At 36.9% G+C, this 278672-nt stretch overlaps 16 protein-coding genes, 2 long non-coding RNA genes, 4 other non-coding genes and 3 pseudogenes across 26 annotated transcripts; 11 read left to right on the forward strand and 14 right to left on the reverse strand.

Moving 5' to 3' along the window:
- Positions 1 to 10204: 10204 nt before the first annotated feature.
- LOC110686117 (lysine histidine transporter 1-like) lies at positions 10205 to 13508 on the forward strand. Its single transcript, XM_021862699.1, has 7 exons — positions 10205 to 10851; positions 11688 to 12071; positions 12157 to 12550; positions 12635 to 12740; positions 12835 to 12926; positions 13017 to 13085; positions 13187 to 13508. The coding sequence occupies exons 1-7, from the start codon at positions 10658 to 10660 to the stop codon at positions 13283 to 13285; spliced, it is 1338 nt and encodes a 445-aa protein (XP_021718391.1). The 5' UTR covers positions 10205 to 10657; the 3' UTR covers positions 13286 to 13508.
- Positions 13509 to 18981: 5473 nt separating this feature from the next.
- On the forward strand, positions 18982 to 21942 carry LOC110686118. The gene is made up of 2 exons (XR_002504157.1): positions 18982 to 19394; positions 20127 to 21942. It is a non-coding gene; the product is annotated as an uncharacterized LOC110686118 (long non-coding RNA).
- A 1615-nt stretch (positions 21943 to 23557) lies between these two features.
- On the reverse strand, positions 23558 to 26304 carry LOC110685719 (ureide permease 2-like). The gene is made up of 6 exons (XM_021862243.1): positions 26245 to 26304; positions 25394 to 25532; positions 25124 to 25298; positions 24921 to 25029; positions 24287 to 24661; positions 23558 to 24181 (listed from the first exon to the last, which is right to left on the reverse strand). Exons 1-6 carry the CDS (start codon positions 26302 to 26304, stop codon positions 24029 to 24031), a joined length of 1011 nt encoding a protein of 336 aa, XP_021717935.1. The 3' UTR covers positions 23558 to 24028.
- A 153-nt stretch (positions 26305 to 26457) lies between these two features.
- LOC110685648 (ureide permease 2-like) lies at positions 26458 to 28006 on the reverse strand. Its single transcript, XM_021862184.1, has 5 exons — positions 27770 to 28006; positions 27545 to 27683; positions 27288 to 27443; positions 27055 to 27176; positions 26458 to 26922 (listed from the first exon to the last, which is right to left on the reverse strand). The coding sequence occupies exons 1-5, from the start codon at positions 28004 to 28006 to the stop codon at positions 26467 to 26469; spliced, it is 1110 nt and encodes a 369-aa protein (XP_021717876.1). The 3' UTR covers positions 26458 to 26466.
- Positions 28007 to 39100: 11094 nt separating this feature from the next.
- Positions 39101 to 46378, reverse strand: LOC110686119 (annotated as a pseudogene).
- Positions 46379 to 47350: 972 nt separating this feature from the next.
- LOC110686120 (ureide permease 1-like) lies at positions 47351 to 50991 on the reverse strand. 2 transcript variants are annotated; one of them, XM_021862701.1, is made up of 8 exons: positions 50752 to 50991; positions 49687 to 49938; positions 49307 to 49451; positions 49042 to 49216; positions 48811 to 48887; positions 48613 to 48710; positions 48128 to 48502; positions 47351 to 47938 (listed from the first exon to the last, which is right to left on the reverse strand). In XM_021862701.1, exons 2-8 carry the CDS (start codon positions 49921 to 49923, stop codon positions 47783 to 47785), a joined length of 1263 nt encoding a protein of 420 aa, XP_021718393.1. In that variant the 5' UTR covers positions 49924 to 49938; positions 50752 to 50991; the 3' UTR covers positions 47351 to 47782. The 2 variants fall into 2 exon arrangements, with proteins under 2 accessions (XP_021718393.1, XP_021718394.1); XM_021862702.1 differs by having other exon boundaries at positions 48811 to 48854; positions 50752 to 50990.
- Positions 50992 to 51306: 315 nt separating this feature from the next.
- On the reverse strand, positions 51307 to 51378 carry TRNAP-AGG. Its single transcript has one exon. It is a non-coding gene; the product is annotated as a tRNA-Pro (tRNA).
- Positions 51379 to 51526: 148 nt separating this feature from the next.
- On the reverse strand, positions 51527 to 55644 carry LOC110686121 (annotated as a pseudogene).
- Positions 55645 to 56633: 989 nt separating this feature from the next.
- On the forward strand, positions 56634 to 61572 carry LOC110686122 (uncharacterized hydrolase YugF-like). The gene is made up of 10 exons (XM_021862703.1): positions 56634 to 57309; positions 58530 to 58624; positions 58708 to 58805; positions 58938 to 58987; positions 59172 to 59267; positions 59399 to 59488; positions 59767 to 59859; positions 59946 to 60041; positions 60762 to 60827; positions 61183 to 61572. Exons 1-10 carry the CDS (start codon positions 57022 to 57024, stop codon positions 61324 to 61326), a joined length of 1116 nt encoding a protein of 371 aa, XP_021718395.1. The 5' UTR covers positions 56634 to 57021; the 3' UTR covers positions 61327 to 61572.
- A 26196-nt stretch (positions 61573 to 87768) lies between these two features.
- LOC110686124 (uncharacterized hydrolase YugF-like) lies at positions 87769 to 92811 on the forward strand. The gene is made up of 10 exons (XM_021862704.1): positions 87769 to 88204; positions 89887 to 89981; positions 90065 to 90162; positions 90618 to 90667; positions 90749 to 90844; positions 90936 to 91025; positions 91114 to 91206; positions 91292 to 91387; positions 91833 to 91898; positions 92356 to 92811. Exons 1-10 carry the CDS (start codon positions 88016 to 88018, stop codon positions 92494 to 92496), a joined length of 1014 nt encoding a protein of 337 aa, XP_021718396.1. The 5' UTR covers positions 87769 to 88015; the 3' UTR covers positions 92497 to 92811.
- A 4027-nt stretch (positions 92812 to 96838) lies between these two features.
- Positions 96839 to 100653, reverse strand: LOC110686125 (PLASMODESMATA CALLOSE-BINDING PROTEIN 1-like). Its single transcript, XM_021862705.1, has 4 exons — positions 100343 to 100653; positions 99493 to 99738; positions 99335 to 99371; positions 96839 to 97489 (listed from the first exon to the last, which is right to left on the reverse strand). Exons 1-4 carry the CDS (start codon positions 100392 to 100394, stop codon positions 97237 to 97239), a joined length of 588 nt encoding a protein of 195 aa, XP_021718397.1. The 5' UTR covers positions 100395 to 100653; the 3' UTR covers positions 96839 to 97236.
- Positions 100654 to 105693: 5040 nt separating this feature from the next.
- Positions 105694 to 112159, forward strand: LOC110686126 (pentatricopeptide repeat-containing protein At1g26460, mitochondrial-like). Its single transcript, XM_021862706.1, has 6 exons — positions 105694 to 106468; positions 108819 to 109041; positions 109123 to 109596; positions 110850 to 111056; positions 111147 to 111284; positions 111564 to 112159. The coding sequence occupies exons 1-6, from the start codon at positions 105846 to 105848 to the stop codon at positions 111750 to 111752; spliced, it is 1854 nt and encodes a 617-aa protein (XP_021718398.1). The 5' UTR covers positions 105694 to 105845; the 3' UTR covers positions 111753 to 112159.
- A 712-nt stretch (positions 112160 to 112871) lies between these two features.
- On the forward strand, positions 112872 to 116852 carry LOC110686128. 2 transcript variants are annotated; one of them, XM_021862708.1, is made up of 5 exons: positions 112872 to 113206; positions 113314 to 113386; positions 116115 to 116166; positions 116273 to 116391; positions 116554 to 116852. In XM_021862708.1, the coding sequence occupies exons 1-4, from the start codon at positions 113111 to 113113 to the stop codon at positions 116379 to 116381; spliced, it is 330 nt and encodes a 109-aa protein (XP_021718400.1). In that variant the 5' UTR covers positions 112872 to 113110; the 3' UTR covers positions 116382 to 116391; positions 116554 to 116852. The 2 variants fall into 2 exon arrangements, with proteins under 2 accessions (XP_021718400.1, XP_021718399.1); XM_021862707.1 differs by having other exon boundaries at positions 112879 to 113206; positions 116273 to 116342.
- An 18324-nt stretch (positions 116853 to 135176) lies between these two features.
- Positions 135177 to 140120, reverse strand: LOC110686129 (14-3-3-like protein GF14 iota). Its single transcript, XM_021862709.1, has 7 exons — positions 139944 to 140120; positions 137126 to 137432; positions 136486 to 136573; positions 136263 to 136372; positions 136025 to 136173; positions 135651 to 135697; positions 135177 to 135550 (listed from the first exon to the last, which is right to left on the reverse strand). Exons 1-7 carry the CDS (start codon positions 140014 to 140016, stop codon positions 135548 to 135550), a joined length of 777 nt encoding a protein of 258 aa, XP_021718401.1. The 5' UTR covers positions 140017 to 140120; the 3' UTR covers positions 135177 to 135547.
- Positions 140121 to 144321: 4201 nt separating this feature from the next.
- TRNAA-UGC lies at positions 144322 to 144394 on the forward strand. The gene has a single exon. It is a non-coding gene; the product is annotated as a tRNA-Ala (tRNA).
- Positions 144395 to 168641: 24247 nt separating this feature from the next.
- On the reverse strand, positions 168642 to 175679 carry LOC110686130 (probable methyltransferase PMT5). 2 transcript variants are annotated; one of them, XM_021862712.1, is made up of 10 exons: positions 175138 to 175679; positions 174332 to 175011; positions 174099 to 174234; positions 173724 to 173964; positions 172120 to 172345; positions 171766 to 171923; positions 171355 to 171658; positions 170111 to 170243; positions 169585 to 169786; positions 168642 to 169072 (listed from the first exon to the last, which is right to left on the reverse strand). In XM_021862712.1, exons 2-9 carry the CDS (start codon positions 174853 to 174855, stop codon positions 169637 to 169639), a joined length of 1872 nt encoding a protein of 623 aa, XP_021718404.1. In that variant the 5' UTR covers positions 174856 to 175011; positions 175138 to 175679; the 3' UTR covers positions 168642 to 169072; positions 169585 to 169636. The 2 variants fall into 2 exon arrangements, with proteins under 2 accessions (XP_021718404.1, XP_021718403.1); XM_021862711.1 differs by having other exon boundaries at positions 168642 to 169069; positions 175138 to 175677.
- A 6629-nt stretch (positions 175680 to 182308) lies between these two features.
- On the forward strand, positions 182309 to 185629 carry LOC110686131. Its single transcript, XM_021862713.1, has 2 exons — positions 182309 to 182461; positions 183818 to 185629. The coding sequence occupies exon 2, from the start codon at positions 183920 to 183922 to the stop codon at positions 185024 to 185026; it is 1107 nt and encodes a 368-aa protein (XP_021718405.1). The 5' UTR covers positions 182309 to 182461; positions 183818 to 183919; the 3' UTR covers positions 185027 to 185629.
- A 10875-nt stretch (positions 185630 to 196504) lies between these two features.
- Positions 196505 to 202273, reverse strand: LOC110686132 (protein KTI12 homolog). Its single transcript, XM_021862714.1, has 2 exons — positions 201993 to 202273; positions 196505 to 198397 (listed from the first exon to the last, which is right to left on the reverse strand). Exon 2 carries the CDS (start codon positions 198316 to 198318, stop codon positions 197413 to 197415), a length of 906 nt encoding a protein of 301 aa, XP_021718406.1. The 5' UTR covers positions 198319 to 198397; positions 201993 to 202273; the 3' UTR covers positions 196505 to 197412.
- Positions 202274 to 204730: 2457 nt separating this feature from the next.
- On the reverse strand, positions 204731 to 211436 carry LOC110686133 (annotated as a pseudogene).
- Positions 211437 to 216215: 4779 nt separating this feature from the next.
- LOC110685649 lies at positions 216216 to 219562 on the reverse strand. Its single transcript, XR_002504100.1, has 3 exons — positions 218483 to 219562; positions 216798 to 216858; positions 216216 to 216583 (listed from the first exon to the last, which is right to left on the reverse strand). It is a non-coding gene; the product is annotated as an uncharacterized LOC110685649 (long non-coding RNA).
- TRNAS-GCU lies at positions 219409 to 219490 on the forward strand. The gene has a single exon. It is a non-coding gene; the product is annotated as a tRNA-Ser (tRNA).
- Positions 219563 to 244415: 24853 nt separating the features above from the next.
- Positions 244416 to 250687, forward strand: LOC110686134 (beta-glucosidase 6-like). 2 transcript variants are annotated; one of them, XM_021862715.1, is made up of 12 exons: positions 244416 to 244749; positions 246522 to 246588; positions 247469 to 247527; positions 248215 to 248290; positions 248397 to 248468; positions 248560 to 248647; positions 248750 to 249005; positions 249158 to 249273; positions 249376 to 249599; positions 249701 to 249838; positions 250139 to 250247; positions 250353 to 250687. In XM_021862715.1, exons 1-12 carry the CDS (start codon positions 244597 to 244599, stop codon positions 250522 to 250524), a joined length of 1530 nt encoding a protein of 509 aa, XP_021718407.1. In that variant the 5' UTR covers positions 244416 to 244596; the 3' UTR covers positions 250525 to 250687. The 2 variants fall into 2 exon arrangements, with proteins under 2 accessions (XP_021718407.1, XP_021718408.1); XM_021862716.1 differs by lacking the exon at positions 247469 to 247527 and having other exon boundaries at positions 244730 to 244749.
- A 437-nt stretch (positions 250688 to 251124) lies between these two features.
- LOC110686135 (expansin-A25-like) lies at positions 251125 to 253306 on the reverse strand. The gene is made up of 2 exons (XM_021862717.1): positions 253033 to 253306; positions 251125 to 252010 (listed from the first exon to the last, which is right to left on the reverse strand). Exons 1-2 carry the CDS (start codon positions 253166 to 253168, stop codon positions 251391 to 251393), a joined length of 756 nt encoding a protein of 251 aa, XP_021718409.1. The 5' UTR covers positions 253169 to 253306; the 3' UTR covers positions 251125 to 251390.
- Positions 253307 to 255562: 2256 nt separating this feature from the next.
- Positions 255563 to 255634, forward strand: TRNAQ-UUG. The gene has a single exon. It is a non-coding gene; the product is annotated as a tRNA-Gln (tRNA).
- Positions 255635 to 256227: 593 nt separating this feature from the next.
- LOC110686137 (probable mitochondrial-processing peptidase subunit beta, mitochondrial) lies at positions 256228 to 262379 on the reverse strand. Its single transcript, XM_021862718.1, has 10 exons — positions 261619 to 262379; positions 260577 to 260741; positions 260284 to 260421; positions 260035 to 260186; positions 259751 to 259859; positions 259438 to 259536; positions 258736 to 258801; positions 257126 to 257233; positions 256572 to 256688; positions 256228 to 256496 (listed from the first exon to the last, which is right to left on the reverse strand). Exons 1-9 carry the CDS (start codon positions 262249 to 262251, stop codon positions 256602 to 256604), a joined length of 1557 nt encoding a protein of 518 aa, XP_021718410.1. The 5' UTR covers positions 262252 to 262379; the 3' UTR covers positions 256228 to 256496; positions 256572 to 256601.
- Between the last annotated feature and the right edge of the window lie 16293 nt (positions 262380 to 278672).

Raw genomic sequence — 278672 nt, forward strand, 5'->3', positions numbered from 1 at the left:
TTCTTTCAGCCGACGCCATGAGTAAAATAACAGCATCTAAGACTGCGGCGGCCATGCTGCGGGTTTCGCTAATGAAGCAGTCGTACGCCGACTCCCCCAGCAAGGAGGCACCCTTGGTAAGCTTTGAAAACTCTTCCCCTTTAAGTTGTATTATGCATATACTAACTCTTTTTGTTTTCAGTCTGGCACTCCAAGGGCTTCTTCCTCGCAACAGCCGGACCCCAAGGCCCGGAGGACGACTGTTGCAAGCTCTCCTGGGTCTTCCAGGAAAACAGTGGCGGCTGAGAAGCAGCCGGCCACTTCTTCAAAAACCCAAGCGGGGCCGCCTAGATGTATGGACCCTTGCTTGTAAAAACTCACTCTTGCTTCCTTCTTGATTAGGTCTAACTTGTTTTTCCTTCTGCTTAATGCAGCCGGCCCCCAGGGACTTGACTTGGTTGAGGTAGCCAAGTCAATGGTTAAAGTAGTTCCTCCCTCTGACAGGGAGGCGGTCAAGGGTGCCGGCACCCTTGACCTCGATGGAATTTCGGGGATCCTAGCTGAGGTATACCCTTTTGAAGTTCCAGGACGCCTGTTAACCCTTATGATTGGAAACTGACGCCTGTTTTTCTTTGTACTTAGGCCCTGCTCCGAGTCAACAGCCTTCGCAAGCCGATTGATCGGAAAAACAAAGAGGTAAAGGCCGCAAAGGCTATGGCCGCCTCCAGCTGTGATAAAGCAATGTTTCAAATTGCCCAAAATGAAGTACTGACCATTGATCTTCTTTATTATCAGGCGCAGGCGACCGCCGCTGTTCGGGCTCAGCTAGAGGCGGCCCAAAAGAAGGTTGACGAGCTGGAGGGGACCGTCACCAAACTTAAAGCCGAGCTGAAGCCCCTTCGTCAGAAAATGCACTCTTACGAAGCCATGGAGAAATCTTTGGCTAACGTAAAAGAACGCCTGGTGAACCAGGAGAAGAGTCTTACCCAAGAGCTCTCGGACAAGGCCGAGCAAGAGAAACAAGAGCTCGTCCGGGAGATGGTGGAAGACTCCGCCCAAATCCAACGCATGACCTGGGAACGACTGTTCCCCAGTGCCGACTTTGCCTCATGGGAAAGAACGTACCGCCAGTGTTCGGAAATATATAATCAACAGATCCTGGCGGCTGCTGAAGAAGAGGCGATGGACGTTGCGTTGGAGGAGGAAGAGGCTGTTGTGGCGCTTGTGCCACTTGGGGGTAAGGCATCAAAAGATGATGCAGCTAAGGCCGAGTCCAGCAAGAAGAGTGCTGACCAGGCGGCTGCTGCTGATACTGAACTGCCCCCTTCTTAAGCTTTAAGTATATTTTTTCTTTTCACGGCCTGCGTGCCGTTTGCTTTGTAATTACCCGGCCAGGGGGCCGGGGTTTTGAATATTCTGCTGGTCTTTTATGGCCGGCTCATTTTAATCAAATTTTTTGTTTTTGTTCAAATTTGTCTAAGTATTTGAAATTTGCTCACTAGACAGACTGTTGTGTATGGCCGAACGTTAAGACAGGTACAAATAGTAAGTATGCCGCCTATGCCCCTGGACGACTGGTTGTCTGTTTCCAGGATAGATGATCAGTCGGCCATTTAATCAATCGGTATTCGAACTCTTTATTCAATTTGACCAAGTAAATAGAATTACCAAGTAGCCAAGGAATTTAAGTAGGAAAACAAGCGGCGGGTACCGGTTGTTTCCCTTTATTGCCAATGTTGGCCTCTAATTTGTTATTTGTTAACCTAGCAAGAGTATTGGTTGAGAGCCTTTGTTTATAAAAACAAGTGGACGACTCGTACCTTTTAGGCTCAGTACTAAGTTTGAGTGACTATTAAGTTAACATAGGAGTTACTTAGTCTTCGTCACAATCTTGATTGAGTAGTAAAGGTATCAGGCGGCGTAGGCCGGCTAGACCCCTTGATTTACCAATGTTTGTTGGCTATTTACTCAATAGGTTATCCAGTAGGAATAGGGGTTCGAGTGCCCTTGTTTGTATAAAACAGGCGGACGACTCAAACTTTTTAGGTTCCATACCAAATTTGAAGGAGTGACTGAGTTAACTTTGGAGTTACTCAGTCGCCGTCACTTTTGTTTGAGAAGTAGAGGTACCAGGCGGCGTAGGCCGGCTAGACCCCTTTATTCGCCAATGTTTGTTGGCTATTAACTCAATAGGTTATCCAGTAGGAATAGGGGTTCGAGTGCCCTTGTTTGTATAAAACAGGCGGACGACTCAAACTTTTTAGGTTCCATACCAAATTTGAAGGAGTGACTATGAGTTAACTTTGGAGTTACTCAGTCGCCGTCACTTTTGTTTGAGAAGTAGAGGTACCAGGCGGCGTAGGCCGGCTAGACCCCTTGATTCGCCAATGTTTGTTGGCTATTATCTCAATAGGTACCCCCTGCATTTATCCCAAGTAATACAGGCGGTCATCTGACTCAGATGTCAACTGCTACCACTGGTTTGGTTAGTGATAGAGTTATCCTTGTCTCAAAAACGGCTACGTGGTTGCCCTTTGGGACAGTCGTATAGGTGCCGTGTAATTAGTTTATAGAACAATGTTCCACCCAAAAGGGAGCTGCTCTCTGCGACGAATTTCATCCGAATGGATGCCGCCGGACGCCTGCTATAATGTTGGGACAGGTCGGATTAGTTTTTAAAAGTTAGATCAGTTGACTAGGCGCCTGGTCTGATCATTCGGCCGGTGGCCTTGGTAAGTTCTTGGTGAACGTAGGTGCTAAGTCAAAGAAGGGTAGCCGCCTGTTAGGCACAGGGTCGGCCAGGCCCTAATCTTTTTAGCTAAGTATTGTGAGTAAAATACTCAATGGAGAGTAGCCGACTGTAAAGGTACAGACGGCATGCCCCTCTGATGATAGAGTGAAAAAACTCAATGGAGAGTAGCCGACTGTAAAGGAACAGACGGCATGCCCCTCTGAAGATAGAGTGAAAAAACTCAATGGAGAGTAGCCGACTGTAAAGGTACAGACGGCATGCCCCTCTGAAGATAGAGTGAAAAAACTCAATGGAGAGTAGCCGACTGTAAAGGTACAGACGGCATGCCCCTCTGAAGATAGAGTGAAAAAACTCAATGGAGAGTAGCCGACTGTAAAGGTACAGACGGCATGCCCCTCGTAATACAAAATTGAATAGTAAGTGCCAACTTTATTAAGTAGCTCTTTACTTTACATCATTCAAAAGAAATATTTCTTAAGGTTATCTACATTCCAAGTTCGAGGCAACGGTTGTCCGTCTGGTGTTTCCAGACGGTAGGTACCGTCCCTGACTTCCGCATAGATTCGGTAGGGTCCTTCCCAGTTGGGAGTTAGTTTGCCAGACTCGTTAGCCCTACCAACTGCTTCCATTTTTCTAAGTACAAAGTCCCCTACTTTGAGTGGACGCCTGTGCACTTTCTTGTTGTATGATCTAGTCATTCTCAGGCGGTAGATTTCATGGCGCAAAACAGCATTGCCCCTCTTTTCAGGAAGTGAATCTAATGCCAGGCGCATAGCTTCCCAGTTTGCCTCTTCGTCATATAGCATTACTCGAAGAGTCGGCTCGTAGTGTTCTATTGGAAGAACAGCTTCTGCACCATAAGTTAGGAGGAATGGAGTTTCTCCAGTCGCCCCTTTTTCAGTCGTCCTAATGGCCCAAAGAACATGTGGTAGTTCATCTGCCCATAGGCCGCCTGCTCGTTCAATTTTTTTCTTGAGACCGTCTGAGATGATTTTATTAAAGGCTTCTACCTGGCCGTTTGCTTGTGGACGGCCGACAGATGCAAAGTAATGTCCAATTCCTTGGTCTCCCAACCAGCTTTTGAGAACAGGCGTCTCAAATTGGGGACCATTATCAAAAACCATAGACATGGGAACCCCGAACCGAGTGATGACGTTTTTCCAAATGAATGAAATTACATCTTTCGTCTTGATTCCCTTTACAGCCTCCGCCTCTACCCATTTAGTGAAGTAGTCAACGGCAACAAGTATATACCTTCTGCCGCCTGTAGCAGGCGTATATGGACCCAGAATGTCCATGCCCCACTTAGCAAACGGTAGTGGGCTGTGAATGGTAGTGAGGTCAGTAGCCGGACGGTGAATTAATTTGCCAAACCTTTGGCACTTGTCACATTTTTTCACCATCTCCATTGCATCTGCTTCCAAAGTAGGCCAAAAGTAGCCCTGCCGCCTTGCCCTTTGAGCAAGCATCCTACCACCTATATGGGAAGCACAGAAACCAGAGTGAAGATCATCTAGTATCTCTCGTCCCTTTTCAGGAGTAACACACTTTAAGAAAGGTTGAAGGTGCCCCCTCTTGTGCAGTTCCCCCTGTATCATTTCAAAACAGGAGGCTCGTTTTTTCAGTGATGCCGCCTGTTGAGGATCATCCGGCAGTGTACCGTTTGTCAGATATGCCCTGATTGAATCCATCCAGGTTGAGCTTCTGTCTAGAATTCCAATAGGATTTTCCTCGATGCTTCTCTTCTCCATTACTTCCCAAAACACAGTTCGAGGAGTATCGGAGGAGGCGGATGATGCTAATTTCGAGAGTGCATCTGCCTGGTTGTTTTCTGATCTCGGTACTTGGATCAGATGGAAATCCTCAAGGGAGCCGACTGCTTGTCGGACCGCCTGTAAATATTTGATCATGGCCGGATGTGTTGCTTCGTATTCGCCATTGTACTGACTCACTATCAGTTGTGAATCAGAACAGGCGTCTATTTTCCTTGCCCCGGCCGCCTTACACATGCGGATCCCGGCTAGTAAAGCTTCATATTCTGCCTCATTGTTTGAAGCCTGGAAACTGAAGCGTAGAGCATACTCGAACCTGTCGCCCTCTGGAGATTGACATACGACGCCTGCTCCACAACCGTTTGAAGTAGAGCTTCCGTCCACATATACCTTCCAGACTTGTTCTGGAACTTGAGAGTCAGGAGGACGAGTCATCTCTACAATAAAGTCAGCAAAGGCTTGCCCCTTCACTGCTTTTCTAGGCTCGAAAGTAACTTCGAGACTCTGCATTTCTATGGCCCATTTGATCATTCGTCCGGAGGACTCCATGGTGGTAAGGGGCCGCTTGATCGGTTGGTCGGTATACACGACGACTTCATGTGCCAGAAAGTAGGGCTTCAATTTTTTAACAGCCATGAATAGTGCAAGACCAAATTTCTCCACTAGGGGATACCTCAACTCGGCATTTTTCAGTACGTGACTGACAAAGTAGACCGGAAGTTGGCAGCCGTCCCTTTCAGCAAGGAGCACCGCGCTTAACGCATGATCAGAGACGGCCAGGTACATGTAGAGATTTTCTTTGGGCAAAGGGCTGACCAGCCTTGGCAAGGAATGCAAGTGAACCTTTAATTTCTGGAAGGCGGCCTCAGCATCCGGCCCCCATTCAAACCTTGCCTTTTTCTTAATTGCCTGGAAAAAGTATAGGCATTTGTCGCCTGATCGGCTTAGAAATCTTCCCAAGGCCGCCAGACAACCTGTTAACTTCTGAACCTCTCGGACGGTACGAGGCGACTGCATGTCAATGACCGCCTGTACCTTCTCAGGGTTCGCCTCTATTCCTCTCTGGTTGATAAGGAATCCGAGAAATTTCCCAGACTCAACTCCAAATACACATTTCTTGGGATTGAGCATGACATGGTGCCGCCTGAGTGTGGCGAAAGTTTCTCGGAGGTCCGTCAGATGATCTTTCTGAAGTTTAGTCTTAACAATCATATCATCAATGTATGCCTCGACGTTTCTCCCAATCTGATCAAAGAACACTGTGTTTATCATTCGTTGGAATGTAGCCGGGGCATTCTTAAGACCAAACGGCATGACCGTATAGCAGTATAATCCCTGATCAGTGACGAAGGCCGTCTTCTCCTGATCTTTCTTCCACAAAGGAATTTGATGAAAACCAGAATAGGCGTCCATAAAACTCATCAAGGCATGGCCGGCTGTTGAGTCGACCAGGTTATCAATTTTGGGCAGAGGGTAACTGTCTTTGGGGCACGCCTTGTTCAAGTCTGTGTAGTCTACACACATTCGCCAGGTGCCATTCGGCTTTTTAACAAGTACCACATTTGCAACCCAATCTGGGAAGTAACATTGCCGAATGAACCCTGCATCAAGTAATTTTTTGACTTCGGCGGCGGCCGCCTGACCTCTTTCTTCACCATGGTTCCGCTTCTTTTGCCGTACCGGCTTCTTTTTCGGATCCACAGCGAGTTTGTGTACTGCCAGATCAGGACTAATGCCTGGCATTTCATGGACTTCAAATGCAAAGATGTCCTTGTATTCTTTCAACAGGTTGTGAAAGTCATCACCAAGGTTTCTCAGAGCAGTCGTCCCAACTTTGACTGATCGGTCAGGGCGGGAGTCGTCTAATATCAGGTCCGTATGCTCACCAGCCGGCTGAGGGCGGAACTCATCCGGCCGGTCCTCTGCCAGTGATTGCTATTTTCTTGCCTTTCTGGCGGACTCTGTCTGGGACGCCTTTCTTTTTCTGTCGCCTGTTTCTTGAACAGGCGCACTTTCCTTGACATTGTCAAGGTCTGTTTTTTCTCCACTTGACCCAGTGGCCTTAGCAGTGGGTTTGACATCCGAGAGATAGCACTCTCGGGCCATCCTCTGATCTCCCCTTAGGGAGCCGACTGTTCCATTGTCCCTTTCAAACTTAAGCAGCATAAGTGACGGGATTATAACAGCCTTGGCACTATTCAGGGTTGGGCGACCCAGAATCATGTTGTAGGCAGAGAGTTCCTCTACAACTAGGAATCGGACTACCATGTGTCGTCCTTCCCCTTTTTCGCCCAGGCGGACGGGTAGATCAACTCGTCCCAGTGGGTGGACGACTCCTCCTCCAAACCCTATTAAAGGGTGGGAGGCCGGATGTATGCAGTCCGTCTGATATTTCAGTTTTGACAGACATTTGCTGCTGATGAGATCTGAAGAGCTCCCAGTATCTATGAGGATTCGACCAACTCTCTGGTTGGCCACTTTACATTCAATAACGAGAGGGTCGTCATGCGGCCCCCTTATTCCTCCTAGATCCTCTTCAGTGATGACAATCTCAGGAAATGTATATTTGGACGGTCGTTCTTGGTGAACGGAATTTACATCTAACCGCCTTATATTATCTTTGTTGCCCCTAATAGTGGGGCCGCCTCCTGAGAAGCCGCCTGCAATGGTGTAGACGACTGCATCATCTGTATCGGAACTGTCGGCCTGTTGATTCTTTTTGGCCGACTGCTTTTTTGAGGAAGTATTCCCCGTAGATTTCTTGACATAAGTGTCAAGATCACCTTGATCAGCCAAGCGGTCTAGGTACCGCATGAGACTAATGCAGTCGTTGGTGTGATGACCAATGTCATCATGATAAGCACAGATTTTGTCTTGGTTCCGGTTGCTCGCAGAACCCTTCATGGGGAGCGGTTTCTCAATTGAGAGCCGTCCCTTTATTTCTTTTAGGATAAACTGGTTATCCTTGTTAAACACATACTTTGGGGAGTATGGTTTGAATTCCTTTTTCTTCTTGGCCGGCTGTTTAGAGGAATCAGCCGCCCAGACCCCTTTTCTTTTTTCATCTTTGTTGGACGACTGTTTCTGTCGTCCTTCTCTATTGTCGAACCTCTTTCCGTCCGACTGTTTCATTGTACACAGATCAGTCGCCTGTATATAGGCTTCTGCTTCAATCAAGGCCTCTTGAAGAGTCGCCACCCTTTTTCGAACTAAATCAAATTTGAAGGTAGACCCGTCTTTGAGACCTCTAAAAAAGTCAGTATAAGCTACCTCATCCGGTAACCCTTGAATCTGTATTCTCATCAGGTTGAACCGCCTGATGTAGGAACGAAGCCCCTCCTTTTCACCCTGCTGAATTGTTCCCAAATCAAGGGTCGTTTTCTTCGCAGGGATGTTCATTGCAAAGTTGGAGGCAAATAAGTAAGCAAGCGTCCTGAAACTGTTTACACAACCAGTCGGCAGGTTGCCGAACCATTGCTGTGCAATTCCCTTGAGAGTTGCTGGGAAACACTTGCACCAAGTGGGATCATCCAACCCTTGAAGGTACATCAGGTTGGTGAATGCCATCAGATGGTCTTCCGGGTTAGTAGTGCCATCATAGGCGCCTACTAAAACATTTTTTACTTTGGCCGGCTGAGCGGCTTCAGTAATTTCCTTGGAGAAGGCCGACGGCTGTTCACCAAGTCTAAGCAGCCGTAGCTGCCAGTCCATAGGTTGGACGTTTTTTGCTGCAGGTCCACCAAATGGAGGTGGCTGCATAAAATATTGTTGTTGCGGCACAAATGGCAAATTTGGTACCGCCTGCGCACTATGAAAGCCAGACTGTCGGGAGGTGCCGCCTGACTGACTCTCATGGTACGACTGAGTTGGCCTCATCGAGGCATTTCGCAAACTGTCCTGAAAATTTGAAGTAGAAGCCGACTCTGATAATCGGTCACTCCTCTTCTGCTCTAGCAGGTGCCGAGCATCTGTGAACGTTTGCTTTGACCCGTCCGCCTGAATATGACGAACCGGTTTCCTATTTCCCGTAGGATAACGGAGTTTTGTGAAATCAAGAGCAGACGGCTCCCGCTTCTTAGATTTAGGATGGGGAGTCGCCTCTCGCCCTTGAACTGGCTTCCTCTTCAGTGAAGTGGAAGGTTTTTTGGCCGCCTGCTCTTTGACTGAAGCAGGCGGTTTTTTGTTGATCAACTCTTGGATCTCTCCCTTGAATCCCCTCATGAAGGTCATGAGTTCGTTCCTTGTGATCGGAGCAGACCCATCAGTCGGCTGTTGCCGAGCAAGCGGTGCGCCTGCTGGCTCGCTTCCTGTTTGAAGATACTCCCGTTCCCTTATTTCAGTATGACGGGTACGGCGGGCCCTTAGGGTCCCGTCTGGAGCTGTATGAGTTTCAACTTCAAATTCACTTTCGGTATCATGGTCCGACTGAACTTGAGGGTCGTCTAGGGGACGCCTCTCTTCTGGAGTCGGTACAGACTTGGATGCCATCTCTGAAGTACTCTCCCCACAGACGGCGCCAGATGTTTCGGGGTTTTCTGATGTCCTGCGGGAGAGTTACAATTCCGAGACTGGAACCGGACGCCTGTACCTGCAAAATAACGGAGACTCCTGAGAGCTCCGCCTCCAACGGTCAAGTTAGTACCTGATTAAGGAGTAGTTAATACAGAAATTAAAGTAATAAGGTCTCTCTAGGTGAGAGTATTTAATGAAGGTAATCTGCTTTGCTAGCGAGATCAGCCGGTTATTAGTGTGTTCTGTCAATTATTCGGTCCCTTGATTAATGAGGATTAATCGAGTATTTATAGCCTTGGGAAGCGTGCAACTCTCTAGGTTTAAGGTAAACCTAGGGCCGATCGGGCTTCTAGACTGAAATGGGCCTTGATGGCCGGTTGTCCCATTTGGCATGGGTGGACACGTGGCGTGTCTTAAGTGGTCCATGGAGGACGCGTGGCGGAACCTGGTTGGTCCACTTGTCAAACGGTGCTTGGTGGATAAAAATCCCCTAATCAGGGATGATCACTTTTTAATTCAATTCTCACTTCTTAGTGAAGATTGGCAATTATCAATTAATTTGCTTATCATATTATAATTACCAATTTACCATTCACCAACTCATTTATCAAATTAAATTACCATTTATCAATGATGATTATTATTTACCAATTTACTTATCAATTAGGATTGTCGTTAAGCAATTTACTCTTTAGTAATAATTATCATTAAATGATAAGAAGATTATCATATAATGATGTCAAGAATATCGTACATCAATTTATCTTTTTACTTTTTTTTGACAAGTAATTTATCTTTTTACTTATCAATTAAGGTTATGGTTTACTAATATATGATTGATTGTGATTATCAATTATTTTTCAAACATTAAAATTACTACGAATAATCACAATTCATAATCACAATCAAATTAATTTTACGAATAATAACAATTCATAATCACAATCAAATTAATTTTACGAATAATTACAATTCATAATCACAATCAAATTAATTTACGTCACAATTCATAATCACAAATTAATTAGGTATGAGTTAAAAATACTACTCAGTATATTCATAATATATAATAGGAGTTAATAAATTTAAATAAAAATTGAATAAAGTAAATATTATATTAAGAGATGACATCTTAGATAAGGATAAAGAATGTGATTTAAAAATTACCAACTAACCGTAAATATAGGTAGAAAGTCACACAAGTTTAATATCCTTTGACTTACATAATATATACTCCTATTAAAACTTAATAGGTCAAAGTTAACAAAATTGCATGATAAAATCCTAAAATCACTCAAGTATTCCGATTTAACTAATTTCTTTTTTAGCAATACTTTTTAAATAAATTCACACTCTCACCACTTATCTACAAAACCAACAAAATTTATCCAAAAAAATAATTATAAATATCATTCAACTCACACACTAAAAAGTCCTAGAGTAGCTAGGAAACAAACTCTTAGGTTGTTAGGAGACACAACTATTTTCTCCCTCGAAAATTTGCATAAATACGTGACCAAACACAAATTAAACTACAAAAAAATCATAATCATATTCTCTTCATTAAAATTTAGAGAGCACACACAAAAAAAAAAAAAAGAGATCGTTAGTTTTAATTTGTTGAAACGAAACTCGATTGATCATGGATCCAATGATGAAGGAAAACGGTGAGATAGTGAAAAAGGAAAATAGTGAGGGTGAGAACAACCTTAACGGTTGGCTCCCTGTTACGGCGAACCGTGAGGGGAAGTGGTGGTACGCTGCCATTCACAGTGTCACCGGTATGGTTGGCGCAGGTATTCTTGGATTACCATACGCCATGTCTCAACTCGGGTGGTACGTACACAATTACTCCTTTACAAAATTTAAATAATTTAGCGAATTAACTTATATATATATATATATATATATATATATATATATATATATATATATATATATATTGATGATCGCGAATTAACTTATATTAGTTCACTTACAGTATAATTTATGTCATGATGATAAAACAATATGAGACATGGATGGTATTGATGTTATATTAGGTTAGTAATTTTGTACAATTATTTTCACGAAAAGGTATATTATAGAGAAAATAATGTTTGGCCTTATGATCACTATTTTTATGTTTTGATGTATGTAAAATTGTAAATATATATAGTCCTTTTATTTCTGATTATAGTGATTAACCGACTTGATAAAAACTTTGGTAAGAGATTATAATAATTTAGCAGTCCGAATTGATTATGTTAACGAAACAGAATTTGAGAGTATGTAAGTGCATGATGAGGCAATTTTGTTGCTTTGCGTTAATTTTGTTCTAAATTGTTAGTTCAATCCAACAATTTGCCAGGCGATTTGATCTGAAGTTGTGGATCATCTGGTTGTACTGGGGCAGATATGTCAGTAAGAGTATGTTTATATGTATATGTTTGCTTGGTAGCATCATCAACTAGATCTATTTTTGATAATATATTCAATTCAATAAAAGTATATGTATTTGTGATTTTGCATATTTTTTTTAGTAATAAAGAAAATTTAATTGAATCTATGAATATTGAGCTTATGGTAGCTAATAAATAATGAAATATTGTCATAATAATAATAATAATAATAATTGTATGTTTAGTCCGCATCTTTTAGATAAGTGATTGAATTATTTTAATTTATTTCAGGGGTCCGGGCGTTACATTATTGTTAGTATCATGGGCTATAACATTATATACGTTATGGCAAATGATCGAATTGCACGAGGCAGTGCCTGGAAAGCGATTCGATCGTTATCACGAATTAGGGCAATACGCATTTGGAGAGAAGCTTGGGTTATGGGTAATTGTTCCACAACAATTTATGGTCCAAGCAGGATGCGATATTGTTTACATGGTAACCGGAGGAAGTTCGCTAATGAAGTTCTATAATATTGTTCACCCAAATGGACCGCCGATCAAGCTTACATATTTTATTATGATGTATGCGGTCATCGAATTCCTGCTTTCTAACTTACCAAACTTTAACTCCATTGCTGGCGTCTCATTAACGGCAGCTATAATGTCTCTCAGGCAAGTTTTTACTTATTTTACATAATTTTTACTTAAAATAATAATTTTGGATGATATTTAATTTTGAAATAATTTGTTTATCCAGTTATTCAGCTATTGCTTGGATAGCATCACTTATAAAAGGAGTACAACCAGACACAAGTTACGCTAGTAGGTATAATACTAGCGCAAGCCAAATATTTGGATTTTTGAGTGGAATAGGAACGGTTGCATTTGCCTTTTCTGGGCACAACATAGTACTGGAGATTCAAGCAACCATCCCTACCAGCCCGGAAAACCCTTCTAAAAAAGCTATGTGGAAAGGGTCTTTAATAGCTTATGTAATTGTGGGATTGTGTTATTTTCCAGTGGCTTTTGTGGGTTATCTCGTGTTCGGCAGGTTTGTTGAGGACAATGTTATGATCTCCCTCCAAAACCCCAATTGGCTTATTGCTGCTGCTAATCTATTTGTTGTTATACATGTTATTGGCAGCTATCAAGTAAGTTATAGCTTTATGTTTTTAATCCGTGTGTTTTGTGGTTTTTTTTAGATTATAAACATTGATAATTTTCTATTATGTTAGGTTTACGCGATTCCTGTTTTTGACATGCTGGAATCTTTTATGGTGTTGAAAATGAAATTCCAACCTAGTAGGAAGCTTCGAATTATAACTCGTGGGTCTTATGTTGGTAAGCTATTTTATGGATTTATTTTTCATATTTAATTTATTAACTTATTAATATTTATTATATTATATTAAAATATGTATGATACTCTATGCAGGAATTACTATGTTTATAGGCATAGCGTTTCCCTTTTTTGGATCCCTCCTCAGCGTGTTGGGAGGAATTGCTTTTGCACCTACCTCCTTTTATGTAAGTCTAAAAACTTTATTTAATAATACAAAAATTGATTTTTTATTTTTTATTTTTTTATTAATTGAATTTTATTTGATTTAATTGCAGCTACCTTGCATAATATGGCTTATAATACGCAAACCAGAGAAATACAGTATATCATGGTTTCTTAATTGGGTAATTTTACAGCTTCAATATTCATCTCTAAAGCTTATTAAATTTTGTCATTTTTTTATTCCGTCAAAATCTCTAATGATTTTATACTTTAACTTTTGCAGGCTTTTATCATTTTTGGCATGTCGTTGACGATTTTAGCTCCTATAGGAGCCATAAGAGACATAGTTGTTCAATGCGGAACCTTTAAATTTTTCTCGTAATCCATTAGAGCGAGGTGAAAGGACGGTTAATCCTATCAATTTTTATATAGGGGATTACCTATGTTGGTTATTAAATTTAACTATTGTTTAGACTTTATTCTTCTAATTTCTCAGACAAGTGCTTTAAACTATGAAGTAGTGTTTTTAATCTTTTATTACCTATAAACATTTTGTAATTTGTTGTTAACATTTGAAGTTTTATATCAATCGTGATGTTTTATTAGTGTCGTTTTATGCTTAATTTGATTATTTTTAGAGTGCCTCATAATAATTAGCTTATATCATATCTTTGCTTAATACCAAATTTCATATCCTAATAGCTACTTTGTAGCTTACGGCATACTTTGGCTCGATCGAGTTGTGATTACAAGAAGTTTGTTTGAATTAATTTTTGAATGTGAAACAACACTTTTTGTTATTAAACTTAAAAAGAATGAGATGTTTTGAATGTAGGGATTGGTCAACAAACATTTGAAGGCAACAACAGAACAGCATGTAAATAAACAAAGTTGTACATGATTTACCTAAGTTTGCTAACAATAATACGGAAGTTATAATGAAACTTAATAATAATAGAGAATTCATTTCATTGATAAAATAGCCATAATAACATTAACCAACAATAACAATATTACTCCATAATAGTTCTAAACATTAATAAAAGATTCTAGAGAATCCATTACATTATAATAGTGAATAATAATTAAGTAGCCAAGATAACATGAACATGCATGGTTGGTTGATATGATGATCCAACACCTAATTCTTGCGAAGATCACGAAAGTAACCAGAAGGGTTCCTTTCAAAAGCATCCCTTGAAATACGAACACCGGGTTGCCCTGGAGCGTTCATCATTTCTTCGACCCGAAAACAGACTATAAATTCCCCAACCTACCGCTAAAACAGCAATACCTATTTGAAGGTAGTCTGAACCTTCATTCTCCTCCGACGATGCCATCGCTCTTTCATTGCTTTGGTTACCTGTACCTTTCTTACTCATCTTGAAATGTGTTTATTTGACTTATACTAGTAATATGCTTTTTAAGGTACGGTTCAAATTATGATTAAAATGTTTGTTGTTAATGAAGTAGAGCTTACATATATATAGAGAGATGATATGCTTGCTACTTTTGTGAGAGTAGATTAGATAGGATTATACCTAAGTTAAAGGTGTGTTCCCAATGCAACACTTATTTACATTTATTTGCAACGCTTGATTATACGTATGTTCAAAACCCACTAGGAAGTTCAACGGTCGGGAGGTTTTTATTTTTCACTTATATCAAAAAATATAATTGTGATCTGTAAACGTTCTTTGTAGTATCTATTTGACCATTTGCTTTCACTAAGATTGAATCTACTTTGATTAATTTTACTGACTATTTTCCAAATGCGTAAAAAGTACTGTAATCTTAATAAAATTATTTGTTTTTTTTTTTTTTTTTTCGTTAAACATATGGCTCTTTTGAAAAATCCCTACGAGTCTTATGTAAAAGAACGAAAAAAAAAAAAACAAAAAAACTTACAAGTAATACTTGTAGTTTTAGTTTTTGCAATTTCCTCAAAAAAAAGGACATAGTGCTTAAAATTAATAAACGTGATCATTATTACGAAGTACTTTGTATCTATTCTGTATCAACATAACGCTAGTTGGCAGGTTTTGACATGAGATGCATGACATGGCATGGAATAAATAAGAATCAATTAGAACTAACCAAATTATAAAACTTAAAAAAAAAAATTCTTTATTTTTATTTAATTTTTTTTAATGTATATAATATCATATCAGTAACAAATAAAGTCGGTCTCGCAGCGAAGCCACGAGACAGCAACACTTGGCATTTCAGTTTTTCCAAGTGTCGCGCCACGTAGGAGATAAATAGATATTATTGTGACACATTTGATGCTAAGTAAGCGATTTTTGGATAGATTTTTTAAGGTAATATTGTTGTATAGAGTTTTATTATCGATACACTTCTAATATATCATATATATATATATATATATATATATATATATAATTAATCCTAACTTTTAATAAATTTCCTATAACTGAGTTCTATTTCCATCATAAAATTCGAACCTGCCCTTGGGAGGGGAACAACAGCTGGAAACGGCTGCTAATACCCCGGTTTTAAAAAGTTTATAAAACAAAATTCATTTATAATATATTTAATTTATTTAAAAAAATAATAATAGAGAATTAGTAAAATAAGTCTTAATCAGAAAAAGTAATTTAAGTTCAATAAATGTAATTTAAGTTCGGTAAAAACAATTTCAAGTCAATAATAAAATAGATATCTATTACCTCCGTTTCCGAAAGTTTGACTCACTTAATATTCATGTGGTCAAAATAAAATAACTTTGACCACATTTTATGAGTTTTACATTATAAATAAATTAGCATCATATTAGATACCCCTTATTATAAATAATCCAAATATCAACTTTTTACAAATTGCACTTATACACAACCAAAGTTATTCATGGTCAAAGTTGTTCATTAGAGACCGTGCAATTGCAAAGTGAGTTGAACTTTCAGGAACGAAGGGAGTATTTACAAACAAAACTACAAAAAGTAAACTATTATATAAATAAGTGATATGATAGCGTATGTCTAAATATTCTGCATTATAAAAGAGATTATGTGATCGTATTTAACATTCAAGCAAATTTTTTTTTTTTTTTTTCAACAATCCGGGCATCGCTCGGGCACAAAACTAGTAACTAATATATAAAGCTAAACTTTTAGCCAGGTCACAAGACAACGACACTTGGTATTCCAACTTTTCGCCAAGTGTCACGCCACATTGGATAGATAAGTAGAATAAAAAAATTTAGTTTAGGATTGTAATTTCAATCAAATTTGGATAGAATTTTAGGAAAAACTGTTAGTTTAGAGTTTTTTTTCGATAAAATACCAAATAATAAACTTTTAGCTAGGCCACGAGACAACAACATTTGGTGTTTCAACTTTTTGTCAAGTGTCGTGCCACATTAGATAGATTTAGATAGACTTTGTAGGATAAAAAAGTTATAATTCTATTTTCAATCAAATTTGGATAGAATTTTAGGATAAAATTGTTAGACATCATAATATTTTTTGGAGCGAAGGAAGTAGTTCAAAACGTACAACATCCATTTATAATGCCACCTCTGTTTTTGAAAGTTCGACTCACTTACTATTCATGTGGTCAAAATAAAATAACGTTGACAACGTTTTATGAGCTATACAATATAAATAAATTAGCATGTGAGATCATATTAGATACCCCTTATTATAAATAATCCAAATATCAACTTCTTACAAATTTCACTTATACACAACCAGAGTTATTCATGGTCAAAGATGTTCATTGGAGACCGCGCAATTGCAAAATGAGTCGAACTTTCAGGAATAAAGGGAGTATATTCTAATCGATTAAAATAATACACTTCACAATCTAATATGATTTTTTTTTTTTGCAATTTCCTAAAAAAAAGGACATAATGCTTAAAATTAATACACGTGGTCATTATTACGAAGTACTTTGTATCTATTTTGTATTGACGTAATGCTAGTTGGCCGGTTCTGACATGAGATGCATGGCATGGCATGGCATGGAATAAACAAGAATCAATTAGAACTAACCCAATTATAAAACTTAAAGTTTTTTTTTTTTCCTTTTATATATATATATATATATATATATATATATATATATATATATATATATATATTTACTTAAATCAAGAATCATATAATAGAGGATAAGAGGACGCTTAGTAATCAGATAAGTGTAGGTACAGTGGTTAATTATTGATGCTTCGTTCTTTGTTTGTGTGGGTAAATTTAAATGGGGTGTTGGCAATGCATGTATTTCCAATGCTATAGCTAATTAATTATCACATTTTCAACACCTAATCTTATTTTGATACTAGGGAAGTCGTAATCTGGCCAATAATTACTTCCTCTTTGGAAATGTATTTGTCTTTTACTTTCTTCAAGATTAAACGGATAAAGTGGTTTTTTTTTTTTATAATCTAGACACAAAACGGATTTAAAGTTCAGCTCAACTTGACTTATGTTGTACTCGTAACAATTAAGATGAGTTCGAATTAAAATAAAAAATCTATAGTTTGAGATCAGATCTGAATGAGCCTAGCTAACTCAATAGAGTTGTAAATAACCTACAAGTCATATCTAAAAAGTACTCCATAATTCAAAGCTTTCAAATTGTAATGAAATTAGTGTACATATATATATTTATATTATTGAACTATTCCTATTACCCCAAACAATTAACTATTCTTGATATATTTTATGAGGCATAAAGTTTTTTTTTTTTATTTATTTTTATTTTGAAAGAATGCGTAAAGAGTTCACAACTTGAATTTATGGAGTAAATATCTTGAATCTAGAAAGGAATTAAGAACTTGTTTGTTTTTGCTTATTGTTTTATACTCTTTCCAAAAAAAGATAGTTGTAGGGCTATTTCATGCTATATTTTAAAAAAAAAGTAAACATACAAAGATATGATTATTTATTTGTACAACTAATAAAAAAAAAGTACCTAATTATTTGTATTTTTATTGTATGTGAACATTTTGTGGAACTCTGACAACCCCCCAAGGTAAAATTTTTTGCTTGGAGAGCCATTAAGGGAGCGGTGGCTGCTCGGCAAAGATTGATACAAAGAGGTATGAATCTTGATCCTATTTGCCTAATGTGTGGTGTTGAAAATGAATCTGTTTTGCATATGCTAGTGTTTTGCCCTGATGCAAAAAGAATTTGGTACCTCTCCCCCTTACGGTTAGAGGCGGAAAAGTTTGAGGGCTCGTGTTTTGGTGAATGGTGTGGCTCTATTTGTTTGCATCACAAAGACCCTCACTAGTGGAATATCTTTTTTGCTATTTTGTGGGGAATTTGGTCACGTAGAAATGCGTGGTGTTTTGAGAAGCGTAGGAAGGATATAGCTGATGTTATTCACAAAGTATTGAGCATTGGGGGTGACTACGAACAAGCTCAGTTGGCCATGAGCTCGACTAATTGCAGTCTGCAGCAATTGGAGTCGAAATGGAAGCCACCTGCACATGGTGTGATAAAGATAAACTCTGATGCAGCGTTTTTTGGTAACAACTCGGTGGGTTTGGGTGGCGTCCTGCATGATGCAGTGGGGGATGCGGTGGTGTCTACTTGCCTTTGCCTACGAGGTAAGTATGATGTTGATGTGGTTGAGGCTCTTGCGTTGAGACACTCCCTGAGTAGGGGTGGCAATTCCGGTCAGCAGGTCGGGTTAGGGTCAGATTTCGGGTTTTACTTAGAAACTATCAAACTTAATATTATTATAAAATATGAAATTTAGATCAAATCGGGTCGAATTCGGGTAGTTCGGGTTTCTCTCAGTAACTTCCGGTTGGGTTCGGGTCGGGTCATGGATTGTCAGCCCTATCCCTGAGCATATCTCTGGAATCGGGTTTCAGGAACGTGTGTTTGGAAACTGTTTGTCTTAAGGTGTATAGCCATTTGTCGAAGGATTGTGCCCCCCTACAGTCTTTGGCATGGTTATTAATGATATTATTCAACTTGCTCTTGGCTGCCACTCGTGCTCATTTTCCTTTGTCAAGCGAAGTCGTAATGGTGTTGCTCATGCTTTAGCCAAACTTAGTTTTTGTTTTGTTAATCTTAGAGTTTGGATGGAGGAGGTTCCTAGTGAAATTTCAAATATTGTAATGGCTGATTTAGCCTCATCTTTTGAGTAATAAAATTGGTGTGATCGTTTTCCGTCAAAAAAAAATAAAAATTACCAAGTCTTACTAAGCAACTAACTGAACGCTCAACCGTCCAATCATCTATTAACCATGCAATCTCAACCGTCCATTACTTTTCTTGATCCACTATATATATCTGATACTTTTACCTGTTTTATGATTCCTTTTCTCTCACCTCTTAACCATGTCTTCTTCTCCTCGATCAGTTTTCTTTTACCAAATGGAAACAATTTTTCGTTCTTCAAATTAATCAATTAATCGTTCTTCAAATTCTTTGATTAATTATACAATGAATTATTTGGTTCGCGTCGATTCGCGATTATTTCTTCACTTTTTGCAGATTTGATTGATTTCGGAGGTATTAATTTATTATCTGATCTTATTTATTCAATTATAATTTATTTGCAGAAATTATGATTTCTTGAAATTATCGGTGTTTTCTCTTGATTTTGGTAGAATATTATGATTTGAATATGATTCGAATTAGCTGTCCCTGCCTTTCTTTGAATCGATTTATCTGTTTGATTATTGTTATTCAAGCATATTTATTAAGAATTAGATCGCTGAATTTTCGAGGTCATTAAAATTTTGATTGCAAAATTGCTTGATCGTATGATTTTTACATTATTTCTTTCGTTTAATCTAATTGAAATTTACGAATATTTTTAGGTTATTTTTTCTGTTTGGATGTGAATATATCTCTGTGAATTTAGGCTATTCTGTCTGTTTGGATGTGATTATATCGTTATTATTTCAAGAATTTGATTGCTGCATGTATCTTTCTTTTATTGTTGGAAAACTGTGAAATTGGTTATTGTTTTCGTTCTATTGATTCTCTTTTGGTATATGATGACTATTTAATTTAACCTTGGTTTGAAATTGAAATTAAAAGTTCATGTATGAAATTCATTTCATGCGATTCAAGAAGCTTGATTCATCTTTGATTGTTCGGTTAGACGAATTTATAAACATGATTCATCTTTGATTGTTCGGTTAGACGATTTATATGTTTAGCATAAGCATGTTGATTTCAGTATGATTGAAAATCTTGCAGTCGATTGATTTTTACTATATCACTTGTTGGAACCAGGACTCTTGCAGTGCTCTGATGTTTGGACTAGTGGTTTGGTCTTGATTGATCGTTGGATGTTCTGCACGGTTCAGCAGGCTGATAGGGCCATATAAGAAGATGGCTGTGCTGCTGTTTGGCTCTACTAATTCTATGGTGTGTTCACATAATATGTACTTCGTAGTTGAGATGAATTATTCTCAATATATGTGTTATTGGTGAGTTTTTTTTATGCGTGGTTGAGAAAGTGGCAGTATTAGCTCGTATGGTTGGTGTAATGGGGAGAATGGAGTGTTTTCCTTGTTTTGGTGAATTGGTCTTGTTAGCCGACCTTTGCCATGTCAGGTGCGCTTGCTTGGCAGGTCATCAATGTTAATAAAAGATCTTTTTTGTGGTTTTGTTGGGAGATGGCACCGGGTTATTCCCGGCTCTCCCAACCGTGTGTGCATGTGTTGTGTCTGTTTTTCTTTATTTGTCTCCCTTTCCCTGTACCCCTTGCGCTTGAATCATCAAACTCCACCACTATTGCCACCAACATCGAGCAAATCCACTGCCAAATGATTGTGTTGGACAACATATTTGGCCAAGACCCAATTTTTCCAAGGTATATTTATCAAATTCTATATTTATCAAATTCCTTTCTAATTTCCCTCTTTTATTACTTAGTCCGATTAAATTGCAAGGTAATCTGCAAAGGTTAAGGTGGTGTCCTTATTCACATCAAGGCGTCTTACAATTGTTGTCTTCGAAATTGTTTGCATGCACAGAGGCCCTGCTCTTTGAAACTTTCTAAATTAGGGCTCCTAGGCCTCCTACAATTGTCTTGTACAGAGTATATTTTGAGAAATTCTGCTTATTTAGAGCTTAATTTATTTTGAGAATGTCGAGCATGTAGAACTTCTCTTCATTGACTTACCCATACAAAACTTACTCCATGAACTTTAGTTTAATTTCCATGAACATCTCAGGTGGAAAGCTACATACAGATCCCTATATTATTGCATATATACAAGTATTTATCAAAAGAATAGGTAACCATGTTATTGAATAAGCTACTCTGATTAAGCAACTCCCACACAATTTGCAGAGGGTATTGCAAAATAGAAGATGTAATTACTACTTGCAAGTTGCACAAATAGGTCATATATGCCACTGGAATGTACACTGTACTGATCCTCGTTTTTATGTACTGCACCATTTTATATGTGTACGCTGCACCAGTCCTCATATATATGTACGTAGTTATCCCATACAGATTTGGCAATTTCCCAACCATTTAAATATTTAGTTTCACAGCTTATTGATGTAGATTCTAAGTTTATTTATTATGCATTTTGTTCAGGCAACTTGATGCTCAAATATATTTAAACAATCTATTACCAACGAGCAATTTTTTAATTTTTTTTTTCTTTATAAATTCTGCTCTTTGTTTGTTTTGTTTTGCATTTTACATTACTGTCGGCTGAGAACAACAGTGTTGAGTCTTGAAAGTGTTTGATTATTGATGTAATAGAAATTGTATCATTCTCCTTGTACATTTTTGTATTAGAATTCCCTCTACAGGTTTTATGCATTTCTAGGTGCAAGACTGTTGATATTCTAAAGCTATGTGGCCAAGTTGCTATTCTGATTTTGAGGATCGGATCCCATTGGCATGTCTACAACTGTCGGCGCTTGTTAGTTTTGCATGGATGGTTTGCCTAGCAATGAGGCACTATCAAATATGCTCGTTAGAAAGATTTGATATTTGTGATGACAGTACTATTCACAGTTGCATGTAAATGAATATGTTCTCAACACCAAAGCAATCAAGAATAGTTGAAGTATTGATTGTTGATGCTTGTTGTGTTTTGCTAATGTCACAACTTCAACGATTCAACGCTGAGTTGCTGTTAATAATATTTCTTGATTGATTGTTGACTATTTCTCTAAGATATGTTTTCCCTGCCTTACCTTTATTTATTCAATTTAATAATATGATTAATAGATTAGAAATTGCTTAAGTTTGTCCTTTTTTTGTTTATTACTTGAATAATTATTAAAATTAAAGTTCCTTTGTGTTACACTTCCTGGGAGTAAAAGATTATGCTCATCGCAATCGTTTTGATTGTTGTGTGGTTTTTGATCTTTGTCTTTCGTTTTGCCTATTCTGTCTGTCACAGTCTCACAAAGTGTTCAGCTTGGTAAATTATTGGATATGGATGGTAGGAGAGGATGAGGGCTTGAAACAATTGACAACGGGCAAGACTTGTAGGCTATTTTGTGTGTTGAGCTGCGCAGTGCTGTTAGCCTGTGAATTATGTTTTTTTCTTTTTTTTTTTTTTTTTTATTTGAGCTACATTATAGTCTTGTTTCTAGTCTAAGACCCGTGCCATGCACGGTTATTTACTAAAACTCAATTTATTATTAACCTAATCACAAATTCTTATATGTGGCTAGCCACATCGTGTGGCCAGCCATTATATAGGTTACTTCGTGAGTGTTATAGGGGTTACCCAATCATTGTTCAGGGATTACTTCCTTAGAGTTATAGGGGTTACTTCGTCAGTGTTATTAAAGGGGTTACTCGATCAGTGTTTTAGGGGTTACTTTGTTCTTTTACAAGCGGCCACACGGTGCGGCTGGCTGTACACAAGACGCACTATAACCTAATTTATAATAATTATTTTTTTAAGATATACTTAATATAATTAATGTTACTTTGTAAAAAAAATTTAAGTTAAGATATTTCTACAAAAAAGTTGAATAAAAAAGTTTGACTGAAATATATATTATAATAATATCATTTTAGCAAATAATATTTATATTAATACTAAGAATCTATACTTGCTATTATATGTATATTTATTGTCTATAAATATCGTCAATGAAAAAGGATATATACACTACAGAGAAAGAAAAGCAAGTATGAATATTTTTTTATTTTTATTCTATTTTATTAGAAAGTGTTTTGGAGGGAAATGACAGCACTAGGAAGACTCACGGGTCATTTCTAGTGTTTGTTTTAGTATTATGTTATTATTGATGAGAAAAAAGCATGATGCCTGGGCCTTGGTTAAAATTTCATGTTATGTGAGGTGAATCATGATCTATAAGCTCTAAATGGAAAGAACGCCCAAATTATGTTTGGGGGGTTGGTGTTTCGAATTCATCTAGATCCATTCTTTCAATTCATACAATTAATTATATGACGGGAGATATGAATTAATATTTATATTAATGATGTATGTTATGATTTAAAATTCGGACTAAAAAGTACTAGTTTATTGTCCAATTGAGAGAAATGTGAAAGTAGCTAGATATGAACTATTGTAAATTATTTATTCATATTTTGTAAGTAGCTAGATTAGTGGTTTAATTATTTTTATTATATATTTATAAAAGTGGTAATTATTCTTTATTAGTAATTTATTTTAATTATGAATTATTATTTAGCTTTGGAAATTGGGAGGATAAAAAAGGATGATGGGCATAAATAGTTTAGGCGAAAATGACATGTGTCAATCTATAATGTCAGCATGACTTGTTTAATAAAGGTAGTATTAAATACAAACCTAATAGTGTTGGTTTTTTTATTTTTTTTATTTGTAAGACTTGTAGTTAAGTTGTTACGACTTTGAACAACTAAATTAAGGAGTGTCAAAATCAATTTTAAGTTATCAAGTTTGTTATTACATAAAAAAATTTAAGTTTGATGAATCAAAAAATTAATTTTAATAATAGAGGCTATGCATTATTTTTGGATCTGATAAACCCCAAGGGTAAGATCTCATTTTTTTTTTACCTTAATTTATCAATTTTAAACTTATTACTTTAGACTTGAAATGTTTCAGACAGTGCTTAACATAAATCAGTACTTCTGCATTCAGAAGGCCTGGCCTAATATATACAAGTATGTACTTGTACAATATTTCGAAGCTAAATTATTTCCTATGTCCTGAAGATGCCATGAGGACACCAACAGCCACAACAAACATCAACAACATGCTAACTGGCAATGTATATGTTTTTCTTGAAGATTTTCTGTACTCGCCGAATAATAGTATAGCCCAAAAGGTGCTCACCAGAGGAAGTGCCTGATATAAATACCATCCAAAAATTTAAACAAGTGTATTATTTAATTTGGAACAGGAAAAATTAAAGTAAAATTAGTAGGGGTAGTGAATTGAAATCCAATTTACCTCAACAGAATCAGCTGCAGCATAACCAGCAGCCTGACCTCCCATGAACTGAAGGCCATTCCCAAAACCACAGAGAAGCCCTGCAAGTAAAGCCCACCCTCTTCCTTTCGAGTCTGCCAGGTAGGCCTTAAACGATGACTTTGGCAATTTTAAGATAGGGTGGTATAGGAATATGATGTTAAGAACAACAGAAACCACGAAACTAGAGACCGTGAAGTAGAAAAATGCAGTGTAAACCACCAAATGTGGAACCCCTTTCTTTAGCAGATGGAACTGGTCATTTGTTGCTATATTCAGTGCTGGTGAGAATAGAGAGATGCAGACTCCTGAAAAGAAAGTTATAGCAAGTCCAAGCCAGATGCTTCTATCAAACACCTACAAATTATTGAGAGATTACTGAATAACTGATGTATCCGATATAAGCACTACAGGAAGGCAGAATATAAACATGCTATGCTAATAATTTTTCACAATCACAAAACATATACGAACTTACGAAGTATAGATATCGATTTGTACATAGGTGCCAGTAAGCAGGAGTTGTAACTATTGTGATGTTATATGATTTTGTACTACCATAGAAAATATTATAGGTCATTCCTAGAAATTTGTTGCAGTTGATGAAGTAGAATACCTTTATGGATCTCTTATTTTCTAGTTCGATGAGGAATTCTGCACTCCCAAATTGTGCCTCTACATTAGCTTCTTTTCCCTTTTCAGGATCCATTGAAGCATCCTTGCAACTAAAGTTGATTGTGTTACAGAATTGCATTAGAATACAAACCCACCAATTTCAATTCATTATATAATTCTTCTAAGAAAAGAAGTGAAAATTACTCTGCTTTATCTTCAAAACCAGCTGACAAATGCCTCAGTTTCTTCTTGTTATCAGAGGCATTAGATGAGTGAACAAATGAGCCTAAAATAACAGCAATCAGAAAACACGCTACACCGGGGAAAAGAACTGCAGCCTTGTCAATTTTGTCATCCAGGAAATAGTTCAATGTGGTGCCTGTAAAGAAAGATTGCAGGCCATAGTAAACATCTCATTACAAAAAACCTCATCTTGTCCAAAGAAAGGTTGAATTCACAGCAAAAGGAAAATACCTATTACAACAGTGATGCTACAAACTACCACCTCTACCACTGATAACCCTACTAATGCCCAAGCATATTGCGTGGATAGATTTCCGATAATGAGGACTACTCCACCTGCCATTGCGAATAACACACACGGCCAGTTATCCTGCAACAAGCACCCTTACTAAGGTTAATTAATCATCACTATTAAAAAGAAAATGTTCTGCATTGAACACGGATATGTTATTAGTAACCTTACTACTCAGTATGTCAAAAAAAAGTATTTTATCATAATTCGTTATAGGATTACTTGATGATCAAGGACATAAGAAGGTTTGTCAAAAAAAAAAAAAAAAAGTACTTGTATGATAAAATACCAACCGTTAAATTTCCTTGGCTCCCAAGGTAATCCTAGAAATCCGATAACCAAAGTTTAATAGTGTGGTGATAGGACGATGAATGGGCATGTACGACCTTATTATCTTCTCAGGCTCAACACAAGTATGAGAAGGCCTAAGCTGCATCCACACTTCAAGCCAATAGACTCTCTTGTGAGACATATAACATATTCTTGCCTTTTTTGGGGGCCTCAACTATTAAGCGCTTTTGGTTGAGCCAATTCTCTAATAACAAGTATAGGTTCATGAATGAGTCCAGTCCATCACCAAAGTGACATTAGTAGTCTCAATTATCAGTTATGGACTAGTAAAAAACTAAAATCTTAGAATGAAGGAAAATCAATTACTGTTTTAATCTCTCACTTATAATGAAAAAAAAAAAAAGTGCAGAAGCAGCTGTAAGAGTTCTTAGGGCAAGGGAGGAGACATATAGAAATAAGTAACATTTTATTTATCAGAATGTTACAGTTTGTGTTCAACGTAATCTGCACTTCTGTGTATAAAATGCCTAATATCCAAATTTATTCGACGCTTAATCATTTCCTATGTCCTGAAGACGCCATCAGGATACCAACAGCTATAATGAACATCAGCAGCATGCTAACTAGTAATATATATGTTCTTTTTGAAGATTTTCTGTACTCGCCGAATAGTAGTATGGCCCAAAAGGTGCTAACCAGAGGAAGTGCCTGATATTAACATTCAAAATTCTATCCAAGTTAATTTGATGTATTCAGAATTAAACCAAGGATTTGTACGCGCTGTGGATGAGATCTGAGATACCTGAACAGCGTCAGCTGCAGCATAACCTGCAGCCTGACCTCCCATAAACTGAAGGCCATTCCCAAAACCACAGAGAACCCCTGCAAGTAAGGCCCATCCTCTTCCTTCCGTGTCTGCCAGGTACGCCTTAAACGAAGACTTGGGCAAGCTCAAGATAGGGTGGTATAGGAAAATGATGTTCAGAACGATGGCAACCACGAAACAGCAGGCTGAGAAGTAGAAGAAAGCAGTGTAAACCACCAAATGAGGGATCCCTTTCTGTAGGAGATGGAACTGGTCATTTGTTGCTAGGTTGAAGGCTGGAGAGAACATAGAGAAGCAGATCCCGGAAAAGAAAGTTATAGCGAGTCCAAGCCAAATGCCCTTATCAAACACCTAAAAATAAATGATGTAATTGAGTTCAAATGATAGATAACTGATGTATCCAATATAGCAGAAGTACTGAAAGAAGGCTAGGGAGTTCGATATAGTATATGCTAGTTGAGTGTGTCAAGCCACTCAAAATACCTTTATGGATCTCTTATTCTCAAGTTCTATGAGGTACTCTGCTGTTCCGAACTGTGCAACTACCTTAGTTTGTCTTTCCTTTTCAGGATCCACTGAAGCACCCTTGTTACTGTCAAAAGTGACTTTGCTGATAAAAATGTCTCAGTTTAAAAACTAAGCTGTTTCATATAATTATGAATACCAAAAACAGAATAAGAAAAGAAGTGAATCATACCCAGCCTTGTAATCGAAACCACTTGACAAATGACTCAGCTTTTTCTTGTTATCGGAGGCATTAGATGAATGAACAAGTGAACCCAAAATGACAGCAATCAGGAAACATGCAACACCCGGGAAAAGAATGTCAGCCTTGTTAATTTTGTCATCGAGGAAATAGTTTAGTGTGGTGCCTGTAAGAATCGAAAGCACACCATCATAGTGAGCCTCTAAGAAAAAAATCTTAAATCATTGTAAAAGAAGGGTTGAGCTTGTAACAGGAAGGAAGATGTACCAATTACGACAGTAATGCTAGAACCGACCACCTCTACTACTGATAACCCTACTAATGCCCAAGCATATTGTGTAGATAAATTTCCGATAGAAAGGACTACTCCACCCACCATTGCAAATAACACAGAAGGCCAGTTATCCTGCAACAACGAACACTCTTATTAAGGTCTATAAAACACTACTAGTTCTGCAAAGAATACGGAATAATTTAAAACAGATGATCAACCTGATGAAGTTGGGTTAAGAAATTAGGCATGCTAGGTTTGGCATCCCCCATCTGACCAAGAGTAAGGGCAAAGATCACAGCAGCCAAGAGATTGGTAATGGAGTAATCGAGATAAGTATGTTGAGGAAGCCTGCCTCGCCTTTCGAGGAAGGCTAACACAGCAGGCCATGTACCCAAGAACAACAAAGACATGAGCATACATGCTATTGCTCCTCCTTTGCTTTCCACCACATACATTTTTTATAAATATATGACTGAACTTGCTTCCTTAACTCCTGATCATCACATTTTATAACTCAATTATCTTTACAAAAAATCATACAGAATTAAACAGCAAGCTCTTTCATTAAGATTTTAAATTCATGCAAAACCAATAACAATATTCAATCTTTATACATGAACAATAATACTTTGAACACACACAATTAAATGCTTTTATGTACTTTTGTAAAAGCATGGTAAAATATTCTAATTTCCTAAGCCCAAGAAGAGGGTAAATAAATATATTTACCCTCTTCTTAGGCCTAGGAAATATATACAAAATCTACAGGGAAATTCGTAACAAAAATACATACACGTAGCAATTAATTAAACAAACTTCAAATTATTGTATAAATTTTTTGTTAGTAAAACTTAATACGGAATATAATTACTTCATTTAAGAAGTAAGCTTACCAAATATATGATATGTTGACAAAATGGAGCTAAAAGAAGTTTAAATGAATAATTTTTTTTTTTCTTTCCACATGTTTTATCTTCGATTCAGAATACTTTTAACCTCATTTTTTGTCTATTTCTAAAAGTTTTGAGCAATTCTTATATGTGGCTAGTCACATGGTGTGGCCACTTCACATATAAGGCAATTAAATAAGTAATAGGGTGTTACGGTGATGAGCAAATGGGGTTACCTTGACGTATGTGGGTTACTTAAAAAAAAGGGTTACTCTTTTACATAAGTGGAATCATTTTTTCAATTTTTAAATTCTTATACGGGTTACTCGAATGAACAAATAGGGTTACTTATTTCTAAATTAGTTGATATTACTCATATAATGAATTGGAATTACTTTAATTGACATAATGAGGTAACTCTTATGAATAAATAGGATTACTCATATATATAAATAAAGATTTTTCTTATAAATCAATGTGGCCACACCGTGTGGCTAGCCATATACAAGACTTATTTCATCTTTAACAAATCTGTATTATTACCTTTATCTTACAACCAACCACCCACTCAACATGCATTATTCTTAAATTTGTGCAAATTGTAATGTTAAAATTTAAAGAAAATGGAAGTTTACCTATTGTAAAAAAAATATTAAAATGTTACTCCCTTCAACCTCTATTCTAAAAAATTTTCTTCTTTATGAATTTTTTTGGTATAAAATTAATCGAAGAAAGAACCTTTAGAAACGGATGAAATAGTGGTATGTTATTAGTCTAGATTTGTGATATAAATGGTCAAAGGTGTAAATTGATGACAAATGTAATGGCCACATTGTTTCTATTTTTAAAATTACAATGATATACTTGTTCAATTATGCTTACAGAATCTTGGGATGTGTAGACTATGGAATCTTTTTTGTTTTTTTTTTTTCTGGTGCAATGACTATGGAATCTTTTGAAAGGTATAATTTTGTTTCCCTTTCATCTACATTTACAAACACTAATGACTTGATTAGTCAATTTAAGAAGTTCTCAAGATGCTTCTCAATTATGAAGTTAAAGAAACATTTTTGTAAAACCGCCTTAAACGTAATTTCTTTAATTTTTTTTTTTTTTAAAAAAGCATTTTACGACCTAAATATTAGTAGTCGGTTGGTTAATATTAATATTGTATATTTATCATGTATATCTTTTAGGAGTTTTTAAGCAAGTTAGGTCTTTGTACACTATATATATTGTCGTGAATATCAATACGAGGCTAAGCCGTTTTCTCCAATCTCTCTGAAAATAAAAAAAAAACCGTCATAAAAAATGCCAGTCATCATTTATCTATATCTTTTTTTTTTCTCCAACAGCAACCAAAAGGTCCAAAACTAAGTATTCATGGTAAAACTATTCTAATCTCAATAATTTGCGGACTCAAATTTGAAATACTTTTTTTTTTTTTTTTTTTTTTTTTTGGTGTTTAGAAATCCACAAGGACGGAGGTGAGAATCAATCCCACGATCTGCTGAAATCGGGAGAAAAACTTTAACCACTTGAGCTATCCCTCACTCTCAATTTACTTATAATTAGATGGCTCTCTCAGCTTACAATGTTTGGGAAATCAAGACATTTTTGTAGGGTAAATATTTTCATTTTTTTGATCATACTTCACTTTATATTTTTTTTAAAAGCTAGCTACAATTGCATAATGTACCGGAACACTTGGCATAACCTGTGGTAATTAATTGTCAATTTGATGTTAGTGTTAAAAGAATTTTGACCAGTATATATTTTTGTCGCCAACAAAAACCCGACCAACTCCATTGGTTTGCCAGCTCTAATTTGGATCACTCTTTGTATAGAACAAATTCTACCAGATTGGTTGATACTTGATAGATTCATAAAAACTACAAAGCCATATTTTTCCAGAGGAATCGATAATGATGTATTGATGCATGCTTTTGAATTTTTGATCATCTGGAAAACTTGACTTTTAAACATCTATGACACTACAATAGTACGTAGAAGGCTACTCCCTCCGTCTTTGCCCCATATTCAATTTGTATTTTACTTGATTACGTTTTTGTGAGTGAAGTTGATAAGGGATAAAATAGTGAGACCTAAGGTAAGTTTTGTGAAAGTAAAGTTACATACAGTTTCTATATTAGTATGGGACAATATTTAAGAGACGCCTGAGGCAAGCAAATAAAGAAGGACGAAAGGAGTATATAGAGTCATACATAAAGACTTAGTTAGACAATAGACATAGTGGGATACAACAAAAATAAATTGCATTAGTGTTGGGTTTTGTAATGTGTGGAGAGTGGTTCAAGATGATGGAGGCATAAGGTGAATTGCGAAGAATTGAAGCTGTTTTGTCGTCGAGGTTCGACCAAACTTGTGAAATGTTCGGTCAAAACAGGTAAATGAGGCAGAACTTGCAGCATGTGAAAATCTAAAGCAGGTTCAGTCGAACCAGGGAGGAGTTCGACCAAACCACCCTTGGTCTGACCGAACTCAGGGTAGGTTCGGTCGAACCCCCTGTGCTTTGTACCTGCCGCTGATTTTCTAGGTGTTTGCTGCGTTTTAATCTTAGCCCTTGGATTGTATTTTATACTCTTAGACTATATATACTCATGTAAGTAACACCCTAGAAATTCTTTTCCTTTAAAATACCTGTTTTCCTCCTTTAAAATACAAAATAGGAAATTCTAAGACATTACCACCACCGTGAAAACAGCTAAGGCAATTATCAAAGACATACAACAGAAGACTCACTTTAAAACCATTCAAAACAAGTTAACTTAAAAAGTCAAACCAAACGAAAGTAAAGTCAAACCAAAGTCAAACGAAGTTAACCTACAACTTGGAACATTGTAGGCCCTTATCAAAACTCAAAACAATATTAAAAACCTTTGTGTTAGTCTCACAAGCAAATATATAATAATCAAAGCGAATAAACACATTATATTCTTATTGAAACTAAACAGGAATCGCTCTTCACTCATGCTCATCATGAATATGCTTGAACACCTGAAAAGTTTCCCTTTACTTTGTCCCCACTACTCGCCATTAGAAATGGGTCGTCATAAGGCCAAGATATATACAAGGCCAAACAAACATACAAACACACAATAAGCAAAGCTGAGTACATAAACGTTAACAGTACATACTAACATGCTTTTATCCTATCAACACACAACTTACCTTGTTGCACCTGTTACAAGCATACAACATACCATACAATCAACCAATAAATAAATGAATTGCTTATTTAATTTGATTATGCATCGAACAAGTTTTCCACCAAATATCTGCCCCAAATAAATTGAGGTAAACTACTCCAGGAGCTAACCGGGTAGGCAAATGCCACATGTAAGTGACTAGACGTCCTGCGCATAAAATAAATAAAGGAAAATACAGGGTCCTGTACTCCCAGTAAAAGCTATGGTTAAATATAAAACCCCATAACTCCTCCCATATGTTCATACTCAAGGTATATACGTTCCAAGAGTTTTGGTGCGTAATATCTTTCACTTTACGTTGTTTACATATTTTTAAACTTGGTGATAACTCTCAATCCATAACACAATCAATCATCATAAATCATTCAAGCAATCAAACATACCGATTAAATTCTTGAATAATTAGTGACCACATAAATTTAATGTTGAACCCTTTTAAACTATCTCGGCGTTAAATAACACCTTAAGCGCATAAAGCACCGCAAATCATATCCCCTTAAGTGCACTTAGGCACCGCATTTCCTTTTATTCCTGTGTACTAAGACACTTGATAGCTCAACTCTCATGCTTAAAGTATCAATAAAAATTATATGAACCATAATAAAATTCTCGTTTTATATTCCAAACCAAATTAAACATTTAGTTTGATTAACCATGCTCTCAATCATGCCAATAATAAAAGCGTGGTTCATATTCAACATGCCAACATAATTAATTCCAATCATCTATTCACCTCAAATAATCCATACTTCACAAATTAATCACCAACATCAATTCAATCAATAATTCCAGCCAATACCTATCATGATACTACCTTGGAATTAATTAAACAAAGTCTAGCATGCTTCTACGCACTTAAAAAAATACCGAGTACGCGAACGTATCTCAAATATAATCTCAAAATTGCCACGAATACACGAAATCACTCGCTTGGAAGTCTCATACAACCCAAAATTACAAAGAGACATTAATACCTATTCATAATAAATTTTCCAGCAATATATACACTCTTTAAATCACTTTTAAACCCTCTAAAACATGCTGAAAATTAATTTAAACCACTTACTTATATTCCCAGTAAATGGGTAATTAAAATCCTTTTAAGAAACATAATTTTAACCTTTTATAAAAAATCCAACATTATAAAAACATATAAACTTGCTGTAATTTCGATTAAAAACATTAATTTCAATAGTTTTCATTAACTACAATCAAATCCCATCAGTAAACAATAATTTAGAAGCCTAGGGTTTTCAATTTGGGGCTTTTTAATTCAAAAACTAAATCTGAAATTTATATGCATACTAATCATAATTATAACATCATAAAATCATCACATAGCCCAAAAACAATAATTATATCAAGGCTAGATTAAATTAAAACAAAGAAGATTTTTTTTATGAGGGTTGCGCACGTACACCACCACAGTAGGGTTGCTGTCGCGCGCCCGCCGGTGGTGCTGCTGCCTGCGCCTGCTGGTGGCGGTGGCTGGCCGTGGTGGTGGCTGGCCACGTGTGGGTGGCGTGTGTGGTGTGTGGCGTGGAGGTGAGAAATTAAAAGTGGGGGGGGGGAATTAAGGGGAAAGAAAAATGAGGGGAGAGAGAGATTTTACCTTTGGGTATTCTCTACCTTGGGCAAAGTTTAATTTGCTCATATGATGGGTATTTATACCCTCTCTCAAAACGCTCCTAACTTAAATTTCTTTTCTACCCTTAGTTCTTACTCCTATTTAAAATGACATTTGACTTTCTTTAAAACTCCATTGACTTTAAAATTTCCTTTTATAAAATAATTATGCCCCAAAGTTTTTAAATAATAATATAAAATATTTCTAAAGCAATTAAATAAATAAAAATGGACCTTTAATTTAAATAATCGTTTTTAAATTAATAAAAGATCATAAATAATTCATTTCAAACTATTTAAATACTTCATAAGATAATGTTTTAAATTAATATATGTATAAAAATATGGGGTATTACAATGTATGTCATTAATTTTGGTATGATGTTAGATTTAAGAGAGAAAAAAAAGCCTCTTGAAATTAGTTCATCTTCTTAGGGTTTAAGAGAGTGAATTAAGAGAGGTGTGAGCTTTCAAGAAAGATTGAGAGCTTGTAATCATCATCATCAAGTTACTCCATAGTGGATTGGTGGGTTTTCTCCCGGTACTCGGGTTCCCACGATAAATTCGTTCTTGTTCTTTGTTATACTTTGTTTTTGTTCTGCGATTATTGTTAATTGCGTTTATCACAAATTAACTTGCACAGTGCTTAATATTTTCAATTGGTATCAGAGCCAAGTTAACTTGGTGTTATTTTGGATTAGTTAGTGTGGTTTTGCTTGTTGTTTGTGATTGAAAATCCAAAATTTGATTCTTTGGTGTTAAAGTTTCATTTTTTTTTGGTGTTGTGGGTGTTCAAAATTTGAGTGGCTTGTTGGAATTTAACTGTTTGTTATTGAAATTTGAAATCTTGAATTTTGGGATTGATTAACAATGGAAGACGGGAAAGTAAGGATTGGGAAGTTTAATGGGAATGATTTTGGGTTTTGGAAGATGCAAATAGAGGATTATTTACACCAAAGGGATCTTTATCAACCTGTTGAGGAAACGAAACCCTCCGGTATGAAGGAGGAGGATTGGAAGGTCTTGGATCGCAAGGCACTTGGAGTTGTGAGATTGTCATTGTCTAGGAATGTTTCCTACAATGTCAAGGATGAGAAGACAACGGCGGGGTTGATCAAAACTCTATCAAGTATGCATGAAAAGCCCTTGGCAGTGAACAAGGTTTACCTGATGCGTCGGTTGTTTGATTTAAAGATGAGCAATGGTAGCTCGGCTGCGAAACACATGAATGAGTTTAATTCGATATTGAGCCAGTTGTCTTCGGTGGAGATTAAGTTCGATGATGAGGTGAAGGCATTGATTTTGTTGACCACCTTGCCTACGTCGTGGGAAACGGTGGTGGCCGCTATTAGCAACTCTTCGGAGAAGACGAAGCTAAAGAGTGATGATGTGAGGGATTTGATTTTGAGTGAGAGCACTCGAAGAAGAGAATCCGGGGAGTCATCTGGTGAGGCATATGCGTTTGAGGGTAGGGGAAGGGGAAGACAAGGTGGGAGTGCTAGTCATCATGGGAGGTCGAATAGTAGAGGGCCGGGAAGATCGAACGCCAACGTGTTACGTTGGGGATGTGGCGGTGAGGGGCATGTGAAGTGAAGTTAATTGCCCCAAGATTAAGAAGAAGGGGAAAGGCAAGAGCCAAGGGAGTGATGAGGATGAGGATGCATCCACAAACTCGGTGACGGAGTATGATTAGGATGCTTTGAGTGTAAGCACGGAGTGCTCCATGGATGCTTGGGTTCTTGATTCCGGATCTTCGGTTCATTCCACTCCATGCAAGGAGTTGTTTTGAAGATTCAAGTCCGAAAAGCTTGAGGATGTTCATCTTGCAAATGGTGAACGTGTGGAAGTCATGGGGAGTGGAGATGTAAGTGTGAAGCTCATGAATGGTGGCTTGTTGGAGTTGAAGGATGTCATGTACATCCCAAAGTTGAAGAAAAGCTTGATTTCCATTAGTAAACTCGACAAAGTCGGCTACAAGGTTGTGTTTGAGAGGGAGTCTTGGAGGATTGTCAAGGGAGTTCTCGTTGAAGCTCATGGGACATTGAATGGCTCCTTGTACACTTCGACGAACACATGTGTAGGTGATGAAAGAGGATGTGATTATTTGAAGATGGTGTCATTTGTTGAAACGAGCTAAGCCAAGAGAAAGGAGCTCACATGGGAGTTGTAAGTGATGTGAAGAAGCCACACTAGGATGTCGTGTGGGTGAAGAATGAGCACAAGGGTGTTGTGCGTGGAAAGCGGGCTAAGGGTGTTGTGTTTGGGTGGGAGCATGGTCGGAATGTTTCACAACAACGGGAAAGGCCAAAAGCTTGTGTGTTGTCATGGATGGTGTCAAGTTCGGGTGGGAGCATGGTAGGAGTGCTCAAAGAACAAAGAAAAATTCCATTGCTTGTGATGTTGATTCGGGGTTGGATGAGACCTCGGTTTTGCTTCCTTGGTACAAAGGAAGTGTGGGTTGTTGCTTCCTCGATTGAGAGGAAGTGATGGTGCTCTCTTAGTTGGAAGAGAGTGTGTTGAATGTTTTCTTGGTGAAGAGAAAGTGCTTGTATCAAGGTTGGTGTAGACCTTGGTGTTTTGTCCTTGGTGTAAATTAAAGGATGTGCCTAGCTTCCTTGGTGTTTAGGAAGTGGATGGTGTGCTTTGGAGATTGATGATGATGATGATGATGTTGTGTTCATTGGTTGTGTGTGATATCTCTTGGAGGTAACCGTATTTCCGGGTTGGGAGATTGAAGGGTTATGGAGAGATGTTGTTCATCAATTCAATGAATGTGTTTTGAGTATATATGAAGTGCACACTTGAACGAATCTCTAGGTGGGAGATTGTTTGGTTTTGTAATGTGTGGAGAGTGGTTCAAGAGGATGGAGGAGGTGAATTGCGAAGAAGCTATTTTGTCGTCGAGGTTCGACCAAACTTGTGAAATGTTCGATCGAACCAGGTAAATGAGGCAGAACCTGTAGCATGTTAAAATCTAGAGCAGGTTATGTCGAACCAGGGAGGAGTCTGATCGATTCACCCTTGGTCCGACCGAACTCAGGGTAGGTTCGGTTGAACCCCCTGTGCTCTGTTCCAGCCGCTGATTTTCTCGGGGTTTGCTGCGTTTTAATCTTAGCCCTTGGATTGTATTTTATACTCTTAGACTATATACTCATGTATGTCATTAATTAGGGTATGATGTTAGATTTAAGAGAGAAAAAAAAGCCTTTTGAAATTAGTTCATCTTCTTAGGGTTTAAGAGAGTGAATTAAAAGAGGTGTGCGCTTCAAGAAAGATCACTACTAGAAAACAGGTAATTTTCGATGGAATCCGTCGGAAACATCCTATTTTCCGCCGGAAATCATGATTCCGTCGGAACGTGTCGTCGTGAACGTATTTGAAGGAAAATCGACCTTTTCCGACGGAATTCAGGCATCAGAAGAGATTTTCCGGCTTAACAAAGTCCGTCGGAAATTTCAAAATTCCGACGGAAATTTCGTCGAAAAATCCTATTAAAAAATAAATAAATAACTACGCCGCAGCACCACCGCCACGACGTATCACCACCTCTTACCACCACAACCCAGTACCCCCACCCAAATTCCTGAAGAACCCCAGCAACCCACCCTAACCGAACCACCCAACCACCCACCCTAACCGAACCAGACCCACCACCTTAACCCACCTCACTTAACCCTAACCAACCAAAATCCAGATCTACCACTCAAACACACCCAAACCAAACCTAGATCTACAACCCTAACCAAACAACCACCCAAAAATTAACAAAAAAAAAAAAAATACACAATCACCACCACAACCACTACTGCCGAAAACCACAATTACAACCCAAAAATTAACAAAAAAAAAAAAAAAAAAAAAAAAAAAAAGAGAAAGAAAATTAAAATCAAGAAAACATACCTTAACACCGAAATTGGATGTTAATTTCTCATCAAATTTGGTTTAATACGGCCAAATTCGATCATGAAACCTCTAGATCTAGAGATTTCATGGTCGAATTTGACCGTAAAAACCATCAATTTGGATGAAATAGACCATGAGCAGAAGAAGAAGAGGAGAGGCGTGAGAAAGAGAGTGTTAACCAGTGCAAAAGAGAGAGCATCGGCGCCGGCGCTGACGTCAAGAAAGCTTTCTCGCAGTAGCAAGGCTCATCTTTAGTTGTGGAAATTTTCTTAAGGCCACTGGGAATGAAGTACAAGAAGAGAGAAGTGAGGAAGAGGAGGAGAGGGAAGACTCATGAGAAAGAGAAGTGAGATAAGATAAGAGAAGAAGAGGAGAGAGAAGAGACTCATGAGAAAGAGAAGTGAGATAAGATAAGAGAAGAGGAGGAGAGAGAAGAGAAAATAAGATAAGAGAAGAGGAGGAGAGATAAGAGACCCGTGAGAAAGAGAGAAGTGAGGAAGAGGAGGAGAGAGAAAGAGAAGTGAGGAAAGAGGGTTTTTTATTTTTTTAAGAGAGGAATAGAGGCGTGAGTGCGTGACATTTAAGGCTCAGGAAGGATTAATTTTTTTAAAAAAATTATGTTTCGACGGAAATTTCCGTCGGAATTTTCGACGGATATATATTCCGTCGGAATTTTCACTTTCCGACGGAATATATGTAATATATTCCGACAGAATTACCCGTCCGTCGGAACCGATCCTTCGAAAATTAGCTGTTTTCTAGTAGTGGGCTGAAAGCTTGTAATCATCATCATCAAGTTACTCCATAGTGGATTGGTGGGTTTTCTCTCGGTACTCGGGTTCCCACGGTAAATTCGTTCGTGTTCTTTGTTATACTTTGTTTTCGTTCTTCGATTATTGTTAATTGCGTTTATCACAAATTAGCTTGCACATTGCTTAATCCTTTCAATTAGATCCTGGTTTTTTTACTTTTTAAGGGAGTGTAAGAAAAAGTTGATATATAGTTCTCCTTCACACTTTTAATTAACTTATTTTCATGTTGGTTATGCACTTATACACTTGTATTATTCATATTTCATTTTGCATGAAAATAACTTGACCACCAAGTCACCAATGGTTAAGAATAACAGAAAAAGTAGCTAGTAGAATAAAACAAGACTTGTATTATTCATATTTCATTTTCCATTATAGTCTCCATCATTGTGGAACAACTAAAGATTTTCTTGTTTAGGGAACGATAATAAATCCCTAATTATTCTTGCCACGATTATTGCTGAAATAGGAACAAGGATCATTTTCAAAAACATCTCCAAGTATGTACATGTACGCCAAGTTGTCTCGGATCCTTCATCATCTTCCTGACCAGCAGAAAGAGCGAACCAGATAATAACAGTGATTACATGTATTCTAACACTTATTTTGTATTTGTGTGAAAAAATACGACGTAACTCACATGTGAGATGAGATATTGTTCGTTCTAAATATAAAAAAATAAAAAAAAAGGTAAGAGGAAGATGATACGGAGTAACTAAGCTAGTTTATAATTCTAAAGTATTATTTTAATTATTACTAATTAGTTTGAGACTTTGAGATGAAACAATGTTGGACTTATATGTAATCAGACTCTCATCCGATATAACTTATTAATCTAGCTTTATAATATTTACTTGGTCTCATAGTACTCGGCATGTTATCATCCTGACACATAATCAATCCCAAAAGAGCTAAAGGTGGGCAGTGTGCACATTGATTGAAAAATGCAAGATGAAGTAATTTAGCCAAATGATGATTTACAACCGTACGATTTTTTATTTACTGTTTTGATTTCTCACTTAGTCACTTACATTCCCTTAGTATGCTTAATGTTTCATCCCCTAGATACCTAGGCTTTACTTGTATGCTTAAACAGAATATATAACATTTTTATTTATCCAAATGTATAAGACAGTGTTCAATAACATAAATCAGCACTTTTGTGTATAAAAATGCCTAATACCGAAATTTCTTCGAAGCTAAATAAATCATTTCCTGTGTCCTGAAGACGCCATCAGGATACCAACTGCTACAACGAACATCAACAACATGCTAACTAGTAATATACAAGTTCTTCTTGATGATTTTCTGTACTCGCCGAATAGTAGAATGGCCCAAAAGGTGCTAACCAGAGGAAGTGCCTAGTAATAACGAACATTCAAAAATTTATACAAGTTAGTGTAATGTATTTAGAGTTAAACCATGGATTTCCACGCGCTGTGGATGAAATCTGACATACCTGAACAGCATCAGCTGCAGCATAACCAGCAGCCTGACCTCCCATGAACTGAAGGCCATTCCCGAAACCACAGAGAAGCCCTGCAAGTAAGGCCCACCCTCTTCCTTTCGAGTCTGCCAGGTAGGCCTTCATCGATGACTTTGGCAAGTTCAAAATAGGGTGGTATAGGAATGTGATGTTCAGAACGATGGCAACCACGAAAGACTGAGAAGTAGAAGAAAGCAGTGTAAACAACCAAATGAGGGACTCCTTTCTTTAGAAGGTGGAACTGGTCATTTGTTGCTAGGTTGAAAGCTGGAGAGAACAGAGAGAAGCAGATCCCGGAAAAGAAAGTTATAGCGAGTCCAAGCCAAATGCTTCTATCAAACACCTGCATATGGTGGAATTGAACGATTTCAATGATAAATAATTAACAAGTGTATGATACTAAATACCGAAACCATTCAATAAAAGATAGTTGCTAGTCAAACATTGCATGTAATTAAAGTCTGCTAGTCGCTTTTAACTAGTAACTATCAAATTTGATGATATTTGACAAGTATATGTCAGCTGCAAATCACTACTTATTGTAATTTACCGTACCTTTATGGATCTCTTATCCTCTAATTCAATGAGATATTCTGCAGTGCCAAACTGTGCCGGTACCTTAACTTCTTTTCCGTTTTCAGGATCCTTTGAAGCACCCTTATTGCTGTTAAACTTCGACTGTGTTAATAACTTTGTATATGAATGGAAACCAAGCTACTGACTACTGTTACTGTATGATGAAAAAACAGAACAAGAAAAGAAGTGAGATATACACTACTTTGTCTTCATAACCACTTGACAAATGACTCAGTTTTTTCTTGTTATCTGATGCATTAGATGAGTGAACAAGTGATCCCAAAATGACAGCAATCAAAAAACACGCGACACCAGGGAAAAGTATGTAAGCCTTGTTCATTTTGTCATCCAGAAAATAGTTTAGTGTAGTTCCTGTAAGTATCAAAAGCAGACAGTAGTGAACAATTCAGTAACAAACATCCTCAACTTGTAAAATGAAAAGATTGAGCTCAGAGCAGAAGGAAATACCTATTACAACAGTTATGCTAGCAGAGACCACCTCTACTACTGATAAACCTACTAATGCCCAAGCATATTGTGTGGACAGATTTCCGATACTGAGGACTACTCCACCAACCATTGCGAATAAGACTGAGGGCCAGTTATCCTGCAACAAACAACCTTAAAAATGTTTAAAATCATCACTGGTTCTGTAAAAGATACACAGACTTTTGATAAGTTAATTGCATAAAATTATGTTTCTACTGATTCTAATGACTGATACATCAGTTAGTCAAATTCTTAAATTAAAAGCCATATTACATCGTATTTGATGAAAGTGAAGAAAAAAAAGAATTCCTCCCATCAAATTTTCTAATGAATAAATGTACATTCCTTCCCAAGATTAATTGCAAGCTTGCAACATATTGAATTAGCAATGTTCTCTCCAGAGAAATATAGTTGAAGTTTTGAACACACATAATGTCGAGAGAACATACAAAAAAATTAATAGTTATACATTATAAAGCTGAAGTTGCCGAAAATTTAAGGAAATTGGTATATAAAGCCTAAAGATACCTACTACGTATAAGGAGATAAAAGTGGAAATAATAAATGATTTAAAACATTAGCTTCACTGATAAATGACAGGTAATTTTGTCATGCATATCCTAAAGTAATTCAAAGTATAAATTTTGAAAAGTTATCAGATGTTTTGTAAACATAAAGGGCTACATATATTACTAATTCATTATCCAAAGTTTAAGGGTCACTATTTTAAAACAAACAAAAAAGAAATATGTTGCGATTTATACTTTGAAACAAACAAAAAGAAATATGTTACGATTTATCCTTAACGAAGCACAATTATTATTCACCTAGTACTAAAACCAAATAACATAGTTCATTGATTGTAGTTCAACTCATTTTGATCTCCTCATTTGTCCATGTATCACAAAAAAGAGCAATATCTTGCTTAGAGGTGGCCAGTGGGCCGGGTTGGACCTAGCCCACCCTAACTCGCACGCTGGTGGGTCACGTGGGTCCGACCCGGTTTCAATCCGGCACAGCTCGGATTTAATCCGGGTTGTGTCGTGGGTCCAAAATTTTCGACACAACCCATTTCAACCCAGCTCAGTTTAACCCGTTTGATTCGACCCAAATCGCACAACCCGTTTTGACTCATTTAATTCGACACACCTAGCCCGTGAACCCACCTAACCCGACCCACCTGGCACAACCCAGCCCGCACGGCCCACCCGCACGAATGACCCACCCAACCCGCACGAGCCAACCCACCTAACCCGCACGCATGACCCACCCAACCCGCACGCATGACCCACCCAACCCGCACGGCCGGCACAACCCGCACGGCCCGCACAACCCGCACGGCCCGCACAGCCCGCACAATTCGCACGACCCGCACGGCCCGCACGGCCTAACATCCATTTTAAAAAAAAAACGGCTAGTTTTTTGTATCTAACGGCTAGTTTTTTGTATCTAACGGCTAGTTTTTTAAGTGTATGATCATCTATTCTATTTTTCCTATAAATACCAATTCCATTTCACTCAAATTTCCACACAAATTCAAGCTTTCTTTCTCTCTTACTTAAAAATTCTTATTGTTCTCAAATTCTCAAGTGTTATATAGAGTTATATTTTTGTTAAAAAAAATCTCCTTAATATTATTATTAGTATTCTTAAGATTCTAAAAAAAAAAAAGTTCTTCTCCATATTATAATTAGTAATCATACAAAAAAAAAATGAGCTCAAGAGGAGGAATGGGAAGGAGTCAAAGTGGTGGTCGAAGTGGTAGCCAAAGGAGTGGTGGTGCAAATTTTTCGTATGAAATTAATACGGAAAATTTAAACCAATTTGTCAATGAATATGGAGATTATGGTTTAGGAGATAGGCAAAATATTCAAACGTCTCCACCACAACATTTCTCCCACGAGTCCCACCAATCATCAAGTTCAACTATGCCACCTCCATCGCAACCAACATCTCAACCTTCATCTCAAGGTAATTTCTAATTAAATTTTTATTGTTATGAATATTTAAAAAAACTATTATTAATGATTATAAAGTTAGTTTAGTTTCCAATTTTCTATGATTTACAATTAGTTAATTACCATGAAAAATGCGTTTAAATAAGTATAATTAAAATATTTAAAATTTAAAAGCTTATTTTCATGAATAGCATTTAAAAATTAATTTTAATAATTTGATTTATGAAAGGTGGTGGCGGTGAAAGTAGAGGTCGAGCACATTTTTTTTGGGTGTGGAAACATTTTGAACGAGTTGAGGTCACACCCCCGGGATGGCAACCTGGTCAACCAAAGAGGTTCACGTGTACATGCCTAGTTTGCAAGGCGCTAGGTGCAAATGTCAAGTCATATAATTGGAAAACGGGAGATGGAACCGGAACCTTGAGTCGGCATTTGCAAAATAAACACGACTTGTTCGAAAATGGCCCCCGTCCTTCGGGGGGTGGCGTCCAAACACAATTGGGTGGATACATGAACCAACCCGGCGGAGGTACACCTTTCATTTATAATAAAGATAGAATGATTGATGAAATGAGTACTTTAGTTATTGCTAATGAATACCCTTTTAGTTACGGTGAAAATGCAAACGTTGAGCATTTTAATAAAGTTGCATTACAACCTGCATTTACTCGTGTCCCCCGAAATACCCTAAGACGTTATACACAAACTTCTTATTATAAGTATAGGAGTGGTTTGATTGAATTATTTCGTACTTTTGATGGTCGTGTTAGTTTTACAAGTGATACATGGACTTCTAGTTTTGGCGAACCTTTTCTTTGCATTACTGCTCATTGGGTGGATGATGATTGGTTTATTCAAAAACGTATACTATGTTTTCAAGCTATGGAAGAAAGGCATACCGGTTTTAACATCAAAGTTCGTATTTTGGATTGTTTAAAAGAATTTCACTTGAATAATAAAGTTTTTTCTTTGTCTCTTGATAATGCAACTGCAAACACAAAGTGTATTGACTATTTGAAAAATGACTCCGAGTTGAATTTGTTGTTGGGTGGTAGTCTCTTGCATGTTAGATGTTGTGCTCATATTTTGAATTTGTCTGTTCAAGAGGGTCTCGCTGAGTTGCAACCATTGCTAAACCCAATTAGAACAGTTATAAAATGGATTAGGATTACTCAGTCAGTTAGAAGAAAGTACATAGCTATGTGTAAAGAGAGAGGTCTTAAGAAAAGACAATGGTCTATTGATACCCCTACCCGTTGGAATTCTACTTTCAAGTTGTTGAGTGATGCTATAAAGTATCGTGATATTTTGACCCAACTTTACAATGAGACTCGTGTTGATCCTACTGAGTTAATAACCGAAAGTCATTGGACTAATGCTTCTTTTGTTCGTGATGTTTTAAATGCTTTTGATAGTGCAACTCATATTTTCTCTTATATTTATGAGCCTAACGTTCATTTAGTCATAATTGAGTGTGTTAAAGTTGTTCACACCATCGAAGAGCATATGAAGATTGATGGACTTCGTCCCGTTCTTGATAGCATGAAACGTAAGTGGCATACTTATTTTAGTGAATTTCCAATCATTTATGGAATTGCTGCTATTCTTGACCCCGGTGTCAAAGCTGAAGGTTTGGAAAATCTTTTAGAATTTTATTATACAAGTTTAAGTATCGATTATGATGTTAGTGAATATATTAACAAATGCAAATCTGTTTTGGGAGACCTTTATGATCATTATGCATCTATTTATGGTTTTGATTTGGCAACACCAACTACTACTAGCACTTCCGATTCTAGATTTGGTTTTCTTGATAAAGTTATGAAAAAAAAACACAAAGCATCTACATCATTCTCATCATCATCTTCTTCAACACTTGCTATTAATGATTATTTGTCATATCAACATGAGACCAACAACAACTTTCAAATTATAAAATGGTGGCAAGAACATAAAAAAAGTTTTCCTATATTGGCGAGAATTGCAAAAGATATACTTGCAGTTCCCGCTTCATCTGTTGCTTCCGAGTCTGCTTTTAGTGCAGGTAGAAGAGTGTTAGATGAAAAAAGATCTCGCTTAACTCCGGAAAGCATTCAAATTTGTGTTTGTAAGAAAGATTGGGATCAAGCTGAAAGAAGAACTCAAGGTTTAAAGGAAGACGAAGACGATGAAGATGATCCTGTGATGATATTGGAGTCGTCAACGGATGATGCAGCTTCCGGGGATGATGATGCAACAAACATGGGTGGCTAGAAAAGTCTAAATCAGGTACGCTAAGAACTACGTGGGCTTTGATTCTTTCGGGATACGTAGGCAACTTATTTTTCGAAAATTACAATTTAATTGCAAAATTAAATTTTAGTTTTCTAAAGATAGGTCCAAGCCCCCCCCCCAAATTTCAAAAGAAGTACAATATAAGAACTACGCTGGCTTTGATTCCTTATTTTATAATATAAGGATACGTAGGCATCTTAATTAAGAGCAAGCCATCAAATTGTTAATTTTGTAAAAATTAAAACACCACACAACCCACCCGACCCTAACCCACGAACCCACCCGACCCTAACCCACAAACCCACCCGACCCTAACCCACCTAACCCACAAACCCACCCGACCCTAACCCACTAACCCACCCGACCCTAACCCACCTAACCCACAAACCCACCCGACCCTAACCCACTAACCCACCCTTCGACCCACCCTAACTCACTAACCCACCTTGACCCGTCTAACCCACGAACCTAGCTCGACCCACCCATGACCCGTCTAACCCACAAACCCAGCTCGACCCACCCACGATCCGTCTAACCCACAAACCCAGCTCGACCCACCCACGACTCGTCTAACCCACGAACCTAACCCTGGTGTGTCCAACTTCTCCGACCCAACCCACGACCCGGCCCACCCTACCCTACGTGTGTCGTGCCGTGTGTCATGAAACCCCAACCCGCGACCCACCTAACCCTAACCCAGCTCGCACGACTCGCACGGTGGACACCTCATTCTTGCTTATAAACAAACAGAAGTTACACTAACTATTCAATTTTCAAATGAAATATAAAAAATTTCATCAATTTATATAAAAATGAGCAAAATAAAACAAGTTAGGTGACCTGATAAAGTTGGGTGATGAAATTAGGCATTCCTGGTTTGGCATCCCCCATCTGACCAAGAGTAAGGGCAATGATCACAGCAGCCAAGAGATTAGTAATGGAGTAATCAAGATAAGTATGTTGCGGAAGCCGGCCTCGCCTTTCGAGGAAGGCTAATACAGCAGGCCATGTCCCCAAGAACAACAACGAAAACAGCATACATGCTATTGCCCCTCCTTTGCTCTCTACTAGAAACATTTCTAACCCACTTGATAAACTCCTTACTATTATCTTCTGATTAAATAATCTTACCAATAAACTTGCTTCCTTAAACTCCTCCTGATCATCATATTACACATTTATTGTCATTAATCATCAGAAAATTATAAGCACATACACTTTACAATTAAAAATTTAATCTTTTTCTATTTAAAATCAACAAAATTCAATCTTGAAATCCTTGAAAGCTTGATAAAACACCCGATGATCCAAAATGAGTGCTTTTTTTTTTTCTCTTTTTTGAGCATTGTATAATAATTCAAAATTCTCAGATCTAAGAAAAGGAGAAAATATACACACAAATTTTCAAAAAAATTCATGAAATTCAGCAAGCAAAACAATAACAAATAATATAAATTCTATGATAAGAACTCAATGTTATGAAACTCACCATTTTGAGAAATAATGAAAAAAATATATATTCAGTAATAGGAAACAAGCATTATAATTAGAAAAGGATTACCCCACAAAAAAGAAAGATGACATGATACATTTCATAGAAAACAAACATCAATCAATTCACAACAAAAATTAAATATCCAATGAAAACAAACAAAATTTTAATAAATACTTTGTATTATAATTTAAACAAGAAAGCTTACCCAAAATTGATGTGATATTGATTGAAACAGAGTATTATTTACTAAACCATTTTTTTCATGTTTTTTGTGATGATGATAATGGAGTTTTGGATATAAAATTTGACTAAAATAGTTTTACTTCTTCTCTTTAATCTTTATAGTGGGTAGGTGATTGAGATTGACAGATATTTGAAAACAAATTTTGTTTGGAGAAGTAATTTTGTGATTGGATAATCACTGCTATGTAATGGGGATCCGTTGACTTAGGAATTTGACTGCATGGAATCTTTTTGTTTCCTTATATTTACTGATTCTCAGTATTATTAGTAACAGCCCACTTATTATGAGTCAATTTTAGTGGGCATTTATGAGTTTTGGCTACTATTGTAAGATTTCTCAACATGCCTTTCAATTATTTGGTCCCACTTGCTTAGACAATCTTGTATAGTTGTATACTATGCAAGTGTATATGCAAGTAATTTATCGTTAACGACTAGATTTGATGAAAACGTCTCATATCTGATTACGTATTTAATTGATTTGAAATAGCTCAAAGTAGAACATTACTTGAAATTACGTGATGAATTAAGACTTGGAAACGGATATATCTACCATACGAAGACTTCATAATATACTAATTGACAATGACTCAACTATAACAAATTTAAAGTTTGACAAAAAAAAACTCACAACTGATATGTGGACTAGCATAAATTGACATGACTCGTACTCAATATGATCAACTTATGTACCGTTTTTTTCCTTCAATTGCGAGTTTTAAAAAAGTGGATGTTCGAAGTGGCATGTCACATATGATCTATCAATTGCAATACGTAACTAACAAATGCAAGAGAAAAAAAACAAAACAAAACAAAATGCAGTTTCAATTCAAGTATATTATAGGACTCTGCCCCCTCTTTCACTACAAAAAAGGGAAAGAAAAACAATATACAGGTATTTCATTATTATAAACTAAGCATACAAAAGGAAACATGTATTTTGCATCAAAACCAATGGATTTTAAAATTAAAATTACCATGAAGCAAATGCAAATTACTTCCCATATTTCTTCAGTATTCCTCTAATTTGCAAACAGCTACTACTTTCAAGGACTTCAATTCCAACCAATCTATTTACCATTTTCCTTGGCAAGAAACTAAGTAAGAAAACATTTAAACAAATTTCATCTAAACATGTTACACATTCCCAGACTAAACAACGAATAACCGCCAATGAATCATTATTCGTGCATCATCTTCTTCAGTAGACTCTAGACTGCAACAACTTAGGACGTTGTCTGATGCCTGACTAAGACTTTCTGCGCCCTGATGATGCCATGAGGATTGCAACGGCGATGATGAACATTGACAGCATGCTTACTAGTAGTGTGTATGTTTTCCTTGAGGATTTCCTGTATTCTCCAAAAGCTACTACACCCCAAAAGGTGCTCACCAATGGAAGTGCCTAATTATTGACACACCCAAAACACGAAAAAAATATGTTAGAACAATATCGTAATTAGCATGAGGCAATAGCAAGAGACCAGTATTTCCGTCTACACCACTACCCTTTGTGACTCACTTATATAGACCAACAAATTAATAAGGAACGGCATGTACTGGAGAAACTGTAAGTTTCAATAAATTGACTGACCTGAACGGCATCAGCTGCAGCATAACCTGCAGCCTGACCTCCCATGAACTGCAGACCATTTCCAAAACCACAGAGCAAACCAGCCAAAAGGGCCCAACCTCGACCATTCCAGTCCTTAAAGTAAGCATCAAACGATGACTTTGGCGAGCCAAGGATAGGGTGAAATAGAAAGGCGACATTCAAGATGAGTGCAATAGCAAAAGAGGAGACGGAGAAGTAGAAAAAAGCGGTATATACAACCAAATGAGGCACCCCTTTCTTCAATCTGTGAAACTGATCATTGGTTGCCACATTGAACAGAGGAGAGAAAAAGGAGTAACAAATTCCAGCAAAAAAAGTTAATGCTAAACCAATCCAAATACTCCGGCCAAACACCTGCAAATGGATCACATGACAAGTGAGTTAACTGAAGCATTAGCTGTTAGAAATTTAGGTTAAATCATCATCAAAAACAACCACAATCAAGGCTAATTTAAGCCACTGACCTTAATGGATCTTTTTTCTTCGAGTTGAATGAGGAACTTTGCAGTCCCAAACTCCGGCTCCTTTGTACTTCCATTTGCCTTTTCAAGGTCCATAGGAACTGAAAGCAAAGAGGAAGTTGAGAAATTCTATTCCTAGTCCTAGTCTAGTGGCATCCATATATGCACTATATGTAACATAAATTATCCTAACTTGTCAACCTTTATGAGCAGATGCTCCATCTGAGGCTGAAATGTCAGATTTCCTGTCAAAAGTCGGAGTGGATGACATCACAAGTCTGAAATATTGTTTCATGTACACAATTCGACAAATTGTTACTACTATACCTCATAACAAATGAGCGCATGTATAAAGTTTCACACGTCTTAAATATTGTCGCGAGTAATTCCTAATAGGAATGAGTTCTTTATCATAGTGCAGACAATGTATACCTTTCCTCTTCTTCGAGTTTACTATCCATGTTTTTAAGTTTTGCAGTATTATCAGAATCATTAGATTTGTGAACAGCCGAACCCAAGAAGACTGCAATCAGAAAACACCCTACTCCAGGGAACAGGATTTCTGCCTTGTTTATTCTGTCATCCAGAAAATAGTTTACTGTTGTTCCTGTTAATGTACAAAACAATGCATCAATTTCAGTTGTTCCAATACTCGTATTTAATTATTAATACTTGACGAAATGATAAAAACACAAACCTAAGACAACGGTGATGCTAGCACTAACAACCTCGACAACCGATAACCCAGCTAAAGCCATAGCATATTGTATAGATAAATTTCCTACACTAAGAGCAACTCCACCAGCCATTGCAAAACACGCCGAGGGCCAATTATCTGGAAGCTGTCACATTATATACAAGATTAAAACATCTAAAAATATGCATTGGTATATAAACGTGCCTAAATGAAATGTGTCAACTAATACTCGTATGAAATAGTATACTGTAAGATCCAATGATTCATAGACCGATGACAGACACAATTGCTATAGGAATACAGGTTTCTGTTGCATATTTTTAGAAAGTCTGACCCGAAAATGTGAGGAACCAAGTTTAAAGCAAGTAAAAGTTTGTTACCTGAAACAATTGAGTTAAGAAATTAGGCATGCCTGGTTTGCTCTCTCCAATCTCACCTAATGTTAATGCTATAAAGATAGCAGCTAAGAGATTGGTAATAGCATAATCAAGATAAGTATGTTGAGGAAGACGGCCACGCCTTTCGAGGTAAGCCAGTATAGCAGGCCATGTCCCTAAGAAGAACAAAGAGAGTAGCATGCAAAATATAGCTCCTATTTTGCTCTCTACCAGATACATCTTCAATAATCTCACCTGCCAAAATGAAAAAATCAATGCAAGTTAGAAAGATCTCTATAATTCCCTTTCATTCGCCTGACTTCATGCCACCAAAAAAATCCTTTTGACTTTTTTTTTTTAAAAAAAAAAGATAAGATCATTATATTCAATATTGAAGATTTGAAGGTATAATAGATAAACATAACCTTCTGTAGATAGGATGCATTGAATCAATTGATCTTGCTTTTATTGCATGGATTACTCAATTTTGATAAGTTGATCAATCTTCTAAATTGCATGTCTACTCTATCTTAAAAATAATAACCAATGCATAACACGAACTACAACAATAACAATAACAATAATAATAATAATAATAATAATAATAATAATAATAATAATAATAATAATAATAATAATAATAATAATAATAATAATAATAATAATAATAATAATAATAATAATAATAATAGTAATAATAATGGGCATTTTAGTAAAATGTTAGACATAACAAAATTTACAACAACCTCCCTAAGTTGAATTCCAGACTCAAAGAAAGCTTCACAGTTCTTTCTACATGAAGAACAAACTAATTTCCAACTTTGACCCAAATTTGATAAGTATGAAATTGATGAAGATAACACCGGATTAAGAATTTTTATTAAACTTACCCAATATTTAAGATCATAAAATAAAAATTGAAATTAAAAATAAAAAATAAAAAATAAAATAAAAAAGTTCTTAAGAACATATGGTCAAAACCCCAGATGCAATAAGATTAAGGTAAGCTTATCTTAAAAAAAATAAAAGCAGAAATAATCAAAAGAGGAGAGAGAAAATGTTGCATACCAATAAAATTTGTTGAAGAAGAAGATTGAATCAATGCTTAAAGGAAGAAGAACACAACAATGAATCTAATAACTAAAAAGTACGTAACTTTGTTTTAGAAATGGTGAGATTCTTATAAATGTAGTTAAAACAGTACAGAATCATGAATAAAACCTTAAAATTAGCAAAAACACCCAGAATCTGGATCTTTTTTGAGGTATGCTAATTGGCAACTTTGGCTATTTGTAAATCAATTTATATAGTAGTATAAATGGGTTTTTTGTCTTCATTCAAAGGGTGTGACAAAATAAATGAGGTTGTATGTTTTGAAAATTATAATCTTTTAATAATATTATGAGTTGTTATGATTGGTTAGTTTGGGATGAATTATGGAGAGTTATACACGTTTTAACAAACAGTTCTTTGCTTAAGTAATTTATAATACAGCATAAGTAAGTACACAATAAAGTGTGATTGGTCGTTGATGATTTGCTTAATTTTTCAAAGTCCAACTTTGATAATGATACGTCATTTTGAAGCGATGTTTGGAAAAAAGGGATGGTTGAAAAAAAAATAGGGGCATTCCGAGAATTGAACTCGGGACCTCTCGCACCCTAAGCGAGAATCATACCACTAGACCAAATGCCCATTTGATGGTAATATATATCTGGATATTTTTATGTACGTTTGTTTGTCATTCAAATATTATAATTTTGACAAAATTATTAATGAGAAAGAAATATAGTAGACTTGGTATTCATGTTTCTTACAAGCTTTTTCATTAATTTACAGTAGATAACACAAGGAAAATGACACACTTTAGAACTTTACAGAGTGTCAAAAGTTGAGGATATAGAAGAGAGAATGTGCAAAACATATGATAGAAAGGTACAATACCCTTATCATTTTTTGTTCCTCCTGTTTATCTTTACTAGCCTATGCATATCACTATTCATTCATATGAAACTGTCAAACCACCCTTGAAAAAATTCTAGCAAAAAGAACATTTAAAGTATTAGATTCGCGTATGAGCAAAGCAATCCGGAAACTAGAGATCCATATCCCTTCGTTAGTTAATTTGATGCATGATCCGTTTGGTCGATCAGCTCTAATGCCATTACCCAAGTGAACCTGACCACTCTGATGGTCTGCTTGCTTAAAAAGCTTCTTTCCTTGGCATTTTAGCCACGCTTTCCAGGAAGTTTCCCAGCAATTTCTGGTCGAAAACCATGTTTGGAATCTGCAGAGTAAACAACTGAGTAAAATTTTCATATATAATTAAGGCAAAGTAAAGTGATCTTTAGCTGGTATAATTAGACTACCTTATCTCCAAAATACATTTTGGTATTATTTGCTATTGCTTCAATAAATCTGAGCTCAAGATACTGGGGTGTTAGCTTCAAAGTGTTAGCTTCAGCCTCTTTTACCAATCTGGAAAAGCAGACATCAATATCAACATCAACATTAGTGGTATTTTGTAAAATTAAACTTATGAGTGGCATAACTGACATAGCATGGGAATTTCACCCCCTCCTCGGCAAAATGTTCTGAGGGCTTCCTGGAGTAGAGAGATTCACCTGTAGTAGTAAGCATCAGCCATGCTCTTTTCCCGAGCTAAATTCATCTCATTATCAATTTGTTGCTGGCTTCTGGCACTTTCCTTTTCCATCAGCTTTTGCTCCATGATGATCTTGCTCACAAATGAGTTCTTTTCTGCCTCAGATATAGCAATTTATTTCTGTGTCTCTGCCTCCTTCTCAGCAACCTTTTGTTTCTCAATAGCTATTAAAGCCTGAGCGACAGCAGAGATTAAATTTTAAAATAACAAAAAGCATGACACACAAAGAGCTAATAAGATATAACAAAAATAAACCATCCATGGCAAATCAGAGAGGAAAAATAAAAATTTACAACAAAATAAGGTCCCTCTAAAGGTCAACCTAGGATAAACTTGACAGAAACAAAAGAAGAACAGCTACAATCCTGCAATCATGACGATAAGAGTAAAAAACATTCTTTTCGCTCCTAAGCAAGGGACCAAACTATCATAAAATCTGCCTACAAATGAATCTGCATCATAGTTTCCCAATCCCAATATAAAAGAAAATTTCATTCCAGAGACGAAGTCATAAACAGATCCAGTGGATGTACCTTTGTCCTTTCTTCCTCCATCTGTTCATAATTATGCCTTATACTCTCTGGAATGGTAGGTTTTGTGACGCGAACACTGATGATCTCAACACCAGGAGCATAACGAGTACAGTCACCCTGGAGAGCATCTTTCATCCTTTCATCAATCTGCATAAGATATGACAACAATGTCAAAAAAATGCTAACTTTCAGCTGAACTTACAAGTATAGGTAAAGAATTACATATAGAAACAATTGAAGACAGAACGTTGACAAGGAAGGAGATGTATCAAAATTGTGAATTCCAGAAACAACATTGGAATAGGAACAAGCATAGCAGAAGAGAAGTGATGAGTCAAGAAGCTTTGCAGCTTACATATAAGTAGGGTGTTTTTTAATGATTGAATCTAGGTTAGGAAGCGGATGACCCCAAGATACTTCATGCATTTTCTGTGTTTACATTTCTTCAACTGCGGCTTTCCTAAAAAGCATCACGACTACTCGTATGTTCTTATGGTAAGATTTTCTCCCCATTTAGTTCACGTGCTCGCAAAATAAAACCTCTTTAATAATTCCAATCGGTTAAGACCTTAAGGTAAAAGTTATGGACCTCCAAAATACCCATCATTAGCAATATCCTTAATGTATGGTCATTCTTGTTGTTATACATATAGCGAAAGCGATTCAAAATTAACCAAATAGTAGCTATTATATAGCACCAGAATTTCAGAAGCATCATTCTTGTAATTACGTTGCTCACCTGATCAAACATATCAATATAAACTTGTTGAAGAGCATGGGAACTGCAGAATTGATTGATCTCATGATGAATTTTGTCATATATCCATGTCTTATCATAGTGCACACCATAATTCAGAAGAGTGTCATATACAGCGTCCTTGTTCAGCCTGTTGACAACCTGAACATAATACTATAACTAAGTTCCACAGAGTATACAGCAATACAACTCAGCTTGAAAAGGCAAAAATCAGTAACACCAATTGATATGGAGCAATGATACTAATGCAATGAACCTCCAAGTAACTAAGCATACCTCTATCCTGTTGAAGTTGATCATAACACCTCCTTTTGTGCCACATGGAATATTTCTAACCTACAAAGTACCACTTGAAAAGTCAAATACAATTATATATTCTTTTTGTGCCACCTTTTGATATCAAATACTCCCACCATTCCATAATATCGTGCCAATTTCATTTTCCCCATTTTGAAGATGTACCTTTGACCATCAATATCTTTAGTCATGTGTCAACAAAAACAATAAAAAACGGATATTATAAAATTAAATATTAAGACGAATCTAACAATATGACACATGAGAATTGTTGGTCAAAGTTTTTAAAGTATGTCCATGAAAATGGAAATGGATGCTATATTATGGAATAGAGGTGGTAGCAAATTTGACTGGAAAATAAGAAAACATAAGCAAGCTGCTCAATCAAGAGAGTAAAAAGACCAACGAGGACTCGTAGAACTACCTGGTCAGTCTGAAGTGTCACTTGTATAGGTTCATAATGAGTAATTATAGGCAGCTTCCAGTGAAAACCTGTTTCTAATTAATCAGATATTTTGCACAAAACATTAATGGAAGACATAAAAGGTAACAAAAAACGCAAATTCACACCAGGATCAGTAATTGTTTTGAGAAGGGCACCCCCTCTCCAGTAAACACCAACATGACCTTCAGGCACTTGGTGCAAGATCGTCAAACTGATCTTGTTTGTTGACGTAGAAGAAAGCACAACCTGCCAAATTTCCACAGCATATCATACAAATTACTATTCCAAACAAACACAAGACAATCCCACACAAGTTGCATAGTATGATAATTTTCAATACAACCATGTCCCTAGATATATAACCTAACTGAAACCTGACCATGGCTGGTCAATCTCCTTGATGAACACAATAAAAACAATCAAGATTTTGCGACTGTATATATACTTGTAATATCCAATTAAATCTTTGATTGTTGTTGTTGTTGTAGTATATTTTTATACCCAATTAATGAATTCCTCATTTTCTTCCTTTGAACATGGTCAAATAACTAATGATCATTAAATTTGGTGCAATTATCACCAACAACTGAAAAATTATATCAGCAAACACAGAATCATTGAAAAAATTTCAAAAGAATGATTTAAACAATTACTATTGGATCACTTTAACCAAATTTAACTTTGCAACTCAGAATAAATAATAGAATAAATAAATAAGCATCTAAACTCGATTTCCTTTATATATCTGGTCAATCTTATGAAGTAAAGTATGTATTCGAAAACTAACCCTAGAAATTGAAACCATATTCTAAAAAAATAAAAAATAATAGTACAAAGAATTCCATGGATTTGATCACTCACTCAATAGATAAAATAAAACTAAAATGGCGAAATGAGATCAAATTCAAGCCACATTTCATCAATTTCAACAGATTAAAATCGAAGAAGTAACTGGAAAAAAAAATATATTAAAAAAAATAACTCAAACAGTTGAAATGCACATAATGTGATCGATAAAATTCCGCAGAGAAAAACTAAACGATGATTAAAGAGAGAGAAAGTACCGCAGTGAAGGCAGCAACGATAAAGAAGAGCAAAGGTAAGATGCCGGAGAGACCGCCGCCTCCGCCACCACCGGCGGGAGGCTGAGGTGGGCGTTGCGCAGGTGTTTGCTGCTGCTGCTGCAGTAGAGGGTCCATGTGGTAATTGGTTTTAGTGTATTTCTTGGCAATTTCCTTGGTTACTTCTTGGAAACACTCACAAGTTCTACCACTCAACTTTGAGTCTATTTATACTTTATTTCTAAATGTTGACCAAAGAGTGAGATTGGTAGATTTGGTATTGTACGTAGTAGCGTAGTTGCCTACTAGTCTTTGTGTGTGTTACGGAGTAAGACGAGTGCTTGTACTCCGTAACAACTACGAAAGTAACAAACAAATTCAATAAAATACTTTGGATGTATAAAAAAAAATTAGAATGATGGTAATAATAATGAATTTAATTGTCACTTAACAAGCGTATTGTGAATGTGATTGATGAATTAAGGAGTAAAGCAAGCTAATTGATTCACCATTTTCATGATCCACTTCTAGAATGCAAATTGATCATGTAACATTATATTTTAAAAATTGTTTTAAGTTTTTTACTTGGTCAGGTTCTCGAGTTGGTCAGCAGCTACCTAGCAATATAAGCTTGGTCTTCTTCGGGTCAACAAGGAAAATTAAAGTAAATTGTGTTATGTATGCCAGCCAAACATTTTTAATTAAAAGCCAAAAGCATTTGATTGATTGTCATTGCACTACAATAATAAAAAATGCAACATGAGTTCTTGTAAACTATCAAGTAAGTTCTCCATACAATTGTTGTCTATTTTTCCGTAATGTATTCATTGAAACCATGTAATGTAATTCATCATAATAGATCGATGTCATAATGTTACATTCATTTATTTTTAGTACTCTTAGCTTCTTATTTGTAGCCCTAGCTAAGCACAATGCATATAATTTTCCTCTTCTTTTTAAAACAAATATGCTAAATTTACATAAAACGTCAAAATTATGATCGTAAGTACGTACTCTAAATCCATGTATTTGAAGTTCCTAGAAGTTAGAGTATGAATTTAAATACACATAGTAATCAAAGATATATTACTCCCTCCTTTTCTTTTTTTCGTCTCATTTGCCTTTTCGCATAGTTTTCAGTTCACATATTTGAACACCAAAAAGTTTATATTTAAACAAATTTAACAAGATTAAGATGAATCTAACAAGGCTTTACATGACTTTAGGGTAAATCATTAAAGAGAGTAATAGTGGAAATGAAGTATGTAAATAGTGTAATAGTTTATCGTTACAACTAATTAAATATAAACAAAGTATTTGTCAAAAAATTCTCATAGTTAAGAAATTTCTCTCCTCAAATTAAAGATTGATTTATCATAGCACCAAAAAAAAAAAAAAAAAATTGATTTATCATTGCTTATCCAATCGCCCTAGTCAATATGGGTGATGTAACAAAATACTACGAGTACCTCAAATTCTTATTATCATGAAGAATTGTACGGACTGGTAAGCAAAATTTGTTTACGAGTGTTAAATAAGGAGAGACAGAGATGCATGTAACGAGAAAAAAATCGAGATAAATGCCTTACCACTTGGCTAACTCATATCCGTTAGGCGTTAGCCACTACTCATCTTCAGTATTACCCTTCAATTTCAGCCCACCATTTTACGCCGGTGCCGGCGATCACCCAATGTTAACTCTAACACCAACCTACTGCTTTCCATTTTCAGCAAAATCCTTGAATATTAGGAGCCATTTTAAGGTTTGCGCAAATGGGTTCCCTTCGTTTTTACCCAAACAAGTTGATAATATCAAAGATTCATTTGCTCGGATTTTGGCTCAAAGAATTGAGAGGTTACCTGTTCAGGTTCTTCTTTTAATCCCCGTTTCTTTGCTGTTTTAATTGGTTTTTTTTTTTTTTTGTTTTTGTTGCAATTTTACAATTTCTTTTCAATTTCACTTCAATTATTGAATGCACTACTTTCTGTAGTATTAATCCATGCTTGTAAAGTTAATGTTTAATTTTGATGAAAAAATAGTGTATTTTGCTGTTTTTTAAACTAATTTGCTTGATATACTTAACCTTGAATCAACCCCACCTTGCATTATAGAAATTTTTGTGATGTCTTGTTTCTTATACAAGTATAACAATAATATCATTTGCACTTGACTGCTTGCTTAGAAGATGATGAGAAGTGAGGATTGTAGTAGAATTAAGTGGTCAATTCAGATTCAAGGCATGTTTAGGCTTTCGAAGAAGTGATTTCCATAATGGGAGTAAGGAGGAGTCCTTTCCTACAATCCGATTTGGAGTATCACATATTAATATACTCCCTCCGTCCCAGAATATTTGATATGTTGGATTTTTTTCACTATTCATATATAAACTTTGACCATAGTATAATGTTGTATGTAATGAATCAAAACCTATCCATTATAGTGCTAGATAGAGACTAGGAAAGAAGTAAGGTGGATAATACAGCATAGAGATGTAGCAGATATGCCTCTTTCAAAATATGTTAATAGTTTGGACCAAATTGACATCTGAAGAATCAATAGAAAAAGAGGAAAGGCAACATTTAAGACTCTAGAGCTTTCCCCTCCTTATTTATGCTTACTGTTTAGTGTTCATGACTATTTTGACCTTCCCTGATAAAGTAAATAAGTTTTGTTCTGTATAGTGAGTTACCTAGTCCTGGAAAGCGTATTGGTGATAATACCCTATGGTACCAACGCATTGCGCACCTATACTATGTTTATGACTCATACATATTGTGTTTTATGAAACTGAAAGTTGTGTATTGACAACTTTTTGAGTAGAAAGGCTACCTTGTGTCGAGGTAAAGAGTTGAGTAGAAAGGCTACCTTGTGTCGAGGTAAAGAGTTACTCTTGCTATTAGTATGGTCATTGTTGCATGCCTTGCAACTTGGAAGGTTTTCTGTTATTTTTAAAGAATAAATAGAAACAAACTATGCTAAAGTTTTATTAGTGAAATTCCTTGGATATATCCATCAGCTAACATGATCACTCACACATCTTAAACCGATGTCCATATACTAACTAGTGCAACCTTGATGTTATTCTAGTTGACATCTTCAGAGACTTCGATCATGAGTAGTTGTGTAAGGCCAAAGATGCAAGGAAATACTGATCCAATTGTTCTCCTTCATGGTTTTGATAGGTAATCATTCTTTTTTCCCCAGACTGTTGATTTGAAAGCAGTTTGCTATAGCTTCTCCATAGTTCATTGCATTCATTCTTCAGTTCATGTTTAGAATGGAGATACACATACCCATTACTTGAGGAGGCTGGCTTGGAAAGCTGGGCTATTGATGTTCTTGGTTGGGGTTTTTCTGATTTAGGTATGTCATTGCTTTTGCTTTGTACACATACAATTTTGGAATGAAGCTCTTGTTGCTCTTCTCTTCATATCTCCCCTCTTCCTCCTTTGGGTATGTTATCCTCTTTATTTTCAACTGTTTTTGTGGTTTTAGAAAGGCTACCACGGTGTGATGTAGCATCCAAGCGCAATCATTTGTACCAGGTAGTATGACCTTCTTTATCTTAATTTGTTGTTTGGTGTCCTCTGTTCCTTTTTATAGGGATAAGAATTTGAACAATGTTGCTGAGTGTCTCATGGAATAGTTGGTTTCACATTTTTCTCCTATATGGAGGCTACTGTCAAATTGTCATTCCTCTGTGACCTCTTTGTCACTTGCCTGTCACAGTTCTGGAAATCCTACATCAAAAGACCCATGATACTTGTTGGACCAAGTCTTGGGGCTGCTGTTGCAATTGACCTTGCAGTTAACCATCCAGAAGCTGTTAGTAGTTCCGCACCTCCATCTCAGATATACGTCTTCACGGCTTGGAGTTAATTTGCTTATATATTATGAAGTATAAAGATACATGGCTACAATTGGAATTTTACTCGTTTTTTCTCCTAATGCATCAGGTCAGCAAACTGATTTTGATTGATGCAAGTGTATACACGGAAGGTACTGGGGGAATGGCCAACCTTCCCCGTCTATTTGCTTATGCTGGTGTGAGTGCTAATCCTAATAGAAAGTGGAACCCCAACACCCCTTCCCCCCCCCCCCCCACACACACACACACAATTGGAACTCCTTCCCCCAACACACATCAATTTATTGTTTATCTCCTTTTGAATTTATGTATTGTAAGTTCTTTTGTTTCTTTGCTTTCACTGTTGCAGAGTGTATTGTAGCCCACTTTGAAGTTTAAACTTCCATACTTTCTCGGTTGGCTAAATAGCAAAGTATAATACAATAATGCAATTGTCTTAATATTTTGTTTAAATAGGTTGCTTTACTGAAAAGTGTGCCCCTACGACTTTACGTAAATCTTATAGCCTTTAATGATGTATCCTTCAGTACCAGCGTGGACTGGATGAATGTAAGAATCCTCGTGTACAATTTAGACACTTTAAATTGATGGGGTGTTTTTGGCTTCAAATTTTTTTGATATTGAGTGTTGAACAGATTGGTCGTTTGCATTGCCTATTCCCTTGGTGGGAGGATGCAACTGTTGCTTTCATGACAAGTGGAGGTTATAATGTTGTTCCCCTAATAAAGCAGGTATATGAAAGATGCTTGTTTTTATGGCTTCACAATCTAACTGTAGTATTTACGCTTTTTAGAAAGTTATTTGGGATATTGACTGATCTCTTGTTTGAATAAATTCCTGTTTAAACAATGCTAAATCAAAATATGGCACAAGTGAATTGATATGAGTACAGTTTCTGTAGGATAAACTGTCATCAATGTGCCTCTGACATAATATATCTGAATATAGAAGTTTCTATTTTGTGGACAAAATAAAAATTTAATTCAAAATGTTGTTCTGGTGCGGGTGCTAATCCTGTTAGAATCTGATGTGATAAGAACTGCCAAATTGTTTTGTAAATGATTTGAAAGAGGCAAATTAACCAATGCTATTTCTCTATGGTAGTCTTGTATAATGTCATACAGCTTAGCTAGAGTGGTTATTTTTTTTATTATTGGTTCAGATCACATTTTCATTTGATGAGAAATTTTAGCCACTTTATTTTCCTAGGATGACATGAGCTCATGATGCAACCAAGTTGACATGAAAAGCCTTGAGCTCCCTTTCTTAAAACTACGTGAACTTTGTATCTGTTGTTTTAATTATGTGCAGGTTTTAGCTATTGTTACTGTAGTTTTGTTAGAAAGGATGATTGATGAATGATGATGATGATAGGTTATATTATTAAGGACATGGAACGTGACAACTTATAATTTTTTTTACAATTTTGTTTCTATAACTCGCTTTGACAGGTAAAGCAGCAGACACTTATAATATGGGGCGAGGATGACAAGATTATCAGCTACAAGCTAGCATTGGTGAGCATGTCATGTATATCTTATAGTTACATACTTACAAGTGAGCTAGCTATTCCATGCTTTGTGTCTTTGATACTCAGAAAATATGTTGAGATGATTATTTATACGTGAATTTTATAGAATGAGATTCAATTATATGTGTATCCATTTAGTTTCAGAACTCTTTGTGAGTGACTTGTATAAACCAATTCTTTTGTATGTGTATCCAGTATCTGTATCTAAGGGAAGTAAATGGATTGCAAAAGTGTTGCATTACTTAATTTTCTTGTCCTTTGTTTGGTTTTGGGTGTAATCTTTCATTAACATGAAACCGAAGATTCTGACAAATGTTTGGAAATTGGTGGATAACTTGCAGAAACTGCACGGTCAGCTGCAAGATGCAAAATTGCGTCAAATACCAGATTGTGGCCATATCCCTCATGTAGAAAAACCCAGCTTAGTTGCTGACTTGATCATCAAATTTGCTCAACAGAACTGTGGTACATTGTCAAGAGTTTGATTTATGTGGGCATGTTCTTGTGACATTGTCCTTTTCTGGAAAGTCCAGCTCTCATTCATGATCTAAGGAGATCCCAATGGTTTGCCCTTTTCCAACCTTAACTTATACTTCCCCTCCCTCTTTCCAAGTTATAGCGGTTGATTGATTGGAGTGGTATAGGTTTGTTGTATACAAATATAGATAATGTATGCTCATATCTTTGTCTCGTTTAAAGTTCTTCTATGAGAAATCATTTTCTTTTTACTATGTTTGGGTTTATCTTGGTTCATCTTCCTCTATTACTCTTTAAACAATCAGCATTCTATCTCCATCATAATCCGCCTTAGCTCCTTGCCTGTTTGCCCTTTTGTAAACAATGCATCTTTCTCTTTGAGCGCTATCGTGGCCCTTCATCTAGTTTAATGTATGGTTTGGAATTTGGTTATCATTTTTATGATTGTAACTCCCCAGCTTTGTTGATCAAGAAATATCAGAGTTTCAGTGTTGCCTAATTATCATTTAATCATTTGACTTAATGGCTTTGATTATCAGTGTCAAAGAAAACCATTCGGATATGGTCGAAAAGGAGATTATTTAAAAACGTGATTGCAAACAAATTAATGCTAATTATGGCATTAATTTATACGGCTTATGAAGTTGATAAACAGAGTCCACAAATTCAAGAAGTTGAATCTAAGATTCAAGTCACTTTCTATAGCACTGTTTCACTTTGGTATTTCGTCACCCACTTTGTAAGTTCAAAATAGCAAGAAAAATGGATCACTTGTAGAAAGTTTTGAGTAAAAGGGTCAGCACGAATACACCACTAGTAGATAGGTTGGGTTCGAACTTGTTGGAGCTTCAATCACACATCACATAAGATCTATCTATTTTTACCAATGAATCGAATTGATCTACGAAGTACTATTTATTTTTAATAATGAATCAAATGGAACAAGTGATTAGCGACTGATAATACTTATTTACTTATCTACAAAAATGATCTCTATGCATACAATTTTCAACACTAATGATTTTAATTATGCATTAAAGAATAAAATAAAATAGTTGTTTTTAAATTTCGTGTGAGACAAGTTAACAAGATATTGATATTTAGATCAGAGTTTTGTTAAAAGTTTAACCATTAAAAAGGAAACTTGCACTTCAAAAAATAAAGAAAGAGTACCTATACATAGTAGGTATCGATGGATGTGGCCGTGGGTTAATTATATATCATGTTGTGCCATATTCTTGCGTTCAATGAGCCCAAGTGCCCAACATATAGGTTATAATATAGAGGTCTCAATTCGGATGTGCGGATCGAATTTGATAAAGTCGAGTCAGGTCTATTTTTAAATTTAAGTCATGCTAAATTATTATGTCAAAACAAGTCGATGTCTGAATTTAAATTTTTTCGGGTCGATTTTAAATTGTCATGCCATGATCTTTTGTTCAATGATTAATTACGTACTTAAGCTAAATTTCGTTTAATTTTGTTGTGTTAGATAAAGTAGATTGAATCTCATCATGTCGTGCTATGATCTTGTGTTCATCAGTTATTAATTTAAGCTAAATTTAAATTTTTTTTTGTGGTGTTTGGTAACACAAATTGAGTCTCGCCATGCCTTTCCAACAATATGTGGCACAGGCATAATCCACGACTTGACCCATACATTAAAAAGTCGTGCCTCAAATTGGTCTGGCCTAATGAATAGTGGCGTCCTTAAATACAGGTAGCAGCTTACAATCTTACATTAACACTATATATGAGTAATTGACAATAATGTGTCATCAACGAATTAGTTGCAATATGAGGCACGTCTTTTATTTTTTAAATTTGCTTGGCGAATGGGGTTAGTGCAGTAACCTCGTGAATTGGCGATCACAACAATAATAGAAATGTTCAAAGTGCACCACCCGCCCCCCCCCCCGTTTGGTGCGGTATGCGGTGTAATTTGGATTTTCAAAAATTTTAAACCAAACTGCACCGCAATACGCAGTTTAATAAGCTTTGTAGTTCAAATCACAAACTGTAAATCATAAACCATACTTACAATTTATTTTTATAGATTACATATAAAGATTTATTATTAAATACTACGAAGTATTATACAAATGCAATGTAAGTATGCAACCAAATAAAAAATTTTGCGTTAAGAATTTATAATGCTCATAGAATATAAAAGAAAATTAAAAATATTTGCAATGTCTAATAATATAGCAGTTAAACCACAAACCACACCGCATTTTACGATGCAGTTTGGTTTGGTTTGGGAGCCAAACCGAACCGCGAACATCCCTACATCAGAGACCTTAGTAAATAGATGAAGAATTCAAGTCAAGAAGTTATGCAATGAAGCAAAGTCAAGCGTAGTCAAGTAAACTAGTGGTTAAGTGATAAAGAAGGAAGAAGTCAGCAGTTGGTAAACCAAGAACGGTTTTCATCTCTGAACGGTTCTTCAAGAAGATTAAAAAGAGCCAAATTAAGGTTCAAAGAAGTTACCTAGTGAAATTCAATATGCAAAATCAAGAAAATTTTAAAGACATAACCGGCCAGAAACTCTATAAATAGCAGTCGAGGATCTCAAAGGAAAAGAGATCAAACTACAATTACTCTTTCATATAGTAGTTCCTAGCTCTTAGATTTAGCTTTAGCCTCTTGGCTAGGTAGATTAGTTTAGACATCTCATGTATTGAGATCATTACTATTTCTCTAGTTGTATGGAAGAAGATGGAGGTAATCATCCCCATCATGCTTCTTTGTAACATTCAAGCATGATTTTTCTCTAGATTATGCAATCCTTGAATGAAGGTTAATCGACTAATCGTAGCTCTTCTCCACCAAAGATAACATTTGCCTTTTGTACATTAATTAGTTAACAATTCAAGCAAAATTTGGTAAAATAAATAAATACTGTAAAAGTCAGAGTGCTACAGTTAAATAAAAATGAAGAGGTATAACTTTAACTAACTACTCTGTACATCTTTTTTTTTTTTTTTCCTCTCTATATCTTACTCCATTAAAATTTTCCCCCTTATTTAATAGGAAGAGGGATGGTAAAGGAATCCCTATCCTTAGCACCCACACTTGGCAAAATTTGAACCTCAAACTTCAAGGATGTTAGGTAAGAGCTTTACCAAGTAGGCTAAATCTTGTTTGTATATAAATACTCTCTACATTTCGTAATATTCGCAACATCAAGTGTTGTAAAAATTATTAGGAAAATTATACGGTGAGCTAATACTTTGTGTTTTTTGAAGCAAAAAGGGGAAATTCTGTAATACTTCCCCTGTTTCATATTATGTGCAACAAATGAGTTTGCACCAACTCTTAGGCAAAATTTAATTATGGGTGTTGAATGAAAAGAGAAAGATAATGATAAATTTGATGAGGAAAGAGATCGAGAGAAATGACAACATAAAAAAAGGAAATAAAACATTTGTTATACATGTTTAGCAACCATATTTGACAAATCTTGCACATAATATGAAACAGAGGTATTTACAATACAGTTGCTCCGCAGTGGAAATATATTCGTATTTATAAAGTAATTCTTAGTATGGGAGAGAGAGAAATAATTTTTTTAGAAAGTGTAAAAAACGTTGATAGGAGAGAGAAATAATAAATTAGTACTCGTAGGGGTGTCTATTCGGTCTTCGGTTCGGACGTAGGCCAAGTGCAATCCGATCCGAAATAAAATTCGGTTTTTAATTTTCAAATCCAAACCGATCTGAATTTCTCATGAATCCAATCCGAATTAAAATTCGATTATTTGGATCCGATCCGAAAATCCGAATTAAAATACACTGCAAATTTTTAGATGCTAAAGTGATTATAAAAATATACATGCGATAATAAAAAGTTTACTCTTAAAAAATAGTTGTACATCATTATTACAAATATTGAAAACATAGTTTTACATAATTTATATTAATGCAATTATCAACATAATTTTACAAGATTAATATAAAGAATCCTTATTTGTAGAATCATGGTTTCATATTTCGGTTAATTCGGTTTGTTGGATCCAAACAAGGTCAATATAATCCGAATTTTTAAAAAATTTCAATCAGATCCGATCCGATTTAAAGTTTTGATCCGATCCGAATTAATAATTCAGTTTGCATTGGATTGGATTTCGATTTTTATCCGAATAATGGACACCCCTAAGTACTCATAGTGATCCCTTATCAAATACTTCCTCGGTTTTTATTGCATTATTTGGACTTTCACACTATTCATTCATACAATAACTTTTGACCATATTTTGTTATTCACCCGTAAGTAAAAATATACTCATGTTAGATCTAGTTGGATTTGTCTCGATATTTACTTTTTAAATATCAACTTTTTGTTATTTTGTACTAAAGTATAATTATAGATGTTGTATCTATTATAAAACGGATGTAAAAGAAAAGCGTTACTAAAAAAACAGAAGTAGACAACAGTAGATCAGTAGTAGTATAAGTTGAAGTGATGCATTTGAAAAACGAAGATAATGGTAAAAGCTGATAACTCTAAAAAGAGAGGATTTATGTGCCTCTAGCAATTTGAGTCATGAATGACTCTAATAACACGGCGTTGGTATTAAATTGTGTTTAGATGGTATCATCCACTTCCTCCGTTTTTTTAATAGTTGCAACAGTTTGACTTTTAAACTATTCATGTGTTTCGCTTTGAATAGCTTTGATGATTTATATTTAACCAAGAATATAGTCATGTAAGATCTTGTTAAATTTGTCTCAATTTATACTATTTTAATATCAAATGTTTATAATTTTTACATATTGATAATTATAGATATTAACGATTAAAATCATGCATCGGCAAGCATGAAAAGAGAAGTGTTGTAACTAAAAAAAAGGAAGTAAATACCAATAAGGAACTATATCGATACCAACAAAACATTTTTGCATTCGTTGGTACGTACTACTGAATTAATATGTTTGTATCATGATCATACCATTTAAAGTATAATTTAATACTAATACATGTTATTAGAGTCATTCATGGCTCAAATAATTATAAGTGGAGAATTCCTCCTAGGTGGTCAAGAAAAAAACTTAAAATTCTCGTTGTTCTCTCTCTTTTAACCTAGCCACCATGGGAAAACTTAGAGGTTGCCATCGATTTTTATCGATGGTAAGCCCCAAATTCTTTTTTAATTTAATGTTTTTAGCCAATAAAGATCACCAACAGTATGGTGATTATAGTCAGTCCCTCCATGTAGGGTTTAGTATTATTTGTTTTTTTTTGTTTTTAGTGTGTGCAGGGATACAAATTTGGAAGATTCGTCTTACAAATTTGATTGCAGTTGGTATAGGGGTGCAGATTTAGAAGATTTGTCTTGCAAATTTGCAGATCTTGATGACCAATTAAGTTTTATCACTTTTGCGACTATACATCAATGGAGCTCCGTCAAGAACGATGCAAAGACATCTAAAATTATCCAGGAGCAGTTCAGAAGCGATGCCATTAGTTTAGAGTGTTTAATTCTTGTATTGAGAATTTAGATCTATTAAAAGATGATTGTAAGTGTCGAATGGCTATTTTATTATTTAATGAAATCACTCCTCCTTATTCCATTCAAAAAAAAAAAAAAAAAAGTGGAGAATTCCTCCTAAAAAGTGAAAATAGTATGGTAGAGGGGGTGTATCATGTGCATGGTACACTCGGAAGTACATTACATATAAATAAAAGAACATTAGGACAAATTTAATGTTCTTTTATTTATATGTAATGTTCTTTTTTTATGAAGCCTCATTCATATGTAATGTTCTTTATTTTATATGTAATGTTCATTTCACCCATTCATTTCCTCTCTCTTCGATACTCTCTCTCCTCTCCCTCTAACTTCTTCTTCCATTTTATTTCTTGATTTTTATAGTTTTTATGTGCTTAATTCATCACTCACAAATACATTTATACTAGATTTTACACTCCAAAATCCGAATTTCACAACCAAATTTTTAGATTTTTCATGATTTGAGAATTTTGAGTATTTTTTTTATTTTGGCTAAAAAACTTGCAATTGAGTGTTCAACTTGCTTGATTTCCAGTATTAATTCACTTTACAAGGGTTTTCTACTCATTTGAGGTATGACTTCTCTTTCTTTGTTCATCTTTGTTCTACTTCATGAATATAAAACCCTAGGTTGTGCTTCAATAGTGAACTCTCTCTTTGCTTGTTATTCTTACCTATATTTTGTGTTTTGTGATAATATTTGTTGTTCATATAAAGCTTTATTATCATGAAATTACTTGATTGTTTGAATTTTTGGCACTACCATTGTTGTTAATCATCTTCTTCCACGGGTTTGGGTAGTAGCATTTTTTTTATAATGTTCTTTTATATTTATATGTAATGTTATTTTATTTTTAAGTTATGTTCGTTTATTGTATGTAATATTCTATATTTTATATGTAATGTTCTTTTCGATGTACTCTATGTTCGTTTGTAATGTATGATAAATTATTATAACAACGATGTTTTTTTTTATTTATAAGTAGTGTTCTTTAATTTATAGGCAATGTTCTTTTATTTATATGTAATGTTCTTCTATTTATAGGTAATGTTCTTTTATTCATAGGGTGATGTTTTTTCGGGTGTACCATGCGTATGGTACACTCGGGTGTACGAAACAATTATTGCCTAAAAAGAACCGAAGAAGTATTTAGATTTTGGAACGGACAAAATAACAACGGCAATTTCACCAAATGCCATCAAACTTTTTGAAAATTCACTAAATATCATAGCGTTTTTCAAAATTCACCAAATGCTATCGAATTTTTCAAAAATTCTCCAAATGTCATTAATGACTAACGACCGTTAGATTCGTTACTCATTAGGGCTAATGATGACACGTGTCATGATATGATTTGTTCCTTTAAATCATTTATTTTAATTAATAAAAATAATATATATTTTCTCAATTTTCGTGATGAAAAATGCTCAGGAAAGGTTTTGGAGGTGATTTTGACCCTTTATAGATCCAAATCAAGCTCAAAATTGACAAAAAAAAAAACATAAATGCCTCGTTTTGCATGTCGAGAAATTTTTCGATTTGCGTGTCATTATTTTATAACCTTGAAAATTGACGGGGTAAGATTTTAAGGGTTATTTTGAAACTTTATGGAAACAAATTAAGCTCGGAATTGGCAAAAAAATAACGTAATTGCCTGTTATGCGTGTCGAGAAATATCTCGATTTGCGTGTCATTATTTTATAACCGGGAAATTGCTCGAGTAAGGTTTTTAGGATTCTTTAATTTTAACCCTTTATGGAAACAAATAAAGTTCAGAACTGGCAAAAAAATAATGTAAATACCCTGTTTTGCAATTTTCACGGTAAAAAAAATAACAATTTGAATACGTACCTCTTTTTTTTTGGAAAATTCCGAGCTTAATTTAGTCCCATAAAGGACCCAAATGTCCCCCAAAACCTTACCTGAATAATTTTCATAGTTAAAAAATAACAACACGCAAATCGAGATTTTCTTGTCACGTAAAACGGGGCATTTATGTTAGTTTTTTACCAATTTCGAACTTAATTTGGACCCATAAAGAGTCAAACTGATCCTCAAATCCCAACATTTTTTGGCATGCAAATTTTGAAAAAATGTTATTTTTTATTAATAAATGTAAATAATTAAAAAAAAAACCAATTATAAAATGACACGTGTCGTCATTAACCCTTAGCTAACTGCACTAGAGGTGTTAACGAGCCGAGCCAAGATCGAACTTTTTGTTGGAACAAAGTTGTTTTAAGTGTGAATTTGTGAAAATGGTAAAGTCCAACATTGGTGGGAAATAAGAGTGTTGCTTGGTTTATATACGTGTGTGTCACCTAAAGGGGTGTGGCCCTTGGGCTACCCACATTTTGTGGAGAGGAAGGACTTACCTACTAAACCAATCTAACACACGCGTGCCGAACCGAACCGGGCCGGGCCGGGTTGGGTTTCTTAAACAGATTTATATTTTTTGAACAAGGATTAATTCCTTGATTTTGTAACTGATTTCATAGTCAATTCTTAACTGTTACTGTTTTCATTTTTCGCCCGTTTTTTTATTTGACTGTTCTGTAACGGTTATTGCATTGATTTTTGTCCGTTTTGCAACAGCTAATTGACGTGAATTAAGCCCTTAATTACGTCCGTTAATTGCTTGCTAAAACCGTCCAGATACATTCTGCTAAACCGTCCAGATTCGTTTTTCAGCCACTATAAAATGGGTGCTCTCCCTCACCGTTTTAAAACACACAAAAACAGCAAAACAACTCACAAAAACGTTTTACATTGTTCTTATTTTACATAAAACGTTTTCCAGAAATATTCGAGCATTATTATATTAGTGTTGGTGTTTAGTTGTCCGGTGGTTCTGTGCAAATCCATCGGTATATCCTTTTGTTACGAGAGACTGTTTTATCCTGGGGGACATCCGGTTACATTAGAGCTGCTTGCACACATCAAAGGCAGTACCGTGAATGTTCTAAAGAGAGCGACATAGTCCGCGACTCAGTCTCATTCCCGGTAACTTTGTTCCTTCTTTATTTTAGCAGTTCCGTTTTCAACAATTTTAGAACAGTCTTTTCTACCTGTCGTAATTACTATGTCCGCCGAAGATGTCACTATATCCAATGACCTTAACAAGCCCTTCCGTTTTGAAGGCGCTCACTTTGAAAGATGGAAACTAAAAATGCAATTTTTCCTCACTGTTAAGAAAGTGCATTCTGCCTTGACTGTCCCTCGGCCTGTTATTCCTGATAATGCTGAACAAGATGACCTAGTGTATTGGAATAGTGAAATTGAAACTTGGAATGAAACTGATTTCATGTGCAAGAATTATATTCTTAATGGTTTGTCTGATAACCTGTATGACTATTGACAAGATCTAGTCGTATCACCTAATCAAAAGTAATTCCTAAGTCCTCTAAATAAAGTAGATAGGGAAGTAGGGTCGAATCCACAGGAAAACAATGTTCTTTTATTCCTAATCAATAATTATAATCTAAATTATTAAGTAACCAAGTTGTGTTTGTGTGAATTAAACTAATAATAAACTAAGCAAATAAATCTAAGGCAATAATCAATAATAAAAAGCTCTAGGGTTTAGGTTCACCAATAAATAATACTCCAGGGTAAAACATACGATCAATTATCAATGCATAAATTAACCAGATTATAAAGGGCTATCGCTACGTATTATAATCACATAATTATTCTACTGGTATTAAATCTCATCTCTCGAATCTCGACCTAACCATTAATAGATTAACATGCCTATTGAAACTAAGCCTAAACATCAATTCTTATCTCTCGAATCTCGAATCAATATTGCATAACTCATACAATTAAACCAGGCCTAATCTAATTGCATAGCATTAAATCAATCAATAGGAAATTAACCAATCATCAATAATAAATAATAATTTACCCCTTCGTATTATTCATGGATCCCCACAAACCCTAGAAATAAAACTACTCACATATATTTAAATCTAAACTAAGCAAAGCGTATAAAGGAAGCATGATTAAAACAATAATTATAAACTAAAATGAAAATAATTAAACCAAAGAGAAAACAAAGAAAAGAATATTAAAACTAATCAAAAGTAATAAACTTGATAAGAGAAAAGAAAAGGAAACAAAACCTAAACTAAAACTAAAAGAAAAAATAAAACTCAAAACCTCCTACGTACTACTACCCCTTTTATAGGTTTTCAATACAAAACCCACTTGTAATAGAACTCCTAGTAAGTAGTAACTAAATCCTAGGTAAAGACTAAGAAATCAAGCCCCCGCATAAGAACCAAAGCTATTGGGCTTGTTTTGCAATAAGGCCCAACCGAATCAAAGTGGCAGCAATAATCACTCGCCCGGTCGGGAAATGGGCTGTCCGGTCGGGCCCGCTATCCTCACGCCCAGCAACTAACTTCTTTTGGTATGGGGCTTCTTATTTTGGGCTCAAAATCCTTAACTTGCTTGCTCATTACTTGGTCCGAAATATTAATTTGGACCTCTTCACAACTTGAGCCCTTAATCACCGAACCAATTTCCTTTAACTCGATCTTGGGCAAATAAATATACGATCCGACTCTAATATTTTCGTAGTGGCTCAATAAGCTCAGGAATTATCATAATTCTGCAAATTCCTACAAAATAATACCAACTCTACAAAAACACTAGAAAACGTATATTAGTAATAAAAAATAGCTCCGTAGAGCTCAAATAAGCACAAATATGACCATGGGACAGGGAATAAAAATATATATAAAATAGACTCATCAGCTATTATAATCTGGAAAACACTGCTAAGGATTTGCGGGATGCCCTACAAAAGAAATATGACACCGAAGAAGCCGGTGCCAAAAAGTATGCAGTCAGCAGGTACTTGAAATTTTAGATGACTGATGATAAGTCCGTGGAAGTGCAATCCCACGAACTTCAGAAAATTGCTCATGAGATAATTTCCGAAGGTATGGCTCTTGATGAACAATTTCAAATTGTTGTTATTATTGACAAGTTGCCTCCTTCTTGGAAAAATTTCAAAAACAGTCTCAGGCACAAGACTAAGGAATTTTCCTTAGAGAGTTTGATCACTCGGCTCCGTATAGAGGAAGAATCCAGAAAACAGGACCAGAAAGAAGAAGTCTTATAGCTCACTGCAAACAATGCTCCTAAGCGATCTGCTGCAGTTCTCAAGCCTGCTGGTAAGAACTTCAAGCCTCAGAACCGGAAGAATAACTTCAACAAAAATAAACTGAATGTTCAAAAGAACAATGGGAAGCAACAAATTCAACCCCCTAAGAATGGTACTGGTCAATTTCTATGCTATAGGTGTGGAAAACCAGGCCATATGGCACGTAAGTGCAGGAACATGCCTAACCTTGCAACTGCGCAGGCAAGCATGATTGAAGAGCCTCTTGTGGCTATGATTACTGACATCAACCTTACAGGTGGATCAGATGGGTGGTGGGTAGACACTAGTGCTACGCGCCATGTCTGCTATGATCGTCGGATGTTTAAAACATATTCTGAAAAGACTGATGATAAGAAAGTGTTGTTGGGTGATTCCCATTCCACTATTGTTGCTGGCATTGGTAATGTTGAGTTGAAGTTTAATTCTGGCAGGACTCTCATTCTGAAGGATGTACTGCACCCTTCGGAAATGAGAAAGAATTTAGTTTCTGGATTTCTTCTAAATAAGGTTGGTTTTACACAAACCATAGGTTCTGATTTGTTTACTTTAACTAAGAATGGCATGTTTGTAGGAAAAGGATATGCTACTGATGACATGTTTAAACTGAATGTTGAGATTAATAAAATTTATGATTCTACTTATATGTTATCTTCTTCTGTTAATATTTGGCATGCTAGACTTTGTCATGTGAACAAAAGACTCATAAAAAATATGAGCAATTTAGGCCTTATTCCTAATATTTCTCTCAATGACTTTGATAAATGTGATTTTTGTAGTCAGGCTAAGATTACAAAAACACCTCATAAGTCTGTTATTAGAAACTCAGAACCGTTAGATTTAATTCATTCTGATATTTGTGAAAATATAATGGAACGTTGACCAAAAATGGACAACGATATTTCATCACCTTTATTGATGATTGTTCTGATTATACTCGTGTTTATTTGATGAAAAATAAGAGTGATGCGTTTGATATGTTTAAGTTGTTTGTGACAGAGTTTGAGAATCAGTTCAACAAGCAAATAAAAAGATTACGTAGTGATCGTGGAACGGAGTATGATACTGATGCCTTTGTAGAGTTTTATAATTCACACGGTATCATACATGAAAGGTTAGCTCCTTACTCTCCAGAAATGAATGGTAAGGCTGAAAGGAAAAATAGAACTTTTACTGAGTTAGTAGTTGCTATTTCCTTAAATTCTGGTGTTGCTGATCATTGGTGGGGAGAAATTCTTCTGACTGTTTGTTATGTCTTGAACCGTATTCTAAAGACTAAGAGTAAGGTTTCTCCTTATGAATTACTTCGTAATAAACAACCTAATATTTCTTATTTCAGAACTTGGGGTTGTCTAGCATATGTTAGGATTCTTGATCCTAAAAGGGTTAAGTTAGCTAGTAGAGCTTATGAATGTGTATTCATTGGTTATGCTATTAATAGTAAAGCATATAGATTCTTTGATTTAAATGCACGAGTAATTATTGAATCTAATGATGCTGATTTTTATGAGGACAGGTTTCCTTTCAAATCTAGAAATAGTGGGGGTACGTCCTCTTCTATTATTCTTGTAGTCAGGTCTAACTCACAAGACTTGAATGCTGAACCCGAACTAAGAAGGAGCAAACGGGCTAGAGTAACAAAAGACTTTGGCCCGGATTTTGAAGTCCTCAATGTAGAGGAGGATCCTTCTACCCTCCAAGAAGCCTTAGCCTCAGTTGATGCAGATTTATGGCAAGAAGCCGTAAATGATGAAATGGACTCACTTGAGTCTAATCGAACTTGGCACCTGACTGAGTTGCCACCAGGTTGCAAAAACAATTGGCTGCAAATGGGTCCTAAAAAGAAAGCTGAAAGTTGATGGGACCATTGATAAGTATAAGGCTCGTTTGGTAGCTAAAGGCTACAGACAAAGGGAGAATGTTGATTTCTTTGATACTTATTCACGTGTAACTAGAATAACTTCTATTAGAGTGTTAATGTCTCTTGCTTCTGTTTTTAATCTTGTAGTACATCAGATGGATGTAAAGACTACATTCTTGAATGGTGAATTGGAAGAAGAAATCTACATGGATCAACCAGAGGGCTTTGTCATCCCAGGAAAAGAGCATCTGGTATGTAAATTAGATAAGTCTCTTTATGGTCTCAAACAAGCACCTAAACAATGGCATGAAAAATTTGATAACTTAGTCATTTCACATGGTTTTAAGATAAATGGTAGTGACAAATGCATATATGTAAAATTTGAGAATGACATTTGCACTATAATTTGTTTGTATGTGGATGACTTGTTAATTTTTGGCTCGAATATTCACGCTGTGAATAATGTAAAGCTATTGTTAAATGCGGAGTTTGATATGAAAGATCTAGGAGAGGCTAATGTAATCCTTGGGATTAAAATTACTAGGACTGAAAATGGAGTTTCTTTGGATCAGTCTCATTACATTGAGAAAATCCTAAAGAAATATGGTTACTTTGACTGTAAACCTGCTAGTACACCTTATGATCCCAGTGTAAAGTTATTTAAGAACACTGGTGAAGCCGTTAGGCAATCTGATTATGCAAGCGTCATTGGCAGCCTTCGGTATGCCACTGATTGCACTAGACCCGACATTGCCTATGTCGTGGGATTATTAGGCAGGTTTACTAGTTGTCCTGGTAATGAGCATTGGCATGCTATTGAAGGGTCATGAGATACCTTAAGAGGACCATGAACCTAGGATTACATTATGAGAGGTTTGCAGTTGTACTAGAAGGCTATAGTGATGCCGACTGGAACACCTTATCAGATGACTTTAAGGCTACTAGTGGATATATTTTCTCTATAGCAGGTGGAGTTGTATCTTGGAAGTCTAAGAAACAAACTATTTTGGCTCAGTCCACCATGGAGTCAGAGATGATAGCACTAGCTACAGCTAGTGAAGAAGCAGGTTGGTTAAGAGACCTGCTTGGTAAGATTCCCTTATGGGAAAAACCATTAGCGGCTGTCTTGATCCATTGCGATAGTACTGCGGCTATTGCAAAAGTTCAGAACTGTTATTACAACGGTAAGAGACGGCAAATACGTCGTAAGCACAGCACTGTAAGAGAATATCTCTCTATTGGAGTTGTGAGAGTGGATCATGTACGCACTGAGAATAATTTGGCTGATCCTTTGATGAAAGGATTCGCTAGAGAGAAAGTCCATAATTTTTCTAAGAAAATGGGACTATTGCCATTAAAATGAGTCACACATAATGGTAACCCAACCTATAGACTGGAGAGCCCAAGAAATAGGTTCAATGGGTAATAACAAGTTATGGAGTGATATGAGTTGATTATGTTTAAATAACATAAATTCCTGAAGCGATCTAGGATGAGTTAATAGGAACTCCTAATGAAATCTATACTCCATTTGGAGTGGAGTACCTAGCTACAGGAGTACTCTTGATATATTAACCTATGTGAATGTGGAAGTGAGGTCGCTTCCTATGAAATGTGTGGCAGCATTTCTAGAGCGTTCACTATACTGGGATAGACGTGCATGGCCGTAATAGCACGGGTCTATGACTAACACCAAGAATAGGTAGTGTGTGGTACGTTGTCAGAGATAGGGTTCAAAACTTTGAGTTACCCTTGTTAAATCTGAATCGTATTCACTATGCAGAAGTTCAAGTTGAAAAACACTTCTGTTTATGCACAACCTATATATGTAAGGATTCTGCTCGAAAATATTTTCAAAAATTCAAGTGGGAGATTGTTGGAACAAAGTTGTTTTAAGTGTGAATTTGTGAAAATGGTAAAGTCCCACATTGGTGGGAAATAAGAGTGTTGCTTGGTTTATATAGGTGTGTGTCACCTAAAGGGGTGTGGCCCTTGGGCTACCCACATTTTGTGGAGAGGAAGGACTTACCTACTAAACCAATCTAACACACGCGCGCCGAACCGAACCGGGCCGGGCCGGTTTGGGTTGGATTTCTTAAACATATTTATATTTTTTGAACAAGGATTAATTCCTTGATTTTGTAACTGATTTCATAGTCAATTCTTAACTGTTACTGTTTTCATTTTTTGCCCGTTTTTTTATTTGACTTTTCTATAACGGTTATTGCATTGATTTTTGTCCATTTTGTAACAGCTAATTGGCGTGAATTAAGCCCTTAATTACGTCCGTTAATTTCTTGCTAAAACCGTCCAAATACATTCTGCTAAACCGTTCAGATTCGTTTTTCAGCCACTATAAAATGGGTGCTCTCCCTCACCGTTTTAAAACACACAAAAACAGCAAAACAACTCACAAAAAGGTTTTACATTGTTCTGATTTTACATAAAACGTTTTCCAGAAATATTTGAGCATTATTATATTAGTGTTGGTGTTTAGTTGTCCGGTGGTTCTGTGCAAATCCATCGGTATATCCTTTTGTTACGAGAGACTGTTTTATCCTGGGGGACATCCGGTTACATTAGAGCTGCTTGCACACATCAAAGGCAGTACCGTGAATGTTCTAAAGAGAGCGACATAGTCCGCGACTCAGTCTCATTCCCGGTAACTTTGTTCCTTCTTTATTTTAGCAGTACCGTGAATATTTAATTCATTTTTTAAACTAGTGGATTTAACATAAATAATATTTTATTAATTTTATATTATCTCTTCTCCAATTCCCTCAACTACTTTTGTTTTTTCACAATTTTCTATTCTTCCGTCTACCCCACTACCTCTATACTTTATTAGGAAAAATTAATAAGAATAATCCAAACTATTGTCTCCCTTCTTATTTTAATCCCAACTATGATTTAAATCAGAATAATCCCAACTATTAGAGTTCCTTCTCAAATTAGTTTAAGACTTTTGTTAACCTGTTAAATGAGCAAGGTGTCAACATAATATTGGTTTAATTATTTAACATTATTGAAACAAAAAAAAAAAAACCACTTACTCTTAAACCCAAACTCCAACTACCACGGCACCACCTACCCAACCAAATCCATCCACTAAAACCACCTTTACATCCACTTCCATCCACCAGCCAAGCCCATCCACCGAAACTACCCTTTCTGCCACCCTGCCATCAACCACCAACAACCACGTAAATCGGCATTGCAGACTTTGCAGTAGCAGGACAAGCACAAACCCATGGCTGCTACTTCAACAGTACAATCTCTCAAACAAGCACACAAGTAAGCATGTTGTCACGTGCTGACTAATCCCCCTAGTCTTTAGCACGCTAGCCCACTAACTTCCCTCCCTCGGATGCTAGTCAAGGCTTAACCCCGAGATGCTTATTAAGCAAGAGTGTGCAACGAAAGCTAAGAGAATGTGAACACAAGAGAATTAACTTTGAATGCTTTGGATTGCTTGAGAAAGAGTGTGTACAAGTATTCTGAGATGCCTCCAAATGAAGGCCAAGTCCTTTATTTATAGGGCTCTAAGCATGGCCTAGAACCTTCACTAACCTCCTCAAATGGAGGGTTCTAGATCTAACCTTTTCTAGAGTATTCTATACAATTCTGGAGTACATTCCTCTTATGTACAAAGGCCTAGAATGTTCTATACAACTCTAGTATTTACAAGTGATTCAAGGACAACCTAGGAGGTTCTGGAAGCTTCCGGGTGCATCACGAGCCTCCTTGAGTATTATGGAACCTTCCGGGCTTCCTCTTAAAAATCTAACACCACCATGATGTTCATTGGGCCTAAAAACAGCGGGCCCCCAAATTTGGGCTTAATCAGACTTCATTCGGGCCCCCGAATGACCCATTATTGTGTTACTGTCACTTGGGTGTTCACTAGGGTGACAACACTTAAGCTAAATAAAGCTCTATAGGGGGAGGTGCTCTGCTGGGCACCAAGGGCAAGCCCCTAGGCCACGATTATTGCTTGCCGCCTAATGGCCCTAGTGAGGGGTGGGATGTGTGGATCGTGACATGCTCCCCCACCCAAGTTTTGACGCCCTCGTCAAGATCCCGACTCGAACGCCTTGATCTCGTCCGCAAATTGCCACAAGTCTTATTCTTTTTCCCATGAGGCCTCGCTGTCCGGGAGGCCTTTCCAACGGACAAAATATTCATTGTAGCTTGGCACCCCTCGTCGCCTTATGACCCTTTTTGCTTCAATGCTCTCGATGTTCCTTTCAAATGATGCCACCACGGCCGTAGGTTCCCGTTGTGATTTTCCCCTTGTCTGATCTTCCGGGTCGGCATGGTAAGGCTTCAACATGCTAACATGGAACACCGGATGTATCCTTAGCTTGGGAGGTAGCTCAAGCTTGTAGGAAACTTTCTCGACCTTCTTTATGACCGGGAATGGCCCTTCGTACTTCCGCACTAGCCCCTTATGCACCTTGCGGAAGACTTTGATGTGGCAGGAGCTTCACCATGACTAGGTCGCCATCTTGAAATTCTAATGGGCGTCGGTTTTTGTCAGCCCACTTCTTCATCTTCTTTGCGGCCTTGTTTAGATATGCTTTGGTAACATCAAGTTGCTCAAGCCACTCTTTTGCCAATCTATAGGCAGCGGGATTGCTACCCGTGTAGCCCGATGCAACTGCCTGTGGAGTCAAGGGTTGTTGGCCCATGACTATCTCAAATGGGCTTTGCTGGGTTGCCTCGGACCGCTGCAGATTTAAAGAGAATTGGGCAATGTCTATGAGCTTCGCCCAATCTCGCTGATTAGCCTCACAAAGTGCCTCAAATAGAGCTCCAACAAGGCATTCACCCTTTCGCTCTGCCCATCAGTCTGTGGGTGAAAGCTGGTGGAGATGTGAAGACCTGACCCCAATAGTTTAAAGAGCCTCATCCAAAACTTTGCTGTGAACCTTGGGTCACGGTCGCTGATTATACTCTTTGGCAAGCCCCAATATTTCACCACATTCTTGAAGAACAACTTGGCTGCTTGCTCACTTGTACAATCCATTTGTGCCGGTATAAAGGTTTCGTACTTGGAAAAGCGATCAACTACCACCATGATTGAGCCGAACCCTTCTGACTTGGGCAAGGAAGATATGAAATCCATTGAGACGTTTTCCCATGGACTCTCCGGTATAGGCAAAGGCTCCAAGAGTCTTGTTGGCACACGTTGCTCCACCTTGTCTTGTTGGCACACAAGACAAGTCTTCACATAGGCCTCTATGTCGTCCCACATGTGAGGCCAGTAGTATACTTCCTCTAAGAGTGCCATTGTCCGTTGTATCCCAGGGTGACCAGCCCACAATGAATCATGACACTCCTTCATGATGTCGCGCCTAAGGTTGTCCCACTTAGGCACATAGATGCAACGTCTGACAGTGTAGAGTATCCCATCCTCTACCTAGAAACGTTGGGTCTTCCCTTCGTTAGCCAAGTCCATCAAACTCTTGGCCAAAGAATCCCCCTTCAAGCCATCCTTGACTCGATCAAGAAGGGTGCTAGCTATGCTACTCACGCTAGCAAATATTGCCTTGCGGCTTAGAGCATCCGCAACTACATTTACCTTCCCTGGCTTGTACTCCATAGCGTAGTCAAAATCGGCCAAGAAGTCTTGCCATTGAGCTTGCTTGGGGCTAAGCTTCTTCTGATTTTGGAAGTAACTTGTTGCAACATTGTCGGTATAAATGGTGAACCAACTCCCAAGCAAATAGTGTCTCCAGACACGCAAGCAATGAATGATAGCAGTCATCTCCTTATCATGCACTGGGTATCTCCTCTCGGTATCATTGAGCTTGCATGATTCATAGGCCACTGGATGCCCTTCTTGCATGAGAACTCCTCCGATAGCAAAGTGTGAGGCATCAGTATGTAGCTCAAATGGCTTTGAGTAGTCGGGCAGTGCTAACACGGGCTCTTTGGTGACAGCATCCTTCAAGTCATCAAAGGCCTCTTGACACTTGTAGCTCCAACACCATTGTGCTTTCTTCTTTAGCAGGTCAGTCAATGGTGCTGCCCGTGCTGAGTAGCTCATGATAAACCGCCTATAGTAGTTGGCGAGCCTAAGGAAAGAACGCAACTCCGACACGTTCTTGGGCTCCTCCCATTCCCTGATGGCTTGCACTTTGTCATGCTCCATCATTATCTTCTCGGCTTTAATATGGTGTCCCAAGAATGACACTTCCTCCTGTCCGAACGAGCACTTCTCTTGCTTCACATAAAGCTCGTTCTCCGTATGACCTGGAACACCTGTCTCAAATGCTCTACATGATCTTGTAAGTTGTCGCTATACACGACGATATCTTTGAGATAGACGACTACAAAGTTATCAAGGAAAGGCCGAAAAATCTTATTCATCAAAGTGCAAAAAGTAGCTGGGGCATTGGTGAGTCCAAAAGGCATCACCAAGAATTCATAAGAACAACGCATGTCGTCTTCGCCTCGTCCCCTTCGGCGATGCGCACTTGCCAATACCTCGATCGCATGTCCAACTTGGAGAAGTACCGTGCCTTGCCAAGTCGATCGAACAAATCAGCGACTAACATGATTGGATACTTGTTCTTGACAGTGATCTTGTTGAGAGCCCGATAGTCAATGCACATCCGCAAGCTGCCATCATGCTTGCGTTGAAACAACATTGGTGCTCTAAATGGGGCCTTTGAGGGCCTGATAAACCCTGCTTCCAGCAGCTCCTTTAGTTGCTTCCTCAATTCCTCGAGCTCTGGTGGGGCCATGCGGTATGGTGCCATGGCTGGAGGCTTGGTCCCTGGCTCCAGCTCAATCTCATGATCCACCTCCCTTCTAGGAGGTAGTCTCTTCGGTAACTCCGGAGGCATCACATCTTTATATTCTTCAAGGACTCCGGAGATTTCTAGTGGAACCTCACCCTTATGGGGTTCCTTCTCGACCAAAGCAGCCAAGAAAGTCTCTTGTCCCTTCTTGATCCCCTAGGACACCTGGATTGCTGCGATTGTCTTGGCTTCAACTTGTTCACGAGTGACGGGAACGGACCATTCCCCTTGATCCCTCTTGATCATAATTGACCCGTCTGCTTCAAAATAAAAAGGCCTTACTGTGTCAATGAACTCAAGGCCCAATACCAAAGAGAAGTCGTCCATATGCACGACTATGAGATTTATGGTGCCACTCCATTGTCCCAGACAAATAGGCACCTTGTGCGCCACACCAAGGATAGGAACGGGCGAGGTGTTGACTGTCTTGATCCTCCCCGGTTCCTTGGTGTACTTGATCCCCAACTTCATTGCTTCCTTCTCTGTAATGAAGTTGTGTGAGGCACCACAGTCCACGAGTGCCTTATAAGCTCTCCCATTCACTAATGTATCAACAAACATAAGTGAGCCCTTCGCGCGAGGTAGCGTGCTTACCTTGACCACTTCGGTGCTCTCCTCAGCTTTTGGTGTGGCCCGTACGCTACTAAAGAGGCGCAACGACCCCATCTGTGCATCGTCCCCTGACGATTCTCCGCCCGAAGCTATTATGGCGCTGAGCTTCTATCTCCCAGGGCAGTCCCTTGCCCAGTGCGGCCCTCCGCACAGATAGCAGCCCCTGTTGTTTGGCTTGTCTGATGATGAAGAAGACGATGATGATCCCTTTGCCTTGTCCTTCTTCACCGTCTTGTTGCTACTGGTGCTGCTTCGATCAGTGGGCTTGGCTCCCCCACCTTTTCCCTTGCTGCCATTGTTGCGTCCATCCTTCCTCGTGTCCTTGTAATCAACCAAGGACTCCGCAGCTGCGATGGCCTCCGCAAGTGTTTGAACGTTCCTCCTTTCTACCTCTTGTTGAGCCCATCGTTGCAACCCTCCAATGAAATATATAAGTTGTGTAGCCTCCGGAAAATCATCGACTTCGAGCACGAGGGTTGTAAATTGCTTGATATACTCCTTGATGGTGCTGCTATGCTTAAGTTCACGCAGCTTCATCATGGAGACCTTTTCTGCGTCATGCGGACGAAATTGCTTCTTGAAATCTTCCTTGAATTGATCCCACGTTCGAATGGAACATGAACCATTCTTGATGTCTAGCTCACGTCTTCTCCACCACAGAATGGCATCGTCTCCTAGATACATAGTGGCAGCATTAATCTTGGAAGCATCCTCTTCCAAGTGCACAGCCTCGAACACTACTAGATAACAGGCCATTTCCGAGGGAAAAACTCCGTCAGAAACACCCTGAATTCCGTCGGAAAACACTGTTCCGACGGAAATTCCGTCGGAATTGGTTGTCGAAACACCCTTTGTAGGTAAAATGGCAAATTTCGTCGGAACAGTGTTTTCCGACGAAAATTCCGTCGGAACAGTATTCTCCGATGGAATTAACTCATCGGAAAAGGTATTCCGGCCACCGGAAAGTCCGTCGGAAAATTCCGACTGAATACAAATCCGCCGGAATATTCCGACGGATATTCCGTCGGAATCTCCTGCAAAAAAAACAAAAAAAAAAACACGTCGCGCCACTACCGGCACGGCGTGTCACCACCTCAGACCACCCACCCTAACCCACGCATAACCACCCACCCTAACCCAGACACAACCCTAACCACCCCAACCTAACCCACGGATAACCACCCACCCTAACCAAGACCCAACCTAACCACTAACCCACGCACACCCTAACCACCCCAGCCTAACCCAGACACAACCCTAACCACCCCACCCTAACCCACAGATAATCACCCACCCTAACCCAGACCCAACCTAACCACTAACCCACGCACACCCTAATCACCCCACCCTAACCTAGACACAACCCTAACCACCCCATCCTAACCCACGGATAACCACCCACCCTAACCTAGACCCAACCTAACCACTAACCCACGCACACCCTAACCACCCCAGCCTTAACCCAAATCCACACTAACCACGCCACCCCTAACCCAGACCCACCCTAACCCATTTACCCAGACCCACCCCACCCTTAACCCAGACCCACGCATCCCAACCCTAACCCCTTTACCCAGACCAACGCATCCCTACCTTAACCCCTTTACCCAGACCCACCCTAACCCCTTTACCTAGACCCACCCCTAACCCCACCCCACCAAACCCCCTAACCCAAAATCCACCCACAACCGCCACAACCACAACCACCACACACGAAACGTGTGAAAATTTAAAAAAAAAAAAACATACCTTAGCTTCGAATGTCACTCGAATTTGGTTTAATACGGCCAAATTCGATCATGAAACCTCTAGATCTAGAGGTTTCATGGTCGAATTTGGCCGTATTACCATAGGACGCCGGCGAGAAGGAAGAAAGGAGATGGAGAAGTGAAACGACGAGAGGCGGTGGTGGTATTGCGTAGCGGCGGTTGGTGGGTCAGCGCCGTAGTGAGAAAGGAGAAGGTGAAGAGAGGAGAAGTGAGAATGGGGGAGGAGAGAGAAGGAGGGAGGAGTTCAAAGAGAAAGATAAGAGGAAAGAAGAGAGGAGAGGAGAGAGAGAGAAGAGAGGCGCTGAGAGCGAAGGGGAAAGGAGAGAGAAAAGAGATGAGGAGATGTTAGGGTTTGATTTTTTATATTACTTTTTTCCGACGGGTTTTTATTCCGTCGGAAATATTAATGTTCCGACGGAATATTCCGTCTTAAACTTCCGAGGGATTTTAATTGGTAGGCGTGTCGCGTACCTATCAAAAATAACCTAACAGACCAATACTAATGTAGACTGGCAAGTAAGGGTCGGATCCCAAGAGACTAAGGTTAAAAAATAATTAAATAGACTCGAATTTCTACTAAGCAAGAATCAATTATAATCAATAACTAAGGATCTAAAATTTAGGAAAAATTTGAAAATAAACTAATTAAGATGATTAAATCAAGCAATTAAAAACATCCAAGATCTAGCTTCACCACAACTATTATCGATGCAATTGTAATTCTACCCTTAACATACGATTTCAATTGAACGGGGAAAAGTAAACCCTAATGAATACCAAGGATCTCTCTCGAGTATCAATGGCTTCCCTAACATACAATCAATCTTATTCTCATGGTATCATGCATATTAGAGACATTAAACACATTACTCTCACTTCCCAATCATCAAACCCAACTACTCTCGTGTTGAGAATCAAACCCTAAATTGATTTACTCAAATCTGTTTATACCCAACTCTCGCTGTGATAAAAACAATGGAATAATCGCAATACTATAGTTACGTCTAACCTAGCATTGGCATAATCACAATCAACTTAGCAATTCAATTGTTAAAGTTGTCAAAGAATTTAAAGATTTAATTCATGCATCAATAATAATAGGGCTACACTAGATCTTGAATTAAAGAATCTACTCACACATGATTAAGGAAACAAAAATAATAATAAATAATGAAAACATAATTAAATAACAAAGGATGAAAAATAAATACCAAATCTTGAATAAAATTGAAAGTAGAAAGCTTCAATCTTGAATCTTGAATTACAAAAACTTAGAAAATAATAATGGAGAACTAGTTCTTAATAACGTAAAAATAAAAGGCTAGAATAAAACTAATGAAATAATAAAACACCACTTAGTATATAAATAGCCCTAGAAAAGATAAGAAAGTCGGCAAAAAGCTTGGCACACAAGGATCCCAGGAGGCACGGACGTGCCTAGTGGGAGGCACGGACGTGCCTCTCTAAAAATAAAAACGCTGCTGAGTCTGTCTTCCAGGCACGGACGTGCCTGGTGATGGGCACGGGTGTGCCTGCTCTGCTGCGCATATCACTCATCTTAAATCAGTCATAACTTCATATCCCGGAGCTCCGTTTGAGGCGTGTAATATATCGTTGGAAAGGTCTTCAAGTCTACTTTCCAATGCAATTTGAATCACTCCATTATCATTTGTATACCAAACGTTATGAGCATAATAGTGGACAGATGTCATATTTGTCAAGTATTTCATCAACTTTTTGCTTCATTTTCACTCAAGTTCGTCTCGAACACATGATTTGATATTCTTAAGCAATATGTTTTCATACTCCATGATTATTATACTCAATATTAGCCAACCATACTCCATTTGCATATAAATCACCTTAAATTCATCAAAACACACAAACGAAGAGTAGTAGAGCACAACTTAAGCAAATAATGCAAATATGCACCAAAGATCTCTAATTTTGTAATCAAATGAGCTTAGATACCCACCTAAAACATGTGCAAAATAGGACCTATCATTAATTCCGCCGGAAATGTAATTGTCCGACGGAATAAAGCCTTATATTCCAACGGATTTTAATTCCGTAGAAAATTCCGTCGGAAATTTCCGACGAAAAAAAAATCCGTCGGAACTTCTAACGTTTCCGACGGAATTATGTGTCCGTCGGAAATTGGCCTATTTCTAGTAGTGGAAGTATAGCTCCATGCTCCATAGGAAGTTGTCAATTTCTTGAGCATCCCTCTTTCCATGATACTTTGGAGGCTTGGGGATCTCCACCTTAGGACCGGCTTGAATGGTGGCGCCCCCGGTTATCGCGGCCCTTCGTAGCAACGTGAGCTCCTCCTTGAGGAACTCGTTCTCCTTTTTCAAAGCAAAAAGTTCCCCCGCGAACTCCTCACGCATTTTCACCATCTCGCCCATCATCTTCTCAAAAGCCTGATCAGCGAGTGATTGAGCATCAAGGGATACCTCCTCTAGACGATTGTCTAGTTCCCCTAATTGATCTTTGAGTGCAGTAACCTCGTTTTCGACCTTGCCGACAGAATCCGTCATGTCGCAAGTAGCAACTTCGGCTTTGGTCAATCTCTCATCAACTTTATTCACTCGCTTCTCAAGTTTTTGGACAGCTTGTATGATAGCCTTAGGCGCATATCCCTCGGTTGTTTGTGAAGCACTAGCGTCCTTACAGTCCTTGCTCTTTGCCATTCTTTCCTCCTTCGCTCACCACTTGCTAACAAAGCTTGACAGCACTATAGTCCCCCGCGACCGTAGCTGCTCTAATACCACGTTGTCACGTGCTGACTAATCCCCCTAGTCTTTAGCACACTAGCCCACTAACTTCCCTCCCTCGGATGCTAGTCAAGGCTTAACCCCGAGATGCTTATTAAGCAAGAGTGTGCAACGAAAGCTAAGAGAATGTGAACACAAGAGAATTAACTTTGAATGCTTTGGATTGCTTGAGAAAGAGTGTGTACAAGTATTCTGAGATGCCTCCAAATGAAGGCCAAGTCCTTTATTTATAGGGCTCTAAGCATGGCCTAGAACCTTCACTAACCTCCTCAAATGGAGGGTTCTAGATATAACCTTTTCTAGAGTATTCTATACAATTCTGGAGTACATTCCTCTTATGTACAAAGGCCTAGAATGTTCTATACAACTCTAGTATTTACAAGTGATTCAAGGACAACCTAGGAGGTTCTGGAAGCTTCCGGGTGCATCACGAGCCTCCTTGAGTATTATGGAACCTTCCGGGCTTCCTCTTAAAAATCTAACACCACCATGATGTTCATTGGGCCTAAAAACGGCGGGCCCCTAAATTTGGGCTTAATCGGACTTCATTCGGGCCCCCGAATGACCCATTATTGTGTTACTGTCACTTGGGTGTTCACTAGGGTGACAACACTTAAGCTAAATAAAGCTCTATAGGGGGAGGTGCTCTGCTGGGCACCAAGGGCAAGCCCCTAGGCCACGATTATTACTTGCTGCCTAATGGCCCTAGTGAGGGGTGGGATGTGTGGATCGTGACAATGTGCTCTCATACATTATTATATGGTACAAACAAAATACTTTAGTTGGGTAATTGGCGTGCAATTTAATGACAAATCCCAAATTAAACTAAATAAAGACCAAGCCCTTACCCTGCATAGGTGTCACCATCAACTCTGCACAGCTGCACGTCCATCCGATGCTCTGGGCATACACGACATCAACCACACCAACGACCGCAGTAGGGAGAGGAGAGAGGACAAAGGTGATTTGGGAGAGGGGAAAGGAGAGAGGAACGAGGAGGGGGTTGGAGAAGGAGGGAACAAAGTGGGAGGCGTTGAAGGTGGAGGAGCTGCGGTTGATGGAGGGGTAGCGTATGGGATGTAGGGTGGGGGAGTAATGGGGCGCCGGAGTTGCAGCAGATAGAGGGAGGGAGAGGAGGTGTAGTGGTGTTGGTAGTGGTCACGAGTTGAGGGCGGTGGTTGTGGTTATGGAAGGGGCTGAGGAAGGTGAATGGTGGGTGATAATAAATAAATCAAAAGTTAATTATTCTCTTAAAAAAAAATTAAACGGTATTACAGGTTATACCTAAGAGAGACTAATTTGAGAAGGGATCATCGATAGTTTGGATTATTTTGATTTAAATTATAGTTTGGATTAAAATGAGAAGGGAGTCAATAGTTTAGATTATTCTTGTTAATTTTTCCATTTTATTATTTTCTCTAATTTCTCCTAAAACTCCGCGCATGAAAAAATGGAGCAGGTAATTAAAAATGGAGAGAGTAGTTATTTACCCCAAAAGTTTGAATTTTTTTTTAATATAATAAAGTAAAATATTAATATAAAAAAAGTTTCGAGCTTGTTCACGAGCTTTCAAGCCGAGCCATCGGATGACTCAAGCTTGGCTTGTTAAGATACCGAGCTGAACTCGAACTCGAGTTGAGCTTTGACCGAGCCGAGCATCAAACACTTCACGAGCAGACTCGGCTCATTAACACACCCTATTAATGACATTTGGTGAATTTTTAAAAAATTCGATGACATTTGATAAATTTTGGAAAACGCGATGACATTTAGTGAATTTTTAGAAAACTCCATGCCATTTTGTGAAATCGCCAAAATGACAAAGATGTAAAGGTTTGTACTTGCTTCTAGTTTTGATAAAGCTCCTCTGCCACCATTGCAATTTTGCCAGTGAGTTGTCAACTAATTTCTGAGCTTCATCCATTTTTTAATTATACGAGTAAAATATCTTACAATGTTCGTTTTCATACAACTTTAATATTTGTACTCGTACTACCATTTCGTGTTAGAATAAAAAACTGCAACAAATACCAAACCAAAATATCATCCACCAAAAAATAACTTGTTCAATTGTGACTTTATGAGTGTCAGTCATTAAGCTATAAATTCCAATTTCTTAGGGAATTTAAGAGGGCTCTATAAATACAATTTCACTGAGAAATTTACAAACAAAAATAAAATAAAAAATGGTAGCAATTACAGTAAGTAGCTATTCAACAATGCAATACTTGAAAGGATTCAACAACAACAGAAGAAGAAGTATGAGAGTGATTTCAGATCAAGAATTTCCAGCATTTCTTCCTAAACAAATCCAGAAAATTAAAGACCCTTTTGCTAGAAATTTGGCTTTCAGAATTGAACGTCTACCTGTTCAGGTCCTTCCTTCTTCAATCTTTTTTTAATATTTTTTTATTTAAAGTTTTTATTTTTAGTTTGTAATTTTCATTTATAATGTTTTTCGTAAATTTCTGGGGGATTTTTTGTGTATTCAAAATCTGAAGTGGGGTTTTGAAACTGCATTTGCATGTATCTGTAATTCTGTAAATTGGTTTGAATATGTTGTTTTGAATTAGCATAGTAAAAATACACTTAAACTTTATATTAACATTTGATTGTGTTGTGTTTTGACTAATTTTCTTTACAAATGCTAATAATTTCCAATTTTAATCTATTTGCTTGTATTTAATTCTCTAGTCTCTAGTGCACCTGGATGAGTAGTACTCTAATCCTCCATAGTAGAGGTGGCAAACGAAGTTATTCGAATGGGGTTAATTTGGTTAATTTATTTATTTAAAGTAATTCAATTCAGTTTAAATACGGAGTAATAATGTTTAAATGTAATTAATACACTTTTTTGGCATTTAAGAGATATTTAATGATTATAATGTCACTTAATCTCTTAAATGCCTAGTTGGTGTTAGGCCATGTTCACTTCACCAAAAAAAAAAAAAAAAGCAGTAAAAAATTTCACTTTAATAAAAATAATTTCAGTTTAGTAAAAATAATTTTATTTAAGCAAAAATAAGATGGAGTGAACAAGACCTTAGTTTAATTATAATGGCAAATTGACTAGAGCTAGCAAAGGCTGTCATGACACGTGAACACGACACGACATGAAGTTGCAGGTTAATTCCAAGGGTTTTCGACACGACACAATTATTAAATGGATCAGGCTAGTGTTGAGGTTTCCAACACGTCAAAAAAAGCTTGTTTGGTCAAATATAAAAAAAGAAAGACAAAAAGTCACACCGTACATAGGAATTCCACTCAATTAACATATGATTCTTTCATTAAGAATTTTATGAACACTATAGCTTATGAAAAAAACTTAGCTTGAACATACTTTTGATCTTGGTTGAAAATTTTGCTTAAGCTTGCCTAAGTTAAAGAGGAACGTGACCATAAACACGGTAGTTCAGACTTCAGAGCTCGACTCATTTACACCTCTAGCTCTCCCCTTTGCATTTTGTTGGGTTTCTTTGGACAATTGGACTCATTATCATGGAAGACCTTAAAGAGAGAAAATGATGAAAAAGGGGAAATGGCGTCTATGGCGATCTTTTCAAAACACTAAAGTTTATAGTTTGAACCCCTGATGGAATTTTGTGTTTTTTACACTTGTCTTGACGTGTTTATTACATTGTAATCAAAGATAAGTGGCTACAATTATAGATTAAAGAAGGGAGAGTCCGAATATTCATTTTTTTAAGTAGAAAAATAATTAGGTTTTAGGAATAAATTTGGGTGAATTACACAGAAGTTTGAGGTATATGGTGTAGAAACTTTCTTTCTTAATAAACTTAACAATAATTAGCTGCTAAAATTATGTTTTAAGTTAAGCTAGAGTGAAGCAGTATGTGAGGGGTATGACAATCAAACTAACAAAATTAAGGAAAAAATATTTCAGGATTCTCAACACACTTTCATGGAACAATCCTCTTTCTTTCTCCTTTCCCAATTTTTCGGTTGGCCTTTTTGTTTGTTGGAATTCAGTATATAATTAACTACATTGACTGCAAGTGATTAATAACAAGCTTTCCTTTTGTTGCTACTGCAGGTCTCATTCTCTGACACCTGCATTATGAGTAGTTGCATTAGGCCATCTATACAAGGAAATACGAACCCAGTTGTTCTCCTACACGGGTTTGATAGGTGAGGCTCTTTAGGTGACATATGCTGGTATTGTGTGTGAAAGACTTTGTCGCTTAATTTTTACATCATTCATAAATTTCCAGTTCTTGTTTAGAGTGGAGATGTGTGTACCCATTACTTGAAGAAGCTGGCACGGAGTGTTGGGCTGTTGACATTCTTGGTTGGGGATTTTCTGACTTAGGTATGTGTAATGGATTCAAGATTGATTGATTTTGCTCCCCACAAAGAAGACAGAAAATAGAGAAAAAGACTGAATCTTTCATAAATAATAATACTTCTCTCCAAATTAGTGATCGTTAACTTGAGGCTACTATTTTCTCAAAAAATAAAAAATATTAGGCTACTACTCTTCAAGGTAGTGACTTTAGGTCACAAGTCTCCTAAAACTCTCTCACCATTTGCCTGCCTAATCCTTTTTCATCTCTCTCTATTATTCTAGAATGAGCTTTTGTCTATGTGCAGAGGTGGCAGCTCTCTCTCTATTTATACTAAATCTAATGACTATTAATAGAATAAAATTAGACTACCTTGTCTACCCATAACGCTGCTTCTGAGGTCAAATCATTACAGTATGCTGCCTCAATGTACTTTACACAATGTTATTATAAGTTTTATAACCTCAATATGGTGTACCAGAACGGCGTCCACCTTGTGATGTGGTATCTAAGCGTGATCATCTGTATAAGGTAGCCGTAATCTCTTGAATCCTCGATTGTTTTTGGTTGGCCACCTTTTCAAGTATTCAGTTGCGTGTTTGATGATTACAGTTTTGGAAATTGTACATCAAAAGGCCGATGGTACTTGTGGGACCAAGTCTAGGGGCCGCTATTGCAGTTGACTTCGCAGTGAATTATCCTGAGTCTGTGAGTCATACTTCATGAGATCCACGAAATACTTTGAGAAGTTATTTACTAGACTCCTGAAGACTGATCTATATGTGGCTCATTTTTTCAGGTCAGTAAGTTGGTTCTGATTGATGCAAGTGTGTATTCAGAAGGTATTGGTGGAATGGCTCGAATGCCCATTATACTTGCTAATGCTGGTGTGAGTGCCACTATTTTTTCGTACTCATGTATTCTAGATGCTCTTAAGCCTCATTTTACAATATGAGTTTTTGACTGTCTTGGAGCAGCTATCATTATTGCAAAGCATACCGCTACGACTGTATGTGAATAAGTTGGTGTTTAAGAATGTACCATTCAGCACCAACTTTGATTGGATGAACGTGAGTTTATCCTTCTAACAGTTGTGAAGTTTTCCCAATGACCTTGATTTTGTGATCTGATCTTTTCTCCTATGTAACCTTACAGATAAGCCGATTACATTGCCTTTTACCCTGGTGGAGGTATGCAACGCTTAGTTTCATGGCAAGTGGAGGTTACAAGGTTACATCTATGATAAAACAGGTTTGTCAGACGTCTAAATAAATCTAAAGTAGTTTCTGTAGATGCATATGTAGGATCAAGCACCATCGCAGTGCATTAAAATGAATGTAAGTAAAACTAGTCTATAGTGGAATGGTAATAGTTTTTTTAAAAAAAACTACTCATGCTTTTTAAATTTATTGCAAAAAGAAAAGGCATGAAAAAATTGGAGTACAATGGCTATAGCATTGTGATTTAATGACTAAATGAACACCAAGAAATTTAGCATCGAAAACTTTCAACTTTCATAAATCATCCAACTGCTATTATGCATATATTATGTCAGCTACACCGACAATATATATTGTCGTCATGAAACAGTGAATATATATTATCTATAAACTGCATGTATGTCTTCTCCAAGCAGTTTGTCTAAAGACAATCTATAGTCATGTACATAAAGAAGTATCCATTTTACACTTGACAGGTCAGACATCGGGCACTTATCATCTGGGGAGAGGATGATCAGATCATCCGGTACAAGCTTGCATATGTAAGTCCATGTTATTTTTCTGATATATGTACTTCGAAGTCACAAGACTCACAACTGAAGTATAGCATAGTTTACGTTTTTGTGAACCTGTTAAAAGGGCCTTAATATAGAAAACAAGCTCACATACACTAATGTCTCGCTCGCAAAAAAAAAAAGAAAAGAAAGTGAGCATTAATGACTAGTGAAAACCCTCATCTCAGAGATAGGCAAAATAGCGGATTTTCTTTCATATACAGCCCCCACTTAGTAAGAAAAAAAAATCCATGAACTCCCCTGTGTAGGCGAATAAACTAAGAATCAGATTATCAGAAGATGTCACTAAGATTTGGCAAGTATTTTCTTAGATATGAAATGGGGTGTCCCTCAATTTGAATGTAGAATTGCATATCCTATCCTAGTCATTCAACTTTACTAACATGTATTGGCATCCATTGATCTTTACTTTGGTGTCACCCAGAGGCTATGTGGTGAACTGCAAAATGCCATTCTGCGCCCGATACCAGATTGTGGACACATCCCTCATGTAGAAAAGCCATCTGCTGTAGCAAACTTGATCCTTAAATTTGTTCAAGAAGACGACTGTGGCGTTACCATGTGAGTGTGTCCACTTGGCCAAATCCAACTGTTCTTGTACTTAATCTTGCTCAACTTCTGAGAATTTATCTAGATACCAAGGTATTTTTTTATTACCAATAGCAGTAATTTTTATTTGAATTAAAGTGTAATAGATCATACTATCATAAATCATAGGTATATGAGAGTAGTTATAGACTTATATGAGAGTAGTTATAGACTTATAGCAGTTTAATACATCTATGATGTGCTAACTCTTTCTAGTTCTGGGCTCGTGCTTGTGAAATGGCAATGAAAGCCCAGGAATGCATCGAGTATAAATTAATTACAGTATCAATTTTTTCCCTTAAAATATACAGACTTCGTAATATTATAGATGTGATGTAGAATAATACTTCACTTCGTATTAAATGTTTATGTGCCACCCTTCCATTACTCGATAAAAGGCATAGTACGCTCTGTCTGACCATTGACCAGTGCATCTGTGCACGGTTTTGTCAAGTACTCGTACAGTCGCACTCTTGTAGAATTACTTGAGTTTTTGTATATGCATGATGGTATGGATCTTCTACTTGTGATAAATCTGATGAACAGCTTAGCATGGTCCTTACACTTTCCCTACCTTTTATGTGTAAGTGCTTTTGAATAATCCTGATGATTTAGCATATCCGCATATGCATGACGCCATTGCCATAAATACTACTTTTTGTTTAAGCTAAAGTTGGGATTGCGCGGAGTTAGGTTTAATAAAATAAGATGTTAGTGGGGTAGACACGGTAATAAAAAAATTGTAAGAAAAGATAGTGGGTTATTTTATTGAAAAGTAAAGTGGTGTGAGAGAGAGCGAGAACCGCTGGAGGAGTGAGAAATAATAAAATAAGAGTGGGTGGGGACCATTAATGGGAAAAATATATTATTAAATTGTAAAGGTTTCTAAAAGATGAAATGTAGCTTTTTTAAAAAACGGACAAAATAGCATGTGCAACTTTTAATAAAAACAGAGGGAGTATGTAAATTGATTTTGCATGACTAATAGGTTGTGAATGAATTAATCTGTAATTATGTTTATTTATTGTAAATTTAAACAAGATTACTACAATACTACTCTCCATGAACTCAACTGATTTGAAAGGCTTGTAACATAAGCTCTCAAAGATCAATGAATAAAGCATGAATATTTAATTTTGATTGAGTCGAGTTTGATTGTTTGAATATAATTTGAACTCACTTAAATCTAAATTTGAATTTAGATTTTTTGAAGATTGGTTAATCCATTGGGTTAATGCCAAATTTTAAAAAGATGGCTATGCACGGGCGTGTCTCTCAAATCGTGTTGAATAATATTTTGTTGGATTTGGACAACTTTCTTGCTGACCTGACCCATAGAGATATCAATTTGGATGATCGGATCTGATAAAGTTGTGTCGGTTGAGTCATGCTAAATTATTATGTCCATACAAGTCCAAATATGAATCGAATATTTTTCGGATCGATTTTGGATCGAGTCTGGTATGGTTTTGACACCTTTACAGCCATGCTACAAGTCGTATAACTAGTTGGGTTCCTTAACTTCCTTTGGATTTTCAAATACGAAGTCTGAACAAGAATGTGATTTTAGAATTAAGAAGCAAAAGATTTGTGTGTTGGGGCCTTGGGGGGACTTGGGGAAGGGAGAGGAGGGGGTGTTGCAAAAAAGTGGCTACTGCACATTTACCAATGCCGTATAGTGTATTTGGAACTAAGATGTGACTTGTTAAAAAGCGAATAGAATAATCTACCATTAGAGTCATCAGATATTAACCTTGAAAGCTACATACTGCCATACACCCAAAAAAAAAAAAAAAAAAAAAAAACTCATCCAAAAGTATGATTCCTTTATTTTTGCAAGTTGTCATCTACAATTTGCCAGATTTAAATGACAATTATTGTTACATGACTAATTAAACAAGAAAAAAATTAAAACCCCCACCCCCACCCCCCAAATCAATTTATCTTCTTTTTTTTTTTTTCATTACTAGAATGTATCCATGCTCCCTCCGTGTTTTAATAAGTGCTACATTTTGATAGGCACATAGTTTTAGTCAATTTAATTGACTTAAATAAAATAAGAAGTGAGTGGGGCAGTGGGTAGAATGTATCCATATAGATTTAATTGTAAAAGAAAACCAATTTTAAAGTTACTCCGTATAGATTTGTCACAAGGTTGGAACTTAAAAGGGAAAGGATCATTATCCCCCTATACAATGGTATTTTTAAAACCAAAGAAGGAGGCTGAGACTAGGGGCAAGATTAGAACCCCCAACCTAGTTCAAAAGGTTAAATAGATAGCCATGATGTTACAATTTTTATATGTACTTAGTATATTGTAGTTTTTGATCTACACAAGATTGAAGTACCTCCGCTTAGACATAGTTTTGTCCACTGGGAGAGTTCAACTAATCCAATTAATCTAGATTTTGTCGCTCTAGAGTCATTCAAATATTCCCTCCATTTCTTTTAAATACAACACTTTCCAAATTTACCCTTTTTTAAAAGTATACTTCTAAATTTGAGAGTCCAGGTTCTGCAGCCATATTGTTGCTCTAAAAAAAACGGAAGAGATACAAATGCAAAAGCAATTGTGTCCCACCATATGCATGAAAATGACCTAAAACATGGTTGATCCATTCTCACGTGGGGAGCCTTTGAAAATAAGATCATGTACTAATACTTCATTATTAGCCGCCAGCCAGCTGATGACATTACTTTTCTAGTGTTAATACACACTTAAGCTGACTAATACACTACCTAAATCAGTAAATCCAAATTCACATGTGCACCTTGTCATTTGTGTGCTCTAATCTCTTTTTTATTTGTAACGTTTTATGTTTAATTAATAACATAAATAAATATCAATTGGTTGTTGACGTAGTAGTGATTGGGGCTACACTTGGTAGGGAGAACCGCGTGTTCGATCCCTGCAACAACAATTGGGAGGGGATTGGAACCTAACCACCCAGAATTGATCCTCGACTCCGAATTAGCCCAAAGGGTGAATCAGGTGGAACACCCAAAAAAAAAAAATAACTAATGTACATTTAAGCATCAATCTTCTAGTACTTTCTGCTTAATGAATACAGTTTATGTCGTCCAGCCTAATACATACCAAAATTAGACACTCACCATGGAATAAGTTGACCTTCTTTGGGCTTTTCCAATATTAATTATTTGTAACATCTACTTCCTCTGTCCCTATTTTTTTGCCCCATTTGATTGTGCGCGGTTTTCAAGACGCGTTTTAAAACGTCTATATCGTTATTTCCATATATGTAAAAAAAATTAAAAAACATGATATTAATAAAAAATACAGTGAGATAAATCTAACAAGAGCACTCATGACTATATTATCTTTTATAGATTAACGTTAAATTATGATCAAAGTTTTCAAAATTTGACTCAAAAAATGGCAATGGAGCAAAAATAAAGGGACAGAGGGAGTAATTATTATTCACATGTAATATTGAGCCATCTTTTATAAGTGTGTGCACATGTTAGTTGTCCAAAAACTCCAAATTAGATGTGAGATGTAATATCAGTCTATAGGTTTCGAAATGCATGGATAGCTTCGACTCATATACAGTCTAAACTGAGAACAAACCATTATGTTATGCGTGACTTAAGAAAAAAGCCCACATGTGAGTTGATATCACATTGAAGAAGAAAGAGGATGATTAAGTTCAAATTTACTATAGTGGGTTATTTGCCTATTACCAATTAATACAAAAAATGTTTGTGATCACTCTCGTTCGATCATTCGGTGCTTTTTTTTTTCATTTACAGATAAGGTATACGGGGAGCCTCCTCCTATCACATAAGGGGGGGATGAGATTCGATCCTCAATCATTTGAAGCATATAGGCTCATTGAAGATGTATCACTTTGATAAGTGCCGTACAAGAAGGAATATTAGGTCATCTTTGTTGCTTTCTTAATGTATTTATTTCAGGCAAAGAATCCATTTTGGGGAGGGTACAATAAGCATTACTGATTACTCCGTATTCACAAACTTATTGGTGCACACTTATTAATCGATTATTGTACGTCCCTTGGTGCTTGCTACTTTGGCTCATTTCGATGTTGACATTGTTATGGGAATATAAACAGAATATTGAGCCCCAATTCTTTAGACTCCTCGTGATGCTTGAAAGATGAGTCCTTGGCCTCTTGGTATTTGAAAGGTGAATTAAGCCTCGATTCTATGTGTCCCTCTTTTGCACATCTTTAATAGGGTTCGCTCTTGAATCACGTATAAACAAAAATTCATGAGAAAATTACACGTAGTTTAAAAAGAAATTTGCACATCTTTGGTTATTGACTTTATTTAGTATCTCAAGCAAATATTTTAGATAAGATATGATTTTCTCATTAGATTATAATATTAAACAAAATAGTACTACTACATCTAAAGTCTCTAGGCTAGCTAAGCATAGATTTACATGTTTTTGAAAATAGATTCCGATTACAAAAAGGCTAAAAAAAAGGCATTAGGAGAAGATGATGATGTTAGTTCATCCCGAATATCAAATTCTCCTAGCATTACCCACCGCTCAAAATAGAATCAATGCCCACAAACCCTAACTTTTCACACCACAAACAAGCTAAAAAAAGAGGAATATTTTCCAAAGATAACGAAATGGGTTACGAATTGTCCCTTTTTGATGATTCCCTACTTAAAAACTTACAATTGCACCAAAATCTCGTCCATTGATCTAAGTCGCAAAGTTTTACTAGGCATGGAAGACCAACAAGCCTGAAATAAGGATCAGTGTAAGCGAGAAAAGGGTGCCTTGGATGTGTTGGAACGTAGACGGACTACCATTATTTGAGTTATAGTCGGGCATGCCACCAGTGGGGCCAAGACCAGGGCTAAATATTCCACCAGGGGGGCTATTCAATCCAGTTGTTGATCCTCCGGTTCCAGTGGATATGCCTCCTGGAGTTGAGGATGGGATACCGCCAATACCACCAGAAGAAACCGAGCTGCGAATCAGAAACAGCTGCATTAACCTTTTAAATTTTTCTTTCACCAAAAACACTTAATGTTGAAACAACTATGCAGTTCAAATGTTGACATCAAAAACTAGATTCCATACACATGACAATGATCAAAGATAAGGTAATGATTCCACCAAATAATGCCAGTCACAAAACACCCAAAAAAATCGAAAAGACAACCACCAATGCATGGGAGAAGAAAAAGAGATGCTCGCTTCCAAATATGCAATACAAAGTAATCTAGTACGGAGTATGTCATTTTTGTGGTCGTGTGTACCCACAACCTTAGTCCTAAATAAATCCTAACCATCAACCTTATGTTACTCGTATAAGTAAGGCTAAGCTATAATAATTTGTACTAAATTAAGCATAATTGTTGCTTTTAAACACACTAATTAGAATAATTACCATCACAGCCAAAGACGATACATTGACAAATCTAGCACGTTCATAAATCATTATGAGACAAGCAAACATTCACCAAGAAAATATTCACCCACCTCATATTTCTGAAAGTAAATTTACATTGTCAGAATTAATTAATAAATATGCTCACCAAATATGTCTCGCTTTCTGGTTGAATGTATTGATGAAGTGTGCAAAAATGGCAACAAATTTAAAGACTGAAATAAGCACACATGACATTACACCCGCATGCACCAAACTGAAGAATAAGAAAGAGAGAAAAGAAAAAAAAAAAGACTAGTACTGAACTAACAGACATCAAACTAGTTGTATTATCATCGGATGCCCCAATTAAATAATTAAGCATCAACGTCGTGACAGCTTAATCTCGATGAAACAAAAGATATGAAACAAAAGATACTTTGATTTTGTACTCCGTACATGTTTAAGCATGATTTAGGTAGATCTACGTGGGTTTATTAATTGATTAACTTTATAGGAAATTGAGTTTCTCACTTTTCACGAGTGTATCGATATCTAACACTGCACCAAAACGGGCAAGGGCATGCAATGCCTTAGACCAAATCTGAATTATGATACATGGAGTACATCATTAAATTTGTTGTCAAGTAAGAACATCATGAAAGCGACTATGAAGGATTAAAGAAAAATGACCTTGTGGACTCTTCCATTTTGCAATAATGTTTAATGGTTGTGTTATGACTTAAAACCTCTTAAAAAAAGAAAACCATGGTAAAACCCGCAAGTTAAATCCTACACATCAACATAATTACATAATGCGCATCATACTCTCAAAAGAGAACACGATACATTCTTTTATTATTTTACTTTTGCATGTACATTCTTTCAAAAGAAAACCATGGTAAAACCCACATTTTATTATTTTACTTTTGCATGTACATTCTTTTAAGAGCATGATACACTTCATGCTCTTGACTGTGGGATCTAAGCATTGTGGTAATTTAAATCTACCTATAAAAAAGGCGATCAATTACTCCAAATTGTTATTGACATAATAATGTCTTGTGTTATGTCAAATACTTCTTATTAAAAAGAGAGAATTTTTCAAAAGACCTTTTTGTAAGAAGGTACTAATTGAGGTGCTTTTTAAGTGGAAAATTGACATAGAATCTTACAGTAAATTCACTGGTTAGAGGTGAAAAAACAGAGAAGCCAACATCATAGCTTTTTTTTTGTTTTCGCTTATTTTTTTCAATGAAACATGTTCCATCATGCAAATATTTAGCAAAAATCATGGAAACTATTTTAACATTAACATAACCAATTATATCAAAACCAAACCCAAAAATTTAAAAAAAATCAAAAAAATCAGCAAATCAAAAACTTAAGGATCCAAACAAGTCATACACATTTAGAAATATATAAAAGATAGAGAGATCATACCCTCCACTAGTAGGAAATGTGCATCCAGATGGCACAGCTAAAAAAAAATAACAAAAAAAAAATATTAGAATATAATCAAACAACAAATATTTAATAAGTAATCTTTTAAAAATATGATTGACTAGTGTAATTAATTAGAGAAGAAGACATAAACATACTGGAAGGGAGGTTGTTAGAAGGGGTGGCAGCACCAGAAAAAACACAGGAATCCTGAACTTGACCCTTATTCTGGAAATAACTATTAACAGCATAATCACAAACAGCCTTTGGATTATTTTGTACATAACAAGCTCCACCTGGTTGTATTGCTTTACAATCTGCTCCTGCTCCACATGCATAATCTATTACCCTCTGGTATGCTGTTGGATCTTGCGCTCCTTCTTTACAGATGCAGTATGTTCCACCTACATAACCCAGATTTTAAATTAGTATTTTTTTATTTTATTTTTTATTTACATAAATTTGGAATCTAGACATTTATACACCCATCATTTTGAAGATCAATTTTGTTGAAATTTTAGGATTTACCCATAACTTTTTTTGTGGAAGAAATGGGTAAAAAAATTAAATCTTTTGAGTGTTCAATTAGACCCACAAGCTTAAATTTTTAATTTTTGGTTAACTTTTGAGAAAATTTGAAATCTATGATTGTTTTGGCATAGGGAATGAAGTAAAGATTAAAACTTTTGAGTGTTCAAAGACCCACTTGGTTAATTAGGTTTTAAAATATTCAAGAATATGAGAAAAATTGAAATCTTTGATCGTTTTGGTTGAGGAAATGGGATAAAAATTAAATCTTTTCAGTGTTCAAGTAGACCCAAAAACTTACTTTTTGTTAAAAAAAATGCAATAAAAAGAAAAATTGAAGCCATCCATCAAATTTTCAGTTCATTTTGATTAAAAATCAAATCTTTAGAGTGTTAAAAGTAGACCCACAATCTAAAAACTTAGATTAAAGATTAAACATAATAACAACAGAAAAAAAAAATAGAGTAAAAAAAGGCTTACTTGAATAAGTAGTGAGGCTTAGAAAAAGTGCAAAGAACACTAAAACAGCCATGACTAGAGATGAAAGTTATGAGCTCAAAATCAAGCTTCAAATTAAAAAAGGCTTCTTTTTTTTTCTAAGAGAGAATGAAAGTGAAATAAAGAAGAATATTGAAGACAAAAAATTAGGAGAGAGAAATGGAAGTGTGGTGGGACTGATGAGAGAAGAAGTGGGGGGTTGGAACTTGGAAGTGTTAAAATTTGTCTAATAAGGTTTGCCATTTGTATTGTTTTTTTGGTCCTTTTTATACTCCAATACAAAGGAGAATACTAGGATGGCTGTTACTATAACTTAATTGTATTTTTCTAGTTGTTGAGGTTAAATGTCATTTTTATTACGTAGTAAAAATAAATAAATAAAAATTTATAAAATATGTATTTTTGTAGGGAAAGGTAAAATGTCTGTTACAGAGTACAGGGTATGCTATTCAAATTATAGAGAATCAACTCTTTGCATTCTACTCATTTCTACATATAAAATTTATATATGAGCATACTATATTTAATTTGTTTCAATAAATCAAACATATAATTATTTTTTTTAACAAAAGAATCATATACAAAGTATTTGTTGCAACTAATTAGGGTATGTTTGAAAAAATTATGTTTAGATAATTTCATAAATAAATTCAGCAGAATAAAGTCAGAAAATTCAATGAAAATGTTCAAACAAAACATGCATATTAAAAAGTTCATGAAAATACTCCATAAATAAGTTCAAATAAAAAAAATTTGAAAAAATTAGATGAATCAAACAAAGCTAGAAATTGAAAAAATTATGTTTAGGTGAGCATCGGAACCCTAAAATTGAAGCGTCGTGGAAATTGAAACCCTAGAAATTGTCGTAGCGCGGCAAATGTTGCTGTGACGCGACAAATATTGTCGTGTCGCGGCATTGTTTTTTCCGGAATTTCGTAAGTTCATTTTTATCTTTTTATTTTGCATTAAATACGGGATATTTTAGGCGCCGTTTCAGTGCTCCGGACTTATTTTAGGTTTTGGGTTTTAATATTTATTGATCGAGCTTAATTAATAAATATAATGAAATGAATTAAAAAGGGTTTGGGCTAAAATGAGGGTTGGACTATGCTTTGACTAAACATTTGGACTGATTTGTAAAATGTGTTTGACTGAATGTGGATTTTAAGCACTCCCGAGATCAAGTACTCGACCTGACCAATAATGGCGGTGAAAGGTTGTTTATCATCGGGTTTGGTTTTGGGGAGACATTTTTAGATGTTTACACTTATCGGATCGGGCAATTGTTAATTTTAAAATGATACCAAATAACCATATCTGATAACAAATTATCAGAACGGGTACCCGAACCGTTAGGGTTATCGAATTGGGTACCCTAATTTTCGGAATGGTTACGGATCGTGTTTTCTATTTTTCGAGTAGTTTTGCTCAGCCCTTACTAATACCAACGAATGCAAAAATGTTTTTTTTGGTATCAATATAATAACTGGTTGGTAGTATTTAGATGATACCATTTTAACATAATTTAATACCAACGCCAATTTTTAAATGAGCTGGATCCACAAGCAAATTATGAAAAAGCCCCCATTAAAGTCTTCAATGCCCTCAAATTATTTGAGATAGAGAATTTCCCGTAAATTAATCCTTGAAGATAATATCAAAAGTCAAAGGGTAAAACGAAAACATACTCCGTGAATGATACTCGTATGTTAAAACAAAATTCCAGACCCTGAAGACTAAAGAAAGGTGAGAAGAGAACATCTCGTAAAGGTGGAAGAGCAGAGATACTTAAGCAGTTGAAAAAAACAAGGAATTGTTGTTTTTTAGGAAGTTGAAGACAATATTTAAGTAAAGACTAGTCATACTACTGTAGTTTAAGTTACAAGGAAGATCTTGGACTCTGGGAACATGGGTTTTGTTATAAGTAATCTTTTTTTCTTGTCAGCAAATGCAAATTAAAGGTTCAAGTGTACTGTGTTTTATGTTTTGTGTCCGTGATTCAGTGGCCGTTCCAACGGTCTTTAACTCATTTGGGTTGTGTGAGATTAGAATTTAACCACACTTCAACTTCACCCTGGTTAAGTTTGGTTTGCATTTTGCACGTGGGACCTACACTAATATTGAACCTTAAATTAGGCTCTCAAGCCTCCTTTCGTTCCATTTTGTTTTATTATTATTAAGATTTAATTTAGTTGCTTTTTAATTTATTTGTCGAGAGTAATTGAAAATGTAAAATTGACGAGATCAATTGTATTAAGTGTGAGCTTTAAGCGGTTTTGATTTATTTTTAATAAAAATGAGTCAAACAAAAATGGTAATTACTTCATAAGTATATTGAAATACTTAATTATATATGCCAGAAACATTTTTGTAAAGCTAATAGCACGTATTGTAGAAGCCAAGTACGGAGTACAATATTATGTTTGGTTATAAGAGCGGATAAATTAACTAGAGAAACCTCGACTTTAAAACCCTAATCCAAGGTCCAATAAAAAAAAGCTCAAATCTTGCATTATACCTAGCCATTAAGAGGCATGAATACTCTGTATGTATAGCGAATATTAAGTTACGGAGTAAATGTGTAGAAGCACGTATTACAAGTTAGTTGTAAATCAAATATTGCTTATTATTATTAGTGAGTTTTAGTTGTTGTACTTGTACGTGAATGGTAGGAACAGTCAACAAAAATGGGAGTTTCAATATCAAGCAAGTCAAACTTCAAATGAAAGAATGCCGCCATGCATGTACATTTGTGAGTCGCAAACTTTGAAGGAATAATTTACACTTTTTAAACCAAATTGCGATGTTACAATTCTACCAACTTAGCATACCAATCTACCATACCACCATACGCACACACCAAAATGAACAAATTCAATCTAACAATTAGTTTTTTTTTTTTTTTTTTTTTTATAGGTGGATAAAATCATAGAATAATATTCCCTTTATCTCTAAAAACTTTGTCTAAGCAATTTTGACTTGTTTTGTAAGACGATCGTCGTCCATAAGGAATTAAGCAAGAGAAAAAAATATAAAACGATATGAATGCATGTGGGGTTGGAGTGGGAGCCTTCGTAGAAATGATGCAGTAATATTATACTATACTTGTAGTATAGAGTATTTCTACTCTGAAAACTGTTACATTATTATACTATACTTGTAGTATAGAGTATTTCTACTCTGAAAACTGTTACATTTAAATAACAATCGTTATAAAAAATGTTGCATTTACACTCCTTTACACAACCCTTAAGAAAGAAAAGATCAGATAAGAGAATAATAAAAGTTGGGTAAAATTCTTGCTATTTTTTCAAGATTTTGGTGGCAGTGGCATGAAAGCTAATGGAAGCTAAGTTGTTTGATGCGATGGAACCAAATTAAGAAGCTCAACTTGTAGTTGTAGCAAATTAGCAACAACGTTGTCTTTTTAACAACTGAGTGGGCCGCCCGGCTTGCTTCAAGCCCAAAATTTTCTAAAGTTGATACGACGAGCCAAATTGGCAAAATCCATAAAGTGTAATTTTGTATTTCCTACACACAAAAATAAAAAAGTCCATTTGTTTCTTAAAAATATGGTCTGCAATTTAAGATCGTGGACAATTGATTTTACATACAGGTACTGAGGTATATTTATTATTTTCGTGAATTTGGAATCGTTAAAGCATCAACACTCATGGCATAAAAAGTAGACCATGGTGTGAAAAAATCCAAAATCGGTAAAAGATCTATTACACTCATGGTATAAAATTATAGCATGTGCATTGCTCGACTTGAAACATGAATCAATCAGGTCACGCCACATAATTTAATACATATATTCAAATTTAATTTTTGCTATTGATTGTATTTTAAAGTTTTATCAACTACGAAGTAAATAAGTTGGAATCCACAACTAAACATGACATGCATTGTCAACTTGTTAGGTGGAGATTAGGGGGCGTTAACAAGCCGACCTTGTTTGTGAACTTCTCGATTCTCATTTTGATCAAAATTTGATCAAAGCTTGGTTGGCCTTGATATTTTAATAAGCCAAGCCTAGGCAGGATATCCTTGGCTTGGATCGAAGATTCGTAAACAATCTCAATTGTTTTATATTAATCGGCAAGTCTTGTGTGTGGCTATATTGATTTATAAAAGTAATTATTTGTTTATATGTCTGAGCTTCCTTATTTATTTATAAAAGTAACCTCATTTTGTCAATATAAAAGTAGCCTAAATTCATTATACGAGTAAAGTAAAGTAATATTAAAAAAAAAAAAGTAACCCTATTTGTTCAGTAAGTAACCCGTAATTTTAGTTTTAATTAATGTAAGAATAATTTCACTTATTTATGAGGGCGACCCCATTATCACTTTGAAGTAACCCACATAACCTCATTTTCTCCTCATTGTAACCCCTATTATATTATTAATTACCTTTATATGTGAAGTGGACACACCATGTGGTAGACGTATATAAGAATTTATGAATATTAATGTGTTTTAATAATTTGTAACCTAAATTGACATATGGGCCTTGAGTGTTATTGTCATAATTGGGTTATTTGAGAGAGTTTAATCATCATTTACATTTTAATTTGATAACAACTGGTGAATCTGAGACTAGATCGATTATTTGACAATTAAGTCTCGAGCTAAGCTCACGTCCAGGGGTTCTTATATTATACTGCATATAAGTATCTAACTTTGTTAAAAAAAATACTTCGAGGTTGTTAATAGACTCTTAAAAAAAAAAATTCAATCTAATGCTGCAACATAGTTTTTACTTTTAAGTCCACAAACAAATCACTATACGACTTTAAAATTTGTAAATTAAGCACATTCATTACGGTTACGGAACACGAATGGGTTACCACATCAACGTGTTTTTTTTTTTTTTTAGAAAAATGTAAGTTGAAAACATTATTGCTAATCGAATTCTATCAAAATTAGATAATTGTGGGGAGAATAAATTCATATACGCGTTCAGAGTTACCATTAGTGTCCCATCTAGCTACAAGACTAGTCATGATACTTCTGGCTCTTTTCACATGAGGAAAACAAAAGGGGGAAAATAAGACATTTTTCTAATATCTAATAATTTACTACACATTATCGACTTTTAAGCATTCCACGATAATAAACAAGACATTTTTCTAATATCTAATAATTTACTACACATTATCGACTTTTAAGCATTCCACGATAATAAAATTTCGAATATCATAAACCTAACACATTCATTACAAGACACATAAGGGCTATTCAGATCAATTTTGAGTTCATGTCATTTTGAGAGATTGATTTCTAACACTAGCACATACCTACCTATGTGTTAGCAACCTTAGCATTAGATTTGACCATAATGCCTCCTAAAACATTATCATCACTAATGAGTTAGAAAATGCGCAACTTAGTGAGTCTCTCCCTCTGCTAAACCCTAGCCAGTCAGTCTCCTCTCTCATCTTCTTCTTCAACCTTCACTTTCTCTCTCCTTTTTGCTTCAGATGCATTCAAAAATGGCGATGCTTACCAAATCACGATCCCTTTTCAAAACCCTAAACCCTAACATCCTCAAATCAATCTCAACTTTCTCTCTCCTCAATCAAGAAGCTCAGCTTGCCGAACAACCGCCACCACCACCGCCGTCGCAATCTCCGTCGCCTCTTCCGCCGAACCCCTCTTCCGGCAGCCCCATGTACAACGAGAACTGGCGAAGCCCTATTCCGTACAATGGTACTGGAAATCAATCGATAATTCCATCTGGGAATTTCAATCGAAGCCCTGCTGCTTTTATTCAAGCGGCTGCGCAGAAGAAGGATGCTAATTCGCTTTTGAATTTGTTTGCTGATTGGGTTACGACGAAACGATGGAGAGATGTGAAGCATTTGTTTGAGGTTTGGATCAAATCGTTGGATTTTAATGGGAAGCCTAATAAGCCGAATGTGCAATTGTTTAATCATTACTTGAGGGCGCATTATAGTGATGGTGCTACTGCTGCTGACTTGCTTGATGTGGTTAGTTCTATGGAGGGTTTCGCTGTCGAACCGAATACCGCCTCGTTTAATTTGGTGCTTAAGGCTATGCATCAGGGTAGAGAATATGAGGCTGCGGAAAAGCTTATTGAAAGGTTACATATTCAAAGTTTTAAATTTTTGCTGATTAATCTACATTGCATTAATTTAAGTACTATATTTAGTTTTTGTTATGGAGAAATTTGTGGTGTTAAATGCTAGTTTTGTTTAATGTTAATGTGTCAAATATGTGTTTATAGTTAAATTAGTTATATTTTTTTTGAAAAATAAAAGAAATGGATAATATATGTGCTATACATAGCTATAATGAATCCAATTGGGAATGAGGAAGCTTGAAGCTTAATGTTAGGTCATGCTTTTATGGCGCATTGGGAACTAGGACATTAGATTTTTTAGAAGGGTAATGGAAAAATTGTGATGGTAATACGTTATGTTTTGGTAACAGAAGCTGAAATTGTAAAGAAAAAGACTTAAAAATGGGTAGATTTTATTTTGACACCAGTATTGCCTCCCTTTTCGAACCCGAGGGAAGAAATATACTCTTTAGTTGATCGATTCTTGAAGGAAGCTTTATTTGGTTTCTGTGATGGTTGTGGTTTGGAACCTCATAAACTCTACTTGGATTTCACTTTTAGTTTGCTATGTTGCTTCATATATTAGTGCCTTGGCAGTAGATTCCTGTAAGTTTTCATGAAACTGTTAATACAATTCCAAATTACGTCCTTTTTTGGTGTGTTTGCGGTCCATTTTGGTACCCAAACCATACCAAATTGTAAAGGACACCGCAAATTCTAAAGGACATTCTATAATTCTACTGTAGAGCCGCATGAGATTGTCTATAGTAGCTGCTTCAACTGGTCAGGACAGACAGAGAGATGCTGTTGGGCATTGCCTATTTGCAATATATTGGTTTATGAGCTTTCACATTGTTTAGAGCACCTTTGGCAATGACTTAGACATTGGATCTTTTTAGTTACTTTTTCATTCAAGTTTACATTACCTATTTATGTCTGAAAGTTGCTTTGGAAGCCTATCTGCAGATGGGTTTTCTTCATAACGAACATTTCACTTTTCATCCATTGGAATATCACCAATAATTCTTGTTGTTGTGCAGCTGATTTTGTTTTGGTCACTTTGAGCTTGTATGAATGTATTGCTCTCTAAGTGTCAATGTGCAATAAGTATGGATTCTGTATTGGTGAATGCTCTCAAAACACCATTGGCCCCCTACCACCTATGGCATAAGTTTCACTACTTCCACCATGCTTCTAATGGCGATGGAGCACTATAGCTCAATTGTTGTGTTCTTTGCTAGTACACTAATTTCTGCTTCATTTAACTGATTAATATACTTTTGCTTTGGACATTATTGGGTTTCCATTTGAAAGTTGATGAATTTGATCAGGAATGGAGATTTTATCAATCATTGTGTCATGTGGACACCCAAAAAGAGCCTTGTCTTAGGCATATATTTATTTCTGTGATTTTTGTTTTCCCCCTTTTCGCGGGGTGTCCGTAAAAGGGTTTTTGAACCATGGGAAGTTAATGGAAGCCCATCCTTGTGACTAAAAAACTCAAATAAGCTGATCAATTGTTACGAGAACCTTATTAGATCTCTGATCACTTCACATCAGTGTGTATGCGTGTGTAGGGTGGGGAGGATGTTGCCCTAATGCTATTACACATCAGATGAAGTGCCCTGGAGCTTTCCCATTTTATTGGCAGTAGGTAGCTAATACTTTGAGTTGACTGGACGATATTCTATTAGGACTCTGAGCTCTAGAGCTTCTTTAGTGAATGCATTCCCTGCCTTTTTTGGAAAATGACGGGTCTGAAAGGAAGCACAAACACTCCTATGAAATATTTCATAGTTCTCTTGTTTGTTTGCCTATCTTGACTGTGGATGTTTTAATAAATCCTTAGATTTTGCAGTGAGAATCTAGGAAATTGCAGGTTTTGTATTCTTTGGGCATACAGTCAAAGTTGTTGTTTGGTGGTCCCTTACAATTACCATTTTACTTTGAGGTTGCTGATTGGTGAATTCGTTTATGCTTAATTATATGGTATATGAGTCATGATGTTTTGGTTTATTACCTTTATAGTTTAATTCTCTGCCTGCCTCTGCCTCTGTCTCTATCTCTGCACAGACACACTCAATCACATTCTCTTTCAATTTGAGAGTGTCCTTCTATGAGTTATACACAAAATTTTGAAGCTGTTTTGTTTGCAATTGGTCTGAGATAATAAAAACGGTAACATGTTTATATCACAATAATACTGGTGAATCAATTTGCTGTTCTTATGATAATACTGTTTCATCTCTTAGTAATTTTCAGTTGATGTATTCTCAATGGCTTTTTAGGTTTTGTTTTATTTTCCGTTTTTCATTCTTGCGGTATTTACATTAGTCCTTTGACAGATGAATCTTATTCTAAATTTATCTAGGATGCTGCAAAGTGGGAAAGAGTCTCAGCCTGATGAGGAGTCATATGTTTTGGTTATTAGCATGCTGTTATCACAAGGCCAGATTGATACCGCCTTAAAATATATAGATCTAACTCTGAAATCTGGTTATATGCTGTCAACAAAGGTTTTTGTTGATTGTGTCCAAAGCTGTGTTGACAAGAAAAGATTGGATAGTTTGGTGACGATTATAGAAAAGTGCAAGGTATTGTTTTGATTGTTGCTTGGAGACTCATGTGAGATATGACTTTGTGTTCTCATTTTGACTATTTCTATGCATCATCAGGCTATGGACCAAAATAAAGCTCTGAGCCCCAGCTGGAACTTGTGCAACAATCTTGCAGATGTTGCAATACAGAATGATAATAGCAAGCTGGCCTTTCTAGCTTTAGGATTTATGGCTAGATGGATTCAACTGGGTGAAAACGGGAGGCCCCCTTTTTTTCACTCTGTTGATGAAGGATTAGTTGTTTCTGCCATTGCTACAGCTGCCCGGACTTACGACTCAACTCTTTTGGATGCATCATGGGCCATCCTAAAGAGATCCTTGCGTGAAAGAAAGCCTCCCAATCCAGAAACCTACTTGGCTAAGATAAATGCCCTTGCTTCCCTGGGAAGCTTGCAGAATGCTTTTAGCACTCTGAATGAACTTGAAAAAACACATGGAAGTTCTGCAGGGGAAGATCTACTGTCACCATTCACTTCTCTTTATCCATTAGTTGTGGCATGTTCAAAGCAAGGATTTGAAACTTTAGATCTGGTAAGTCTTCTGTTTTGCACCTTTCTATTTTGACGATTTGGCTTCCTATCATTTGAATTCCGGAGTTGCCGATTATCTACCCTTTTCCTAAGGGTATACAGATGAAATATATGTTTAGAGCTGATAGATATCATAGGCAGTGTTATATTCCATTATTGACGGTTATATTAGCATTTAGTTATTCAATTGTGTTTCTGAATTTTCATTTACAAGGTTAAAAGTTTATCAATTTTGACCTTGATCTTTACTAATATGTTTGAGAAAACATTATCATGTGGGACTACTGTCATTAATCATTATTGATTTCCTTGTAAGATATTTGTTGTGCACTTAGTAATTTAACATTTTTTTAGTTAAATATGTTCAGTTTAACAAAAACAAGCTAGGGAAAACAAAAACAAAAACAAAGTGTCATATCTCTCAATTAGGTGAATGTATTTTATAAAGTGTTTAGGGGCTCAAATTCTTTTGGGTTTGGATTTAGCGCTCAAATGTTATTTCAGTTCTGTACTTTTGTCAAAGGTAATTTTTTCAGAGAAGTTTTCTTTCTGCTTCCCAAAGGGTAATTGTTAAAGGTTGTCCTTCACAAGGTGATTGTTGATTTTTCTGATTTTTGCAAGTATTGATGACAGTTTCACACATCATATTCTGTACCCCATCTCCCCCCCCCCCCTCCCCCCCACCCTCCAACCATGAGATTGTCGTTGGTTAAAGCTTAATTACTCTATCTCCTCTTGATTGTCATGAGTATCCCCCACCCCAAAACCATGAGATTGTGGTTTGTGAGAATTGAACATTTGATCTCTAAGGCTGCAAGATTAAAGCATAATAGCTTCTCCTTTCATTGAGGAGGGGGGTGGAGGATGGTTACGGTTTTCTCCCTATCTTAAATCTTGCGGGATTTTTTTTTCACTCTGGCTTCAAAATTCTTTCTGTGGATATTACTTGTGAACAAATTTCCATTGCATTCTCTTCCCTACATTTCCTTTTCCTTTCAGACCAACCATGCTTGCTAGAAATCTGTGTATAACTAGGGAAAGAATATTGTTTAGCATGTTTGTCATGGACTCATTGGAGCTAGTTGAGTGAGCTCTGCAGAATCCATTTTAATAGTCGTATAGGAAATATTGTGCTAGTGTGAGGAAGACTGGTGGAAATTTGTTTTTGGAGCCTACTATTGATGTACATATGTTTACTGTTGGATTTGAAAAATAGTGTGCTATTTTAACCTTTTATATTTGTAATTTTTTTAGGTGTATTTTCAACTAGAGAATTTGAGTCGTGCAGACCCTCCTTACAAATCTGTTGCTGCCTTAAATTGTGTAATTTTGGGCTGTGCAAATATATGGGACCTTGATCGTGCTTACCAAACATTTGAAGCAATAAATTCAACCTTTGGATTGGACCCTAATATACATTCATACAATGCTTTGATGTCTGCCTTTGGGAAATTGAGAAAGGTTTGGTCTATTACTCATTTAAATTTCTATTTTATGTGCTGTTTCCTATTGCTACAACTTAGCTCCATGAGATACATTTTCTGGTTGCAGACCTTTGAAGCTACAAGGGTATTTGAACATCTATGTAGTCTGGGTGTGAAACCAAATGCTATGTCATATAGTCTGCTTGTCGATGCTCACCTCATCAACCGAGATCCAAAGGCTGCTCTTACTGTACTTAATGCAATGGTAAAGACAATCGCCCATTATTTTTTTCCCTTGGCTTCATATTTCTCAAGAAAGACTGTTGAGGTGTTCATACTAATCAATCAATCAATCAAAGTCTTAATCCCATAAGTGGGGTCGGTTACATGAACAAAAAATGATTAATGTCTTTATTGAGGCGTTCATACCCTCTTAAAAGTGACCTTGAATAACAATGTGTCCTTTGTCTTGCCTCATACAAGATTTTGCTGTTGTCGTTGTGGCTTATTTAACCAACCTCTAATTTGGAATTACTCCTCGCAGGTGGAAGCTGGTTTTGAACCATCAAAAGAGACATTAAAGAAGATCAAAAGACGATGCGATCGAGAGATGGATTTTGATAGCAGTAATCAAGTAGCATCTCTTGCCAGGCAGTGCAAAATCTTTTTGGGCTCTGATAATCGAAGGAATATTTTGTTTAATCTGGAGTACGGCACTGAGTATGCCTCGTAGTCCATCATCGTTAATGCCAATTGGAAATTCTTTTTTAAGCAACCAAGTGGCCTTTTTGTTTGTAAAGAAGCATTTTTATTGTATTTTGAGTTTTTGGTTGAGCCTAGGATTGAGCTCTATTTATACTCCCCCTTTTCTTCATGTACCGATTTTGTTCCTCTTTTTCTCTGGGACATTTCATTGCAGTAAATTTTTCTAATTTTGACAGCTTAGGAATAATACAAAACTAATCCTAAAGTTTCAAATTTTACAATTCTAAGTTGAGAGTTGTAGTGACTAGTTATGGAACCCTAGGTCTTCAATGTAGGGAAATACCTTAGAGTGGTAAAATTCCTTCTAGTTACTTCAAATTTGTAACTTTATTATTTTATTAATACGAAGTAATAGTTTATAAAATTCATTGGTAATCCTGTGTTATAGCTCATTTGATTTGATAATCATATTTAATCTCATATCGCATTTGTAACATTGTTGTATTTTGTCAATTTTTTTTTAACTTAATTAGTTTAGGTGGTTAGTACAAATGCTCCTATGAAACACCATATTCTCTCCACCTATTCACCATTTTCTCTCCACCTATTGTTTCAAGTCTTTCTACATTCTATGTGCAATAATACAAGGTCATCAATGAGAATTTGCCCCTAAAACATCTAAAGTTATCCATCATATGAAATAATCAGTGCGCGTAAGATAGAGTTTGCTATGAGTATTATCTGGATCATTTTCGAAAAAAAAACATCAAACTACCAATTTGCTCAGATTTAAGAACAGAAGTATACCTTCTCTTTGTATCAACAAACATAAAAGGGAGCCAAGGAGCTTTGCTGCCTTCTGAAGGCTGTCAAAGAAAATGATGTGAGTAATTCGGGACAGAAGGGCTGGATTAAAAATATCACTAATTATATTGATTATTATTCAAGTACATTTATTTTTTGAGTTGATAAAAAAAAAATAATAGCAAATTGGATTGACAAAATTCAAATTTATCTTCTTAATACAGTTTAAATGGTATAATTTATTTATAAGTAAAACCGCTACTTATATTACTTATGTTACCGGCTTTATTCAACTTTAACTTTAAATATAACGAGACCGGAGATCCATCGATTGGACCAAGTCAAAACAGAGTTTTAGGAAATTAGGAGTAATTGAAGCCCAGAAGTATTTAAAGTTGATCAATCTTTAGAGCAACTCAGCCAATTGGTCAAAACCCAACCCCACCAACAACTTCTATTCGTGAAGAGTTTGGATCAAAACCATAAACCCTACTAAAATGTTGAGCATATAATCTCAGTTTCTGCAATAACAAAAACCTAAAGAATAATCAACAACCCAAAATTACTCGTAATTTTCTGAAAATGGGCGGAGGAGGAGCCAAAGAAGAAGAACAAGATGGAATGTCTGTACACTCTCCTTGCAAGGCCCCACCTTCCTCTGCTTCTTCTCTCTCTAAGGTTGCTCTCTCTTGCTGTTTTATGATTCTGGGTTTGCTTTATTTATGTGATTTTTCAAACTGGGTTTTTAAAATTTTTAAATTTATTGTTGGGATTTTAATTTGTAGGAGCAATCACAAGCAGAATTGGAGCTAAGATTTTTGGAGGCACTTGAAATTTACCCTCCTGGAAAATTGAAAGGCATGTTAATTTATTTTTTTCCCATTTCAATTTGTATAAAGTTTCTGCCTCATTTTGTTTAATTTGGGGTTTTTATAATTCCGGTTTTTTTCGTTTTTATTTTCTGAGAAATTGTAGTTAATTACACTGATCATGGTATATTTATATATAAATGCATGTTTGGTGACTCCTTTTGTTGTTAAATGCTGATATCATGTTCTATTTTTGTAAACCGTAATCGAAAATCAAAACAAGGTTATAGGCTTATAGCAATGCAACCTGATGAAAGAATAGCGCGGCAAGTATAGATATCTACATTTCTAGAATCACATTTAAATGAACTGGTAGTTAATCATCACATTCAATGAACGGGTGTCTGAATTATCGCTCTAGTTGGACTGCTTGAACTTGTTATTTAGATGGATTAAGATACGTAGTAGTTTGCTTTGATATTATCTAGAAAATACAAGTACGAAGTAAAATTTATGCTTATGTCTGATATGGTATTAACATTGTGATTAATGTAAATATGTAACTTCTGAGCTCGGATACAGTCTCTCTCTCTCTCTCTCTCTCTCTCTCTCTCTCTTTCTTAAGGCTCGGTTTGTGGACTCATGCCCAATTAGAGAGCATGTTTTCGGTGAACCCTCAATAGAAACCGATCTTCCATTTTGTTATATTTTTAAGGTGGGGATGAGTCCAAATGACTTCTACATTAGACCAAGAATGCTATATGGGTCCAAATGTTGGGCATTTAGGAATGATCATATTAGGTAAATGGGTGTAGCAAAGATGGGTATGTTTAGATGGATGTGTAGGAACACATTGAAGGATGGAATTAAGAATGAAGATACTTGAAAGAAAGTTAGAATTGTGGATATTAAGAATAAGATAAGGGGAATTGATTACGTTGGTATGGGCATGTGAGGTGGCTATCAAAAGATGCTCGGGTAACAAAAGTGTAGAGTTGGGATGATAGGGATTTTACAAAAACTTGAGGGAGGCCTAGATGACTTGGATAAAATTGAAGGAAGTAAAAATGATATGAAGAAATTGGGTCGACAAACTTTTACATGAACATATAACATTTAATAGAAGGAAATGGAAGGAGAGGGCCTTTGTCAACGACCACTAGAGATAAAGTTTTGGTTCATGCTCCCAACCCCGTCATTTTGGGATTAAGGCTGTTGTAGGAAATGAGTCCAGCATCTCCAGATGACTTTGAAGAACCTGTGGACTTCTGATCTATGGTCATTCTAGTTTAATAGGTTTTTGACAGAAATAGACTTGAATATGATGCTTAACCATTTCAGCAAAACAACACTTAATAGACTGTGATTCTTTGAAGACTGCACCTTAAAACAATGCCATCCTTTAGGCTATTTGTCTGAGCCCAACAACTATTAGTATGTGCATACTTGCTATTTACTTTCTCCTTAAAGTTGCAATACTTTCCTGACTCAGCAGCTTCCAAAAAACCATAACACATCTTTTTTGTTAAGTTTTACCATCCAAAATATAACAAATGTCCTTACATCACCATACCTTGTACTTTATTGAATAGCGCTAATCCATCTCCCTCTTTATCACTGCCTCCTTACCAGGTCATCCTTGCTTCCTTTAAAGACTACCACCACCTGCTCCTCCCTCCTGTTCTAGCCACATTACTCCCATTGTATATGCCCATTTTCATCTCTTCCTGTATTTCTGTAACACTTTTCCATGTGTCCTTTTTTCCTTCCCTTTTCTAGCAATGCCGTAAATCTAGAAATGAAGAAGAAGAATTTAGGAGATCAAAGAAGGAGAATGAAATAGAATAGTTGATTGAAGAAAAAGAAAAATGATGGCTCCAATAAAGCTTTGGATGCCTCCACTTGCTGGCATGATCCTATCAGTATTCCGGTGTCTCTTGGAATGCTCACCCTGGATTTGACCATCAAAGTCCTTTTCTGCATCATGCTCACTAGTGAAGCTGCTACGAATGTCTCGGTTCTTAATCTCTCTCTCTCTCTCTCTCTCTCTCATTGATTTAGGTGTAGGTTGTTGTGGTGGTTGGGATTGACAACGGGGATGTAGTGGACATGGATTGTTTTGGGGGGGCTATGGTGAGCTTGGCTGGGGCTGTCGTGGATGGGTGGAGAGAGTGGACCAGCGGAGTGGTGGTGAGAGTAAATGAAGGGTAGATGGGTAATTTAGATGAGTCTCTCCTAATTTCTAAATAAATGTTCCAACATCAAGTGTTGCATTTTAAGGAAGCAGAGGAAGTACATAATTATGAAAAATGTGAAGCCTCCATCTAATAGCAACTTGACAGCAGATTGCTCCACACAGACACAGTACACCAAAAAAGAAACTCTTCTCTTTACATTTCACTGAGACTAATGAAGTAATGAGTCATGCAGTGGATACATCATTGATCTTCCTTGGATATGGTTTGATAGACTTAATCTGTTTGCTTACGTGAAAGAAATAAATAACTCATTTTTGCCTTTTGTGGTGAAGAAACCGTTAAAACAAAAGATAATGTTGTGCTAGAATATAGTATTAGTCCAGTGTTTGAATTCTGAAGACACCAAAGGTAAAGCTCCATATTTAAATGAATGCTTGTAATTGATCATTGATCACTTCTTTTCTGTTATGCGAATAAGTTTACTATGAAGCACTTGCATTATATCTATTCAGTTTGTTTTTAGTATGAATTATCTGTAAATTACTTGTAAGAATACCATAATAGGATTTTCTGCTTCAGGCATTCACCGTCACTTTGTCCTTTATGGTGTGATGGAATTTCTCCGAAGAAGGTATGTGCTCTATTATTGTTGTTATGCATTTGCTTTCAAGAATTATTTATAAATGGTAAACTAAATTCAACCATGTTACATTGCTTTCCCTTTTTAATTATAACAGCTTTGATCGCCAATTCTCTTCTGAAGAGGTTATGCGCTTGCTTGACCGTTTCTACAACTTGAAGATGCTGGTAAGCAAGCTGTTGAGGATGAATTTACTCAGTCAGTGACTGATGGGAGGTTTATTGATTTACCTTACCCTTCTAATTCAGTATGGCCTTGATATTCTATTGCTCTACATGCAAATTCTCTCAGTTACAGGCTTACAACTAGGAGATTGTATTTAATTTTATGTAACTTTTTTAATTTAAGTGATCAATCTTGTTTTATTTCCAATTTCAGAGAGGAGATGATGAAGATGCAGAGTTCCCGCATCGTGAGGAGGAGTTCACTTTGCCACAAAGCTATTTTGCAAAGGATGAATCTTAAACAACTAAACTAGATGAACGTGTACATTTTTGTTCTAGTTAATAGCTCGCCAACATTGTCAATCTTGAACCAAAATTTTGAATCTATCCGATTATATCATATCATAAGCACTTCCTGTAAATGGCCTTAAAAATGTGCTCATTCTGTTATTATTCACAATGAAGGTTTTGTTCCATGGCTTTATCCCAATGTTAGGGGTGATTTTTACTTTTGCTGGTTCTTTTGCCTTTGTAATGTTAGATTTGCTGCTAGTGATCTTTGTTAGATCTTTCTTTCGGCGATTTGATTTGGCCGAATATTGTCATTTTTGTTGGAAGAAAAACCTGTCTAATGGGTCTTTTTTCGAATTTACTCTAGCATGAAGGCACATTTGCTCGAAGATTTTACAGCCTGATTGGTTGGACAAAAGCATGTTTCCGGTAGCAAGGGTTTAGGTATTTCCTTTTCAATCACATCTTCGAACTTGTACTCCTTTAGATATAGTTTAGGCATGCAAAATCTCAAGTGAACACATTTGTAGGTATAATTGATGCATGCAGAGTCGAGTTTAAGGAAATTTTTTGATTGGGATTTAATACGTTACATAGAGTTGAGATTTAATACTTGATGCATAGAGGTGGTAAATGGATAGTTCAGATCGAGTTTTGTGCAAATTGTATTAGACTGTACTTAGTTTTTTTTAAGTGCAACATTAGGTCTACATTTTGTTCCATTTCTAGTTAAGTTATTTATTTTCTTTACTAATACATACATTGGGATATAATTAATATACTACTTCTGTTTTTTTTAGTTGTCACGTTTTGACTTTAACGTTATTCACACAATTCCCTTTGACCGTGTTTTGTGATTTTTATGCAATGAAAAATATGGTCATATGAGATCTTGTTAGATTTGTAGATGTATATTTTCAAAATGTCAACGTTTTATAATTTTTGTTTATTGGCAATTAAAGATATTAATAGTTGAGTTTGTGCATTGAACACGTGACTAAAGACACTTATCAACTAAAAAAAATGACGAAGTTCATTTCAATATGTACTTCTAAGATATCAATTTATTTAAGTATTTTAACAATGTGACTTCGTGAGAATTAAAGGATTATTATTAATGTGCATTATAAACCAAAAAAAGGCTATATGTAACATTTTTTAAATAATGGATGAAATGTATGGTAAATCTAATATCACATCATATCACTTCACTAATAAATAAAGCCAGTCTCGCAGTCAGGTCACGAGACAGCGACTCTTGACAATCCAGTTATTCGCCAAGTGTCTTGCCACGTAGGCGACAAATGGGATGCTAAATAATCGAATTTTGGATAGATTTTTGAAGATAAAAATGTTGTATAGAGTTTTATTATCGATATATTACTAATATTTCATATATACAAAATTAATCATAACTTTTAATAAAAATCTAATAATTCGGATATATTTCTATCATAAAATTCGTTTTAAAAAGTTCTTTAAAATAAGATCCATTTATAATATATTTAAAATAATAGAAAATTAGTAAAATTAAGTTTTAATCGGTAAAACACTTTTAGTTTAGTAAAAATAATTTAAGTATGATATCGCATGTCTAAATATCCAGCATTATCTTTTTTGGGAACCCAAATATCCTGCATTATCAAAAGTGATTATATGACCGTATTTAACATTCAAGCCAAAAGATTTTATCCTAAAATTTAATAAACAACTTGGCATTGCTCGGGGCACAAAACTAGAATATATATATAAAGGGGAGTTTTTTCCCGAGATTTTAGAGCGCCACATAGGATTTTAATTCTTAAAAAATTATTAGAGCGCCATGTAGGATTAATATTTTTAAAACGCTACAATAAGATTATGCCACATAAGATTAGTTTTTTTTAAAGTGCTACGTAGGATTATAATAAAAAAAATCGCCACGTATAATTAATTTTTTTAAAACATTACAATAGGATTGTGCCACGTAAGATTAGTTTTTTATTTATTTATTTTTTTATTTTTTTAAGGTGCTACGATGGATTACAATAAAAAACAACTATTAGAGCGAAGCATAAGATTATTATTATTTTTAAAAAATTATCATGAATAAAATTAAATGATTTATTTGGATGATTAGTGGAACCAACATTGTGATAAATTTTTACAAAACTTACATAAAGGAGAGTTTTTTCAAGATATTTTATAGCGTCACATAAAAAAAAATGTTATATTTAGCCAATGAAAAAAAGAATTGCAATTTATTTTCAATCTGAAAATTTATATTAATTATAAAAATAAAATAAGTGTGTTTTCTGTGTGGCTTACCATATCGTGTGACCGGCTGAGACACACCAAAACACCAATCTGGTAACCCCTGTCCATCCGAGTAACCCCTAATCAATCGAGTAACCCTTGACCAACCGAGAGATTGTTATATACATCCAGGTATATCGTACACCCATGAGACTAACCGAGAGATTGTTATATACTCCCAGGTATATCGTACACCCATGAGTATTTTGTTCTCATTTTGATAATTGTATTTCATTTAATCATCAAATGAAGAGCAAAAACTAACCTTACGTTAGTTGGGTATACGGTGCACTCGGGAGTATATAACAAATTCTATGACCAACCGAGTAACCCCTGACCAAGTAATCCCGACCACACGGAGGGACCAGCCACATATGAAACTTTGTGAAATAAAATATTATCCTTTTATATTAGGAACTTTATCTAAATATGAGAAACAAATTAATATATAATAAAAAAATTCAAGTAGTATTAAGCGAATATCACAAAGTTTATCCGATATATATGTATTTAGTAAAATATTTTATTTTAAAAAATACAAACAAGCCGAGCATCGATTGGGCTTCATCTAGTATTTGTAAGAAAAGAAAGTAAAATCCAACGAGCGCCTTGAGGCATTAGATAAGAGAATTAAAAGTGAAATTTTCAAAGTAGTACAATAAACATTAAATACATCAATCGACGCGTGAATGCATGATGTTGTCCTACATTTCAAACTTAATATTAGTCTAAATAATATATACTAATTAGTTATCTAACGCATCGGGAGCGCTTGTTAGCAAGATCTTTTATTGATTATATGTAAAGTAAACACATCATGTGAATGACCCCATTTAAGAAAGTGTTTTTTTGTTTTTTTTTTTAAACAAATATAAGAATTTGTGTTTAAGCTAAGTAAAAATATACTTACTCTGTTCCACAAATATTGAAACAAGAATGAAATTACGCATCCCAAAGCACATTTTGGAGGCGTTTGGTATAGTAATTTTAGATGTAGAAGACGGATTCAATTAAGCGTTTTCATTTCTAGTTGTTTGGTATGGGTTAAAAGTAACAAATAACGTTTTCAGAGGGTAATATAATCCCCCAATTTGTCACCATTGACACACTAGTGGAAACAAAATACGTTTCCTTACTCAATCATAATCTCCTCAAATTATTTCCATTCCACTAGGATACCAAACATATAGTAAAAGTAACGTTTATCATTACCCTTTCCCTTACTTATTTGAATCCTTTCCGTTTCATTTACAATGTTTATACCAAACACCTAGGGGTGGGACTTCGGTCTGGCGGTTCGGTTTGACCTCGGTTTGAGTCAGTTTCGGTTTGGAGCGGTTCGGATTGAAACGGTTTAGTTTAGCTGTCGGATCGGTTTGGTTCGGTTTGGGTTAGTTACGACTCGGTTTGGTTTCGGTTTAAATTTGGGTTGGGTCATAAGCGGGTCGGTTTATAAACGATTCGGATCACGTCGGTTCGGTTTGATACGAGTCGATTTAGGGGGCAGGTTTACCCGGGTCAATGTCAGTTCGGTTTACAAACGGTTTGGATCAAACCGGTTTGGTTTGAAATGGGTCGGTTTAGGGGCGGGTTTACCCAGGTTAATATCGGTTCGGTTTATAAACGGTGCGAATCATGTCGGTTCAGTTTGAAATGGGCCGGTTTAGTGGAGGGTTTACACAGTTCAAGTGGTTCGGTTTATGAACGGTTTGGATCATGCCGGTTCGGTTTATAAGCGGTTTGGGTCATGAATTCATGATTGTTTTAAAGATCGCGTCAGACCATGATTTAATGAGTTGATACTTAGAATACGATAAATCGATAATTAAGAATGTACAAGTATTCAACTAGATCGATCAACAAGTGTTTTAAACTTTTAAGTTTTAATAATCATATATGTTTATCGATTATACGGTTTATACCATTATACGTACATACCATGATACCAATGATTCAACGAGACAATGATAGTATGATACCAATCGTACATTCGTACCATATGATATACTCATATACATAATACATATACTGATATACATTAACAATGTCGTATTGAATCAATTTCAATTTCCAAACATTTGCATTTCTTATAATTTATAAGTTAAACGAGATTAAATGGATTAGTTATTTACTTATTTAGTTTGTTACTTTATTTAGATTACTAACGCAAACAACTTGATAAGTTAAATGGACGAAATCACAAAATCACTAAAGTGGTGATGAAATCATTATGCAATACTAATGTACAAATAGTCAAATACATAACGATTAAATTGAATGCCCATGAAAAACAATGGTTATATTTCATTACTTTATTAGTTATTAGTTTATTACTTATTAGTTACTAGTCTTATTAATTAGTTTATTACATTTAAAGTCACAGACTCAAATATATAATGATTTATGTTTACCGGTTAAACTTAAAGAGGATGTTCAGTTTAATTATGAGCTTGATCAAGTAGGTCGAACCACAATGACATACATTAGATTCTATTCACAGTCAACTTGATAGCGTGCGGTATATCAAATCTACTAACAGTATTGCCAAATTAAATGTATGTAATAGCAAACTAGCTAGTATGGTCGGATCAATATCAAATTAAATATATTTTTCATGGCAACAGACATGCTACGTACATTGAGAATAGTTTCGGCTATTGTTTAGTTAACGGTTAAACATGAAAGATAACAACATCTGTACAAAAAATCATTCGTTCATTGTCGAAATCTTTTGTAATGCTCTAAACTAAACTCATTCAGACATCGGACCCAAAAAAACTTACTACATTAGGATGATTTGATGCATGATGTAAAATCTAACCACCCAAAAAACTTAAAACCCTAAACCCTAAATCGATCATATATATTAATATATAGTTGATTAATTATATACATATAGAGATGATAGATATTGATGTACATTAACTATGTCATAATGAATCAATTTCAATTTTGAAACATTTGCGTTTCTTACAATTTATAAGTAATAAACTACTTATAGTAATAATAGATTAATAGTAGTAGTATTGTAATAATAATAATATTAACAAAAAATTATACTAACAATAATAATAATAACAATAATAATAAAAATAACAATATTAATAAAAATAACAATATTATAACACTAATAATAATAATAATCTACATAACTGGTATTTGTGTCTCACTGTGGTTTATTTTATCTTGAAAAATCATTGCCCTTGTCATTTATTTTCAGACTTGTTGGCAGCATTTTTCAAGACTTAAGTTAAAATCGTTGCCCTTGTCATTTATGTTGAGACTTCAATGTATTTTGGTACTTGCTGGCAACATTTCTCAAGTTTTGTGTTAAAACAACCATTGCTCAGTGATGCAAATCTGAGAGCAATTTTAAAAAACAAAAATTAGTTTTGAAGTTGCTTGAACTTGTTTTGAGCTGCTGGTAGTGCTTTTGCCTTTTGGTTGTTGTCCCTGCTGAGTTGTTTTTGCCTATATTGTTGCCTGCCTGAGCTGGTTCCTGCCTCCTGCCAGCTTAAGGTGTTGTGTTGCTGCTTCAGTATTGTTGGTGCCTTTTGTGTTATGAATTTATGATAAGTTTTGTTGTTGCTGTTTCTTATGCTTGCTGTATTAATTTTTCTTGATTCATCGTTGCCCTTGTCATTTATGTTGAGACTTCAATGTATACGTACTTGCTGGAAGCATTTTTCAAGTTTTAAGTTAAAACAACCATTGCTCAGTGATGATACGATAAACGTAAATCTGAGAGCAATTTTGAAAAACAAAAATTAGTTCCTGCTGAGTCCCTTCTGCTTATATTGTTCCTTGCTTCTGATAAGTTGTTGATCTGTTATTGCGTGAGCTGGTTCCTGCTTGTTGCTGCTATTTCCTCTGCTCTTGGGTGCTGTGCTGCTGCTTCAAGATTCTGCTGCCTTTTGTTTTTAGGAATGTTTTTTTAGGTTAAATTTTGTTATTAGGATAATTTATGATCATATGTAAAATGTAAATCCTTAACTTATTTATTTTTAATGTAAAATGTAGATGACATGTATTTTTTTTGGAATAATTAAAGTTATTTATTTTAAATTTATATTTATTGTTACATTTGTTAAATTAAAGTATATATAATATATATTATAATACTAGTATGTTACATTTCACGTTTGATATTAATTAAAATTATAAGTAATCTAAAACGACAATATTCACATTAATAATGTCGTTGGATTAGGTGATATAAACCGTTGTATAAACCTAAGTCGTTAAATTAGATCTACATTTAGTAATGTTTATTGTATTTATTTTAAAATTTATATTTATTGTTACCTTTGTTAAATTAAAGTATATATATAAATATATAATAATACTAGTATGTTACATTTGATATTAATTAAAATAAATAAGTAATCTAAAACGACATTAATAATACCGTTGGACTAGGTCTAGGTGATATAAACCTTTGTATAAACCTAAGCCGTTTGATTAGATCTACATTTATTAACATTAATTGTATTTAGGCATTTAGCCATTTAGGTTGTAAATAATTCAATTTGAATTAAGCAGTTTGTAATCGGATTAGTTTAAACAGGTTGCGATTCGAAAATAGTTCGATTTTAACGGTTTAACGGGTTATGGCAGTTCAGTTTACACGGTTAGCGGATTATAACGGTTCAGTTTATAAAGTTTTTCCTACGGTTTAAACGGTTTCGGTTCATAAACGGGTCGGTTTAAACGGTTAGCGGGTTACAAATGGTTCGGCTTAAACGGTTTCGGTTTATAAACGGTTCGGGTCATTAACGGGTTTATAAACCATTCGGTTCGGTTTCATTTCGGTTCGGATTTGAGCAGTTTGGTTTGTTATCGGTATACGGTCCGTAACGGGTTGACATTGAGCGGTTCGATTCGGTTTTGGTTTGATATTGAACGGTTCAGTTCGGTTTTCGGTTTAAATTTATTGGTTTATAAACGGATCGGTTTGTGATGGTTCGGTTCGGTAACGGGCGGTTTCATGGTTCGGTTTGAAAAGTCCCACCCCTACAAACACCCCCTTTATATGTTAAATGTCTATAACTATGTAAGTGTAAAAATTATAAAAATTTAATATTATAAAAGTATTTTACAAAACAAATCTAACAAGACCCCACATGACTATTGTTTCGGGGTTTTTTGATATGTCCTACGGGAGAGTTACAATTTCGAGAATGCCCTTCACCGCTTGTACCTGCAAAACCACGGAGTCTTCGGTTGGTTGGAGATCCGCCTCTGACGATCAAGTCAATAACGTACAGGAGGATAAGTGTGCGTAAATAGGGAAATTACTTCTCACGTAATGGGAGAATTCTGCAATTAATATTGCTCAAGATTGATGTATGTATTTATGAATGTATTGAATGCCCCATTAATGAGGATCTCTCTACTATTTATAGTGGGGAGCCTTGGTCCCCATTTAGGGGTCACTGGACATGTGTCAGCGGGGGATTGGAGCCCTGCTGACCAATGGCTGGGCGCCACGTGTCTGGGGTATTTTTACCCCAAACATTTTCCCCTCACAGGTTCTGACGTGGCAAAATGCCACGTGGCGCCTGTGAATATATATATATATATATATTTTATTTTTTTTTTATTTTTTTTTTTGAAAAACCTCTTCAGATTCTAACTGAGGGTAAGGAAGGAAAAGCAGAAGGGGAAGAGTCACGACTCTTCGCCTTCTGGGATAAATCCTATAAATAGGGGAGGGTGCCCTCAAGTTCTCATTTACAAACTTCGCGAAATTTCTTGATTTTGAGAGCATCCGGTTTTCAGAGTTGAGAGCAGACAGAAATTTGATAGTTGAGAGCAGCCGGTTTTCAGACCGCTTGTGTTGTTGCGAGCAAGAAAAGGATTTTCGTGAGGGTACCCAAGAGAACTCATCCGATTTCCAGACCGTCTGTGTCTTCGCAAGCATCCCCAAGAGATTTCTTGAGGTTTCAACAAATTCTCAATTTCTTTAGGTATCGTCTCTATTCCTTCTAGCTTTTCCATGTATTTCTGTTTGCGTCTTTTGCTTGTGCTTTTATTTATTAGTCCCATAAGTAGATGGACCCTTTATACCCATACCCGGAACATAGTTTTGAACTCAGCCGATCAATTAGTATGGCTGAGTCTAGAACTGGATCTGCCGCCTCTGATCTTTCGAATTTCCCCTTTTCAACGCCTATATCGATCGACTTCGTGTCTGTGCAGGACACGTTGGCCAGGATTAGGGGAACAGCTATGGACCCCAATTATAGAGGCGGGAACTCAGACGAGTTGTCGCCTGAGAGACAAGCCCCGGACGAGGTGGCTAGAGACTCACCCGGGGGCATTCCTGCCACCCCAAGCGATAGCATTCTAGGCTCCTTCATCGAAGAGTCTTCCTCTGCTCAGGAGGCTGAGCTGCTAGGATCCGTCAACGAGGATCCCATCTCCCCATCCGGCTCTGATGCCGGTCGTATTGAAAGCAGTAGCACTAGCTACCTGACCTCGTCAGAGGATAGCGAGGAGGCGGAGATGCCTACTTGGCAAAGTAGAAACGACCCTCTCATGATTGCCGTGTCTACTAAGGACAGGGCCCTCATGCGGTCCTCCCTAACGGACTTCGTCACCAAGCGGCCGCTAGGAGAGGGTTACAAACTGTCGGTACCGGGGGAGTTTGGAACGGTTGTATGGGAGGACGACCAACCTCATGCGGATAGCTGGTTTGGGTGTTATGAAACGGCTTTCCTGGCCGGGGTCCGCTTCCCTCTACACAACACAATAAAGGCCATTCTTAGGGGGTATGGCTTAGGCGTCTGGCAACTCACACCAAATTCCTGGGTAAACATACTCGGGTATATCGCCGCCTGCGAGATACAGGATCTTAACCCCGGCTGGGAGGCGTTTGCCCACATGCATTATTTAAGTAGAAGCCCAGGCGGCTGGAGAGCCTGGTACACTTTGACGACTTATCCCCAATATTTGATGACGCTGGATAAGCCGTCTAAATGGTCGGACTGGAATAACCGGTTTTATCTGGTCAAAGCTCCGACTGAAGAGGAGAATAGGGAGTTCCGGACCTACAACCGGAAGCAAGAACTTTTAGGGCAAAAGTGCCGACTGCCCCCGGTGCCGGATAATGATAAGGAGGCCATATTGGACTCCGAATTTTTTGAGTTAGTCCCTTCAACCCTCTCAACCGGAGAGATAATAAGGGTGCCCAAGAACTGGGTGCCCAAACATGAATTCTTTAGGGACGAGTGCTTCTTATCCGCCTGCGGGCTTAGCAGCATGTTTCGAAAGGCGTAGGTTACGACCCTCAGTCGGTTAATTTTATGCCGGCTAGTAATTTTCATTTGATTGTAATGTGCAATTTTATTATGATCTTGACCGGATGTATTTGATTTGTGTTTTGTAGAAGAAGCAAAGAACATGTTTCCCACCTCCAAAACACCCGCTAAAAAAGCTTCAGACATCCGGAAGGAGAATCTGGAGAAGAAACTTGCCGCTCAGGCGGCTAAAAAGGTTGGACCGCCTGAATCTTTCTTGATTTTGCTTAGTCCGTGTTCGTTATTTCTTCTCCTGACCGTTTGTGACTTCGTTACAGGATGGGAGCAAAACTCCTCGCTCCCTACAAAAACAGATCCGGCCAAGGCCGGCTGTAGAGGAGCCTGCACACAAGGTGCAGAAAACCGCTTTAACCGCCCGGGCTTCTACTGGCGGTAAAACAATAAAGACCCCAGGCGGGTCTAATCCTGAAATGGCCTCGAAAGAGGTCACACCAATAAGGACCACAACCGTTCCATCTTCTGCGGGAGGCCAGAAAGGCTCCCAACAAGGTACAAACCCTTTCAACCTCACGCTGCTTGACCTACCCATGCGTGTTAAGTCATATTCTCATTCTCAGCCGGGAGATTCTCCGATCAGCCGGCTGTCCGTAGGCGGAGCATATGCAGCTTTCTCACCGTCTGTTTCTGGTGCAGATAATTCTCCACGTGGCCGGATGCTACTCAGTATGCCCGGGCCATGTTGAAAGTCGTCCCCCGGGACGAGAAGGAGGCGATTCCTGGAATCAACACCTTCAATGCCGACCGTGTAATGGTCGAGCTGGCTTATGTAAATTGATGAGTGCCCACCCGGCATTTTATTTGTAGTATGCCCATCCGGTTTTCTACTAACACCGGTTGTATTGTTGCAGGCACTGCTCCGCGTGGAGGGGCTCAAGAAGGCCTACATCCGTAAACAAGAGGAGGTAAGAAGAGCCAAACGTTCTGCGGATGACGCACATAACATTGCCCACTATTTAATGATTGTGCATGACTTAGAAACTAAATCTATAATCATGCGACAGGAAAACCAGGTCAAGACCCTCCAACAGGCCCTCAAAGAGTCCAAGACCAAAGTGGACAATCTTCAGGCGGCCCTGGACAACGCTGAAGATGAGCTCAAGAAGCATGAGGAGCCCCTCAAGCGGCTTGACCAGACGGAGAAGAGCAGCAAACGCCTGCAACAAGAGAATGACCGCTTGGTCAAGAAGGCGGCTGCTGCACAGGGAAACTTCCAGGCCACCCTCGAAGCTGAACAGAGCCGGCTCATTGAGGAGAATGAGCAGGACTGCGAGAACCGAATGAAGAGGGTGTTCTCCATTATCCATCCGGGTACAGACTACAACGTTTGGGAGCTCGCCTACAAATATGCAGATCTTGCCATTCTAGCTGAGGAGGAGGGCAAGCCGGGGCCTGAACCCTATGAGCAGTGGGTTGAGACCGAGTTCAAGCGGATGCAGGAGGAGGCGGCTGGCAACGAGGATGCAGTCGAGGATGTTGTTCCCGGCTCCGTTCCCACCACCGACCTATCTCATCCGGAAGGGAACCAGGCTCAGGCTGACCGGGTGATAGTGCAGCTGGAGTAGCAACGACCTCCCAGCCCGCGTGCCGTACATTATTTTGTAATAGCACCGGAAGGGTCGGCTTATTCAGCTGTTGTTTTTTATTTTGAATATTGATATACATTTTCACCGGCTGTGCTGGTTTTTTCTGTAAACATTTCCACCGGCTGAGCCGGCTTTTGAATGAATTTCCTTGCAATTTCTTCTGCACTATTTTGCAAAAAATTAAAAAATTTTGCTGCTTACTTTTTGCAAGTATGTTTCCGCATGGGTTAGGGTAATTTCCACTGGATAGGAGGCTGGCATAAGTGACATGGTGCTAGGCGGCTATCCATATACCACGGTACGAATGTTAATAATTTAGCAAAGTGCTAATGTTAGAATGAATGCCAGCCGGTTTCTACTGATTTGCCGGCTGGTGGTTTTGTAAAGGCCTTTTCGTAGGTTTAGGGTGTCCATTTGCCGGTTGGGCTTTTGCAAGGACACTCTTGCGTAGGTTATGGCCTAAACCAAATGTTTGAGGCCTTCCTTCTCTTAGTGGATCAGGCGGCGACATTAGGTACCGGCTGTCTGTTTTGAGACCAGCCATTGGTGGTACTTTTCCCAAAGAGTGAGCCGGCTGCATGTTTGGGAATGCTAGCCCGCGTCTCTTTAGTGCAATGGATCATTCAGGCAGGTAGGGCCGTCTGAATTTTGATCACTAGAACAATTTTCCACCCAAATGGGAGATGTTCTCTTCGGTGAGTTCACCCGTATGGGTGTCACCGGATGATTCATTAGTTCTCAGGGTTGCTTGTGTTGAGCACAAGACATGGCGCATGGAAATTTTATAAGAGGGGCCGCTTGTGGTAAACACAAGACATGGCGCATGTAAGCATAATATGTACAAGATTTTACTCATTAATTATGCAAAAGTTTACAAAAGCTATACAATTTCTAGAAGTAGTACTTTTTGAGATTGTCTACATTCCAGGTTCTAGGCAGCTTTCTATCGTCTGGGGTTTCCAGGCGGTATGTGCCGTCTCGTACTTGTTCAAAGATCCGGTAGGGTCCCTCCCAATTTGGGGTTAATTTGCCTTGTTCAATGGCCCTACCGGTTGCTTCCATTTTGCGAAGCACAAAATCTCCTACTTTCAAGGGTCGTTTGTGAACCCGCTTGCTGTAGGCTCTTGTCATTCTCAGACGGTAAATCTCATGACGCAAGGCTGCGTTGCCCCTTCGCTCTGGGAGAGCATCCAGTGCAAGCCGCATGGCTTCCCAGTTGGCCTCCTCATCATACAACATGATGCGGAGGGTTGGCTCATAATGCTCAATGGGGAGTACCGCCTCAGTGTCGTATGTCATAAGAAATGGGGTTTCACCGGTTGCCCCTTTTTTAGTTGTCCTGATGGCCTAAAGGACATGAGGTAATTCCTCTGCCCATAGTCCACCGGCTCTTTCCACCTTATTCTTTATACTGTCTAAGATCAGCTTGTTGAAAGCCTCAACTTGCCCGTTTGCCTGAGGACGACCAACGGATGCAAAACAATGGGAGATTCCTTGGTCCCCCAATCATCTCTTGAGGACAGGCGTTTCAAATTGTTGTCCGTTGTCAAAAACCATAGACACTGGAACCCTAAACCGGGTGATGACGTTTCTCCAGATGAAGGAGATCACATCCTTCGTTTTTATGCCTTTAACCGCCTCTGCTTCAACCCATTTTGTGAAGTAGTCCACTGCCACCAAAATGTAGCGGCGACCGCCTAGTGCAGGCGCATAAGGATCCAGAATGTCCATGCCCCATTTTGCGAACGGAACGGGGCTGTGGATGGCTGTTAGGTCAGTTGCCGGTCGATGTATTAACCGGGAAAACTTTTGGCATTTGTCACACTATTTCACCAAATCCATGGCTTCTGCCTCAAGAGTGGGCCAAAAGTACCCTTGTCGTCTGGTTCTTCTAGCTAGGGACCTGCCGTCTATGTGTGAGGCACAAAAACCCGCGTGCAGGTCCTCTAGGACTTCTCTTCCCCTTTCAAGGGTTACACACTTCAGAAACGGCTGTAGGTACCCCTTTCGGAGGAGCTCCCCTTGGTGCATAACAAAACTCAGAGCACGCTTCTTGAGCGCCACTGCTTCAGAAGGTACATCTGGTAAAGTACCGTCTGTCAAGTAAGCCCGGATGGGGTCCATCCAGGTGGCACTTCGGTCTAGAATTCCAATGGGGTCATGATCAATGCTTCTTTTGTCAATGACTTCCCAAAAGACTGTCCTAGGTGCATCACAGGAAGCGGATGATGCCAATTTGGAAAGGGCATCCGCCTGATTATTCTCGGACCGGGGCACCTGACTTAGATGAAATTCGTCAAGTGACACGGCCTCCTCTCTGACCGCCTGCAGATATTTGATCATAGCCGGATGGGTGGCCTCGTAGTCACCATGGTACTGGCTAACGATCAACTGAGAGTGTGAGCAGGCGCTAACTTTCCTTGCCCCTGCTGCCTTACACATGCATAACCCGGCTAGCAGGGCTTCATACTCTGCCTCATTATTTGAGACTTGGAACTTGAACCGTAGTGCATATTCAAACTTATCCCTTTCCGGAGAATGGCATATAACGCCTGCACCATAGCCGTTCACTGTAGAACTACCGTCTACAAATAACTTCCAAACCTGATCAGGATTTTCCGGTTGCACCGGTCTAGTCATCTCGACAATGAAGTCGGCAAACGCCTGACCTTTCACTGTCCGCCTGGGTTCAAAAGTTATCTCAAGGCTTTGTATTTCAACTGCCCACTTGATCATTCTACCGGATGACTTAATGGTGGTCATTGGGCGTTTGAGCGGCTGGTCTGTATATACAATCACCGGGTGAGCCAAAAAGTAAGGCTTCAACCGCCTGACTGCTACGAACAGGGCTAACCCAAATTTTTCGATCATAGGGTACCGGAGCTCAGCATTTTTAAGAACATGGCTGATGAAATACACCGGGAGCTGGTTACCGTCTCTCTCAGCAAGGAGGACGGCACTGAGGGAGTGATCAGAGACGGCTAGGTACATGTAGAGGACCTCCTGGGGTAGAGGGCTCACTAGCCTTGACAAAGAGTGCAAGTGTTGCTTTAGCTTCTGGAATGCCACTTCCGCCTCCTCACCCCACTCAAATCTGGACCTCTTTCGGATGGCCTGGAAGAAGTAGAGGCACTTGTCTCCTGACCGGCTGAGGAATCTCCCCAACGCCGCCAGGCAACCAGTCAATTTCTGGACTTCTTTTACAGTGCAGGGAGACCGCATGTCAATGACCGCCTGTACTTTTTCCGGATTAGCCTCTATGCCCCTTTGGTCGATCAAAAATCTGAGGAACTTCCCAGACTCAACACCAAATACACACTTCTTTGGGTTAACCATGACTCGGTGCCGCTTGAGTGTGGTGAATGTTTCTCGGAGGTCCAGTAGGTGATCCGTCTGTAGCTTGGATTTGACTATCATGTCATCGATATACGCCTCTAAATTCCTGCCAATCTAGTTGATGAAAACTGTGTTTATCATGCGCTAGAATGTAGCTGGTGCATTCTTTAACCCAAACGGCATCACCTTGTAACAAAATAGCCCCTGATCAGTGACGAAGGTCGTCTTTTCTTGATCTTTTTTCCATAGGGGTATTTGATGGAAACCTAAATAGGCATCCATGAAACTCATCAGAGCATGACCGGCTGTTGAGTCGACCAAACTGTCGATCTTTAGGAGCGGGTAACTGTCCTTGGGACATGCTCTGTTCAGATCTGTGTAATCTACACACATCCGCCAGGTACCATTCGGCTTTTTTCACGAGGACAACGTTTGCTACCCAATCCGGGTAGTAGCATTACCGGATGAACCCAGCATCTAACAGTTTTCTGACCTCAGCCGCTGCCGCTTGAGATCTTTCTTCACCGTGATCCCTCTTTTTCTGCCTGATCGGCTTCTTTTTAGGGTCCACGGCGAGCTTGTGGACGGCTAGATCCGGGCTGACGCTTGACATCTCTTCCACTTCAAAGACAAAGATGTCTTTGAATTCCTTCAGAAGTTGAAGCAGGTCTTCTCTCAACCGCTCAAAAGCAACCGTCCCAATCTTGACAGTTTTGTCAGGGCGGCTGTCGTCTAGGACGACATCAAGGCAGTCACCAGCCGGCTGAGGTCGTTGGTCATCTGACCTTTCCCCGGCTAGTGATTGTTATTTTTCTTGTTTGACGGGTTCCGTTTGGTCCGCCTTCCTTTTCCTACCGGCTGTATCACAATTATCCATGTCTATGGGCTTGCCGTCACCGGCTGCCCCTATAGTTGGTTTGACGTCAGAGAGATAGCACTCCCTAGCCGTCCTCTGGTCCCCTTTCAGGGAACCGACTGTACCATCATCCTTTTCAAATTTAACGAGCATGAGCTAGGGGACGATGACAGCCTTGGATTCGTTGAGGGTCGGACGGCCAAAGATCATATTGTAAGCGACCAGCTCTTCTACAACTAGAAATTTTACAACCATATGACGTCCTTCCCCCTTTTCACCCAGCCGGATAGGAAGGTCTATGCTTCCTACCGGATGCACTACTCCCCCCCAAAACCAACGAGTGGGTGAGGCGCCTGGTGCATGTTACTGGGTTTGTACTTGAGCTTGGTCAAGCACTGATAACTGATCAGGTCAGACGAGCTCTCGGTATCTACTAGGATCCGGCCAACCCTCTGATTGGCAATTTTACACTCGACGACTATGGGATCGTCGTGAGGCCGCCTGACCTTGCCTCGGTCCTTTTCCGAAATAAGGACCTCAGGAAAGGTGTCTTTCGACGCCTGGCTCTCATCCACTCAGTTGACCAGCTTCCTGATGTTATCTTTGGTGCCCCTAATGGTGGGACCCTCTCTGGCAAAACCGCCTGCTATGGTGAAGATAGTCTCTTCATCCGTCTGAGAGCTGGTGAGCATAGTTTTTGCCGCCTGCCCCTTCTTTGTCAGGGTGTTACTCTTGGCTTTGGGCAGATAGGACTTCAGAGTCCCCTCATCAGCAAGACGGTCTAATAGCCGCCTGAGGCTATAGCAACCATTAGTGTCGTGGCCAACGTCCTCATGATACTGGCAGTATTTTCTCTTTTCCCGGTTGCTTACGGGACTTTTCATTGCAACCGGTTTGTCGAGAGACATCCGGTCTTTGAGCTCCATGAGGATGGAGGAGTAGTCCTTCGTGAACTCGTACTTAGGAACGTACGGTTCTGATTTCCGTCTGAGCTTCTGAGCCGGCTGACCAGGACGGTCTGCCGCCCAGACCTCTTTTCTCTTGTTTTCTTCCTTTTTAGCCGGTTGTTGTTGTTGCCGCCTATCTCTTCTGTCGGATTTTTTGGAATCCGACGGCTGCTTTACAGCGCAAAGCTCCTCGCCTGTATATAAGCTTCAGCTTCCATTAACGCCTCTTGAAGGGTGGCTACCCTTTTCCGGACGAGGTCGAACTTAAATGTCGACCCATCCTTCAGACCCTTAAAGAAGTCCGTGTAAGCAACTTCGTCAGACAGTCCTTGAATCTGAATTCTCATCAGATTGAACCGTCTGACGTAGGACCGGAGCCTTTCTCTGTCACCCTGCTGTATTGCCCCTAGATCAAGGCTAGTCTTTTTGGCAAGGATATTCATTGAAAAATTTGACGTAAATAAGTACGCCAAAGTTTTGAAGCTGTTGATGCAGCCGGCTGGTAGATTACCAAACCACCGTTGGGCAATGCCCTTCAGGGTAGCCGGGAAGCATCGGCACCAGACGACATCGTCCAACCCCTGTAGATACATGAGGTTAGAGTAGGCCATTAGGTGGTCTTCTGGGTTGGAGGTACCATTGTAGGCCCCTACCAACACGTTTTTAACCTTAGCCAGCTGTGTCGCCTGGGTTATCTCGGGGGAGAACGCTGTGGGCTGTTCTCCCAAATTTAGCAGGCGCAGCTGCCAGTCCATGGGCTGGTACGGCTGCTGCACATGCCCGCCAAAGAGACCCGGCTGGGTAAAAGGGGATCCACCTAGCCCATTTGGCGAACCAAATAGACCAGGCTGGATCACTTGGGGTCCAGACCGGGCGGAGGGTTCGCCCGTCTGACTCCCTAGGCTTGTTCCCGTACGCCTGTTAGAGATGTCACGGAAATTGTCTAGGAAGGTCGACGTTGAGGCCGACGCAGACGCTTGACTTCTCTTTTCCTGGAGGAACGTCCGGGCATCAGAGAAAATCTTCTTGGAACCATCCGGCTGTAAGTGTCGGATGGGTTTTCTGAGTTCCGCTTGAGGGAAACGGAGCCTGTTTTGATCGAACCTGAGGCCCTCCCCCTCCTTCGGCTTTGGGTGAGGGGTAGGGACCCGGTCTTTGATCGTCTTTTTCCCAGAGGAAGGCTTCTTAGCCGGCTGACTCTTTTTGGGAGTAGCTGACCGAATAAGGTTCTGGATCTCACCCTTAAAACTATTCATGAAGGTCATGAGTTCGTTCCTGGTGACGGGAGCAGAGCCTTCTGCCGCCTGGGCAGCTCCAACCGAGTTGTCGGCTGAGTTGCCTGGAGCAGCTTGGTTGTTATCCCGTTCCTTCTTATCCCTGGAACGGGTGGTTTTATCCTGAAGGACCCGTCTGGGGCCACATAGGTGTTGACTTCATAGTCATCACCACTTTCATGATCCGTCTGGACCTCAGGCTCGGCCGACGGCCGCTTGTCCTGATCCGGTGGTACAGGGTTAGAAGTCATCTCAGAAGTACTCTCCCCACAGACGGCGCCAAATGTTTCGGGGTTTTTTTATGTGTCCTACGGGAGAGTTACAATTTCGAGAATGCCCTTCACCGCTTGTACCTGCAAAACCTCGGAGTCTCCGGTTGGTTGGAGATTCGCCTCCGACGATCAAGTCAGTAACGTACAGGAGGATAAGTGTGCGTAAATAGGGAAATTACTTCTCACGTAATGGGAGAATTCTGCAATTAATATTGCTCAAGATTGATGTATGTATTTATGAATGTGTTGAATGCCCCATTAATGAGGATCTCTCGGGAGCCTTGGTCCCCATTTAGGGGTCACTGGACACGTGTCAGAAGGGGATTGGAGCCCTGCTGACCAATGGCTGGGCGCCACGTGTCACTTAACCATTGGGCCACGTGTTTGGGGTATTTTTACCCCAAACAATTATATTTTACTTTACATATAAATCATAATTTGTGGTCAAAATAGCTTGATAAATAGTACAAAAGTCCAGTTGTTGCAATATTACTAGAAACGGAGAAAGTAAGAAATAGAGTGCTTCGATTGAGTAGATTAACAATAAACAAAGTCTGTTTTAAAAGACCAAAATATGGGTCGAGTTCAATCCCAACATTCATGGCGATCATAGATAGTAGCAAATTTGCAATCCTAAAAACAATTCCTTCGCCAAGGAACATTGAAATAAATATATCAACACAATCCGGATTTTCGATAATAAGACTAAAGAAACATCGCAATTGTAATATAAAAGAGCTTACAATTGCATATATAAAACAAAAATGAAAAGATTGTTTGGATACTACACCACAATCTAAAGAAAGTGCAACGAACAATCTACAATAAAAGCTGATAAGAGAACATTTAACTGATCCATTTTTTTTTTTTGAAGAAAACATTTAACTGATTCTCTTCTAGCTTTTATAGCACAAAATTTCCGCAACAATAATTTATATGCTCCCCAGTACAATTGCTTTACGGGTATTAAGGGATCCGAGACATATCTCTTATGGGAGCTTCTCGTTATAATGACGCGGTTGGATCAAGACATCACTGTTACCCCGAAAAAAGATGTAAATAAATTATCAGTACAAAAACAAATTACTTCAAAATGAACGAAAGTTAACAAGGAGACCGAAGTTTAACAACTTACTTCTGCCTCAGCAGGTTTCGCTTCCTCTGCCTTGGAATTTTCCTCACCTACAGAACAACAATAAAGTATTATATCGGTTTAGTCATGCACGAATTGTACCCATCCAATTGGACCAATTGTATATACATATATTGCCAAGGTGTAACCCTTACTCCACCCTCTAGTATTATTGCCATATTGCTTGATAACATGTACTCATAAAAGTGTCTAGCAAGAATTCTAAATCTATGTGACTACATGCAAAGGGATTTACACTTGGCCTTCCACTTGAGGGTCATGAGTCCTTGGAGAACCTCGTTACTTATAACAGCTGAGTTTTGGCTATTAAAAAGGCAAGTATGCAACACTAAACGTTTACTAATAAAGCATTATACCTCCTTCTTCAGGTATATCAGAAGTCCATAGAGTGAGATTGTCTCTCAATAGCTGCATGATTAGGGTGCTATCCTTGTATGACTCCTCACTCAATGTGTCCAATTCTGCAATGGCTTCATCGAATGCTTGCTTGGCCAAATGGCACGCCCTGCAATACCATACAGTAAAATGGTGAATATAAGCATAATGTATTCAGCAGGTAAGAAACCGTAAAAATATAGAATTTGAGGTAATTACCTTTCTGGAGAGTTCATAATCTCATAGTAGAAGACAGAGAAGTTCAAAGCAAGACCAAGACGAATGGGATGGGTAGAAGGCAGATCTGTATTTGCTGTGGCAGAAGCCGCCTAAACAAAACATTGACACAATACGGCACAAAAAGTATAAATAAACTAGCAATGAGACAGAATAAAATGGTTTTTTTTGGGCCAAGTATGCAGATGGAGAAAAATTAACATGCCTCATAGCCCTTAAGTGACTGCTCTGCAGCATCCTTCCTTTCCTGATCGGCCTTGAACTCAGCAAGATAGCGGAAGTAGTCACCTTTCCTGTAATTTTACACCATAACTTAAGCAGCATTATAGGCAAATACTCCACAAAAGCTAAATGGCCATTAGTTAGACAAAGGAAACAACACCTCCCAAGAAAGATATTTCATTTCTTAGCAAGTGCCAATTTTGTTCAGTAAAATACAGAGAGTTCTACAGCCCTTGGATAGTTCCAATTACTCTATTTGGTAAGAAGTACAGGCGCTATCATCACTTCATCAGACAAAAACTGAATAAATTTTTATTTCTCAATTAGTGTATATGTCACTAATATGACTCCTTAGGAGCAAGGAATGGGGGGTTTGGTGGAATTTGAGTTTAATCCCTTCAGTAACTAGAGAACTACCAGATTGCTATCAATTATGCACCTTACTTATCATTAATACAGCAACATATAATATTTCAAAATTGTGTAAAAGTTCTCTATCCAATACATTTTACAAGACACTTCATTTAAACAAAATCTGGAACAAATTTCATTCAGTTTAGCCAATGGAGATCATCACTGAATGTGAAAACTTAAAATCATTATGATAGGGCACTATGACTTACATCTTGTAGTAGAATACAGTGGCTTCTCCACTGCCGGAATGAGGAACCAGATGTGCATCTATGATAGCCAAGATGTCCTGGCATATTTTAGTTAGCTCATCTTCAACCTTCTGACGATAACCCTTGATGAGCTTGACATTGTTCTCATTTCCTTTTGATTCTTCCTTCTGCTCAATTGAAGACATTATACGCCAAGAAGCCCTCCGAGCACCAATGACATTCTTGTAACCCACAGAAAGGAGGTTCCTTTCTTCCACAGTCAACTCAACATCTAACTTTGCTACTGATTTCATGCACTCAACCATTTCTGCACATACCAAAAGAGTCGTAGTAAGAAAATCTACTAATAACTCATGGCAGGATTCAGGAACACAATTAATAAAACGATCTTGACGCCATTTCTCATGTAAACCTAACATTCTGCAAAAGATAAAAGCATTATATTGGCCTCTATATGTTAGAGTGAAGATGTCAATTAAGTCATCAATATAAAATCTATTTCACAACAAAACTAAGGTGTCAAGTTCAGCACAAAGGATAAACGAGAGAAAGGAAAGAAAACCATCTATTTGTTATAAAAAAGTTAAACCCTAGCTCATTCAATCATTCTCTCTCCTCAACCTTTTCAACCAAAATCCTGTTTATCTAGTTCCACAGTCACCACAATGCTTACCTCCTGTTATCACAGTGTCCTTCCATCATTCATAACACTCATTTTGTGAATGTGTCAGTGGCTTAAATACCATCATAGGGAGTGTAATCTGAGCATAAACCTCCACCTTTGGTTTTTGAATTGGGTCAAAAAGAAAATACTACCAGTTCAACTATAGAGTTGGGTTAAATGGAAGGATTGTGCTTCAAAAACTCCTAGGCCAGTCCAGTTAAGCCATTATGATGGTGTTAATTAAGGCAGTTGTAAATTTATAAACCGGTGGCGGTTGTTTTAGGCGTGGTAAGGTTATAACTGTTACACTTTAAGGAGTGTGGAGCTGCAAAAATCCGGGTATAATTAGGATGTAGTGGAGCAACAGAACGTATGGCTCAGTCCTGAACTAGTTTTTGGGTATGTGAGCTGTCAGGTCAGGGTAGGCTGGGTGGTAGATTTGGGTGGCTTAAAGTTACATTGAAGAGTGGCCGTCTGAATAGAGGGAGATGGGTGGTCAAAGGTGGAAGAGATTAGTTGCAGTAATGACTAATGAGTCCTGAAAGAAAAAGGTAATGGAAAGTCCTTCCCAGAGGACGGGGTGTTAATCAGATACATCCATTTGAAGTTGATCCCATTCAAGAAGAAAAGGGCAATGAATTTGTGAGCAATTAGAATTAAAATCCCACATATAGATTATAAAATCATAGGGAATAATTCCGTTTCCATTTATTATAGTTCCTTAACCAATCTTCCCTGAAAATATTGTCTTTGTAAACAGAATCAATTAATGCAAGGGGTAAAACTGCCAAGAGTTGCCCTTATTCAGCACCAAAAAATTTAAATTCCCTTAGGGGTGAGTGGAACTGAAGGAATATTTCTATTTCAGCTTTCCATGAAGACAAAAAATCAATAGAAACAATTTTAATCACCTTCCTAACTCTGGCTACAATTGGAACTCAGGAGACAAAACAAGGAGACCAAACAAGGTGTTAGGTGTGTGGGGGCAGTGAGGGGACTCACCCTTCACTTTCTAATAATTTTGGGGGAAGAAAAGGGAGAACAGCAAAGGAAATTTCCTTTAATAGTTCATAAATTGTCCTAAACACTTGATGGGGCCGAAAAAATACTTGCTTTGAGACTCCACCAAACATATGAAAAGAATCTGAAAAAACTCAATTTTCACCATTTTCAAATCAATTCAAACACTACAAAATACTCTGTTCTTTCTCCTCCTGTATCCAGAGAGGGTGTTCAAACTATTGGAGATGGAAATCGAAACAAGAGGAACAATCCAATGTAAACAATAAAGATATTGATAAGCTACTGACTATTCCAATTTCCTATGATCATTACGATAAAGGACAATAAACAGTCAGCAATTAAATAAATCCCAATGATATGTAGTCATGTAAAACAGTCAAACCAAGTTGCATGCTATTTGGGATTTGATACCAATTTTTTTTTTAATTAAAAGAATAGATGAATAAGAAATTTCAACAAGCAACAATCAAACTGGCTTGCATGATACAACACAATATAAAATAAATGCAATAATCATATTAAACTACATGAGCATAATACAAGAAATATACAAATATAACCTAATATGACTAACAACATGGGATTGCAGCATGCAATGCCAAATCTATCAGGATCCATGCTATTCTCACAGAAAATCAATGTTTCTCTAAGGTAATGGCTGCCTATAACAATGTATATCCTCGAGTCCGACATTCAAATGTTAAAAACATATCCCCTTAAGCACGTTCTAATCCATCGATCATTTCAAATCAAAGATAGATAATTCAAATTAGGTTTTACCAAAAGGGAAAAAAAAAAAACAACTTTCATCACAAATTATATCAGCAGAACAATAATAACTACTCGCATAATCACATTATACAGATCAAAATAGAAAATTTACTCTAATTTTCTTAATTTATACGATTTTCACAACAAAATTCACACAAAAACGATTCAACTCCTCTGTAAAATTAAGTACAAATATTCGAGAAAAACAAATATTACAAACAAATTGACAAAATAAAACACAGATCAATCATCAAGCATCTCAAAAACAACGGATCTACACAAAAATACATTCAAATATTTGAAAAAAACGATTTTTTTAAAAAATTAAAAAAAATACAAAAACGTAAAATGAGGTTATACCTTCATAGCGTTCAGCTTGTTCAGCAAGCTTAGCAAGATAAACCTGAGTCTCTCTTTCCTTTTCGGTCGACATTGTTGAAGAAATTCAAGAAGGAAAAAAAACCCAGAAAATCGAAACGTTTCGAAACCGTGAGAAAAAGAGGAGAGATAAATGAAGGAAGAGGAAGAGAGAAACAGGGGAATTATATAGTGTTAAATAATTGTAAAGGATCGAGCAAGTCAAAGGAAAGACTGAATCTCAACCGTTGGATTTGATTGTTTTCAAAGAGTAGCGCCAAAATCGGAGGATTCAGGAGAATTTGGTTGATTTATTCAATATTTTTCTTAAATAAGACATTTTTTTTGAGATTAAAATTCGGTGGAGTTAAAATAGTAAGGAGGATTATCTTTTTACTAATTATAGTAGGAGAACTTTATGCCTAATGTTCCTGTTGATTAAGGTTTGTGTAATTAAATAGTACTACAAAGTATATACCAAAAAGATAATTGGATTGAATATATAAATAAATTATTTTCCCTCCTTTCTCTCTCCAAAACTCTAGCCTCCATTGTTGAATTTTGAAGGGGCTTCCATCGATTTTAATCGGTGGAAAGCCTCAATCCTTGTTTCTTTATTGTTTTTTTTTAGATTTATAATAATACTTCCTCCTTTTAGGAGGAACTTTTCTCCCTCGAAAGAAAGGGTTTTCGATCTCCTTCGAAAGACAAGGGTTTTTTCGACCTCCTTCGAAAGACAAGGTTTATCTCCTCTTTTCGAGGGAAAATTTCTTAGTTTTGAATCCATGGTAGCATATCTAATGGATTGTCGTGAAATTATTTCGTTGGTGAAAAAGTTATCAAGTTTTCGAATACGAATAGATGAATCAGAAGGAAATCATCCTCACGGCTACAAAGGATCGTTAGATTGTCTCTCCAACAAGGTTGTAATTTTCAGCGATATAAGCGGGAGATGCTCCGCAGTGCAAGATCTACTCGACGATTGTAGTTTTTATGAAGGAAAATTCTATTTGATTCAATATCTTATGTATTTGTTAACGTTGAATCTCTATTGTAGATGTCGTATGACTTTTAATTAATGAAATATTTTTGCTATTCAAAAAAAAAAAGATAATTGGATTGAATATTGTACGAGTACTCTATAAGTTTATGAAATCCAGCATGTGTCATGTAAGGATTTATGAAATATGGTGTGCTAATGTCGTCTTTTTAGTTGTTTTCATACTATTTTTTCCTTTTTATTTCTTTCGGCGGAAGTAATATATTATGATTCAGTTTGATTTAGAATTTGAGGGACGTTTTAGGGAATTCCTAATATAGACGTGAGCGTCAATGATATTACCTATGTCTTAAATTACTAGTTCCATTCGAATATGTGACCTTAATTATCATTAGTTATATATGTGAATAAAAATTATTATTATGTGGATATATATCAACACAAAGTTAGCACGCAAGAATTCATATGATACGGTGTACTATTTATTCTTAATTATTACGGAGTAACGGAATTTAATTATTACGGAGTAACGGAATTTGAGGGTAAAATGGTTTCTTATAAAAATTTAGATATAACAACTAATTTGAGAATGAGGAAGATATGGCCATATGGGAAACGAAGTTTAAAAATCTTCAGTTACTTGTCCAAGGTTCGTAACTTAGCTCAAGGTAATTCTAGTTGGAAAAAATATTGTCCAATTAACTTAGCTTATTTATATCATTCTGTTGGTTTTGACTAAAGTTGTGTATAAATTCAAACGGTTGGTTAGGTACCACTATCAAACTATCACCCTCAAACAATTATCCATTGGTTTGATAAATTTATAATTTGAATGGCTTCATAATGATCTAAAACAAAATTTCATTAAAAAAAATTTAAAAAATCATTAAAAAAATAGGCATAATATTATTATATTGACATCAACCTTTTGTTAAGCCTTCGTTGAAGGCAACAAACCTCTTAAACTACGTATGAGGCATAGCAGAGAAAATACTAGTTTCTCTTCATGACAAACATAATGTTCATGAGGGTATAATAGTCTGTTTAAACATTTAAGTATGAGTAATTTTGTGATTTCATGTATAAAAGAAGTTAACACAATTAAGTATAAACTAACGGCATTAATGGAGGAGTCGGCGAATTTAAACAGCTTCAATGGAGATTTCAAAAACTTTAATAGAGAATTCAAGCTCAAAAGTTGCATCAATGGAGAAACCCGTCACTCCTACCCTTTGGGGTGTTGATGATTTAGAGTGTCGGAGTGGAGCGCCCGCGCCACTGTTCAGCGCGCCCGCGCAAGGTCGGCGCGGCCCGCGATAAAAGCGCGTCAAAATCGCGCCAATTCTCTAGAAACTTGCAAAAATTTGGCAGATTTGGGGAGTCGCGCCCGCGCTACTTCCCTTGTCTGCGGTTTTTGCGGTTATTTCTTTTTAATTAAAGGAGTTTTGGTTATGATGGAAGACAATAGTTTTTTCTCTCCTCTCTAAGATTCTCTCTTCTCTACAATTTACTTGAAGAAACTTGCAATCTCTTCATCTAAATCTCTATCAATTAAGTTTGTTTTTTGAGAATTTGATTATCTTACTACATTTCTTAGTGCTAAGATTGTAGTGTTCGTCTATTGTATCTCAAAGCGAATTTCCATATCAACCCAAGCACCGTTGTGGGGGAAATAATCGCTTTAGGAAAGAATTTACATGCCTTAGACGAGTATCAAGTATTGGAGACTCACGTGGTCCTTGGTATTCTCATGTTCTAGTTAGTTTCATTGGCTTGGAGTGAGGCAAGTGTATTTCTTTCATACTTGTAGTTTAGTTTGATTTCTTCTGTAATTTTCATTCTAGACTTGTTTTGCTTGGTTTGTATGTGTAATTGAATTTATAATATATTGTAATTTTCTTATTTTCCCTCATTTCCGTTGTATTAGAGATTGTACAAGTAGGAGTTTTTCCTAACATGGGGTTCACCATACCCTTCATTTTTCCCTTTTTCTTAGAGTTTTCATTTAATCCGACGGCGAAGCCATCAGAAAGGATGGTGTGGTTGTCGGAAGCGGTGGTGTCGGTGTAAGGCATGTGGGGATCAAGAACGAAGAAGAAGATGAAGCTTTTAGTATATGGTGGTGGACATGGTTTACTGCAATTAGAAAGAAGTGGTAGCATATATGAAGAAGCAAGGAGGAAGATCAAGATAACCTCCGTTATCCCAGCTGGAAAGCACAAAATAAAAAATATATATAATGTTTTAATCAGTAGCACAAATTCCAAAGCCAATATATTACAATATTGCCATTAGATAAACAAGTTTTGTTTATCATCAAGATAAATGGGGGCTCTCTCGACATAGCGTGTACCGTAATTATCAGAGTAATTAAAGTATTAGACCAACCAACAGTGCGAAAACAAATGTTAAAAATAAAAACTACACAAAACAAGTTGATTAGGGTTAAGGAGGAGCTTGTAATCGGGTTATATAGGGTTAGTGTTGTGCTTGGTTCAAGTTCAAGTCACTTATTATCCAATGTATCACGTCAATTAGATCAATGACTAACCAACGTAGAGATTGGTTTTATGAAAGATTAATTGTTGTGTATTTCCTTGCTAATTTTGAGTCAGATTTAAGGTCAGTTTGATTTGGTTCAAGATTAGTTTAATATCGAGTCATCATTATGCGGGTCAAAATTAAGTCTTGATTAAGCATCATTTGATTTGGATCATCAAATATGAGTTAATTTTACCAAGTTTAGTTGGTGCGAAATATAAATTGCTATCTTATATTCTAAAATATACTAAACATAAGGACTACTTCGGTGACTGAAGGTCCTGTTTTCTTCCCCTTATTCAAATAATAATTTAAGTTTATTAAAAATATATTTTTTTTTAATATTAAATAGTAGAACTCTAGAGTACAAATATAATAGTAAACTGGTAAAAATAGTTTTAATTTGTTAAAATAATTTAAGTTTAGTAATAAAAATCCAGTTCAACAAATATTAGGTGTAGTAAACATGTAAAAATTAAATTTATCCACATGTATTCGTATATTTTTAATGTCTCAATAAAGAATACTTTATTACATAGTAATATAAAATTATAAATATTGGTTATTTAGCATCAATTAGCCTATTTGCCGCACAAAATAGGATGAGAGTCGAACTATCTAGGCCAACTTTAATTCTTAAAAAACGAAAATCTTAATCTTATAATAATATAAATTCAAAAATCATATCCCAAATATGGCCAGATTTAATAAAGTCAGATGCAATGAAGCTTTGACCAGAGTCTAAGTTTAGGACGAAGTACTTTGCATACTTTAATGCGGAGTTTGTCTAATATCTATGGAATAAAGTTTAAAATGAAAAAGTAACAATTCAATCAAAAAGGGGATGTAGCTCAAATGGTAGAGCGCTCGCTTTGCATGCGAGAGGCACGGGGTTCGATCCCCCGCATCTCCATTTTTTCCCCCCTCAAACTTGCAATGAGTACATGGTTCATGTTTGGTATCATTGGAAACTTTTTTGCTTAGTTGATGTTTAGGGGACCATTTACACGATAGTACAAAGTAAACTAGAAGAGGATCTAGAAGACGGGCTCCATGAAGAAGTCTATCGTCTAATAGTCTTGTGATCGAAGGTCTAGAGCCGGCAAAATTGAACCAATATATCAATATGAATTGAATGCTTATATTCAGCTTGAAGCTACATAGGAAAAAAAGGGAAATATAAATTTATCATCTTGGTAAACAAAAAAAAATGGTTTATTTAGTGTCATTTTCGTAAATAAATCAATAATTTTTTTATAAATGTGGGCCCATAAATGTTGATTTATTTATGAATATCCCATACGGATTGGTATTTTTTAGTTGATTTATTTAAAGAATTGACACTAGATAAGCTCTTTTTGTTTATCATGATAGAAAATTAAATTGGGGCTTCTTTGGAAAAAAAACTCAAAACCCTCTTAATTTGATTGATCATATCATGCATGTAGTTTTCCCACATTTTGATATTAAATATAAGTATAAAATAACATTAAATTTCTCAACTGTTGATCATCTTTAAAAGGTCAAAATCAACTAATTAGGGTAGCCTCAAAAAAGTTTCTCTCGATGGTCCTTGGTCTATATTTTTTTTTTTTTATTTTGTAAAAATAAGAAAAATAAACATTAAAAAGCTCTCCTCACAATAGAAATTCCTAATGTATTATAAATAAATTGCAAGTGTATGAATGACCATATCGGCATAAACGTACTAAAGAACATTAGTTGATATACTCGGCCCTCCGCCCTTGGATCACAGAACTTAACTACCCTATATGACACTTATGTCCTTACAAAGCATAGTTTAAGACAAGCAATGGCACATAGGCACGTAGCAATTGATCTCATGCCTCAAATTTAAGGCTCTTTCCTACTACCCTACATGACACTTGCTTGGTAAGCTCTATAAACACCCAAACCACTACATACACATTATAATAGGTGCACAATAAAAATCTAGCCCCCTTCTCTCTCCTAAATTCCGCCTCCATTATTAATTTTGAAAGGGCTTCTATCGGATTTCACAGGTGAAAAACCCTAATTTTGTTTCTATGTTATTATAATGTCTCGCTCCCTTGAAAGAAAAGGGTTTATCTCGTTCGAAGGAAAGTTTTTTCGATCTCCATCGAAAGACAAGGTTTTTCGAAGTCCTTCGAAAGACAAGGATTTATACCCCTCTCCCTTTTCCCCACCTACGTAGCCCACCCCCTCCCTTTTTCCCTTCTTGTTGCCTCGACTTTAACCCCCACCATGACCCGGAAACCACCCCCTTTCCATTCCCCCACCGGCATCGGCCCCCCTCCCCGTTAACCCCACCGGAATCAACCCCCCTCCCCTTCCCCCACCCAAACCGGCACCCCTAACCCTAAACCACCAGCCCGAAACCACCCTAAACAGGTGTTAGGGTTTCGCTTATGGTGGTTTAGGGTTAGGGGTGGTTGAAAAGGGTAGGGGAAGAGGAGGGGGGGTCGATTCCGGCGGAGGGAACAAGGAGAGGGGCCGATTCCGATGGGGGAAATAGGGAGGGGGTGGAGGTCGGGGTTGGGGCAGCAAGAAGGGTTAGGGATGAAACATGGTGTTTTTTTTTAATTTATTTATTTATTTATTTTTTTGAATAAACTTAACGGAACCCTAATGGATTCCGTTAAATGGTAGTTAAATTTAACAATGTGGGATTTGGGTGGTAGCAAAGTAAAAAAAAAAAATAAAAAAAATATTTAACAGGTAGCAAATGTGAAACATGGTGCTTTTAGTGGTAGCAAATGTCAAAATTTCCTTAAAAAAACTAACATGTTCTTATCAGGTTCTTCTTTATTTAGTATGTATTTTCTTCCCCTTTATTTCTTTTCTATATTTGCTTGTGATCCATGTATACTGATTGGCTATTGGCTCCAAGACCAACCATTATTGTCTTCTTAACTGTAATTTTTCTTAAATCCACCCTTAGCTTTAATTCTGTATGCCATTAGCTTTTTATGGCTTGAATTTCAGAATAAATAGTTGGGAGTTAGGAAATTAAGATAATAACAGTTAGATATTGGCATGCAGTTGCCAAGTTCAATTTGTTTCAAGTTTAAATTTATTTCTCGTTGCTTGTGTATATGTAGCGAACCTTGCGATGGGAATAATAAAGTCACCACAATGCTATTTTGAAGCCAATAGTCTGTTTTTCTATGTGCTTTTTGCGCATAGTGCTATGACATTAGATCATATTAATCTTTCTTCTTTGTTTTCTTTGTTTTAAATTGGATGCTTATTGCAGAAAATTCAAGCAAGTAAAGGAAAAAAAATACCGAGAAAGAAGAAACTAAAATAGAAAACTGAACGTGATAGTTCTTTTAATTTTTTTATTTAAATTTTTTTTAAAAAAATAAAATAAAAAGTAAACCACATCAATGATTCACATTAGTCAATAAAATTAAACGATTATGATTTGATTTAATACAATAACCATTCAAAAGTCATCCTCCACGTAATTACTTACGGAGTACAAGATAAGTAATTGAGTTTTCCATCCTTTTAATAACTTGACAAAAATCATAGGCTCATGTCTATCACGAAACATAAAAAAAATGACATCTTCCAATTCGTCTTCTTATAAAGATTAAATAACGAGTAACATAAATTAGAACAACTTTTTGGTGCAGCAGACCACACCGTGTGATAAGGGTTACCCAAGTTATTTTGTTAGAGGTTACCCGAATTATTTAGTCAGGGGTTACTCGAGTTACTCGGTTAGGGATTACTTGAGGGGTTCGGACAGGGATTACTCATGGGGCTCACTCGGTCAAGAGGTACTTTAGGGGTTACTCGGTCAGGGGTTACTCGAGTTACTCGGTTAAGGGTTACTTGAGTTACTCGGTTAAGGGTTACTTGAGTTACTCGGTTAAGGGTTACTCGAGTTACTCGGTTAAGGGTTACTTGAGTTACTCGGTTAAGGGTTATTCGAGGGGTTACTCGGTCATGGGTTACTCGAATTACTCGGTCAGGGGTTACTCGAGTTACTCGCTTAGGGGTTATTTAAGGAGTTCGATCAGGGGTTACTCGAGTAATTCGGTCGGGGGTAACTTAAGGAGTTTGGTCAGGGGTTACTTGAGCGTTCAATCAGGGGTTACTTTAGGGATTACTCAATCAGGGGTTGCTCGGTTTACTCTAGGGGTTCGATCATGGATCCCTCGAGAGGTTACTCGGTGAGGGGTTACTTGAGGGGTTATTCGGTCAGGAGTAACTCAAGTAACCCCTAATCGAGTAACTTGAGTAACCCCAACAACTCGAGTAACCCCTGACCAAGTAACTCGAGTAACCCCGATAACTCGAGTAACTTAAGTAATCCCTGCCGCACGGTACAGCAGGTCACATACAAAAAATCGATTAATGAACCGAAACAGATTATTTTATGGAAATTTTGTTAACAACTACCATTTAATATCCACTTTTCAGAATAACTACCTATTAATTTTATTTTATTTTTTATTTTTTTATTTTTATTTTTTTTTGCAAAACTACCACAAAAAACACAAAAAGTTTAAGTAGTAATACCCCTTTTGGTTTTCCGGCAAGAATCTCCGGTTGGTGAGATTTACTTTATACAATTTCAATCAATTGCGATATAGACAACAACGGAATTCAGTGCACGAAAACAATTATAGATAAAATATCTTTAATTAGAGTTTATGTCAAAAAAATTAAATTTAGGGTTTTACGAAATTGAGGGATTTGGTGCAATTGATTTGTACTACCCAATCTTAAGTTAATGTAGAGACAAGTGTGTTGTTCATATGGGGTTTTTAGACCAAAATTATATAAATTAGGTCTTATTAATCGAAGTTCATGTTGGAAAACCAAAAGTGGTAGTGTTACTCAAACTTTTTTGTGTTTTTGTGGTAGTTTTTTTTAAAAAAAATTTTTAATAGGTAGTTGTTCTCAAAAGTGGTCATTTAAATGGTAATTGTTGACATAATTTCCATATATTATATATGTGATTATTCGTTGATGACGTAAATATTTTTTTTCAACGTTTTTTTTTGGATGACTTTTGAATGATGAATTTATTTTCAAAATTGAAACTTACAAGTATTCCTTAAATTCCTAGCATTAAATTTTAAACGTTGATTATTCTCCTTAATCTCTAGCATGATATTGTTTACATGATTTTTAAACACGACATTTCGATATCGCAGTCCAAATTGAATAATAAATAAAAACATCATGCATTTTCATCTCTATTGCTATTTTCCTCTATAAAAATTTCTATATATAGAATAGACAAACCATTAGAATTGAAGCACCAAATTAAATAAAGTAAAAACAACATGAAAGTCCTAAACCTATTTCTATTTTTATTTTTTGTTTCCCATGTAAATTCTGCTTCAAGTTCACCCATAGACAACTTCCTTGCATGCCTTCAATCTAACTCGAGTGCATCGAATAATTCGATCTCAAATGCCATCTGTTTGGGTCCAATTTAGTCCAATTGGGCCTAGGCACTAAATGATCCAATTAAAAACCCAAGGTCAAGGTTCAACTCTCCAATTGTGCTAAAGTCAAAGGTCAGCCCACAAAGCAAGCCAATTGGGCTAAGGCCCAACCTCTCCATGTATGATGAGGTATAAAAGCCATCAATATGTTCATTCATATGTTCATTCATATATTCTGATATATTCCATTAAAGCCTCAAGCAACAAACTCTCTTGCATAGTGTCCTCTTCTTACACATTGTACTGACTTTAGCATCGGAGGGGCCTTCCTCGGCAACACCCCCGAGGCTAGTTTACGTGTGTTTACTGTGCAGGAAACCTTCGGCCCAACATAACTTGGACTGAATCCAGCCTTCTCCGTTTCAGCGGACCTTCGGCAAGGTCCCATTGTTTTCACCCGAAACAATTTGGCGCCGTCTGTGGGGAAGACTTTCAAAAATCTTTAAGCCAAATTCCTAACCAAGATCATCTTGCAATTATCTTAGCAGCAATGGCTAAGAACCGCAAGAGCAAAAGCCTCCGTCAAGGAGCGGGCGAAAAGCCTAAAACCCCTACACCATCACCCTCGCCGGACCGGAACTCTCCCAAGGGTGCCGGCTCGGGGGGAGGATCATACAAGGAGGATTCCCTATCTCCCGTAATTCATGACTCTCATTATAGGCCGAGTCACTCTCGGTCTAGCAGGGGTGAGTCCGATCATAGGACACATTCAGTGTCCCAAAGCCAACCATCGGCTGCGCGCCCTCATTCCCACACTCGGCCGAGGACCCCTTTGACGGGGCCCAGCTCGGAAGAGGTGGCAAGAGCGCTGGCAGTACTCATGGAGGCGATGAGGGCACAAAATATGCCACCACCTCGTGATCGAACTCCTCCGCATACCCGGCATCAGCGGAGGAAGTTAGACCATGATGGTGGGAAGCTTCCTTCCTTCCGGGAACTGGAAGAGTAGGAGGAGGATTCCTGGAAAAATGAAAAATAGAGGAAAAAGAACCCTCAATTTTTAAAAGGATCCTCATCCTCAAGACCAGAAGCGCATAAGAGCAGCAGCTCAGCTTCTCGGCCAGAATCTACTCACCGAGAACCTGAGACTGTTCGCAGAAGTGTCCTTGACCGACTCGGCGGCAAGGAACCGAGCGTGCACAGTCGCCTCTCGTTCCCTGCAGCCGAGGCCCAGACTTCCCAGCCAGGGACGAAAACCACTCCTACCTCTCTAAGAGGGCGGAGCGCGGTCCCTTCGGCCAGGAACAAGGGCAAGGCCGTTATGCTACCCGCCAGTTCACCATTCAAGCAATGGATACTGGAAGAGCGCGTACCCACGGTTAAAATACCGTCGCACATCACATATGACGGGACCACGGATCCGAAGGATCACGTGGCCTCGTATGAGACTCATATGCATCTTTGCCCCAGATCCGAGGCGACTTGGTGCAAATATTTCCCAACCACTCTCAAGGGGGTCGCGCAAGCGTGGATCTCCAAGGGAGTAAGGCAAGGCTCCATAACAGGGTGGGATGATCTGTCCTCCAAGTTCAGGAGCAAGTTTTCCACGGCAAACCGCCGAGAGAAGACTACCGCAGAGCTCATGAGTCTGCAACAGGGGGAAACCAAAAGCCTCCGAGACTACCTGACCCGTTTCAGTAACGAGTCATCAAGCGTCTCCCAGCTGGACCAGGGGCTAGTCGTTTTCGCAATGCAGAATGGCCTTCAGCCCGGAAAGTTCCTAGACTTCATGGTCATGCATACCCCGCAGACCTTGGAGGAAGCTCTTAATGCTTCGGATAAGTTCATCCGAGCCGAAGAATGGAACAAAGCGAAAACCCAACCTCAATTTGGGGGAGGGAAACAGAGACAAATACCCTTGTCTGAAGGCCAAGGCCATAAGGCAAAGGGAAAGTCAAAGGCCCCGGAGCAATCTTTGGCCATCGACCCAAAGAAGGAAAGATCTGCCTCATACACAGGCAGATACGAGTCCTACACTCCGCTCTCTCTTCCACGCGCCAAAATTTACAGCGTGACGAAGGAGGAGCAGAGTTACCGAAAGCCGAGACCACTCCCAGAGTAGTATCAGCGAAAAAATAAAAATCAGTGGTGCGAGTTCCACGAGTCTTCGGGACACAACACTGAGGAGTGTATCCAACTGAAGGACCAGATAGAGGACATGGTCCGGAAGGGATACTTGAAAAAATACATCGCGGATCACCGCGAGAAAAAAGAATCCGAGAGGTCAGCAAAGGACCCTCGGCAGGACCTCGACTTCCCCCCGGAAAAACAGTAAAAAGCCGGAGGGGAAATTCCCTCCGATCAATGTTATCTCGGGAGGAATATACTCTCGGAGGGAGCACAAGCGCCACCTTAGAGCTTTGACTCACCAGGTGAACAACGCTGACATTCAATCTCCCCAGTCGCCGGTGCCGAACATGACGTTCACAGCCGCCGACTGCCGGGGGATTACGTTCCCTCACGAGGATCCGTTGGTGATCATCGCCACGGTGGCCAACCACGACGTCAGTAAGGTCCTTGTTGACGGTGGCAGTGGAGCAAACATTCTGTTCCGAAAGGCCTACAATCAAATTAAGCTGAAGCCCAAGCACCTTACGCCGGTACCCTACCCGGTATCCGGGTTCAATGGGGCTTCAACTTATCCAGATGGGAAGGTGACACTTCCTGTCACCATCGGTTGCGATGAGGCAGCCCGGAACGTCATGATTGAATTTTTGGTCATCGACGCTCCTTCAGTGTACAACGTGATTTTGGGGAGACCCATAATTCACGAGATCCAAGGGGTCGTCTCAACTTATCATCAGCTGATGATTTACGTCTCAGACGCCGGCTTCCCCGAAAGGATACAGGGCAACCAAAAGGACGCCCGAAGGTGCAACTACCTCAAGCCATCCAGTAGTCGCCCAGATGACGACAAGGATGAGGAGCACAAAGAAAAAGAAAGAGAGCCAAGCACAAAAAAGCCAAAAGGCCTAAGTGCTTCGGCCCAAGGATCTGTGCCCAGAGAAAAAGGGCCCGAAAGGGAAAAGGCTAGCTCTTCAGCTGAGCCGCAAGACTCAGAGAGCCAGCCGAAGAACAAAAGGACTGGGACACCTGCTGACATTGGCAGCAGGCCAGATTCTGAAGAGTCCAGTCCATCGGCAATGGACATGGACCAACAGACTGAAACAGTTGAGTTGGCCGAAGGAGACGGTGAGAAATGTGTAACAATCGGGATGGACCTTGATCCGAACACCCGTTGTGAACTTATTCAGCTCCTTTGGGACAACAGAGATGTGTTTGCTTTCTCGGCAGCTGATATGCCCGGGATAAGTTCAGACCTCATCTCCCATAAGCTTAATGTTGACCCGACGTGTCGACCAGTTAAGCAAAAGAAGCGGAATTACTCCGCCAATAAGAACCGAGACATCGCAGCCGAGGTCAAAAAATTATTGGAGGCAGGATTCGTCGAACCATGCCAATATCCAGAATGGCTGGCAAATGTGGTGATGGTTCAGAAGCCCAATGGTACCTGGAGGATGTGCGTTGACTTCACGGACCTAAATAAGGCTTGTCCAAAGGATTTCTATCCCTTGCCGAGGATCGATCAGCTAGTCGATTCGACAAGTGGCCATGCCTTGCTTAGTTTCATGGACGCATTCTCGGGGTATCATCAGATCTTTATGCACCCCGACGATCGAGCAAAGACAGCATTCGTCACGAACGCTGGGGTGTACAATTACAAAATGATGCCCTTCGGATTGAAAAATGCGGGGGCAACCTATCAAAGGCTGGTGGATCAAGTTTTCGCCGATCAAAAGGGCCGAAACATGGAAGTCTATGTTGACGATTCGATCGTCAAAAGCAAAAAACCAGAGGACCATGTAAAGGACCTGGCTGAAACTTTCGCCACCTTGAGAAAGCATCAAATGAAGCTGAATCCGAAGAAGTGTGTCTTCGGCGTGAAGTCAGGGAAATTCCTTGGGTTCATGGTCAGCAAAAGGGGGATTGATGCCAATCCCTCTAAAGTCAAAGCGGCACTCGACCTTCCTGAGCCGAAAACGAAGCGGGATGTTCAGCGGCTCACCGGAAGAATGGCAGCCCTCTCGAGGTTCATTTCCAGAGCTTCGGATAAGGGGTTACCTTTCTTCAAAGCCCTGAAACTCCCGAAAACAAAAGAGCTCGTTTGGGAGGAAGAGCAAAAAGACGCCTTTAAACAGCTTTGGGAGCATCTGGCTGAACTCCCAACGCTGGCTAGCCCAGCTGAAGGAGAAACTTTATACCTATATGTGGCCGTTAGCCCTGCCACTATCAGCGCAGTATTGCTGAAGGAAGAGAGTAAAAGTCAGCAACCGATCTACTTCGTCAGTCATACACTGACGGATGCTGAGACTCGCTATCCACTACTCGAGAAAGTTGCTTTCGCAGTAGTAGTAGCTGCTCGGAAGCTGAGGCCCTATTTTGATTGCCATCAGATAGTGGTCTTAACTGATCAGCCGTTGGAAAAAGTTCTCGGCAAGGTTGAAAAATCTGGTAGGCTAGCCAAGTGGGCTTTTGAGCTCACCGAATTCAGCATCAGCTACCGTCCGAGGGCTGCCATTAAGGCTCAAGCTCTAGCGGATTTCCTGGCCGAATGCTCATACCAAGAAGCGCTAGACAGTGAAAAGAAAGTTTGGACCGTGTTTACGGATGGATCTTCCACCGAAAACGGTTCAGGGGCAGGAGTAGTGATAACTTCTCCCGAAGGCAAATCCTTTGAGTATGCACTAAAGTTTTCTTTTAAGGCCTCGAACAATGAAGCCGAGTATGAGGCAGCAATCGCCGGCCTAGAATTGTGCATCTCCCTGGAAGCCGATCATGTCTGCTTAAAAACAGACTCTCAGCTAGTTGCATATCAGATCAGTGGCAGCTACGAGGCCAAAGAGCCCTCCATGATAGCTTATCTTGCCAAGATCAAATCAGTCATTGCAGAGCTGAAAACTTTTGAGGTTCAGCTGATCCCAAGGGGTCAGAATACTCAAGCCGATGCACTCTCCAAACTTGCTAGTTCATCTTTTACCGAGCTGAACAGATCTGTATATGTAGAAGTGCGTCGAGAGAGAAGTGTCGACGAAGCACCTGAAGTGTGCTGCGCTGACCCAGAGCCTAGTTGGATGGACCCCATCCTAGCTTTCAAGCTTCGGGGAGAAACTCCTGAAGATAAAGCTTTGGCCTCCAAGATGAAGAGAACCAGCTCTAGGTTCATTGTCTTCAGGGGGAACTTCTGAAAAAGTCCTTCTCAGCCCCATTGCTGAAATGCGTGGGACCAACAGATGCAGATTATATCCTACGGGAGATTCACCTCGGCATCTGTGGGAACCACATTGGGGGAAGAACCTTAGCCCACAAGGCACCGAGGGCTGGATATTACAGGCCCACCATGATCGCAGATGCTAAGGAGCTGGTTCGGAAATGCGAAAAATGTCAAAAATACGCTCCAGTTATCCATCAGCCAGCAAGGGATCTTCAGTCGATCCTTAATCCACTCCCGTTTTCCCAATGGAGACTGGATATACTGGGACCATTTCCAGAGGCTGTGTACCAGAAAAAATGACTGATAGTTGGTGTCGACTACTTCAGTAAATGGATCGAGGCCGAAGCAGCCTCGAACATTACAGAGCAAACTGTCAGAAAATTTATCCGGCAGAATATCTGATAGGCTTATCGCGTACCTAACAAAAATAACCTAACTATTCCTTCTAACTGTGTAGTAGGGCAAGTAAGGATCGAATCCCAAGAGACTATGGTTCATTCAATTAATCAGACTCAATTAATCACTAAGCACGTCACCAATCAATAATGGATGATAATAATCAACTAATATATTAAATAACACAATTAACTAGAGGAAATATTAATCAATAAACTAAAGCATCCAAGATCAAGCATTACCACGATTATGATTGATAAACTAATAAATCTACCCCCAATATATAAATCAATTGACAAGAAGAAAAGCAATCCCTAATAATAATACCAAAGGTCTCTTCCAAGTTATCAATGGCTTCCCAAATTAACTATCAAGCCTACTTCCGTGGAATCAAGCGAATAAGGGACATTAAACACCATGCCTAGATTCCTAATTATTCAATCATCTACTTCCGTGATGATCTTCAAACCCTTAATTGGAATAACCTAATCCCGTTAATACCCAACTTCCGTTGCAATAAGAACAAAGGGATGATAACAATACTAATTATTCCTAATCTAGTATTGGCATAAACACAATCAATTAAGCATGTCAATTGGGATTATTATTGGGGAATTTAAAGTTTTAATTCATGCATCAATCATAATTGGGCTACCCTAGATCTTGGAATAGAAAATCTACTCACACATATTGAAAGAAACAATAACAATCATGAATATGGAAAACATAATTGAAAAGCAATTATAATTGAAAGAGAATGAAGTAGAAGTGAATACCAAGGATTCTTCAATTGAAAGGAATTAAATTGTTGAAAAACAATGCTCAAATCTAATGGAAAGAATTAAAATTGCTTCAAAGTAATAAACTAGAACTCTAGAGAGAGAAAGAGGAATAATGGAAAACTTAAAACTCCTTTCTAATGAAGATTACAAGGGGTATTTATACCCTTAATGACCTAAAAATAAGAAAATAATAATACGGAGTGTCGCATAACTGTGCCCGGTCCAACCGGGCAAGCACCTCCCGATCGGGCGGTGAGAGTACGGAGTTGCTTTCCTTCGTAGCACTTCTTCCACCACGTGCCCGGTCCAACCGGGCGGACCTTGCCCGATCGGGCGCGTGGGGCGGTCTTCATAAATTGCTTTCTACCTTCGAAAATACCAAAAATCATCTAACTCCTATGTGCCCGGTCCAACCGGGCGGACCATGCCCGATCGGGCACGTAGAGGCTGCAGCAAATAGTTTGTATTTAACTCATCTTAAATCAGTCATAACTTCATATCCGGAGCTCTGTTTGAGGCGTGTAATATATCGTTGGAAAGGTCTTCAAGTCTACTTTCCAATGCAATTTGAATCACTCCATTATCATTTGTATATCAAAAGTTATGAGCATAATAGTGAACAGGTGTCATATTTGTCAAGTATTTCATCAACGTTTTGCTTCATTTTCACTCAAGTTCGTCTCGAACACATGATTTGATATTCTTAAGCAATATGTTTTCATACTCCATGATTATTATACTCAATATTAGCCAACCATACTCCATTTGCATATAAATCACCTGAAATTCATCAAAACACACAAACGAAGAGTAGTAGAGCACAACTTAAGCAAATAATGCAAATATGCACCAAAGATCTCTAATTTTGTAATAAAATGAGCTTAGATACCCACCTAAAACATGTGCAAAATAGGACTTATCAAATTCCCCCAAGCTAAACTCTTGCTTGTCCTCAAGCAAGACAATTAACAATAATCAACAACAATCAACAACCAAACAACATGCTTCACCCCATAATGCAAAATCAAACAAGGATTCAAAATCGAAATCAAACGAGCATGCATCCTAATCAACCAATCAAATTACTCAAACCGTCGATCCACCTAATTAATCGTCAAATGAGACCAACCATTTATAATTCAAGAATCGAAGACTAGAGTATCTCACATCGGTGGTCACTCAACACACTTTTTATGTGGCGAGCTAAAAATGAGCTCGATCTCTCACCATCCCCACCAACAATGCAATCCCCCCATCTCACAACACTCGCGTGTTTAGAGGGTTATAATAACGCTCAACCTAGTCAATGTCGACTTGAAATGCAACATATACTCCAGCATTTTGACAAAAGACTCAATTCACATGAACGCAATGCTATGCACGAAGATCGGAAGGACTTTGTGAAGCTTGTAACGTAGGTCGGGAATAAGAATGGGTAGGACAATAATTTGGGGAATGAGAGCTATAATAGTCTAACCGGGGGGAACTATCAAATGCGATGAGTCACACCTCGATTCATCAACTTCGATCAATGAAACACAAACCCAATTACAATGAAAACACAACCATCATCTCATCCACCTACATTCTCAACTCTTCAACCTTCTTTTACTTGTTTGCTTCATTTCTTTATTTTTTTTTTTTTATCTTTTTATTTTTTTATTTCAATCCAACAATTTTTCATTTGAAACTTTTTCCAAATATTTTTCTTTCTTTTCTTTATTTCTCTCTTTCTTTTTCAAGAAATGTTACTTTTTTTTTTCAAGTAATTCAATCAAACCTCCTTTTCTCACTTTTTCTCTTCTTCTTCCTTTTCTTTTCAATATTTTCGCATCAATTGCAACTTGAAACAGAATCACGCAAAAATACCGCATAAAATAGCTCCCCCAAGCTAGACTTGGGAAAAGTAATCAAATTGGGGCCAAGGGGTAATTTTTGTGGAGTTAATGAAAAATATAGTCAAGCTACAACATGGGTAAGCAAGAAGGGAACTGATGTTCTAATTTTGTCTGGAGGCTACCTAATGAACATGGCCTTCGTCATTTCAATGTGCACGTGCAATGCATTACGACACACTACTAAGAGTCTAAAGTCAAAACTAAGATCAATGCTACACCAGGAACTAAACACACACAAGAATGAATATATAAGGCTCAAGCCTCACGGTTAACACAGTCAAGCTCCTGAATCATACATAGTTAAATAACCTTGACTCCTACTAGGGATCAACAAATTCAAGGTCAAATCATGATCTTTTAGTCCACTATGCAAGTCTTTCAATCGAAAATAAATCAAAACCTTTTGGCATAAAGGATAGGGGCACAGGGAGGTAGTTCAATGGCCGTTGGCCGTTCATTATCATGATTCTTTTATTTTTCATTTCTTTTTCCAGAAGAAAGCATTAAACCTTACTTAGTGAAAACACACTAAAGTAGAAAGAGAGAGTGAAAGATGTACCTTGTGTACACAAGAACTTCCCCCCAAGCTAAATCAGACAATGTCCTCATTGTCTTAAAGGGAAACTTGTAGTCAAACCTCATCTTCATCATCACCCAAAATAATGTCACCAAAGCCTCGAGGATTGCAATGCATCTCAGAAAGTTATGGCCTGTCGAAATTGAGCAGTTTTGCTGATCCATACGCGCGCCCGATCGGGCGAGCTCTTCCTGATCGAACTCGAACGCAGTCCAGCGAATTCTTCTCCTTTTAAATCAGCCTTTTAGATCAAAATCTGCACCAAGAGAACTCCCACAAGCATAAGATGTACTCTCCTTACCTCTCTAAGAATCAAAGAAAAATGAAAACACACAAAAATTAGAAAAGACTAAAATAAAAATAATGAAATACGGGTTGCCTCCCGCAAAGCGCTAGTTTATCAAGGTCTTAAGCTTGACCATTCTCCTTCCATCAGAAGAATTTAACGCCTTGAGTAACTTATCATACGCTCCTGCAAACATTTCATTAAGCACTATATAGGGCTCAATTGCAAGCACAGTAATCCTTACATAGAAAAGATTAGGAGCACACAAAGATAACTCAAGGTAAAAAGAAAAATCAAAAGAAAAAGATGAAGATACACCACAACCTTCTGCTTCCTCCGCTAAAAATTTAGAATTAATAGAACGAACATGGAGGTAGTCTTGTTCTTTATCATCACCCAATAACGTCTCTATTATTTTACGCTCACGAATAAGTTCATTAGCAAAAGAAAAAAAATTTTCAACCATTGGTTCTACAACCAATGACTTTTCAACCAATGGTTCTACAACTAATGATTCTTCTTCTATTGGAACCAATGATACCTCAACCACTGATTCTATAACCAATGACTCTTTAACCATCGGTTTTTCAACAAATGATTCTTCCTCCGACGTATTATACAAATTATGATAATATTCATCATGAATCCTCCAATAAATTTCATTTAGAACAAACCGTTTTTTAGAATAATCATATATGAATGGAAAGATTCTAAAATCATCCGGAGCTCGAACAAAATACTCACTATAAGGGCAATCAGGGTTTTCATGATAAAGATAATAACAAGAACAATGGCCAGATGCAAGACGTGACAATAAATCATCCATCTCCAAGGCATGTATATCATCAACTCATAAGAGAAAAAGAAGTTAATAATAGCCAAAGCAACAAACCAAAATCTTAGCAAAAACGAATCACAAATAATTAGATGAAAACCGTTAGTCCCCGGCAACGGCGCCAAAATTTGATAGGCTTATCGCGTACCTAACAAAAATAACCTAACTATTCCTTCTAACTGTGTAGTAGGGCAAGTAAGGATCGAATCCCAAGAGACTATGGTTCATTCAATTAATCAGACTCAATTAATCACTAAGCACGTCACCAATCAATAATGGATGATAATAATCAACTAATATATTAAATAACACAATTAACTAGAGGAAATATTAATCAATAAACTAAAGCATCCAAGATCAAGCATTACCACGATTATGATTGATAAACTAATAAATCTACCCCCAATATATAAATCAATTGACAAGAAGAAAAGCAATCCCTAATAATAATACCAAAGGTCTCTTCCAAGTTATCAATGGCTTCCCAAATTAACTATCAAGCCTACTTCCGTGGAATCAAGCGAATAAGGGACATTAAACACCATGCCTAGATTCCTAATTATTCAATCATCTACTTCCGTGATGATCTTCAAACCCTTAATTGGAATAACCTAATCCCGTTAATACCCAACTTCCGTTGCAATAAGAACAAAGGGATGATAACAATACTAATTATTCCTAATCTAGTATTGGCATAAACACAATCAATTAAGCATGTCAATTGGGATTATTATTGGGGAATTTAAAGTTTTAATTCATGCATCAATCATAATTGGGCTACCCTAGATCTTGGAATAGAAAATCTACTCACACATATTGAAAGAAACAATAACAATCATGAATATGGAAAACATAATTGAAAAGCAATTATAATTGAAAGAGAATGAAGTAGAAGTGAATACCAAGGATTCTTCAATTGAAAGGAATTAAATTGTTGAAAAACAATGCTCAAATCTAATGGAAAGAATTAAAATTGCTTCAAAGTAATAAACTAGAACTCTAGAGAGAGAAAGAGGAATAATGGAAAACTTAAAACTCCTTTCTAATGAAGATTACAAGGGGTATTTATACCCTTAATGACCTAAAAATAAGAAAATAATAATACGGAGTGTCGCATAACTGTGCCCGGTCCAACCGGGCAAGCACCTCCCGATCGGGCGGTGAGAGTACGGAGTTGCTTTCCTTCGTAGCACTTCTTCCACCACGTGCCCGGTCCAACCGGGCGGACCTTGCCCGATCGGGCGCGTGGGGCGGTCTTCATAAATTGCTTTCTACCTTCGAAAATACCAAAAATCATCTAACTCCTATGTGCCCGGTCCAACCGGGCGGACCATGCCCGATCGGGCACGTAGAGGCTGCAGCAAATAGTTTGTATTTAACTCATCTTAAATCAGTCATAACTTCATATCCGGAGCTCTGTTTGAGGCGTGTAATATATCGTTGGAAAGGTCTTCAAGTCTACTTTCCAATGCAATTTGAATCACTCCATTATCATTTGTATATCAAAAGTTATGAGCATAATAGTGAACAGGTGTCATATTTGTCAAGTATTTCATCAACGTTTTGCTTCATTTTCACTCAAGTTCGTCTCGAACACATGATTTGATATTCTTAAGCAATATGTTTTCATACTCCATGATTATTATACTCAATATTAGCCAACCATACTCCATTTGCATATAAATCACCTGAAATTCATCAAAACACACAAACGAAGAGTAGTAGAGCACAACTTAAGCAAATAATGCAAATATGCACCAAAGATCTCTAATTTTGTAATAAAATGAGCTTAGATACCCACCTAAAACATGTGCAAAATAGGACTTATCAATATCATCACTCGCTTTGGCATCCCGAGAGTATTTGTCTTCGATCATGGGAGGCAATTTGATAACTTACCGCTGAAGCGGTATACAGATCAGTTCGGCATCAAACTGGCATATTCAGCAGTATGCCACCCGCAAAGTAACGGACAAGCCGAAGATGCAAATAAACAGATCTTAAATGCCCTCAAGAAGAGGGTGGAAGATCAAAAGTCCAAATGGCTAGAGGAGCTCCCTGGAACCCTTTGGTCCCTTCGGACAACTGAAAAAGAGGCAACGGGCCACTCACCTTTTGAACTGGTGTATGGTGCCGAAGCCGTCCTTCCAGTGGAAATTGGCTCTGAGAGCCTTCGAGTGCACCACTTCTCGGCTGAGAATGAGCGACTGATGAGGGAATCTCTCGATTTCCTCGACGAAGTAAGAGACTCAGCCCGAGACAGAATGGCCGCCTATAAGCAGAGAATCAGCAAATTTTATAACTGAAGGGTCCATGCAAGGCCTCTCAAAATTGGAGACCTTGTCCTTCGGAATGCTGCTGCAGTTCAGAAAGGCCGAATCCATGGGAAACTCTCAGCTGCATGGGAAGGACCTTATGAAATTTATGATGAGCTTCAGCCAGGGACATACCGACTTCGGCAGTTGGATGGAACTGAGTTGAAAAATCACTGGAACGCTGATGTACTGAAAAAATACCATGTGTAAACCCTTCGGGGCAGAACAATCTTTGTAAGTACATTTTGAATTAATGAAAGGCCTTGGAGCCGCCATTTATATAAATGTTTACAACTTTTTATCCTTTCAAAATTTTCTTTGTTCTATCTACTCTTTAAGGGTTTTTTATTCAGCCTCGTCTGAAACCTTCGCCTTCGGGTAACTGGGTTTCAAATTGCTGACAAAACTCGTCTTTTTAAAGAACACTGGTCTTTCAGCTGAAGTCAAACTTCAGTAAGACTTGTTCTCCAAAGACATGAGTCCATGGACAATTCTGGGATATTGCCTTAACTGAGCCTTGTATCCCAGAGAGCCATTATCCGAAACATTGCCTTTAGTTGGCCCTGTGTTTCGGGTATGCATTTTTCAAAGATAGACAGAAAATCAAGGATAACAGCAACAGTTGAAAATTTTTAAATCAGCCTCGTCTGAAACCTTCGCCTTCGGGTAACTGGGTTTCAGATGGCTGACAAAATTCGTCTTTTTAAAGAACACTGGTCTTTCAGCTGAAGTCAAACTTCAGTAAGACTTGTTCTCCAAAGACATTAGTCCATGGACAATTCTGGGATATTGCCTTAACTGAGCCTTGTATCCCAGAAAGCCATTATTCGAAACATTGCCTTCAGTTGGCCCTGTGTTTCGGATATGCGTCTTTTTAAAGAACACTGGTCTTTCAGCTGAAGTCAAACTTCAGTAAGACTTGTTCTCCAAAGACATGAGTCCATGGACAATTCTGGGATATTGCCTTAACTGAGCCTTGTATCCCAGAAAGCTAATATCCGAAGCATTGCCTTCAGTTGGCCTGTGTTTCGGATATCCAACTTTCAGATGAAGTCAATCTTCAGTAAGACTTGTATCCCAGAAGCATTGCCTTCAGTTGGCCCTGTGTTTCGGATACCCATTTTGAAGAAGTGAAGAAATTGCTTATTCAGCTGAAGTCATACTTCAATTTCTGGGGGGTAGGCAAGAAGCACTCTCAGTGCAAGTATGTACGGCAGAATTGAAGTATGTTCGGCAGAATTGAAGAAACAGAAACAGTAAAGCATTCAAAAACAAAGCAATTGAAGAAAAGAGCATCAGATTAATAATTCATGCTCAGAAATTGAGCTACAAGTTCAATTAAACTGTATCGGCAGCCGCCCACAAGCGGAAAATAATAGCTGCCGAAATACGTACATAAGCAAAAAAAATAAACTGTTGTACGACAAGGCAAGCTGAAGCAAAAAACAAGGCAAAAAATTCAGAAAGCGGCAAGTCTAAAGTTAAGCGCATGATGAACCGCAAGATTCTGAAGACGACTGCCCGAGTTCCTATGCTTCAACCTGAGGATCAGACTGATCAGCGTTGAGCCCCATGGTGGCCTCAGCCCCAGCAGCAGAAGAAGCGGGCTTTGCACTCTGCCGAGCCTCCCTTTCCCTCTGTTCAGCTTCCAACTCCATTCTCTCAGCTTCCTCTTCGGCTTCCTCAGCCTTAAGAATTTCAGCTTTGACTGGAGTTGCATACTTCATATGAGGGTCTTCGGGATTCTGGACCCATTCAGCACATTTAGACCAGTCCAGCTTTGGTTCAGCATGAAGGCAGACTCTTCGGCATACTCTGAACCCTTTCTGAAACCCATCTCATATTCCTCTTGGGTATAGACACGAACTTTGAGTAGAGCCTCAGCATCAGCCAGCTTCTTCTAGGTCTCCTCCAAGTCTTCCTTGGATTTCTTCAGCTCATCAGCGAGCTTGGAGGAGGAACCTTTCAGCTCATTCAGCTCCTGCTGAACTTGGGAAGCCTTTGTCTGAGCCTGGGCCACTTCAACTTTTTTGGTCATCAGTTGATCCATAGCCTCATGGAGTTTAGCTCTCTGAGCTTCGGCAGCAACAGCAGCCTCTGAGAGTTGGACATCTTTCGCCTGGAGCAGCTCTTCAGCAGCCATTCGGCTGGCTTCAAGAGCTTCTAGACGTTGCTGCACTTCAGCTTGTGCAGCAGCTCCTTCCTGAATACGGCTCTCAACAGCAGCCTTGAATTTGGAGACGTCCACTCCCATATGCTCCTGGAGGAATTTTTCCCCTTCCATCAGTGGGGGAAAAACTTCCTTCTCCATAGCGTCGCAGAAGGTTTTGAGGGCTTCAGCAGCTCTTTTCTCGTACTCCTCACCCTTCTGCTGCTTCTCTTCAGCTGCTGCTTGCTTCAGCTTAGCAAGCTTTAATTCCTCTTCAGCTACCTTCTTGTCGTGCACAGCAGCGTCTACCCTATCTTGTAGGGTATCTATCAGCTCTACAGTGAGAGTCTGATTGTGCACGAACTGAAAACAGGAAGACAAAAAAATAATAATAAATAAAAAATACATATATATTTATAATAATAAAAATAGAGCTGAATTTCAGAGGAAATGAAGACAAGGAAAATTACCTGCATCATCAGCAGTTGGTTAGACCTGGCTGGGTCAGGAACTGATCTGCTGGATTCGCCCATCCCAGCAGTGGCCTTCAGCGACAAGATCCTTGCCCTATCTACTTCGGACATGCCAGCAAAATCGCCGAAGTAGGCTGCAACTCCTTCTCGGTTCTGACCCCATATGAGGTCCCAGATGTGGTCTGGGATTGGAATTCGGGGGGCCGAGAAACCCATTTCTCCAGATTGCAGAGTCTGGAAGGAAGGGAAGGATGACGATGGAGCTTGATTAGCTTTGGATGGCTCAGCATCATCCTTCTCAGAGGAGTCAATTACTATGACCTCCTCTTCTTCAGGGGTGAGCACGAAAGCCTCAACCTCTCTTGCGATGTCTGCCGTGAAGCCCTCAGCACTGGACATCACGGCATCCTTGTTTTCGTGCTCAGCAGCACTCTCCTTAATTTCTTCTTGGACCGCTCCCTTAGATTCGGGAGTTCTCTGATCCACCTCCATCTCAGGAGGTGGCGGAGGGGTCTTTTGAGGTGATTGGGGTGGTGGCTGGGGAACCCTCGGCGATCCATTGCCTTCCTCGGGTTCCCTTATTGCAACGCCGATGGTCATCGGCCCCCGGGGTCTTTTGAGGTGATTGGGATGGTGGCCGGGGAACCCTCGGCGATCCATTGCCTTCCTCGGGTTCCCTTATTGCAACGCCGATGGTCATCGGCCTCCGCTGAAAATCATGAGGGCCGATGATGGCCATCCTTCGGCGCCTTTTCAAAAGGGGCTGCTCGTCCATATCTGAGTCTGAAGACTCTCCTTGTATTTGGTCTTCGGGACGAACAGGAGCTTTCCCTTCTCTATGTCTGTTACTCTCTTCAGACTGTAACAGACAAGGGGGAGGAAGAATGTGAGTAAAAAAAAAAAAAAAAAAAAAAAAAAAAAAGAAAAGAAAAAAGAAAGACAAAGTTAAGTCTGAAAGCTCACCGAGGTCTTCAGCAAAGCCTCGTCTTCTTCAGCTGCTCTAGCTGCAGCTTCTGCTTCAGCAGCTCTGGAGGACCCTTCTCCTCCTTTGCAAGCTTCGAGAACCCGTGCAACCTCTTCGGCTGTACGGGCAGCTTCAGCTTCTTCGTCCAGCAGCTGAGACCAGGGGTCTCTCTTCTTCCACCAAGGCTTCTGCCTCTGATACAGAGCAACAGCCTCAATTTGGAAGTGGGAAGAGTCTAGATGAACTTCCCTATGCCTCGGCTCAGTGATAGACGGGGCCCGTTCAGTTACAACTCGTTCTCGGTTGACACCAAGACGAGCGTAGTTAATGCCAACGTTGGTCTCGTCCCGCTCTGAAGAAGGAAAGGGGAAAGGTTAGTTCAGATAGGTTGGCACAGCATAAAAAAGCGAAGCGAGAGAAGAAAAAGAGATAGTTAAAAAGCCTCGGCCCCAGCCGAAGAAGCTTACCATCCTTAAACTTTCGGCTGAGGCCAACAGCTGCTAGCATGTTCTCTTGGAAAACGTAATGCGTATCGGGGAGCCAAGTCTCCGGGATATGCTGCATTCGACCACTGCCCCCCCGGTTCGGCAGCTTGTCGAAGATATGTTGCTGATCAAGGTTCGGATTCGCCCCGTTATCTGCGGGGGGACCTAGACTTCCCATTTCGGGATCAGGCTCAGCGAGGTACCGGGGAGCGCTGAAGACGCAAGGGTGGCCCGGATCTGTGGGTGCCCTAACCCAAATCCATTGACCTCTCCAGTCCTTGTCTGAAGAGTCGTTTGGCCACATGGTTAGGTATTGGGGTCGGGACTCAATCCGGTACCACCCAGAACCATGGCTTCCGTGCCCACTTTGAATATTTGGCACTAGCCGATGGAGCTTTTTGAAGCAGTGCAGGTTCGGCACATACTTGAAGAACTTGCAGACCCATAAGTATGTCATCACCCTTCGGATGCTGGTGGGAGTTAACTGACATAGAGAGATGTTGTAATGGATCAGCAAGTCTCGGACGAATACGTCCAAAGGGAACCTCAGCCCGTACTGAAGCTGTCTTGTGTACACCCCCACATACCCCGGGGGTGGACGATGGATTCTATCGGATGCCGAGGGCATTCGGCACCAATACCCATCAGCTTCAAAAATGCCGTAATGCAACTCAATTTGCTCGGCAAATCGATATTGATCGGCATTCTCCACCCACCATGGGTAGGGGCGGTTCTTTATCATGGCCGAAGCAACTTCGGCATTCTCCCATTCTGAAAACCCGGGGAGGATATCCCAAAGGACAGCGGGAACTTCATCATCCCGTCCAGAAGCGCTCGGCTCCTCCGTTCTCTGAGGAGGAGCCGAGGAAAGGGGAGTCGCCCTAATCCCTTCAGCAGGGTCAGACTCTGGCCTTTGTCCATTCCAGGTCCCAATCCTGTTCCTAGGATCGGGAATCGGCCTTGCTCTTCTTGGAGCACGGGCTCTACCTCTAACTCCTCTTGCCATTGATTATTTCGAAGAAAAAAGTCGAAAGAAAAGGGGAAGGAGTTCGAATTCGAAGAAAAATAAACTGAAATCAAAGGAATTTACCTTAATCTGAAGCGAAAGTTGCCGATTTACGAGTTCGTAGTGGCAAGTCTCAGTTTCTAAGCTTAATGCTCGGGGAATTTGCGAAGTTTTGATGCGGGTTCTTGGTTTCTCTCTCGAGAATTCTGGGTTTGTGTTGGTGAATAAGTGAGGAGAGATGACGCGCCTCTGTTTATATCTCCAGGAATGGGATACGAGGAGTCTGCGTTTTAATTTCTCTTAAATACTCCATTAAGTAACCGTTAAACACATGATCTTGTGATTAAACTGCCCATTATCCGTCCAACTTCCACAATCATCCGCCTTAACCGTTGTTATCTCATTAATTACGGTTTAAATTCAAAATTTTGGATTAATTAAATCATTTACTTCCCTCCTTTTCTGAATTAAATCAAACCCGACCCGTCATCCTTCCAAATCGGGTCTGGGGGGCAAGTTGTTTGGGTCCAATTTAGTCCAATTGGGCCTAGGCACTAAATGATCCAATTAAAAGCCCAAGGTCAAGGTTCAACTCTCCAATTGTGCTAAAGTCAAAGGTCAGCCCACAAAGCAAGCCAATTGGGCTAAGGCCCAACCTCTCCATGTATGATGAGGTATAAAAGCCATTCATATGTTCATTCATATGTTCATTCATATATTCTGATATATTCCATTAAAGCCTCAAGCAACAAACTCTCTTGCATAGTGTCCTCTTCTTACACATTGTACTGACTTTAGCATCGGAGGGGCCTTCCTCGGCAACACCCCCGAGGCTAGTTTACGTGTGTTTACTGTGCAGGAAACCTTCGGCCCAACATAACTTGGACTGAATCCAGCCTTCTCCGTTTCAGCGGACCTTCGGCAAGGTCCCATTGTTTTCACCCGAAACACCATCTACACTAGTACAAACTCTTCGTTCTTAAATGTTCTTCATAGCTACATACGAGATAGTAGTTTTAACACGTCTACTACTCCAAAACCTCTAGCAATAGTCACGGCCTTGGACGTGTCCCATGTCCAAGGAGCCGTGATATGTGCTAAAACAAGTGGGATTGAAATTAGAATTAGAAGTGGAGGGCATGATTACGAAGGCCTCTCATACGTCTCAAATAATCCCTTTGTTATCCTTGACATGTTCAATCTTCGATCCACCGATATTGACATACCAAGTGGGACTGCTACTATTGAAGCCGGAGCAACTCTTGGTGAACTTTACTATAACATTGCTCGAAAGAGTAAGGTCCATGCTTTCCCTGCAGGACTTCACTGTTGGCGCCGGAGGCCACTTTAGTGGGGGTGGCTATGGGAACATGCTAAGGCAATATGGCTTATCCATCGATAACATTATTGATGCACAAGTTGTCGATGCAAATGGTAGGATCCTTAACCGCGAAACTATGGGTGAAGATCTTTAAATTTCAATTGCTAACATAACAGTAAACCCAACACTAAAAATATGGATTTATAACTTACAGACGCTATAGTATGTGATTCGAGTTTTGACATATTGACTTCATAGCAATTGATCAAAATTGTATTATGGGATGATACAAGTATAATGGGCCTAGTGCCTTTCGCGGCTAATAGAGGTGGCAACATGTCGTTCGAATTACCTATATATATTTAGGTGACATATTCTTTGGTTTGACTCATATTTGTCAATTCAATCATCATAAAATCACTTTGAGGCACGTAACTTTTGGGCTGGGGCGCATTGTAGGGGTTTCACGCCTACACTACGGTCGTCTCAAATGAGATCATATATTGCACAATACTTCTGCAATGTCTAATAGAAATATGGACCAGGAAATGACAGTAGCACTCCAAAAATCGAAGGACTTCAGAACATAAAAATTGGGTTGCTGAAGCTGCAGCGTTTAACTGATTCATTATCTGCCCACGTTTGATTGTTTGAAGCATGGCATGCCTGATGAAAGCCTATGCGAGGTATACCTTAAAATACAAACACACTTATAAACTACAACACTTATAAGGTCAGCGACCAACGAGGATGTCAACTGATAACCCTTTTAGATTTTTACAATGTATATAATGTAAGCATATTCAAAAAATAAGTAAAAAAAAAAAAAGGCTGAGAGATATCATGTCTTCTTGCTGGACAAAAGTTTCACAGCATTGTGACTTGTGAGACCATTTTGGATAAGATAGGATAACTTTAAATCTGTGGTATCTATAATTCAGCTCTGAGCAATAACAGTATTATGATTAGAAAAATATAGCTTCACTCTTCCAATCATAAAGGATATCACCTGTTACATATCGATTGCTATGCTCTCTTCAGATAGACAATAATTCACCGTTACAACGATCAATACCAAAAAAAAAAATAAAAAAAAAAATAAAAAAAAAATAATCAATGAAAAATATAAAATACAGGAACGGAAACAAAAACTTGTGGGACGAGTGGTAAAAAAATAAAAAAAGAATGAATTGCTACAAATGCCAGGCCAAAAAAATTTGCAGCTTTTTTTTTTCTGCAATGAATATATTCTCCTAATCTACAACTTCAACCTGCCCATAGTCAAGGATGAAGACAGCCAAATTCGTCTAATTCTCAATAGCCCAAGCAGCTTCTGTACTATATTCATGTGAATTCTGCTTTACAATAAGCAAAGAGTAGATCAGTGCGTCAGTTATGCTGCTGAAGAATATTGCTATATAGCCTAAAAACTAAAGATCTTATAGTTTTCGAGAAGACATGTAGTAAATAGGAAAGAAAATGAACATAGAATTGATTTATTCGTCTGTACATAAATTATATAGGAGTAATTAACTGTTACACATTCACTAATAACATCCTTTTGCAGAAAATCAGTCACAGCTTAGCACAAAGCCAGAATACAGTTGCCACCAGTATTAACCGTTATACATTGCAACTTTGGCATATTAGCAATCAGTATAAGTAGTTGTAATGCCATACTAAATAGTGAATTCTTGAATAAAGTGTTAAAGTCACCAGGCATGTTTTTATATAACTCATCTAAAAATATTGACAAGAAAATAATAAGCAGAAGTTCATGGCTACAAAAAATCTCTTTAGCAGTAGAGTCCATGCACTGGCATTGTAAATTAAATCATGGCACAAAGCATAAACAGTTCAGATAAATTACCAGAGTTGACAATGAAGAGGCCCCTGCAGTGGAAGTCTGGATGATAAAGTGATTATTTTCTCAAGAATGGCTTCTGGCATACAAGAAGCCTCTGATCACTTCCATTTTGTGGATCAATCACCCTGGCCTCCCAGCGAATCTGAGTGGCATGTGTCCTTGCCATTTCTATGGCTCCAACATTATCAGAAAGAATAACCCAAGCCTAGTAAGGAAATACAAGGTTTTTGTCAAACTTCATGCCATGCGTGTAGCAAAACTCATAAGCAACAACACAAACGACAAACGTCAGCTTATACAAACTACTGCATAGATACACGTGAACAGAAATAACAGAGAAAATGTATTTACAATTCCTAATACTTTGTTTCCACCCATACCTCAACAACAGGGGAATGGAAATTGAGAAAACCTCTCCATCCTCACTTACCCCACTCTTCATAGTGTATAAAGGTATATATACAAACAAATAGAAAAGAATGTAACAAATTCATTTCCAGATACACAAAGCAATAACAGAAAGGCATACCTCTGGCCGTAAAATTCTATCCATTTCCAAAAACAAGTCCATCATACCACATTTCTCTGAACTGAGGAGAGAAAGAAGCCCACTGCCATGCAGCATGTCATAGGTTCGAGGATAAGTTGGGAAAGGCTCACACCTAGAAAAATCGATTAACATGATAAGCACCCAAATTAAAAATAAATCACTATGTTAATGTCATCTGTTGCAATATAATACTAAAGAAACAACCACATCCTGACATCCTACTCCAATGAAGCAGGCTCATATACTTCAGCATAAGAGCTAACATCCCTTTTACAAGGCAATTCAAAAAACTTTACAAAACTAAAGTAAAGCAAATATTAACAAATTCCTTGTGATTTATACTGAGATAGGTAACAATCAATCAATCAATCAAAGCCTTAATCCCATAAGTGGGGTCGTCTACATGAACCAAATTCCTCCTCCATCCCTTATGATCCAATGCCTCATCCTCATGCAAATCCATATACTTCATATCCTTCCTAACTCCTTCCAACCAAGTCATTTTCGGTCTCCCTCTCCCTCGTTTAACCCCTCCATGGTCCCACTCTCCCCCCGAACTTTCATCCAATCAGCAATAGACCTTACGTATAGAAAATATTTTTATATAAAATTACAGCTTCAAATATCAAGCAATCTTTAATCAGCTGTGAAAACTAATACTTCATACATTCTCCAATAGTTGTTTTCAAATTAGCTTTTTCAAGGTCATAGATGGAACCCATTTTAATTTTGCACTAGTATTAGTAGTATACACACAAACTGTATACATGCAGAGTCTTCTTAAATTCATTTCGATGTGTAATTCCCAAAATACCAAAATAGAAAACTGTTCTTATATGTAGCTACATATATTAAAGGAGGGCATTGGAAACCATGAAAAGCAACTGAAGCATCTATTAGAGAGCAAAGGGAGTTGGGGTTGAACATAATCAGTTAGTTAATTACAAGACTCTACTCTCCAGAGTCCAGAGGGATACACTCCTTCCATATTGTATATACAACAGACAACACTATGTTATTCAAGGTCCAACATTGACCATTAACTTCTCAGCATATATTCATAGAAATTACAGAAACTACTACAGAGTACATACTTAGACTTGTATTTAAAGTACAATCATTACAGCATATTTTGAGATCAGCATATAAAGTAAATAGTTTTGATAATGATATATTGGTCCAAGAGGTGTTAAGAGATTATGATTGTAGACATAAAGCCTTACCAGTCATGCAGAACACCAGCAAAGCCTTGATCAAGTATAAGGGGGAGTGTATTGCGACTCCCTATGGGAACTACGTTCATGACCCATGCTGATTTCTTCCCATCCAAAAGTGCAGCATTGAAACCCCCATAAAAAGCATTCATGTCCATTACGTTGCGTACCATGTTATATGGAGGTAATGGATCTTCATCACCAGGGCGTTTTGGATGGTCTGAGAATATCAAGGGGGTAAGCAACGACCAATAGTTTCTAAGGGCCGACTTCCAATATTCCCTCTCTTCATAAAACTCTCCATATTGAACACCTGCAGGAGGGGAGGGGGGGGGGGTGGTCAGCAAAACAGTATTTCAGTATGTCTGATCACTGACATGTTTCAACTTAGGGCAAGAATCTAATTGAAGCAATACTTTCCATGTACTTGTAGTTCTTCCAAGGTCAACCGAGAACCATTGGACCTGTTACGAATGGGAGCCCATCTTTTACTGCGTGCTCCACTGATGCATTTGACAAGGCGGCGGTAATATGATTGACTTTCATGCTCATCCTGGCAAAGAGGCAGCCCCTGTTTCCTATAAATCCAAGAAAAGAAGAATGAGCCTTTTTTTTTTATATAGAATGGTATGTCAATGAAATCAATAAACCATGAAATCATCACAACATGAGCATAATGGCGTGAAGTCAACATGATTCGACATAAACAACTTGATAATAAATCCACAACAACCAAAGTGAATATTAATAAGTTCCAATGTAGCTTCCCCTTACCTAGCTTCATAACAATGTGCATCAGCAGTTTTCTGCCAGATTAGAGTATCATCTTGCTGGTCCAGAAGACTCCAGCAAATCCTTTGAGTGAAATCTTCAACTGGAGTCAACATATTGCCTTTCTTTGTTGCCAACAAACTTCCTTGTGGTTTGGTTGTAGGAGAGGTTAAAACAAAGTAACCTCCAGGCTTGAGCAACCGGTCCACTTCTATAACAAACATTCCATCTGTTCACAACCATTGTTAGGATGGAAAAATGAACAATAGTTGTGCAAAGGCAATCAAATTCAAGCTTTCCAACAATAATCTTAACAGCAGATAATGTTCTACCTTAACAATATTTACTACAAGTCACCATGGGATAGGCACTGATTATAATTTCCACCGGGCTAAAATTCCATCAATCAAACATGGACTGCACAATTGGGCATACATACACTTATAATCTATGTTACGTGGACTCCGGAACGGGTGTCGGGCATGGGCATATGTCCAAGTGTCCGATCCGGCAAGTTCCAAAATTTTAGGACACGGGGACTCTTGTGCGATATTTGGACGGGTACAGGGACACATCAATACATCACTTAAATTTATATAAATAAATTATATACTACAAAAGCTTTAAATTTTTCATCACTTCCACCCCTGTTTTTTTTTATTTTAATTCTTTCCTCGATGAAATCTCCTAATAAATTGGCAATCTTCTTCTCTCCATCTTCTCTATATCAATGGTGGTTTTCGAACAAGATGTGTTTTTCTTTCATGTTTCTCCTCTTTTTTCCTCTCTACTCTTAACGAAAGTGTTCGAGTGCACAGGCGTCTCTGTGTCGTATCGACACGGACACTTCACGATTTTAGCCGTGTCCGATTAACATAGCTTATAATAGTAATGACAAAGAAGCTAAACCGGCAAGATTTTAATACTAAATCAGTTTGAGATGTTATAATAAGTGTCATTATTTGCCCAAAGTAAAAAGCACTATCATAGCGAGTTCCACATTTGCGCCATCCATCAGAAGACATAAACATTTATGCAGCACAAAGCACACAGGAATACCATTATTAGCCACTGCTATCTTAGTTACCAATCTCAAGGTCCTCAGAATTGACTTCTACAGTTCTCAATACTAAACTTCTTGCCATCACAACAGATCTGTAATGAGAAGCCTCATCCAGTTTGATAAATCCACACGACTAGAAAAATATTTGAACAGATAGCAGGTTGTATCCTAATCTACGAGACCAACTAATATAGCTTAAATTGAAATTTCTAATAAAAAAACTCATATCTTCTGAATTGAGGTCAGTGAGATTAGAAAAAAAAAACGGTACATCAAAACCCATCCATTCATAACAGTGAACTTTCCCTACCTACAGCAGCAAGAGCCTGCAACACAGGCAAAACCTTTTTCACAACTTCAATCTGAATATATTTATGTACTCCCGAGTGTAGGTGGAAGAAAATATATATTTGGTATAGTCCTGTTATGCTTTTATTCCAATTTGACTATGGCATAGGAAAGAATAAGCCAAATTAACAGTCCAAAAATACAAAGAAAAGGTTCAAATACAAGCAGTAATCAATTGAACAACGTCATTCATTACCTTTTCCATCCCAATCAATACCGCATTGAGCACAGTGTACCATGTCAAATGACAATGATGGATATGGAAGTTGCCTAGAGCTGAAATTGCCAAGCATTGCTGGAAGACCTCTCTCAAGGGCCAATTGAACTTGACTTCCAGTCACTTCATAAGCAGCAATACAAATAGGCATCAATTTTAAAGAAACTAAATGGGCCCCAAAGCTTCCAAAGCCACAGCCAATATCAAGCACAGTTTGCACCTGTAATTGAGAAGAGAGACAAACTTATAAGGTGCCTGAAAGAAGTTAGTCCCTCTAATTCAAAAGGCTGGCGCAAATAAAAACATGTCATTTCAAGCACAACCTCATCAGAAGTAATTCAGTGGAAGACTTACACCAGCTTGAAGGAAGTCTGAGTCACTACCAAGCCCTATAGACTCTGCAAGTTGGCGAGCATAATCTTTCACGCCATCAAAGATCAACCCATCATTATTGTGAAAAGCAATTTGGTTTTCTTCCAGTAACATCATCCTAGTGAATTAAGTTGAGAAATATAAGTTCACTATAAATTAGTGAGCCAAGCCATTTTTACCTAACACAATGTAGCACTATAAAGATAAATTTATACCTTTTAGTCATGCTTCCAGAAGAAAGGAAATCGTCTTTCGTGATCTTCACATTTCCACTCCAAATCACATCTCGGCCAGCAGGCCATCGCAAGGGAATCTTATACTCCTTCGGAGGCCTAACCAAGCACCGGTCTTCATTCCGAAACAACTCACAATGTCTATCAAACTCCTCACCATCTTTAAACCCCGCCTTCAAATTCGCGCTCAAATTATAACAAGGTACATAATTCTCCTTCTCCTTCTCCTTCCCACAGAGGGAAAGCTCCTTTTGCCTAGGATTATTCCCCGACGCAAGAAACCTCAAATCAAAATAATCAACTACTGCTTGCTCCTTCAACTTTCTATAATTGGTGTAAACATTGGGAAATCGAGGAGGTCCTATCGAATCGAATTCTCTCAATGACGATGATGAGCCTATAATAACAACTAATGCAAGAATACTAATAAGGCACAAAAGGAACCAATTATGCCGAATTCTATGACCAAAAATGAGCGACAATTTATTAAACCAAGAGCTTCTCATGTCCAATTTCTACCTTTTCCCCCTTCAAAAATTCATCTGAAAACACCAACAATTCCCCAGAAAATTAAACTAAATTCTTATTTATACTCTAATTATCCCAAATCTCTCAGAATTTCGAAAAGCATAACCTCTCAAATCAAGCACCAACAATTCCACCTAAAATTACGCAAACACAGATCTCAATCAAAATTACGCAATTAATCATACAATAATCAAACTCGTAAAAATTAATTAATCTCCAAAATAACATTAAATTTCACATTTAAAAAATTAAAATCTAACCTGAAAATCAGCGGAATTCCAGATCACAGCCTTCCTTCTTCTTCACTTAATCAAACTAATTACTCAAACAAACATTACAACCTCAAACTCCGCCTAGGGTTCACGAAAATGTGATCTCCAACTTTTAGGATCGAACAAATTAATCCTCCAAAAAAATCGAAAAAAGTGATCAATGTTCGAAAAAATTCAATGTACCAAAAAATACCAGAAACCAAAATACAGATAGTACGGAGAGAGAATGAAAATGGAGGAGAGAGAAAGCTTAGGGATTCAACAATGGCGGACGAAGAGAGAGAAAGAGTAAAAATCGGAGTAATCAGTTTTTTTGGTTGGAATTATGATTATGTTGGGGTGTGTGAGTGAGTGTGCGTGTTTCAGATCTAGGAGAGAGACGAGGGAATAATAATAAGCTAGCTAAATCGTACTCGTATCACATTTATTGTTTTCTTTCTTTTGAGTTTTAATTGTTTATGCGATTAGGGCCAAAATTATGAGTTTAAATTTTGATTAATGAATGATTAGGGATTATATAAATAAACCGTCCGTCTTGTGTGTAGTTGGCCACACCGTGTGACCACTTATAAAAGAACAAAGTAACCCCTTATAATGTTGATCGAGTAATCCCTGTACCACTAACCGAGTAACCCTATAATACTGACGAACTAACCCTTTAACACTGACTAAGTAACCCCTATTACACTAACGAAAATGATTTATTTAACAGTTGTTAATGGTTATATGATGTATGAGGATTTGATAAAAATGATCCCAAGTTAATGAAAATAACCCTAAATTAAGGGTATATATGTTATGTTTACATTTAAAAATAAGTTTAAGAGGAATTAAGGCTAATTAAGTCTAATTAGGTTGATCAGGTCCAATCAGGTATACATATAACATAATAATTAGGTTTAATAATTTACTATTTCATGATATTTGAGCTAAATAATCAAACATATCAATGCCTAAAATTGTAGTTTGAAGGACCATCTCTTATTTATTTTTTAATATTAGCATACACGAGCCTTGTTTGGTATGTTTATTTATTGAGTATACGTTTAATTACTAGAAAAACTACTATATTTCTTTCAACTACCTCACAAACAATTAACATATAATACAAATAACTAAAACTATTGCACCATTAAATAAGCAAGTCTAGTAAACTAGCCCTATGTTATTTAAAATTCTCTCCCCTTCTCTCCTCTTCCTCTCTTCCTCTCTTATAGGGTTTTCTATAATTTTTTTGAAAATTAGACTATTTTCAACCCTTTTTGTAATACCCCAAATTTTGGGAAGATATTTTAATAATTTCTTGAATTATTTAATTTGGAGCCAAAATGAATTTAAAATTTTGGCGCCAAATATAAGCATTTAATCATTTGAATAATTAATTATTTTCGGATTTCTAAATTAATAATATTGGTTTAATTATCTTTTAAAGGTCAGTCCATATTTTTTTATTCAATATGTATGTTATTATCTTAGAAATTTCAAGAGTTTTAAAGATAATACCTAATATACATTATGATTTACAACAAATTTTAGTTTTGATATTATCTAAATCTAATATATATAAATAAAATAGGCATTTTTGGAGAACATTTGGAGCGCCACGTAAGAAATATACTTATTTCGACCAATAAGAAGAAAGATTTGTATTTTATTTTTGAATTAAAAAATATGTCGCCACCTAGATAAAAGTAATAGATTGGATTTGATATATCTAAAATTTTAATGCCACGTAGATTATAATCCACGAATTATATTATTTTAATGAAAAAATATAGGAAAAGATAAATTTATTTATTCAATACTACAAGTATAAGAAATCCAAAAAAAAATATACTAAAAAATATTTAAATAATAAACGCTTTTAATAAAGTTTGATACCTATCATTATAAGATAAATTTTGATAGTATTTATGATAAGAAATACAAATTGTTCGTTAATTATAATTAAATTAAAATTTGTGATACCTACCATTATAAATTGATACATCATACGACACAAATAAAATTTCGTATCAATAAAAAACCCCATCAAGCGAATTTTGTCTTAGTAATTTTGTGTTAATTTATGGTCATCAATGGCCGGGTAATTTTTAGCTTAATTTTTAAAATCCTATGTTTAAATTAGTATTTCTAATTATTACTTACATTGTTTTAATTTGGGATACTCAACGATTATATGTTTATGTTTTATTTACTAAATGTTTTTTTCATGCAGATCTAACACATCATAAGACACAAATAAAATTTTGTATCAATACAAAACCTCATCAAGCGAATTTTGTGTTAGTAATTTTGTGTTAGTTTTAGGTCATTAATGTCCGAGTAATTTTTAAAATTTTATGTTTAAATTTATATTTGTAATTATTAGTTACATTGTATTTATTTAGGATACTTAACGATTATTTGTTTATGTAATGGCATACGATTAGATGTTGTATACTTAATATACGGATGACTTTGGTTATTTTTGGAGATGAAGAAAAAATTCCAATGCATAGATTTGATTTTATATCGCAATAATTTTTCATTTATTGGTAAATATATTGATTTATTTTATATAAATGTATAGATTTAATTTATATCAATTTCAGTTTGGCTAACATTCACGGTTCAATTTATCCATTGATGTAGTAGGTTGGTTGTGGACGAGGTTGGTGATTTATCGAAACAAAAGATATGGTAAAACAATGAATAATGATTTAGGATTTAAATTATTAAAAATTGGAAAATTGTAAACTAATAATCCCACCTTTAGGTGGTCTTCCACAAACAATCCCACCTTTCTAAAATCCAGAAACAATCCCACCTATTCCCCCTATCTTCCATTAACGATCCTTCACCTGTTGAAACCGGTTAAAAAATTAGATTGCTTAGAACAACCGGTTTCTTCTAATTTAATTTCCAACCGTTAAAAAGCTTATACACCATTAATGTCTTCTCCCCTGTTCTTCTCTGAGAATTTTATAAATTGCCCCCCCCCCCCCCATCAATTAATTTTTTCATCTTTTTTCATCTTTCTTCATCTCATCTCTTCTCTTGTACTCAAAGCTTTCTTCTTTTTTTTTCCAGTTCGCTATCAATGGCAAGTCATAATTCAATTGGCTCCTCTTCAAGGTCGAGGTCGAAGCAAACCTCATCTTCTCAGGTGGTTTGCTACCACAATGAAATTTCACCACTGAGGACAGTGCGCTACGATGGTCCAACAAAGGGGAAGCGGTTTTTTGGGTGCTCATACTGGCCTGTAAGTATTTGCGCACCAAATTGTTGTTTTTTTTTTTTAATTTGCTTTGTTATTGCTGTAATAGCCTAATTTGGGTGATTTGTAGGAGCAGAGGACTTGTGGCTTTTTCAAGTGGGCTGATGAGGTGGATGATGTTCGTGATCTGCAGCATTTGGTTATGGAGAAGGAGACCAGAATTTGTGAGCTTGAGTATGAAATGGACATGATGAAGGATAAAGTGAAGAGGCTCAAGGCAAATAAAGAGAAGTTGGTTGAAGAGGTGGAGGAAATGGGCATTGCAACGACTGAAACAATGTTTGAACTCAAGGAAAATGTTGAGCCTTTTGGTTTTGATGGACAAATTGACAAACTCGACTAATGAATGTTTTGAGTCTTTGGTGAATAAAGGATTCAAGCAAAGTTCGTTCCGGAGTAGGAACTTGGATGCGGAGTAGCATTCTTTAAAAAGCCTCGTGCAAATCTCACGTTCTAGTTTTAATTGTGAGCACTCAATAATATAAAGTCGGAAAGGAACTCAATGACTTATGTTAAAGACTACTGGAATAAAAGTTAGTTTTAAAAGATAATTTCTTAAAGAAAAGATAATTTGTAAAAGTTTTAATAAAGATAATTATCGAAGATAATTATCTAGTTGTTTTAATAAATAATAAATTTATCTTTTCAAATAAAATCTTTTTAAACAAACTTTTGATAATCTTTTAAATAAATATTTGATAAAGTTAGCAAGTGGTTTTTCTGTGAGAAAATCTTTTATACGGCTAATGGTTATCAAGTTGTTAGGATAGTGGTTTAATTAGATAAGGCTAGGAAACCTCTTCATGATCACAATCTGTCAAGATAACTCCACAAGTTGTTAGTGGGTTGTTGACATGTGGACGTGATTATGGTGGAGGTTAATGACTAAGCCTTCTCTATAAATACTCATGCAAACTATCTCAGCAAAAAAGAACTCTTAAGCATAAAAATTCCAGTAGCCATCTAATAACATAAAGAGAGTTATTTTCCTTCATATATTCTTGAGTGCAATAGGTATTTGTAATCACAGATTGTATTCAAGTACTTAGGGGTTGGGATTGTGAGTTTGTAAAGTGAGGTCAAGGAAGCTTCGTTGCTGAAGTCTTCTGTGAGAGTTGGGAACAAGTTCCTAATTTGTGGAACTTGTTAACGGGTTTGAATCTTCACTTGTAAAGAGTTTGATTACTTAGTGGAAATTTAGAAAAGCCTATATCTTCTCTCGTCACTATTTCATTTAGTTAAATTCCGCAAAAAGTTTTTAGATTTCACCTCAAATACAATTCACCCCCCCTCTTGTATTAGCCAGTTAGACTTTCAGTTGGTATCAGAGCGGGAACTCAGAGCACGCAGGCAACCCTGTTGAGTAAGTTCCTGGGAAAATGGCTTACACAGAGGAAAAGGAATTCGGGAGTACATCCATTCAAAGGCCTCCATACTTCAACGGCAAATATTATCCTTATTGGAAGGATAAGATGGAAATCTTCATCCAAGCAGAGAATTATCAGGTATGGCGGATTATACAAGTAGGAGATTACGAAATTACGAAAACGAATGCTAACAATGAGGTAATCCCTAAACCTATGGATGAATATGAAAAAACTGATTTCGAAAAATTAGAAATGAATGCTACTGCCAAAAAGTTTCTAATTTGGGGACTTGGACCCGATGAACATACTCGTGTCAAAGGGTGCAAATCCGCAAAGGAAATTTGGGATCTTCTGGAAGTTACACATGAAGGAACGTCAGATGTTAAACGTTCCAAAACAGATATTCTTTTATCTCAGTATGAGCGCTTTGAAATGGGAAACAAAGAATCCATTAAAGACATGTTTACTCGATTTAAAAGTATTACTAACGAACTAACGTGTCTTGGTAAGATAATTCCTATAGATGAGCAGGTCAGAAAAGTCTTAAGAAGTCTTCCAGACAATGACAGATGGAGAGCAAAGGTTGCAGCGGTGCAGGAATCAAAAGACTTCACCAAGTTCAATCTGGAACAGCTTGCGGGTTCCCTCATTACTCACGAGATCCAGTCGAACAATCGGACTCAGGAGACTGTCAAAAGTCAAGGGCTAGCATTAAGAGCTAATGAAGAATCCGAAGAGAAGTCTGACATCGATGAAGAAGAAGCTGCAATGTTGGTGAGAAGGCTGAAAAAATTCTACCGTAACAACAAGTTTTTAGACAAGAAGAAAGGATACAGTAAAAGAAATCAGGAACCCAAAGCCAAGTCTTCTTGTCACAAATGTGGAAGCACCAACCACTTCATCAAAGAGTGTCCATTATGGGAATCTGAGAAAGGCAAGGGAAAAGAAGCTGATCAAAGCAGAAATTCCAAGCCTAACTTTTCTAAAACAAATTTCAGGAAAGCAATGATTTCCACGTGGGGAGAATCAAGTTCCGAAGAAGAGGAACAGGAACACACAGACGATGAAGTAGCCAATCTCTGTCTAATGGCAAAGCATGATGATGAGGTAGTCATTCAACCTAGTTATTTGAAATCTCTCTCAAAGGATAAATTAATCTCTTTATTGTTAGAAACCTTAGATGAATATAAAGAATTATGTGCAAAACTAAGGCAAGCCGAAAAGGCAACTGGAATTTGTAGAGATCATGTTAAGTATCTGAATAGCTTAAGAAATGATGTTCAAGGCAGATTCTTTGAATTGTTAGATAAAAATATTATGCTAAAAGAATCCCTTGAAAGAGTCAAGAGTGAGAATATCATGCTGAATATTGAATTGACTCAATATAAAATGTTGTGTACTAACATTGATTCTTGCAGGTCTACTGAAGTTCCTTTAATCATGTTTAATAATGAACTAGAGCATGTTAAGAAAGAGATAAAGGAAACCAATGATAAAAATGAGAAACTAGAAAAGGACCTAGAAATTGCAAGAAAAAGTAAAAATACAGCAAGCACGGGTGTTCCCAAGTGGGTAAAGGAAGCTCAGACAAAAAGAACAGAAGGTCTAGGCTATGTTCATAAGAAGAAGTCCACTGGAAAGAAAAAGAAATATGTGAACTTACCTAGTGAGACCGTTTGTTCTTTTTGTGGTAAAAAGGAACATCGCAGTGAAGAATGTACTAAGAAAGCAAATCTGTACAATAAGAATGTGAACTATGTTTGGCAGAAGAAATCTGATTTAAATGTGTCAACACAGGAACCCATGAATGAAAGGGTTCCTGCTACTAACCCTTAATTTCTTTTGCAGGTCGCAGTGAGGGGGAACAACCAGTGGTACCTCGATAGCGGTTGTTCTAAGCACATGACAGGAGATGAATCCAGATTTCTCTCACTGACGGCCTATACAGGGGGAACAGTGACCTTTGGAGACAATAAGAAAGGCAACATTGTTGCTGTTGGCAAAGTAGGAAGGTCAAGTTCCCATGCAATTGACAATGTATTTTTTTCGAGGGTTTGAAGCATAATCTACTCAGTATATCTCAGCTTTGTGATAAAGGAAACTCTGTAAGCTTTTCTTCTGAAAAATGCAAAATCATCAACAATAACACTGGAAAAATCGTTTTGGAAGGAACTCGTAAAGGGAACACGTATACCGTGGATCTTAACAAAGTTCCAAAATACAATCTATCCTGTTTAAGTGTTATTGAGGATGATCCACTTCTATGGCATAGACGTTTTGGACATGTTAGTCTTTCATTGCTTGACAAATTAAGGTCAAAGGACTTGGTAATCGGATTACCTTCTATCAAATTCCTAAATGACAAAATTTGTGAAGCTTGCATCAAAGGAAAGCATGTTCGATCATCATTTAAATCAAAGAAAATGGTAAGCACCACAAAACCATTGGAACTCATTCATATGGATTTGTGTGGCCTCGTTAGAATTCAAAGTAGAAGTGGAAAAATATATGTCTTAGTTCTTGTGGATGATTATTCTAGATTTACATGGGTCATATTCTTACATAGTAAAGATGAAACTTTTGATATGTTTATGACTTTCTTGAAAAAGGGCTTAATTAGGCTAGATTTTATTTCTACTGAATGTCAAATTGATGATATATTAACTAAGCCTTTAAGCAGAGACAAGTTTGAAAAGATGCGTGTGGAATTGGGGATGCTACGGCTAAAGTGATTTTTGTTTGGAACCCCTAAGGTAAAATCGGATGTAACTAACAATGCTATGCTCAATCTTGTGTGCATAACACAGCTGAAATTACCCAGGGAAAAGATTTGTGAAGTATTGAAAAGTCACTTATACATACTTTTAATATGTTAAAAATATTGAGCCATGTTGTTTCAAGTTCCCTTTTCATCATTCTTTATTCTCTGTATTATGATCACGTAAATTATCATCATAATTTACAATCCATTTGCACTTACCATTTTTTTATATTGTTAATTTGTTTTCCTTCCTATTATTATCTTTTTTGCCTTCCTTATTTTTTTTATCTTTTATTCTTATCTTTTATTCATATTTTTATCTTTTTTTTCCTCCTTATTTTCCTTTGTTCAGTTCTGCTTTTATTTGTTACGTAAGATAAGAAGCATGTATATCAATTCCTTAACTTACGATTTTATTTTATCAACATTGAATTAGATGAGTGCAATTATTTCACCAAATTAAATCCTACTACCTCTAAAACTACTCCACTACCTCACCTTTTAAACCGTCATTTTTCTTTCTCACTCCTCCCAATTAAACTCTTCTTCTTCTTTTCACTCCACCTTCACCTATCAAATCAATTAAACTCCCCATAAACTCCCATAACCAGCCTCACTCTCTCTCCTTCCTATTCACACTATTCATCTTCTCCTTCCCTTCATTTTACCTTCAACACCATGAAAACCAACCGAAACACCACCCCAAAAACCCGATCACCACCATTCAAACCCTCCTCAAACACGGGGTCTCCACAACCGGTGCCAATTGCGGTGGTGCATCCATCTGCTCAGCCAAAGAGGAAGGCTAAGGCTGTGAAGGGCGGCGACAGGAAACGGCGCGCAACCACCAAATTCCCATCATGGAATTACACTCTCGGATATCACATCAACTATGATTGGTGTGTGGCGAGTAAGTTCACTGAATTTACTTCTTTAATTGATTATCAAAAATGGACTCACTTGTTCCAGAATTGTTCTCATTACCCTGTTTATCCTAAACTTATTTATGAGTTCAAAAATACCTTTCAATGTGATAATGGTGTGTGCTCGGCCGTAGTTAATGATATTCCAATTTCGATTGATGCCAATTATCTTGGAAATCTATTTCAAGTTCCTGTTAAAGGCTATTGTTCTTATTTAAAGCACAAACAATCTGTAAATATTGGCCATAATGATGAATGCAAAATCCTTCAATTTATTGGAGGAAATCCGAAAGTGAAAACTACTCACCATCATGCCCTAACACCCCTTCATAAGCTACTGTTTACCTTCACCTGGAAGGGTATAGTACCCCGTTTACAAAAACGGAGTACCGTATCACTCTTGGATGCCTCCCTCATATTCTGTCTTGCATGCAAAATACAGATTAATTTCCCTGCTCTAATGATTGAACACTTGAATTTTTATGCTCAAAAGACCACAATTCCATATGGCTCTTTCCTTACTGTGTTGGTCAAATCTTTTGGTATTGATGTTGAATGTGAATCCCCAACATATCTCAAACCCGATAATATCCTCTCTGAACAATCATTACTTAGACTGAGTCTTAGGCTTACAAATGGCAAAGTATGTTTTGTGCCTCGGAAAGGAGGGGAGAAAAAGAAAGGGAAAGGGAAAGAAGCTGAGGAAGAATGTGACGCAAGTGATGAGGAGGGCAGTGACCAGGGTAGTGAGGTTGCTAGTGAGGGTGCTACCACCTCCAGTGATTCTGAGGGAGATAAGGAAGAAGAAAAAAGTTCTAACGGAGAGAAAAACAAAGAAAAAATACTTGAGGGAGATGTGCAAGGAGAAAAACAGGAAGATTCTGAGGGGGAACATAAGGAAGTTTCTGAGGGGGAAGCTCGAAAATCTGACTCACATGAGGGGCAGGGAACTGATCAAAGTGAGGGGGAACATACCACAGACTCTGAGAGCACAGCTGGACCACCTGTCATTCCTGTGTTTACAGGGGGCCTTAGAAGAAGTAAGAGGAATGTGGTCAAGCCTGCCCTTTCTACTACACACCCTGTGACTGTAGAAACCATCAGCTCCTCAGACAAATCTGATCCCACCTTCAAACCTACCCAAGTCCCCTTTGCCATTGAACCCTCTTCTATTCCTGTCTCATCTACTAGGCAGCCTCCTCATTCACCTTCTCCTCCTCCATTTCAGCCTACTGGCTTTGCTGCTTTCTCTGGAACTCGTGTGTTTGTTTATGATTTTCAACAGGTTAAAGCAGATATGGAGAAGTTGACTACTCTGGTGAGCAAGAAACTGGAGGAAATGGCCTCGGAATTGCTTTCTCTTAAAGGCCAGGTGCAGGCTCTGGCAGAATCTCAAGCAACCGGATTTGCAGGCGTGGAGGCAAAGCTTGCACAGGCTGAAGGCAAGTTTAGTGAAGGCAACAAGGAGATCTTGGAAACTATCAACAAAGTAGCCTTTGAGGAAGTCGAGGAAGACTCTATTGATCCCACAAATCCAACCCTTGATCCTACCAATGCAGCCTCTTAAATCCTTGATTGCACTTATTCTAATTTCATATGTTGAACAATTTTATTTTGGTTTTGTTTAATCTCTCTGAACTTTGGTTTGTACGCCTTTATCCTTTGCTACATTCTCTATGTTCCTCTTCTATTTCCTAAATCGGAACTTGGCTCGTATTTTTCATATGATTGTGTGTGTTTGCTGATAATTTGGTACCTAACTTATTTTTGCCTTGCATTATTTGAGCTCACTATTCCCTACGTAGTCTAGTGGGAGTATAGCAAAATGTTTTTTTTCAATCTTTTGATAATGCCAAAAGGGGGAAAAGACAAACTTCATGGCGGCTAAAGTGTTTACCAAGGAACTCACACATCGAAGGTACAAACTTTTGCTAAGTTCAGTTTTTAAAGTCTTTGTTAATTTTTCTTTTGCTCAGTTTTTTTTTTAAAAAAAAAAAAAAAAAAAAAAAAAAAAAAAAATACTTTTTAATATTTTTCTAAGTTCTTTAATTGTTTTTTTTGTTTTCATGCCTTACTCTAAATTTTTGTTGCATGCCTGGATGATTTTATTTACCTAAGTTTGTCAATGTTTGTCATCATCAAAAAGGGGGAATTTGTTGAGCCTTTTGGTTTTGATGGACAAATTGACAAACTCGACTAATGAATGTTTTGAGTCTTTGGTGAATAAAGGATTCAAGCAAAGTTCGTTCCGGAGTAGGAACTTGGATGCGGAGTAGCATTCTTTAAAAAGCCTCGTGCAAATCTCACGTTCTAGTTTTAATTGTGAGCACTCAATAATATAAAGTCGGAAAGGAACTCAATGACTTATGTTAAAGACTACTGGAATAAAAGTTAGTTTTAAAAGATAATTTCTTAAAGAAAAGATAATTTGTAAAAGTTTTAATAAAGATAATTATCGAAGATAATTATCTAGTTGTTTTAATAAATAATAAATTTATCTTTTCAAATAAAATCTTTTTAAACAAACTTTTGATAATCTTTTAAATAAATATTTGATAAAGTTAGCAAGTGGTTTTTCTGTGAGAAAATCTTTTATACGGCTAATGGTTATCAAGTTGTTAGGATAGTGGTTTAATTAGATAAGGCTAGGAAACCTCTTCATGATCACAATCTGTCAAGATAACTCCACAAGTTGTTAGTGGGTTGTTGACATGTGGACGTGATTATGGTGGAGGTTAATGACTAAGCCTTCTCTATAAATACTCATGCAAACTATCTCAGCAAAAAAGAACTCTTAAGCATAAAAATTCCAGTAGCCATCTAATAACATAAAGAGAGTTATTTTCCTTCATATATTCTTGAGTGCAATAGGTATTTGTAATCACAGATTGTATTCAAGTACTTAGGGGTTGGGATTGTGAGTTTGTAAAGTGAGGTCAAGGAAGCTTCGTTGCTGAAGTCTTCTGTGAGAGTTGGGAACAAGTTCCTAATTTGTGGAACTTGTTAACGGGTTTGAATCTTCACTTGTAAAGAGTTTGATTACTTAGTGGAAATTTAGAAAAGCCTATATCTTCTCTCGTCACTATTTCATTTAGTTAAATTCCGCAAAAAGTTTTTAGATTTCACCTCAAATACAATTCACCCCCCCTCTTGTATTAGCCAGTTAGACTTTCAGAAAACAACACTGACAAAAGGCTAATGCTTACTCTGGTCTTCTCTTGGGCATTTTTCACCCTTGTGCTGTTGATGAAATAGGGTGTGTTGATGATGGGGTGAAGGTAGTTTTTTGGGGTTGCTGTGAAGGTGTAGTATAAGTGGGTTGTGGGTTGGTTGGGACATCTGTATTTTGGGTAGTTTTCAGATGTGAAAGTGTTTGGTTTGTTTGCTTAATTGGCATGCTAGGATGGTATTCAGTATGCTAGGCTTGACTTAAAGAAGGAAGTAGGGCTTGACTGTAGTGTAGGTGCTGACCTTCACTGACTTTTGTAACCATGGCAATTTCAATGAATATATGACTTATGTTGCTTGGTTAAATTGTTGTTGCTGAAATTCTTGCAATTTAATTGTTGTTGCAACCACTGTTTTAAACACTTTAATACAGCATATATACTATAAAAAAATTGCACAAACAGAGAGCATATATAGCATAACATGAAATTCTTCAAAATACAAGACAAACTCTGTTCGAATGAAGATACATAAACATAGGTTTAAATTGCATAAACTTAGGAATGTCATTGATCTTAACTAACTAATACATCCTTATTACATGTTGTTCTAATTTGAGGAACCTTGACTGAAGTTGTAGGAGAAAGTAGTGGTGTATGCTGAAACATCTTGAGGTCCTGCACTTCCTGGTGGCTGCATTGAAAAAAAAAAGGAGTTAGTTTTGTTTCCACATAAATAGGCTTTGTAATAAAATAGTCAATAAGTTACTGTCATACATTAGTGAATGTAGAGCCATCTGATGTCAAATAAACACCAAAACCTTGGGGGACCTGATTTCTTCCTCTGCCTCTTCCACCCCTTGATCCTCTACCGCCCCTTGTTCCTCTACCACCTCTGTTACCTCCTGTTGTTGTGGTAACACCTCTTCCCATACTGCCTGAAGCTTCCCCTCCCCTACCAGTTCTCCCACCCTTACTAGTTGGAGCATCCCTTCCCCTAGCTCTACCAGTTCCCCTTCCAGCTGAGTTGCCTCCCCTGCTGATCACTCTACCTCCCCTTCCTATTCTTGAAGGTTCAGCTGTTGCTGTTAGATGAGTAGAAGAGCATGGGTGCATAGGTTGGGAAGCTGCAGCCTCTTCCCTTGGCCTACCCCTTGCTCTCTTTGCTGGAGGCTCATCTGGGGTTTGTGGGGGCTTGTGGCAGAGTAGTTCCTCTGTTGGGGCACCTTCTCTTATTATGGCCCTTTTGTTGACACACAGAGCATGTCATTTCCATGCCATGTTTGGTCAACTTTCCTGGCTTTTTGGGGTCCTCAAATGGATCCTTTCTTCTATTCTTCCTTGGCCTTCCTGGTCCTACTTTGATGGGGGGTGGATCCATACTCAACTCTGATTGAGGCCAATGCCTTTCACCTTCAATTGGAGGGATTGAATTCTCATATGCTTTCAAGTACATCTCCTTCTTATAACACTCATCAACATAATCTTCTGCCTTCTTATGACAGAAAAAAATTGCAGCCACTGCATGGCAACATGGGATCCCACACATGTCCCATTTTCTGCATGTGCAAGTTCTTTTTTCTAGGTCCACAGACATAGTGTCCAAGATATGGCTCACTTGAAACACACTCTGTGAAGAAGGAATGACCTCACAATTAGCAGCTTCCTCTTTCTCTGATTCTAGCTTCTTCTGAATCCTTGGACATAAAACACTCTTCCATTTTTCCATTTCCTGCCTCTTAATCACCAACCTCCTCATTAAAGCTGCCCTTATATCCTCCAACATATAAAGTAAATGTTTTGCCCTAGCATTAATGATATACCCATTAAATGTCTCAGCCATGTTAGATGTGATGTCATCTGCCTTCACATCAGTTTTCAAAAATGCCCTGCAGAAGACATTTGGGTTGTAACTTTTGAAGCCTGCAGCAGCTGCAGCATTAGTTGTCTCCAACTTATTAAGTGCATCTCTATAGTTAGCTTCACTATATGACTTTGCACAGCTCCAAAACATCAATTTCATTTCATCACCTCTGAAATTCTTGTGCCAATTTGAAAAAATATGTCTTGCACAATGTCTGTGCTCAGCTTGAGGGAGTGTCACACTAACCCCTCTTAGAATGGCCTAGTAAAGCAATATGTATTAATGAATTCAGCAAAAAAAATCAACATAGCCAAATATATGTATTAATGAATTCAGGAAAAAAAAAACCAAAAACAGTTAAAGTTTATACCTGATGCTCATCTGACACAATCACAGTTCCAGAACCATCACCAAGCTGAAGGCTTTTGCTGAGGTTATTCAGAAACCACTCCTAGGAAGTATTATTTTCACCCTCCACCACTGCCCAAGCAATTGGGTACATCTGATCATTCCCATCTCTGCCTACAGCAGACATCAACTGTCCCCCTAGGAATGTCTTCAAAAAGCAAGCATCAACACATATAATTTTTCTGCAACCCTCCATCCAACCTTTTTGCAATCCCTCAAAACAGACATACAACCTCTGAAAAATCTGTGGTGGCTTATTCTTGTCCATGTATGTGACTAAGTCCAACTGTGTGTTTGGACTGGACCTTTTCAAGGCTTCAAGATACCTGCCAACCTTCCCATAATGCTCTCTCATGGAGCCATGAAGCTTTTTGTGAGCATGCCACTTTACCTTGTAAGCAAACTCTTTCCGAATGATAACCCTGTAAGCTCTCCTGACTGTTTCAATGATCTCTTTAGCTGGCCAATGAGGCCTAGCCTTAAACACATCAAGTAGTTGTTCTGCCAACCATGACCCTTTCAGCTGCTTGTTTTTCTCCATAGTTCTGATGCAACTATGGTTTGACACTACTGTTTTAACTACAAAGGAACCTCTCCAGGAGTCCCAAGAGGCATACAACCTAAAAGGACACCCTTCACTGCACCTCACACCAATTCTTTGTTGCCTACTTTTATTTGCTGTCACAATAGTTAGATTTCTACCTTGAAAAATTGCAAACTTAGCAACAGCTTGCTTGAATTCCTCCCTAGTTGCAAATCTATGCCCAACTTTCCACTGAAACTGAGTAAAGTCAGTCTCAAGCCCTACAAGCAGACCTCTCCTGCTCTTTCTTTCCCCAATTGTCTCCTCTTCATCACTTCCCCTAGGTGTGTGAATTTCTTCATTAGATTCTTCATATTCAAAGTTGTAACCAGCCTGTTTTCCACCCTCCCCAGCTTGTTTACTAGTCTCCCCAACCTGTATACTACTCTCACCCCCTTTGTTCCCCTCCTGTTGTGCAGCTAAATTACCCTTAGCAGCTTGAACTTGTAGTGATTGTGCCAATTCTACTACACTACAATTGAAACCTTTCACTCTTTCCCTTGCCTCCCTTTGCTCATCATCACTACTATCAGCATCAAAATCCTCTGGCTCCTTTAACTCTTCAATGTCACTAACATCATCATCTTCCCCATCTAAATCAAAGTTAGCTTGATAAATCTCATAATCACCTAGCCAATCCTCTTCCTCATACTCATTTCTAAGATTAACCTCATCCTCATACTCATCTGCATCAGACTCACCCTCCAAATCATCTTCTAACACATAATCTCTATCATCATCATCTTCATCACTTCCTAAACCATACAGTAACTCATCTATGGCAATGGGGCTATTAGGTCTGTCTTCCTCCCAATCATAGTCCCCTGACACTTCACATCTAATGAATTCAGAATGAGGCTCTAATGTGTTTTCTGTTTGAGTTGGGGTTGCTGTTGTTTGACTAGGGTTTTCTGGTAATGAAATGGAGGTACTAGATCTAGGAAATGGTTGAAGTTGTTTGTTTGTTGTTAGAGTGGGGACCACTTCTACTGCTTTGCCTTTAGACTTTTCCAACACATGCAGCTTCTCTGAAACTGCACTAGATGCCTGACTCAAAATGCCAGCTCTCTTAGGTATCAATTTTTTGGGCCTATTGAGCTCATGTTCTGTGGCAACAATGGCTGAAGTGGGCTGGGTTGTGGTATTGGATCCAGTCTGGGATTGTTTAACAAATTCAGGCTGAACATCATCAACAACTACATACAAGTCTACTGTTCTGTTCTCCACCATTACCCTACCCAATTCTCTGAATTCATCATCAGTAAATGCAGACTTTAACCCACCCCTTAAGTCAAGTGCAGGATTTAAGTAATAAAGTTTGAAATTTCCAGAATAATTACCACATTTAGCAACTAATTCCTTCATATAAAACCAACACAACTCATCAACATCAAAAGTTCTGAACTTCCCTCCCAAATAAACCCAGTAACCATTACTGTCAAATTTAAACTTCCCACCATGATATATTTTCAAACATGCAAGACCCATTACAATACGCAAACAGTCTCAATAACTACTTAAATTACTCTTCACTATGTTAATCGAAGCTATCTTCGTTTAATTGCTTTAATTCGCAAATTTAAGAAAGCTAGGGTTTGTCGAAAATTTACCTCTAATTAGCCCACCTTGAATTGCTGTGCTAAGGACCTTAATTTCCTTCAATCAATGAACAATTGCAGTCCTTTCGATGAAGATAAGTTTCTGAAAGTTAATTTTTTTTTTTTTAATTGTTACTTTGTTTCATAAAAATGGCGAAACTTATGTTTTTTGGGGGGGAAAACCGTTGGAGAAGAAAGACTTTAGGGAGGGAAATAGAATAGGTTCACCGGTTTAAGGGGTAACCTGTAAAAAGGATCGTTAATGGAAGATAGGGGGAATAGGTGGGATTGTTTCTGGATTTTAGAAAGGTGGGATTGTTTGTGAAAGACCACCTAAAGGTGGGATTATTAGTTTACAATTTTCCTTAAAAATTTATCATTTCACATTAAAGATTTTATATAACGGAAAAATATCATTTTTACAATTTATTTATATTTAATAAATTCATTATAAATTATAGTAAAAAAAATAAATATTAAACTTTTGTAATTTGTGTCTGAGATTATTAAATACAATAAATCAAAATAATTAAAAATCTTAGATGAAAAAACCGTGCATTGCACGGGCTTCCATCTAGTATATATATATATATATATATTTGTATAATAACATGATTTAAATATCAAATTCAATCAATTTATCCATTTACATATGATTTTCGTTTTTAATAAAAAAAATTATTTTTCTTTTACCATACTACTACGTACCATTTTTTTTTAAAAAAAAGCCCTTCTATTTTATTTCATACTATTACGTACTATACTATGTTTCTTTTGGTTAAAGTACTATGTTCCTTATTACTAATACTTTACTCTATTATTATAATTATGAAATTATTATAATTTATTGTTTTGAAATTAAAACAAAGTTATTATTGTTTTAAAGTAATACAAGTTTGATGGTTTGGTAAGTCATGCACAAGTAGAATGGCGTTTATGGTTTTTTTGTTATTTTGTTAACCTTATATTAATTAAGGTTATTTTATTGTGTAGGAGGATTCCCTTGATCGTGGTCAAGTGTAGTAGTCGTACCTTAATTGTTCTCGAGATCAAGGTACGTATATGTGGCTAGGTCCTTGATACAGGTTTTGAATGCGTGTTTTGATGAACGTTTATTGCGATGAGTTAAAAATATAATTTTTTTCGATTTTAAAAGTTTGATCTTTAAAAGTGCTAATTAATTTAATTAAAGTTGTTTATAAATCACTTGATTACAAGTTATCAAATCAAAGGATTAATTTAAACTTGTAGCTCGTTATGGGCCTGAGTATTTATTATTTTAATTGTCCCTCTACCCGGGACTGGTTAAGTAAGACCGTGAACTTTGTATGATCTGGTCTTTCCTCGAGTATAGTTTAACTTACTTGGGGGGTGTGCACACTTAGGTGAGGAAAATTGATTTTGGAAATTCATCTTAAATTGGAAATCTATTGGTTTGGAAATTTTCTATTAATGGACGTTACTACTTTTGGATGGTTTAAATTTTGGAAAGTCCAATTTTGAAAAGTGACTTATAGCAAGTTTTAATTAGAATAATTGTTTTGAAAGCATGTTTGTCTAATAAAAGCATTAACATGCCTTGCACTTATATGTACTTAGCGTTTTTGCTAATCCGTTTTCCTTTTTGTTTTTGGTTCGCCCTGTTTAATATTATTGGTAAGCAGTCTTGAGTCGGGATCAGAATCACTTAGTTAGGAATTTATTCATTCACGAGTCAAGTTTTATTTGGAGTATTTTCAAACTATATAATATGATAATTATATTATTAATAAAGTCAGTTATTTTTCCGCTGCCGTTATTAGTAGTTAATAAGCCTTACGTTTTCACGCAGCGGTAATACGCCCAAGTCTATCTCTACGGTACGTATAATTATAGTATCTACGTAGAGGGAGATTTGGGGGTGTTACAATTTTTCCTTAATTTTCTTTAGTTTTGCATTTTAGATTTCAATAAATCTACACGAGTAGTGTAGATGTTCGTTTGTCTCCTTGTGGTGGATTCGTTAGTTTTTATTAGTTCAGTTATTTGTTTTCGTTTAGGGTTCTTTTGTGGTTAGAGTTTATAAAAAAAGGTAAGCATCTTTTGCCCTATTATCAGTTCATTGGTAAAGATTTGTTCGGCATCGCAATGGTTGTCAAATTTTCAGATACGTTCAAGTGAATCGGATGAAAATCATTCTTACAGCTACAATAAATCATTAGACCGTCTCTCCGAAAAGGCTGTATATTCCAGCGATGTATGCGAAAGATGTACCATAGTGCAAGATCTATTCAACGATCGTAGCTTCGATGAAGGAAACCCTTATTTAATTCAATTTTATGTATTTGTTAATTTAGATTTCATTTGTAGATGGCGTATGACTTTTAATTAATGAATTGATTTGTTTAAAAAAAAAAAAAAAAAAAAAAAGTCTAGTAAACTAGCCAACACCCCAAGTCTAATTAGTACGTGTAGCACTCTATACCAAGCAATGCAAGCAAGGCCATTGCACAACTAAAAGAAGAATTACGTTGTTTGGATTTTGGAATGTGTAACTATGTAAGGAGTTAGAAGTGGTCCGGGAGCTAGCTACTAAGAAGAAATCTAAGAAGGATTGTATTTATTGCCTGAATTAAATCATAGTTAATTAACAAGCGGGAAATGATGCTATTAAAATGAGAAATATGTTAGCGCCAATTATGGAGAATATGTAATTTACGGAATACGAAATCTATGACTCCATACTTCATTCTCATACTCCTACTTGTAGACTTGTAGTAGTAGGTGAAGTAAGAAACAAGATATTCTAATTATTAATAATAATAATAAAATAATACGTAGTAATAATAATAACCATAAATAAATGGTGTATTATAATGACGTTGGACCATTTGCTGGGAATCACTATCACATTCACGGTGTGTAAATGGTACACCACAACGGAAGAATTCTTGTGGGACCCATTTTCTTTTATTTGTTTTTGACGTATTAATAGGGTATTTTAACAAAATACAATATACTTTTTTCAAGATCTTCGAATTGTCAAGTGTGGGAAAAGTATTTCCTCCGTTTTTAAATACTTGTTCCATTTTTTTTATGTGCGGAGTTTTTTAGAGGAAGTAATAAAATGTGGAAGTAGTGGGGTAAGTGGAAGAATAAAAAATTGTAAAAAATAAAAGAAATTGAGATGAAGGAGAGAGAATATAAAATTAATAAAATATGATTTATGTTGGATTCACTAGTTGAGAGAAATAAATTAAAAACTTTTCAAATAAGGAAATTGAACAAGTAATTAAAATGGCCGAAAATAAAAAGTTGAGCAAATATTTAAAAATGGAGAGAGTAAATTTCAATATGTACATGATACTCGTACTTTATAATTTCATACTTGTACTTTAATATCATACTTAACTTTAATTTCAAACTCCTTTGAAAGACAAGATTGTTTTATTTGCGCTTAATAGGGTCTCTAGTTGTGCGGGGTTTCGATTGATTATGGCTCGAACTCGGATTACGAAATCAACACAAGAATTTTCTTTCTCACAAAACTATGAAGCGGCGATGGATCCACTCAAAAAGTTATATAAGACAACGAATCGAGAATGTGCCGAAGTGTTATATCTATGTATTTGGATTCTTAGCTCTTCCCCAATTAATTATTGTTTGATTTTGTTAAATCTGTTTTCATTATCGTTAACTGTCAATTATAGATATCGTATGACTTTATTTAATGAAATTTAATGTTCTTCGTGGACTTCATTCAAAAAAAAATTAATAATAATAAAAAAAAATTAGAATCTTACGTGAATTTGTGAGCCATTAAACACATGATAATTTTATAATATGGCAATATATGTTATAAAAAAAAAAAATAGACACCATTTGTATCTATTCACGGGTTTTATAAGTTGTCAAATATAATTAAATCCACAGGTTTCCTATGTGGCTGGTTGGGGTTAATTATTCAGGGGTAACCCTGACCGATCGAACCCCTGAATAAGTAACCCTTAATCGAGTAACCCTTGACTGACCAAGTAAACCCTGAATAAGTAACCCCGGCCACACCTTTTGTTAATCTATAGTACACATTATGCTGGGATTATCACTAATTCTGCTATGCTCATCATAGCCATGGAAGATGGAACCACTCTTCCATGCACCATCCATTAATGAGGACTAGCTTGGTAGTCCAATCTTCAACAAGCTGGCCAAACTATTTTCTTGGATATGAATTCCCTTTTTATAAAGTTGAAAGCCAAAGCAATTTGTTAAAGTTTCTACATCAAAACCTTCCAATTAGCTAGGGAGAAATTTCAAACTAATAAAAAGCATACTTTGTCTTTTTAAATTTACAAGATTGATATTGGATCATTCTACTTTAAAGGAGAAATTTCAATTTAACTAGCATATCTTGTCTTATTATTATTATTGTTGTTTTGTTGTACTTTATTTTTTTGGCTAGTTGTTTACTTGTCCAATTTTTGAAGGCATTTTCGTGGTAATTTTTACTTTCAAAAAAGTCAAAAAAGTTTGGAAAAATTAACAAAAATAATCCATACTATTAATATCCTTCTCAAATTAATTTCAACTATCATTTAATGTAAAATAATCCCAATTATTGGGTGCCCCTCTCAAAATAGTCTCTCTTGCCGGTTACCTATGATATCGGTTAACATTTTTAATCCTCCTCCTTTACTGTACATTTCACCCTTTCTTTCTCCCTCCACCATTTCCATAACCTTAGCACTGCCATTCCACTCCAACGATGGCCCAATCAACCCCTTCTTTTGCATTTTACTCCGTACTTCATAGTTAATTGCTTTGGATGTTCACTTCTAAAGTTAAAGGGAAACATCTGCGGTATTCCACAATTACTATAAAAAAACAATGCCATTCCAAATTCCATCTAACTTCTTGAAGATCAAAAGCAACGAAGTCTGCAATGTGATTTCATATGCAATTTAATCCCCTGTTTCTCTTCTGCTTCTCAAAAATTGAAAATCTGCTGAATTTAAACTAGAAAATTGTAGATTTATTCTACCAATTAAGTTGTGATAGTGCAATTGACAGAATTTTCGATTTTTTCTGCAATGTTGATTTGAATTTAAGGATTAGATTAGGATTTAACAACTCCAGAAATGTGATAATCAAAGCAAAAGTATATGATTTTTGTTCATTTCCTAGCCTACTTTGACCAAAAAGAAGACTAAAAAAGGTCCAACCCATTTTCTCCAGCTAACCTTTAATGGCAACTACACCGCGACGTTGCTATGCCCAACTCCGCAACTTGCCTTTTCGCTTAATTTTTTTAAGTTTTTGAGGGGTTGTATTTTTGCTGTTAATTCAAGGAGATGAACGGTTTTGTGGGGGTAGAGGCAGTTTTGTAGAGTATGGTGGCTACGGAGGGCAGGAATATAGGGAAGGGAGAGAGGTTAGGGAAGAAGGATTTTTTTTTTTTGTATTATTATTTTAAAAGCAAATCAATCTTAAAGTGACACATCATACTTTTAACCGGTTTAATAGGTTATCCAAACATGAAAACTAATGTGAGAAGGGTAAATTAATAGTTAGAATTATCTCGAGTTAAAGTGTTATTGAGATTAAAATGAAAAGGTGGTCAATAATTGGGATTATTTATGTTAATTTTTCCAAAAGTTTTCAAAACGAAATCGACTTACATAATACGAGTATCACTAATTGATACATAAGGGTATTTAAACAATACAAAGAACGTCCACACGGCACACACAATTGGCAAACATACGCTCAAGCTCGTGCACGCGAGAGTGAATGCAATTGTCATGTTCAAATATGATGGCAATAATGAGTATTGCAGTTTATGCTAACGCTATCTATTCAAAAAGGAGTGTAATTATAAAGGAGCGAGGCTTAAATCATTACTCCGACAAGAACATAACTACAGCTTAAAATAGACAAAAAGGTAGAATCAGGATTGCGAAAGCTCAAAGATTCTTAACGTTGCAGGCAAATTCGTGCTTATTCTGAGCTGTTCATATAACTGCAACCATGTGAATACTCTCATTGGGGCCGCCACGTACTGTGTATTCCTGTAAAGCTGAGCAGCACAGCGTAATGTATTCAGAGTTTTTGTAATGTTGGCGAACAAATATTACAGTACATTTTTGGCAATAAATATGTTTCATAGAAACAGAAATATGCTGAACAAAAATGTGGAGGGAGCAAAATAATGTAGCAATGTTACAACAGTGTACAATTGGCTTTTACCAAAGTTTGTCTTCTCCAGAGCACCAAGTAAACTGATTTATTATGAGTGCAGCAGATGAAGCTCTGGAATGTCTTCTGAAGGATCCATTTCCAACGTACGTTTGTATACTAGGTTCCCAATTCACGGTTTAAATAATCCACAAACATCCTTTTTGCACTTTCTGCATCAGCAGGAGGGGGCCGACCACTTAAGCTAGTTTGCCCCGTCAATTTTATAAAAGTTCTACGAAGTCTACGTAATTCAGGTAATCCAACTACATTTTGAATGTTAATGGTTGGTAATCCCTGACCAATGGTGATTCCATTAAGGGGTCCTCCAAGTGCCTGAGATTGAGCTGCTACGATGGCATTCATTATCTCTAGTGTTGCCCGGTCCATCTCATATAGGGAATTTGCCTCTGAAGTTCGTCCACTTTGCGTAGCAATTGTAGGCTGCAAAATTTTGACATCCCTAGTTTTCGAGTCTACCTTTTTTGTTAAGTATGAGACAGCATCCACAATGGCAGGCGATGATTTTTCTATCTGATCTTTGGATGGCTGTAGCTCAAACAAAGGAGAATCCCATCTATTTTTACTTTCTGGTTTCTCAAACCTTCTCACTAGATCTTCAAAGACATTCTCATCATATGCTGCTTCACCTTTTTCTTTGCGATCCTCATTCCATTTTCGACAATCAGTTTCTTCCACATCAGAGTATAATACACAATATCTTACTCCTGCTGCACGTGCCAAACACCATAACTCATATCGATAACCTTTTATGCTATTCAAGGAGTCTACTATAATAATACTGTCTTTAGACACAGATCTATCAACTTCAGACCTCAGTACCCCCCTTATATTCTTCTCAGCAGTCATATTGGCGTAACCTTGGTTGCGATCTAAGTGAAAGAAAGTTTCATTGATAATCCTAACATTTAGTGTGGACTCCGAGTTTCTAAGAGCTTCAGCTAGGCATGTTGCAGCAGTTGATTTTCCACTGCATGGCTGCGCACAGATCACCACCAAAGCCATTTTTCAGAAAATTGGGTGAAAATGGGGTTAGATTTCTGTTAACAGCCACTGAAGATGGTCATCCAATCACAACTCTCAGCTGCAGTGTAAAGAGAAAATATCAGCAAGACAAGCAGACAATAAATGGAATTCTAATTAATACAATCGACCCTAGAGTCATAGTCACATTAATGAGCAAACTTTAAGAAAAATCTCCCAGTTTCTTGTCATAGGGCTACAAATTAGTCCAAACCTACCAGATTGGGACCTAGATAATGAAAATTCTGGACTGAGGAAACTAGGAAAGGATCCAAATGAGCTGGTATCATCAAAGTTGGTATCTTGCCCTTTTGGTTTAATCACCGCATACAACTTATCAACTTCTCTTTAAACAAAAGGTGCACCGATAAAAGGGCTGTCCGGCTGTGTATTGATAACTACATGGTTCAGGAAGCTCAGGTAGTTAAAGCGAAGGATTGAAAATCCTTATGTCAGTGGTTCGAGTGCACTAAGTGAGTGAAGGGGTCTAAAATGGATGAGCAATTTGGTTTGAGTATTGATCGATTGGGTATATCTATTATCTATATGCCTTTTCAAAGCAGCTAAAATGGTCTAGGGAGAAGGGAAAAAAAAAAAACTTGTAACCAACACAAAAAAGTTTGGTTATTTCGGCTCATAACAGGCAACACTTGATTTTTTAACAGGCTCAAGCTTAACCAATACTTACTCAGCAACAATACATCAACAGTTCACAAGTTTCAACAAGGTAAAATACCAAATTAAAACATTGAAAAAGCCATGCCTGAGATGGACAATACGACTGATTCAAATATAACATAGCCTAAAAGATCTAGAAATACAGTCAACTATGTCTAATTGCTTAAGGCTACACTATTTTTGAGATTGTTTCTAAGCATATCATGGGAACACAGAGTAGAAAATCATATACAAGTAGAACCTAAAAGTCTAGGTGATTAACAAAATAGGGGGAGGGGGGGGGGGGGATAATTCCCAACAAACTTATGGCATGCTACAAACAAGAAGAATAGAAGGAAATATGTTCCATTAAAGCACCATATGCTTTTTTAAACTATACACCGTAATCAATATAGAAAGTACTTTTCAAAAGTTTAAAATTCATTCATGATCATGCAGCTGCATGTTTTGTAGAGCATGATTTTAACAGAACTAGCGGCCGGCAGCAATAGCTTCAACAACCACTAAAAATTGAACAGATAATTCTCCATATTTTTAAAACAGCTCTTGGTACCAAACCCTAATACCCTGAACTATTGGAAATTGATCTGATAATAATTTTAAGTATAAGTTATAAACACAAATAGAAATCCAAACCCAGAAAATTTACATGTATAAATGTAATTTCCTTCACTCCTTTATGGAAGCAATAATTAACACTATAATAATTGCATTCTAATGCAACAAGAAGCGACCATTATGAAACAAAACATTATTTGTGAATTCAATCAACAGTTTAAAGGTTAAACAAAAACTTTCAGACGAAAAATTCAGTTTCACAGACAAATTTAGAAAACTTTCAACTATCAAATCAGTGACTCTTTCTACATTTTCCCAAATTTAGGAATTTCATCAAATGTTCAAAACAAACAAATTGATTGACATCAAAACCCTAATCAATTACTGTTGATTACTTGACTTTTGCAGCTCTCTAATAGGCTCCTATGTTTTTCAAACAAAACTTGTGCAGCCAAAAACTGACACCCAATTTTAGCACTCAACGCTACCGGCGCCCGGCTCCCAATTTCGGTCCCCTCTACATACTATCTGTTCTATGAACTATTTTAGGCCTTGTATAATTACCAATTTGTAGAGCCAGCAGCGTGTTAAATTGTAATGATGCAAGGTCTAAAAGGGTTCGTAGAACCAATAATAAGTCGAGGGAACCGAAATTGGGAGCCGGGTGCCAGCAGTGTTGATGAATCAGTGTGTTTGTCCCATCAAGACAATTGGCACAGTCATATCAATATTTGTCCCATCAAGAGCTCCAATAACACCTTCGAACCACTTCCATTTATTATCAACATAACTAGTAGTGTGATCAGCTTGTTTGATGTAATATTTCCCTAACTTGAGCATGGATGCAAGAACTACATGAAATTGACGACTCACAGTCTCTCCGGATCGTGCAAAGAGGGCTTGCATTGTTCTATTTTTCAAATCATGGGCAAGGGTATGAAGAAATAAAGCCACAATTTATTTTATTGTGACATTTCTCGTGGTCTTTAGCCCAACTTTAGTTTGTAATACATGACATAGCTTCTCACAACGACGTATATCGAGACGTAATTGCTCTCTACATATCCTATCGTTCCTCAAAGTGTTCATCCATGTAGCTTTTGTTCTAGCACGCTCGCATTCATTCCATGTTACCTCCTTTAATCTATATTTCTTACCATACCATGCTCCTACTACTACCATAATAAAACCTAAAACCATCACAACTAACTCCATTTCATCATCATCATCCCTTGGCCGCTTACGTGACTCTTGTATATTCAAATCAGACATCCTTGTGATATTAATAAGAAAAGTAACTAATGAGGAAGTTGATATAACCAAGGTGCATAAATTAAAGCATACTTGTTGTAATCTTTATTTACTAATTCACACACTAACAACAACATTGATCTATATTTTCATTCAACTAGAAAAATAAGGTAAGAAACAAAAGAAGTAGCTAACCAAAGTAGAAAAAAACACCATTAAACAAAACCATCCAAACATAGAACTCGCAATAAATAACCAGAGCGATTGCATAAGAAGAAGACAAAGAGAATACAAAAAATACTATGCAACACTTGTACTCCTAAGCAACAAGTAGTAGGCATTCAGTTTGTAAGACAAATAAACCTCTTATAGACATTAGATGCAGGACCCATTGCACTAAAAATGGCATTGATATTCCAGATCATTTCTGTTTGGTCTCGTAACAATTAAACTCTTTATCATGATCTTCATACTTCATTTAGCTACACATTGAATCTTTTTTGTGTGCATTTTTAACCAAAGTAGCAACTACACTGAACTACTGAAGCTCTGATTTTATACACTATAATATGATAAAGATACAGTACATCTAAAAGCACCCAACTAGGCTACATATGAAACTAATTATCAAATTTCATCAATTTACCTATATATTTCCATCGAAATGAACTTCAAATTAATTTTACTATTGCTAAGTGATATGTTTACAACCAAATATGAAGCATTTTTGAGGCATGCTGATAAACACTCAATCCATATAAACAAATTAAAGTTGTACCATTGAACCCATCTACTATTAAACGTATGAACTATCAACAGAAGCTTCTCTCAACTGACTTTAATCATATTACTCATATGATAACTATATAATCAGGGCAAAAACACAATTATACCATAGAATAATTACAGTACAAGTTATTTATAGGCAGAATAATTACAATTTCTCACTTTAGCATCATCGAACATCTAGTGTGCGCTTAAGAATAATCCTCAAAAATTGCAAATTAAACAGCAAATCAAGCATTAAAATCAAAAACACAAATTGTACCACATAAATCAACTATTTCTATAATAAAAAGGAACAAAAAAAATGGCTAAAACAATCAGCAGCAACTAATCGATAAACCCAAGATTATGAAATTGATATTTGATTAGTTAAGAAGATCTACCTCAGAAGCTGATTCAATGGAGGATAAAAAGCTCACAAGCCGGTTCAATGATGGATGTTCACACGCGCCGCTTCAGTAGGGAATCCAGAGTACACTTTGATGGAGTAGATAAAGCTCAGAAGTTGCTTTAATGGAGGAGAGAGGAAATATCGGGCAAGCTCACGAGCTGCTTCAATGGAGGAGAGAGAAAATGTCGGGAAAGGGAAATAGAGTAGGAGAGAGAAAATTAGGGCAAGTGAGAGAATTTGAAATGACTATATGTGAGATGGAATTTGAAACTAATTGAGCTGGACTTAATTTTGTGAAGGTTTGGATTTGCATGGATTTGACCCAAATACAAATCCAAATGATCGTATTATCCAAACAGGCCATTTGGCCCAAATGGGAATTTCAAATGAAATCCGCATATCCAAACAGGCCATAAGAAAATTCCTAGGAATTTCATTTGGGAAATAATTTTCTATGAAATACAACTTCCTACGGGAATTTATTTCCGTTATCAACCAAACAAGTCATTACTTCATACTGCTGTTTTGTGTCCTCTTGTTGCCTTCGATGTTAGTCCTGCTTGCTTAATGCTTATCAACAACACTTCTGTTTTGTATCTTCTTGTTGAAGATCATATGCATTTTGCCCTCTTTTTTACATTGTTGTTGTTTTTGTGAGTGTTTCGACCTAAGTTTCGTATTTTTATTTGGTTGCATGTACTTAATTTTTAGTTCTTTAATGTTAAATTTTGTTTTTTTTTTCCTGTTGTTGTGTTGCATATGCTTACTTTTATGTTGTTGTGGCTCTGATGAGTTATTTGTATTATTACTTTTTAGGGATACATGTATGTACGTCAGGGTTAATTTAGTTTTTGGAAGTGTTAGGTTGAAGAAGTTTCGAATTTCTTTTGTATTTGTTTAATTTTTAGTTTCTTCTGTATTTGTTTTGTGAATTCTGACCTAAGTTTTGAATCGGTTTTGTTTTTGCGTCATTTTGTTTCATATTATAAATTATCTATAAATAGGTTACTTGAAATTAAGGGTTACTTATAATATGGGTTAACTGTTGAGGAGTTGCTGATAGTATTGGTTACTTGAAATTATGGGAAATTTATAATATGGGTTATTTCAAATTAAATTTGGGATTACTTATAATATGGGTTGAAATTAGGGATTACTTGAAAATATGGGTTACTTGAAATTAGGGGTTACTTATAATATGAGTTCCTTGAAATTAGGGGTTACTTATAATATGGATTACTTAAAATTATGCGTGAGAGTCAGACTTCGTTATTTTTTCTAAGTGTGGCCTGCTACACCAAAAAGGCGCGATATTTTGAAAAAATCGCAGATTTGATGAACCCATCGTGACTCCACCATTGCTAGTTACATCGACTAATAACCCAAGTGCCGGAAAAATTATACGAAGTATCTACTTTTAGTAAAGGGTATTGTTTTAAACATTGTTTTAATCACATCATATCGTGTAATATTAAAATAATTCTAATTAGTGTTTTAAATCATATGGAGTAATAAAGTGGAATGATTCATGATCTCTACCCATGCATGACTGTGACTAAGGAAAGTGGCATGTATCTTGGAACCTTTTTCTGCCGCAGCAAACACCATAATGTTAATAGCTTAACTATTGAATTATATATATGTGCATGTGTCACTGTGTGTATGGAGAGTGAAGAAACAAAAATGGCTGTAGTAGTAGATGATTCAATCAAGAAACCAGCAATACCATTCAACTGGGAAATCCGACCCGGAGTTTCCAAGTTCCAACCACATCAAAGCCCCGAACCACCATCATTGTTATTATCATCATCATCATCTAGACCCGTCTCCTCTTCTTCTACACCATCACAAGAGCTCCAAACGCAAAGTGTTCATTCCATGAGCCTCTTTTCTAGTAGCAAGAAATTTCCTTCATCTTCTTTGACCCGACTTGAGTTGGTTACGAGTCAGAATGGTTGCCTCCCCATTATGTCTTGGTTAAGGTGGAGACGGGAAAAGAAAACCAAGGTGGCTAAACCCAAGTTGAAGTTGAAGTTGGAGTTGGACCCTGAATGTGTTAAGGATTATGCATTCTACTTAGAGAAGTTGGCTCGATGGTCTACAATGCCATCTTCTCGAAGGTTATCTTCTTCATCTTTCTCATCGCGCTTACAAAGATCATCTTCCCAATCCACTTCTAGAGATGTTGATGAAGTGGCTCCATCTAGGCTCTTCCACAACTTGGTTGGGTATTTAAGAAGGCAAAAAATGATAGGAATGGAAGGAAATGGAAGAGAAAACAAAGATGTTAAAATTTCTATTTATGTGGTTAAAAGTTAAAACCTAGGAATGTAAGGGAAATCACCCCCATTCTTCTTGTTATATGGTTGACTAAAAGAAAGGAAAAAATAACTATTGTGCAATACAAGTAATATAGGATTGTTCTTCATGATCAGAAGCTATATAATGGAGTAATTTTTATTTAACATTTTATGTCTCATCACATAAATAAAAGTCTTATACTTGTATTAGAATTTGTCAAGTGCCGAAGGCCAACAAAGCTAGATAAACTAGTACCCGTAGCTTCCTTGATCATCCATTCATGCTTTGCGACAAATTCAAACAAAATAACTAATCATACAATAAAGAAATCAAATTGCATTCATTGCTCACATTGATTTACACGCATTAGGTGCCTCATCCAGCCAACAATCTTAAGATCATTTGGACTTCAGATTTAAGGATGTGTATTGATTATTATATACTCCGTATGTATATTGCACTAGATAATTCCCGAGCCATGCTCGATTTTTAGAATTAATGGTGATTGAAATTCAAATATAAAAGTGTCTAGAAAAATGTACTTAACAATAAATAATTAAACAATAAAGTTTCAAGGCAAATTAATAATTGTGTAAAAACCTTAAAAAGCAAAAAGAGAAAATAATGTAGTAGAATTTAGGAATTTCCTCCAAAAAAAAAAAACTCTGCTTTAATATAGGTATATAGATAGTTGTACTCTTACTTCGGTGAGCAACAATGTCAAATACAACTTTACCCAAAAACTCTCCTCTCGGAACAAGAAGGTAATCGAGAAAAGAAAAACAAGGTTCACATTAAGATTTAACCCGTGACCTTTGTGCTTTTGCTTGACGCAAGATGCCTTCCACATAGCAAGGTTTACCAACCAATCTAAAGTTTTCTTTTTTTTTTTCTACTTATTACTTAAAGAAACATAAAAGTGGTCACCACTACTCCGTACTTTGTTAATCTTTGAAGAAGCTGGTTAATACAACGCAACTGTAAATAAGGATACTAGTGATTTTCTTTTTACTAGTAGGGATGGATGCATGATCAAACGATCCATTTCCGAAATTTTGGTCCAAGAGTTCTTTAAAAGCATACACAAGCAGACATTGTTAAAAATGTCAAAGTTTCATCAACAACAATCATCTCCGGTACACAACTAATGTACAACTCTGTGCTTTCCACGGTATTCAAATCTACGGAACAACTGTATTGCAAAGGTTCATAGCAATACTCAAGTCTACAGCAACCAAAATGAAGGCAGAGAACTACTAAGTCAAGCAAGTATTCAGACTTTTGGCTGCGAGCCCATATTGTAAAAGTATATCTAGTCAACCTGTTTAATATCAAAGCATCCTCGACTGAGCAACACTTGAAACACAAATCTTAGCTAGTTACCTTGCAGGATTTACAAGAATCAGCCAGAATTTCCTCATCTAAGCATTGACCTGAACATAAAACAGAAAAAAGTGAGGAGAAGTTTGAGATACTGGAGATGTCTCGTATGATATGACTTCCCATTACCAATAAATACAATTTTGTTCATCCGAGTTTCTTCTTTTTTCCACGCACGGGAAGGAACGATATCATATATTTCTCTCACAGCCTGCACAGCATTCAGCGGTACACAATTCTTAATGATCACCATAGAAGAATTTAAATGAGTCATATCCAAAGAAAAATATATGGAGTTGTGACTCTTGTGAAAGGAGATCAAGATCCTGGAATAAGAAACAATAAACATGCATAAATGATATGAACTATTACCTGTAGGGTATGGAGTTCGTCAGAATTTGAAATATTTAAAATTCCTTTGCAGTGGTTGACATCCATACCGCCTTTCTTGTCCCAAAGAATCTCTTCAAGCCATATGCGAACCTTAAATGTAATAATGAAAAGTGAGATTGGACCTAAATCTAGTCCAACCCTAAATTAAATGATAAAATAAACATGCAGAACAAAAGAGTATCCATAATTTTTTGGCATCAGATGGAAAAGGCACAAGTTTAACAATACAGCTGTACAGACTAAATCAGGAATTTGGTTACTGATGATCATAGCTCCAGTACCATCACTCTTGTAAGGTCATATGATGTAAAAATGCATGAGTTGGCAACAATGCAAATATACATCCGAGTACTAAAATAGATGCACAGGCCCAGAGGGAGGGAGGAAAGGGGAATAGAAAAATCTTGCTAATATTTTTATCTTTCTCCCTTTCCCTCTCTTGCTCATACATAGCCTAATTTTACCATCTTGAAATCAATCAAACTTCTCTAACAAAATATCAGAAGTATATGCCTTTATATTTCATAGGCTAGTAGAAAAATAAGCACATCTCCATTCTCCACTCAAACCTCTCTCTATAGGCTGAATCAAGCATCACAAGGTACAATGAGAATTATTTCAAGTCCAATCCATATGAAGCACCCAAACTAGATAATATAATATAAAATATGTTAGAAATAAGAACAAAAGGGTCCAATTGGCTATATTGCAAACCCCAATAACAATTACAATATCACATAGCCAACATCTCAAGAAAGTTAAGTACTCCTTCCTTTCTTCATTAGCTGGCACTTGACAATTCTCTACATCATCTATTAAACTATTACGGAATAATATTCACCAATATACAAGTAAATTTGAATGCCAATAGACCCAATACTAAGCAACAAGTCTTTATTATGGGCATAACCCATCAAGTGCAGTAATAGAATTTTCATGGATATGGACTGAATTTAGAGATTGAATGTGAGAATTAAGTTTAAAGGAGGTGATGTGATTGATTATAAACTGAAATTACAGCAATGTATTTAATAATCAAGCATTCAAGAAGCTTGACAACTAACTACCTAAAGTCTAGGGTATCGCTTTTATGACATTATCACAGCCCGCAGACTCCTATGAATTGTTTGGCCACAGTTTGCTAGCTTTGTTATAAAGACTTATAATATAAAGGGAAACAATTAAATAGATTCATGTAGATTTGCTACCTAAATGAATTGTTCAGCCACAGTTTGCTCGCTTTTTATAATCTTCATGTAGATTTATAAAAATTAAATAGAAAAAAAATAAAAAAAAAAAAAAGAAGAAAGAAAAGAAAAGCGCGCTTCTGATATAGTGATATCCTTTGCCAAGTGCCAGCAACACTCAACGACGATCCCATCCATGATAGTTTTGAAGTTGATCTCCTCTATCTCAAATAATGAGCAGCAGTAGCAATTGTTGGAAGGAACAAACAATTATGTTGTGCTAAGGCCACTAAGCCAGTTTGACAAAGATGTTGAGAAAATACAACAATATTACAGTAGAACAGCACAAGTAGCATAAATGTCCATATTAACATTCCAGCTGACTTTAAAAGTCTCAATTTTCCATTTGTTTTCTCTCGATGAATAGTTGGTCAAATTTCCAGTTACTCAAAGCTCTTTGTCTCGTTTGTTTCCCTTTCAAACAAGTTTTCTGAAGGCCTTTTATAAAGAAAAATCTATAAATACTGAGATGGAAGAGTTGATTCAAAAAGCCTACTGCAAAAATTGCAATTTTAGGTAAATTAAAAGTACCTTATCAAGAGACATCGCTTGTGGCTCAGATATGCATAGGGTCCTGACACTAGCATCATGAAGATCCCCAGTAGATAAAGATTGGTTTTCTTCCAATAAGGCTTCCAAATGAGAGGCATGCTGAAATGATAAGCTAGAAAACATCACAAACCTATGCCATCACTATGAAACAGTATAGCCTACCAAGGGATGGAAAATCAGACGCATGTAACTAACTGTAGCATCATAAGCATGGCAATCCAATATCTTAGACAAGTCAAGTTGACAACGAACTGAATGGATGACATTAGCAAGAGAATTAATCTTATGTATCTCCTTCTCCAAGTCTTCCAGAGTACCTTCAGGTTGTTCTCGAGCTAACAAATCAACCTTATTCAGTATAATAATATCCTGCAACCATATAAAATAAATCTTTGTAAACTTCCATCACTTTGCAAGGTCCAGGTTACCAGAGATTAAGTGAGTACATTTTGTTTCCCTACTAAGAAGCCAGAAAGCAGAGAGCATGATTCTTTCGGAACACCCAACCAGGGCAACCACACTAGAAAAATCCAGGCATAAAGAAACCAATGTGGGAAGAACTACAATTACCGCAAAGGCTATTTGATAATAAGCTTCAGGAAAAGAAGATGAATCATCACGTTGCTTGAGCTAATAAGGAAGATTTTTGGCATCAACAACCTAAGGGATAAAAGAAAGCAGATTACTTATATTGACCAGAACTCTGGACAGTAAAATCTCTTGTGATATCAAAACATTTTCAAAAATCACAAATTGGAACTTACAGTGATGATCGAATCAAGCCTGACAGAAGACTCCAGTTGATCATCCAACCAAAGGACAGATGCGAGAGGAGCTGGGTTTGCCAAGCCTGTGGTCTCGAGTAATATATGATCAAGCCTATGAAAATCAAAAGGAGGTAAAGAAACAATTACTCAATTCATACTACTGTATTCAAGTAATACAACACATATAATTTATAGAACGAAAAATGGAAAGAAGAGATATGACAACAACTTCCTACCAAATCGATCAAGGTTATGCTAAGCTCTTATCTAACAAGGAAACAACAAGAACGTAACTTATGAAAGCTAAGGTAACTAACAAATGAATGATTGTCCATTCTATCCTAACATACAATTCCCTAACTATGAAGTGTTCATGTCCTTTATCCATTGTTGTGCATGATTCTAGACCTTGCTATTCTTCCTAGACTCCATCAACAAACACTTTACTATACACACATAACTATTACAACCGCATTCATCAAATTACTTACATTCAAAGAAGGAAACATTAGAACAAAATGCAAAGCAGAACAATTCAAAAAAAAATCATAAACACAAATGTTCCCATAAAATTAGACGAATCAATAACACATGATCATACCCTGGCACTCCAACAAATAACACCCGGCTAATCAACATAACACTACAACAATTCAAATCATACCCAAAATCAAAACAATTGAATACAACATTTCCTAACAACACCCGACCGGGTCTACCAATCACATTACTAGTTCAAATTACACGATCAACGTGACTAATAATCCCAAACAAACCGAGGGACGAGTAAAGTAGATAAGAAGAAATAAAAGATACCTTTCCTTCCGCTGAACAAGCTGCTCCAAAGCTTGAACAAGACTATGTTTAACAGTACAACAAATACAACCATTAGCAAGCTCAACCCATTCTTCAACAAGAGCACCACCATCACCTTCATTAATCATAGCCCTTTCAACCCCTAATTCTTCCCCAAATTCATTCAATATCACTGCTATCTTCTTCCCATGTTCTGAATTTATTATATGATTCACCAACTACATCAAATTCCATCATTTTTACAATTAGTATAAATATTAACTTTAATTTCTTACTAAAAATGAAAAAATAAATAATATTTTGTTTGTCACTTACAGTGGATTTTCCGGCACCCAGGTAACCGGTGATAACGGTAACGCCGACGACTGAAAGGTCGTCGTTATGGGGGTTTTGGGATGAGATGGTTTCATCGATTTCAATGGCTACCGGAGGTTCTTCGTCGTCTTCCATTTTTGTTTTCAATTCTTTCTCTCTTCTTTCTCCTGCTTCTTTTTAGTGTTAGATCTTTTGGTTTGGGTCGGGTCGGATCGGGTCAGGTTTTCGGCCCGCTTTTGTGTGATGCTGTTATATAACTCTCGTAGCTCAGTTGGTTAGAGTACCCGTTTAGTAAGTGGGAGGTCGTGAGTTCGACTCTCAACAAGAGCATAAAGAAGTTTTAATTTTTAAATAGGATTAATACTGTTTTTTAATCCCAACTTTGGATTATTCCTCAATAATCCCAACTTTAAGGTGGTCTCTCTTTCTTCATACCTAAACTGGTCAACAACCTTCTATTGTAGGTTGCTGGACACATGTCGCCACGTGAGTAGTCCAATTTTATTTTTTATTTTTTATTTTTTTTTACTGAACCAATTTTTTTTTAAAAAAAGAAAAAAACAGAAATACCAACTAGCCTCCCCTTCCCCCACCGGCCCACCCTAACCTTCACCACCACTGCGCTGCTCGACGACCATCCCTCGCCAGACCGCCGCGTCCCCATTTTCCCTTGAACCACAACCCCAAATTTCCAATGCAACCAGCCGCCCAGCCGCCACTAAACACCACCGCCTACATAACCACCAATTTCTGAAAACTTCCTTCCTTGCCCCCAAAACCTCTCCCCCTCCCTTCTCCCGCCCCGTAAAATGTCCCCTTGCCTTCCCCTTCTTCGTTTTGGCTACTCCAATTTCAAAGTAAATTGGTTTAAGGGTCTAGGTTTCAATTTCAAAGTAAATCAATTTAGCAAACCACCGCGACACACAGTGGGTTAAGGGTTCAAATTTCGGCGGATTTCCCCTCCCCCCGCCGAATGAGAAGCTGATGTTGGATGTGTTGCTGTTGCGTGGGGTTGGGTAGTGTGGAGCTGCTGTTTGTTGCGCGAATTGTGGTTGCGAGGTGGGAGTGCAGGAAGGTGGATGTGCGTATGGGGAATGGCTGAATAGGAGAGGGAATGCGGTTGTTTACCGACGTGGGGGAGAGAGGGGTGAATAGGAGAGGGAATGCGACTGTTTACCGACGTGGGGGAGAGAGGGGTGAGGTAGTGGGGGCGGGCGGCCGACCGACGTCAATGGTTGGGTGGCCGGATCTTTTGGGTTGGGGTTGGGGTTTGGTTGGGTTGAGAAACGTGAGGGGGTTGGGTGGATTCTTTTTTTTTTTATTTTTTTTTATTTTAAATAATTTATTTTTATTTTGGTGAACCAATTAGTATGCAACACGTGTCAAATAAATGGTTTAAATATTTTTTTAACCCTTTCTTCAAGTAACCGGTAATCCGGACCGAAGAAAGAAAAGGCACCCTAAAGTTGGGATTATTGCAGAATAATCAAAAGTTGGGATTATTTAAAGTAAATTGGGCAAAGTTTGGATTAAAAAACTGTATTAATCCTTTTAAATAAATACACTTTTTGTGGCTACGAGACAAATATATATGTAAACAAATATATTTTAGGGGTATAAATGTCCGTACACTATTCTAAAGAGTTTAAAAAAAGAGACAATTATCATTAATGAGGGAAAATAAGTAAATAGACATTTTAAAGGATATAATTGTTCAAACACTATTCATAAAAGTTATCTCATATTTTTAAAAAAATAAAGAAATAATACGGAGTATTTCATCCTTCACTTTTCTATGATCACGTATTCTATTTTGGTCGGCTTCTTTCTATATTTCTAAACCTTCCTAATTTACCGTCATATTTACACATCCCAACGCATCTACTCTCAAAGGAGTATTATTAACTTCCAATCAATTTTTCTTATTTACCAAAATATTTACATAACTATATATCTTTTTTTACAAGATTCAAATAAACTATCTTCATTTATCAAAATATTTACCGGCTCTCAAAACAAATATTCTCATTTTACTCACTCCTAAGTCCCAAAGACTTTTTCTTAATACCCATGTTTTAACCAAACGCAAACCATAGACAAAGTGACCAAGGAGGCAAGGAGTGTACGTACTACGTAGTGATCGAATAATGGCAATTGGCGACATGTTGTGAGATGACAACTTAAACATTATCTTTTTGTTTTAATAATATATACAAGTATATAAATATTGATTACTCCTTCTATATTTTAATAAGTGTTATACTTTGACTGACACATAATTTTAGATAATTTAATTGACTTAAATAAAATAAGAGGTAAGTGGAATAGTTGGTATTAAAAAATTGTAAAAGAAAGATAGTGGGGTTAATAATTTATTGAAAAGTAATGAATGTCAAAGGGAAAATAATAATAATAATAATAATAATAATAATTTTATAATAATAATAATAATAATAATTTTATAATAATAATAATAATAATAATAATAATAATAATAATAATTTTATAATAATAATAATAATAGTAGTAGTGGGTTTGAGTGGGGACCATAAAATGTAGCTTTTGCCACAAAAGGAAGTGTAACACTTATTAAAATACGGTCAGATTTGATAAGTGTACACCCTCTGTTTTTAAATACTTACTCCATTTCTCCATGCACAGTGTTTTAGGAGGAATTGGAGAAAGTAATAAAATATGAAGGTGGAAGGTGGAAGAATAAAAAATTGTAAAAGGCAAAAGTAGTTGAGAGAACTGAAGAAGAGAATATTAAGTTAATTAAATATGATTTATGTTGGGTCCATTAATTAAGAGATGAATTTAATATTATAAAAGCTTTCCAAATAGGAAAATGGAGCGAGTATTTAAAAATGGTCGAAAATAAAAAGTGAAGCAAGTATTTTAAAACGGATGGAGTTACACTTATTAAAACACGGATAGAGTATAAAGTTGACTAAAATTTAAATTTGCCTACATGAATAGTAAATGAAAGGCTTTTTAACGGTGGATTGGACATTTGGGCTAATTAATTATGAGAAATTTAGGAGACTCTTACATAATTCAACATTTCAACAAGTGGCATTCTTATACGGTTATACCTAACACGTTTGTGACTTATCTCTTATAAATGACTCTTTTTAAAGCTATATATAATATAATTGAAAGAGGGAAGAAAAGCAAAGTTATGTAGAAAATAATTGAAAAAACATTTGGAATTTTTATATACCTAATTTATGTAGAAGCAGTTCCAATGATATAAACTTCATAATTGTTAAACTAGTTTTTGGTCCAAAAAATGTCCAAAACCATTATAATATGAAATTAAAACCGTTGTTTAGTTTTAAATTATAAAATAAATAAATGGATTGGAGCATTTGGGCAGATATAATGGGCAAATATAGTGTTAGTGAACATAATTAATTATTACTTTAATTTATTTTTATTTTTTTTTGAAGTTAAGTCTCTTTTTCTTTAAGGAAAAAAAATAAAAAATTAAGTATCTTATCTATTAAAAATAAGATAGTAAGATGATGATATGAACACAAATAATATATCTTAGATGGTAAATTATTTGTCCAATACGTGAAAATTATAGGTTCAACCCATTTTTATGTGAAATAAAAGTGATTAAAATGGGTTCGGCCCGATTTTAGGCGGACTTTCTACATAAAATTTTGGAGAGAAATTATTTTTATTAGGCAGGCCATGGAGAAGCATTTTTCACTTTTTATTTTTATTTTATTTTTTTTGCCTGATTTGAAAAGCTTAATTTAATGTTATGGGGTTTGGGTCAGCCCAACAACCTATGCCCGACTCGCCTTAGTTTTTTATCATTCGCTTAGCCATAATCACCTCTATATATGTGAAGCTTATTAAATAAATTGTAAATGAGGAATAGTACGGTTTGTTCAGGAGAATATGTCATGAAAAACGAGTGACAACAATTGAGTACACATAGAGAATATAGAGAATTTATCACAAAAAACGAGGAATGACAATCGAGTATTAATAAAAAATCACGCATGAAACGATAAACCAATTATGTCTGAACTTATTTTTGCTAATATGATCTAATCTGAATTTATTTTTTCTAATCAAATCTAAAATAAGTCAAAATAAAGTGAACTAAACGTGGCCTTAGTTATTATTGAATTCTTGATTTCTGCACCTATACTCCTCAATCCTATTTAGTGAAAATTCTATTTTCATGTTTAAAATTTTAAAACTTCGACCACAAATTTTCATTAATATTTATAAAAAAAATAAAAATAAAATAGTAAGCTAACATATTGTTGGATATATTTCAATGCTTATAATAAATTTTTTAAAAAATTATATTAATGCATAATAAAAAGATATTGATGGTTAAAAATCGCGTAAAATAAAGCAGACACAATATTATGAAAACAAAATGACATTGAACAAATATCTAAATAAAAAAAATCCAACAAAGAAAAAATAAAAGATCTAAATACAACAAAAAAAATATAATTCCTTTGTTTTTTTAGTAGAAACATTTTCTTTATCGTGATTGCCAAACCACAACTTTAACGATTAATATCTCTAATTAGTAATAATTAAAAATTATAAAAAGTTTATATTAATAAAATATAGTTCCTTTATTCAAATTATGTGACACGTTTGTCAATGCAAGAATTCAATCGAAATTATTTAGACTTATACCATTGTAAAAAAAAATAAAAAAATTAAAAATTAAATTTTAATTAAGTACCCATTGAAACAAATTTAATATGATTGACATGACTATGTTTTATACATCTATAAATCACAAATGTTTGTCAAAACAAAGTTTAAGAATAATGTCAAAAATCAATATATACATATCTAATTTGGAACAGATGAAGTATATAGATTGAGACGATTTAAACAAGCTCCCACATGACTATGTTTTAATATACTATAAATCACAAAAGTTAGCCAAAACAAAATTTGTATAGCGTCAAAAGTCAAAACGTGTTAACTTAAAAAACGGAAGAAGTATTCGAGTTGGAGCCGAGTGAAGAGAGATGAATAAGGAAGAGAAAAGGGAGACGAAGGAGAAGGGAGGTATTAGATCAAAGGATGAGGAAATGAGAGAGAGAGAGATGGGAGATAAGAGAAGGAGATGAGATTTTAACTTATTAAATATCATTAAATCTCCATATATTTAACAATCATATTAAATTAGAATCAATTAATCTCATTTTATAGTCTTCAAAAAAAAAAAACAAATTTTTTTAAAAAAATCTCATTTTATATGCAACTTCATGAGATATTTTTTTTGTTGGTAAGGAGAAGGGCTCTACTAGTCCAGAACATTTCACAGGTTCTTCCAACCTGGGAAACTTCATGAGAGATATGTTACTCATTAGTGGCGGATCTAGAGGGTACACAGAGGTACAGCTATACCCCTATTTCGCGAAAAAAAAAATTGATAGTAAAAAGACCGCCTATATCTAATAGGAAGTCTCTTAGATAATGTTATGTAGTTTGCCGTAGCAACTAATCAGTTCGCCTTTTTTGTGTTAAATTCAAAGAGACATCCTATTTAAAAAACTGGTCTTTTAGGTGATATTTTTAATATTTTCCACGCCATACTAGTACTTTTTCAAAGAGACCTATTGCTACAAATAACAGGTCTCTTAGGTGATATTGTTAATTTTTTTCCACAATAGATTAGTACTTTTGATCAAAGAGACCTATTGTTACAAATAACAGGTCTCTTAGATAATCTTTTTTTTTAGTCACATATTTAGTTACTCAATTATAAGCCTTGTTGTCGGAAAATAGGGTGTATAGTACACACAAATACTAATACAATAGTGAAATGGTTTATTAACTCAAAATTTAGTGAGGAAAAAAAATTATATATTAAGCTCCACATATTACTTTATACTTTGTAATTATTTTTTTTTGTTAAATTTAATTTCGTACCTCCATTCCCCAAATTCTAAATAGGGTGTATAGTTCAAACTGCTTCCAATTTATGGAGAATTGGAAGCGGTTTTGGCGCCAAACCGCTTCCAATTCTCCATTTTTTTTATTATTAACATAATAATATTACAAGTGACCTTTCACAATAATTTTAGTATTATTAATTAATAATAAAATAATATTATTAATCGATATAAAATTATTATTATTAATTATTAATAAAATTAATATTATTGATTAATAATAATATTAATATTACAAACAATAATACAATGATATATATAACACGAAATAATTATATATATTAAAATTAACATCATTAATATATTTAATGAACAATAATATTTAATTACACCAAAATATTAAACACACTCTGTAAGAATGGCAAACGTCCATGTTAGTCAAGGGCAAAAAAAAAAAAAAAAAAAAAAGGGAAGCCCAGGCAGGCTGCACAGCCAGCCCAGGCAGGCTGCACAGCCAGCCCTGGCAGGCTGCACAGCCAGCCCTGGCAGGCTGCACAGCCAGCCCTGGCAGGTCGCACAGCCAGCCCAGGCAGGCTGTGCAGCCTTGATCGTGGTTCCTCTGGGTTATGAGGTTGCGGAGTTCCTCAAATAACTGAGCTTGGGTTGTGTTGTTCACCGTCATTTGTGCGTCTTGCTGTTGACGGAATAGCTCAAAACAACCTTCGATTTTCTGCTTCAAAAACAAAGCTGCTGTGATGGAACCACCTTGACGACCTCCTGTGTTAACCATATCAGCAACTCCTGATTTCATTGAGTCCAAGTAACTTTCTTCCAAAGGCATCCTCCAGAGTTTCTCTCCAGTAGCTCCTGATGCAGAAAACACCTCTTTGGCAAGTGCATCATTGGGTGTAAAGACACCTGGAAAACAAGCAGGGGATGAATAAAAAAGCCAGTAGGATAGGAGAAACTCTTCTATTTTTTCAAGATACAATTAATTGATGAAAGCATATTTAACTCATATCCTCACATGATCAGGCTAAACAATAAAAATCTTGATGCACTATGATGACAACATCAACCACACTAGGCAAATTAGCTACTGGTAGGGAAAGATCATAAATATGCACTTAACCTGCTATGGAAGGTCCCAGAGCAACAACACAGGCTCCAGTTAATGTTGCGAGGTCAATTATCTGCCAAAGAAGGTACATCATGATGATTAGTGCATCTCTTAGATATAAATTTTACACAAAGATAAAGGTTTGTCAAAGATAAGTTTTTCAGTACTACTGTATAAAAAAAGTCCATTAATATCTCATTATAATTACACTATCTGATCATCCACAAAAACATATTTTCATGTACTGCATAATAAACTTTGCCTTTGAGAAGCTTAACAGCTCCATGACCTCTATATACATCAACCGTCAAAATTTAGTTGGATTACTTTTTTGCAGCGAATAATCGAAGTCACTCACCTAGAGCTAAAGCTCATCTAATTTTGAATGAGATACATAATATTTCAACAAAGAATAAACTCTCAAGACAATATTCTACTTCGTGATCTTGCATTGAAAAATGCTCGGTGCACTGGGAATTACCATCAGAAGTTTTCTAGGCTGGATAGGTTTATTTTTTCCAAGGACATCAATGTAACAAACTACAACAGACCACCTGTGAGTCTGTGACCCTCACTAACATGAGGCGGCAAGACAAGCACTAGCAACAACCAACCAAACAGCAGCCAGGCAGGAGGCCAAACAAGCACTTGGTAGTGGGTAGAATAACTGTATTTTTATAGGGTACGCCCATCCGGTAATCTACAATCTACTAAGCTCCGACTAATCCGAAATCCATCCTGTCCATGTCTTAAATGAGGGAATTACTTTGTTTACAGGATAACTACAGAGTATCATAACAGTAGTGTCTAGAGCAAAATGATATCTAATCATTGATTTTCAGCAGGACATGTTGAAAAAGTAGTATTATACTAATAATTATCCATATTTTTGTTCTACCCACAAAGCAAAATCATAATAAACAGCCATTTTACAGATTAACAATAAATTAAACAGCACAATTTGTCTCTTCACTTTGTCAGAATCTTCAGCAATACTCACTTGTTAAAAGAGAAACAAAATGCCAAAAGTGTTTCCCTAAATCCTTAAAAAACCAAAAATTAAGATTTTTCATACATTAAAGAAGGAAGAGTAGGAAAGAATCATCATGAATTTCTCGTATACCCTTCAATTAATAAGGAAACTACATCAAATGACCACTAAATTGACTAGATCAATAACAACAATAGAGCCACTTCACAGAAGCATTTTTTTCATATATACATATAAATATCGCAACTATATAATGCCAATTATCATAACCTCAAACCACTTCATTCAGCTTTAGTCATTTACCAAACATTGAACATTACTCCCTAACCTACATAATTAAACACCATAACAACTACAACAACACCCTTTCACTGACCACATCACACTAATAACCAATTTTACACACCATTAAGAAATAGTTCATTTACTTTAAATCATCAAATACCATTCAGATGAACTGAAACTTTTCCAAATCCTTAAGGCCAATTTTTCCATCCTAACTATGAACAACTGAAATAATATGTCACATTTTAATTTTTTTAAGGCCAATCAAGTTCTTAATTACCAAATTAACACAACAAACCAATTGAGATAATACTACCCTTACCAATTGCAAACATCCAGAGAAATTAAAAATTGCAAGCAACTGCCCACCTTCTCACAAATTCACAATTAGCTATTACATAAAAATAACAAAACAACTGACCTTTTCAGCAGGATTACGGGCCCGTCCACAGCTTCTACCACCCCTTCTTTCCCTCTGACCGCCTATGGCACAAATAACAGGAATTTTAGAGAAATATGCAAAGAAACCTTAAATTTGAAATCTAAAGGGGAAAGTTTAAAGAAGCTCATACCATGAACACCAATAAAAACCCTAGAAATCAAACCACAACGTCGTTATCTCTCGCGACCACCGTGACCATTAGTGAATGAGGAGGGAGAAGAAAGAGAGAATTTAATCTGTGAGCGGCGGTGGTTATGGATGTGGTTGCAGCTGCGGCTATGGTTGCCTTCATCTTTGAGGAGAAGGAGAGTGAAAGGAGAACGCGAAATGAAGGAAAAGCGGGGAAGGGTTCATATTTTATTTTGGATCCCGCTATTTTTTTTTAGAAAGGGCAGCGGTTTGGAGTTTGAACCGCTTCCCATTACATTTTTGGGAGCGGCCCAAACTGCTTCCAATTCTATCCCCTTTTTTTTTGGCCGGGTTTTTGTAGGGAATTGGAAGCGGATTTTAATAACCGCTTCCAATTTGTGGCTTCCCATTACCTTTTTTCTTCTAGTGAACCTAAATAATAATTACTCGTATAATTATATAGAGTAGAATACGAGTATTAGCTTCTCTTAAAAATGTTACAATCTATCAACTTCTCTAAAGGTGAGAATCAAGGTAGGCTTAGTGGTTAGAGACCCTCCTTCCATCCCTATGAGAGGAGTTCGATTCTCACCTCGAGTAAGTGGAATCTCTAATTTTCCCCTTACTTGCAAGAGATTTCTTCTTACCTTAAATAATAATAATAATAATAATATAAAAAATAAAAAAAAATAAAAACTTCCCTAAAGCAAGGAGAATTCTTACCCTCTTTATTCGTATATAATAATAGTAAAAGTTATGTTGCATGTCATCATCAAGTCGCTTTGGCCGAGTGGTTAAGGCGTGTGCCTGCTAAGTACATGGGGTTTCCCCGCGAGAGTTCGAATCTCTCAGGCGACGTGTGTTTGCTTTTTTGGACGAAGCAGATTTTCCACAATACACTCCGTTGACAATTTGACACTCTGACAATTTTACCACTAGCATTAGCCTCAAAGACATATGTCTTTTTTCGACAAAGATACATGTCTAATATGCAATGATCTTTTAAAAAAATATTGACTTACGTAGAAGTATTTTTTTATTTTATGTTTGAAAGTGAGAATTATTATATTTATTTATCTCATTGTATTTTCACTTAATTTTTTTTTTTTTTTTTTTGAATGGAATAGGAAGGGGTGATTTCATTAAGGGTCCGTTTGGTAGGGTGTAAAACATTTTCAATGTAAAATGGTATTTCATGAAAATCATTTTACAATGGAAAACTCAGTTTCAAAAAAGTTTTCCGTTGTTTGGTTGAATGGAAAATGATTTTCCATTTTAAGCATTTTCCATTGTTTGATTGAACTGAAAATTCAATTGTGAGGGAAAATGTTTTCCCTCCACTTGTGATGGAAAATGTTTTCCTTCTAAATCGGGGGGAAAATGTTTTCAATAAGCTGGAAAATGATTTTTCACCCCAAGTTTTACATTTTAATGTCTTACACCAAACCAAACAATGTAAAATGGGAAAACACTTTTCAGTGAAAATGTTTTACGCCCTACCAAACAGAGCCTAAATAATAATAATCATTCGGCACTTACAATCATCCCTTGAGAGATCTAAATTCTCAATACAAGTATTTAACACTTCTAAACTAATGACATCGCTTCTAAACTGCTCCTAAATAATTTTAGATGTCTTTGCATCGTTCTTGACGGAACTCCTTGCAAAAGTGATAAAACTTGATTGGTCATCGAGATCGGCAAATTTGCAAGACGAACCTTCTAAATCTGCACCCCTAAACCAATTGACCCACAATTTCACAAATTTACAAGACGAATCTTCCAAATTTGTATCCCTGCACATACAAAAAACAAACAAACAAACAAACAATACTAAAATCCCAACATTAGGGAACCGACTAAACCCTACATTGAGGGACTGACTATAATCATTGTACTGTTGGTGATATTTATTGGCTAAAAATATTAAATCGAAGAAGATATGGGGCTTTATTTTCACTTAAGTTTCATACCCCTTATTAACGATTTATTTTAAAAAAGGGGTTGGAAATAAATTTGGCATCAGGATTTAGCAAAATAAAAAGCGGATGACGTATGATGTATTAATTCAAAATTTTACATGGGAAAAATACATTTATAAAACACAAAAACGATATAAAATAAGATTTTGAAGAGTTTGTAGAAAAAATGTAGATTTTTTGGTTTAAATGTCGTCGGAGTTTATTATTTTTACCAAATTATCGCCGGAGTAAGTTTTTTTTACCAAATTGTTGCTATGGGTATTTTTTTTTACCAATCTGGTCAATTGACCCCTTGAAAATATTTGTTTACATATTTTCACTCATTATGTTGCCAACTCAAAGAGTTCTCGAACAAGACTAGCTATGGCGCGCATAAGCCACCCTAGTTTTTTGAAAAGTGTAAGCAAAATTCTTGCCTTTTCTAAAAGTTATGTTTTACTCTCTATTATTATTAGTACTAGATTAGTGTCTGTGTGAAGCACGGTAGTAATAATCTTTTTCCTATAATGAATTTCGATATAATATAAAAATGAGGCAACTCATGTGGAATAAACAAATGCAATGCATATAGAAAAATAAAATAATAAGGCAAAATTCATTAAAACTACCATTTAGAAAGAATTTTTTTTTTGTTGAGTAGTTGAGTTGAAAATATTTAAAAGTAGTGTACAATATATTACATTAATAATGCATATTATTCCCAATAAAATTATACAATCTAGTGACTATATGACTAAAGACTTATTTATAAATGCCTTTTAATAAACATCAAAACATTAATCAAACAACAAACTAAAATCTACACTAAAACTATTGGCACAACATACATGTAAATATATAAATTACAAATAAAATAATATATCATCTTTATATCCAATAAAATAATTTCAATGGAAATAAATACTACTTAGATCATTAAAGGCAATCACAATCAATAATTAGGCAACACTAACCTATATTATTAGTAGTACATTTTTAGTTTATGGGTTAATGCTATACATGATATCGTCGCTCTTTGTTATTATATAAAAATGTGTTTGAAAGCTATCCAATAATTCTAGTTTGATCATTGTTTGTTTATTATTGTCGATGATAGCTATTTATCCAAAAAAAAAATTAAAAAAAAAACAAAACAAAAATATGTCACTCGTCACTATGTCCGACGTGTTTTTTAAAATGCAGCTTATTTATGAATGTCGAATGTGATAAAATTATTATCTCAATAAAGTGTTTCAGCAAAAGATAATAACTTTTTTTGTATTTACTAAGATATTAACTTTTTTTTTTAATAATGTAATAACAAAAAATTGATTGATATTTTAAATTTTCGACTTCGACATATAATATAGTTGTCGAACACAACATTTATTTTACGGTCATATCTAATACTCCATTAGTCTAATAAACAAAATAAAAAGGAATTTGAAAATAAATAAATTAAAGTGACGTTTTAAAATAATTTGTTTAATATCAATTACTTCGATATGAATCAATTTTATTATTACTTTTTCGGTAAAACTCAATAATACTCGTTTAAAGGATAATTAAAAAAGAGTTGGAAAACTATTTTACGTAAATGTGCATGGAAAATTTTAGACATAATAAAAAGGAATACATTTTATATAGAGATAATATATAAGTTTGGAATAATATTATTATAGTTTTATTATAAAAATATTCCAAAAATAAAATATTTTTTGTTAAAAGTGGAGGAGGAGTTTTGGAGCGAAAAAACAGCACCAGGATGTGACATATGTCACTCCCGGTGTCTGTTTTAGTATTAAATTATTGATTGATTGATTGATTGACAATATCATTTTACCTTCTTTACTTAAACAATAGGAAAAATAGCAAAAAAAAAAAAAAAAAATACAACCTTTGGCTCATTCTTCTTAAATAATACAACCTTGGAGGGTATCAATTTTAAACCGCCAAAAATCGAATGCAACCTATTTAACAGGTTAACTGTGCCACGTGTCACTATATGATTGGGTTAAATAAACTTTTTTGTTTGCTTTTCTCTCTCCTTCCCCCAAACACCACCAGTACTCCACCTATCCTCACCACCACTGCACCACTCCGGTCCCCATCCCCGCCTCCACCAAAACCACCCCTTCCCCTTCCCAACCATCGCTGCCAACCCCAACCACCAGGCCGAAACTCCCCGCCCCACCCTTCACAAGTCTCAATTCCACCTACACCCTTCAGCGGCCCCGATCCTCCCCTTCCCGACCACCGTACCGCTGCCAACCCCCACCACCAAAAATTCCCACACACCCTGATTCCTCCCCTTCCCGACCACCGTACCGCTGCCAACCCCCACCACCAAAAATTCCCACACACCCCGATTCCTCCCCTTCCCGACCACAATAGCCCCGATTGCTCCCCTTCTCGACCACCAATTGCCATCCTTCACCAATCCCGATTCCAACCCTTCCCTCCATTATCAAATTAAAACCTCTTCAAACAGGGTTAGGGTGGGGGATAACAGTCGGCCGGTTGGGTGGGGATTGTGGAAGGGTAGGTTCTGGGTGGTTGGAGGTCGAGGATGTGCAAGAAGGCAGGCTTGTGGGTAAGGGGAGGTGGGCTGACCATCGTGGCTGGCGGGAAAAGGAGTTGGTACATCGGTTTAGTAGGTTACAAGTTCTTTTGCCCGTTTAAAATTGAGACCCCAAAAGGTTGTAATATTAATTTATAATTCAAAGGTTGTATTATTTAAAAAGAACGTGCCAAAGGTTGTATCATTTTGACAACTCTTTTGGTTAGCTAATACGGAGTCAAAATATGACATTTATATCTATATCTATCTATACTTAGTATTTAAAAACAAAAACCATAAATCTATATTAAGCCACATATTCACCATAGTATAAAAAATAAAATAAATAATAATGTTTAAATCATTATACATTTCGAAACTTGCAAATTTAAGTAAGAAAATGAAGTGTTTAATTTCTAACATAATAAATTAAAGTTAAACTAATTAGTGCACATTACATAAATAATAAAATAGTCTTTTCATCTTCTATACTTAAAATTTAAGTTAAACCAATATGTCATTCCATACCCCCACAATATGCATGTATATATACCTAACTCAATTCCAAAACAACACTGACGCACAAATATGCAACACATTTTAAAAAAACATAACCTAGGTAATAATCCGTACATCAAACGGGCCAAAAGGCTAATTATATATCAATGGTTGAGACTTGAACGTACGATTTGTTCTTTTGCACATCTTAAAATAAGTTGTTTAACTCTAGCAACTTTGTTTCCCCATATCCCTCATTGAGATTTTTTTTTTTTTTTTTTTTTTCACTTGAATCATTTTGACTTTTACACTATTTACATTTCCTTTTTAGTTTTGACCGTTTTTGTGAATTATATGTAAGGAAAACTGTTTAGGGTAAAAATACCCTTAGATACGTGGCCCAATGAAGGCTTGCCACGTGTCAATCTTGCAACGGTCAGCGAGGGCCCAATCCCTTTGCGACACGTGTCCTTTGTGCCCTAATTGAGGTACAGTTCTCCCTTACTATAAATAGTAGGGGTAGACCTCATTGATGGGGATCGCAATTTAATTCCAACCACCCAAAAACACAAAACCCCATTACAAACGCTCTCCAGTCGAGCAGCATTCATTGTTCTTATTTCCACTTAAAAAAGATACTAACTTAATCTTCGGAGGTGGAACTCCCACCCCCAATCCGGAGTCTCCGTTACTTGTGCAGGTACAGGCGTAAGAAGGAAGTCTGCTAGGAAATTGTAACTCTCCCGAAGGACACATAGAAACCCCCAAACATCTGGCGCCGTCTGTGGGGAGAGTACTTTCTAGATGACATCTGAGCCTATACTACCTGGTAAAGGCAATCATCCCACTGGGGAGGTTGAGGTCCATTCGGACCAAGATACAGCCGATAACTATGAGTTGGAAACCTACACTGCTGCCGATGGTTCCTTCAGAACCAAGCATACTCGTTCCAAAGACAAGAGGGAACGAGCAGAGCAGCAGGCAGGCCCAAATCATCCTACCAGGGGACCGCTTGGGTTAACTTCTACCGCAGGGGACTCTCCAGTCTCCAGGGATGAACTCTTGAATATGATGAATAATTTCAAGGGGGAAATCAGGGGTTTCCTTGATAAGTCAGCTGGTCCTCGTAAGGGCCAAGCGGAAGAGAGGTATCATGGAAGAAAGACAATCAAGTCGGTAAAGGGGAGAGCTTCTACCCCTCACCCAAAACCAACAGTGCCAATCAGGCCCTTTGACCTTTCAAGACTTCGGGTTCCCATGGAAGGGATAAAAAAACCTGTCCGGCATATACAGCCGGATGGAACGAAAAAACTCTACTCCGATGCCTGGGTACTCCTGGAAGAAAAAAGAACTCACTTCTCTGACTCGGCATCAACGTCCACGTTCCATGACAGCTTCCATACAACATCAGGGAGGCATTCACAAACTAGCAAGGGGAGCCGGACGCACGAAGAGTTTTCCGTGAGATCCGGCCCCCATATCATTCAGCCGGCATTACATCCATACATGCCTATTGGAACACCTTATCATCAGACGACTCTCTTTGGAGGTCAGCCACCACCCGTCCAGCCCATGGACTGGCAGCTCCGTCTGCAAAGACTTGGGGAACAGCCAACGACGTTCTCCAGGGAAATTACTGAGATGGCCCAGCCATCAAAAATTAAAAACATATTGGTAGGTGCCTATGGTGGTACCTCTAACCCGGAAGATCACTTGATGGCGTATACAAACCTGATGTATTTGCAGGGTTTGGACGATGCCTCATGGTGTAGATGCTTCCCGGCCACGTTGAAAGGGATTTCTCAACGTTGGTTTGGTAACTTACCTTCCGGGTGCATCAATAATTTCAGGCAATGGCGTACTGGTTTACGTCCAACTTCTCGATGAATATCCCTGCCAAAAAGACAAGCCTCGACCTAGGGGCAATACAGCAGGGAGAAAAAGAGGGACTTAGGTCCTATGTCAGGCGGTTTAACCTGATGAGGATCCAAATCCATGGCCTTTCTGATGAAGTCGCCTACACAGACTTTTTCAAAGGACTGAAAGACGGGTCGACATTTAAATTCGACTTAGTCAGGAAGAGGGTCTCCACCCTCCATGAGGCATTGATGAAAGCAGAAGCGTACATCCAGGCATTGGAGCTCTGTGCCATCAAGACACCGTCAGAGTACAAACGATCTGACAAGCGGGAGAGCCGGCCTGCCCAGCCGGCCAAAAGGAGGAAAAGAAAAGAAAGGAGGTCTGGGCGACAGACTCATCCGGACAACCCTCCCAAAAGAGAAAGAGGTCGGATCCGTACGTCCCTAAATACGAATTCGCCAAGGATTGCGCCTCCATTCTCAAGGAGGTAAAAGACCGGTTGAACCTAGAAAAACCGGCTGCAATGAAGAGTCCCGTCAGCAGTCGGGACAAAAGCAAGTATTGCCATTTCCACGAAGAAATTGGTCACGACACTGAGGGTTGTTTTAGCCTCAGGCGGCTTCTTGACCGCTTAGCTGACGAAGGGGCTCTAAAATTATATTTGCCCAAGTCAAAGAGTACTTCCAAACAAAATAAAGGGCCGCAACCGAAGCAGACGACAAACCACTCGGACACAGATGAAGATACTATCTTCACAATAGCCATAGGTCTTGCAGGCGGTGGTCCTACCATCCGGGGTACTAAAGACAATATTAGAAGATTGATCAACTCGGTGGATGATGGTCAGACGTCAAAAAGCTCCTTTACGGAGGTCCATATCTCCGAGAAAGACAGGGGGAATGTCAGGCGGCCCCATGATGACCCCATAGTCGTCGAGTGTAAAATTGCCAATCAGCGAGTTGGCCGTATACTGATTGACACGGGAAGCTCGTCCGACATTATAAGCTATCGGTGCTTGGAAAAGTTGAAGTATAAACCAAGCAACATGAATCAGGTTACCTACCCCCTAGTAGGTTTTGGGGGAGGAGTCGTACATTCGGTGGGAATTATTGATCTACCCATCCGGTTTGGAGAGAAGGGTCTAGGCCGGCACATGGTCGTCAAGTTCCTTGTCGTTGAGGAACTGACGGCCTACAACTTGATCATTGGCCGACCTACCTTAAACATCTCCAAGGCCGTCATTATCCCTTCTCTAATGTTGAAGACGTCACGGTCGGTTCCTTGAGCGGGGACCAAAAGATGGCAAGGGAGTGTTACCTCTCGGACATCAAGCCAATTCTGACCGCAGACGGTCAAGACAATGTTGAAATACCTGATGATTGTGATCAAGAAGCATCTGAAGTACCTGCCCCTGCCGGCAAAAAGAGAAAGGTGGATCCACTAGAGTCCGTCAAAATAAAGCAATAGCAATCACTATCAGGGGAGAGGTTAGACGACCTCCGGCCCCAGCCGGCTGGTGAGAGCATATACATCATATTAGATGACAGTCGGCCAGACAGGACCGTCAAAATTGGGACGGCTGCTTTGAAAACATTAGGGGCAGACTTGCCATCTCTTCTCAAAGAATTCAAAGATGTGTTTGCCATTGAAGTAGAAGAAATGTCGGGTATAAGCCCGGACCTTGCTGTCCATAAACTCGCTGTGGATCCTAAAAAGAATCCGGTAAGGCAAAATAAGAGGAATCATGGCGAGGAAAGATCTCAGGCGGCAGCAGCCGAGGTCAAGAAACTCTTAGATGCTGGGTATATTCGGCAATGCAACTATCCTGAGTGGATAGCAAACGTAGTACTTGTAAAAAAGTCGAATGGTACTTGGCGGATGTGTGTAGATTACACGGATCTGAACAAGGCATGTCCAAAGGATAGTTATCCACTTCCAAAGATCGACCACCTGGTCGATTCCACAGCCGACCATGCTTTGATGAGTTTCATGGATGCCTACTCGGGCTTCCATCAGATACCCCTATGGAAGAAGGATCAGGAGAAAACAACATTCGTCACTGATTAGGGGTTGTATTGTTACACTGTGATGCCGTTTGGATTGAAAAATGCGCCTGCCACCTTCCAACGTATGATCAACTCTGTATTTTTTCACCAAATTGGAAGGAACGTGGAGGCGTACATTGATGATATGATTGTCAAATCCAAACTCCAGGCGGATCATCTAGCTGACCTCCTAGAAACCTTCACCACCCTCAGGCGGCATAGAGTCATGCTTAATCCAAAAAAGTGCGTCTTTGGGGTTGAGTCTGGAAAGTTTCTCGGATTCTAGATTGATCAAAAGGGCATAGAGGCCAATCCGGAAAAGGTACAGGCGGTAATAGACATGAAGTCACGCCGTACGGTTCAAGAGGCTCAAAAGCTTACAGGTTGTCTGGCGGCATTGGGGAGATTCCTCAGCCGGTCAGGTGACAAGTGCCTTTATTTATTCCAAGCAATCAAGAAAAGGTCGAGGTTTGAATGGGGTGAAGAGGCTGAAGAGGCGTTTCAACGCCTAAAACAGCACTTGCATTCCTTACCAAGGCTAGTGATTCCCCTACCACAAGAGGCTCTCTACATGTACTTGGCCGTCTCAGATCATTCTCTGAGTGTCGTTCTCCTTGCTGATAGAGACGGCAATCAGCTCCCGGTGTATTTCATAAGTCATGTACTTAGGAATGCTGAGCTTCGGTACCCCACAATTGAAAAATTTGGTTTGGCATTGTACAAAGCAGTCAAGCGGTTGAAACCCTACTTTTTGGCTCATCCGGTAACCGTCTACACCGACCAGCCCCTCAAAAGACCAATGACCACCATGGAGTCATCGGGCAGGATGATTATATGGGCCGTTGAAATTCAAAGTCTCGAAATATCCTTCGAACCCAGGCGGGCAATAAAGGGTCAGGCATTTGTTGATTTCATTGTCGAAATGATAAGACCATTACAGCCGGACAATATTGATCAAGTTTGGAAGGTATTCATAGATGGTAGTTCTACAATGGCAGGATGTGGGGCAGGCGTAATTTGTCATTCTCCGGAAGGGGATAAATTCGAGTATGCCCTCCGGTTCAAATTCCAAGCTTCAAATAATAATCCAGAATACGAGGCCCTGCTAGCCGGTATCCGGATGTGTAAGGCAGCCGGGGCAAGAAAGGTCGACGCCTTCTCTGATTCTCAACTAATCGTTAGCCAATACCATGGTGACTACGAAGCCACCCATCTGGTAATGATTAAGTATCTTCTGACAGTCAAGGAAGAGGCCGGGGCATTTGATGAGTTTAATCTAAGTCAAGTGCCAAGGTCCGAGAATAATCAGGCGGATGCACTATCAAAACTTGCATCATCCGCCACATGTGATACGCCTAGGTCAGTCTTCTGGGAAGTCATGGAAAAGAAAAGCATTGAACACGACTCCATTGGAGTTCTAGATCGAAGCTCCACTTGGATGGACCCCATCCGGGAATACCTGGTAGACGGCACCCTACCGGGTGTCTCGTCTGAGGCGGCTGCTCTTAAGAGACGAGCATTAAGCTTCGTAATGCACAAAGGTGAACTTTTCCGGAAGGGTTACCTACAACCACTATTCAAATGTGTTACCCAAGAAAGGGGAAAGGAAATACTGGAAGATCTGCACGCCGGCTTCTGTGGATCACACATTGGCGGGAAGACACTTGCCAAAAGAGTCAGGCGGCAGGGATACTTTTGGCCTACCCTCGAGGCAGATTCATTAGATCTGGTAAAAAGATGTGACAAGTGCCAGAAGTTTGGCCGGTTGATCAGACAGCCGGCCACTGATTTAACAGTTATTCACAGCCCTATTCCCTTTGCCAAATGGGGCATGGACATTTTGGGGCCATACACTCCTGCCCCAGGCGGCAAAAGATACATTTTAGTGGCTGTTGATTACTTCACCAAGTGGGTTGAGGCCGAGGCGGTAAAGGGCATCAAAACTAAGGATGTCATCTCCTTCATTTGGAGAAATGTCATCACCCGGTTCGGTGTACCAATGTCAATGGTCTTTGATAATGGCCCCCAGTTCGAAACGCCTGTCCTGAAGACTTGGCTGCAAGATCAAGGGATTTCCCACTACTTTGCATCCGTTGGCCGTCCTCAAGCAAACGGTCAAGTTGAAGCTTTTAACAAGCTCATCTCAAGCGGCATAAAGAAAAAGATTGAAAAAGCAGGCGGTCTTTGGGCAGAGGAATTGACTCATGTTCTTTGGTCCATCAGAAATACTGAGAAGGGGTCAACCGGTGAGACTCCATTTCTTATGGCATATGGCACAGAGGCGGTGCTTCCCATTGAATTGTATGAGCCAACACTTCGAATCATGTTATATGATGAAGAGGCAAATTGGGAAGCCATGCGCCTAGGTTTGGATACTCTCCCTGAAAGAAGGGGCAATGCCACCTTGCATCATGAAATCTACCGACTGCGAATGACGAGGGCCTACAACAAAAGGGTGCGTAAACGCCCCCTCAAAGTTGGAGATTTTGTTTTACGAAAGCTTGAAGCAACCGGTAGGGCCAATGAGCAAGGGAAGTTAACTCCCAATTGGGAAGGACCCTACCGGATCTTTGAAGAAGTCAGAAATGGCACCTACCGCCTGGAAACCCCAGACGACAGACAGCTACCTCGCACCTGGAATGTAGATAATTTTAAAAAGTACTACTTCTAAGGATTTTTTGTATTTATTGCAAATAGTATTGAAATGAGAAGCTTATAATTTTCATTCATCCTATGTATTAGCACCCGTTTAGTGCAAAAACACAGACGGAAGAAACTATTAAAACTCACTGCTCAAAAAAGGGCAGTCATCCGGTGACACCCATCCGGGTGAATCACTGAAGAGAACAGCTCCCTTCTGGGTGGAACATTGTTCTAGCGATCATAACTCAAATGGCACGAACCGTTTGAATGATCCATTGTATCTAGGAGCCAGCCAGCATACATGCGGCACATACCACTCCTAGAAGACTCCAACCGCCTTCTTTGTGCAATAGCAACACAGACGGTTCGGAAGTTTAAACTAGCAGATGTTTAAAAATAACAAATGTTTGTTTATTCATATGAAATATTCGTTAAAAAAAAAATAAATAAAAAAAATTTATTGTTATGATCAAATGATCACCTCCCATCTGGCTTCCTATGAACGGCTGACTTTTTACCGTTTGGAGTAAACAGCCAACCGTTCTGGGGCATTTAATGGTACAGCCGGCGCTATTGTTATGATCAAATGATCACCTCCCATCCGGCTTCCTATGAACGGCTGACTTTTTATCGTTGTTGAGTAAACAACCAACCTTTCTGGGGCATTTAATAGTACAGCCGGCATGATCGAAGTGTAAAACTAGTGAACTTGTAAATATTTGCAAAAAACAAATTTGAAATTTTGCAAGTATAAAGGAAATGCAAGTATGGAACTAAGGTAGAATAGCAAAACCGACTGCGTAGACGGTATAATATATATAAATAGAAATTGTCAGCCAGACCCTTGTCCGGGGATATTACAAAAACATACACGGCACGCCGGCCGGTAAAAAGAAGAGTTTATGGTTGCTGATGTTGCTGTTGCTCTTGCTGCTGAGGCTGCTCCAACCCTTGAGTTTTCCCAGTCTAGGTCTCAGCCGTCTGCTCCTGCAGTTGTTCCGGCTGCTCTCCCATTGGCACCCCATCCGGCACTGAATCTAACCCCTTCTCAGCCCACTCGTCGAAAGGAGGAGGGGCAGGAGTGCCGAGTACTCGAGCTTCATAAACTTCAGAAGCATACAAGTAACGGAGGTTGAAATAGTCAAAGTCAGAGTCCGGATGGATGAGGCCCCAAGCCAACTTCATGCGCTCCTCGCAGTCGGCTTCATTCTCTGCAATCAGGCGGCTGAGTTCCTCGTTCAGCTCCTTTTTGTGGTCCGCCTGAATATTAGCGAGTTGGACCGTCAGCTGGCTGTTCTTCTGGCGGAGGTCGGCATTTTCTTTGTCAGCTCCTTCTAGAGCTCTAAGATCAGCCTGGAGGTTCTTGACCTTAAGCTTAAGTTCATCGACTCTCTTTTTAGCCTCATCCCCAGCCAACACAGCCTCTTTCAGTAATTCCTCCTGTTGCAACTCCCTCTCTTTAGTTGCCAAATCATATTTAATAGTATGCAATTGACTAACGTCAATTAGGTCAAGGGCACGCTTCTGAGCGTCTCTTACCTCCTCTTGCTTTTTATGCAAGGGGACTCGGAGCCCGTCCACTTTGAGCATCACCTATGATAGCAGACGGAAAAAGAGTTTGAAATAATAATTACTACTCATCCGGCAAAAATAAAGCTTGAGACAAGCATAGGGCATTCGGGTTATTTACCTCAGCAAGAAGAGAGTTGATGTGATCCAGGTTAACCTGGTGTACAGCCGGCACCGCCTCCTTTTCAGAACGGGTCAGAGTCTTGACCATTCTCTTGGCGTATTGGTTGTAGTCGGGCCGGCTGGTAGAGTCATCTGCAAAGGAAGGGTTATCTGTCAGATACTAGGCATATGCGCCGCCTATATTCATACGGCTGCCAGAGGAGCCCCCAGACTGGCTTGCTTGAGTTTTGACTCTCATATGCCCAAGCGGCCAGGGGGGGTCAAAGGCAGAGGTTTTACCTTGTTCAGGCTGTGGGGTGCCATCCCCCCCAGCCGTATCTGAGCCAGATCCCATCCGGGTCTGGCCCGCCGAAGCACTCGGCGTTAGTTGCAGGCTCTTCCCTGCAGTGGTTGGCCTGACAGGTGCAGGCGTCCTTTTTAAGGGACTAGCTGCCGGAGGTGGACCCGGCAGCCTTGGAGCTTTTGAAGCCGGCTGGGGTATGTCACCAGCCGGTCTTTTGTGCATGATTGATAGTGATTTTGGCATGCCTTGGGTTCCACTCTGAAATTAGACAAGACAAAGCAATCGGTTAGAAACAAAGATAGCTCATCATATGTCATCCGGTAAGAAATGGAAGAAGTTTTACCCCAGCATTCTTGGCGGCCAGTGCCGCCTTCTTCCCTTCAACTTGTTTCTTTCTCAGCTCAATAGCCGAGAAGGCCGGTGTCTTTTCAGGAGGCACCATTCTTTTAGCTTTGCCTGCAAGAAGGGAAATTCGAGTTAGAACAAGTGTACACATAGGCAGGCGTCAGAATACCGGATGGGTTAGTGAACCTACTCTTTTTGAACATTGAACTTAGATTGCAAAGAGACAAAAAGGGCTCATCCCTGAACCATTCCGGGAGAGGTACCCAGAACTTTGGGACGATGATTTCACTACCGTCCTCCATCAGATGGGTCGTTTTGAGGAAGAGACCCTTCTCCATTATTTGGTCCCAGGCCTCAGACGGCACTTTTGGGAGCGCGCATTTTTTACCCAGCAATGCCGGGTGTTTATTGTACTGCCGCAGCCGGTGATTTAGGGAAGTGGAAGGGGAAAAGATGACATAAAATTTGCTCTTCCAGTTGGACCACTTTGATGGCTTCTCCAAAGTCATCATGTATTCTTGGTTTGTGGTAAGGGTATACCAGGCATTCCACCCACCCGGAGCCCGGCTGAGGTAATGCATGTGCGTAAAGGCCTCCCAACTGGGGTTTACCTCCTGCAGCTCACACGCGGCAATGTACCCCCCGAATATTGACCCAAGAGTTTGGAGTCAATTTCCATACGCCCAAGTCATACCCCATTAATATGTCCTTGATACAGGGGTGAAGGGGGAACCGGAGGCCTGCTTTGAATGCCGCCTCATAACAGCCGAAAAAATTATCGGCATGATCTAAATCGTCCGTCCAAACGACGGCTGCACCAACAGGCGGGACTCTTATTTCCCAGTCCTTCCCAACTGGTTTCCTTTTAAAAATAAAGGCAGGAAGGGTTGCATTTAGGGTGACCACATCTCTCGCAGACATGGTCATGTCAGTCGGATCCCCCTTAGCCGGCCATTTGTAAGCCTTCTCATCAATAGGCTCGTCCTCCTGTACGGGGGCTTCAGATTCAGACCCAGACTCTTCTCCAGCAGATTCGTCGCCGGATCCTTCGGCATTAGAATCAGAGTCTTCCAATATGCTGTCATCAGGTGTGCTCGGACCACCCGGGGAATCTTGACGAGTCTCTAGGGTTTCTTCCAAAGGAATTTCACCAGACGGTCCTGCCGTCTGGTCTTCGTTAAGGGGGTCAGCCGGATCTTTGGCTGCGTCATCAGACTTGTAATCCGGGTCAACTGCCGTCCACCTTATTCGAGCCATTCTGTCCTGCACATGAACAGAGACGGTTGGATTCGAGGTAGGTGAAGGTTCGCCCAAATACCCCCAGACGGTAGTCCCATACCTAGACTCAGCCGTCCCTGGTGACCGGCTGACCACAGTCGTAGGCTGTGCCGAGTGTATATTGGAAGGGTCCATATCTTATCTATGTAACCGGAAAATTAACTAAAAGAATTGAAAAAGGGTACAGGCGGTACCTTTGAAGGTTGAGATTTGCTGAGATGGTGGCTTGAAACCTCCACAGGCGAAAGTCTCCGAATGTGTTTGAAGCTGAAATGAAGAAAAATAGATCAGACGTATTTAATGGAAGCTCATTCAAAAGCCCCCCAAGCGGTGGAGTCCCGGATGAGGGTTAACAGAGATGGAGTGAAGGCTGCTCAAACGACCCCCATACGGTTAAATGCCATATGGGGGCTATTTGTATGTTTGAGAAAAAGCCAAGGCTGCTCAAACGACCCCCATACGGTTAAATACCGGATGGGGGCAATTTGAATGACGTTTGAGAAAAAGCTAAGGCTGCTCAAACGACCCCCATACGGTTAAATGCCGTATGGGGGCTATTTGTTTGTTTGAGAAAAAGCTAAGGCTTCTCAAACGACCCCCATACGGTTAAATGCCGTATGGGGGCTATTTGTATGTTTGAGAAAAAGCCAAGGCTGCTCAAAGGACCCCCATACGGTTAAATGCCGTATGGGGGATATTTGTATGTTTGAGAAAAAGCCAAGGCTGCTCAAACGACCCCCATACGGTTAAATGTCGTATGGGGGCTATTTGTATGTTTGAGAAAAAGACGAGGCTGCTCAAACGACCCCATACGGTTAAATACCGGATGAGGGCAATTTGAATGACGTTTGAGAAAAAGCTAAGGCTGCTCAAACGACCCCCATACGGTTAAATGCCGTACGGGGGCAATTTGTATGTTTGAGAAAAAGCCAAGGCTGCTCAAACGACCCCCATATGGTTAAATACCGGATGGGGGCAATTTGAATGACGTTTGAGAAAAAGCTAAGGCTGCTCAAACGACCCCCATACGGTTAAATGCCGTATGGGGGCTATTTGTATGTTTGAGAAAAAGCCAAGGCTGCTCAAACAACCCCCATACGGTTAGATGCCGGATGGGGGCTATTTGAATGATGTTTGAGAAAAAGCCAAGGCTGCTCAAACAACCCCCATACGGTTAGATGCCGGATAGGGGCTATTTGAATGATGTTTGAGAAAAAGCTAAAGGCTGCTCAAACAACCCCCATACGGTTAGACGTCGGATGGGGGCTATTTGAATGTTGTTTGAGAACAAAGGCTGCTCAAACAACCCTTTGAGAACAAAGGCAGCTCAAACAACCCCCATACGGTTAGACGCCGGATGGGGGCTATTTGAATATTGTTTGAGAACAAAGGCTGGTCAAACAACCCCCATACGGCTAAAGGCCGGATGGGGTTATTTATAACTAGTTTGAGAAAAAGCAAAAGCTGCTCAAACAACCCCCATGCGGCAAAATACCGGATGAGGGTTATTTACTTCTTGTTTGAGTAAAAACAAAGTTGGCTCAAAGGGGCCCCATGCGGCACAATGCCGGATGGGAGTATATTTGACCCGTATGAAAAAATTCAAATTTGTTCTCAAACAGGCCCCAGACGGCAAAACGCCGGATGAGGGAGTTTTTTGGACTTATGATTAGAAAGGAAGGACTGCTCAAACCAGCCCCATGCGGCAAAATGCCGGATGAGGGTATTTTAAAATGGTCTAGAGAAATCTGTTTCAGATACCTCAGACGGCAAATTCCGGCTGAGGTAGGTGTAACTCAAGAAATTTTGAAAAATGTATCCAGGCGGCAAAATGCCGAGTGAGGTCCTTAAAATCTAGGGGCAAAAAGAGAAAGGAAGCAGGCGGTACCTTGCTAAATTTGCACTCAGCCGGTAGGCAGATGTCAAAGATTTTGCGAAAAACCGGATGCTCGAAAGTCTTGAAAGTAGCAGCCGGTATCAGAGCTTTTCTCAGAAAATTTTTGAAAATTTTGAGAAGTGGGGAGGAGAGAGGTAATAAGTCCTATTTATAGGAAGAGGCAGAAGGCAAATAGTCACCTTCTGCACGAAAATTTGAAATTCAAAAAGAGGGGGGAAGCAGACGAACCGTCTCTTACCCCATGCACCCTACGTCTGTCACAGGTGACATGTGGATAGGCCACATCACACCTGTGAGGGGCAGATGTTTAGGGTAAAAATACCCTTAGACACGTGGCCCAATGAAGGCTTGCCACGTGTCAATCTTGCAACGGTCAGCGAGGGCTCAATCCCTTTGCGACACGTGTCCTTTGTGCCCTAATTGAGGTATAGTTCTCCCTTACTATAAATAGTAGGGGTAGACCTCATTGATGGGGATCGCAATTTAATTCCAACCACCCAAAAACACAAAACCCCATTACAAACGCTCTCCAGTCGAGCAGCATTCATTGTTCTTATTTCCACTTCAAAAAGATACTAACTTAATCTTCGGAGGCGGAACTCCCACCCCCAATCCGGAGTCTCCGTTACTTGTGCAGGTACAGGCGTAAGAAGGAAGTCTGCTAGGAAATTGTAACTCTCCCAAAGGACACATAGAAAACCCCCAAACAAAAACCATATTTATGTGGGATCTTATTAGAAATGTCTTAATAAATAATGTACTATCATAATATTTACAAAGTAATTTTATAATTTTTACTTATTGAGGATAAAAGTATTGATGACTTAATATATACAAGTAGAATGTTTGTAACCACAACAAGATGCTACAATTTTCATAATAAATCAGTGAGGTTGGGAATATGAAATGAATAGTAAGTAGCCTCCAAATTAAGGTAGACTACCTTCATATAACGCCATTAATTAGGGATTACAATGCAAGAGTTTAAACAACTCATAACAGCAAAGAAAGAATCACAAGAGAAGCTTAAACAAGGATTTTGAAACCATTAAGGCATTAATCCAACAATCTGTTCCGCCTCAATCTTTAAAACAATCTACTCCATATGAAATGCTTTTACTTAACCTCTACCATAGAAAACAACCATATATCATTCAATGTGCCTTAGGACCTTAGGTTAACTATTTATTTTTAGCTACTACTCCATATGTATCAGTTTGTTGTTTATATATATACCAACATATGTATGAAAATTGATGCAATCTGCATTGATAGTGTTGTAAGAAACTAACTTATACGAAGTTCACCATACGATCCTTGTTTCTAATTTTGTAAGCAGGTTTATAATCTGTTTAGCAATTAGTTTTCGGCCACCCTTTTATTGACCCAAACGATGGAGTGGTCCATAAGATGATCAAGGCAGATTAGTAGATTAGTATTGTAGCCTAATTAAGTTGACAAAAGTCTACTTCCACTTGGATGTTTACTATTGGATGATTTGGATCTCTAATTCTCCCTCAAAGAGTCAAACTATGTATGGTCAATAATTATATTAAAGAATAATAATGCGACACCATAAATGAAACCAGGAGATGTATAGGTTGAAGAATTTATCTCAATATGTATTACAATTAAGTCTATCGTACAACCAAGTATATTATTCGCTCAATTAATCGTACATCTGAAAGATGTCCATGAGTAAAATTAGGGATGAGCAAAATTATCCGAAAAATCAAAAATCTAAAAATTCGAACCGTAACCGAATCGAAAATTAGGGTATCCGTTCCGATAATCATAACGGTTTGGGTATCCGATCCAATAATTTGTTATTGGGTACAGTTATTGGGTATCATTTTAAAATTAACGGTTACCCGGTCCGATCTGATAAGCAATTTTTTTTTTTTCTACTTAAATCTATTTTTCCAAAATCTAAACTCTTACTATACTTCATAATCATTTCATAATGTAAATGATTAGTAATATTATTAGTAATTTGGTCATAATCACTTGGGATAATTGTTAATTAGTGTTGAATAATATCATAATAACTAAGTTATAAAGTCTAACTTTTCATTACTGGATATCATATTGGGTACCCGATAATCGATCCGTAAATCCGGGTAGCTGAACTTATCGGTTCGGTTAATGGATATCATTTTTAGCGTTATTGGTTATCGAATACCCAATGCAAACTGATAGTGTTAACGATACAGATACTCGACCCATACTCACCCCTAGGTAAAATAGTCGAAAGATAGTTTTTTCATACATACACCATGAATTATATACGTAGTATGCAACAAGCAAAACGCAACTAATGGAGTATTTCCAACAATATGCTACTTGTACAATTTTCATTAAAATAAGACAATTTATTTCGTTGATTAAAGTATCGTGATATTTAAGACTCAAAGTCAAATCTTATCTATTCTTTGTTAGATTATCTCTACACCCAAATATTGAGTATTTGTTTTCAATATGTCACATAGAGCTGGAATTCGGGCCGAATCGGGCAGTTGTGGGCTGTGCCAGCTCGGGCTGGAGGAAGGGACGGGTCATGCCGTGCCGGCCGAGATGAAGGCGGGTCGTGTCGTATCGGGTCTTCAAATTACACACCTAGCCCACGTGTCTGGCGGGCTGGGTCGAACCACGGGCCACCCATTATTTTTATTATTAATTAAATAATTTTATTATTTATATTATTTTTATTTTTACCATTTATAGTTCTTTATATTATTATGATTCTTTTTTATTATTTTTATTTTTATTATCAATTATTATATTTCTTTTTATTATTTTTCTTTTTATTATTTATAGTTTTTTAAAAAATTATTTTTATCATTATAGGTCGTGTTGGCGGGTTAAAAGTTCGTGCCGCCCGCAAACTCGTGTCGGATTCGTGTCGTGCCGGGCCACTATCGTGCCGTCCCGGTGCCGGCTTGTCCATGCCCAGCTCTAGTGTCACATATTCAAAATCCCTTTCGCCATTTTCATTTATAATTTATAATTCATGTTCTTGTGATTAAAGGATGAATTGGATATGTCTTTGCAAAGTATGTACAAGAGTAGCTAGAATGACAAAGCTAACAGCCGCCATTATTAATCTTTGTTTCCATTACTCCTCGTTTCACACTGTAGAGGTTGCGGCTGGTATTAAGTCCATGGACAATTGGACAGGCCAATTCCCACCTATAAGTTTAATTCGTCGTCCTACTCTATTTATATACTAATGTATGTAAGGACACTTACTTTATTAAGTCCATGGACAATTGGACACGCCAATTGTTAAGATACAATATTTTCAAACAATACATGTAAGTGTCTCACATTGATAAAAAAAAAAAAACAGTAGTTTAACACTTTATAAGACTACAAGGCTAGTGAGATAAACAAAATTGAAAATTAGAGGTAACAATAAGTACTTTAGAAAAAAAAAATTCAGTACAATGGCTACCATTTTTTAGTTGCCATCGAAAAACTTTCCCATAATCAATCCCAAGTTCCCAATGCACAAGTCCGTTCACTCCGTTATATCAATAAAAGGCTTAAGCTGATGGTTGAGATTAGTATTATTTTTTATACTCTATCACGCCCCCTTATATGAGAGCCCGTTGGGCTTGAAGTGTGAATGCATCATGGACCCTCCTTATACCGCTTAATATTCCACTTAAAGGTGGGGGGTGGATGAGATTCGAATCTGTAACCTCTAATACGAATCTGTAACCTCTATATCACGTAGGCTCCGATAACATGTTAGAGGATCAACTCAACCAAAAGTTTTAACTGATAGCTGAGGCCCCGAATTATGTTTTATACTCTATCAGGTAGAATTAGATAGTGGGTAAGAGAAGGAGAATAAATAAAATTAAAAAACAGTAACATTAGAAAATAGAGACGGAAAAAAAAACAAATGGAAAGCTATATTGATTTTCATTACTTTTATTCTTTTTCTTAAAAAATAGGATAAACTAATAGAGTTGACAAATGAATTAACCAAATGCAAACATGTTAACTCCGTAATTAGTACGGATCGGAGTACCATGTTATTTGGATGGTACCAACTACAAACAAAGCCAATGCAAAGTTGCAAACATGCCATATTATTTGGTTGGCTCATGAATCAAACAAACCTTCACATTAAAAGAACTTACCCCCGTGTATCTAAATAGTGAATCAGTTTACCTAGCAGGCTAGCACACATGTCAAAGTATGATTTTGACCATTAATAATTTTAAATATTTAATAGCAAATTAAAATTTATAAAAAGTTATCAGAATATACAACATGATTAATCTAATAAAAGTTTACATATTAACATTAGTATTTGTATCATAGTATAAAATCAAGTTAAAATTGATATATAAATAGTGCAAAAGGTGAAAAAATACGTACTTATTTAGAATTTTAGATATGAACCGAATAATAAATGTCTTAGTGCCTGTGCAATGCACAATAATAATAATAATTATTTTTCATAAAACTAATTTGTGATATAACATAGAAATGAGACAACTCATGTAGAATAAACAAATGCAATACATGTAAGAAAGATGAAATTAAAAGGCAAAAACTACTTAAACTACAATTGAAAAAGTATTATTGTTGATTAGTTGTGTTGAAAATATTTAAAAATAGTATACATTATATTACATTAATGATGTATATTATTCCCAATAAAACTATAGAATATAAATGTCTTATGAATTTTTTTTATTAATTAATTAGTTTAGTTCATAAAAAATAAAATAAAATAAATCAATGTACTTCCAAAAAATAAGCTAAGTAGAATAAATTAAAAAAAAACAAAACTTAAAGCTGATTGAGTAATAGTTAATAGATTTTTGGAAGAAAAAAAAATTATAAATTAGTAAAATTATTACAGAAATATTTAACAGAAAACTAACTCAATTGTATTGGTTCATAAGATTTCAAATCAACACCATGAATAATATAAATGTTTTTCTTTTTCTTTTTTTTTCCCATTAAACCCCACTATTGTACAACTATATATTAATGGTAATTCTTGTCTATATATATATATATATATATGGTAATTTAAATGTTAATATTGTAATTTTGGCTCCGTTATTTTATATTCTCCACCATATATCAACCTTCTAAATTATATCTTATTCTCCCTTAATTAAAAGGTCTCAAAATCTTGTGTAACTATTTTAAGTAAATAGAACACGAAATAAAAGGAATACAATTATTATAAACACAATATATAAGATTAGGAATAATATTATTATAGTTATATCATACAAATATTTCAAAAATAAAAGATTTTTGCTGAAAGAGGAGGAGGGAGAAAACAACACCAAGAAGTGACACGTGTAATTCCTGGTATCTTTTTTAGTATTATATTATGTTATGATTGTAAGAATTTTTAGCACCCCGCCCTTTAGAATAAATTCAATCATTATTTTAATCCATGGTATTTATTGGAAAGGATTTTTAATTGGTAAATTTACCGATTAATTTGAGATATTTATTTGACCTACAATACCGTACACGTTCAATAAGACAATTCAAACATCATTACTTCAATGGAAAAACTCAACTTTATTCCATGTCTGGATCACAAATTCACAGTCATATCTTCATATCGGTACATTGAGTATACATTCGAACTAAAAACGAAAGTAGTAAAAGCTAAACTTGTAAAAAAAAAAAAACCCTTAAACACAAAGTTGATATGCCTGTATAACGTCTAACAAAAAAAAACAAAAAAAACAAACAAACTAGATAGCGTGTAAACGTGATTATAGTATTCACACGCATAATCACCTTCATTCCTCAACCCCTTAATTTCTCTGGCACTTATAAATATACTCCCACCTAGGGGTGTACACCGGTCCAAAACCGGACCGGACCTGAACCGGACCTGTTTGGACCGGGGACCTGAATTGGGTAATTATGAGGACCGGGGACCGGACCTGAATTAACAGGTCCGGTTCCGGGCCAGACCTGAAAAATCAGGTCCGGTCCGGGTTTGGACCTGAATGGACCTGTTTTGTGTCTTTTTCGTTTTTTTTTTAATACAAAACCTGTTGGACCTGCATATGGACCTGCATATGGACCTGTTTTGTGATTTTTAGACCTGTTGCATAATTTAATAATTACATACAAACCAAAATTATCAATTACAAAACTACATAAAGTCTATAAAGTCCCGATTCTCAAACACCAAAAATACAAATGAGTCCACCGAAAATACAAATAAGTCCACGAAAACTCATAAAATTACATAAATTCTCTTAAGTCTCAACTCTCAAGTACTAGGAATATACATAAATTCTCCAACGAGTTGTTTTCCCTTTGATCGCGTGATTCACACTAATGAGTCCACGAAAACAACTTCATCGTCTACATTGTTAGATTCACCACGTTGCACCTCTAAATAAAATACAATATAGAATATATTAATGATTGATAACAATGAAATAATAAATTTGGTGTAACAAAATTTCAAATACATAAAATTATTACTACCTTTCTCTATTTCCTCTAACTCTTTCAAATTTTCTTCCACATCAACAATTGGCACTTCCTTAGCTCTAAGCCAATCTTGTGTGCAAAGTAACGCTTGAACCATCTTCAATACAAAAATATTACACAAATATGTATAAACAAAGTCATATTAAGATATAAACAAACTTGATTTTATAAAATAAAAAGATAACGATGCATTACCTTAGGAGTTAAAGAACTCCGAAATGGATCTAGAGTACGACCTCCCGTACCAATAATTTACAAAACAGTAATATACTCCCATTACCCAGGCATTTATGAAAAGAAGAATCAGGAACAAGGGCAGGCAGTAGAAACAAGTAGAAATGTGCAGACAAGGAGGTTGGAGAGAGTATAAAGTAACAGTGAAAGAAGTTTGAAGGTCCTTGGACATGAAACATTCAGGATTGATTTCTCGGTAAGTGGAACAATTGCAGAGGACATGGGCACAACATTCTATCAAGAAATTAATTAAACAGGCTAATTTTTTCTCCCTAATACTTGAGCTAAAGGGAAATTATTATACACACAAAACTACCTATAGAACATTTGCTTTCACTAGTATACAGAAAAATCAAGTAGTTACATTGATAACCAAATCACAACTTACATTGTGAGGACCAATTATAGTACCCGTCCAAGAACGCATGTAGATATCATCACCTTCATCCATTCCATAGCTGACGCTCCCATCTCCAATCCCTTTTTCACCACGTTCAAGTTCTTCTAGCAACCTGAAGTTCCTGGGAACTGTATGACCATATCATCAGTAAAAGTACAACTGAGAATACATACTTCATAATGCAGTTCTAGTGTAGTTGTACATGATATTCAGCTAAAAGGAGGTATAAGTAGCCAATATCCAGAGAATTACTCACAAAACATTCTTGAAAGAAGAGTCAACTGGTTATGCAATTAGAAAAAGGCAAGCATGATTCAACCGAAAGTGATTGAATCATACACCTTCATTAAGATACACTATACATGTATGTATGCAAATATATGAAATTAACAATTATTGAAAGAGAGAAAATGGTGAGTGAATTGAAAAATTCCTTAGCATAACACCACCCAGCCACCCCGAAAACCCATCTCCACTCTCGGTGACCCTACCAGCCACCACGAAAACCCCATCTCCACTCCCGACAACCCCATCAACATTCACAATTTTCCATCCAGCCATCCCAAAAACCCCAGCTCACCACCCCAACCCACCCCACCCCACCCCACTGCCACCCCTTAACCCTTAACCCCCACACACCAGAACCGTACCACCGTAACCCCACCATAACCCCACCCCAACCCACCCTACCACACAAATTTTCGCACTAAATTAATCTTAATAATCATAATAAACACAAAATTTCGAACTAAATTTCGCACTTGAACCCTAAACTTCTTAATTCTTATGAACCCTAAACTCAAAAAAACCAAAAAAAAAAACAGAAATTCGAAAGAGATGAACTAAAAATAAGAAATTCAACATGCAAACATCAAACAATCATTAAAAGCAATTGAAAATTTGAAACAAGAATAAACATATAAATTCTCACACTTAATTTATTATTTCGAATTAAAAATACCAAAATTATAAGCAAATACTTACCAGATATTATCGGTGTGCATCGCCTGAGAGAATGAGGGAGGTGTCGGCAGTGGGCGGTGGCCGGAGCGAGTTGGGACAGCCGGACAGCCGCGTTGAGAAGTTGAGATTGAGGGAGGCCGAGAGTTTGGGCTTAGGGAGTTAGGGTTAGAACTTAAAAATATGAAAGAGATTGAGGGAGGCTGAGAGAATCAGATATTTTCTTGTTTTTTTTTTTTTTTTTTTTTTTTTTTTTTTTTTTTTTTTTTAATTACGATTTCCCGGGTTTCAGGTCCGGACCTGAAAACCCCGGGTTTGGACCGGGTCCGGGAACCTGGATTTTTAAGAACCGGGACCGGACCTGAATCAACAGGTCCGGGTCAGGTCCGGTCCGGTTCAGGTCGGTTCAGGTCCGGTTTCAGGTCCGGGCCAATTTTTGTACACCCCTACTCCCACCACTCTTCTTTTCCGTTCCAACTTTTCTCTTCTCTCTCTTTTTCTCTCTCCTCCTATAAATTAAACTCCAATTTAAACGCACAGTTTAGCACTCACTAATATCATATCATAATCATAATCATTTCATTTTCATTTTTATTTCAACTTTCCAACCACAACTTCATTTACCTATTATAATTAAATCAGTCAAATTAATCAATCATTTTTTTCCTTATCCTAGCCTTAATTAATTCCCCAAAACCATATTATTAGTGTTACTATAAAAGTGCCTATCCCGTTATTTCATTCTCTTGTTTTTATTTCCTCTCTATTTCTAGACTACATACATTCTTTGAATTTCGTTCAGAAAGCATGGTGATGAATCATAGAAACAAGCTAATTATAAGCTTGATTCTTGCATTAATCGCGATTATTAAACCGATTAATTGTGATTGTTCTACAAATGTTAGTAGAAAGAGTTTTCCAAAGGGCTTTGTTTTTGGCACTGCATCTTCTGCCTATCAGGTACGCTACCTTTTTTTTTTTTTTTTTTTTTCCTTAAGAATATCGTCACAAGAAATGAAGGAAATTGCAGGAGATAGCTAGTTTAGTCATGTGATACGTCTTTGTATGTTTGTAATTTTTTATAATACTTTCTTCGTATCTATTATCAACCTTTGTCGATGCATAATTTCAACTGCTAATATGTTTGAATTTTGATAAGTAGTTATTAATACTTAAAATATATGTTTAGAACTTTTTAGAAGTGTCTAATAAGATTTCACGACACCTGAAAAAGTCACTAACATTGCAACCAAAAAAACAAAATAAATCGTAGAAAGTATGAATAATTTTCTTTTTTAAAAGAATATGTGGTAGAGAGAATGTAAGATGACAAAGAATAATTAGAGGAGGAAATAAGAAACAAAGGATAGACCATAGAGATGAGACAAAAGCTTAAAAATTTTAAGGAGGAAGTCTTGCGAGTTTTATTCCTTGCTTCTAGCTTATTCTAGTTGAATGCCAAATAAAAGAAAGTGAAGCATAAAGCCAAAGGCAATATGCAAAAAGCAATTTTTATTTTTAAAACAAATGACATTGATTATGAAATATTAATTATTTATTGTATGATTAGTACGAATTAGTTTAGACTTTTTGTTAAAATATACTTGCATCGGCTGTTCAGCGGTGGCGAATCCAAAAATATTTTATGTACTTTTGTATGTAGGCGATTTTAAACCTTAAAAAGTATAATTTTGACTTATTTGTGGATGTTCACTTAGAGGGCAAAAAAGCAAAATGGGTCCGACCTTGTAATGATAATATGTCGAAAATGCTGGTGTAATCTTAGCTTTGTTTAGAAGGAATTCCTTATATATTTATAAATAGTTCCTTCAAGGCACATTAGCTAAGTTGGTGAATAAGACGTAACGCAGAAATTAGGGTAGTAAGTATGCCTGAAATAGGTGGTGGAGTACTTTGGGATTATTCATACTACATACGACATAAGATACTCCATACAAAATACTAACAAAGTTGAGTATGGTTTTAGCGTTTGAATGTGTATTACGAGTAATTATTATGTTTTTTTTTTTACGATTACATAATATTATTAGAACATACCTTGAGTATGATATGAAGATTAAAGTCTTATACTCTATATATTTTATCTTTAGTACTCATGTTTATTTAAGAATATAAACCTTTTTGTTGAGATATTTAGGTAATTTTCACTTCTATAAATATTTTCCAATGAAAAAAAAAAAAAAGAATATTGGTTTTAATCTGTTGCACTAGTATAGTGGGGTTGGTAAAGAGTTTGAATGTGAAGAGATGTGAGAAGTCAATGTGGAAGTATGGCTGTCTGGGCATCTAGCTAGGCCCTTTGTCCACTAATCTCTGTTTCTTTGCCACCCAATAATCTTTTATCCTAAGATACACAATTTATTTTGTTTAGAGAGTCATAAGAGCAGATTAGCGAGAATCTATTCCATAATTTATTAAAATTGGGAGGGAAACTTTAACCACCGAGCTATCCCTTACTCTCGTGTAATATACTCTATTCGTCCGTTTTTATTTACACCATTTATCCGTTAAAGTTCTCACATAAAACGGGCCCTTGGTTAAAAAAAGAAACTGAGGGAGCAAGTCATAGTTCAAATTTCTTAATTTATTTTTTTCCTTGACTATTCTAATTTTTAAGATGGTGCTTTAGCAATACTGTATTAGGCCTATTAGGCCACAAAGAGAATGAATTTAATGAAATTTGAAATATTGGGTGCATATTAATTTTGCAGTACGAAGGAGCTGTAAAAGAGGACGGCAGGGGACCCTCTGTCTGGGACACATTTGCACACAAATTTGGTAATTTTTTATTTTATTTTTATTATAGAATAATTCATACGTATCACACTATTTACGCCATTAATCCTTTTACCTTTGGCCTATAAAGTCATAATATTATGCCAATATTCTCTCTTTTTCTTACCTTATATTAAAAAAAAAAAAAAAAAAAGTCGTCGCACTCACATTTTTGAGGAGTAGGTGATTTATACAAGTCTCAAATTTCGAGAATCATGAAATATAAATGATGACTAATCTTAATTTAGGACGTTATTCTCGTATTAGTATAAATGTGACTTTCGTCTAACACACAAAGTCATAACTACATTTGCAACACTTTTTAAGTTGTTGAGAACAATGCATATTCAAAGCTTTCAAATCTCCGGGAAACTAGCCAACCTAGTTAAAAGAATATTGATATTGTGTGATTTGTGTCATTATAGATAAGTGTGGCCACGTCTCAAATAATTATAATGATATATGTTTCTGTTGATATTTGGAATGCTTATGATGGTACTTGTTTCTCGCTAGTACTCAAGATAAATTATGATGGTATTTATATCACGGAGTAAATAATTTTCAGTACAACGCGAGCTGAGCTAAGTATCATATAGTAGTCCAGTAGTCCTCATCGAATGATAGCTATTAGCCTATTAGGCAGGCTTGTATTAAGTAATCGAATTAAAAATCTGAACCTCGTATCAATTAACAAAAAGTCTTTTTGTATGACTATTTCGGCCCTCTTTTAGCTCTCTAGGCCGTCTATTCATGCTGTCTCCTATATGATCAAGTCTTTGACCAAGGACAAACTATTCATGATATAAGATTTTTGAACTTAGAAGATTCAAATTCAATAGTCAATTACTCATTAATCATGTCAAATCTGTTAATTTTGGTGCAGGCAAAGTCATTGATTTTAGTAACGCTGATGTTGCAAATGATCATTATCATAAATACCTAGTAAGAACTACTCTCACTTTTGAAATTTTCTTTGTGGAGTTGTGGTACATCCGGATTTTTGATAAAAGGCGGAATGAACATATAATTATTTTGTAAAGATGTTTCTTTTTATATATCTAAAAAACATCCATAATATTAATAAATAACATGATAATATTATATAATGAACATTATTTATATTCACCCACCATAATCTAAAGACAAAATTTAAAGAACATTTCACTGTAAACAATGAATATTATGTCACAAATAAAAAACATTACACTAACAATTAAATAACGCGGAGATAAAGAATATTATTTAACAGTGTGTTCTTTATAAAATAGTGTCATGTTCATTATTATTAATAGCTTTATGTTTTTTTTATATCTCTTATGTTTTTTTGTTTTATCACGTTCATTACATTTTAACAATATGTTGTTTTTCACTTTAGATATTTGTTCTTTACAATTCTATACCATGTTCTTTTCACTTTAATTAAATGTTCTTTTTATTTTAACTAAATGTTCTTTACATTTCTATACAATGTTCTTTCCGCTTTTTTTTTTTTTTTTGAATGGATGTACCATGCGCATGGTACATCCGCCTCCATGAACCACTAATTGTCTCACTTTGATGTTCATAGCATAAATTCAAAAATATTGTTCTATGTTTTTGCATGTTATTAAATTTTATGGACATAAACAGGAAGATGTAAAACTTATGAAGGACATGGGAGTCGATGCATACAGGTTTTCGATATCTTGGACTCGGATATTTCCAAGTAATTCATCTCTCCACTAATGAAACTTTCTTTTGATTAGCAACTGCTAGTCCTTAAATGAAACTTTCTTTTGGTGCTTAATCATACACAATGTTTTGATTGATAGATGGAACTGGCCAGATAAATCAAGCCGGAGTTGATCACTACAACAATCTAATCAATGCATTACTAACTAATGGTACATAATTTATCAATCGATTTTGATAGGACTATGTAGTTATCGAATGCTATTAATTATAGTGAAAATGTGGCTTAACTATGTGCTATAGGAATTCAACCATACGTGACAATGTACCATTGGGACACTCCTCAAGCCTTGGAGGATGCTTACAAAAGTTGGCTTAGCCCTCAAATCATGTAATAATTCTCCATCATATATCAACTCGAAGTTCATGTTGTTTATTAGGTTGATATACATTTTTATACGGTGCTTTTCTCTGTATGTATGTTTAATTTCAGAAATGATTTTGGGGTCTACGCGGAGACTCTATATCAGAAATTTGGGGACAGAGTTAAGCACTGGATAACACTAAACGAGCCCCATACAGTTGCTTCTCAAGGCTATGATATAGGCATTTTTGCTCCAGGGCGGTGCTCTATCCTCCTCCATTTGTTTTGCAGGGCAGGGAACTCTGCCACTGAGCCTTATATTGTTGCTCATCACTTGCTTCTTGCTCATGGTACTGCAGTCGATATTTACAGAAGAAAATACCAGGTAAATGTACTTTTATTGTGAATTTATCAGCTGACTTTTAATCTAAAGATCAACTTTTAACATTATTATGTACTTGGAAGAGTTAACTTGATTGAGAGTACTAGTGACATGTTTAGATAGTAGTTTTAATTGAATGTTTGTGATATTGGCAGAGAAAACAGCGCGGATCAATTGGAGCAGCGTTAGATGTGATGTGGTATGAGCCAGAAACCAACACAACAGAAAATATTGAAGCAGCTCAAAGAGCACAGGATTTTCAGCTTGGCTGGTATGATTGATAATCTTTTGGAGTATTATATTTACTCTAGCTATAAGTTTAGCTACATTTTCGAATAAAATGATATAACTAAGTGGAATAAAAAATTGTTAGGTTTCTTGATCCATTGATGTTTGGAGACTATCCTGCTTCAATGAGGCAGCGAGTAGGGGACCGTTTGCCAAAATTTACTGCAGCAGAATCAGCTCTTCTCAAAGGGTCTCTAGATTTCGTTGGCATAAATCATTACACTACATATTATGCAAGAAACAACAAGACTGATATTATTGGGATTCTGCTCAATGATGCTCTTGCTGATTCTGGCACTGTAACTTCGCGTAAATCTTACTTGAACCCTACTTAATCAATTTATGCTGCTACTTGATCTGACTATATTAGAATTTCAACCATTTGTGTTTTTTTTTCTTTTCATTTTCAGCATTTGGTCATGACGGGAAACCTATCGGAGAGAGGGCTAATTCGATATGGCTGTACATTGTACCTCGGGGAATGAGAGAATTGATGAATTATATCAAGAACAAATATGGAAATCCTATGGTCATCATAACTGAAAATGGTAAACTAGCATTTTAAATCTGCTACTGTTGCGAAATAGTTGGCCTTTATGTAAGCATCACATACATATATATGTGTTACAGTCCAACATAACATCTACTATAACATGATGTAACTCTTATAAGATAGAGTGCGCAGGCTGCTCAGGTGGTTGGAGCTACCCCCGGCACCCTGAGATAGGCCGGGGAGTCGAGTACTCGCCTTTTGTCAAATAACAAAATATTTCTCAGTGTAACAGAACATACTGCTACACCACTTAGAACTCTGAAATATAGTGCACTTAAAATCTGAATTGTTGCAGGGATGGATGATGGGAACAATATATTCAGATCCTTGAATGACTCGCTTAAAGACGAGAAAAGAATTCGATACTACACCGGCTATCTTGAAAATTTGGCTGCAGCTATCAAGTAAGTAACAATGATGCAAGGAAGTACATGATGTTATTAATTAGCTAGGCCTAATACAATTCGGATCGAATCATTTACAAGGTTGATTATTTGTTAAAAATGCAGGGAAGATGGGTGTAATGTGAAAGGATACTTTGCATGGTCATTTCTGGATAACTGGGAATGGGCAGCAGGATATACTTCTAGATTTGGTCTTTATTATGTGGATTACCAGAACAATCAAAAGAGATATGCCAAGAATTCTGTTCAATGGTTTAAGAACTTCTTTGCTTGTTGAACCATTCAATTTGGACTGAAAGTGAATTTGAAACTGGGAAAAATTGAAATGAAAGATTGAAAAGAAACAACAAAGGGTGTTTATGTGACTATTCTTCCAATTGTATTTGTACTGATAAAAAGTGAATCACACAGATTATTTGCACTCTATATTTACTTTTCCAGTCATGTTTATTTTATTTATTTATTTTTATTTTTTTTTTGGTGGGTGTAAAGAGAAGTAAAATGGATAGATGATGTATGTAAATAAAATTTGATCTTAGGTCTTGGATACCACTTCCTAGACTTTAACCAACTAAGTTAGCTGACTATACAAAGACCACACGTCCTCACTCCACACCAAAACTTACAGGTATAAAGAGGGTTAAATATACATAACTAATTTTTACATGACATCAACGGATCAACATCAATACCATTTCATTAAGCCTTGCTTTCCATCACACATAATTACCGACGAACAAATAAGAAACTTTGATTGACATCCTATACGTTAAATCAAAGACGAGAGAATTAATCATGATAGTATAAAGAATATTAACCTCATACAGTCCATAGTCTAGAGTCTTCAGACTACAAAGATTCCAGATTGTTTGAGGGGATTCACAAATCAATCCGTTATTTCAAAAGTGATTGACCGTATTGTCTATTGAGCCAAGATTCATTTAAGCAATTCTAGATTTATATTCGATTAAACCCATTAATATACTTAAACTTTCTCGTAACTCTGTTAATATTGATTTATCATTAACTTCAGATTATACATCATCTAGAGCCCCCATCCCTATTGCTCAACACACATGTTACTCAAATTACAGGATGGTAATACAAATTACCTTTTTTTTTTTTTAAGAATGGTAATACAAATTACCTAAATTGTCTTTTACAAACATAAGTTTGATTAAATTTCCATGAAGCAGGAGCCACATCATCAGCTTGCACCATTTTTCCATCACTAGTAGTCACTTGAAACGACAAACTTTGTCCAACAAGCGTAGCATTAGTCTCCCAATTTTGTCCCCAATTCCTTCTCATTTGTAACCAACTAGTAGTGTCGGAACCCTTAACCTTAACATCCTCAACATCCCCTACACCACCCACGTTATAAACGAGTACAAGGATCCAATTCGGGTTTCCCTTAAACTCGAACTTAAGGCCTCCTTGTTTATTACAATTTACCCGGCGATAAGCCACAGGGACAATGCCTGCCTCATACACCGCGATTTTCCTAAACATTGGTTGTGATAGATCAAAGTGCTTCAAGGGAGGGTTGCACCAATTTTCGTTAGGTTTAGTGTAGTTAGGAGGGCAAAAGTTGGTGGCTGTTACATGGATTTGGGTACCATTAAGACACCATTTTGAGTCTTTACACATGATTTGGTAGCAAGCGCCACATGTTAGACCGTCGTTGAAGAGGGCCGTGCTTAATGCTGTCGTTTCGAGTCCATAGCCTTGTTGGGTGAGATTTCCATACCCACAAGCTCCTTCTGCAAGTGTACATAATATGATCACCAGGCCAATTTGTGAAAAAAATAACAAGTTTAATTTTGTATAGTTTTTAACATATTAAAACTTAGATTAGGGCATATCTAATTGTTACTTGAAGCATATATAATCAAACAAAAATCAAATTGTGAGTATAACTTAATTATTGCCTAGAATGATGCATGCATGCATGCATCTAAGGTCTGTGTTCATTATTGTTCTCTACAATCAATTTGTTGTTGTTTTCTTATCGATGATGATTTTGAGAAATTGAAGCAAAGAGTTAGATACCATACAATTCATGCATGGGTTAAAGCTTTAAGAAATTACGTTTCTATAACATTAATAAATGGTTTAATCTAATCCCTTGCTATTAAATAGACATTAAAAAAAAAAATATATATATATATATATATATATATATATATATATATATATATATATATATATATATATATATATATATACTTGCCTCACCTAAATCTATTAGAATTTTTTTTTGAGATTGAAAAACTCAAAAAGTCATGCAAATTGGAAAAAGTAATGAAAAGAATATAGGGATCGGGTTACAATTAAATGATGTACTTGTATAGTCGTAGGTAATAACTATTCAAGAAAATAATTTTCATTCTTCATACATTCAAATCTATTTTGCTTTATTAATTAGGTGTAAATATACTGTTAAAAAATTATAATAAAGAAAAAAAAAAAAAAAAAAGGTGTAAAAATAACAAGGCCCGCCAATCCAATTATCTCTAGTTATATCTTTTCAGTGTTAATTCTACCATGCATCCTATATTTCCCCAATTAATATCCCGATCTAAAACTTTAAATGAAATTCAATTTTAAGACATGTTGAAATCATGTTTATATATGGTGATGTCTCCGATCTCTAATGCACCTGATAATTTGTACGGAACTTTTACACATAGTCACAACATGTCAACATTACTTATCAACGTTAAGTCAAATAAAATAAGGCCGGAATATATAAAAAAGAGAAATAAGATATTGAAAAACTTACGCATGGTTTCACGTCCATCCATGCCACCGTAGTTCGTTGCACGGGCAAATTCCCAGTCATTTTCAATTTTAGCATCAATAGCAAATATGGTTGTAAGCAGCATAAGGACTAAGGTGATGTTTAACTTAGCACCCATTTTTTTTTTTCTCTCTCTCTCTCTCTTTATTTCGTTTTTTGAAGTTTTCTGTATGTCATGTGTAGAAATGTCTCCAAGTAAACAAAGTATTTATAGACACATTGCTTTAAAAGTTTGCTTACCTAGGTGGAAAATCAAATTTTTTTTGATACTCCTAATTAATAAGGGAGTAAAAAAAAAAAGTGAAATAGAATCAATGTGGAAGTGTAGTTGATGCGTTTCTTTCTTTTTCTTTTTTTTTTTTTTGTACAATTCAAATTTTCGAGTAACGGTACATCGTTAAATTTTTGCTTCCAAAAGTTGATGTCAATTAATAAATTGAATTTTGTCTGCATTATTTTTCGTGTGACTCTTGAAAAAAAAAAATTCTTTTTTGAAAAGTAAAAAAATATGATTTGTACAGTTCTTTCTTTGAAAAGTAAAAAATATGATTTGTACAGTTCAACTTATTCAAATTTATATTAGCTTATTTCATAAGTAATCAGATCAGGTCTTCTTTTTTTTATTTGCTTTTGTTAATTGTTGAATATCTTTATTTTTGTAACATAGATAATTATGAAAACTTCATATATAGAAAGTACATATATATTACTACTAATCTAATATCTAATTTAACATTTTTTTTAATCTTACAGATCAATGTACATGTAAGGTCAAAATTTAGTCAAATCTAAAAAAGATTAGATCATGTGAATTGTACATCGCCTTAGTTGCCAGGTTTACAAGTTTGGTGATGTGATAACCTGGACTCTTGGAGTCTCGAGAATGATGCATGTGATTGAAACATGAAAAATGTTAAAAAGATAAGTAAAAATTTAAATATAATTTAATTTTTAACTACACTTATTAGCACAATTTAGTAGGACGGGATCAAAATGCATTTTTTTTCTAGAAATAGATTATTTTTCGTAAGAAAATTCTCTCCTCACGACCCTCGATTGCATTACAAGCTCTGATAATTTCATATTAGGGTTATATTCAAGCTCAACACAAAACTAATATATAGATTCATAAATTTCGAATTTCTATATATCGAGTTAATTATGTACAAATAAACTAGTTCAAACAAGGAAAGATTAAGGTAAAGCAAATAGAGTCTGGCATACAATATCACAAGCAAATCAAAGAAATTAAAAATAAAACAAAATTGATTTTTTTTTAATTTAATTTTATATTATATTTTATAATTATATTTATTTATTTTTGAATAGGAAAACAAAATTGATTGACCTACTTTAAATACACACTTGTTCTCAAAAAAAAAAATACACATTTAATGTACCAATATATTGTAGGAGAAATAGCAACAAAGTTGTGACTTCACATAATCACACAATTCACTCATGAAATTTGTGGTTACTGGAACAGAAAGTCTTCTAATCAGTTAAAGCATTAACTTATATAACTATACAAAGGTGAGGCTATAAATGCTAACACTAAAAGTGGCCCGGTGCAATTTTGTTAAATTGGGCCCTAAAATTATTTTTTTTAGGAAAAATATGTTACTAAATTCAAAAACCGGAGCCTTTTTATAGTAGTTTTACTTAGAAGCCCTGTGCGATCGACCACCTTGCACATGCTCAGAATCACCCCTGTAACTATGTAACTTCATTTGGCTTCTTGTAAAATTTATTAAAAAGAAAAAGGGTAAAAGTTGAAAATCAGTTGTGTACGGAGTAACAAATTATGAGGTTTTTTCTTTTTCTTTTTTTTTTCCATTTTTTTAATGTTCCACTTTGCTGGCATAAGTCGTATACATAAAAGACACGTTCCACTTTGCTGGAGTAACAAATTTATTGTTAGTCATTTGTTTGTTCAATAATTAATTGAGTTCTTAGGGATATGTTTGCATCACTAATAACTAATAATCCTTAAATTTTGGCTTTATAGTTATATACTTCGTATTTATTTTAGTGTAAACTTATAGGTTAATACTTCCAAGAAAACCAACTCTATACAGATAGCATACATTTTGCAAGTTTGTAAAGCCATCAATAATGTATTAATGTACCAATGAGATTTTGACCTAATGGTTAGACTGAGAGCTGGTTTACGATAGGTCACAGGTTCAAAAAGAGTGAAGCGTGAATAAAGACGCAAAGTTAGATATGCTATGAAACACAATTTTTTTTTTTTAATAAATAGAAAAAATATAAAGATAGAAATTATAATGTCACAAAAGGTACTGAACAAGTAATTTGAGCAGATAGTAAAAATAATGAAGCTATGTTTTTTTTTTTTTTTAATTTGTAAAGCGCAATATGCCAATACCAATTCCTATCTACTGTAAATTTTATTCCTGGTTTGAGAAGATACTGTTTTAAAATACTATACAAATAATTGAATCTTTATATATATATAAAATATTATTCAAATGCTAAATTAAGCATCAAAGGTTCTATGGTGTAGTGGTTAGCACTCTGGACTTTGAATCCAGCGACCTGGGTTCGACTCCCGGTAGGACCTTTTTTAATATTAAAATCGAAGATACATTATTTTATTTTTTTTAATCTATTAAAGATTTGAAATCACCTTCAAGTATTTACGCATTTATGTCCAGTGAAAGAGGTATAGGCAAGCTTAAGATTGAAATATACGTATACTCCGTACTTTGTAAATTATAATAGCCGAGTTCGTCCTAATCGGCAGTAATAGTGCATGATCAATGACTATCAGTCTATCAGAGTACATCATCATCAGTTTCTTTTTTTTTTTTTTCTTCGGAGGATCTCTGAGATTGATCGCTTACTCTGTCACAAGTATTTTTACTTTCTCATTTGGTATATTCTTTTGCTCATTCCAAAATTCTTTAATGACCCAAAATTATCAAATCAGTAAATACCTAAGTGCAATAGAGGTTTTGAATACTACGGAGTATAAACATGTACAATCAAGGTTCAAAATTTTGTCCTTTTTAGCTAGGCCACAAAGTTCTATCTGAAAACCCTGAACTGCAATCTGAAGGCTGCAGGAATTGATAATCAAAATGCTTTCATAAATCGTCCTAAAGACAATACAATTAGTGTATGTATGCATTAATATAGGGTGTAAGATCAAAATAGACAAAACAAAATCGCGCCTTCTATTTCGCATTTATTGAGGAAAAGCAAAAAAGAGAAATGAGGCAGTATCTTTCCTCTTGTTGTTTTAGTGAAATGTACAGAAATTTTAGAGCACAGAGCCCATAATCTACTAAAAAATAGTGTGTACTCGTATCAGACAGTGTCAAAAGAAAGCAGTACATAAAATGTTTCTCAAGCTTATTTATCTTGAAGCGGCTGTCAGTGATGACCAATTTTTCTCACCCAACCACGACGGTGTAACATATCTGATAAAATAATCACATAGCATTAGAGAGGAACAAATATTAAACTTTGAACTAGACAAATATTGGATTCCTTACACTTTCAAATAACCAAAATGCACAATAAATCTAGTAGCGTAGCCAGTATGTTCTGCGCCTGAACCAGTTGTAGTCGGGTAATTTCTTGATTGGTCCCATAGCAGCAATTGCAATGTCCTAAAAAGTAGGAAAAAAATTAATAAGTATACACATATGGAAAACCTAACGATATTGATGGCAAAACGTTCTATGAAAATAACCTAGTATACTGCACATTTGCTCAAATAAAACAGAAATTTGGCCTGAAGGCATAAACACTACACTTATCCCTATCACTTTTCTATCTCATCAATTCCTTTCAAACAAAAACTAAAACATAACTTCACCCCTACGAAGCAAGAAAAAAGGGATGGAAGGAGTAAAAACAACAAGGGATTCCAATAATTAATTATACCGAGTACAAATTATATTTATCACGTAAAAAGGCCATCATAGCATACATGGGAAACTATCCATTCAGAAACCAATTCTGATGGATAGGATGAGGTGGCAAAGATACATTTGGGCCTCTAAAGCTGAATGAAAAAAATGCAGCTGAAAAACAATAGACTTACCTTATCAAATAAGAAACGATCAGCCGCACGTTTCACAGCACTGGCGTCCACTGCATCAATTCTTGCAAATAGTTCAGCGAAGGGTATTCTTCTTCCATAGGTCAACAACTGCAATTAAAATAAAGACAAAAAAAATTAAGATTGAAAAGTCTGAATGATCATGGGAGCCATACCCGCAAAATTGCTATCAAGTACTAGCAGATTTCAGAAATAGGATACTAAATTTAGGCTAAATCCAGTTGGCAAATTTGAGTTCATATATGCATACAAACCTCGTAAGAAATTCAGTGCAATATGGTCATACATCTCACAAATACATTTTCAGAAGTTTAATTAATTTAATACGGTGTAGGACTTGTCAAGTTTTTCCTCTTATTTCCCTCTACAACAAAAACTTCTTTGAGGAATTAATAATTCAGATTGTCACAAATACAGTTCCCATAAGATGAATCAGGAAGCATAAAATTTAACCAAGTCATTTAACTGTTATTCCAGTAGCCATTAGTTTAACTTGCACAGACTCGATCAATAAAAAGGGGGAAAAAACAGTAGAAAGGAGTCATTCCTTGGACCAAACCATTTCAATGTAAATTAGTCGGAATCATAGCAATAGGCCAAGACGCAAAATAGGGAGGAGGAAGAGAAACATAGTCCTTTTCCCAGAAGTGATTGTTTTTTTCATCAAAACTAAACAAAAGCCCCCATTGAAGAGGGCAAAACCAAAGTAATTGACCCAGTTCATGGAAATGGCCAGCATGAGTGGCAGACCCCACATGTCAATTTAGTCGCACCTGTGGTCTGAGCTTTAATCCTCTACAGCTTTCCCGTGGAGACGAACAAGGAACAACGAAGAAAAGAAAACCAGTCTCATCAGAGAAAGCTGCCAAAAGACAGCAACCACCAACCTCATGGCTATTGAGTAGCACAAACAGATTGAATCTCCACTTAATATATTTATCCCACAGGATTTAAGTGTCAATTCTTATCTTTGATCTTAAACTGAGAAAGTGCAAAGTTTTTCTATTAAAAAGAATTCATTTTTTTAAAACTTTTTTGTTGAGGAATTTTCACTAATAGGTCATAGTGTCATACTACCTTTGTATTTTAGAACGACCCAAAATAAAGGTGACATCTATCTGGGTCAGTAAGCTGGGAAAAAAAAATAAGTATGGCCACCAGTCTAAATTTATTAAGAAATAATTCCAAACATCTGACCCATGGACACTCTACAGGCCTACAGAGTTCTTCAAATCATTGTCGTATGTTATTAAAAAAATAAATAAATAAATAAATAAAAAGAGAGTACAATTTGCATGCCAAATAACCCATCAAAAGGAGCATTCAGAAAGTTCACAACTCTAATTTAGCTCATGAGATTGTAGTAATCATGGACTAAGAAAAAAACATATAAGCCTAAACTGTTAAATGAAGAAAAAGTTTTGCAGACTACGAAAAGGTAGCTTCTATGGTTTCGTCTAGTTAAGCATCTATCATATACAGCTTTTACCTCAGAAGCTTTAACAGTCAATACAGCATTGTGATGTACATATGCACCAATATCCCATTCCCTACAAACATGTGGAAAAGGAGAAAAAGATGAGAAATTTTACCTGCTGCCCAACATCTTCAGCAGCCCTGCTGATTCCTTTACTTTTAGCAAGAAGAGAGGACTTCAGCTGCATTAAGCACATATGTTAGTTCAATATGGTATCTTGATAATGAGCATAAGGTAGGTGGTTAAAAACCTTCTTTGATTACCAAGAGCAATGACTTATCTCTGCAATAAACCAGTATAATTCAAAGTGAACGAGACAAAATTGTACCTTCATGTCCTTAAAGAAGTAATTTAGAAACAAACATTGATTAAGTTTGATGACATGCATGGAAGTCACAAACTAAAAGGTAGGAGGAAACTGACTCCAAAAATTAAGAGTCCAGTGATATATTAACAAGTTACCACCGTTGAAAAATATAAATAAAATGTAGCTCAGTCAGGCTTTTGCCACATTCACACACATAAATTACAGGAAATTCATGTTTATGGAGTTATATGGACCTCTTAAAATCATTGTTCTATGGTTAGACAAAAAAAAATTATTTAATTTTTTTAATAGCATCCCGACTTATGGAATTACTTTATGTATACATATATAATAAAAAGGAACATTGAGAGACCCTTCTCACGAGGGACAAATGGAGCTAAATGGACAATCAAATAATAAATATTGCATGGCAACAGCTGCAGAACTCTTTAGGCCCTTGGGAGGGAGGCTGGGGGTGGCAAATCTAAGAATATAATATAATTCAAGTACCTGATTACGTGCACGGATAACATCCTCCTCTGAAACTCGATAAGACAACTTGCTTATTACATGCATAATTGCATATGACAGATCATCCAAGCAGTCAGGCTGTCAGTATAAGATAATGAAACATGTAAATCTCATTTATAAAACAAATGGCACAGCAGGTATCAGCAAACACTTCAAAATCTCTACAATGATGGCAATAAACTGTCTTTAAGGGGCTATAATACCCAATTCCCAAAGATAACACCAGAAGCTAAAAGAAAAGGTATCACCTCATAAATTATCTTTAATTATAAGCTACTAAGTGTATACGCACCTGAGCCAGAGCATAGACACCAAAGAGACCCGTATCTTTGTAGTTAATATTGAATGTTTTGATGCTCTCAGCAATTTCATTAATGGAGGTCCTTTGAACAAGCTCTGACCTGTTTACATGTTACCAAACTAAAAAATAAGAAACTAAGTATCCAATTTCTTCATATTGAACTGCAATCACAATGTCATGCAAAATGGTTAAACGGAAATTTTCGCTAAGAGCTTATGTGTATAATAACATGCTAAAGAGCTTATGTATCATGATGGATAATTGGATATGCATACCCCGCATGCTTTCCACTTTCTTCCGTTTTGCTCCATGAACCCAGCATAGTCTGCACGACCATTAACGCAATGGCATCTGGATCTTTGCAAGAAGCTCCTTCAAATGCAACCGCAAATCGTGCTAGGGGAAGATCATCATTAATCATGCGAACCTAAATTCATTGCTGGAAAGATTAAGAGAGAAGACAGATGATAGGTCATCATGTGCTAAAAAAGCACATCGTAGGGCAAATGACTACATGCACAAACCTCTGATCCAGTAAAATTAACTGGGTCACTGGCAACTAGCTGAGAAGTTGTGATAGGATTAGGTGACAATTTAGTGAAGACCTTTTTCACTTGTTCCACAACCTCTTCATGCTTAACAACTCCTGAAGCAGAAATCACCTAACAAGAATATCAAATTGGAACCGTTCATAATTAATCTAACATCCATCATACAGAATTTTTCACTTGTGGATCAACATCTATGACTGATTCCTCTAAAATAGACGAAATGAAATCAAAAAAGCAAAACATATCCAGAATACAAAACAAATTACCATTCTGTGGGCAGCACAGTGAGAGGATATATAATCTTGAATATCGGCTTTAGTAATGGATTTTATAGTATCCGCAGATCCAGAAACTGTTTTACCAAGTGGAGTATACTGGAATGCAGTAGCATGTAACTGGTCCATGATAACTTGGTCACCTTCTACACCCATCTGGAAGAAATGTGGAAACAGCAACTACATTAAACATCAAAGCACCAACAACTGTAGAAAAACTAAGTCCATCGAAATGAAAGCAATTTTTCAATCTCTCCAAGGTTAATAGACTGCCTCCAAATGAGGGCAATAACTACCCCGCGGCAATGTCTTCCTTAAAGCATCACCAATTCCATCTAATTAGCAAATCTAAGAAGTAATTAAACAAAAGGAGGTAGCATAAACACACACCGCAGATATCATAATCACAGGATAATAGCTAACACAACACATTTGCAAACATAATGGAGATGTTGCTGAAAGTAAAACAATCAAAATATGTATAACAAAATCCATCAAGTCAACTACAATTCCTCTTCACAAGAACATTTGCAAACATAAGACATGTAAAAGACCATTTACCGCCAACAACTCCTCCCCAACTCACAATTATCGTGTAAAACTATTATCGCGATCACCTAACTGTCAGGGACATCTCCTCCTCCTCTTCCTTCTCAATCCTCACCATTCCAACCAAAATCGACTACAAACAGTTCGGACAATCACACCATCAAAGAGTCAAAGCCCCATCCCTAACCAAGAGGACAATTTACAACATATGAAACACTCTTGCAGTCGCCTCACTTCCTGTCCCTATACTACAGCCACAGAAGAAAATTTTCCATAAATTAGACGAAATAGCTTCTCCCTCTATCCCAAAACAACAATCACATCATCTAAAAATTGCAATTATATCTAAAAAATCCGATCCTAATATACTAAAACACTTCCACTATAGCACAATAAACAATTCCAGAATCCATAACTTTGTTCAATCAAGATCAAAAATTTTAAAATAAACATTAGTAAAATAATAATGAATTTCAAAAATTACCAGCTCTTTTTCCCTGAGAATAGCATTCCGAACTTTCTCGAGCTTCTCATCACTAAAATCTGAATTCTGCAACAAAGACCCAAAAACCTCAACCAATTTCCCAGAATTCTGAGCCGCAACCTTCCCCAAAAACCCAGAAATCTCTCTCCCAGTAAACCCCTCCAATTCAGCCCCAATATTGGCCGCATCCTCATTCTCCGACGTCAAAACGACGCGTTCCAAAAAACTCCCAACCCCATTCTTCTCATCAGACTCAAATCGACTCCCAGAATCCAAATACACCCCAACAGAACCCGACCCAGAAGCGAGTCGTGACTCAGTAACAACTCGAAGACCGTTAGGAAGAGTAGTGATCTGAGTAGCAGGAAACTGAAGGATCTGAGAATGATCGGCGGCAATTGGGTGTGGAGAGGTGTAGCGTAAGAACCGTGGGTCGGGATTTTGGAGACTTTTGAGCTTAGATTTGACGGTTTCCGCTAATCGATCGTAGATCATGGCGGTTGGAGGAGGAGGAGAGGGGGTTGATGGAGGTGGGGTTGCAGGGATTGGAGAGAGAGTGGCATGGTGGCGGACGGTGGAGGGGCGGTGGTGGGTGCGGCGGAGAGAGAGGTGTATGAGTTTTCGAGTTGACATTTTTGGTCAGAGGAGAGAGAAAGTGGAAGAAATGGAAATGGAGTTGTGATTGTTTGTGTGGGAGGAGGAGGAGGAAGATGGTGAATTGTTTTGGGGAGGGTGTGGAAAGTTTCCACTATGTTCAATGATTTGTTGCCACGTGAAACTAAGGGTGTATATAAATAGGACTGGACCTGAAAACCGACTTGAATCGGACTTGTTGGGACCGGACCTGATCCGGACCTGTAGATTCAGGTCCAGTCCCGATCCTTGAAAATCAAGGTTTTCGGTTTCGATCTGAATCCGGTCTAAAACTTATTTTTTTCAAAAATCAAAACACCTAATCCCTGACTTTTCATTTCTAACCCAGTAACCTTAAGTTCCCTAACTCCCTCACTCTCTCAGTCTCAGCCGACACCTTCCCAGGCCCAACCTCCCTCCCTCACTCTCTCAGGCAACCACCACGTCCACCAGACGCCCACCGCCCTTCTGCATGCTGCATCAGCCACCGCGCGAAAAATCCTGGCATTATAAGTTTGTTTTGTTTTTTTATTGTAAATCTAATTATATTTGGGTATTTTGTATTCGAAATAATGAATTAAGTGTGAGAATTTATATGTTTATTCATGTTTCAATTGCTTATAATGATTGTTTGATGTTTGCATGTTGAATTTCTTTTTTTTAGTTCATTTCTTTCGAATTCATATTTTTTTTTGGTTTTTTTGAGTTTAAATAACTGTTTTCGATTTCATTTAGTATTTTGGTTCATTTGTTTCGAATTCTTGTTGAATTTTGGTTTCTTTCGAATTGTGAGTTTAACTTATGTTTTTTCTTTTTTTATTTTGGGAGTGGAGGTATTCGGGGTTGGGTGCTCTAATGATGATGATTCATAAGGTGTAGGGATGTCAATGGGGCGGGGCGGGGCGGATTTCGGCCTTCCCATCCCCATCCCCATCTAAAATTTTCATACCCATCCCCGCGGCGGGTCTAAAATTCATCCCCATCTTCGCCCCAGCGGGTACAATTCCAAAACTATCCCCGCCCCAACCCCCACTTGGATATCCACCCCCACCTAATCCCCACCTAAGACCCGCCTAATCCCCGCCTCCCAAATGCACAATCCTTCACAATTAATAAAGATTGCAAAAGGAAAAAAATCATTGTTAATAAAACACATTTTTTTGTTTATAATATAAGTGTATTACAAAGTATTATAATATACTATTTTATTTTACATAATTTTTTTAATAAAATAGTATAAAAGTATATAATTTTGTTTTTAAAAATACATGGATGTGAGGATGGGGCTGGTACAAAGTGGGGTGGATGGGGATGGGGCGGGTACGAAGTGGGGCGAGTGGGGGTGGGGCGGGTACGAAGTGGGGCGGGTGGGGGTAGGGCGGGTAAGAAGTGGGACGGGCGGGGCGGGGCGGGGATGGGGCGAGGATGGGGCGGGTACAACCCAAAATCCACCCCCGCCCCATCACCCATGGCGGGCATGGTGTTTATCCCCATCCTCGCCCCATCACCCGCCAAACCGAGACCCGTCCCCACCTCGTTGGGGCGGGGATGGGGCGGGTCTCCTATTTGACCCGCCCCATTGACATCCCTAATAAGGTGGGTCGAAGAGTAGAGCAACGAAATGGAAGGGGAAGATGAATAGGGGTCTGATTTTTGTTTACTTTGTTTTATTTTCCTTTTCTTTTAATTATTCTCCTTTTTCCCCTTTCTTTATTTCCTTTTTTATTTATTAGTTTTTAAGAGTTTTATTTCCCCTAATATGCCCCTAGTGAAAAAAAAAATACAAAATAGGTCTGTTCAGGTCCAAACCCGGATCGGACCTGATTTTTCAGGTCTGACCCGGAATCGAACTTGTTGAATCAGGTCCGGTCTCCGGTCCTCAAAATCCCGTAATTCAGGTTCCGGTCCCAACAGGTCCGGTCCGGTTTTGGACCGGTGTACACCCCTACGTGAAACTATGCTATTGTATTTGGCTGCTTCATTTTTTTAACGTTAATTAAAACAAAACTATGGAAATTACCAAAAAAAAAAAAAAAAAAAAACAAAACGGTTCTTTTACTATATGCTAATGAAAATTTTCAAGTTCACCATATACCCATGAGTTTCACAGGAATATCACCAAATGCCCAAATGACAACGGACGTTAACATCGTTAGTCATTAAGGCTAATAATGCCACATGACAGCATATTATAGGCCATCTTTTAAATTATTTAACTTTCATAATAATTATTTGATTAATTATCAAAAAAAAAAAAAAAAACCCACCTACCTACCCACACTTCAGCCTAGCCACCAACCACGCCCCCACCCCCTGCCATTGCCGACACTTTATGCCTTGAACTCCGCGTCGACACCACCCCGACCCCTCTCCAGCGTCTTCCCCTTCCCCTGAACCACCCTCCTCTCACCTTAAAACCCTTCCTTGCCTTGAAACCCCTTGAATCACTATCACCGGCCGCCCAAACTCTCTCCCGCGCATCGCAAACTCTCTCCCCCGCGCCGGCGAACCCAAGTTGCCCCTCCACCTGCCATCTGCACCCTCTTTCTCCCCTCAAATCACCACGCCGAAACCCTAAAATAGAAATTTAGGGTTTCGATTATGAGGTTTTAAGGTTTCGGGGGGGGGGGGAGGTGTTTTTTTTGGCTAAAGTGGCAACGGCGGACGACGTGAGGGAGGGTGATTTGGATCGCCGGCAAAGGGGTTTTGGGTTTTGGTTTTCTCTAAGGTGGAAGGGCTAGTGAGGGAGGGGTTTTAGGCGGAGAAGGAGGGTGAAATTGAGGTTAGATAAGGTGGTTCAGGGGAGGGAAGCAGGCACCGACGCGAGGCTGTGGAAGGGCGGCGCCGACGCGGTGGGATGGCAGTCTGGGAGCCAACGACGGGGGCGGGTGGCCGCTAGGTAGGGATGGTGGATTATTTTTTAATTTTTTAAATATTTTTTTACAAATTTTTTTTAATTAAGTAATTAGATAATTTAAATAATAGTTAATTAGATGCTACAACGTGGCATAATTTACCCTTAATTACGAACAAAGTTAAGTAAAAGGGCATGTTGTGACATTTTTGTGAAACTCATGTCACAACATGCCCTTTTCGTGGGTATATGGTAAATAAAGTTAAAACTCAGGGATATATGGTGAAAAAATAGTTAGAGACTTATTTGTAATTTTAAAACTCCAAATTTTTCTAGCTTAGTCATTGGAGTAAAAAACATGAAAATATATTAGCTTTACCAAGCAAATTAACTTGCCAATCCAAGCTAATTTGTCGGACAAAATGATGAAGAATGCTACCCTATTATTTTATTGACACGTGGGACGCAATTAAATACGGAGTAATAAGTTATTGCGATAGCTAACTAGGTACAAATTAGCTACAGAGTAAATTAGATTAAGGGCGCGTTCAAAAAAATGTTGCTATAAATGTAGTTGTTAGCTGTGATAGTAGCCGTTAGTTGTACGTGCAGCTGTTAGCCGTCAACTAGTTGTTAGCTGTGAAAATAAATAATTTAAGTATGAGTGTTTGATAAACTAACTATTGACTAGCTATTTAGGGGTTAAAGTTCAGTTTGCAATGTAATACCCCGTATTTTGAGACGTATTTTCTAATTAATTAATTATTATCTTCTAAAAAGGGTATTTTAGTATATTATTTTCTATTTAAATTTTGGAGCCAAAATGATAGTTGAATTTTAGCGCCAAAAATATTTTCAAAACTCAATTATTATTTTGGATTTTGGATAAGATTTATTATCCATTTATTTTATTTTAATAAAAACCGAATTATATATATATTTTGAATATTTTATTAACAAAATTATATTTCCTAATTAGTATTTAAAAGGGCCGAAAATCCTAATTAATTAGCTAATAATTTCGGATTTTCTTAGTGTAGAAAATCTGATTTTTCTTAGTTAATTAAGTTAGTTTTAAGTTGATATTTTCTAATTAATTATTTTCTACAAAGTATATTATTTACACAATCATTTTTAATCCTTAAAATCTAGTAAATATTTCCTAAACCTAGCAAGGGAGGTCCAAAATATGAGCATGTATAGGCTCAATACTTTCGGCCATACTATGTAAATTTTGGGATAATTATTTTGATAAGTTTGTATTTTAAATATCTTTCTTAAATTCCTTATTTCCTTAATTCCTTTTTCCCATCTCACGAAGATTTGATCATCTTATTTATTTACCTTCAACCTTTCTTGATTATTCACCAAGCAAAGCCTACTTACCATTTTATATTTCATGATCAAGCACTTACCATATTTTTTCATTTCTTAATCAACATAAACTAGACTTTCCTAAATTCTTAAACCCTCTTTTCCAAGTAATTCCTTACACTAAATTTACCATAATTCTTCCTATAAAATCTTACCCTAATTATCTCATTCATGAGCCTATAAATACCCCCTCATACCTCTCATATTCTTCACACCAAAACTCAATTCTATTTTTCTCTCTTACTCTTCTTTTCCCTCAACCTTTTCCTACTTTTCTTCTCCTCTTTTCTAAAAGAAAATCAGCCCGTATATCTTTGGATCCAATTTTCGGGCACTTTTGGTCAGTTTTGGGGGTTTTTCTATTTCATAAAAAATTGTTCCTCTCGAAAAATCCTTGAGGTTAGGCTTAAGAATCACCCAATTTGGAGTTATATTGAAGGAGTTATAGCCTCTGCAAGTTCTGTCTATTCTTTCCAATGCAAGTTCAATTCTCTTTAATCCTATTCTTTTATTTTCTTCATGGTTAGTTTTCTAAAATATATATATTTATTTCAAAGCTATAATTTTATATTAAAGTATTATTTTTAAAAGAATTTTATAATCCATGCACATTAGATTTGAGTTTATGTCTAAAGATGTTGTGATAACCTTATGGTTATGTTAATTACAAGGTGTAATCGTGATTGAACTTTGAAAGTGCAAAGTGTTGATTGAGATTCGGAATCAATGTACGTTTAGGTGGCTAGATACCTTTGAAAGTGATTGGTTTGAATAGCATGTTTAATATGATTTTATTGGTGATTGAATTAAATTGATTTGAATTATGATTTATGAAATAAAGTATCTTTGGAGGAATTGATTTTAATATATGTTTTAATAAATATAATTGAAGGATTTATTTTAATATCATGTTTTGAATGGTTTGAATTACTTATCATGTTTAAAAAAGAACCGATTTGAAAAGCTTGTTGAATACAATAAAAGGTTTTGATATTGAAAGGAAGAATTATTGATTTTTGAAAAGTTATTAATATGAGATTTAATTCTCAATTATTTACTAAAGGTTGATTTTAAAAGTATGTTGAATTCAATAAAAAAGGAATTTTGAATTATTTTATTATAAAGGTTGATATTATTTAACGGAGGAATTTTATGAGGATTTATTGAATTATTTATTAAAGCTTTACAAGCATGATTATATTAATCCCACTATGCGGATTTGGTTGATAAGATTTTGGACTTTGTATGACCGAGTCTTTCCTCTATGATAGCCTTTCAATATAAAGATCCTAACTTGGGGGTGTGCACACTTAGGGGAGGAATTGGGTTTTGAAAAAGAGGAATTGATTTTATAAATCATTACTATATATTGAATTATTGAGTTAATGGAATTGGTATTGAATTATGAGTTTGGAATTATTTTGAGAAGTTTGAGAAATGGTTTTAAATTATGAGTTTGGAATTAGTTTTTTGCTAATAAATTGAGTTTACATTATCTTGCACTTATCGTACTTAGTATATATTGCTAATTCGTATTTCCTATTTGTTTGGTTTGCCTAGTTTATCTTAATGGTAAGCAGTGTTTACTATATTCAGATGGAGTCATGAATGAGCATATGAGAGTCTCGGGATTTGCTTCACCTAGTTTAGGAGAGTTGGTTTTGTCTTTATTTTGAGTACTCATAACAATGTTTTTATTTTTATAAGTATTAATAAAAGAAAGTTGAGTTTTCCGTTGCAAGTTTTGTTATTGAGTTAAGTATTTTTAAGTAGCCTTGCGTAATCACGCGGTGGTAATACGTCTAAGTCTATCTCTACGGTATAATTATACGTATTATACTTAGAAGTAGAGAATATTTCAACCATCAACTTTGAGCCCCACTGTGGTCATGCATTTAAGCATGGTGGCGTCCAAAGAAAAAGAAGCTAGAAATAGAAGAGCTGCCAACAAGTTTTAGGAACTTGTAAACCGTTCATGGGTGTGAAGGTTACACCATTCACGGTCACGGAGATCGCTAACTCCATAGTGGTCCGGAACCATGAATGGATATTCGGGGATGATGGTACGAATCCAACCTAAAAGAGATTGAACACGCCCTAAATCGGCCTCTACTTAATTCTTATGATATTCATGTGCTCTTTTCGATCAACATACATAAATCAAATTAATCCCAAACCTGTTTAATTTAAGTTGGTTGATTATTAATGCACAAATAAATCTATTATTGGAGATCACTTGAATTAAAATCATATTATCCTAAAATCAAATTATTAGTTATCTTATTAGGCGTATTTCAAGTACAAATTCCCTTTAAACCTGCAAGAAAGGGCGTGATTAAGCAATAACAATCAATCATGAATAATCAAGCAATGTAAAATTAACACAACAATCATCATCATAATCAAAATCATCAATAAGATATCATTAAACATGATTAGCAAGATCCTAGACATGATACTAAACGGATTAATAACAAACCTTAGCATGTCACTAATAAAAATCATAATCAAAACATTAGCCTAAACATGATACTAGAAACATGATATTAGAAATATTAGTTAACACCCTAAACATGATACTAGGAATCAAAATCAACGTCCTAACATGATACTAGGAATTAAAATAATATTCTAAGCATGATTTCTATATCAAAGGAATAAATATTAGGGAGATCAAATTACTCAATAACTTTGATGCCTCGTATCTCTTTCTATCAAAACAATACACACGTTAGTAACTTCAAGATAGATTAAATCAAACAAATAAATTAAATAAGAACAGAAATATAGATTTGGGACCAAACCCTTAGAGCTATCAACTTTTCACGTCGAGATCGAAGGCAACTTCGAGAAGGGGTTGGAGTATTCAAGGCTCGTGAAGGAGGTATGGTGTTGGGATGTGTTTAGGCTAAGGCTAAGAAAGAGAGAGAAAAAGTTTTAGCTTAGAGAGAGGGATTAGATGATGATTATTGGTGATCAAGCTTATTGATGATTGAAAAACGGGGGAAAACAACCTCTATTTATAAGAAAAAAGAAGTCGAAAGATCAAAAAAAGAGTCAAACTTCGAATCGGAATAAAACTCCTTTTATCGCGGCGCGATAGGCATATCGCGGCACGATAGGAGTATCGCAGAGCAATATAAACAACAGCTTTTGCAGTTTTTGTTTTTATCATAACTTTTGATCTAGATATCGGAATAAGATAAATAATATGTCATTAGAAAGCTCTGTAAACTTTTAAATCCAATTAGAATTAGATTAATATCTTTTATAAACAAAATAGTAGGACTGTCAGTTTTGGATAGAGTTTGATATCTCGTTCATATTTTTTTTGTTATAGCTCGGAATTGGGATTATGATATATCATTGGAAAGATAATTTCAAGGGATATCCAACCATCTAATATTTGGATAAAAATTATGAGGCATGAAAATCATAGCTTAACATCTTTGAATTTGAATATAACAAGGAATTTCAAAAAGAGGAGTTTTATTCAATTTCAAACTATTTGATCTTTAACTTTCAAAAAGGATAGATTAGGACCTTCTAGAGACTTCTAGACCTTCCTTATGAATCCTAATTGGTTTAGGATTGGGATTAAGGTTAATGGATCCTCCACATGATCATTGGTCGTAGGTAAGGTGGACCTAGGTTCGGTTAGGGCTTGGTTTAGTATTTTGTCCATAACTTGTTCGTTTTAAGTTGGATTTGGTCTTATAATATATCGTTGGAAAGCTCTTTTCAAACCCCATCCAACTACACAATAATTGGACTAGGATTATGGACCAAAAAAACCGATTTGGACCTTTTTATAAAGTGGACACGAAATGAATGATTTTGGGTTTAAGGGCACGAAATAAATGATTTTGGCTTATAACATTTAAGGAAAGGTTAGAAATATGGTCAAGGATTAGGAAATTCACGAGACTCTTCAACTCTTCACCTAACTCGATAATTAAAGACGTGAAAGGTACTTATCACTGGGTTTGATTTTTGGGGAGACAAAATCAGGTGTCTACACTAGTATTTCCGTGGAGGGAGATTTGGGGGTGTTACATGCGGTTTGGATTATATCCAAAACCAAACCCAATCCGAATTATATCGATTTTGGATTTCTTAAACCAAATCCAAACCGAACTAAGATTCAGTCCATCAAAAGTAAATCGAATTAATGCGGTTTTTCTAATTAGAATCCAATCCAAACTGAAATTTGTTCTCTTTTTTCGTAACATTCAAACCCAAAACCCGAACTTCACCCAGAAAATTCTAGCAATCATTCAACCTTTTCTTGTTAAATACATTCTTTGTGGGAGGGTGAGATATTGAGAAAGAAGAACTGAGAATTAGGGTTTTTTTATTTTGGTTTATATATGAAAGGGGAAAGGGGTTGGGATACTTTGTAAAAGAAAATGGGCTTAATGTAATGGGTCGAAATTTCGGTTTTCGGTTTTTTTTATACCCCAAACCGAATCAAACCATAATCCATATTTTAAAATTTTTCCAAACCGATCCAATCCGAATTAAAAAAAAAAAAAAATCCAAACCGAATCACTAATTCAGATTGGTTTTTGGTTCAGTTCAATTTTAATCCGAATTACTTTCACCCCTATAGCTATTAACTGTAAAATTCTAACAATATAGAAGAAAAATTCTAATAGCTACTTGCTTTTCACAAAAGTTTATAATACAGATTATTAACTTTCACAAAAGTTACTCCAACCAATAAACTCTACTCCCACCACTATATTGCCAAACACTCATATTTTTTTACTAAGTAATGGTTTGAATAAGTCTAACCACTAAAAGCTAGTGCCGAACACGCCCTTAAGCATCATGTAACAATACTAGTTAATTTTACCAAGTGCGGATTTTGAAAATGACCAAACCGCGGTTTGCGGTTTGGTGCGGTTTCCAAAAATATTTTGACAAAAAAAAAAATATATATAAAAGAACTAAAAAATATGAGCTAATCTTTGACTATTAGCTAATTAAAGGTTAAAAAAATGAGTTTAATATTCAAATTATAAATTAATAATCTCGAAATAAAATAGAAGTATTGTTTTTAAAAAAATAATTACAATTTAAAAAAAAAATGATTAACCCGCACCACATCAAACTGCATTTTGCGGTGCGGTTTTGTTAGAAGTGCATTTTGCGGTGCGGTTTTGTTAGAAGTGCAGTATGGTGTGGTTTGAAAAAAATACAGACCGTACCCCAGTCGACCAACATAAGTAGTAATGGATAGTATTATATTTATATTATAAAAATGCAATTCAATTACTGTGCTTATCTATAGTATTTTGGCTTAGGAACTGTAGAATCTGGCGCTATTACCTTGCTGCCCCTAACTTTAATGCTTTGCCATATTTGCCCTTTTCTCGTGGCTTTTCCCTTTTTTCTGGTTCACCATTCATTTCTAGCTTTCTACCACGTGCTTTCTCTCTCTTTTAGGCGGTGGTAATTTTCTCCTTACCTCCATTTTCTCTCTCCATACCTCCATTTACTCTCCACTCATAGCTCAATGAGGCAATTTCTATCTTCCATTGTATTTCGATTCTTATCATTCATATATTTTCTCATGTTATGTAATTTAACCTTGATTTCACAACATATGTCAATTTTACTATGCTTCCAGGCGATTCCCATTCTTTATCCTCCTCCAATCGCCCTAATTGGAAAACCCAGGTAACTTCTCTCTCTCTTTTCCAATTTGCGGGTTTTCCAAGTATTTGATATATTTTTTTCCCAAATTTTAATATCTGGGTTATTTGGTGACTGAAACAATATTTGTTTGGTTTATTTAGATTTTCTTGGTTTTTTATTATTTGAAAATTATTCCTTCTGGTTGTAATATATATAGTTTTACTTGGTTTATTTTGGTTTGATGAAAGCTAAAATTTGGATTGTTTTGGATACTTAGTTGAATGGGTTTTCTGGGCTTTTAAAAAAAAGTTTATTTATTTATTTATTCACGATTCTTTTTCATTTTCTCGGTCTTTACTCTTCAATCCATTGCGCAAGAAGAGTTAATTGGATTTTGATGTAGTTTCTATAATTTTTGATCAAATACTCAATAATGGAGTTTGATGCAACCTCTAATCTCTCTCCACTCAACATGGTTAGGGTTAATATGTAAAATGACCAAAGTTTTCAATTTGGAATAAGTTGCTCCATTTAATTTTTTTTACATATTAATTGCACCAATAACTCCCAACAACAAGTTTGCCAAACAAATTTACAATGGGTATGTTATCATTTATCAAATTGACAATATATATGCATGGTTAATAAAACAACAATTGGCAAAGTTGGCAAAATAGTTCTATAAATTGACAAAGTTGGCAAAATTGTTGCGTATAATTTTCGTAATAAGCTAATTCGCGTACTATACATCTGGAATCAGTCCAAGCTAATATTACCAAAATATTATTCACGATAATACTTGTATGACATAACTAGAACCGGTACTAAATGATTCCATTGTCACCAACCTCTAGTAATACATAACAAATTTACTATGAATTGTGTAACACATTATTAACCACATACATGTGTAAACTTGTGCACTGGTGAATTATTCCACACATGTTGGAGAATAAACTAACTTTAGAAGTCAAAGGAGTTAATTATCTTTATTAATACTCCGTAGTTATGCAATGAAGCTCAATTAAGTTTGTGACTAATCATAAATTTTTGTGCATTGGTGAATTGTTCCACACATGTTGGAGAATAAACTAACTTTATAAGTCAAAGGAGTTAATTATCTTTATTAATACTCCGTAGTTATGTATTGAAGCTCAATTAAGTTTGTGACTAATCATAAATTTCTTCATCCTTTATCCCCCATTAAAAAATTAGTGCAATATATAGAGTTTTATGTAGAGCCGACTACAAAGGGAGCACTAAAGTTGGGCACGGGTTGGGTTGGCCTGCGGGTGGCCCGACACGGCACGAACTCCGACGTGGCCCGGTACAGCCCGGCCTGGCCTAGCACGGTGGTCGCCGGGCGTGCCGTGGGCCGTGCCACGGACATAAGTTGGCCTTTTCTAGCACGGCACGAGCCCGTCCTATGGCCCGCGTGCCGGCTCGCTTATGACCGTTGCTCAACAGAAACAATGGAGAACGTTGAGCAATGTTCTTTTTTTCCATTTGTTTCCAACGGCTAATTTCCCCAAATTCTCTATAAATACCTCCATCTTCTTCATTCCAAATCACAAATTCACAATCTCTTCTCTTAATCTTATATTCTCTATGAATTCTCTTAATCTCTTAAATTCTCTAATTATTATTACTTAATATCAGAAAAAGTTAAAAGTTCATAATCGTAATTAGTGGAAAGCGTTGAAGCACGATTGTAAGATCTAAACTAATCTTTATTTTATTATTGTTGTTATTGTTATTGTTATAATTATTGTTATTAATTATTATTGTTGTTATTGTTATAATTATTGTTATTAGTTATTATTATTGTTATTATTATTGTTATAATTCTTGTTAGTAGTTATTATTATTGTTATTATTATTGTTAAAATTGTTGCTATTAATTATTATTATTGTTAATTATGGCATCACCAAACACGAACAACCCATCATCCTCTAAGAAAGCCCGTGGTAATAGGTCTAGGGAATCACCTAATCCAATTACCCCCCCCCCCCAATTTCAAGTCCGACCAATGACCCCGGTAACGTCTCCTAGGCTTTGAACAATTTAGGCGCGATGGTACTTCTTGTTTTCAACCCTATAACATGAATAATATGCCCGGATTTCCACAAAACCAATTTCCACCACCAAACCAATTTCCACAATTCGGTCAATTCCCACCTAATTTCTTTGACCCACAAAATTTTTATTCTAGCTAAGGTAGCCAACAAGATACCCTAAATGCCTCCGGTTCTACTACTAACCAACAAATCCCTGAATTTACAAACACTCAATTCCCAAACACACAAGAGCAATGGTTAACCGAAAGTGACATGGTAAATATCAAAAGGCGCAAAAGTGATGTATGTCATTATTTTCTGCTAAATAAAGCCCAAACAAGAGCAAAATGTAAAACATGTGGTAATATATACTCGGCACAATCCAAGTCCGGGACAGGACACTTAATTAGACACATAAGAAGTTGTGCAAAACCAGCTAGTGATCCAACTCGGCCAAAAAATTTCCAATTCCATCCACACGGCTTTACCTACAATTATGAGAGGGATAGGGATGAACTAGGGAAAATGGTTATACACGCCGAACAAACTTTTCTTTTCTCTGAAAGTGATCCATTTAACGCTTACATTAACAAAGCATTACAACCTCAACATAAAAGAATCTCTAGGAAAACCGTTCGTTCCGCCGCTATGAAAAACTTCCTAGAGTTCAAAATGCGGTTACAAGATGAATTGAGTAAACTTAATTGTAGAGTGTCTTTGACTGCCGATTCTTGGGATAGTGGTTATAAATATCACTATTTATGTGTGATTTGCCATTGGGTAGATGATCAATGGTTGTTACAAAAACGAATAATCCATTTCAAAATGCTGGAATACCCCCACACTGGTATTAGCATTGTTCACTATTTAATGGAAGCAATAAATGAATACAACCTTCGAGAAAAAATCATGTCTATGACATTTGACAATGCTACCTCAATGACATATACTGCTAATTATGTCAAACAAAACTTGACCAATGTACTATTAAATGGTGACGCACTTCATACTAGATGTGTTTGTCTTGTTCTTAACTTATGTGTACATGATGAAATTAGAGCAATTGGTCCATATTACAACAAAATTAGAGATGCTATTATGTCTATTAATAGACCAAACATGAGATACCAAGAATGGAAGAGTTTTCTAAAACAACAAAAAATAAGAGCAATAAAAATCAAAACCGATTGCTCAACTAGGTGGAATTCCACCTATGACATGTTAACCAAGGCAATTGAGTACAAGAATCCGTTGACAATTTTTTACAACCAAAAATTTCCAAACAATGCTATATATGAGGATGATTGGGATAAATGTGAACGATATATGCAATTTTTACAGTTATTATATAACATGACGTATTGTTTTTCTTCTGTTTATAATCCTTGTGCTCAAAACTTTCTTTCAAATGCATGTTTACTCGACCAACCTTTCGCTAATCATCGCAACCAAAGTGATTATGATCAGTATCTTCCAGCAATGGAAACAAAGTGGCGTAAATATTATAGTGAAATTCCTTTGATTTATATTTTTGCTTCCATATTAGATCCTAGGCAAAAGTATGAAAATACATTTATGTTAGTTGACATTTATTTTCAATGCATGCTTCTTGACGATAATGTAGATACCTATAAGAGTAATGTGAAGGATCAGTTTTTTGCTTTATTTAGAGTCTATGAAACCAAATATGGCACCGTTCCTCGCTCAGGCCCTTCCCAACCATCCAAAAACGTAAGTAAAAAGGCTAAACATTTATTTTCACAAGCTACTAACTTGATTTCAAGGTTTTCAAGTGATTCATCAATAAGGAGAACGCAAAGTGATGTCTCGGAGTTGCAAATGTACTTGAGTTATGACTTCACCAAGGGCATGGACGACGATAAGATAAACAGCCTCGACCTCCTTGCATGGTGGAAACAACAAAGCACGAAGCATCCAACTTTGGCGGCAATGACACGAGACATTCTTGGTATCCAAGTCTCCTCCGTTGCCTCTGAAAAAGCTTTCAGCGCATCCGGGAGGGTTTTAGACGATAGAAGAACAAGTCTAAAACCCGAAACACTTGAAATGTGCGTGTGTTTCAAAGATTGGTTGGATGCTGAAAATCGCTCACAAAACCGTTCTTACGACGACAACGACAACGATGAAGGAACCTCCGCTTCCGACCATTTGGGTTCGGCTAGTTCCCAATCTATGCAACTAGCCGATGACCTTGAAGGCGAATACGAAGACGAAGACGAACAAGAAGAAGAAGAATAGACAATTTTTGTATATTGTACGATTTTTATCATTATCAATATTATCATTTCACGATTTTTATCATTATCCAATTTTTGTTTAATATCCTTGTACGATTTTTATCATTATTATCATTGTACAATTTTTTCAAGTAATAATAATATGAAGTATGCATTATTCACATTCAAAGTCCAATTTGTCTTTTTTCCCGTTAAGTTATAATTTGTAAATTAATATAACAAAAAAAATATAATAAATTATAAACATTAAACTATAAAATAATAGTATAAACTAAATATATAAATATAAAAAATAATAAAACATAAATATTAAACTTAATTTATTTTAGAAAAATAATAATATAAGATTATAACATTTATGAGTTATAAACTATTAAAAAATAAATAAAAAAAAAGGAAAGCAAAGGCAGTAGCCCAGCAGGCTAGCCCGTCAAGCCTGCGATTTTTGGTGGCACGGCCCGGCATGCCGGAAACCGTGGCCCGCCAGACACGGCCCGTGGCGGCCTGGCACGACACATTGCCCAACTAAAAGGGAGCACTTGAGCGACGGGCCCCACTTCTTTTGATAATTTTCTTAAAAGATAATTTAATATGAATTTTAATAGATATGATAAATATGAGGAATATAAATACTTATGTTTTTTCCTATTTATTCTTTCTAATTATACCTTCAATCATGCCAAATAAATTTTGATTAGCCCTCTTTGCTTTCTCTCATCTCAAATTTGGTGACGCAAATTTCGATACAGTGGCTCAAAGAAAATAATCAAAATAATATAAATTAATAATCCAAAAATATATATACATTAGGTCATCAAATAACATTTAACAAGTATATATACATTAGGTCATCAAATGAGATTGTATAAATAAATTGTATAAAAGTTAAAATATTACACTCCGTACAACATTTATAAAAACATGCAAGAAGAACATCAATATTTTATTTTATTTTGCTTGAGAAAGAAGAACATCAATATTTAATACCCGTAAGAAATAATCAAAATAGCTACAAATTAGGAGAGCTTAGCTCAATCATTGGTATGTATTCTGTATTCCACTTTTCTTAGGGGAGGTCTTAATTTCGAACCTAGGCAAGAGCGGGTTGTGCGGTTTAGAGTTTCAAGATAATATTCTATTAACTTTTTTTTTTATAAAAAAAAAAAAAAAATCAAATTGTGCTACGACTCTACTAGTAGTGATTAACTTCTTTGTTAAAACTCTCAATAGTGTATGAACTTCTAAATTCTAGTCATCCTGGTGGCTTATTTTGTTTGTTAATAAATTCTCGCAACCCATTCTTCACAAAAAAAAAAAAAAAAAAAAAAAAAAGAGAAAAAAAAAAGAGAAAAAAAAAAATCACGCGACCCACGAGGACAGGCACAACTTCTCAACAAGTCCATAACAAATCTCATGTGCGTTATAGAGTAACGCAAAGCGGTCAGTTAAGGGAAAATTACATACCTCTGCATCAATCCTACTAATTCAGTTTCCATTTAGTTCACACCTTTTTTTTTTTTTTTTATCGCGCTTGTCAACGTATTATTTTAATGATTAGTAGTTCTAATTCTTGACATTATAAAATTATAAAAAGTAGATATTAATTAAATAGACATTGAGACGATTCAAATAAGATCTCAATTGACTATATTTTATCGTAGCTTTAAATCACAAAAACTAGTCAAAGTATAGTTTGTGAACAGTGTAAAAGTCAAATGATGTCAACTAAAAAAAGAGGGTATATATACTAAAGTAATCACCAAAATTATCCCAAAAATACACGTGTCGTGTCCACAACAAAAATTATTTTCTATTTTTTCCTTAAAAAATAATAAGATAATTGATAAAAAAAAAAAATAATAAAAAAGAGAGAGAGATATGCGGCCTAAACAACCCAAAAATAGAACAATACCAACAACTTTAAATAAATAAAATATTTTTAATCAATAATCTATAAAATGTATAGTCCATTGAATCTTTAATCATTAATCTATAAAATGTATTATTCGGTTTCTATTTTAAAAAAAGGCTTAGTCTTCGATAATTCCATCACCATCCAAAACCAATGTAACCCCCGTGATTGCAACAAAAGAGTGCCTTAAATGATCGATGTGTGCACATTTGTTCCCATGTTTGAAAACTCCGTACTTTGGTCGTGTGTGCTATTCATCAGAAATTGTCTTAATTTAATAAGTAATGTACAACTTAGGTTACATAGACTTATCTAAACCTAT

This window comes from Chenopodium quinoa, unplaced genomic scaffold, assembly GCF_001683475.1.
Source record: "Chenopodium quinoa cultivar QQ74 unplaced genomic scaffold, ASM168347v1, whole genome shotgun sequence".
Taxonomy (NCBI): Eukaryota; Viridiplantae; Streptophyta; class Magnoliopsida; order Caryophyllales; family Amaranthaceae; genus Chenopodium; species Chenopodium quinoa.

What these genes read in the sequence shown, in the direction of transcription:
- LOC110686117 (XM_021862699.1), top strand. Translation starts at nt 10,658, where the DNA reads ATGGATCCAATGATGAAGGAAAACGGTGAGATAGTGAAAAAGGAAAAT. An exon ending in ATGTTATTGGCAGCTATCAA is followed by an intron (nt 12,551 to 12,634) that starts GTAAGTTATAGC and finishes CTATTATGTTAG; the next exon opens with GTTTACGCGATTCCTGTTTT. An exon ending in TTGCACCTACCTCCTTTTAT is followed by an intron (nt 12,927 to 13,016) that starts GTAAGTCTAAAA and finishes ATTTAATTGCAG; the next exon opens with CTACCTTGCATAATATGGCT.
- LOC110685719 (XM_021862243.1), bottom strand. Translation starts at nt 26,304, where the DNA reads ATGATTAAGCGTCGAATAAATTTGGATATTAGGCATTTTATACACAGA. An exon ending in TAGCATCACTGTTGTAATAG is followed by an intron (nt 25,299 to 25,393) that starts GTATTTTCCTTT and finishes CTTTCTTTACAG; the next exon opens with GCACCACATTGAACTATTTC. An exon ending in AAAATAAGAGATCCATAAAG is followed by an intron (nt 24,662 to 24,920) that starts GTATTCTACTTC and finishes AATAATTTGTAG; the next exon opens with GTGTTTGATAGAAGCATCTG.
- LOC110685648 (XM_021862184.1), bottom strand. Translation starts at nt 28,006, where the DNA reads ATGTATGTGGTGGAAAGCAAAGGAGGAGCAATAGCATGTATGCTCATG. An exon ending in TCTTAACCCAACTTCATCAG is followed by an intron (nt 27,684 to 27,769) that starts GTTGATCATCTG and finishes TCGTTGTTGCAG; the next exon opens with GATAACTGGCCTTCTGTGTT. An exon ending in GCTGAGTCATTTGTCAAGTG is followed by an intron (nt 27,177 to 27,287) that starts GTTTCGATTACA and finishes TTATCAGCAAAG; the next exon opens with TCACTTTTGACAGTAACAAG.
- LOC110686120 (XM_021862701.1), bottom strand. Translation starts at nt 49,923, where the DNA reads ATGTATCTGGTAGAGAGCAAAATAGGAGCTATATTTTGCATGCTACTC. An exon ending in TAGCATCACCGTTGTCTTAG is followed by an intron (nt 49,217 to 49,306) that starts GTTTGTGTTTTT and finishes GTACATTAACAG; the next exon opens with GAACAACAGTAAACTATTTT. An exon ending in AAGAAAAAAGATCCATTAAG is followed by an intron (nt 48,503 to 48,612) that starts GTCAGTGGCTTA and finishes ATCCATTTGCAG; the next exon opens with GTGTTTGGCCGGAGTATTTG.
- LOC110686122 (XM_021862703.1), top strand. Translation starts at nt 57,022, where the DNA reads ATGCCTTACCACTTGGCTAACTCATATCCGTTAGGCGTTAGCCACTAC. An exon ending in CAGTTAACCATCCAGAAGCT is followed by an intron (nt 59,268 to 59,398) that starts GTTAGTAGTTCC and finishes CTAATGCATCAG; the next exon opens with GTCAGCAAACTGATTTTGAT. An exon ending in TTGTTCCCCTAATAAAGCAG is followed by an intron (nt 60,042 to 60,761) that starts GTATATGAAAGA and finishes TCGCTTTGACAG; the next exon opens with GTAAAGCAGCAGACACTTAT.
- LOC110686124 (XM_021862704.1), top strand. Translation starts at nt 88,016, where the DNA reads ATGGTAGCAATTACAGTAAGTAGCTATTCAACAATGCAATACTTGAAA. An exon ending in TTATACTTGCTAATGCTGGT is followed by an intron (nt 91,026 to 91,113) that starts GTGAGTGCCACT and finishes GTCTTGGAGCAG; the next exon opens with CTATCATTATTGCAAAGCAT. An exon ending in TTACATCTATGATAAAACAG is followed by an intron (nt 91,388 to 91,832) that starts GTTTGTCAGACG and finishes TACACTTGACAG; the next exon opens with GTCAGACATCGGGCACTTAT.
- LOC110686125 (XM_021862705.1), bottom strand. Translation starts at nt 100,394, where the DNA reads ATGGCTGTTTTAGTGTTCTTTGCACTTTTTCTAAGCCTCACTACTTAT. An exon ending in AAGCCTCACTACTTATTCAA is followed by an intron (nt 99,739 to 100,342) that starts GTAAGCCTTTTT and finishes TGGGTTATGTAG; the next exon opens with GTGGAACATACTGCATCTGT. An exon ending in TTCTAACAACCTCCCTTCCA is followed by an intron (nt 99,372 to 99,492) that starts GTATGTTTATGT and finishes ATTTTTTTTTAG; the next exon opens with CTGTGCCATCTGGATGCACA.
- LOC110686126 (XM_021862706.1), top strand. Translation starts at nt 105,846, where the DNA reads ATGCATTCAAAAATGGCGATGCTTACCAAATCACGATCCCTTTTCAAA. An exon ending in GATTTGAAACTTTAGATCTG is followed by an intron (nt 109,597 to 110,849) that starts GTAAGTCTTCTG and finishes TAATTTTTTTAG; the next exon opens with GTGTATTTTCAACTAGAGAA. An exon ending in TTACTGTACTTAATGCAATG is followed by an intron (nt 111,285 to 111,563) that starts GTAAAGACAATC and finishes TACTCCTCGCAG; the next exon opens with GTGGAAGCTGGTTTTGAACC.
- LOC110686128 (XM_021862707.1), top strand. Translation starts at nt 113,111, where the DNA reads ATGGGCGGAGGAGGAGCCAAAGAAGAAGAACAAGATGGAATGTCTGTA. An exon ending in CCCTCCTGGAAAATTGAAAG is followed by an intron (nt 113,387 to 116,114) that starts GCATGTTAATTT and finishes TTTCTGCTTCAG; the next exon opens with GCATTCACCGTCACTTTGTC. An exon ending in ATGGAATTTCTCCGAAGAAG is followed by an intron (nt 116,167 to 116,272) that starts GTATGTGCTCTA and finishes TAATTATAACAG; the next exon opens with CTTTGATCGCCAATTCTCTT.
- LOC110686129 (XM_021862709.1), bottom strand. Translation starts at nt 140,016, where the DNA reads ATGTCGACCGAAAAGGAAAGAGAGACTCAGGTTTATCTTGCTAAGCTT. An exon ending in ACAAGCTGAACGCTATGAAG is followed by an intron (nt 137,433 to 139,943) that starts GTATAACCTCAT and finishes TGGTATGTGCAG; the next exon opens with AAATGGTTGAGTGCATGAAA. An exon ending in AGTCACTTAAGGGCTATGAG is followed by an intron (nt 136,373 to 136,485) that starts GCATGTTAATTT and finishes TGTTTTGTTTAG; the next exon opens with GCGGCTTCTGCCACAGCAAA.
- LOC110686130 (XM_021862712.1), bottom strand. Translation starts at nt 174,855, where the DNA reads ATGAGAAGCTCTTGGTTTAATAAATTGTCGCTCATTTTTGGTCATAGA. An exon ending in TCTGGAAGCATGACTAAAAG is followed by an intron (nt 174,235 to 174,331) that starts GTATAAATTTAT and finishes TTAATTCACTAG; the next exon opens with GATGATGTTACTGGAAGAAA. An exon ending in GCACATTGTTATGAAGCTAG is followed by an intron (nt 171,924 to 172,119) that starts GTAAGGGGAAGC and finishes TTGGATTTATAG; the next exon opens with GAAACAGGGGCTGCCTCTTT.
- LOC110686131 (XM_021862713.1), top strand. Translation starts at nt 183,920, where the DNA reads ATGATTGAACACTTGAATTTTTATGCTCAAAAGACCACAATTCCATAT.
- LOC110686132 (XM_021862714.1), bottom strand. Translation starts at nt 198,318, where the DNA reads ATGGCTTTGGTGGTGATCTGTGCGCAGCCATGCAGTGGAAAATCAACT.
- LOC110686134 (XM_021862715.1), top strand. Translation starts at nt 244,597, where the DNA reads ATGGTGATGAATCATAGAAACAAGCTAATTATAAGCTTGATTCTTGCA. An exon ending in CTGCATCTTCTGCCTATCAG is followed by an intron (nt 244,750 to 246,521) that starts GTACGCTACCTT and finishes TTAATTTTGCAG; the next exon opens with TACGAAGGAGCTGTAAAAGA. An exon ending in ATCATTATCATAAATACCTA is followed by an intron (nt 247,528 to 248,214) that starts GTAAGAACTACT and finishes GGACATAAACAG; the next exon opens with GAAGATGTAAAACTTATGAA.
- LOC110686135 (XM_021862717.1), bottom strand. Translation starts at nt 253,168, where the DNA reads ATGGGTGCTAAGTTAAACATCACCTTAGTCCTTATGCTGCTTACAACC. An exon ending in GGATGGACGTGAAACCATGC is followed by an intron (nt 252,011 to 253,032) that starts GTAAGTTTTTCA and finishes GTACACTTGCAG; the next exon opens with AAGGAGCTTGTGGGTATGGA.
- LOC110686137 (XM_021862718.1), bottom strand. Translation starts at nt 262,251, where the DNA reads ATGTCAACTCGAAAACTCATACACCTCTCTCTCCGCCGCACCCACCAC. An exon ending in ACTGTGCTGCCCACAGAATG is followed by an intron (nt 260,422 to 260,576) that starts GTAATTTGTTTT and finishes TATTCTTGTTAG; the next exon opens with GTGATTTCTGCTTCAGGAGT. An exon ending in GAAAGTGGAAAGCATGCGGG is followed by an intron (nt 259,860 to 260,034) that starts GTATGCATATCC and finishes ACATGTAAACAG; the next exon opens with GTCAGAGCTTGTTCAAAGGA.